Source organism: Camelus dromedarius, chromosome 17 (genome assembly GCF_036321535.1).
Source record: "Camelus dromedarius isolate mCamDro1 chromosome 17, mCamDro1.pat, whole genome shotgun sequence".
NCBI lineage: Eukaryota > Metazoa > Chordata > Mammalia > Artiodactyla > Camelidae > Camelus > Camelus dromedarius.
In genome coordinates, this window is record NC_087452.1 from 44,630,450 (window position 1) to 44,918,807 (window position 288,358).

The 288,358-nt window shown below is 43.5% G+C and overlaps 6 protein-coding genes, 2 long non-coding RNA genes and 1 other non-coding gene across 11 annotated transcripts; 4 read left to right on the forward strand and 5 right to left on the reverse strand.

The window, feature by feature from the left end:
• Positions 1-6,951: 6,951 nt before the first annotated feature.
• SUSD5 (sushi domain containing 5) lies at positions 6,952-41,382 on the forward strand. Its single transcript, XM_064496121.1, has 7 exons — positions 6,952-7,054; positions 7,356-7,465; positions 7,548-7,782; positions 14,051-14,228; positions 15,530-15,648; positions 27,485-27,673; positions 37,798-41,382. Exons 1-7 carry the CDS (start codon positions 6,952-6,954, stop codon positions 39,099-39,101), a joined length of 2,238 nt encoding a protein of 745 aa, XP_064352191.1. The 3' UTR covers positions 39,102-41,382.
• A 6,960-nt stretch (positions 41,383-48,342) lies between these two features.
• Positions 48,343-72,351, reverse strand: CRTAP (cartilage associated protein). The gene is made up of 7 exons (XM_064496804.1): positions 71,768-72,351; positions 67,129-67,278; positions 63,708-63,879; positions 59,379-59,507; positions 56,459-56,604; positions 55,404-55,487; positions 48,343-48,839 (listed from the first exon to the last, which is right to left on the reverse strand). Exons 1-7 carry the CDS (start codon positions 72,236-72,238, stop codon positions 48,786-48,788), a joined length of 1,206 nt encoding a protein of 401 aa, XP_064352874.1. The 5' UTR covers positions 72,239-72,351; the 3' UTR covers positions 48,343-48,785.
• A 656-nt stretch (positions 72,352-73,007) lies between these two features.
• LOC105090712 (uncharacterized) lies at positions 73,008-85,189 on the reverse strand. Its single transcript, XR_004142320.2, has 5 exons — positions 84,892-85,189; positions 81,384-81,569; positions 79,506-79,732; positions 75,671-75,836; positions 73,008-75,391 (listed from the first exon to the last, which is right to left on the reverse strand). It is a non-coding gene; the product is annotated as an uncharacterized LOC105090712 (long non-coding RNA).
• Positions 80,073-80,145, reverse strand: TRNAT-AGU (transfer RNA threonine (anticodon AGU)). Its single transcript has one exon. It is a non-coding gene; the product is annotated as a tRNA-Thr (tRNA).
• A 104-nt stretch (positions 85,190-85,293) lies between the features above and the next one.
• On the forward strand, positions 85,294-161,436 carry GLB1 (galactosidase beta 1). 2 transcript variants are annotated; one of them, XM_031469831.2, is made up of 16 exons: positions 85,294-85,469; positions 106,812-106,981; positions 109,155-109,305; positions 109,683-109,743; positions 110,857-110,951; positions 112,767-112,947; positions 114,981-115,039; positions 116,379-116,500; positions 116,585-116,625; positions 120,882-120,994; positions 133,309-133,383; positions 136,400-136,489; positions 139,431-139,544; positions 141,253-141,384; positions 142,895-143,149; positions 160,895-161,436. In XM_031469831.2, exons 1-16 carry the CDS (start codon positions 85,377-85,379, stop codon positions 161,144-161,146), a joined length of 2,004 nt encoding a protein of 667 aa, XP_031325691.1. In that variant the 5' UTR covers positions 85,294-85,376; the 3' UTR covers positions 161,147-161,436. The 2 variants fall into 2 exon arrangements, with proteins under 2 accessions (XP_031325691.1, XP_064352871.1); XM_064496801.1 differs by lacking the exon at positions 85,294-85,469 and adding an exon at positions 85,750-85,771.
• On the forward strand, positions 85,713-97,837 carry TMPPE (transmembrane protein with metallophosphoesterase domain). Of its 2 annotated transcripts, none has more exons than XM_064496802.1 (2): positions 85,713-85,771; positions 87,679-97,837. In XM_064496802.1, the coding sequence occupies exon 2, from the start codon at positions 87,787-87,789 to the stop codon at positions 89,128-89,130; it is 1,344 nt and encodes a 447-aa protein (XP_064352872.1). In that variant the 5' UTR covers positions 85,713-85,771; positions 87,679-87,786; the 3' UTR covers positions 89,131-97,837. The 2 variants fall into 2 exon arrangements, with proteins under 2 accessions (XP_064352872.1, XP_064352873.1); XM_064496803.1 differs by lacking the exon at positions 85,713-85,771 and adding an exon at positions 86,176-86,282.
• A 16,876-nt stretch (positions 161,437-178,312) lies between the features above and the next one.
• CCR4 (C-C motif chemokine receptor 4) lies at positions 178,313-180,884 on the reverse strand. Its single transcript, XM_064496805.1, has one exon. It carries the CDS (start codon positions 180,882-180,884, stop codon positions 179,802-179,804), a length of 1,083 nt encoding a protein of 360 aa, XP_064352875.1. The 3' UTR covers positions 178,313-179,801.
• Positions 180,885-196,503: 15,619 nt separating this feature from the next.
• On the reverse strand, positions 196,504-224,507 carry DYNC1LI1 (dynein cytoplasmic 1 light intermediate chain 1). Its single transcript, XM_010982056.3, has 13 exons — positions 224,250-224,507; positions 223,976-224,049; positions 211,507-211,623; positions 210,563-210,793; positions 208,565-208,728; positions 206,128-206,221; positions 203,626-203,761; positions 202,929-203,040; positions 201,113-201,172; positions 200,934-200,978; positions 200,184-200,304; positions 199,152-199,307; positions 196,504-197,469 (listed from the first exon to the last, which is right to left on the reverse strand). The coding sequence occupies exons 1-13, from the start codon at positions 224,393-224,395 to the stop codon at positions 197,357-197,359; spliced, it is 1,569 nt and encodes a 522-aa protein (XP_010980358.3). The 5' UTR covers positions 224,396-224,507; the 3' UTR covers positions 196,504-197,356.
• A 25-nt stretch (positions 224,508-224,532) lies between these two features.
• LOC135323363 (uncharacterized) lies at positions 224,533-240,515 on the forward strand. Its single transcript, XR_010384961.1, has 3 exons — positions 224,533-225,094; positions 235,558-235,727; positions 240,330-240,515. It is a non-coding gene; the product is annotated as an uncharacterized LOC135323363 (long non-coding RNA).
• Positions 240,516-288,358: the final 47,843 nt, after the last annotated feature.

Consider the following 288,358-nt stretch of genomic DNA (forward strand, 5'->3'; position numbering starts at 1 on the left):
ATTAGCAGATACAAACTACTATGTATAAAATAGATAAACAACAAGGTCCTACTGTACAGCACAGGGAACTATATTCAAAACCTTTTAATAGCCTATCACGAAAAAGAATATGAAAACAACATATATATGTATAACTGAATCACTCTGCTGTACACCAGAAACTAACACAACATTGTAAATCAACTATACTTCAATTTTTTTTAAAAGTCATAAAAATATCTATGCCTTTGCTGTACTTCAGTAAAAACTGAAATCAACGTACGGGATAAGATGAGGGATATTTAACATGTCACATCGTTGGGTTGGGTTTTTCCCGCCTTCTCACCATGTCCCATGTACATAAGGACCATTCTTCTGGAAAGGAGGGTTTGAGTGCATTGCCTGACCAGTACAGGTATACCAAAGGGCAAGACAGCACTGTCAGCTACTGCCACATGGGCTATCTAAGTGAGATCTGGGATGAACAGTCCCCAGCATATGAGTCTTCGTGTTTAAGGGCTGAGAGTTCCACAGGGAATTCGGCGGAAATGATAAGTCTGCCCTGCTTTCCTGGAGAAAAAGGACATAGTTCAGTGGTTACTCTGTGACCTTTAAAGAAGTGAGGCTCTTAATGTTAGACATGATAGAAAACTGCAGTACCTCTATACTTCCTGCTGCTGTAAAGTAGCCTTGCTCAATTCTTCTCCCCTTTCTTGGGCATCTACTCTGCACCATGTACTGAATTAAAAGTTGCAGATAAAAAACAAGACCCAGTTCTTGCCCTCAAATGGTTTGCAGAGCGATGCAGTGTGCTGATGCACCATGTATCTAGAAATTATTATTGATGAAAGTTACATCTGTAGAAAGTTTTTTCATCTACAAAGTAATTCTCATCTCAGAAATCCTGTAAGTTAGGTAACATTTTCATCCCTACTTTATAGGTCAAGAAACCGGGGCCCAGAGATGTAACAGTGATGTATTCATAGGGATATTAAGTTGCAAGCATCAGACTTAAATTCATTCCTCTGACTCCTTTCCAGAGTTGCCCCTCTCAATGGCATTTGCATCTCAACAAGGATCAAAGTCTTCAGTGAACACTGCAGAATTCAACCCGGGGATTGCAGGAGATGTTTGAAAAACCAGTACAGAAGCAACCTGTAGATTACACGCATCTGGAAATAAGTCTTATCCTGCAGCTCTGCTCCTTGGCTGCCCTGAACTGCCGTCCTGGCAAGTCCAAAGCCTGTCTTCCTTTGGAACCAAGTCTTCAGAATTGCTTTCTGAGGGCTCATTCTTTCTCTTCATTAGATTAGATGCAAACAGTCTGAGTAAACAAAATAAAATTTCCCTACCATTGGCAGCCCGCTGCTAACTGCTACACCCTGGATGGTTTTCTTTTAATCATCCAATTGCCAAAAAAGGAGTGGGGCTTGGTAGGGACTTGGCTCCAGCTGCAAACCAAGTTCAGACCCCAGAGGAACTTGAAAGAACTCCCAGTGCCCACAATAGCTCTTCAGTGTAGTCTGTGTTTACTCAGGACCCAGCCCACAACGCCCGTAGCCCTGAAGGCAGCCTGCATGTAAATGCTACATTCTGCAATGATTTTTTTTTTTTTTTTTTGGTTCTCCAGGCTTTGGACTCAAGGCAGATGATCTGTGAGACTGCTTCGGATCCATCAAGTTTGAAATCTACATTGGCTGATGTACACTGCTTTTGAGGCTCATTTACTCATCCTTCCGCTCATCAAAGCTTAATTAAATGCCTACTATGTGCTCAGCAGGGCACTACCTACCAGAGGTAGAAGAATGTAAGTGAACTTGGTTGCTTCGCTAAAAAGAAGATGCTAAGACAAGATCCACGCAGTCCCTTGGCAAGTTTCTTATTTTACAGAGAGCATTATCATGACCTTTGACATACCCTCTCCTTGGGGGTCCCTGGACAAGTTAACTCCACAGATCTGGGTGTATGATGAATTCATCAAACAAAGGTTGAGAATCTGCTAAGAACCAGGCACTTCTCAAGGTCCCTGAGACAAAAACAGAGAAAAGACATGGTCTCTGTCCTCAAGGACATTCGGAAGAGTGGGAGAGCAGATCTGCAGACCAACAGTTCCACTGAAGAGCCATCATTACTGAGACAACTGCTCAGGGTACCTTGGGAGCACAAAGGAGAGAATCGTCAGTGGAGAGACTGGACTAGTCACAAAGAAGACTTCTCCAAGGAGAGGATGCTCGTATGGGGTCAAGAAAGATGAGTAAGCGTTCAAGCAGGTGGGCTGAGGGAAACAGTGCGAATGTGGAAATACGGGAAGTACTCACGCATTCATTCATCAGACCTCCACTGAGGACCAGTTATGTGCCAGGCACTGGATTAGGGGCTGTGGTTGACACTGGGACACAGAGATGGTAAGACACTGCCCCTACCCTCTGGAAACTTACTCTCCAGAGAAAGAGAAGAATCCATACATACAATCACAACACAGTGACCTAGGTTGCTCGAGAGGTTACTTACGGTTTTTTTCTCACACCTGGACATATAATGGAGCAAAAGCTTTCAAACTACACACTAAGTGCTCCAAAACAGGATTCCTCAGGCTCTGTTTCCTGCACATATTTCTCATAAACCTAACCTATAATGTCCCGCATTTCTCCCTGATCTGCTGGCTCGTGGCCTCATGCAAATTTCAGGCCACTTAAAAAGTGCCGAATAAACTGAGCGGCTGGCTGGGGGCTTTGAATACTTTTTCCACCATGACCAGAGACCACAAGGAGTGAGCACACTTGATTTATATGATTGATCATTCTGCATACCACCCTTGAAAGGGAGAAGTTGGTCATATGGCATTAAGCCAGCAACCAACACACAGTGTCATTTCTCTTACAGACAGAATACACTAAGAACCAAGGTGTGGAAGTGGGAATGACTTCCCTTCTATTATATACAATAACCCACTTACCAAAGTTTTGCATACCATTCACCATTTAGATCGGTGAACCGGAAGGTTTGGATGGGCCAGGGAAACATGATTCCACTAGTAAATACTCAGACATGTGCCAGTAAATTGCAAGCTAAGGTTGCTCTCCAGTGGACACAGAAGAAGGTTACTCTGCTGGCTGGTGATTGATCCTGATTACCACGGGGAAATTGGGTCACTGCTACAGAACGGGGGCATGGATGACTGTGTCTAGATCCCAGATAGCAGCAGTCAGTGAGAAAACATGACAAACGAATAAAGACAGGTCCTTAGAAGGAAGGCAGGCTTGGATCCTTCCCACCGGTGTAAAACAAATCACGTAAGCCAAGATGCTCAGAGGGTGGAAGGGGAACATTGCAATGGTTATCACATAACCCCTCTTGGCCAGTTATGGGAGTGGAAACTGTAGCATCTAGATTTTAGGAAAAGCATTTACTTTTTCCCTTTTCTCTTTATGTGAAAATATCCACTGATGGTGGTTAATATTACAGTTTACTGTCCGAGGAGGGAGGGTATAGCTCAGTGGTAGAATGTGTGCCTAGCATGCAGGAGGTCCTGGATTCAATCCCTGGTACCTCCATTAAAAACAAACAAATAAACTTAATTACCTTCCCCCATCAAAAAACAAAACACAAAAATACAGTTTACCGTCCAAGTGAGAGTTTGATTGAATCGACATATTCCCAGATCAGACAGAAACTGGTAGAACTTTGTGTTCCCCCTGTTCTGTTCCAAATTATCTTTGTCTAAATGAAAGAAGAGAATTAGATGGGACTGTGCTGCTTTTTCTCTCCGGATCCACTGCTCCTGCTCTCCCTTCTCTGCCTAACTCTGCGCCCTGCGAGGAAGACCTCTGAGGACTGTGGTCCCTGTGTTCCTTCGCCCTCCAGCTGTCAAATGGGTCAACCACCAGGAGGCACCAGGAGGAATCTGAAGGGTAAGTGAGAGAGGTTGGGGTCTGTCTTCCCCACTCCCTCCCCACCTGACCACTGGCAGTGATTACGGAGTGGCCGACCTCTCTTCCAAACCCATGCTCTTGCTGAGATTTTATAACACCTCCACCTCCCTTCACACCTTCAGGCCACCAGGTGGTGATGGCTTCCTGCTGTTGACAGTCCAAGAGCTTCACCGACCCTCATTGGTTCTTTTAACCCTGCCCACATCTCTGTCTGTGGTCCTTCCATTAAACTCTCTTCTGTTAAATCTACTTATTCTTTGGGGCAAGGACTGAACTTATTGTTTTGGAAATATTTGCTATTAAGGTTTAAATAACATTCAACAAAATGCACAGATTTTAAGTGAGCGGTTTGGTCAGGTTTGACAAGTGGATACACTCAGCTGACCATCATCCTCATCAAGATACAGAACATTTCCACCACGTACCACCTCCTGGAAGGTGACCACCGTACTGTTGTCACCACAGATTAGTTCTGCCCCTCCGTGAAATGACATATAAATGGAATCATACAGTAGGAACTCTTTTGAGTAAGGCTTCTATCACACAGCAGGACATTTCTGAGATTCATCCATGTTACTGAGTGTATCAGCATTTCATTCCTCTTAGTGTTGAAGGGTATTCTACTGCATAAATATGACACAGCTTGTTTTTCTATTCACCTGTTGATGACCTTTGGGTTGCTTTTAGGAAATCATCTGTTCCTTTCAGCACCAATCTCTTGCTCAGTCTTTCTGAAGTGTCTGTCTTAAGTGCGAGACAGTTTTTTTTAGGACAATTTTAAATTACTGTGAATAAAGCTGCTATGAAATTTGTGTATAAATCTTTTTGTGGACATAAGTTTTCATTTCTTCTGGATTTACATCTAGGAGTGGAAGGCTGTGTCTTAGGGGGAGGTGCCTATTTACCGTTACATGAAATAGTCCAACAGTTTTCTAAAGCAGGTGTATCAATTAAAACTTTACAGCATGTACTATATACAACAGTCAAGACACAGAAGCAACCTAAATATCCATTGACAGGTGACTGGATAAAGAAGTTGTGGTATATTTATACAAGGGAATATTACTCAGCCATAAGACAGAATAAAATATTTATACAAAATAAAATTTGCAGCAACATGGATGGACCTGGAGATCATCATTCTAAGTGAAGTAAGCCAGATAGAGAAAGAAAAATACCGTATGATATCACTCATATGTGGAATCTAAAAAAAAAAGGACACTATGAACTCATCTACAAAACAGAAAAAAATTCGAAGACATAGTAAACAATCTTATGGTTACCGGGGAAAGGGGGTGGGAAGGGATAAATTTGGGAGTTTGAGATTTGCAAATTAGCCACTATATATAAAAATAGATTTATAAAAAGCTAAGTTTCTTCTGTATAGCACAGGGAACTATATTCAGTATCTTGTAATAACCTTTAGTGAAAAAGGACATGAAAACAAATATATGTATGTATATGTATGACTGGGATATTGTGCTGTACACCAGAAATTGACACATTGTAACTGACTGTACTTCAATAAAAAATAAATAAAATAAAAATAAAAAAATAAAAATAAAAATCTTTACAGAATGCTATCTCTCCAAATTGGGATAGGCCACGACAGATCTGAATAAAGATAAACTTTAGTGGGCAGGGTATAGCTCAAGTGGTAGAACACATGCATATCCCCCTGCCCCAGTACCTCCTCTAAAAACAAATAAACCTAATTACCTCCTTGCCTGCCAAAATAAAGTAATTAAATAATCATAATAACATATAAAATATTTTTAAAAGATAAACTTTAAAATATCATTAGGATTAGGTAGTAATATCCAACTGACAATTCAAAAAACATTAGTGGGCACAGCTCCTGAGGGAATCACTGAGTAATTCCTGCAGGTGCCTTCTAGCCCCTCTCCGTCACTCTCAGCGATAATCAGCTTTTAAATATAGTCCCCTCCCACGGGGAGGGTATATCTCAAGTAGCAGTGTGCATGCTTAGGATGTGCGAGGTCCTGGGTTCAATCCCCAGTACCTCCTCTAAAAATGAACAAACAAATAAACCTAATTATCTCCCTGAAAAAAGAAAGTAAAAAAAAAAAAAAAAAAAAAAAAAAGTCCTCTCCAGCCCAGACTTCTGAATTCTCACTCCTCAGGTTACCAGCTAGCTGTTAGAAGAGTAGCTAAGGAAACTCATTTACACTTACCTGCAAATGATTGTCAGGCCTCACTGCATTTAACACCCTAGAGTATTTGTATTTTAAAAGCAAAGTTTTATCTCACAAAGGAATTAATCACCGGTAATAGCTTTGTGGTTGACATTTGGGGAGGAAATACCTTCTTTGTAGACCTCAAAAATTATGTGAGCTGAAAAACGACACCTGTAGGAAAATCCGATGTGGGTCCAAATCCCAGTTCTTCACTTAAAAAGAAAGCAGTTAGTCTTTCAATGTCTCTGTCCTAGTTCATTGTCATGGGGGCAATCATCTGTTCCTTTTAGCACCAATCACTTGTTCAATCTTCCTTAAGTGTCTGTCTGTCTTAAGTGTGAACATTTTTAGGACAGACTGTAGCCTCATTCAGGGTCTAGCACAGAGGCGGGCAGGCTGTGGGAACTCAAAAAACATGTGTTGACCAGCTCATGAAGAGGGAAGGAGTCTCTAAACTGCGGAGTGCTCCGGGTGTTATGACAATACTGGTCTTTATCACTCTACCTATAAAGAATGCAAAACCCCTCATTCTGTTGATGGGAGACAGGACAGGGGTTGAGGGGGAAGAAAGAATCAATGTAGGGCAGGAACCACTGCAGTATAAGTCACTGGGTCACTTATTTATAATATAAAATGCCCAGCCCACCAGACTGAAAGAATCTTTTTTTCTTTTTTCGTGGGTCCCCGCCTTCCCCTTTAGTGGAGGTACTAGGGATTGAACCCAGGATCTCATGCACGCGAGGCAGGGACTCTACCACTGAGCTGTATCCACCCACCGTGACGCAGGAAATCTTGAACCTCAGGCCCTCTCCCGGTCAAGGAGCTCTAGTCTGGGAGCTATAATGGCGATGACAACCCCACCAGCGCTCTGGGTGTTCTTGGAGAAGTGTTACGGCGTCCCTGGAAAAGCCGTGAAGGAAGCGTCCCGAAGATGCCCCTTTCTGAGTGACTTTCAAGCTATACTTTAAGGGAAGAGGAGTCTCGCTAGTCCGTGCGTTTCACGCCCCACAGTGAGGTAGGCAAGTTAGATTTTTCTTTGTCATAAAAGTATTCCTCCGCTATAGGAGGACGCCAGCCCGAAAGTCAAGAGGCAGAGGGTAGCGTTTAACTGGCCTCCTGGAGGGGCTTGGCCTCTCAGACTGCGTCACCCTTTCGCCGCGGAGGGTCCTCAGGCAGGCAGGCGGGGGTTCCCAGCCGCCGGCTCTGCGCTCTCCCCGCCTCCCCGCGCCCTGACCCTCCTCCCCAGCGACGCCCAAGGAGCTCACCGTCCGGCACAGCCTCTTTTGGCACCGAGGCTTCCAGGTGCCCAGCACGAAGGCGGAGCCCGGCTACAGCCGCCTCCCCGGCGCAGCGGACGCGACCCCCAGGAGGTCGGGACCCCAACGCTGCGGCTCCGACGTCCCCAGCCTCGGCGTCTCCCCGCGCTCCTCCCTCTCAGCGCGCCGGGCGCGAAGCCCGCGAGGCGCGAGCGGAGCGCAGCGCGCAGAGCCAAGTGGCGCGCGTTGGGCAGTGGCCCCAGGGGCCCGCGCGCCGCGCAGCCGGAGCCCGCACTCCTGCCGGCCAGTCCGTGGACGCCCGGACCATGGCTGCCCAGGGCCCCAGTCCCCGAACCCGGCTCTGGGCGGCGGCGCTGCTCCTGCTCGGCCTTCCGCGCCTCTCCGTGCGGGCGGACGGTGAGTGTCCGGGAGGGCCCGCCGAGCGGCGGGCCCGGGGTGACGCGTGGGGTCTCGGCGGGGAAAGCGAAGCTCGCCGGGGCTACTCCCGCGGACCAGCCTAGAACACGGCAAACCTGGGAGGGAATGAGGCGAGTGGCAGTCCTGCGACCCTGCGACTCTGCGTCGCTCTCCCTGCTCACCGAGTCTCCCCGCGCCAAAACGCCCCCGGGGCGACTCACCGCTCACGCGGGGCGCGCACCGGAGAAAACCTGTGCTTTGGTCCTGCAGCCCCGCTGCTAGTTTTCGCAAGATATCCATGAAGGTCTTCAAAATTAAATCACGTCCAGGGTGCCCTGGAACTTCCTCTGCAGAGATGTAATTTCCCACGTCTGTTAAATGTGCTCCGGACGGCAAGGCCGGTGATTACAAGGCCCCCTCGGCATTTTGGCTTGGTACAGGAAGACCTGAAAGATGAGTAGAAATCAGCTAGGCAAAATAGAGTGTCCTGGGGAGCGGGAATAGCACAAGCGAAGGCCCTGTGAGAGGCAGGGGAAGTGGGATAAATGATAGCTTGGCTGGAGCGAGAAGTACAAGGTAAGGCTGAACCCAGAGAAACAGATAAGGACCAGATTATTGCAGGCTCTGAGAATCGACCCACCTTTTTGTTTGTTTGGGTTTTGAACCTGAATTCAGCTTTCAGTCCTTCCCTTAAATTAGCAGGACCACAGACTTAGATCAGTTCAGTTTCAAAAAAAAAAAAAGCTAATTCAGCTGTGTTTTGATTTTGGAACAAAACCCTGTTGACTTGGTGCAGAAGGATCTCAAAGAAAAGAACCCAGCAGTTCTCACATCCATGAGTGGGCTCGAGTAAATCCAAGACCTGGACAAATTAGATTGATGAAGGAAAAACCCCTCTGCTGACTTAGGACGCTTGTATATTTTAAAATGTCATTGCTATTTAACAAACAATATTGGGTGCAGGGAGAAGATTTGACTAAAGAAGCATGATGGTTAGGGAAAGGGAAAGGGGAAAACTGCCAGGTATTACCTTAGAATTTTTAGTGCCCTTTGGCCTGAGTGCAGCTAATGAAGGAGGTGTTTTGTTTCTCCATGTCCTCGGAGGGTGTTAGAGGAGGAAACGTGAACTTAGAAGGCTTCTAGCGATCGCTGTTAATTTTTCATTGAGATCTAATTCATGTAAAAGTTACCATTTTAAAATGTACAATTCAGGTGTTTTAAGTATAGATGTTACATTGTGCGACCATCACCACTATCTCATCCCTGAAACTTTTCATCACCCAAAACGAAGTCCCACACCTGTTAGCAACCAATCCACTCTCTGTTCATTCTTCACTGTAGTGCTTTTTCGCCTGACCTTGAGTCATGAAAATTAAGCTGATTTTAAAGAATGCGAGTAGAATAAATGGGAGCTAAAATGAACTTTTGAACAATGTATACTATTGTACCAATTTTAATTCCTTTTAAAGAAGTATCTCTGCAACTCATGAGGCTTTAGAGTGTCACCCCATTATGACTACTTAAGTGGAATACCAGATGGAAATGGATCAATATGTTGTGCCCGTCTGGCTTGATGTGGGTCATAGAAAATTGAAGGCAGAAATATCAGTGAACAAGGTGGAAGTACTGACAGCACTGGAGCCTACTTTCTTGTTAACACTTGCCATAAATGCCTCTGTTTCTCCCTACTCCTTTATTTCCACCTTCCTTCTTCCCCAGTGGAGAATTATTAGTACATTAGCTGTCAAGAAACTCCATCTGCTGAGCTCCAACTTTTATAATACAGCCATTGAACTGAAGAATTATGACCTATATTATGAAAGGATTCTTTTCTTTACTAAATAATACGCTTGACTACACCACTTTGCACGTTTAGGTGTTTGTGTTCTATGGTGATGAAAGGAGGAAGAGGAAAGGTTCACCTAAAGTGTGATGTGTGAAGACATTTGCAGAGAGAGAATCTGGAGTTATTACAAACTCCATGGACTTATGACAAATTAAGTCAATAAGATAAACTCATTTGAAAAACCTTTAGTTTTACATATAACTGACTAGATATGAATCCCATACCTAAGAGAGACCTGATACTGTATTCTGGAAGTGCTTTTGAAAGGGAAAAATCTTCCCATTACCTGAATGAAAATGAACGGTGTGTGGGTCATGATTACAGGAAAAGAGTCATTAATTCAACAGATAATTTACTGAATGTCTACTTTATGCCAAGTACTATCCTTGCTGTGGAGGATAGAATGGAGAGAAGAAACAGGTCCTCGCGGTCAGGGAGCTTAAAATCCAATGGGGGAGACAGACAGTCATTAAGCACATAATTACATGAATGAAATGTGAAATGGTAACTGCAATAAGTGATGAGATTAAGGGACAGAGGTACTATGAGAGCACATATGAGGAGATTTTTGACTTGGTGTAGGAAGTTCTGAAAGATGAGTAAGAATTAATTGGCAAAGAGGGGAAGAAAGAGTATCTGGACACAGAATAGCACGTACAAAGAAACAGTAAGAGGCAGAGAAGATGGGACATGTGATAAGAGACAGAGTGGCTGAAGCCAGGAGTCCAAGGTGGAAGTAGTTCAAGACAATGCTGGGGAAATTGATGCGGGGCCACATAGCCAAGTTTTGCTTTAATCCAAAAAAGGAGAGGAAGCCATTGAATGGTTTCCAGTAGTAGAGTGACTGATCAGACTTGCATTTTGAGAAGATCATCCTGAGAGTAGGGAAGATGGATGGGACAAGACTGGATGTAGAGCGACCATATAGGATGCTATTTCAGTGGTCCAGATGAGAGGGGGTGGGAGTGGAGAGGAGGATGGGGTGAATGCAAAGAGTCTGGAAGAGACCCTTTTTTTGAAGAGAAAAAAGTGAGTCCTCTGTGTAAAGATGGTCTTTGAAACCATGTGTGTAGATGGAATCCTAGGGAAAGGTTTTACAGTAAGAAGAGATGACCTACTTCAGTTTCTCCATAGATTTTTGTCACTTAAGTAAAAATGTTTTATTTGTGGTTTCTTCTTTCAACTCATGATTCATTTAGGGGTGTGTGTGTGTGTGTGTGTGTGTGTGTGTGTGTGTGTGTGTGTATTTTTTTAATGGAGGTACTGGAGTTTGAACCTAGGACCTCATGCATGCTAAGCAGGCGCTTTACCACTGAGTTATACCCACCCCCTCAAAGTATATTTTGTAATTTCCACACACAAGGGGATTTTTCTAGGTACCACTTTATTATTGAGAGTTAGTATAACCCAGTGGTTAGGATCACTGGCATGCTGCCAAACTGTCTGGTTTTGTATCTCGGCTGTGCGATCTTGGACAAATCACGAATACTAAACCTTAACTATCAAATGAGGATAATAATAACACCTACATCATAGAATTGTTATAAGGATTAAATTGATGAACATTTATAAAGCAAATTGGACAACACCTGGCCCACAGTAAACACTCCATGCTGGGACTGGTTTGCTAGTATTTTTGTTGAGGATTTTCGTGTCTGTATATTTATAAGAGATGATGGCCAATAGTTTTCTTTTCTTGTGATGTCTTTTGTCTGGTGTTGGTATTAGAGCAATGGTGGCCTCATAGAAAAAGTTGGGAGGTGTTGTTCCCCTCTGTTTTATTTTTTAAATGAGTTTGTAGAGAGTTGATATTATTTTCTCTTTAGATGTTTGGTAGAATTCACCAGTGACGCCATCCAAACCTGCGCTTTTCTTTGTGAGTAATTTTAAAATTACTAATTCAATCTCCTTACTTGTTAAAGATCTAGTCAGATTTTCTATTTCTTCTTAAGTCAGTTTCAGGAGTTTGTCTTGTGAAGAAGATTTCCACTTCATCCAAGTTATCTAATTTTTGGCATCCAGTTGTTTACAGTAGTGCTTTGTAATCTTTTTATTTCTGTAAGTGTGGAGCAATGTCCATCCTCTCATTCCTGATTTTAGTAACTCAAGTCTTCTTTCTTTTTTTCTTGGTCATTTCAGCTAAATGTTTGTCAATTTTCTTGATCTTTCCAAAAACCAACTTTTGCTTTTATTGATTTTCTTTATTGTTTTTCCTTTTCTACTTCATTCATTTCTGCTTTAATTCTTATTATTTCCTTCTTCTGCATGCTTTGGGTTTAGTTTGCTCTTCTTTTCCAGTATTTTAAACTAGAAGGTTAGGGTTTTTATTTGAGATCTTTTTTCTTATTTTGATGTAGGCACTGACAGTTATAAATTCCCCACTAGGCAGTACATAACTGCATCCCATAACATTTGTTCTCATTCATCTCAGGGTATTTGCTAATTTCACTAATTTCACTTCTCATTTTCTAATTCTCCTTTGTCTCATCAGTGTTTTAGAAGTGTGTTGTTTCATTTCCACCTGTTTATGAGTTTCCCAATTTATTTGTGTTGTTAATTAATTCTACCCCTAACTAGAGAAAATATTCCGTACAATTTTACTCCTTTTAAATTTACTGTGGCTTATTTTATTGCCTAGCATATGGACCATCCTAAAGAATGTTCTTCGTGCACTTGAGAAGAATGTGTGATTCTCCTGTTGCTGGGGACTGTTTTATATAATCAGTGTTTACTTATATCTAACTGTGTATTGATTTTTTTCCCCTTTCCATTCCATCTTGCCTCTCAAATAATTTTCTTTCTCCCCCAAATACTTCCTTTAGTATTTCCTACAAAGAGGATCTGCTGGTGGCAAACCGTCTTGATTTTTAGCTTATCTGAAAAAATCCGTTTGTTTCACCTTTGTTCTTGAAATGTATTTTTGGTGAAGGTAGAATTCTAAATTTGCAGCAGTTTTTGTTTTTTTTTTGTTTTTTTTTTGTTTTTTTGCTAGTGATTGTATTCTTGCTTCCATCGCTATCGTTTTAGAAATCAGCTGTCAAACTGCTGCTGCTTTGAAAGTATTCTGTCCCTTCTCTCTGTCTGCTTGGACAGCATTCTCTTTGTCTCTGCAGTTCTGAGGCGTCACTGGTACACATTCCCTTACAGATTTTCTCCATCTTGGGATTTGGTGTTGGACTTCTTTAATCTCTGTACTGGAATATTTATCAGTTCTATGAAATTCACAGGCATTTTGTCTTCAGATATCACTTCCACCTCAGTTTTTTTCTCCTCTTTCCGGGAATTCTGATTCAAGTATATGTTAATCCTTATTCTTTCCTTCCTGTCTCTTTATTGTCTTAATATTTTCCATCTTTTTTGTTTCTTTACCACATAATTGGATGGTGTCATCTGATTTCTTTTCCAAGGATAAGTTCTCTGTTCAGATGTGTCTCATATGCAGCCAAACACATTTATTGCATTTTAAATTTATCAATTTAATTGTATTTTTTAACTTCTAGAAGTCCTATTTTGTTCTTTTTTGAATTAGCTAAGCCACTTTTTATAGTTTCCTATTCTTTGCAGCTATTTTCCAACTTGTCTTTTATTTCCCTAAATATAGTAATCATCATTGTCTTATAACATGCGTCTGTTAACACTAGTATCAGATTTATATTTTTAGGTCAGTTTCCACTGTATGTTGTATCTGTTGCTTCTCACTCATGGTGCCTTGTTTCCTTGTACACTTTGTTGTACTTTACTGTCGTACACCCAATAGTTTGTACCTCCCACTGCCCCTCCCTGCCACTAGTAACCACTAGTTTGTTCTCTGTATCTGTGCGTCTGCTTCTTTAAAGTTATACTTACTAGTTTGTTGTAGATTTTTAGATTTTTTAGATTTTTAGATTTTTAGAATTTTTTTAGATTACACATGTAAGTGATATCATACAGTACTTGTCTTTCTCTGACTTGTTTCACTTAGCATCATGTCCTCCAAGTCCATTCACGTTGCTGCAAATGGTCAAATTTCATTCTTTTTAATGGCTGAGTAGTATTCCATTGTATATATATCTCTTTATCTTCTTTATCTAGTCGTCTGTTGATGGACACTTAAGATGTTTACATGTCTTGGCAATTGTAAATAATGCTGCTAAAAACCTTTTTAAAAGGAAGATTTGAAGGGTTCATCCAGGTAAACATGCCAGGGCAGATGGTTAATTTTTTTTTTTTAAGAAAATAGGAATAAAAAAATAGATGAAAACATTGGTGTAATTGTCATCACCTGGTCCCAGGGATGAGTGCAGTGGGGTGGCTGCTGCGCTTGGGTCTTTAGGCAAGTGGGAAACTACAGTTCTGACACGTGTCTGCTGGAGAGTGAGTTTGCTGAGATTAAATTCCCATGGATGCTGGAGTCAGCCTGTATTTGTACTTGTCCTCACACAGGGAAGCTCTTTGTGCTGGAGGCTCAGAATGGCTCTCAGGGCCTGGACCTGGAGGCGGCTCAGCGTTCCTGCAAGAGCAGAGGTGCTCACCTGGCGTCTGCGGCTGAGCTGCGCAGGGTGGTCCAGGACTGCGCCTTCCCGGTGTGCACCACAGGCTGGCTGGCGGATGGCACCCTGGGGTAAGTCAGGCGAGCTGGGAGGAGCTCTCCTCCTCACTCACCCCGCTGCCTCACCAGGGCGGATTGAGGGGCCAGGATAGGCGGAGTGGTGTGCGTTCTTGCTTTGGGTTCTCATATAAAAACCTTTTTCAGTGCTTTATTATAAGGTAGGCTTTGCATCAGATGTTTTACCCAACTGTAGGCTAATGTAAGTGTTCCAAGCACATTTAAGGTAGGCGAGGCTAAACTCTGATGTTCAGTAGGTTACGTGTATTAAATGCATTTTTGATTTACCATATTTTCTACTTACAATGGTTTTTGTGCATTATAACACTATCATAAGTTGAGGAAGATCTGTAATTACATAAAGCAGTAATAATAGTACAAAATACCAAAAAATCGTGAGGAAGTGTTTTAAGTATGTTAATACAAAGTATTTTTAAGTATTTTAAGTTGTATTGTTGGGAAAGAGGATAAAAATAACATTAAATGTTTATAAGTCGAGGAAGTTTGTTATAAGCTCTGGGGTAACCACTGAAAGAATAGTGAAAGGTAATTTAACTTCCAGACCAATGCAGGAGAAAAAGAGAATGCTGAAAAGAAATTCAAGCAATCAAAATATGGGAAAGAAAAGAGAGGAAGACAGGAAAAAGATCAGAAATAGAAAGATAGCAGATTTAAATTCAAAGAGATGGTGTGATTAAATTAAGTAGATGTGATGCTCTGATTAGGAAATAAAGATCATCGGATGAATATTCTTAAAGTTCTACTATTTTCTGCTTATGAAAGATATCCCTAAATAAATCATGGGGCAAAATAAATTACAGTGGAAATAAGCATAGATGCAGACCTGAATGATACTAAAATACGCTCAAAACTCGCGGGATGCTGCTAAAGCTATACCTGGAGGGAATGTAAAGTGCTAAGTGCTTGTGTTAGAAAAGGAAAGAGACTGAAGGTTCATGAACTAGTGATTCAGCTTAAGAAATCTGAAAACAACAGCAAAGCAGACCCCCTCAGGAAAAGGGAACGAGTAAAGAGCAGAGCAGAACTTGATGAAATGAAACCCACACATAATGCTAGAAGAGATCAACAATGCATTGCCTCTGAAGCTTGAACTGATATGTGTGACCTCAACTCAAGCATCACCTGTATCTTTCTGATTTTAGACCTTTGGGTAGAGTGTTTCGGTATTGATACTTTCAGCCCAAACGCCTGAATCAGGAAAATCTCTGCCGATTCAGAGCTGACAACAGAAAAGAAAGGTTCTCTCCCAGTTTTGGTTAGTTCTCCTAACCCGGCGTCTTCTTTGTCTGTTTCAGGGCAACCGTGTGCAGCAAGGGGAGTGGTGAACAGCAAATCATGAGAGCTGTTGATGTGAAAATTGAGAGCAACCCGGTTCCTGGTGGCACATACAACGCCCTTTGTATTAAGGATGAAGGTCAGTGCCAGAGCCGTTATAAAGGTTTTGAAGGATTGTCCTCTTAGGCTGTGTTCTCTAGAGGCTGACCTTAGGAGAAGGATTCACAGAACATCGTGTATCTGGAAGTCTTTCAAAGAAAAGCCAACAGGGCAGTGGGGCAGCGGACAGGGAAAGGAAGAGGGCAGGCGCTGGTGCAGCATTAAGGAAAGTGCATAGTGGCAGTGAGGTGAGGTGGGGGGTAACTTTGGCTCAATCCCACATGGGATCTCTGGAGACAGTGACCACAGGTCACCACAGTTTTCTTGGTCGGGGGTGAGAGAACAGGGGTATTTATACCACTGCCCCGTCAGACATTGGTTAAGGGCTGCTTCACAGAGATATAACTTCCAGCCTGTTCTTGATTTCAGTGTGCTCAGGCAAAGGGTTCCAATAGCCCATTTCACCCTCCAGCAAAGATGCACAGGTGCCCACCAGGAGCCCTCATGCACAGGAATGGCAAAGGTCTCTGGGAGTAAGAGCAGACCCCCGGAGGTGTCTGCTACAGCTGCTGACATAGCTTGTCTTTCTGTCTGTCTTCATGGTGGACGGCACATTAAAAAGATGGGGGAGGGGAATCCTTTTTTTCCCTAAAGGAAATTTATAGGATTTAGGAAACTGCCCCCAGGAAGGAAAATTCAACTTCCTTCTGGAAAATCAGCTGAGTGGTGAGAGGAGGAAACCATAAAGGAATCGCCAGGGCGGTATTTCCTGTGCGCTGGAATAAGTACACTTTCATGATCAGAAACACATGCTGTTGAAAGGGAATTTTCATGCAAATGGGCAGAAAGCCATCAGTCGTGGAAATCAGCACAGGTACTGCCTGGCTGCGCACTGGTCTCATCTGGGAAGCTGTAAGAAAGACTGGGTGCCAGCCCTAGAGATTCTGGTATGAATGTTCTGGACATTGGGGTTTTCTTAAGCTCACCAGTGATGATAACATGCAGCCCAGTTTGAGAACTGCTTCTCTAATGCAGAGATTCCCAAAGCTCACTGATGATGAGAAATACCAGATGAACTTATTAGAAAGATAAACTTCCAGGCAGCATCCCAGAGGCACCAAATCCCAATCTCCAGGGAAGGGGTCAGAGGAGTTGTAAATCAAAGGGCCACAGGGAATGAATGCTACGCTCCGGCTGGTGCGTGTTAGATGTTTATTGGTGGTTGGCGTCTCTGCTGCTTTGGGGTCTCGCTCCGAGAAGGGCTCTACATTTGCTGATTGCAATGGAAGAGTCTGTTGGGAGAGTCTCCTGATATCATTGGTCCAGTCAAACAGCCAAATAATGTGGCCATAATCTGGAAAGGCCTGGGGACAGCAACACCCACGGTTTGTTTTTAAAAACCACGTAAGTGTATTTAAATGATCCTTTGAATCCCAAACGTAGGCAAAGGTTCAGATCCCTGAGGGAGACAGGACAGAGCCAGAAGAAAACCAGCATGACTTTCTCTAGTGATTGCAAATAGGTATGTAGGGTTCTTGAGTCTGATCTCTTGCCCCTGATGAACAAGAGGTATCCATTAGCTTTTGCTGTGTAACGTACCACCCCCAAATGTAGTGGCTTAAAATAACAACAGTGTGTCTAGTTCACTATTTTTGGGGGGGAGTGGGCAGCAATTTGTGTTCTTCTGCTGATCTCAGCTGGGCTCATTCACAGTCAGCTGCTGGGTAAGGGCTTTGCTTCTGGGCACTGGCTGGCTGTTGGCTGTGGTGATGGGGAGGACTGAGCCATGTTTTGCTCATCACCCAAGAGGACAGCCTGGACCTCCCACCTCACAGGCCTTCAAATAGGTGGTGTGTGTGCAAGTCTGTGCCCCCTTGTCCTCAGCTGTAGTACCTGAAGCCAGAGGCTGCAAATACCTGCTCACATCCTATGAGGCACCAAGGTCAAAAGTGACCCCAAAACTGAGTTCCCGCCACACTGATGTCACGTGCCTCCTGATGCTTTGCGCTCAGAGGAGCACAGCTTCAGTTCAGTCGCGTTCCTGCCAGAAGTGCGTAGCTTGAATCTGATCACGAGGAAACGTTAGCCAAACTCAGATTGAGAAACATCCTACAAAATGACTGGCCTATACTCTTTTTCAAAATGTCAAGGGTAAGAAAGACAAAGAAAGGCTGTTCTGGATTAAAACAGACTAAGAAGACGTGACAGTGAAATACAGTTGGTGGTCCTGGAGCTCCCGGACCAGGAGAAGATAGCTATAATTGATGGAATCTGAATATGGATAATGAATCCGATAACAGTATTGAATCAATGCTTAAATGTCCTGATTTTGGTAAGTGTACTGCAGTTTATGTAAGAGAATATCCTTGTTCTTGGAAATGGGTTCCAAGGTTTTTAGAGACAAAGAGACATCGCATCCACAACTTATTCTCAAGTGATTCAGAAAAGAGTGACGGACATAGATACACATGTATACACGTTCATATAGATGTGTGTGTGGGTATGTATGATATGTGTGTTCTCTTTATATACAGATATCTACATCTACACAAAACTGTATCCACCTGTCTAGAGAGAGAGAATGATAAAGCAAATGGGGAGAAATGAAACCAGATTGGTGAATCTGGATAAAGGGTTTATTGGAGTTCCTGATTCTTGAATTTTTTCTATAACTTTGAAATGATATGAAAATAAAAAACTACCTCCCAAATGATCTGCATACTCCTCCCAAAATAACAGTAAAAACAGGAAAGCACAAAGCAAAACCAAAGAAAACCAAAAAACCCTCTGAATCCTGGGGAGCCAATATATAAAGCAAATTCACGATGCCTGTCAGCGAACCAACGTGCGCACCAGTGCTGTTTTAGCAGAGTGAGCACTGTATGTGGTTCTTAGAATCAAAGTAGCTAGCAGTTCTCCAGTGAAGACATACAAATGGCCAATAGGCACATGAAAAAATGCTCAATATCGCTAATTATCAGAGAAATGCAAATCAAAACTACAATGAGGTGTTACCTCACACCAGTCAGAATGGCCATCATTCAAAAGTCCACAAACAATAAATGCTGGAGAGGCTGTGGAGAAAAGGGAACCCTCCTACACTGCTGGTGGGAATGTAGTTTGGTGCAGCCATTATGGAAAACAGTATGGAGATTCCTCAAAAGACTAAAAATAGACTTATCGTATGATCCAACTATCCCACTCCTGGGCATATATCCAGAGGGAACCTTAATTCAAAAAGATACATGCACCCCAATATTCACAGCAGCACTATTTACAATAGCCAAGACATGGAAACAACCTAAATGTCCATCAACAGATGACTGGATAAAGAAGATGTGGTATATTTATACGATGGAATACTACTCAGCTGTGAAAAAGAATAAAACAATGCCATTTGCAGCAACATGTATGGACCTGGAGAAAGTCATTCTAAGTCAAGTAAGCCAGAAAAAGAAATAAAAATACCATATAATATCACTCATATGTGGAATCTATTAAAAAAGACAAACTTATTTATAAAACAGAAACAGACTCACAGGCATAGAAAACAAACTTATGGTTACCAGAGGGAGAAGAGGGTGGGAAGGGATAAACTGGGAATTCAAGATTTGCAGATGCTAACTACTATATATAAAATTGATAAACAAATTTATACTGTGTAGCACAGGGAACTGTATTCAATATCTTATAGTAACTTATGGTGAAAAAGAATATGAAAATGAATATATGTATGTTCAGGTATGACTGAAGAATTATGCTATACACCAAAAATTGACACAACATTGTAAACTGACTATACTTCAATAAAAAATGTATTTAAAAAAAAAGAAAAGAAAATCAAAGTGCTCGAGAGCCATGCATCCCAGAGCAATTGACCTGAGCCTTGCCCGCCCCTCCCCCCACCTCCAGGTCCATGGGGAGGGGCTTGGGTGGGGGAAACTGGAGTCTTGTTCCTACAGGGTTTCAGGCAGGCGATGAAGGGGCTCAGGAATGCTTGCGGAGGCGGGATTAGCGTCAGAGGGCTACTCTCTCTTGGGCTTTGCAAAAAAGCAGGATGGATTCCCCAAGGTGTGTTCAGAGAGCCCTCTGTCCCTGTTCCTCTGCCTTTCAGCCTTTAGAAAGAGCATGTAAACCCCTCTCACGTGGCTTTCCACTTTTCCTCAGTGGAGCCTTGTAGAAAGTCAACAAGGGACAACTGTGTGCCAAAGGAAGGTGTAGCACCTCGGCAGGACCCGAGAAGAGGTTCCTGGGGAGTGCAGGTGAGATCTGGCTCAGCAGATGCCTGCCCATGTGCAGTGGCACCTCCAAAGGTTGCCTTTTTGCTGGCGATGTTTCGTGGCTCTTAGCCCTTGGGCTGCTGCTTCTCTCCGGCAAGACAGGAAGAATGAAGGGTGCTAATTCCAAAAGTGGCAGACGTGTGCCTTGTAAAGAGCCCAGAAGGAAAACCGAGCCTGTGGAATGTTCGGGCAGCTTCCTCCTGTGTTCCTCTTTTGAAATAAAGTTCATCATGAATGTAGACATTTCTCATTTTCCTTCCAGTATTTTTGTTTCACTGACAGTGAATTTCCAGTCTGGTGGTGATCTCACTTAAACTAATAAGTGAAGTTATTTTTAACCAACTGGATGTTGATGAAGTAAGCTGCCTCCACTTGGGTTCTCTGGCATTGCTTCTCTTGGCAGCTGGTCCGTGGGGTCGACGGCGTGGGGTCTGGAAGCTTTGAGTCTCCTCTTGTCTTCCCCCTGTGGCACCCGTGTCACTTAGAGTGTGCTTCTGTTTCTCTCCCTCTAAGCCAGGGCTGACCTGGCCACTGTACCCAGCGGCCCACCTCATCTTAGCATTGTGTTCCACCTCCTGTGCACACATTACTCCTGCCTGTATTCCCCATAAAGACAGAAATGGAATGATTCTCTTCCTCTGTGTCATCAAGAAGAGAGCCCGATGCTCACCTCTCAGAGCCATCAGGAGTTGCTGAGGGTGGTCAATTCCCAGGTCTGCCTACAGGAGGCGCTATGCCTCAAGATGGGCTCTGGGGAAATTGATGGGAAACTGGAGTCTTGGTCCAGTTGGTGATGGGAGACTGGAACCAATGAGTTTCAATGCTTTGAGCAGATGGTAGCATTTATTTAGTTCAGGGTCTCCCAAGGGAGTGTGGAAGAGACTGCACTCATTACCAGTGACGTCATTGACATGGCATTGGCCATTTGTTAATGTGTTTGTCCAAGGTAATACAAAGCAGGACTCACACTTGATGTGCTTCAGATAGATAGATGAATGAATAGATGGATGAACGGATGGATGGATGGATGGATGGATGATAGGCAGGTAGATAATCAGGGACTGACGACTCATCTCCACCCTCAAGGAGTTGACAGTGGATGCATTTCCGTTACACAAAGGAGGAGGGTGATTAGAGACACCACCTGAGGCAGTGGCAGTTGAAGTGGAATTTGAAGGACTTTGTTTCCTGGAGATAAGATGAGGGAAAAGAGAGGGCACTGCAGACAGAGAGAACAGCTGGAGCAGTGACAGGAAATCTAAAATCCCAGTGGTTTCAGGGGGACTAGCTCCAGGCCAGCCCCTGTACTAATGCTTCAGGAGAATGAACTGGGTTCAGAACACCCTTGGGGACTCGAGTGGCTGCCGGGCAGGTCTGAGGTGGCTGCAAAGGGCGACCCAAATAATCCCACTGCGGTTTGCAGTGAGGCCCCCTCCTCCGCCACCCACTCACCCAGGCCTGGACGGCATCCGGTCTGATCTGGGCCAGATCAGTCTCAACACACAAACAGCCTGCCCCCAGGAATTCCAAGTGTCTGGCCACCAGAGAAACTGTGCTAATGGGTCCTAGCGCCCCCGGGGCAGATATCTCTGTGACAGCTTTGTGTCTGGAGCTGTAGATGGACTTTTCCATGTCGGAGCTACTGGGAGGAGCCCGGGCCCCACCGGAGTGCGGGTGCCACCCATCCGAGCGTTCAGGTGATTGTTCGTGGCCTCCTGTGTGAGGGGGAGTCCGAAGTCCGCCCCCCCCCACACACACACACACGTGAATTCCCAGAGCTGAGAACTCCAGGAGCAACTCCGTTCTCAGGACTTAGAGATCCTTGACCGGTGCTGCCCCACCACCGCCTCTGGACCTGCGAGGGCCACTGGCTTAGAGAACTTTTCTACACAGCGTCCTCACGGGGATCAGCGTTCCGGAGGAGGATGGAAAATGGAGCGCAAGATGCGCTCCGGTTAGAGCGGGGACCACCCAGACATTGACGGGGATGCTCACCAGGAGGATGTGCTGACCTCTCGATCCCCTCCACCAGCGGCGACAGGCTCAGAGAGAGGCTGCCCAGGCCACAGACAGCGATGTGGAGCTTCCTGACCCCAACGCCCAGGTGTTCTGCTGCGTCCTCGGCCCTCGGGGCGAGGCGGGCGGGGCAGCCTGCATCCTCGGGTCGCAGAACAGCGGCCGCGGGGCGGCTCTCTTCACAGACTCGGCCCCTCTCTGGCGTGGGCTTGGCACCCCCAACTGCCGGCTGCACTTCTGTTTATGCTTAAAAAGAATTCTTGTCTATCCCCGGCCCTTCATGCCTCATCATCTGCTGGTGAGGACGAGCTGAGAGAAATGTCCAGGATGTGGGAGAACCCTGAGTGCCGGGCTGGGCAGGGGTGGGGCAGGGCGGAGGCCACCTGGTGGGTCAGGGGAGGTGGGCCTGGACCACCCCCATCACTGGATCACGCTGGCAGGGACGCAGCGTTTTCACTCTAGCACATGCCTTCCTTGGGAGCCCGTGATCTGAACCACCAGGATTTCGGACTCAGATGCAGTTCAGATACAGAGCTTCTGCTTTCTTTCTGTATCCTAGGCACCTGCCCATACCCATCAAGGCCTGATCTGCTTCAGTTACTCAGTAGTAAGGTCATTTAAAGGTCTGTCTTCCCAACACAGCGACTCAAGTCCACACAACTAACTCTTCTAGGATAACTTTAGGGCAATTCATGTCCTCATCAAGCTGCTACTCCATGTCCCTTTAGCTACCATCCCATCTCTCTCTTCCCTTCATGGCCCTAAAATTCCTCCACATTCGTGGTCCCCAGGGTCATCCCACCCATCATGCCCTCATTCCTCTGTCCACTGCTTTCTGGCTTCTATCTGTCCTATTGGGTGAAACTGCTCTCACCAAGGTTACTGGTAGCTTCCCTGTGGCTAAATATAGTAGCCATCTCTCCCCCTGCAATTTACCTGCTTTTTCTGCAGCCATGGTCCTTGAAATACAGTTTCCCTTGACTTCCTTTGGGTCTTCTTTGTATCTGTCTGGCTGCTATGGTGACCTCTGTGAACTCGTCATTCTCTGCTCACCCCTCTGGGGCTCTGACCTGGGCTCTCGCCTCCCCTCACTCAACTCTCTAGGGGCTTCAGTTTTCAACTAAATTCTCATTAATTCCAAATCATCTTCTCAAGCCTACATCTCTCCACTAAGCCCCAGATTCCATACATGCAGCTACTTATGGACCCTTCTCTTGCACTTAAAACTCCACAGGTCCTTAACCTCCCTTTCTCATCCCTTGCCCCACCCCCTCCCCTTTCCCCTACAGCTTTTCAATCATAACTTCTGAAAAACAAAAACAAAAACAAAAACCTCCTTTCTCAGCATCTCCAGGATCTCCTGGCTCTTGCCTCTGCACCTCACTTCAGCTCTTGTCCTACCATCCTGGGCATCCTAACTGGTCCTCAAATTCCCAGGCTTGTTTCCTCAATCCAGTCTCTACCCTGCAAACGGTGCTCCTTCTAAAGTGCCAAGGAGATAGTGTTATTTCCTGTTTTAAACTCTTTCACGGTTCCCCATTCTCCACCAGATAAACTCCAGACTTCATTGTAGTTTTGATTTGCATTTCTCTGACAATTAGCAATACTGAGCATCTTTTCATGTGTCTGTTTCCACCTGTATGTCTTCATTGGAGAAATGTCTGTCTAGGGCCTCTGCCCATTTTTTTGATTAGGTTGCCTGTTTTGTTTTCTTTTGTTTTTGTTACTGAGTTACATGAGCTGTATATATTCTGGAGGTTAAACCCTTGCCAGTCAGATTGTTTGCATGTATTTTCTCCTGGTCCGCAGGTTGTCTTTTCATTTTGTTTATCCCATTGAGGTATCTTAAAGCAAATGTTGGACATTATATCATTTCAGTCTAGAACATTTTAAAAATAATTCTTAGGAGGGGAAACAGGAACAAGCATTATGTAGATCCCAGTTGATAGTAATTGATTTAAATGTATTGATTGACCCAGGACTTAACTGCCTATGACCTTGCTGACATCTTGCAAACACTGTAGTATTACCAGGGTCAAAGGCCCACAAGTTGGAAACCATTCTCTCAAGGCATGGATTCTTGCCAAATCCAATTCCCCTTTGGAGAGACTGTGAATAATTTTCAACCATTTATACCTCCTGCTGAAAAAATTACAAATTTTCTGGAGGGGAGGAATTTTTTTAATTAACTTATTTCATTGAGATTGAATTTACATTAGCAAAACGCACAGGTCTTAAGTTTGATAAGTTTTGATAAATGTACACACTTGTGGAATCAACACCCAATCAAGTTATGAAACATTTCCTTCACCCAGAAAGTTCCCTGGAGCGCTTTTCCAAAAAGCCTCTGCCCCTCCCCATTCCAGCAAAGCCAGCAATCTCTGTTCTGATTCCCATTACCGTATATTAGTTTTACCTGTTTTCGAGGGTAGTTTTGTTTTGTTTTGTTTTTTAATCTAGAACAAGGATGGTCCCTGGATGAAGTGTGATACTATCACCTGTGAACTTGTTATAAATGCAAATTCTTGGGCCCTAATCATGACCTACTGAGTCATAAACTCAAAAACACAGCTCTCTGTGTGTGTGTGTGTGTGTGTGTGTGTGTGTGTGTGTGTGTTTTACAAGCCCTGCAGGGATTCTGACACACGTTCAAATTTGAGAAGTGCTGATATAATAAAAATCCACAAACCACAACTGCCACCTGCAGAATTATTGAGAAGGAGCAGTAATGATTCCCCACATGTAACTTTCTCCAGAGAAGAGGGTCCAAGTAGGACCAGCTATTTCCCGTAGCTCACTTGCGGGGTTCAAGTTGGGAAGGTTAGCGAAAGGAACGAATCCAGGTTGCACCTGGAAATGAGTGGTGTTTTTGGCCTGCACTTGGTTGTGTTAACACATAGAACTGTTGTCCTGGAGCTGCTGAAATCACACCAGCTAAGATGCAGTGTGTTTCCTGCCTTGGACATTTGTGGGAAATCCAGGAACACGTGGTATGTGTGCCGAGACTCTCGGGAGCGTTACTGTGGTTTTCCTCAGCCAGACTCTAGCCCATGGTGTTCTGGAAAATAACCGTGAGGAATAAGATCCCATGGGTCTGGCAGGGTGTGAAGTTGGCCTGAAGTCCTCCTTTATCTACTCTCAAAACAGTTACCCTGCTCCTCGATTTTCCTTCCAAGGAGTTGCGGTTGTGTTCCGCAGACAGGGCTGTGTGAGACTGAATGTATTTAGCAGTCCTTTGAAAGTGAGTGAATGAGGAAGGGCCTCCAGTTCCCAGAACTAGATGCTGGTAAGAGGACAAAACACTGGGATATCCAGCTGGGGTCCCAGGAGCTGAGGATGGTAGGACAGAGAGGGAACCTTTCTTCCCCTGAGATACCAACTGGAATTTGGTCCAACCTGACTTGACTGAGGAGGATGACTCTGATCCATTCTCATCAGGATGTGCTGCTCAGACTACGTGAACCCAGTGGAGGTGCCCCGGGTTTGTGGCAACTTTCAGATGGGCTGCCTGTCCCTACTTGCCCCATGGGTGAAACAAGCACTCGATCTCCTGGCTCCTCGGTCAAGGTGGTTTGTGTTAAAATGCAGCACTCTGTGCTGACTCCCTGAAGTACAGCCACGTTCCTTTACACTCAACATCTCTCATGTTAAAGAACATGTATAGCAATGACTCTCTTTGAGAAAGTGGTACCCAAACTATCAGCCCTCAGGCCACTCAGGGTGGCTTACAGCACAAAGTATATTTTCTTTTTTCATCTTTTCTCAGCATAATTTCTTTTAAGCAATATAAGGACTAAAGGCTTTCCTTTCCAACATCAAAAATTAGAAGAGAAAATTTGAATTAAAAATTATTGCCCTTTTTTTTAAAAGCATCATTGCATCACTGTGATGCAGCAATTTTATTTCTAGTTTATCCTAGTGAAAGAAAATATAAAAATATACACATGGAGGGGGGAGGATATAGCTCAGGGGTAGAGTGCATGCCTAGCATGCATGAGGTCCTGGGTTCAATTCCCAGTACCTTGAATAAATAAATAAATAAACCCAAAAGCAAACCAACCAACCTAATTACCCACCCCCAAAAACACAAACAAAAATATACACACTGGGATGTTCATTGTAGCATTGTTTAAAATAGTGAAAACTTGGAATCAGCATAAATGTCTGTCTAATGATTAAACAATGTGTGCTACAATGTAGTCTTTCAGAAGATTGAGGTAAATGGTACTAATGTGTCAAGAGCTCTAAAACATTAGGGGAAAAAGGACTTCGGTTTCTAGTCCAGCATGAAAGAAAAGAAACCAAATCAATAATTAATAACCTTCCAAAACAGAAAGCACCAGGTCCAGATGACTTCACTGGTGAATTCTACCAGACATTTCAGGAAGAAATTACACCAGTTCTCTACAATCTCCTCCAGAAGTTAGAAGCAGAGGGACTACTTCCTAACTCATTCTGAGACCAGCATTACTCTAATACCAAAGTCAGATAGAGACGTTACAAGAAAAGAAAATACAAACTATTACTTCTCGTGAACATAGACTCAGAAACCTCAACGAAATACTAGCAATTTGAATCCAACAATGTATAAAAAAGAATTATACACCATAACCAACTGGGATTAATTTTAGGTATGCAAGACTGTTTCAACATTCCAAAAGCAATTAATGTAATCCCACAGATCGAAAGGCTGAAGAAGAAAAAGCACAAGGTCATACTGATAGATGGAGAAAAGCATTTGACAAAACCAGTTGCCACTCATGATAGAAACTCAGCAAACTAGGAACTGAGGAGAACTTCAACTTGGTTAAGAACGTCTGCAAAACACCTAGAGCTAACGTCGCACTTAATGGAGGGAACCGTGAAGCTTCCTATTAGATCAGGAACAAGGCAAGAATGCCCCTTCTTTTTTTTTTTTTTTTTTTTTTTTTTACATTTTTTTTATTGAGTTATAGTCATTTTACAATGTTGTGTCAAACTCCAGCGTAGAACACAATTTTTGAGCTATACATGAACACACATATATTCATTGTCACATTCCTTTTTTTCGCTGTGAGCTACCACAAGATCTTGTATATATTTCCCTGTGCTATACAGTATAATCTTGTTTATGTAGAATAGATAAACAAGAATGCCCCTTCTTAGCAGTGCTTTTTTCAGCATCACACGGGAAGCCCTGCTGTACCGCACACTCTGTCATGGATCAGCACTTGACAAAGAGCACCTACCACTTCTCTAGCTAAGGCAAAGGGGAGCTTGCTGCTGGGCGTATGTCTCTGGGTCCGCCTTCCAAGCAGACATTAGAGGGTAATGTTGCCTGACAGTTTTAAAATATAAAGTTGTAGCACATTGTAGCACATGTATTCATTCAAGTATTTTTTGAGTGCCTCCTCTGTGACAGGCATTCTGCCAGGTGCAGGTGTTGCCAGGGTGAAAGGAGGTCTCAGTTTAGGGCACAGGCCACACCCACAGGGGTGGGGTTAGGGGTGGGGAGGGGGGTGCTTTTTATGTTTTCTTTTCTCCCAGGCTGAAAAAGTCCTGCAGAATTTGGGAAAACTGATTGTGATTCCTTGTCCTCAGAGAAGCCGTGTGGAGACCCGCCCTCGTTCCCACACACCATCCTGCAGGGACGCACCGGCTTGGAGATGGGGGATGAGCTGCTGTACGTGTGCGCCCCGGGTCACGTCACCGGCCGGCGCGAGAGCGCCTTCACCTTGCTGTGCAACAGCTGCGGGGAGTGGTACGGGCTGGTGCAGGCCTGCGGGAAAGGTAAGCTGGGCCGCTCGCCTCCACCTGCCCACCTGCTGCCCGCTCAGCGGCTCCACCTGGCTGGCCCTCCTCCACGCGGTCCCCTGGAAAAGAGGCTTCCAGATGGTCCCCAGTTCTGGGCCTGAGAACATCACCGCTTGGGTGCTGGGTGCTGGCACAGCATTTCCCAGCTGGGGGTGAGGGGTGGATCAAACCTTCTCTTCTTCTCTGAGGACAGAGTTGACCTTGGGTTAACCTTCTAGCTTATTTCCCTGGAAATGTGATGGAGATGAGGTACCATAAGGAACAATGCTTAGGGTAAAGATGCCCCCGGATTGGTAAAGTGGGCTGGAAGGGCTGTCCTGAATACAGGGTAGGAAGCCCAAAGTTGGTGGTGATTCTTGTGACTGGGCATGACCCCTGTGAGGACCCTGAGAGCTGTGACAGGGTTGTAACAAGAGGCCTGTCCCCAGATGGCCCCATTCCATCGTCATCATATACCTGGCTCCTGCATCTCCCTGCTGCTCAGCCCCTTGGGAATTGTCCCAGTGGCAGAGATCACTCTCTCCTATGACTCCATGGGCCTCAGGCCAGACCCTGAATGGTCCCCTGACCCCACAGGGCTCCTCTCTCTCCGGGACTCCGTCAGGGACCACCTTTCTGACACATCCTGACTTGTGGGCACCAAACAGAGGCTGGTTCTATAGCACGGGATGACTCTGGCACCACGGTGTTACTGCATTTATAGGACAGTTTGTCCTTAGAATGTCCCACAGGTCCTATGAGAGAACCACAGTGAGACTAGGGCGCTGCCTTGTCTGTGAGCTTCACCCACATTGCTGTCTGAGCCGTGGTTTCTGGTATTCATTGCTATTTACTGTCCCGAGTGTGAAGACACCGCCCGTTATTTCTGCTGGTGGTCATCTGGCTTGTTCTTGTGTTGTGGCTGTCAGTAATTGTGCAGCCAAGATTGTTCTCGTCCACCTCATTTGGTTTGCATGCAAACACATTTCTCTTGGCTCCTGGGAGTGGAATCACTGCCCATAGGGTAGGTGCGTGTCCAGCTTTCATAAAGGCTGCCGGAGAGTTTTCTAAAGTTGGACCAGTTTCCTCGCCCACCAGCTCTGGTCCAGCCTCCTCACCAACCTTCAGGATGGTGAGGCTTCTTTTTACCTTTTTGCCATTTTGGTGACAACTCTGTGGTGACCTGTCACATCCATTTCTCAACTTGAGCACTTATCACGTGCTAACCGGGTATTAGCATTTCCTCAGTAAAGTGTCTGTCCAGGATTTTTGCCCATTTTTCTAGTCGATTTCAATTGATTATTTACATAATGCAGGATTTCTTTTTTGCATAAAATTCTCTTAACGTGTTGCAAGTATTCCTTCCCATTCTGTGGCTTCTCTTTTTTCTCTTGGATGTTTTTCAACGAAGAGGGAGATTTTGCTGTTGTTGTCTGTTTCACTATTTCTCAAACCCTCGGTGCACCATTAAAAATTTGTTTTCTAGTGACTGATAGACTAACCTTTTCATAGAATGCAACCAAAATGAATTAATATCAAACTAAAACAAAGATATTGCAAATAGAAATACAATTTTTCATCAAAGTAAACAGACATAAAATTCTCCTATCAGATTGTTACAGAAGCTTCTAAAAACTACCTCACAATGTATCCGCTTGCCTTGCTGCAAACCAGTAACAAAGTTACAGACTGGTCAAGTTCCTGAAGCCCAGGTTGAGCAATCTTCTAGCACTTTCTACCATTGCTGCTGCCAGTTATAACGGATTCACCTGTCTGAGAAAATCAGGCATAAGACCTGGCTTCTGTGTGTTGAATGTTTCACCTCTTCAAAGCCGACTCCCACCCTCCCTGAGATGGCAGTGAGCTGGTTGTGTTTCTGGCGAGGCTGCACCGCCGTGACCCAGCCCCGCCAGCTTGTTTACGGGCCCCAGTAGAATAAGGACTAAATGCAGGTTTTGTGTGTCTGAAATGGTGTTTATTTTCTCACCGCAAGGCAGAGTTGTTGGAGCTTTCAGTTGCCGGGCCGGAATTTTGGTTTCTTCACTTGGGGGAATAGAGAGACCGTTACAGTTCTCATTACTCTGTAGATTTGATATTTAAAGTATCCGTGTCATTCTAAGAAGTCTGTGTTACAAGAATATTGTCTCCAGGTATTTGACTCCCTTTTACACTTATTTTTCCAGTGACTAGGGAACTGCTTCATATCAGAGACAAGTCCTCTTGAGAGAGAGGCCCAAACCAGGGTCTGGAGCTGGACGCATCTGGGTTGGGACCCCAATGTTCCTTGTACGGCTGGCTGGCCGTTCATTCATTCACTCACTCACTCCCTCTCCTGTCATTTGGCAGGGTCCTAGGTACTGTAAATACAGAGTTAAGCCAAACTGTCCCAACCCTAAAGGAACCTCTAGTAACCTGGGTGTCTCAGGGGAGACAGAAAAGCAGTAGGTGAGGTGGGAGGAGGGAAAGCCCGAAATGAGGGGTCTCAGCAGGTGAGATTTTTAAAGGAAGTGCGTGTTTCCAGGTGGAAGAGGTGCTCAAAGAGCTCGAAGGCTGCACAGATCCCGTACATGGATGCAAAAAAGTGTGCACTGGCTTCACAGTAGAGCAAGGTGCGGGCAGCCTTGTGTTCTCCGTGTGTATCTGGGGAGTGGGGTACCTCCCTGCAGGGAGCACAGGAGGGCGCTGGATGAGGACGAGGGCGGGGCGGAGGGGAGGATTCAGGGGTCGAGGAGCTGGCGGGGTTGTTCCGTTGGCCTGCTTGCTGCTCTTGTTATTCTAGATGGGAGACACATCACTCAGAACACGACCTGTGACCTGGGCCTTCTCCCTTTCACCCTCCTGCTGATCGAGGAGGGTATTAGGTCCCTCACTGAAGGGATCTAAAGGGATTTGTGAGATGCTGGCGCCTCACTTCCTGGTATGTTATTGACTCCAGCCCCCTTGACAACAGATAATCCAAGGCAGTCCGCAACTTCTGCCGTCTGGGACTTGGCTGGGAAATTGGCCTCTGCCAGCTGGCAACCCTGCTTCTGGAGACAGCAGCTGGTCCTTCTTGAGAGGCACGGCCGTGTGGCTTTAGGACTTGATGGAGACCTGCTGGGCGCAGCCAGGGGCTTGCTAATGTGTGGCCCCAGCTGCCTCACCTCTCCAGGGAGCCCTCGTCTCCTCTGCCCTGGGCCGGGCCACTGACCCTCCCTGGCCATCACGTGACTGTCATGACTCCCACGCGGCTGTGAAGCCTTTAAGATTTTCCACCCCAAGCTTCATGGCTCTGTTTGTACTTTCTGGTCTGTAGTATTAGGAAAGTGAATGACACCAAGCTTGACTTCACACTCCCCACCCTGCCACCTCCGAGTCCGACAACAGACAGCTGTGGAAACAAGACATGTTCCCCGGCTGGGCACAGAGGAAAGAGCTGTCGTAAAGCGTGCCAAACCTACCCCAGGTCATCTCTGTCCTGGGAGTTGCTTTTTGTTTTTGTTCTTTTTTTTTTTTTTTTTTTAACAACTTCCTTGAGGCTTCATTTGCCTACAATAAATGGTACCCATTTCAAACAGAAAAGTCTCTGAGTTGTCACAGGTGGGTCCACCCATAAAACCAGCACCAGAACCAAAGGAGAGAAACTTTCCATCCTCCCCAAATCTTCTAGTGCTCCTTTCTGCAAGGGGAGTTTCACACACTTTATCTCATTTGATCTTCAGAAGTCCGAGAGTAGAAATGGCTAGCCCCAGTTGACAGATGGGAAGACTGAGGTACAGAAAGTTTCCGTGACCTCCTGTGTCACAGCCAGGAAGAAGCAGAGCCAGGATGTAAAACCAGGCACGTCTCTTTCCAACATCTGGATCGTGTCTGTGCTTCTCCGGGGGCCTCTAAAAGCATCACTTTGCAAACTAGCTGTTGCCTCCTTAAGTTCCTTCGCTGTTTCCTCTCCTTTCTAAAGCCCTTCCTTTATTTTCCTAAATTAACCTCACTTTCTGGTTTTTTTCTCCATCTTCTAGACTTCCTTCACAGAATACAAGCCAGGGACTGAAACTGAATTTAGAAGTTCCTCGTCCCTGTTGCCATATTTGTTCAGAATCTCATCGAACCTGTGGTTATTCCTGGCTTGTCTGGTTGTCTTTTTCAAAATTACTATTTTTAAAGGCTGTGTAGCCAAGACCAGAGGGAAAAAGAAGGCATGTGTGGGCTTCCAGAAATGTACCAACGTGAGAGATGAAAAGTGGCAGCGTTGGGAGAGCCAGGGTCCTGGGCTCCGTGCTGTAGACTTGGGCCCCTTGACCACATGAGCCCCTGATAAAGGCAGGCAGCTCTTGAACGAGCCCTCTCATTTCACTCCTGAGTTGTACTGACCCGTCGTCTTCTGTTCTCCTAAAGTAACAGTTAAGTATGAACATGCAGGGAGTGACCTGATCTTTGCCAAGAGAGCCCACGGAGTTTACGTTTCCTGGACCCATTGGCCTAAATCAGAAGGCCCTGTTGTGGTGCCAGCCCGGGTTTCGGGGGGCAGGGCTGGAGGGCCCCGGGTTTGATGGAGGAGAGCACAGACTCAGGAGGGCAGAGGGAGGTGAGAGAACAGCGCGCCAGCAGGCACAGGGCGGGGCTCCACGGCAGAACGTAAGTGGAGGCTGAAACGCGGCGAGTAGCAACCCTGACTGTCCCTCAGGAGGGGATAAACGGTCTTGGGAGACTTTCTCATGAGTAGACGCTTTGTCAACAGTGGGTGTCTTTGTCTTCATTTGAGGTTTTGGTGAAACTGTGACTTAGAACCTGTTTCTGAGCCAGACCTCGACTGACCCGCCAACCTGGGCAGACAGGGAGCCTGGCTCGGGGCCCTGGGCTGCCGTCCAGGGATGCTCTGGGCTCCGGGAGCTCAGGAGGCAGAACTTCCAGACAGACACACAGACACACAGAGCTCAGACTGACCACAGGGCCCGGGTCAAGGCAGGCCAACCAGAGCAGGAGTGGGTCAACCTTCCCCAAACTCTCAGCTCTCACATTCTGCACTAGGGCCAGTGTTTCCTGCATGAGAAGGGGTGAGGGGTGAACAAAGCTCACATCCTGCCCATATTCCAGGTGCCTTTCAATTTCATGACATATTTAAGTTCCTGGGCTGGGTTACACGGGACGAGGGATTTAGCAGACATTGCTTATGCCCAGTCCTGGGACTAAGGTTTTCTACCGTTCTTTGCTACTGTTACAAGTCCAATAATGCCCTGGCTGATGGACTTCAGACTGAATCAAGCTTGATTGACACGGGCTTCCACCACTCACTCATTCATTTCCTCTCTCACTCATTTATTCATTCAACAAACATTCCCAGAATGTCTACTATGTGCCAAGCACCATGCTGTGTGCCAGAGGTAGAAAGGCAGAGAAGACATGTCCCTGTTCTCAGAGTTCCTGGGCTGGGGGGAGCTGTGCGGTGCCAGCAGAGTGGCGTGCCCAGTACGGGGTCACCATGAGCACAGATGTGGGCTGTTCCCACAGTCCCCGTGAGTAACAAGTACTCCCAAGTGAGACCAGCAACGTCTAGATTGGTTTTAGCCTGTCCATATAAGGGTGAGAAGTGTCTCGAAAATATTCCAAGCCAGTCCCCATATCATAAATATTTCGTTTTACAACGGGCAGCCCATATTCTAGTATTTCTCATGCTAGTTAATAGCCATCTTCTCACCAACAGAAAGCCATTTCAGATCTTCAAGGTCCTAATTAGCAAAGTAATGGTTTTGATCAAGATACAGATAATAGATGTACTTGAAGTAGCCACATCTAGAGGATGAATTTCCTGAGGAGAATCTTCTCCCCTGGATGGTTAATCAGAAATGCCAGCAGCAACTGGTTTACCACGTAATGTAAGTGACGCACGCATAGCATCATAACATGGATGTGGTCTACAGAGGTCAGGTAGGTCAGATTTCTTAAGCATGTTTTTCAGATACATTTTCTTACCTTTTTGTCTACTTACACTCTCTTTGTTGAGGAGAGAGACGGTTAAAACACCCCTCTATGATCATAAATGTATTGATTTCTCCTTTCAGTTGATATATTTTGGATTCCTGTATTTTGAGGCTTTGTTAAGTATATACAGATTTAGAATTTAATATCTTCCTGGTAAACTGAAACATTTCAGTTTAGCTCCAGTAAATGTGTTTTGCTGTAAAGTCTTTGCTGGTTAGTCTTTATATGGCACTTCGTTTCATTCTTTTACTTTCAACTTCCCTGTATACTTACAATTAAAGTGTATCTCTTAAAAGCACCACGTAACCAATTGGATATTAATCTATTTTACATGTAAGCAGGTTTAAAGTTACTGTCTTTTTGTTTTCTCTCTGTCCCACCTGTTTTTTGTTCTTTATTCTGCTCTCCTGCATTCTTTTGGAGAGACTAAGCATTTTAAAAATGATTACGTTTACTCCTGGTCTTATATTCTAATACATTCTGTTATTCTTCTTTTGGTGGTTGCACCTTTGACTTATCAACATCTAATATAAATTAGTACTTTTTACCACTTCCTGGACAATTTAAACACTTTCTTTACCTCCTCTCATTTCCTATGCTCTTGTCAAGTGTTTTGAATAATCAGTGTGTGTGTATTTGCTTTAGGAAGGCGATGTTCACTTAGGCTTGTCCCCCGACCCTTGTATTTACTGTTTCATTGCTCTGTCCTCCGGCATCTCTGAGCTTCCTCGAGGAGATTTTTCAGAGTTAAGAATTCCAAGTTAGTATTTCTTTTCTTCTAACACTTTGAAGACATTATCCTACTGTCTTCTGGCTTTCATTGCTTCTTTGTGTGTGTGTGTGTGTGTGTGTGTGTGTGTGTGTGTGTGTGTGTAAACTGAAGTAGAGTCAGTTTACAATGTGTTGTTGTTTCTTTTGAAAGTCAGCTCTGCATCTCACTGTTGCTTGTTTTTGAAGGTTATATGTCTGCTTTCTCTGGCTGTTTTTAACTTTTTCTCCGTCTTTGGTTTTTAAGTTTTAATTTGGTGTGCCTCTGTGTCATTTTCTATGAATTTACTCTGCTTGAGGTTTGCAATGTCTCCATCTCTCTCAGTTTTGTAAACTTCTCAGTCTGTTCTGTTCCTTGCAGTTTCTAATTTAGTTATCAGTTCTGTTGTGACGTTCCATTGGTCCTCAGTTTGATTCCTGAAGTTTAAAATCACCCTTTCATTCTGTTATCCTGTTACCTCGCCTTTGAGCTTTTGTTTTATTGCACTCGTTCTCATTAAGTCCTGTAAGTGTGAAGCAATTGTAAGAAATGCATTCTGTTCCTTGAATTATTATTTCTTCCAAGTTGGTTTCCTTGCCTTTTACATGCATCTTCCTTTCACCCAGAAGAGGGAAAAGCAGCTGAAAGGGGACAATTCAGCTGAAGTGGCCTGTAGTTTTGATTTTGTGTGTCTGTCTGTTTGTTTTTAAATATCTGGGCTCCGCTTTCTCTTCGGAAACGATGTTAAATGTCCTGTATCAAGGTTCCCTTCACCTGCGCACCGTGAAGTCCCGGCATTGTGGATCCCATCAGGAAGACTCAGCCCTGCTGGTTACTGGTCTGTCTCTCCCCCCACGTTGCATCTCCCTGGGATTTGACACCCAGGACAGTGTTTGCGGGGTGAGGTCGGGTTAGGAGCTGCACCATGCTGCCCTTTTCTGTTCTGCTCCAGAACCTTCTTCTGTTTCTCTTCTCGGTAATTAGTTTTTGAGATTTATCACCGTACATTATGCCCCTTTCCATGTGTGATTATTACTGGTAAAAATTTGTTTTCCTAACGTTAGTTACCTTAAAATTCCTATTCAGCAAGCCTAGTGGTGTGTGTGAGCATGTTTTTTAAAATTTATAGTGGACTTTCCTTATTATAATATGAAGGGGGGATAGAAACTATGTGATGCAGTTTCAGCTGGAGCGCTTACATATTTTCAAGTGTGGCATGTGATCTACCTGGTGATAAAGTGACTTGTGCTTACATCCCCTGAGAACAGCCTCCAGGGGTCTGGCGTGCCTAGGATGAAGCAGAAGAAAGAGAAAGCAGAACCGGGGGAGGGGCAGTCAGAGGAGCAAAGCACACGTGGAACTGGAGCCGATGGAACCGGAACACGCGGTGTCAGGAGGAGAGACAGGGAAAAAGCCACGCAGAAGTTCCAGGGACTTGTCAAGGCCCTAGAGGGTTTCTGAGTATCCCTCACTCCCACTTCTTTTTACCTGTGGGCTACGCGGGTGGAATTCTGTTCACCCAGGGCCATGTCCGTCTTGGCATCTGCTTGGGGTTATAAGGAGCTGGCCTGGGAGGATAGCAGGGCACCGCTCCCACTCCACTGCCCACCTCCACTCGGGCTCCCGGCTGGCTTTCCCTCCAGCAAATCTGTGTGCAAATATTCATTCCTTTAGCTTATTCATACCCAACGGTTCTCCGTTGATGACCTGAAAGAAAATGAATGCAGGGTCAGAATTTAACAAGAATTGACCAGAGTTCCACGGAACCACTTGTGGGCGTTTGACAGTTTGGTGTCTCGGGGCTGCGATGAGGCAGCAAAGAAACACGCCCCAGGAAAACACCGGGTGGTGGGAGGCCTTCTGCTGCAGGCTGCGTGTGAGGTAATGGCCTGCGATTTCCAGCGGCTGAAAGCTTCTCGAGGAAAAACGGTCTTGGAGAGACCCGCTTCCTGCCTTCCCCACCGTGAAAGGGGACTGTGTTCTAGCTGAGAACACAGGCACATTCATCCTGGAGAGCAGAACTTCTGGGAGACAACTGGCACATGTATATTGTTTTGCAAAAATAATCATTTCCTCTGCAGTGCTGCAGAAGAGTCTTTTTTAATTAAAAAAGTTTTTGTTGTGTAGCAGCTCTGCAGTCAATGGCCATTGGAGGTGTGTCCAGGTTTGGGTTGTTATGAACATGGTTGTGTGTCTTTGGTGCCCACGTGCAGACCTAGGAGTGGAATCGCTTTGCTCTGGGGCATCGGCGGGGCCACACTTCCTTGTTAACACCAGAGACTGTCGGTCTATTTAATTTTGGCCATTCTGGTGCTATGTAATGACGTCTCATTATGGCTGTGATTAGCATTTCTCTCTGACGAATGAGGTTGGCCATCTTTCTTCGTGTTTAACGACTAGGTATCTTTTTGTCTGTGTGATGTGCTGATTCAGGTATCTTGCCAACTCTTCTGTGGTTTGTCTGCCTATTTATTATTGATTTGTAGGAGTTCTTTCTAAATTCTGGAGGTAATTTGTGTTGCAATTATCTTCAACGCTGTGGCTTCCATTTTAATTCTCTTTCATGGTGGCTTTGGATGAACAGAAGTTCTTAAAGCTAATGTAATTCAATTATCTTTGTGCCAATATCACACGCAGTCTTAAAAAGCACTCCAGCTTTACAGTAAACCTTGAAACCTTGCGTTGTACATCCTCCAGCTTTTCTCTCCTTTTTCACAATTGCCTTGTCTATTCCTGGGCCTTTGCATTTCAATACATTTTAGCATGAGCTTGTCAATGTCTGAGATACTTACTAGGATTGTGTTAAATCGACATAGATCAATTTGGGCAGGATTGACAACTCGACAATTTTGAGCCTTCCGTTATACAATCATGGGATAGCTCTTCATTATTTAGGTTTTCGTTAATTTTTTTTTTTTTAATGCAGGTACTGGGGATGGAACCCAGGACCTCATGCATGCTAAGCACGCACTCTACCACTGAGCTATTTCCCTCCACCCCACTCCCCGCCCCAGGTCTTATTTAGTTTTGCTCAGCAATCCTTTCTACCATTCCATGTAGAAATCTTGCACCTCTCTTGTTACATTTATTCCTAGGAGTTTGATTTTTTCTTTTTTATGCTATGGCTAATGGCATCTTTTAAAATTTTTGTTTTCTGTTTATTGTTGTTGTATAGAAATACAGCTGATGTTGTATATTGACTGTCCTTGCCCCAGTGTCCTTGATAAACTCACATGTTAATTGTAACCATTTGTATTGTAGGTTCTTTGCATTTATGTGTGATGCAGTCATAGCCTCTGGGAATAACAGTTTTATTTCTTTTGTTCCAGTCCTTGTGCTTTATATTTCCCTTTCCTCTGTTCCACACTGGCTCTGGGACCTGGGACCTAATGAGGTTTTCCCTCTTTCCTTCCAGACGAGGCTGAGGCACACATTGACTATGAAGACAATTTTCCGGACGACAGATCTGTGCTGTTCAGAGAGCTCATGGAAGATTCCCGGACGGAGGCAGAGGAGGACAGGGATCCGGGTGCAGCCCCTGAGGCGGCTCCGAAACAGGACCGCCTGGTCTCCATTTCTGTGGGGAGACTACCCCCAGCCGGGGACACAGCCTCTGCGCCAACTACAGGCTGGCCCAGCGCTGGGAGCAGCGCCCCCACAGACCTGCCGGAATCCCCGCGCAACCAGAAGTTCTTGTTCTGGTTTCCCGCTGAGACCTTCCACGAGCCTGAGTTGGAGCAGGAGACGGAGGAGGACACCAAAGAGCAGTTTCCTGGTGGAGACAAGCTCAGGGGCAGAACCCCGGCCCCAGCGGAGCCTGAGACCAGGGTCCCCTACAGCGGCACTGATGGTCCCTCGGGGACCTTTGTGGGCAGGAATGACAGCAAGGTAGGTGACCCAGTGGTGAGCAGCAGCGATGGGTCCTGGTTAGATGGCTACCCCGTGACCGATGGGGCTTGGAGGAAGACGGAGGCAGAGGAAGAGGAAGAAGAGGAAGATGAGGACAAGGGGGATGGATCAGTTGGGCTGGAAGAAAGCATCCTGGTTACTCCCAATCAGCCTGTTCTTGTGGAAGTTAAGAAGCTCATGGGTACCACCCTCACACCAAGCGAGGACATGACCCGTAGTTCAGTTCTTCCAACTCAAACACTAGACGTAGAAGCTTTGGCTCTCAGACCCATGAATGTGTCTGAAACTGAGGGTCCCAGCAAGGAGGATGGTGATTTGACTAGGTACGGGTCAACCGTCCCTTGGAGATTTGCCACTGAGAGGTCCCCTATGGCCACCCTACCCCATGAACTCACCAGCTCCTCCCTGGAGACAGCAACCACCGCTGTCCCGGAGACACCCAACCGCATTCCCCCAACTGTCATGGCGGCCCCCCAGACTCCAGTGGCAACCACTGCCCCTGGGGCCCGGGACACCTTCCCATACCTGCTGTCCGAGGACTTCTTGGGACAGGAAGACCCCGGGCCAGGGGCAAGTGAGGACCTCCTTCCAACCCTGGAGCCCTGTGTTGGGGATGAGTGTCCCAGCCTCAGCAGAGGCCCCATCATTGCCACCATCGTCACCGTCCTGTGCCTGCTGCTGTTCCTGGCGGGCGTGGGGGCCGTGTGGGGCCACCGCAGGTGCCAGCACAAGAGCTCTGTGTACAAGCTGAACGGCGGCCCGCGGCAGGCTCGGCACTACCACCAGCAGATCGAGATGGAGAAGGTCTAGCCAGCTGGGCTGGGCACCCCCAGAGCCACTGGGGAGGAGAAGAAACTGTGACACGTCCCCTTGAGAAACACGGATGGTTCACAAGAGCAGGAAATGGGGAGTGAGGCTCATCCTCTTTGTCTCAGGTCTTTGTTTAAGAGGCTGAGAAGCGTCTCCTGAGGCCCCCGGCAGGGCAGGGAGGCTTCGGTGGCATCATCACACATGTCAGTATCTCCCCGACCGTCTGCCCTGCGACCCGTGGCGCTCATCCCAGCCCGAGCTTGGCTCTAATTCCAGCCTGAGGTCGACACTCACTTCTGTTGTCTACTTTGCTTTTTTTTTTTTTTTTTAAGACAGAAAATGACTGACTCCATGACCTGAAATTGTTGAAGTAGGCATGACACACGGAGCATCAGAGAGCAGTGTTATGAGGATGTAGATATTTCATTGTTGGGAGTGGCCGAGAGAAGAATAATGGATTATTGCCTTTTAGTGTCACGATGTTGCTGTGGGCAAACGAGCCAAAGACCAGGACACAGTCTAGACGAGATTTCTTTTTAACTGTTTGTTGAAATTGGAAAGAACTGAAGGCTGACATTTTGTTGGGGGAAGGGGACGTGGGACACATGTCCACCCCTTTCCTGATATTCTGCGAGACGGCCCATCATTTTTTTTTTTAAAGACAAGGTTAGCTTTGTCCCGGCAGGCACCATTTCCTCAGAAGCAGCGGCCTGGTTGTCTTAGACCAGTCTGTGCCTAGGAGTGCCTTAGAGTTTTTGCCAGGACTAACAAAACTCAGTCCTTGGTTTCCTTTCTCAGGATTAACCATTTCCCTGAACTCCCAGGAGGAGGGACAACATAGGAGGGAAAAACAATGTTTTAAGAGGGCCAAGCTCTAGAATATCAAGCATGGGTACTTACTTGATGCAGAAGCAGAGGAATTAAAAAGGAATGTGAAATGACGTGCTGATCGGTAAGTGCTGTGGAAATAGCCTGAGTGCAGGGTGGACTCACCCTGGCCATTGGGAGACCCGGCTCACGGTGGCCAGCAAGGCCTGTTCGGGACAGTAGTTTTCCAAGCGTGCTCCTCAGACCAGTGACACCAACATCATCTGGGAACTTGCTGGAGATACAAATTCTCTGGTTCCACCCCAGACAAAGCAGAGGCCCTGGGGGTGGGGCCAGCGCTCTGTGTTTGAACCAGCCCTCTAGGTGACTCTGACACGCACTCAAGATTGAGAACCACTGGTTTATGGCAACAAAGTTTGAGCTTGGAGGCCGCTTGAGGCCCTGGAGGCACAGACAAGCAACACCTGGGGTCTGTCCTGCATCGACGTCAGGGATGCTGTGCCCGAGGCGCCAGTTAAGGCTGCCGAAATACCATCTCCAGTGGTCTCCCATGTGTCGGCCCAGAAACAAAACACACTCTGTTTGCCCAGTGTGAATCGCCTTCTTAACAATAGTTTTCAGTGGTAAAGAGGGATGGAGGCAACACATTGATTTTGAGACACTAGGAGTCTAAGTGTCCCGATTTACAATGGAAAAACTGCGTTAGTGGTGTTTTACCGAAAGAAAAAGAGACTTCCCACATGTTTTGTACCCGGCCACTTTTTGGGGGCGGGGGGGGGCGCAAGCTTTGGAAAAATAAGCTCAATAGTGCAAAGACAGTCCAGCATAGTCAAAGAGCTCAGTCCCCATTTCTGAGTAAATGAAGGCGGGAGGGCACTAATGGAATACCCATGCGTCCGACGAAAACCTAGAACAACAGGAACGAAATGCTTTCTACGCGTAACCAAAGCCAAACACAACAAAAGAAAAGCCGGAGAGTGTATATATTTATGACTAGATACTTTTCTAATCTAGTACAAGGTAACTTTCCTCCCTTTAGAAATAACCTGCAACATAACCTCCATTTCAACATCGGGGGTCATGTCATCCAACTGTTACATAATAACCCAGGAATGCTGACTTAATATCAACACAAAAATAGGTAATATTAATACAAATGTATTCATAAATGTGTTACAAATACATTAGTACATGGAAATGTGGTATTTGGTAGAAATGCTAAATAAACCTGACACACCCGTTTTTAAGATTTTACTGATTTGGTGTTACCTAAACTAATGTTAGAGGATCTAAAAATACACATAGAAAGGGAATGATTAAAACACTGTAAACTTAAACTGTATGTTGTTATGCATGTTTTGAGACAGGTAAATGTTTCATGCTCATGAAAATTTGTGGGGAGATCCATTAACACAAAGCTTCTGAGATATTTAAAATAAATATTTCCCCAAACAGTTACTTAGTGTATTTTATATCTGAGTTATGTCACAATAGTTCTTTCTGGAAAAAAAAAAAAAAAAAAAAAGATCCTCTAGTAATTTTGAAAATAATGTCTTAACACTTGCTGTATCTAAGACCACCCTTTCTAAGCCTCAGTCTCAGCCACGTTGCCTCCTGCAGCAGGATTTCAGGGGCGTCTGCAGAGCCCCTCCCCCTCCCTCTACCTTCCTCCCACAACCAGAGACCATGCCTCCCACTACAACAAAAAAACCCAGGACCTTGCTGCACAAAATGTGGTTCCCAGGCCAGCAGCACAGACACCATGTAGGAATGTTAGAAATGCAGAATCCTAAATCATCACTTCAGACTAGTCTACAAAGCTACAGTAATCAGAACAGTATGGTATTGGCATAAAACCAGACACAGGTCAACGGAACAAGATAGAAAGTCCAGAGATAAACCCACGCACTCAATTAATCTACAACAAAGGAGGCAGGAATACACAATGGAGAGAGGACAGTCTCTTCAGTAAGTGGTGCTGGGAAAACTGGACAGTTACCTGTAAAAGACCAAAATTAGAACATTTTCTAACACCTTATACAAAAATAAACTCAAAATGGATTAAAGACCTAAATGTAAGACCAGATACTATAAAACTCTTAGAGGAACACATAGGCAGAACACTCTTTGACATTAATCACAGCAATATTTTGTTTGAACCAGCTGCTGGAGTAACGGAAATAAAAGCAAAAATAAACAAATGGGAGCTAATTAAATTTCAAAGTTTTTGCACAGCTAAGGATACCATAACAAAACAAAAAGACAACCTACAGAATGGGAGAAAATATTTGCAAATGATGTGACCGACAAGGGACTAACTTCCAAAATATACAAACAGCTCATACAGCTTAATATCAAAAAAGCAACCCAATCAAAAAGTAGGCAGAAGACCTAAACAGACATTTCTTCAAAGAAGACATACAGATGGCCAACAGGCACATGAAAAGATGCTCAACATCACTGATCGTTAGAGAAATGCAAATCAAAACTACAAAGAGATAACACCTCACACCAGTCAGAATGGCCATCATTCAAAAGTCTGCAAACAATAAATGCTGGAGAGGGTGTGGAGAAAAGGGAACCCTCCTACACTGCTGGTAGGAATGTAAATTGGTGCAGCCACTATGGAGAACAGTATGGAGGTTCCTTAAAAAACTAAAAATAAACTTACCATGCAATCCAGCAATCCCACTCCTCGGCATTTATCTGGAGAAAAATATAATTTGAAAAGACGCATGTTTCCCAGTGTTCATAGCAGCACTATTTACAATGGCCAAGACATGGAAACAACCTAAATGCCCATCAACAGATAACTGGATAAAGATGTAGTATCTATATGGAATACTACTCAGCCATAAAAAAGAATAAAATAATACCATTTGCAGCAACATGGATGGACCTGGAGATCGTCATTCTAAGTGAAGTAAGCCAGAAAGAGAAAGAAAAATGTCATGTAATGTCACTTATATGTGGAATCTAAAAAAAAGTGAACTAAAAAAATGAACTTATTTACAGAACAGAAACAGACTCACAGACATAGAGAGCAGACTCATGGTTACCAGGAGGGGAAGAGAGTGGGAAGGGATAAACTGGGAATTCAAATTTTGCATCTCTTGGGGAGTGATGGAAATGTTAGGTATATTGATTGTGGCAGTGGTTTCATTGGTGTAGAGATCTATCAAAATTCAAATTGTACATCTGAAATATGTATAGTTTACTGCACAGGAATCATACTATAATAAAGTTGTTTAAAAAATAAGAAACTAAGAACACCAAAAAATGCATAATCTCAGGCCCCACCCCAGACCTGCTAAATCAGATTCTGCATTTGCCAAGATGCCGGTGACAGGCAGGCATGGTCAAGTGTGAGAAGCACCAGCCCAAGAGACCAGAGCCGATTGCCTCCCTTCTCCTAAAGGATGGGACAGTCAGAGAGGGCACAGCCACTGTCCAGCCATGGCCTGCAGGAGGCAAAGATTTTAAAGACCTAGACCTCGTCTCTCACCCTGCAGTCTCTTAGCAGCAAGTCCCGGCGGTCAGTGGCCGAGGGTGAGGGAGCCCAGGCATTGTCCACCATCGGGGTCAGGCCCCTGGGGCTCAGGGCAAGGTGGAAAAGGGATCTGGAGAGGCGAGTGAAGAAATCCAGCTCAGGGACGGTCAGTACCCATCCCATCTGCCTCATGTCCCGCTTTACCTCTGCGGACACCACGCATGACTCCTCCCGAGCCACCCAGTGTGGTGGACACTTTTGGTGCCCCGCTAGGTCCCCTTCACTTGCCAGGTGAACCCATCCTCCTACGGCCCTGTTGGCTGCTTAAATGCCCATAGATGCATAAGTGTATCCTTCTTACCCAGAGAATTGTCCTCAGCCTAATGGGAGGCCCCTCACCTAGGAGTTGGTCCCCCACCCCACCCATCCAGCAGCCTTCATGCAGCAATGACTCACCGACACAGGCATACAGAAGGCTGGCCTCCCTGCCTCCAGGTGAGAGAGCTCTCATGGGATCAGGTTGAGGCTGGTCTCCAACGAGACCACACCCCTGCCGGTTCCTGCCTTCCCGTGCCCTTCTCCTGAGAGCACTCCATCACTTGAGAGATGCTTTGCTTCAAGGGATCTGGACCTAACAAGTCCAGTGACGTGCAGACTCATACTCCCCACTCCACCACTCCAGCTCAGCCCAAGCTTTCCCACTGTATCCTCTGGAATTTGTGGGTAACACCAACAGAATCCCTGGGTCCTCCCCATCCTCTTCAAAGAGCTGATGTGTGAACTCTCCGTGCTGTAGCTCTGGCAATGCCCTGGGTGGTCCCTCACCCTTTCCACCTGCCTCCTTCTACACTTGTCTTTCTCTTTGCTGGTCCTTGGGTGACAGGCATGGAGCATGGTAGCCATTGGCAGTCATGCCTGGAGGCTTTTGGTCTTTGTTTGAAACAGTACATACTTTGTAAATACTTTGTCACTTCTCAGACTTTGGCGGCAAGAGACCAGCTCATCAGATCCCAAGCAAGCCCTGCATTCCAAATGTTTCCCCTAGTGGGATCCCAGGTCTCTGAAAGAGAACCTTCCTGGGGAAAAGGAATGAGCCTCCAACTCCTGAGGGCCGTGGGCCCACTCCTGGCTGGGCAGGATCCCTGCTCTGCATGAGGACCAATAGTCACAGGGTGAGGACTCTGCTTTGCCTGATGCACAGCAGAAACCTCACTGACCTGAGAAAACAGCTCATTACAACACACGTCCTCGAATGGCGGTGTGGTTAATTTAAGACAGTCCCACTCAGCGGACAGAGAAAACAGTAAAGGAGAAACAAAAGAAAACATTTAACATGATTTTTTTTTAAATTTTGTTTTCAACAGTTTTCCAAGTTGTAATTTCCCAGAGTAAGGCTGTCACCCACTGTCCCGACCCAAGGAGGGGAGGTGGGAAGGACCAGGGCAATGACGTTTGTCATTTGGCCCACCGACCACCACCCGAAAGCGGCACATCTTGAACCTGTTGGCCAGATTGCTTCATTTCTTCCCATTCTTTTCTTGTAAAATGAGGCACCATTATCTTAGCTCACTCATTCATTCAACAAGCCACCAAAGCCAGATACTGGGAGGGGGGTGGGGGCATAGGACTGGGGCGTGGAGAAGATTCTGGTCCGGAACAGACCACAGCCCCCAAGACCCTTATTCCCAGGGTAGGAGTGGGTCAGGGAGGGCGAAGCTGGGCTGTCCTGGTGTCCTCCCTCCCAGGGAGGTGCTATGGGGATGGGGCGCGGAAGAGCCCTGCCCGGGCTGCGGGCACAGGAAGTCCAACGCACAAAACCTCTGCCTGAGGCGTCTTTAAGGACCCTTCCCTTCCCATCCCCCGCCCTTGTATACAGTTTAAACCCTCCACACTGGGTCATTCAAGACTGGAGTCCCCAGAAAAAAGAAGTCGCTGTTTGGGGGATGGCAGACGATCAACAGCTGAGACAGCTGCGATGAAGGATTAGTGGTGGGTTTTTCTCGGAGGCTTGCTACAAACGTTGCTGCTGTGCATGTGCAAACACTATTAAACGAGAATGTTTTCGCTGGCTCCCATCCACCTTCTCCCCACAGTTTAAGTATTGAAATTTTTTTTCCCCTAAACTGAAGGAGCTCCGGTGTGCAGCTCACGTTGAAAACTTAAAAAAAGGTATTTCCATAAATGTTGGCAGAAACCGGCTGCTGTTTATTCCAACCACCGTCATAATAAACCCTTTCCCAGTGACAATCTAACAAATCATTTTCTGTTTGCCACTGAGTTTTGCTTCAATCACATTTTTGTGCTCTTCAAATTCCCTTTAGTAGGAACTCCTAAAAGCCACGTTTCCTAAGGCAGCCTTTGTGGACAACGGAGCCAAGGGGTTCACCTGGATCCCAGGGGCAGGAGTTAGTCTCAGACTCAGAGAGAGATCAGTGTGGAAAACATTGGTATCCGCAACATTTCAATTAGTTGCTTTTAAACCCGTATGTACACACAAACCTTCCCTCAGCCCTTCGCTGCTAAGGTAAAATCTGAGCATTAACGGGTACAGGTAGGCCCTCTCCGGTGGGGCCCCTGCCCGGGCTGCCGAGAGGCAGTGGGGCTGCACCCAGCTCCTTGCCCCACGGCAGGCAGCCTCCCCGGCTCAGGGACCGGCCAGAGGGACCTGCCAGTAACTGCTGGGCTACGTGCAGGTGGGTCACAGGGCAAACGAGGGATCTCAGGCTGGGCTTGGAGACCCCCAAAAGCTTACAGAGGCGCCTGTGTTCTCAAAAGACAGGCCAGACACATGCTGAGCCCATAAGGTCTCCACCCAGGACTCTTCTAGGCTCTTCCAAGAAACACGCTCAGGGAGGCACTGGGTTGGGGTCACCGGGTGCAGCCTGCACGCTGGGGTTTCATGGTAGGTTTGGAGGAATCAACCCATCTTTTTTTTTTTTTTTTTAAGATGGGTTTGGTTTTCTTTGAAATAAAAACTTAGTAACTGGATTCCACAGCCTTCAATCCAAGCAAAGGGCTGACAATGTTGATCGTACTGTCCCCAGGGTTTCTCCCCCGGGGACATTGCTAGGAGGGGGGTGGAGGCACTTTTTAATCCCCAGTTGAAAGAGGCCAACTTCAGAGAGCGGTTGGGAACCCCTGCCCACCACCACGCAGCCCTGTGCGGGCCATCGTCACCCACACGCCACTCACCCTAGGCTCCAAGGGAGAGGACCAAAGGGAAGTTCTGCAGGGCACAGAGAAGTGGAGAGAGTCCTGGCCTGTGACCTACTCCCCCACTGACTTCAAAAGGAAGGTTCTCTGGTGGAGGAGAGGGTGGGGCGAGGGAAGCAGGGAGAACCCAGCATCCCATGGGCAGCAGCCATCTAGGGTCTGACTCATGGCTGGGCGGGAGGGCTGCTACTGACACACACAAAGGCAGCCGTCCATCATCCAATGACCCTGACTCCCCCAGGCGTGCAGACCGCTGGCATGGCAAATTCAGCCAAAGCCTGGGGAGTGGGTGATGGTCTTGAGCTGGGTTCCTCAAGGGAAAGCCTGACATGAGGAATTTTGTGCAGGGAAAAGAGGATATGCTCGCAGGAGAAAGGGAATGAAGGGAGTAGCACAGTGCAGGAGGAGAAGCAGGGGACATCTGAGTCCCCAGAGGTTAGAACAGTGAGATGGGATAAAGGAAGCTTTGAAAAGCAACACCACCTGAGTTTTCCACCCTTAGGGAGTCACCATTACACTAAAGACCCCGAAGTCTACCTCCTTGTATTCCTCTCCAAGCTGCGGTGGGAAAAACCCTGTCTCCTGCAGTCGTCTCAGGAGGGTCCCAGCCAGACTGAGTGGCAGGGAATAGGGTTGAATAAAGAAAGCCCAGACTTCAGAGCATCACTCCCTCCTGGTTTTCTCCAACCTCAAAGGTGGCTCCTTCTGTCTCTTTGGTGTGTTTCTCATTTCCCAGGGGGTCCCAGGGCTCTGTCCTTGGTAACACCCTCCTCCTTTTTTTTTGCTTCTCAATATACACAAACCACCTGAGGACTCCATCCAGCCTCGTGGCTCTAAAGACCACTTACATTTAGTAGGGGGAGCTGTGGCTCTCCTCCTGGACCCCTTCAGGGCCAGTCACGCCCACCTCTCACCCTGCCTGTTGGCTGCCAGGAACCCGCAGTCACCTTTCCAGAGAACTGCCCTCCTGACCAAGCTCTCTGCCTTCAAAGGTACACCCTGCCCCCGAAAGGACCTCCTGCAGCCAATACCTGACTGATGAAGGCTGTCATGAGATTCTCTGACAGGAACCCCCACAAAAAACCACATGCGTTTGGACCCCTGACTCAGGCTCTGCTAACAACCTGAGAGAACTCCAGTTTCACTTGCAGCCTGCACCCACCCACCCATCCTCCCCACTTCAGTAAACGGCAACTCCACCCTTCCCAAAACCTCGAGGTCGCCATCAGCCTGTCTCTTTTCTCTTACACTCTACATCCAATCTTTCAGCAAACCCCATTGGCCCTGCTTGCAAAATAAATCCGCGATCCGACCCCTTCCTTCTCCGCACCTCCCCTGCGGAGTCCGCAGCCGCATCCCTCTTGCCTGGAAGTTTGCAGCCGTCCCCTCACCGGTCTTCCTGTTTCTATGCTTGCTCACTGGCAGGCTTCTCGCGAGCTGGCCGCCGGTCTGATCCTTGTAAAATGTAAGTCAGCTGAGGTTCGGGTCTGCTTCACGGCTCCCGCCCCACTCGGAGTAGAACGGCCTTACACGGGCCCACGGGGCTGAGCCACCTGCCCTCACTTACGGCCGACGCTGTCCTCAAACGGGACTGACCGACCACTGTGGGGCTCGGAGATGCCAAAGGGTCTGGCGAAAGCCACCTTTCTGTCCTCCACACTGCCCACCCAACTTCTTTTCCAACGGGCGCCACAGAGGGTGCAGGGCAGACCATGTTCAGACGTTTTATTTAGCCTCTGTCCTCACCGTCCTTGCTGGGTCAGGGGTGGGAAGAAAGGATACCAAAGTCTGGAAAAGCAGAAAGGCTTGAGGAGGCTTTTATAATTACCATCTTGGAGAGAAATTTTTCTTATTTAAAATATACTGATTTTCTGGAAACAAACGAACAAACCCCCAACCATGAAAAGCTGTCCTTCTGACCAAAGTGGTGAGAAAGGCAGGTATGAACATGGAGAAAGCGAGTGTGCGGCTGGGAGGCGGGGGGACTCGGGGACGCAGGCTCACCCCTCGTCAGACGGAGCGAGAGACGGAGCTTCGCTTTCACTCCGCAGAGCAGAGAGAAGGCTCTGAGGTATCAACAACTTGGGCTGCGGGGAAAGGGAAGAGTCTGTGTTTCCTGAACGTGGAAGGGAGGTGTCTCTGGCTGCGGGGCATTAGCTGGGCTCCTCCAGCTCCAAGAGGTCATCCAGGTACTCCACAACCTCTCCCTGTAAGAGACAACGAGGCACCGCGGTTAAGTGGGCTCCCTGACCTTAAAAGGCTGATGAGCAGAGACTGTTTCCAGGAATGTACTGCCTGCACCTGGGGGCTGGAGCAGCCTTTCCCCCGCCCCTCGGGCCAACAGGACCTGACTTCTGGGAGGGGCCTGGCTTCCCTTCCATGTGAACTTGGAGTCCAGTGCTCCGAGACCCCCACAGATGGCCCGGGTGACAGGGGCAGTCCAGCACCCTCTGAAAGACCCTGTTTAGTGCCCCTTCCTCTGCGCACCCCTCCCTTGTCCCTACACCCCCTCCCATCAGCAGTGACGCCACAGGAAGGCTTTCTGTCTGTTCCCTTTCTGCCTTCATCACCAGACCATGAGCTTTTCCAGGACCAGGACCTGGGTTCCGGTTTTTCCCCAGAGCCTGGCACACACAGGTCTCAGTCAACCTGCCGGAAGTGAATGACAGCATGTACTTGTGCACACGGCTGGTGTCAATGAAGCAGCCACTCCACTCAAACGAGAGACGCTGGGGGACAGGGACCCACTTGCCCACTGTCGGCACAGGAGCCCAGCAGCTCCCTCCTTCTGCAACCAGCCTTAAGCCTCTACCTGGAACAGCCCAGCGTGCTCTCTGATCTTCTCTGCGATGATGTCTCTCCCCCGATACATCTGAGCCACCAGCTGATGACACAGCTTCCCTTGACTGCAGGGAATGAGTGAGCCACCAAGGAAGCCAAGCCCCTCCGATGGTGACCACCCTCTGCCAAAGCCTGGCCTCCCTCACAGAGGCGTCCATCCCTGGCCAAGAGCTTCTCTGCTCCTTTTGATATCTGAATACAGAGAGATTCATAAAATCGCTCAGCATCTGAAAATAGTTTAAAAAATCGATCCAGTACATGAAACACAAAATGGATCGTATTATTTTCATCAAATACCTCTACCACATCACGCCTGAGATGAGGCACTCAAGGTATGGGAGTGGAAGACGACTGCTTGAAAGCCCAAAGTTCTTCAGTTGCTTTCTGGGCCCAGAAAGGAAAACACCATGTGGCAGAGGGATGTCGTGTGTGGCCGTGACGTCTGTTCCCAGAGTTACTGTTTCCTGCCGTGTGGCTGCTGGGACCCGGGGACGATGGTCCTGTTTGCTGCTAGCTCACTAGCAAGTGTCCACGGCCACAGACATGAAAGAAACACATGGCCCTAGAAGGCCCGTGGGGCGGAGGCCGTTGGTACCTCGCTCAGATCTGCTCTCCAGACACCCATCCCCCAGGTGCGGGGGGGGGGGGAGTCTCGTGGCTGAAAGCTGCCTTTTCTTTGCATGATTGAACTTGGCCTCAGGGAGTGGCCCCACCAGGGGGCTGCTGCTGCCAGCAACCAACAGGAGACTGATAGGACGGTCGGCAGAAGACAGGGAGAGCCTGGTGGCACAATTCACACTCCAGCGCTCCCCCACGGGATCCGGCTAACCTGGCTGCCGCTGAAACCACATGTCTACCTGGCTCCTTCCCCCGCCCCTCACTTCCTTTCTTCCCGGGGAGCATGCCCTGAATAAATCACTCCAGCAAATTATAATCTAAGAAATTTAAACTTTCCCAAAGCAAACAATGATCAGAACCCGAAATGTGAAGCATCTATTTCAGCTTGCTTTGCAAATTTTCTAAAACAAATAGGGCCTCTGCAAAATGCTTCACCGGTGTACAGACTCTCAGGCGTTCTTACACACATTTCAACCCCAGGAAGACAAAAGGGAGGGGACCACAAGTATCAGGGGCTAAACTGTACTGAGGCTTTGGTTCAAAGTAGCATTTTGTCCTTTGGAAATTTTAAAGATTAACTAAGAATTCTGTTGTCTTGGGTATAGTTTATTTCAAATTATCATTTGCCATCATTTGATATATAATTAATTAAAACACAGCTCATTCTTTAGACATTCTTTCACAATTCTAAAGCCTCAGTTTAATAACCAACTACTCTTGGATTTTCCGTGGAGCCCTATTATCTTGAGAGTACCAAGTCCAAGAATCCTGGTCATTTTATTTTTTCCCTTTTGTTTTTTAATTTTAATTTTTGAATTGAAGTATAGTTGGTTTACAATATTATATTAATTCCAGGTATACAGCAGAGTGATTCAGTATTTTTACCGTTTATATTTAATTAAGTTATTATAAGTAATGGCTGTAATTCCCTGTGCCACACAACATATCCTTGTTGCTTCTCTATTTTATACATAGTAGTTTGTATCCGTTAATCCCATACCCCTAATGTGCCCCTCCCTGCTCCCCCTTCAATGGATATGATTTGTTTCCTGTAAGAATCCTAGCAGTTTTAAAGCCTGGAATAAGCCTGATCTATTCATTAGGTGGTTACTAACCAGCCGTGTGACTTTGAGCAAGTCACTCTACCTTTCTGAGTTTGTTTCCTCATCTGTGACATGAGAGAGCTTCACTAAATCTCATAGTCTCATCTTATTCTAATATTTGTGATTTGTTTTCTAAATATCTTGTTCTTGTATGTTAAAAGCCTTCAAAGCAGTCATTGCCAGGAATTCCATCTCTGAGAATTTATCCAAAGGAAATGATCAGTGAAGAGGTAACAGACTTAGTTACTGCTGCGATAGTTATAAAAGCAAAAAGTTGGAAGCACCTTAAATGCTAGAAAAAGAGCTTTATCTTGAAAATGCATGCTGTGGAATATTAGTCATTAAAAAGTCAACTTTATAATGAGCATTAACTAACAAGGCTAACAAAAACCACATGATCACCTCAATAGATGCAGAAAAAGCATCTGACGAAATTCAGCACCACTTCATGATAAAAACATGTGACAAACTAGGAACAGAAGAGGAACTTCCTCAACCTGATAGGCACCTACAAGAAAACCTACAGCTAAGAATATACTTAGTGCTGAAACAGAATGTTTTCCTTCTAAGATTGGGAACAAGGTGGGAGGGTATAGCTCAGTGGTAGAGAGCATGCTTAGCATGCATAAGGTCCTGGGTTCATTCCCCAGTACTTCCATTAGATAGATAGATAGATAGATAGATAGATAGATAGATAGATAGATAGATAAACAAAAATAATTACCCTCCCCCCTAAAAAAAGTTTAAAAAAAAAAGACTGGGAACAGGACAAGGATTTCCACTCTCTCTTTGTATTCAACATCATACTAGACGTTTTAGCCAGGGCAATTAGCCAGAAAAATACATAAAAGACATTCAGACTTGGAAAGAAGACACAAAGCTATGTATACTCATAGATAACATGATCTTGTATACAGAAACTCGTCAGGAATCCACATACACACAGAAAAATTAGAACGGATAAACAGGTTCAATTAAGTTTGCAGGATCACAATATCAATATACAAAAGCCAACCGTATTTCTATATGCCAGCAATGAACAACTAGAAAATGAAAATAAGAAAAACCGTTCCATTTGCAATAGCACCAAGAATAACGGAATGAGAAAATCTTATTGAAAGAAGTTAAAGAAGACCTCAATAAGTAGAAAGACATCCCACACGCATGGATCAGAATATTTAATACTGTTAAGATGTCAATACTACCCAAAGAAATCTTCGGAGTCAGCATAATTCTTATCAGAAATCCCAGCTGCCTTTTGCAGAAATTGGCAAGCTGCTCTTATATTTCATACGGAAATGCAAGGGGCCCAGAAGAGTGAAAACAATCTAGAAACAGAAGAACGAAGTTGGAAGGCTTACATTTCCCAATTTCACAATGTAGTTCAAAGTTCAGTACTCAAGACGGTGCAGTACCAGCACAAGGACAGAAATCTAGATCAATGGGATGGATTTGAGAGTCTAGAAATAAACCATCACATTTAAGGTCAACTGACTTCCTACAAGGGTGACCAGACAATTCAATGGGGAAAGAAAGTCTTTTCAACAAATGGCGCTGGGACAAATCTACATGAACATACAAAAGAGTAAAACCCTACCTCACATCATATATGAAATTAAGAAAAAACAGAGTGTAGATCTAAATGCAAGTGTTAAAACTATAAAAATCTTAGGGAAAAAACATAGTAAATTTTAGTGATCTTGGGTTAGATAGTAGTTTTTTAGGTCTGACACCAAAAACACAGGCAACAAAAGAAAAAATAGATAAGCTGGATTCCATTAAAATTTAAAACTTTTGTGCTTTAAAATATCATTAAGAAAATAAAAAGACAACCCACAGATTGTAAGGAAATGTTTGTAATATATTTGACAGGGGGCTTCTAACCAGAATATATAAAGAACTCTTACAATTCAACAATAAAAAGACAAGAACCTGATTAAAAAAAGGGCAAAGGATTTGAAGAGACTCAACATTTCTCCAAAGAAGATACATACGTGGCTAATAAGCATATGAATAAACTCAGCATTACTAGTCAACAGGCAAATGCAAGTCAAAACCACTATGAGGAACCACTTCACGCCCACTAGGATGACTATAATGAAAGACTGACACGGTAAGTGATGATGAAGACGTAGCCAATTAGAAGATCTCAGACATTGCTGGGGGGAATGTGAAATGGTTCAGCCACTTTGGAAGATGGCCTGGCAGTTCCTCAACAAGTTAAACTTAGAGTTACCATATGACCCAGTAATTCCACTCTTGAGTGTAAGAGAATTGAAAACTTTTGCCCAAACAAAAATTTGTACAAATCATTATTCAAAGTAGCCAAAAAGTGGAAACAACCCAAATGTCCATCAACCAAGGAATAAACATGTGGTATATCCATACAGTAGAGTATTATTCAGCAATAAAAAGAACTTTCTAGGGGGCAGCGGGTATAGCTCAGTGGTAGAGCATGTGCTTAGCATGCACGAGGTCTTGGGTTCAATCCCCAGTACCTCCATTTAAAAATTTTTTTAAAAAGGAATTTTTACATGCAACACAATGCATGTTATAACACAGCTAAACCTGGAAAACATTATGCCCAGTGAAAGCAGCTCATCACAAAGACCAGATACTGTTGACTTCATTCATATGAAACGTCCGGGACAGACAAATCCATAGAGACAGAAAGCAGGTTGGTGCTTGCCGGGAGCTGGGGGCGGGGTTGGGATGGGCACAGGGGAAGGAACAGGAAGTGACTGCCAATAGGTCTGGGCTTTCTTTTGCTGATGAAAATGTTCTGAAGTTTGACAGCAGTGATGGAGGCACAACTTTATGAATATACTAAAACCCACTCCATTGTACACTTAAGAAAGGAGAATTTTATGATATGTGAATTGTATCTCAATAAAGCTATTCTAGAAAAATATAACAAGGAAAACTGCTCACACTACACTGGTAAGTGGAAAAGCCATGATATATAATTGCATTCAAGTGTGTAGTGAGTACATACCGGAAATGTGCAGGAAAAAAGCTGGAGGTGCAGATACCAGAATATCAATAGTAGCTGCCTGCTAGATAATCAGGGACTCTCCCTGCCCCCTTTTCCTAAATACGCTTTTTTCCACTTTTTGAAACTGCAGCAGCCAACCTCATTTGCAACTGGCCAGCGTTTCTTTCTTTTCAGCATCCTTGCGATCTTCTCTCAGGCTCTGCTTCAAGAAAACCCCACCGAAGACACACCGCACAGGTGTCACCTCCTGGTTTAGAAGCACTCTCAAGTGCAACGTGTTATTTCGTGCTCCCAACCCTGTGTGGTCAACGTTACTAATCCCATTTTGTAGACAAAGGACTGAGGCTCAGGGGAGTTAAATGTGTGCTTGTGGTGAGTCCCTCCCAGGCAAATTTGTGCGCAGAGAACAAATTCCACGATCCATCTTACCAAGAAGTGTTTCCCTGAAAACTGGAGCAGTGCAAAGAGCAGGCGTGGAGGCTCAGGGCCCCTGGGTCAGGCCCAGCAGCTCCCAGAACTTTCCTGTCCCCCACGCTCCCATCTATGGAGTGAGGGGTCAGACCAGAGCAAGCTCACAGCTCTCTTCCAGCTCCAGTGGCTGGCAAGTCCCCAACTGTCTCACAAAGCACTTTCCAGTTTGTTCCAGATGTATCTCTCTATACGCTACCCCTAACGATGGCTTTTCTGCGACGAGGCTACCCCACCACAGAGTGACTGCCCCCACCCAGCTGAGTCTCTGCCACAAAAGGAGTCAGCTGAGTGAGGCTGTATCAGGAACTTCAAGCAATCCCAGAAAGAGAGAATCCCAGAGAAGGATAAGATGCCTAATTTACGAAAAGGAAAGGAAAGGAAAGATCTAACAGAAAAATTGGGATGTGGGTTTCCCAGGGTCTTTGCTGGGCTGAGTAGCTGCAAACTCACTGCATTTTTATCAGGTTAGGAGCTGACGGCTGGCTGGGAGGGATGGGCCCCCAGAAGCAGCCTCCTCCTCTGTCAGGAAACGCGGTGCTTCACCCGGGTTTCCTAGAAAGCCACACCCACCTCGGCCCCCAGGCCAGCGCTCTGACTTTGGTTAAAACGCCCACAGGAACTGTGTTTCTCCAGGTCCCTTTCTGTTTCTTATTTCCGGGACGCCTCGGCCTTCCAAGTGATTTTAGCAAAGATGTGAGTAACGTTTTCTCTTGGCTGGACGAGCGCTAAACATGAAAACTTACCTCATCGTCATCCATGATGTGTTCCTTAGCGAAGTCATACAGCTCCTTCTGGAGTGTAGTCACGTTAAAGAACTGGACGGCTTCCTGTCCAGACACAGAGAACAGTATATGACCGGCCTTTTAATGGGAGAACTGGGGCAGGGGAAGCAGGGTATGGGATTTCTTTGGTGGGGGGGGGGGGGGGTGATGAAAAGGTTTAAAATTAAATAGTAGAAATGGCCGCCCAGCACTGTGAATATATGGAAATCATTGAATCGTGCATTTGGAAAGCATGAATTTTACTGTATATGAATTATACCTAAATTTGAAAAAAAGAGTGGCCAACTCCGAGTGAATAAAAGAGAAAGCGTGTGTGTGTGTGTGTTTGTGCCTGCGTGTCGGCCGGGCAGGAACTTGAGGGGAGACTATGTAAGGAAAACCGGGACAGCACACAGTAATCTCAGTGAAAATACAAGTTAAGGGCCAAGATCAATTAGAAAAGATCTTCTAAAAGTAACATCTTATCCATGGATTTCCCTGACAACACATGCAAAGCTGAGTTAGTCCATCAAGGGAATTAAATTTATCCATCCATAAACAAGCCTGCAAGGAAGATGTCAAAAAAAAAAAAAAAAAAAAAAGGAAAGAAAGAAAAAAGAAAAAAAGATCAAGCAGGTATATGTGTGTGTTGGGGAAAACGTTCATGATGAATTATTGAGACAAAGCAAGTCGCAAAACAGCTTGTAAAGTACGATCCTGTTTTTGTAAAACTAAACAAATACATGCTGTACACATGGTCAATGCATAGCTACATGTCAGTATGAGAGAGAAATACATGGGATTGTAAAGGAAGCTCACTTCCTAAGTGAAATATTTCTGCAAAGTTTTTACTGATTCAGAAATTAGAATAAAGCAATAAAATGTTAAAAGAGAAAAAAAAAAACCTACAGAAAGAAAAAATTTGAGTCTCCCTTCATTTTGGAAATAACCCTTCTCCTAAGGTGCAGAGCAGTCTCCCGGAGGTGGGAGGAAGGGGATGGAGGCAGGGGCCGGACGCCTGGTGCCCTGGCACGTACTGGTCTGGGCTGGAAATGCTCGTCCGAGAGCCCCCACTTGTCCTGGTGGTACCGGTAATACACCAGGTTCTGCTGCATGACCTTGTCGTCGGGGTCAAAGAGCAGGTAGCTGACGGCACAGGGGGCCGCGTTCGTCAGGTCGTTCACTGGGGGCAGGAGGAGAGAGGAACAGGAGGTCAGCCAACAAGTCACCAGCCACCCGCCCCGCAAGTGCAGCTTCCTAAAGCAAAAGGTCCCCAACAAGCAGCTTCTCCGCAGCGCCACCTCCGGGAAACCTGAGATGATGGGCATCCTGAGGTTCGTCTGGGGGATGAAGGGAAAAGAGGGAAGACGGAATGAGACAGAAGCCCCCTGGGTGTTCGTTCTAGCACATTCCACTCCAGTTGACAACCCAGGAACGCGACTTTTGCTAAAGCGCTGGTTGCCACGGTAACCAAATCTTAGGCATGGATAAAGCCTGCCACCTGGTGGCTATTTCCTGTAACAACAATTTAAAAACCTGTGCTTGGGCACACTTGCTATTCAGAGCCTGAGGCGTGTAAATAACACCTGCCCAAACCCTGCCGCCTGGTGGCTATTTTCCGTAACAGCAACTTAAAAACCGGGGCTTAGGACACTTGCTATTCAGAGCCTGAGGCGTTGTAAATAACACCTGCCCAAACCCTGCCACCTGGTGGTTATTTCCCGTAACAGCAACTTAAAAACCGGGGCTTAGGGACACTTGCTATTCACAGGGCCTGCCCGCAAGAAATGCCCTGGGGTAGGTAATTTGGAAAGAATTCAAAACAGGGCAGCCTTTGAAAAAGTAAATTTTGCTCATACTCTTTACCTATAATCTAGAAAGCAAAGATTTCCTGGCGGTGGGGCGGGGAGCAGGAAAAGCTAGAAGTTTGTTTTTTCAAGTGTTTAAAAGGTTTTGCCAACGTTTCTGATATGCAGAGTGATTTTCAGAGCAAATGAGGGATTTCAAAGGATTGACTAGTGAGTTGCCAGAGCCTGGAAGCGTCTGAAATACTTCTGAACTCCAGTGTTCCCAGGCGCACCCACCGAAACCAAGCCTGCCCAGAGGTTGGGAGACCCAAGCTTCAGAGTCCATCATGAGGCTAGCTCAGTGACGTGCTAGCACGGCTTCTCATGCAAATGAAACAAAAACACTAGCTTATGTCTTTAGCCAACAGAAAATCTATAAACTGCGAACCCAAGATCGGCAAAGTGTTGATAAATGTTGAGGCTGGGGGATGGGCACACGAGTTCATTAGACATCCTAATGTCTGTTTTTAAATTTCTACACGTTTCAAAATAAGTATGTAATTTTTAACAATTCTCATGAAAACAAGGCTCTTCCAAGTGTAGATGAATATAAGGCAACAATTAACACTGGGGCTTGGGGAGGAGAGGTGGAGGGTGCGAAGGGGTGGTTTGCTTTCGAAGTTTCTTCGTGTTTCTCCAAGATGTTTGGTTCACGGCAACAAGCCTGTACTACAAGCCCTTTAGAAAGAGCACTAATCAATCACTGATATTTTAAAGAGAGGGCTCTTCATAAGTAAAACCACAGCCTAGTAGAAAACTGCCCCTTCCATGCTAGAAGGCAATCAGTAAACATTTGCTGGGGACTTACTGTGAGTGAAATGCTGTCATATCACACAGAACTAGGCTCTCATCCTCTGTGCTAAATAATCCTTTACCAGACTGCTGGTGCCACAGGGGACCTTGGCAAATAAAATCTCATCCCTCCCTCCATGAAAGGGGACATCTGTTAAAAAGCCACTTCGCCCTCCTGTTGATCTCAGAAACGTCCCAACCCAGGGACATTTCAGGACCTTCCACTGCATCCTTAAATGAGATTTAGGCTGTTCTAAAATCAGGTTCACTGCAGAGAGAGCCCAGTTACCTTCCTCAGGAAGACCTGGTGTGAATGACAGTTTCAGAGAAACTTCTCAGGAGCAATCTTGAGTAGCAACAAAAATTAAAAATAAGAATTTTTTGGTGTGTGTAGGGGTAAATCAGGTTTGTTTGTTTGTTTGTTTGTTTAATGGAGGTACTGGGGATTGAACCCATGACCTGGTGAACGCTAAGCATCATGCACTCTACCACTGAGCTATACCTCCCCTCAAATTTTTTAATTTAAAAAAAAATTTAAAAAGAGAGAGAGAGAAAGAAAACAATTTTTTCCCCTTTTTTAACCTTCACCAGGCAAGGTTTTCAGGACAGCAGGTGGGCTTAAGAGGTAGGTAGGTAGGGGGCTGCTGTGGACAGAAGGGCCCCAACAAAGAACAGAGTGGCCACAGCAGGGAAGGAGGGCTGTGGAAGCCAAGCTCACATGTCACTCCTCCCAGGACATCCCTGAATCCCCAGCACTGGCCTTAGTTTGCAGAGCGGCCAAGGGGAAGCCAGCCAGGCACCTGCCGGTGGACCCAGGTATTTTTCACCAGTAGGGCAGGGTCGTTCCTGCTGCAACTGACCCTCGTAACCTCCCATGCTGATCACTGAACCACCAAGGTATGTGCTGTTCCAGCCCCAAGGTTACAGGGAGAGGAGGGAAGCCAGAAGAGACCAGCCCTGAAGTCTGAACTCTGAACTCCTTCCTCTCTCACGTGTGTTCCCCGCTGTCCACCTGGAAGGTTCTGACATAAACTCCAACGTCAGGCCAGGGGAGGACCAAGTGCAGTGAAACTCTTTTAACAATCTGAAAAGTAAGGCTGATGAGGTGGAGGAAAGGAAAGAATGATAAAAACAACAACACTTATATAGTCTGCTTTGTGCTAGTGTGTGAATTCCCTAAGCATTCCACAGCTATCAGTGCATTTAATCCTCACGACAATCTTATGAGGTTGGGACTATTATCCCCACTTTACAGATGTGGAAGCTGAGGCTTAGAAGGATCAGGTGCCTTGTCCAGACCTCCTGGATGATTACTTACACTTATAATAAGCAAACTGCAAATAATGATACATGGTAGCCACAAACTTCTCCACCGGATAGCCTCCTATAACTGGGGTGAGGTTCTCTTCGCACTGTATTTTGCATTCCAGAACTTCCACATAATGATCTGAAAGAACACACATACATTTTCAGAGTAGTGCCACCATTATTTTCTTTTTTTCATCCATTCTTTTTTTTTTTTTTAAGTATAGTCAGTTATAATGTGTCAGTTTCTGGCGTACAACATCATATCCTAGTCATGCATATACATACATGTATTCATTTTCATATTCTTTTTCTTTAAAGGTTATTATAAGATATTGAATATAATTCCCTGCGCTATACAGAAGAAACTTGTTTTTTTTTTCTTTTAATCTATTTTTATATATAGTAGCTAACATTTGCAAATCTCAAACTGCCAAATTTATCCCTTCTCACCTCCTTTCCCTGGTGAGCATAAGATTGTTCATTACTTTCTTAATACCACTTCTGTCCTGCCCCTAAACAATGAAGGTAAAAGGTAAAAATGACAAATGATAATGATAGATGATAAAATGACGAAAGTAAAATATCTGCAATGCTTATGATGAAGGGCTCAAGTCTTTCATGTACAAAATTTCCTAAAATCAATAAGAAAAAGACAAAAGCCTGCTAAAAAAAAAAAAAAAAAAAGCCAAAAGGATGTTAACAGAAATTATAAAAGTGGCTAATAAAACATTGTGAGAACAGGCTTTGTAATCAAGAAGTATAATCTAAAGTAATGTAAACTGTTAAAAATCTGACAACACCCGGTGTGAAGGAAAGAATGGTGGGACTCAAACTTTCAGATTCTGATGGGAGGGAAAAATGGGAACAAATTTTTTGAAGAGCAGCTTGGCAAAATTTTTCCAAGGTTAAAACACACATGTCGTCTGACTCAGTCGTCTACTTGTGGGAAAATTTTCTTTAGACCTAGGGACGCATAGCGAACAAGCTTGGAAGTAACCTAAGTTTCCATCACTAGGATGGTGATTAATAAATGATGGTACATGTGCACAAGAGAATCCACACAGCCTTTAATTTTTCCTTTTTTTATTTGCAGGGTGGGTAATTAGGTTTATTTGCTTATTTGGTTTTTCACTGGAGGTACTGGGGATTGAACCCACGATCTCGTGCATGCTAAGCATGTGCTCTACCACTTGAGCTATACCCTCCCCCCTTACACAGCCTTTAAAGGAGAGTAGGTGGGTGGGAATAGAGTAACAGAGAAAGATGTCAAAGACTACATTTCCCAGCCTCCTTTGCAGTTAGGTTGGGGCCGTAGGACCAGCTGAGCCAATGAGATGTAGGATATTCATTATTCTTTTTTTGGATTAAGTCTACACAGTCCAGTGTCTACATTACACTCACAGCACATCTCAGTCTGGACCAGTGTCATTCAAGTGCTCACTAGCCATGACTGGCCGATGGTTCCCTACCATGCTGGATGGCACAGAGGGAAGGACTACAGACGTACAAAGACATCCTAAACATCCCTCAGAAGTATTGTTAGCATTTGTGTTGGTGTGATACGCTTGAAACCGTTTTAGGTAAGGTAAGAAAAGCACATAAGGAAATATGCTATGTGTTTGAGAAGTCAGATTTTCACTGCATAAAAAAGTATACAAATAAAAAGTCAAAGAATCTAAGAAATACCCTGCAATTTTAAGTTTGCTCAGTTTGCATTGTAAATAGTGACAGGAGCTCAAATGTGGATATGTGACTGATAAATTCCTGTCGCTATTTGCAATTCAAACTTAAATATATGCAGGTACGAGGTTGGCAAGGTACTGCCCTGGATCCCCCACTGCGTGGTCGTCTTGGGCTGGTGCCTCCCCCAGCTGAAGGCCACTGCCTCTCCCAGGGTGCAGCCTTTGGGAGACACCTTCTGCCTGGCTGTTTCTCCTTCCTCCCCTCAGCCTGGGAGATAACAGCTCAGCCACCAGCACTGGTGTCACCCTTCACCCTCACTTCTGTAAATAGCTCCTTCTTTTATTGGGGGTGGGAGGTTAGGTTTATTTATTTATTTATGTATTTTTAGAGGAGGTACTAGGGATTGAACCCAGGATCTTGTGCATGCTAAGCACACACTCTCCCCCTGAGCTATCCCTTCCCTGTAAATAACTCCTGCTTGAGCTACCTTGATGGATGTGCACCGTCTATTTCTGGTCAGGACTCTGACTGACACAGAAGGAGACGTATTTTTCACAGTCTATTCCTTTATGTCTTTCACAACCTATACTATGTGCACATATTAACTCTCAGAAATAAAGTTTGAGATTAAGTACAATGTACCCCTGCGCAGGTGAGACACTATTTCATTGGAATTAAGAGGTGAGGCTGGGTGGCAGGGGAGGGTATAGCTCAGGGGTAGAGTGCCTGCTTAGCATGCATGAGGTTCTGGGTTCAACCCCCAGTACCTCCACTGAAAAAAAAGAGGTAAGACTGGAGTCAGAACACCTGGGTTCAAATACCAGCTCTTCCCCCAAGGACACAATGGACAAGACTTAACTCACTATGCCTCAGCTTTCTCAGCTGTAAAAAGGGAGAATGCCAGCACCTTTCTCATAGGGTTAGAAAACTGAGATAATACACAAAAAGAACACAGAACAAAGCCTGGTCTCTAGTCAGAGCTTACCTAATGTTACCTTTGCTGACAAATATTTTTTTAATCTACAGCTGAAACACGGCAGCTCCAAGTAAGCAGCCTGTGGCTGGCTTCCCTCTGTTGTGAGTACCAGGAGAACTCCTGACACCAGAGTGTGAAGGGAGGCTGCAGGAGCACTGGCCAAGGCATGTGGTGTGAGGTCCAGGCGTGAGCACCGGCAGCTGCCAGCACCACAGAGACAGGCAGCCAGACATTCTCGCCTCCTGATAGGAGAACCCAGCACCAGCTAGGAAGTAGTCCTGCTCCCCCCCCCCAACAAAAAAAGAATCAAACCTGAGTCGGATCAAGCTTCTACACCCAACTACCAAGTCATAAGAAATACAGAAGGCAGAGGACTAGGGGATACAGTCAGCAAAATCCAGGCCCTGGGACCCTCTATAGGATAAACGGCAGTTTCTTCAATAGTGAGGGGGAAAAAGACATGACAGAAGAACCTATAGACTAAAAGAGATTGAAAAGACAAGTAATTTGCTATAATAGGGATGGAACTTGAGGATATTATGCTAAATGAAATAAGCCAGTCACAAAAAGACCAATACTAAGGTCCTACTGTAGAGCACAGGGAACTACATTCAACTATAATGGAAAAGAGTATGAAAAGGAATATATGTATGTTTATGTATCATTGAATCACTATGCTGTGCACCAGAAATTAACACAACATTGTAAACCGACTATACTTTAAATTTAAAGAAAGAAAAGACCAGTCCTGTATGATTCTGCTTATATGAGGCAGCCAGAGGAGTCAAAATCAGAGAGACAGAAAGGAGAACGGTGGTTGCCACGCAGGGGTGAGGGGGAAGGGGAGTGAGCAGCTGGTGTTTAACGGGGTCAGAGTTTCAGTTTGGGAAGATGAGAAAGTTCTGGAGATGGATGGTGGTGATGGCTGCACAATGATGTGAATGTACTTAGCGCCACTGAACTGTACACTTACAGATGCTTAAAACGGTCACATTTTTGTTAAAAATCAAACCTTAAAAAGATAACCAAGCGCAATATGTGGACCTTCCTTTGAACCTGATTCAAACGAACAAATAGTAAATTACAGCACACGCACACGTTTATGACATTTCTGAGATAAATGGGACACTGGATACTTGATAACGAGATCAAGGAACTATTGTTAAAATTCTTTTAGGTGTAATAGTTTGGTGGTTATGTTGGAGGGAAAAAAAAAAAAAGAGTCCTTATCTTTTAGAGGTACCACAACTGAACCGCCACAGATGAAGTGATATAACACTGGGATTTGCTTTGTGATGTGGGTGGGAATGAGAGGACGCCCAGGTGGCCTTCTACCTTTACATGTGCTGGAAAGTTGCCGCAATCAAATTATCTCAGTAATGTGAGGCATGCATTGCTTAGGGGCCCATTTTTATTTCTCCAAAAGCCTGTGGGCATCTGTGATCAAGCAGGGCTGAGGAGGCGGACCTCTTCTGCAGGTCTGTGCCTGAACACCACACCCACTGTTTCTCCAGAAGCCCCTGCCAAGTCAGAGGCTGATCAAGGCAGGTCTCAGCCACCCCAGTTACCCATTCATACTGAAGCTCAAAAGTCCCTCAAAAGCCACTCAAGTCACCCAGCAGGCATGGGGCTCCCACAGGGACAGATGCCCCATATATCCAGGATACCGCCCACCACTACCTGCTATGGAGAGATAGAAATCCTTGAAGTCCTTGATCTCCCTGGAGCCCTCGCAGGCAGCGAGACACTCATAAAAGGTCTTGAAGAAGTCAGGGAGGGCCAGCTCCATGTCCGTGATGCACGTCCTCCAGTTCTCACCGTTGTAGGCTCGCACGGCTCGGATGAACAGGCTCTGGAAAGCAGAGAGAAGCCGAGCAAACTCCAGACGTGAAGGGAGGTGGATTTGGATCAGACCTCGTGGAGCTCCACTCCCGTTAGTTCTGGAGAAACCAGGCTCACCCTTAATTCAACAGGAAGCCAGTCGGTGACTCCCTCATGTCTAGACTTTTCTACCCTGTTCACAGGGGCACACTCCTCACTTCACCGAATTCAAAAAGTAGGGGGAGGGTATAGCTCAGCCTGACACACACGAGGTCCCGGGTTCAATCCCCAGAAGTAATAAATAGATAAACCTAATTACCTACCCCCTGAAAAAAAAATTAAAGTTAAATCAAAAAGTAGCAAGCCCTTGATAATAAAACCAAGCTTAATGCGGGGAGGTGATTTTAGGTTTCTTTATTTGTTTTTTTAAAAATTTTTTTAAACAGAGGTAATGGGAATTGAACCCAGGACCTCGTGCATGCTAGGCATACACAAAGCTCTACCCTCCCCCTAAAATCAAGTTTGAATCGAGGAAAAGGGAAAACCATCATGACAAATTGGAGCAGTGGGTGCCAGGGGCTGGGGCTGGGGCGGGGGCAAAGGCTTGACTGTATGAGGGAACTTTCTAGCAAAGGAGAATGTTTTCTAAATCATGATTATAGGGGTAGTTACATGGCTGCCTGCTATATTTGTCAAAACTCACTGAATTACACACTTGAAATTGGTAAACAAGTTTTAAATAAAGTATACTTCATAAGGGGGATTTTTAAAAATCAGGTCAGGAAAAAGGTGCAAGCTTATGAGCAGGTTTGGACACCCACCCCCTAACAGCGAAGCAGAAACCAGGAGTACCATGCATCCTGGGGCGGGCGGCCACGTGCCAGACTCAGGAAACTTCCAGGAATTCCTGCTAATTGTCGACCAGGTAAAAGGAGTAACTCGGGCTGAGGAAGCAGCTTGGTCTCACAAGAAATCAGTAGGGATCTTGGACACATGCAGAAACCTGCTAACTTGGAGGAGACAGGACAGGTCTTGAAATAAGCATGAGGCTCTCCATGCGGAGTTTTGTGTCCAGCTGCTCTGGATTTGGGGTCTTGGAGGGCTACCCCTTGGGCCTGGAATTTTCACCAAATTTAAGGCCTCAGGTAAAGAGGGTGGATCTCCTTACACCTCCCAGGCAGGTGGCACCCTGGGAAACAGTCAGGGGCCTTGCCTGGAGACGGGGTAAGGGAGCAGCAACTGCAGGCCGCTGGCTCTGCAGAAGCAGCGGGGAGGCAGCGGCGCAAGGAAGCTGTGCGGAGAGGGGGCCCTGGGCACGCGGGCCGGGGGACAGCCCGCCACGCCCAGCAGGACTCCAAGGAGGGCAGGCGGGCCCAGCTGTCTGCAGTTAAGCACAAGGTGCGGCCCACGTGCACACTGCTCCCCAAACCTGATGAATACAGGCAGGCAAGACAGTACAAAGGCTTCAGTCCTCTTTACGGGAGAATGGGAAAGGAGCAAGCAGCAGACAAGAGATTTCAACAACCTCTGGGAAGACAGAAAGCGGGATTATCACAGAGGAGGGTCTGCAAGGGAGGTGAGCCACACACCCGTAGGCACCTGCAGGCACCGGGGACCACGGAGGCTGGCACGAGGCACAGGACAGAAAGCAGGGCTGAGGGTCCGAGCAGGGCTGCGGGAGCCCTGGGTTCCCTGCAGCGCCCACCTGCTCACTGGACGGATCACATCTCCCAAATCCTCTCCTCGCCAGGGACTGGTGAGCTATTCTAAAGACTCTACCCTTCAAGGCTGAGGGGCCAGGGACGAGGCAGAGCAGAGCTGGGTCGAGGGTGGGCGGAAAGCCAGGAAGCAGGTGAGGTCTCCGACTCAGCTGTGAGGCCCCATCACTCTCCCCAGACTGGCTCTCGGACACCAGCAGACAAGCATGGACACCCCAGCAGCCCTGCAGAGGGTTGGAGCATCCTTCCCTGGAAAACTGAAGGCCCCAGGAAAGAGACTGCCCACTCCGTCTGAGGGTCACCACCTGTGGAAAAAGTGAGCTTGCAGTCTGGTTTCACTAGAGGAAACCCTGAGCCAGACCTTGGGATCTAACCGCTCCCACGGGTACTTCTGACACATCCCTGTGTTTTCAACCACGCCCACCCGCCACTGGTACCCAGCCCCCAGAGCGCGACGGCCCTGACAACAGTACGTGCTCAAAGGGCTTAGACTCTTCCCCTTCTTCTGGTCCTCACGTATCCTCATCAGAACTGCCCTCTGCAGATGTGCAGATGTCAGGAGCCTCTAATTGGTCGAGTCAGTCCCCCTAGTGCCTCTGTTCCCTTTCTGCCTTCAGACATAGTGTGTGTATAAAAATATAGGTTTCCTAGTTTCATCAGAAAGGAAGACTTACGGAGAAAGACAAATATCACATGATATCATTTATATGTAGAATCTAAAAAGAAAGGATACAAAGGAACTTATTTACAAACTGGAAATAGACTCAGTATAGATATAGAAAACAAACCATGGTCACCAAAGGGAAAAGGCATTGGGGGGAGGGATAAATTAGGAGTTTGGGATTAACAGATACACACTGCTGTATATAAAATAGATAAACAACAAGGACCTACTGTATAGCACAAGGAACTGTACTCAATATCTTGTAATAACCTACAATGGGAAAGGATCAAAAAAAGAATATATATGTAGGTACATGTATAACTGAATCACTGTGCTGTACACCTGAAACTAACACAACACTGTGAACCAACTATACTTCAATAAAAAGAAATTTAAAAAAGAAGAAATGGTGGGGGAGGGTATAGCTCAAGTGGTAGGGCGCATGCTTAGCACTCACGAGGTCCTGGGCTCAATCCCCAGTACCTCCTCCAAACACAAATAAATAAACCCAATTACCTCCTGCCTCCAAAAAAATTTTTTTAAAAGGAAAAAAAAAGAAATGAAGACATATTTCTGTTTCTTCTGTTCTTGGTCATTTTCAGATGATTTTCAATGCATGTCTTAATTCCACCAGCTTAAAACTGAATGATCAAATGACCATACTTCTAAAATGTGGCATTTGAAGGAAAAGTGGCTTTAAAAGCATCATGGAATGTAAACTCTCATTTTTAAATGTATCAAGTTTGTGCTAAAAAGGCAATCATTCCTATTGTCATAATATTCATCAAATACCATCAAAAATCACTAGAGGTCCTAAGATGTCAACAGCTGCTCGTTGAGACACCCTTCTTCAACGATTCACATTGCAACTAACCACCGTGTAAAAACCCAAATATACCTCGAATGACTTGGTTTCCAAGTCTTTAACGTAGTCCTCCGCATCAGGCAGGGTCTTGTAATAAGCCATGTTCCTCTTCATCATTTCGTCACCAGGATGCTTCAGCAGAAAGGTGTGAGCAGCTGCAATGGCTTTCGGAAGATTATTTGCCTAAAGTACAAAGGAGAAAGATAAGAGCTACTCACTGGGTGGTGAGCGAGATTTCTGCAAAACAAGAACGGTCTGTTCAGTCCTTCAGCAACTTTGTGCTTCTACACAACGTTTTCAGCTAAGGGTTCAGTGACTTCCAAGGCCCAGCAGGACCTTGTCCAGCCACTCTGGACGAGTGCTCATCCTCTGAAGGTGAGCAGATGGCCTCTGTGTGCCTGTCCCAGCCACACTCCACCGTCTCTGCCCTGCACCATGCCAGGGGGCTAGCTGTAAGGGCTGTCCCAGTGGACCCTCCTGCCTTCTGGCTTCCAGTGGATTCATCAGTGAGAAGCCCACCAGGAGACTGAAGGAGGGGAAGAGGCGATGGCTGGGCTGTGTAGTGTCCTGGCCTGCCCCCTGCACAGTCGCTCTCTTAACTGAAGGTCACACCCCTCCACCTGGTCTCTCCATCCCCTCCCTTGCCCCTTCTGGCCTGGGGTGGGGGTCACACCCCACTGTCGCTAGCCTTTGTAAATAACCCCCTTATTGGGGTGGGGGGAGGGATAAATTGAGACTTCAGGATTAACATAGACACACTGCTATATATAAAATAGATAAACAACAAGGACCTACTGTATATAGCACAGGGAAATATATTCAGTATTTTATAATAACCTACAATGGAAAAGAATCTGAAAAATATTTATATATATAACTGAATCACTGTGCTGTACACCCAAAACTAACACAACATTGTAAACTATACTTCAATATAAAAAAAAAAACTTCATTATTAAATATTCCGATTACCCGATATGAGTATACTGCATCTTTTCTGCCAGAACCTTGACAGATATATTGATATTTCCCAGGTCCCTCCCAGACCCTCTCCTTCACCATTCTCGACAACCCCCACCACCTCCTCACTTTCTCATCCGTTCACTCAGCAAATACGTGTTGAGAGCCTCCTACAGGCCAGGCGTTGTTCGAGGAAGTGGGTCCGGAACAATGAACAAAACAGTGGGGGAATAAACCCCTGCCTTTATGTACCCTACATACAAGGGAGTGCCCCCTACCTCCCAGCAACCTGGATCAAGAGCCTCTTTTATGTCACCCTGTGTTCTGTCTCCTCCCTTTTCACACCACCCTGAGAGCTAACACGCTTCCAGGCTCTGATCCTCCAAGGACCCAGCAGTGTCTGCATTCCTGGGATGTGGCACAGCTCCCCGGACAAGGCAGGACTCATAAGTACCAGTGACTTGGACACATCATGACTACATCATACTGTCATAAAAGGCGGTCATATTTCCCTCTCTTTTCTCCATATGGGTGCTGGCCGGCTGATTCTGAGTTTCACTGCCTCACGGGAGGTGGCTGTCTGGCCAGATCACAGGAACATGACAAAAGCCCCTGCTCGTGAGGGAACTTGGCGAGTGTGGGAAGAGGAGCAAAGTGGGAGAGGGAGCTGCGGGAAGAAGAGGGAGGAAGAGGAAGCCCCCAGGCAAGAAATAAGTCCCCTGTGGGGTCTGCAGGAGCCCCAGACCTCCAGGTTTTGTACCTGCAGGCAGAGCCCAGGAGAGCAGAGGTCCTCAGGGAGGAATGGTGTCCTGGGGCGGCCAGGAGGGGGCTCAAGGGGTGGGCAGAGAGGGTTATGGACACCTCCCTGTGTGGACACGTGAGCATCAACCAGAGGGGTTCCCCACCCCCATGGGCATCCTGGGATCACGGCATAACCTGGCCGTGGGAGGGGAGGCCCCGTACACGTGCCCAGAGGCTCCTCCAGCCAATCCAGAGGGACACTCGGGAATCAGGTTTAGAGAGAGAAAATAAAGGGGTATTCGGGACACTCCGGATTTCTGAGAATCAAAGGTAGCACAGGCCTGTGAGGATCTGCCCCAGAGTGCGAGCCCAGTCATCTGGAGACAGTGTCTGCCCTGGAGAAGTGGCGGGGGGTGACGAGGACAGACTCCCAGAGGTCACTGCTGCTATCTGGGGGACTGTGGCCTTGAGAGGGGCTGCCTCTGAAAAAGTTCTAAGGACAGCTTTGCACTTCGGGCTGGGAAAAGGCCAGTCTGGCTGCAGGAATGAAGGGAGGATGTATGAATGCAGCCCTTTTAAAGCATCTGCCAGTGAAATTAGATTCTCTGATTCTCAGAAGAGCCCTTCAAAAGAGGGGCACAGAGCGGGAATCTTAAGGGCTCTCACTCAGGACCTGAGCTTTACAAAATGGAACTCCTTCCTGAAGAGGAAAGGGAGACTTTACTCACTTTAACCCCAGCTTTGCCAGCTGGAGCATGGAGTCCCATCGTGGCAGCTAAACCTCTGAAAGACCCCCAGCAGGTTTTGGAGAAGTGGGCTGGGGGAGGGGGGCACCTACCTTGCCACGGGTTCCTAGGAGACAGCAGCCCCCAGTCGCCTGCTAAGCCAGCCACTCCTAAATCGTGGGGAGGACAGACCCAGGTCCAGGCAAAGGTGGGGTAAGTGTGTGTGCGAGGCAGCCAGCTCTGGCTGCTCAAGAGTCCAACAGTCATCAAGGACTTGATATAGTGCTGGGGCCCACCTTTCCCTCGGCCTGTGGGGAAGATGAGCATTTCATGGAGACAGCAGTCCCAGAGAGAACCCACAGCTCATGACAGGAACTTAAGATAGGCTGGTGGCATGAAAACCAGGGTGGGCTGGAGGGCCACCCACCAGGGGCATGACCCCTTCTCCAAAAGATCACATATCCACACCTCCTCACCTCACTCTGACAGTCTGAACCCCCCAACCCTGTCATCGTGTTCATCTCAGCATTCGTCCTCAATCACTGAGACAGAGGCCTGCAAATCAGAGTGACACAGCCATATCTACCCAAATCCTGCTACGGCACACAGCACTGTGTCTCCAGAGCCTACTATGGCCAGCCTTCCGGTGCCAGGTGGAGTATATGTGTCTATCATCAATTATTTTTCCTCTCCTCAGAAACAGAGTTTGACAATATAAATATCATTAAAGAAAAAAAATACATCAACCATACATATCACTACCCCAAATCACTTTTTCAGTGATTTTTCAGTTGGAGCAAGTAAGTGAAGATTCTGGTTTATTTATAAAATTCTAAACATTTCCCTATCCTGTAAAGAGATTGCAAACTGCCAAGACAGATGGTATTTTACTGACTTTTAAGTAAGTGATTGTTACAAGACCTACAAAGGGTTTTGAAAAGAAGCTAAGACCTTCCTAACCTTTGAGGATGCCACGATGGAGGAAACCCAGGCCTGATGGTCACAGGGAAATGTTCCTCCTCTCCTCCCTGTAACACTTGTTTCAAATTCACCCGTAAATCAATAGTAAAGAAATCAGAGCTTCCACTATTCTCCCCGTTTAAAAATAAGACGTTTCCCTCTTGATTATGCCTCTCAGATTTGGTTCAGAATGTATTTGCCGAAAGCTCTACAAAAAAGAGAGAGGATTAAACAAGTCATTTTTAACCTAAAAAATAGTGCTTGAATGAGTCAGCCTACATTCCTCAGTGTGTTGGGAATGTATTAATCTTACCCCCGGTTCTATTTTAAAACCGTTTTTCATTGCCAGGACAAACACTCACAAATCTGATATTTTATATAAAACTGTAACTAGGCATAGAAATAACCCAACTTTCCTCCTATTTAGGGTTTTGTGCTATTTTATGGCTCATATGAATGCAACATACTCGAGGCTCCGTTTCAGGGAAATATGAAAAACAGATCTTGCAGCCCAAAGACTCACGACAAAGTTTTTTAAAAATCGTTTTCAATGAGATAAAGTAGAAATTGGGCTTTGAGGTGGCTCTTTGCAAAACTCAGTTAAGACCTTCAAAACCTCTTTATCCAGTAACAGGGAATTCAGACCACTCTTAAAACGTGTGGGTCCCCACAGTCAAGGACTTTAAAGGACAAGGAACTGCAATTTATGGCTATGTTTAGCCAGCAATCACAGACAGAATCTTAGCAGCCCACAAAAAGGAGGACGACAACTGCGCTACATTCTAGACGAAAGAGAGCCGGCGGAGAGCGCCAGCCCTGATGAAACGCAACGCGGGAGTTCTGCTCCTCCAGGCAGGGAGGTATCCCTCCCAGGAGCCCTGGCCTTTCCTGGCTTCAGTTTCCTCCTCTTTAAAGGGACCAGCCGGCGCCCCATGTCCTCTTCTGCTCGGTTACTGAAAACACGCCTCACTTGAGAAAAGGAGATTTTAAACGGTATATACCAAAAAAGGAATCCGTCTTCAAATGACAGACACTGTGCTAGACGTTCTAGGTACGTTCTCCGCCTCAGAACAGAAAAGTATTTTCATCTGCAAGACGAAGAATGAGAGGACCAGGATTTAAAAGCGTCCTCTGTCAGCAATGGGTGAGAAAGAACAAGGTCAAGAAGGGGCGGAGGGACACCGCCCAGAGCGAGGAGCGGCGCCCGATCCGGGGGCGGGGCCTGGGCGGAGGGGCGGGGCCCGATCCGGGGGCGGGGCCTGGGCGGAGGGGCGGGGCGGACTTGCCTTGAAGTAGGCGAACTGCAGGAACTTGTAGGGCTCGCGGCGCTGGAAGTCGGCCAGCACTTCGCGGCTGGGCTGCGACTGGCGGAAGGCTGGCAGGCCCTGCTTGCAGCGCTTGAGGCAGTGCGCGCGGCGCAGCAGGCCCCCGAAGAGGCGCAGCTCTGGGTAGCGCGCGAGGCCGGCGGCGGGCTCGGGCTGCGGCGAGGCGCTGCAGTTGCGGTGGCAGAAGGCCTCGCTGTCGCGCAGCAGGCGGTGCAGCCGCAGGCTAATCTCCAGGTAGCCCACGCTCTCCGTCCAGTGCTCGCTGCTGTACTGGTCCAGCGCATGCCGGTAGGCCGACTCCAGCGGCATCAGCTCGTCCCGCGGGAAGCTGCGGAAGCTGTAGCGCTCGTACTGGGCGCGCCCCGAGCGCAGCGCGCAGCCCGCCCACAGCAGCGCCAGCAGCGCCGCGGCCGCGCGGCGCCCCGTCTCCATCGCGCCCGGCGGAAGGAAGGAAGGAGGGGAGCAAGAAGGAAAGGAAGCAGGAGGACAGCACAACGCGACGAGCGGAATGCTGTGGAGGCGGGGACGCCAGCCTCCGGCCCGCCCCGTCCGGCCGCCCCTCCCCATCCAGTCGGGGGGTCCAGGCGAAGCTGCCCGCGCGGGGAGGGTGTCCTGGGGAGGGCGCGCTGCCCTCTAGTTCCTGCAAGGTCTAACCCGTGATCCAGGGCTCCGCTGTTCGCTCCTTTGGTGACGGCGGTCTGCAAGCCATACGCGCCCTAGTGAATCACAGATAGCGCTGCTTAGACTTTATAATCACTTAGAGGACTTGGGAAAACGCAGATTCCTGGACGTGCCCCCAGAGTTTCTGATTCAGCAAGCCTGGCGGGGGTGGGGTGGTCTGAATATTTGCAATTCTAGCCGGCACCCTGGTGAGGCTGATGCTGCGATTCTACGGCCTACACTTTGATGGCACAGCGAACGACCTTACATTTCAGTCAGAGAGAAAGGTGGTGCATAAATAAAAATTAATAAGGATGTCAGGGGCATGGCATTTTGTAAATTATTAAGCTAATCAAGTTGAAGATACACACACTTTATGACTCTGCAATTTCCCTCTTCTGAATACACTCCAGAAATTTGTGTGCATTAAAAGATGTGGATGGAATGTTAAAGGCAGTACTATTATTTTTTTTAATTCCTTAAAGTTTTTCTTTTTAAGTAATTTACAGAAAAGTGGCAAGGATAGTACAAACAACTCCCATATTTCCCTCATCCACAAATTGCTAAGGTATGCCACATTTCCTTTCTTTATATTTATCTATATTTTTTTCTGATTCATTTGAGAATAGATTGCATTTTTAAGACACTTACACCTTAATCTTTTAATATGCATGTTCTAAGAATGATAATATAGGCAATGATCAAATTCAGGAAACTTAACATTGCTAGAAGACTAATCTACATTCCCTATTCCAGTTCTGTCAACTGTCCTAATAATGTCTTACACTTTTTAACCCCTGGACAGGATGCAGTCCAAGACCCTGTATTGTGGCTAGTTGTCACTTCTATTTAGTGTTCTGTCATCTGAACCTCTTCTTCAGCTTTTCTTGTTATGTCATTGACATTCTTTAAGAACACAAGCCAAAACTACAAGACCCACTACACACCTATTAGAATGGCCAAAATTCAAAATAACTAACAACGCCAAATGCTGACAAGGATGTGGAGCAGCAGGAACTCTCATTCACTGCTGGTGGCAATACAAAATGGTACAGCCACTGTGAGAGACACCACTTTGGTAGTTCCTTACCAAACTAAACACACTCTACCATACCATCCAGCAATTACATTCATTGGTATTTACTGAAATAAGTTGAAAACCTGCACACAAATGTTTATAACAGCTTTTTCTGTAACCGCCAAAACTTGGAAGCAAACATAATGTCCTTCAATAGGCGGATGGATAAATAAAGTAGTACATCCAGACAGTGGAATACCATTCAGCACCAAGGAGCCATCAAGCCACAAAAAGACATGGAGGAAACTTAAATGCATGTTAGTAAGTGAAAGAAGCCAATATGAAAAGGCTACATACTGTATGATTCCAACTATATGACATTCTGGAAAGGACAAAACTTTGAAGGCAGTAAAAGGAGCAGTGGTTGCCCAATGGTGGTGGTGGGGGGAGGCATAAATAGGCAGAGCACAGAGGATTTTTAGGGCAGTGAAACTATTCTGAATGATACTATAATGGTGGATCAATGTCATTATACATTTGGCAAAACCCTATGATGTACAACACCGAGAGTGAACCCTAATGTAAGCCACGGGCTCTGGGTGACTTTGATGTGTCAAAGTAGCTTCATTGGTTGTCATAAATGTACCCCTCCGGAGTGGGATCTAATAGTGAGGGAGGCTGTGTGTGCATAGTTGCAGGGGGGATATGGAAACATCTCTGTACCTTTTGCGCAATCTTGCTGCAAACCTAAAACTGCTCTAAAAACTAAAGACTATTTTTAAAAAGAATACAGGCCAGTTATTTTATAAAAGGCCCTTCACTGGGGTTTCTCTGATGCTTCCTCAAAATTAGTTTCAGATCAAGCTCTTGGACTAGAAAACCACAGAAGCAGTGCTGCACCCTCCTCATGCATCACAGGAGGAACACAGTGTGTGCCGCTTCTTGGTGGTGTTCACTTTGATTACTTTGTGAAGGTCGTGTCCATTTTCCCCACGTCATTTTTTTTTCTTTTGTAATTAATAAGCTTTTTGGGTATGAGACAGTAGCACAGTTCTTAACAGCAGAAAGCAGAAATAAGTGGTCTCTAAACAGAACAGTGGATTTTCTTTTTTTTAAGTGCAAGTATGTGCACATAGAGAACTTCACATCAGGGGACAATGAAAGAATTATAGCTATGGGGGCGTATAGCTCAAGCAGAGCACAAGCTTAGCATTCATGAGGTCCTGGGTTCAATTCCTAGTACCTCCTCCAAATATAAATAAATAAACCCAATTACCTCCCCCTAATTAAAAAAAGAAAAAAAATTGTAAATATTAAAAAAAAAAAAGAATTACAGCTACACATAACAACAAAGTTCAACCTTAAAAAGAAAAAAAAAGATCTCACCTGTTTAAAGTTTAAAAATACATGAAAGCTCACAAAATATTATTTAGAAATGCAAGTAATACAGTCTTACCTCATACAAACACCAAGGTAAAACTGTAATGAAAAAGGAACTGAAAACAAAAACTTTGGATGGTGGTTTCCTGTCAGGGGAAAGGAAGGGCAGGGAACTGGGAGACAGTTACCTGGGGGCGAGGGGCTGGGAGTGAGTTTGAGAACATTCACTGCATCATTTTTTATGCTGGATGTATATTTTAAAGATAGGATTTTATAGTTACTCACTATTTTTTAAAAAGTTAGGGAAAAAAATCCCAATAGTTACACAAAGAAAATGAAACAAGTGGATGGGATGGGGTGGGGAAGATTGCATGAGGAGGTGATGTTTGAGCAGAGACCTGAATGGCGTGTGTGTGGTGTGTAGTGGGGTGAGCCTGTGGAAGGAGCTAGGCTGGGAGAAGAGGTTACCTGGTCCCTTCCTGAGCCTCCTGCCCAATCTGGGATCATCTTGCTTGAGGCTTGATGTCCTTAATGTGTGAAGAACAGACACACAAAAGGAAGCGTCCAATAAACAGAAAACCGTTCAATCCCGCTAACACAGACATAACAATTCAAAAGCATCTGGTGGGGAGGGTAGAGCTCAAGTGGTAGAGAGCATGCTTAGCATGCACAAGGTCCGGGGTTCAATCCTCAGAACCTCCTCCAAAGGTAAATAAATAGACCTAATTACCTCCCCCTCCCCCCTGCCAAAAATTTAATAAAATTTAATAAATAAATAAATACATGCATGCACGTAAGCATCTCACATGTGGCTCAACTGAACCAGAAACTAAGCTCTGGCCACATATTCCTCCTTCGTGTACTTGTCTTCTCAGTTCCTCCAGAAAGACCTTTGCCCAGGGCTGTTATTGTAGATTCCACTGCAGATATCACCTCCTCAGGACATTTTCATTTCTTCTCTGTCCTCCCTACCTAAATCAAATCAGAATATCACTTAGGGTGACAATTTCAGGTCAACAGTTATCAAACTGTATACTTTAAATATGTGCAGTTTATTGTATGTCAGTTGTACCTCAATAAAACATTTTTTTTAAGGAGACATGATACTGAAAGTAAACAAGCAAACTCACAGTTGCAATGTTTGTTTATTTTTATGATTATTTGTTTGATGTGTCTTTCCTCTTAAGACTGTTCCTTCACTAAGTAAGGTCCAGGTCCCTTTTACCTAGCACTGTGTTCCTAGCACATTGGAGAGTACCTGACACATTGTAGGTGCTCGAGAAATTCTTGAAGAATGAATGACAGCTCTGTGAGGCTGTCAAGTCTCTCCACCAAGCTATTTCTCTCAAAGAAACCATTCAAAGGCTTATCATCAAAACCCTTCTGTGTTCACAGCATTAGTTTAAGTCCAGGGTGGTTAACAAAGGTGAGTAAGGGAGGCAGCATAAACCCAGAAAGGAAGATATGATAACTATTTTAATAACTCACAATTTGTTAACCATCTTCTGGAATGCCAAAACAAACTGGAAAACCACTTCAAGATACACAAAGAATTATTGCCTTTCTACAAAAAAATAAACTCATCTAAGATAGAGGACCTGAAAATTTGGTTGTGGTCGATTGCAAGAATGCTTCCAATTCCTCCCCTCTCCATAACTATGCCCCTTTCAATGTGACTTTGTAGCTTCTCCATCAAGAAACAGAGTCAGGAAAGAAAGAAAGGAAGAAAGGAGGAAAAAAGGGAAGAAGGGAAGAAAGGGAGAAAGGAAGGAAGGAAGGAAGGAAGGAAGGAAGGAAGGAAGGAAGGAAGGAAGGAAGGAAGGAAGGAAAGAAGGAAGGAAGGAAGGAAGGAAAGGAAGGAAGAGAAAGAAATGGAGTCAGTTTCTCCAACCTTTAGACCTAGGTTTGGCTGTGTGATTTGCTTTGACCAATGAGATGATAGCAAATGCTCCCTTTACCCTGAGACTTGCCCTCCCTTGTGGCACTTGGAACCCTCTCTTCATTGACTAAGCCTAGGCTAGCCTGCTGGAGGATGAGAGACTTATGACCCAATTGTTTCTCCACCACTCCTGCCACCTGCCTAGAGCATGAGTGAGTCCATCCTCGATGATCCAGAACCAGGGAATTCACAGCTCTCTGTAGATGCCTGGGATGATCTGTTACCCAGCATTAGCTAATAGTACATTGACCAAAAGTTTCAGAAGGGTACCCTCATTTTTTTCTTCTCATCTGGCTCCTTCTCTTGTCCTTGAAGTCAACTTGGTGGGACTCATGGGGAGAGACTGTCATATGTGCACTGCTGCCTCTGCTGGGACATCTTCTGATCTCAGTTGGTCACCACTGAGGAGTCATCCTCATTACTGCGGCCAGGTCCCTCTGGGTCCATCAGCTCTATGCCATTTCCAGGCCACTCTGCTTTGACAGTGGGGCTTGGGAAGTCTCGCAGGGCTGCTCGGATCCCAGGCTCCACCCACATATCACAAGCCAATGCCCCCACAGAAGATGGCTCTGGAGCAGGAGGCATGAACAGTACACAAGACAGAAAGAAGGCTACTGTGGCTGAAGAATAAAGAGTCAGTCAGGGGAAGAATAAATAGTCAGAGGAAGAGTCCCCCTCTCTTCCCGGAGCGGGGAGATGGGGGGACAGCAGAGGTTAAGTGGAATTGCCTTTGAGGAGAAGGTTGTGGGTGGGCAGGTTGCTTCCCATGATAATTCAACACAATTTGTAAAATGAAATGAAACCAGACACGTGCACTATGGCTGACCCCTGCTTGTGGGGCTGCTCAGCTTCAGCAGAGCCGTGTCTAAGCATGTCTTCTCACTAAAGGAGCCAGCGTCCCCCTGGGTGGCATTAATGACGAAGTCTCTCATATCATGAATTTATTCATTCTTTCAACACACTGTCCAGAGTCTACTCTATACCAGGTCCTGCCCTTGGTGCTGGAATGCAAAGATGAATCAGACATACACCCTTAACTGCAAGGAACTTCCAGATGAGTAGAGATAAAACATCTATTTTTCCTTTTTTCCATTTGTTACCTTGACCTAGAGTGAACTGTTGTGTGCCAGGCACTGTATTAGAGAAGTGATATCTACTGTTTCTGCTGGGAACTCAAAGTCTGTAGAAGACAGGTGAGTAAACTTTCAATTACCCACCATTAGAGCTGGAACAGAGACCTGAACAAAGTACTGTGTGGGCTCCAAAGAGGGCTGGGTAACTGTCTTTGTGGGTTCAGGCTGCTATGACAAAAATACCATAGACTGGATGCCTTATAAACAAATTATTTCTCATGGTCCTGGAGGGTAAGTCCCAAGGTGCTAGCAGATCTGGTGTCTGGTGAGAACTGCTCTCTGGCGCATGAATGGCTGTCTTCACACTGTGCCCTCACTTAGTGGACCGGGCACAGGAGCTTTCTGGAGTCTCTTTTTTTAAGGGCACTAATCTCATTCATGAGGGCCCCACCCTCATGACCTAATCACCCAAAAGACCCCTAAAGCCCCCACCTCCAAATACCAACACTTTGGGGATTAGGTTTCAACATATGAACTGGGGGGGGACAAATATTCAGCCTATACAAGCCATCTAGTCTAACAGCGAGTCTGGGAAGGTTTCTGGCAAAGACCATGCTTGAACTCCTTTAAAAGGTCAGAAAAAAATGGAACAGAAGTTTGCTGGAGGCGGGGGGTGGGGGGTGGGGAGTGACAGTGGGGTGGGTACAGCTCAGTGGTAGAGTGCATGCTTAGGGTGCGTGAAGTCCTGCATTCAATCCCCAGTACCGCCATTAAAAAAGTTTTTTGGTTGAAAAAAAAAAAAAAGAAGTTTGCTGGAGGCTAAAATGGAAAAGAAAGAAGATTCCTGACAGAGGAATCTTCCTTCTGCAAAGGACAAGAAAAATGTTGGGGCTGGAAGTTAAAAAATAGTATAGGAGACCCCCAATGTGAACCCCGTAAGAAAAATGAGGGCCAGAGTTACAGCATAGACCATAAAGAGCCATAAAACAGAGAAAGAGAAAGGTTATAAGTTAGATGCAGGTAGAACACGATAGAAATTTCTGGAAGGAAAGATCTCCTTCAGCTAGTGCCATCACTGATTACCTCATGAAGAAAGAGGAGCTAAGAGATTTAAGATTTCTTAAGTTAAATTAAATTTAAGGTCTCTTAAGAAAGTTAAGACTTCATTAAGACATCTAGAGTTTGAATTGGGAATGAGTTGTGATCTATGGTCCTAAAAACAAAATCTAAGAGGACATCCCCAAAAAACAAGGTTGGAGAAAGCTCAGGAAATACGTACAGAGAGTGTGCAGGCTGCAGAGTAATGTCATCATGTTGAACAAATAATTCTCTCATCCTGGGCTAGAAAATTGAGCCTGAGGCAAGAATTAAATGCCAATGCTTTATTGGGAGATCCAACCCAATAGGAGGATGACAGTAGGAGAGAGAGGCAAGAAAGAATGAGGAGCAGCACACAGTAACCTGTTACCATGCCTGGCCACTGCTTCAGTACAGCCTTGAAGACACAGAGCCAACTTCTTGGCAGGTGCACCCACTAGACCAGGTGGAATGTCTCTAGACAGGCTGTACAGAGAAACCACACCTTGAAACAGTTGATCTGAGGGAGGAAGGGAGAGGATGCTTACTTACTGGCTCTCCCTCTTCCAGTCTCCCATTGCACTACGGTTCTCCACGGGGCAGTGAGCTCACGTGCCCTTCTGGGTTGCACCACCCAGCTTCTTCGGCAGCCACTTGGGAAGCGTGGGGCTTCATCCCAGTGAGTGTAGAGGTGTCTGGAGGAGCCAGAGGCTCCAGATGGCTGGTTTGGGATGGCAGACGTGCCGCAAGGGCAGCTGGGTAGAGCAGGCAGCCTAGGGCTTGGGAGACAGAAGACTAGTGAATCTGACACGTCATATCGATGTGTTTGATACCGCAGTCAGAGGGGTTGTGAGCCAATTACCACTGAAACTCTGACCCAGAAGCTGCAAACTTAAGTCTCTCATGGGGCCTGCAGTGGACCAGATGGAGATGGTTGCCAGCTGGAGGGACCCACATGCATAAAGAACACCCCAATGCACATCTCTAATCTACTGTGACTCCAAGGGACCCCCAGCTTGGTGTGGCCAGACCTTCTGATCTTTGAAGAGAAGCTGGAATCCAGATTATATAAATAATTTACTTATTTTGGGGGGGTAGGTAATGAAGTTTATTTTTTAATGGAGGTACTGGGGATTGAACCCAGGACCTCATGCACACTAGGCATGAGCTCTACCACTGAGCTATACCCTCCCCCTAGCTGTAACTTTCAACTGAGCCAGAAAACTACTGCGATCATTCAGAGATGTGAACCATGACTGCAGATGTGGGTATAAAGATAGAGGGGGCTAGGTCTGGGGGCCCAGGTGAAGAAATAACAGACTGAAGTCAAACATGAAGGGGGAAAAGTCAACCTTGCAAAGAAGCAGCTGGGAGACCTTGAGGAAGCAGACAGTAAAGATGATATAGAAAGAAGAGTGAAGACTGTTTAAAACAAAGTCATTTTTCCCCCTAAGGCTGGCCTCACTAGTGCCATTTTGTGTTTTTAAATCTCAGACTCCTGAAGGGAGCTTGAGGACATGGGGTCAAGGGCATCTTAACACGCATGACGGTCATGAGAGGTGAGCCAGTCCCGGGACACAGCTGCAAATTCTTACTGGGATTGTGGAGAAACTGCTGGCTGATAATTTCATGATTTTATCTTTTTATGGTTTCACAACCATACCCATTAGCTGGTTGCTCAACTTATCCCCAGGACACAGATCTCAGGATTTCCCACATCAGAAACCCGAAAGACTTAGGAGAAGAAAGAAGAATCACCGCACAGCAGAACTACCTGCATCTGTATCTTTCATTTTTTAAATAACTTTTTACTTTGACATCAGAACTGCTGTATGCCCTCTCCCTTACTCTTCAGTTGTTAACATTTTGCCCTAACTTGCACCATAATCTGCTCTTACCATAAACATAAAATGCAGATGTTTACTAGGTGTAATGTATAATTATATATAAACATACACATATTATTATCATTCAAGAGGAAGTTGCAGACATTATAACCCTTTACCCCAAAATATTTCCGCGTATTTCCTAAGAACGTAGCCACAGTATCTTCATCAAAATGAGAAAATTTAATATTGATACACTGTTACTTTCTAACCCATAGTCTATTTTCAACTTTTATCAATTCTCCCAATAATGTCTATTGTAGCAGGATTTTTCCCCCCGGGTCAAAATCCAACCTGGGATCACGCATGGCATTCAGCTGTCATTTCTTTTTAGTGCAGGCTTTGTTTTCCTCCTTGCCTTTCACATATATCATTTAATGCTCTTAAAACCAATTACAATCATTTTAATGGAACTTTAAAAACATTAAAAATGTAAAGTTAGTTAAATTTTTACACTGAAATACAGCTCAGAACTGAGACTGAGACTTGAGGGAAAGCTCTTATTAGGACCATAAGGGAAAATAGGTCATTCAGTGCTTCTTACCTTGTGCAGAGTCCTGTTAAGATAGAAAAACGAAGTTTTCACCCGTTCTTGGGCTGCACACATCTCTTCTATTCATTGCTCTCAGGCTTGTGATGAGGCCTCCGTGCTTCTCAAACTACCTCTGGTGAAGGGTCAGTTTCGCTTCTGTGGTTATCAGTGTTCTTTCTTCTCTTTCAGGGACTGATCCTGTTGTAAAAATTTCAGAAAAATCAACTATTAGAAAAAGGAAGTAACAGTAGACATAAAACTCACATCCACTTTTTTCATTATTCGATTCAAGAGACAAACTTTCTCAAGTTTCTAGATGCCTCCTCTGAATTTCTGTACTGATCTCATGCCACTGGTCCTCGGACCACACTTCGAGTAGCACTGGTCTGTATCAGAGCAGGCCCTGTATTTAGTTCCAGTGTGGATGTGGACACCTTTCTCACTGGAGATGAGTCCCTACAGGGTGACAGCCTTCTTAAGGTCATTTCATACCCCTCACAACCTGGAGTTTACATCCCAGGACACACTCTATATGTGCACTTGGACAGGAACTGAAAAATAAGGTATGCACGGAAGCATAGCCTTGTAAAAATAACTTGGGCTCTAAAGTCAGGCAACGCAACTTTAAAGATGCCATCACTTCCTAGCTCTGTGGCAACTGGCGAGTCATTTAACTCTTCTGGGCCTCGGTTTTCTCATCTGTGAAATGTGGATAATAACATGCAACTAGATCATGAGGCAGAGTGACTCACTGCTGCTAAAGAATCCAGTATTATTATTACAACAATAGTATTATTACTACTGCCAGCCCAACTATAATACAAAGTCAGGGGCTAACATCTCAGAAACAAACTACAATCCAAACTCTCTGGGCACACTTTTACTGGAAAGGGCCAGATAGAACGTATTTTAGGTTTTGTGGGCATCAGGTTTCTGTTTCAACTGCTCAGCTGCCCTCATAATCCCAAAGCAGTCTCACACAGAACATGGAGGACTGGGAGTGGCTGTGTTCTAATACAACTTTATTTATGGATACTGACATTTGAATCTCAGAACGTTTTCAAGTGTCACAAAATATTATTCTTCTTTTGACTTTTTTCCAATCATTTAAAAACATGTAAAAATAAATTTTTAACTGGCAGGCCATGCAAAAACAGGAAGGAGGGCCAGATTTGGGCCACTGGCTTTAGTTTGTCAATGCCCTGTGCTAAACCCTTTCTGCCTCAATTCAGTTAAAAAAAAAATGCCTGCTGCGTATAGACCTTAGATCTATAGGCTGGGAAAGAAGGTGGGAAAAGTTGAATCTGCCATGTGCTAAGAATTTTTTTTTTAATCTAATTTCCTCTTGCAAGGATTCAGTCTCAGGAAAAAAATTGAAAAAACAGTACAAAGAATTCCATGATTGATTCCCCAAATGTCAACGTTTTACCACATTTGTTTCATCCTTCTGTGTGTACACGTACACACATTTTTTCCCCTGAATTGTTTGAGGCAGTTGCAGAGATGACGCCCTTTTCTTCCCTAAAAACAAGGACATTCTCACAGTGCAATTATCAAAATCAATGAATTCATACAAAACTATTATTTAATCTTTAGACGTCGTACCCGGATCAAAAACAGGAAGTTAAACGACAGTCCTAATTCTGATTTCATCACCTGTCCCATTAGCATCCTGTAGGTGCCAAGTTCCAATAGGCATGATCTCTGGTAACGCCCCCCAACTACCCAATGAGTTTGATATTATTATCCTTATTTTACTAATGAAGGAACTAAGGCTCAGAGAGGTTAAGTAACTTGCTCACAGTCACACAGATATTGAGTGGTGGAGTTTGAATTCCAACTTAAGTCTGTCTGCCTCCAAAGCCTTTAGTACCTCTTTAGTACTGAGCTAGGATTGCAGAGTTTGGAAAGGAGAGGGGAAGTCGGTAGTCTAGGCCTATAAAGAACCTGGGAAAGGAAAGCCAGCACGTATTTCTCAATTTCCAGAGGAAATGTCCAGTGGCAAAGGAGAAAGGAAGGAGCAAATGGAATTTTGGCTGTTTTGTTACATAATATAAAAGTTTTTTGGGTTTTTTGGAAGATAGTTATGGTTATTTTTTAACTTTTTAAAAGGAAAAAATAACTTTTTAACTTAAAACAGATACAGAAAGTGACACAAAACAAATAAATGACCAAATGAGTTATATTATGGCAAATGCCCTTGTAACCACCCTCCAGTTCAAGAAACAAAGCTTTGTTGCCCATTCCCAGAAGCCCCTCCACAGGAGCCCTGCCAATCTCAGGCCCTTACCCCGCCAGAGTAACCACTATTCTTGACTTTTGTAACCATTATCCCAATGTTTAAAAACCAAACTAAGTTTTAGAAAGATCCACACATTGTAATATATATATAGTGCTAAAGAAAAAATTATTCTGACACTTGCTGAAATGGCAAGGCTGTTGTAATAAGAGCCAACTCTATAGACATCGCTGGGGGATGGGTCTCAATTCTAAGCACAGCAAAGACAGCTGGAGACTTATAGGCAGCTTTTGGGTGGAAAATTATAAGAGATCTCAAGGGGGTTTTGCTAAGGGCAGGCCAAGGACTTAGAGGTCAAAGCAGGGGTGGAATGGGGATGAGAAACTTGATCAGATATCAAGAATTGGGGGATTGTCTCTAAACTGACTCAGCTGGATTCTTTGCTAAGTGTGGACAATGCCGGGCAAGCAAGGACAGGACAGGCACAGAGGGCCTAGGCTAGGTCTAGTCTGGTCTCAAAGAGTCTCCAGTCAGAGGAGCCTGATTAAAGTGTAGTCAAGGAGTCTGTCAATAGCATAACATAACCATACATTCCTAATTTTCAAAACTAAGTTTTGAAAAGTTCACAAAATAAAAGTCGAAAATATTTACAAACCAGTGAATTTTGTGGAATGCCAATTATAACTTGATAAAGCTGGAGAAATATACATGTATACTTAAAAGCGATTTCCCCAAAGGCTCCTTCCTCTGAAACTCAGTTTTGATTAAAGTTGGAGACTTCTGCAGTGACAGGAAGAAGGGGGGAATTTTCAGAGAGTTCAGGGAACCAGGTTGGAAAAGACTTAACTTCAGACTCAGATCTTGTGGGTAACCAGGGGTCCTGCACAGGTTAACACACGGTAGAGCCTTCGTTTTCCCAAGTTAAAAAAAAAAAAAAAAGAAATACTATTTGGTGTCCACTAGGCAGATCTTGCCATCGCAACGATGTTGTTGAGAGGCTTAAGTGCAAAACTGAAAGTAGGGGAGGTATTGTTACTCTTACCTCTCAAAACCCAAGGATGAATAAAGTTCCTCAGACCCTGGTGCTTTGAGCACTGGCATTCCGAAAGATTTTGCCACACTGGAACCATACCTCTAAATTTAACAGTAACCTAGAACAGTGGGTCTCAAATTTTAGTGCTCACTGGAATAACCTGGAAGGCTTGTAAAAGGACGTATTTCTAGACCTCTCTCCTAGAGTTTGGGGGGCGAGCACCTATTATTTACTTTTCTCTCACGTACCAGATACACGGTTGGTCCTCACTGGCGGGCCCCTGGTTTAGTTTTCCGGGCAGCCCCCAGGCCCATATGCAGGGCTGGGGGTCTAGCTCGTCATTTAGTTTATCTCCCTTCTCTCCTGTCAGGTAAGCCAGGGAGCAAGGAGATCCTGGATAAAGTCCAACCCCCGGGCGCATCACCGAGCTGCTGACAGCCAGGCCTCCTGAGTAAGTCTGCGAAAGGTCCCGCGTTCCGGCGGAGGCCGGCAGGGCCCGGATAACTACGCAGGAGTCACGCGGCCGCGCGAGGCCTCAGGCTCGCGCCTCCGGGGCTCCGGGCTCTGCGGCCTTGGGGCGGGGCGGGGCGGGGAGGGGCGCGGGGCGGGGCGGGGCGGAGCGGGCGGGGGGCTGGTGGCGGGCCCGTGAGGGGCGGTGCCAGGCCGCCGGTCCCCAGTAAAGCGACGCCCGGCGGCTGCCCCGGCGCTGACTGAGGAGCCGGGAGGCTGGAGGATGGACACGCCGGGAGTCGTTCGTATCTTCTCCCTGATGCTGGTGCCGCTGCTGCTGGTGCCGCTGCTGCTGGGCTCTGCGCACGGCTTGCACGTAAGTCCACTGGACCCTCGAGCAGGAATGATGGCTAGCGGACAGGCTGGCGAGAGACCAGGCTGGAGCTGCGGCCACTCGGGGTCCTACGGGGCGGGGTTCCTGGGACACCCCCCCACCCCGGGCGCGCCCGGCTCCTCAGGCAGCCGAGGGAGCGCAGGCAGTGGGCCGGCCCTCCAGTCGGGGGCGGGCCGGGCGCGGCGCGCGTCCTTCCCGGTAGCTCTGTCGCTCGTGTGTTCCGCCCGGCCGCCGCTTTCGCTTGGACCCGCTTCCCTATCCGCGTGACGAGGGGCTGAGCTCAGGTGCTTTCCTGCTTTGCGGTTTTCCGGAAGGGGGATTCCACATAGCGCGCATGATATTGGAGGGCGCCTAGGGCTCTGGTTTGGGGCGCCCTCCCTTGTCCAGTTTGTGCTCTGCTGAGCGCTCCGGAAGGAGAAAAATAGGGTCAGGAGAGGCCCCCGCAAAGAGAACATTGGGCTAACTTCCTTCGAGGTGTTCTCTTTTCAAACATCTCCTGCCCTTCTCGCCACTTCCCGCCGCCTACTTTTATGGCTTGGATTTTCCAAACCTTCAGGGTTTGGCGGTGGGCGAGAGGCAGGCCGCAGGTGGCCGCCGGCGCCGCTGCGTAGCTGGAGGGAGGTCCGGCCGGGCGGGGTGGAGGTGGGGGCTTGGGTGCGTGGGGGGGCTCGGTGAGGGGGGTGCGTGCACGACTGCGGGAGAAGCGCAGCCTCAGCCCACCCGGCAGAGCTAAGGCAAGGGCCCGAGGGACCTCGGACTCGCTCCTGGGGAGGCCGGCATCACGGCCGCGGAAAGGTGCGGGGGTCTGGGGGTGGGGGAGCGCCAGGTTGAAACTGGCACCTGTCTCTCCGCACATTCAGCGAACCAACTTTGGCTCCTTCAGAATTTGAATGGGCTGAGTCGGGTGCTTGTTTTAAGTAGAAACCTATGAACTTGGGCCCGTTGACTTGCAGATTATACCCTTTGATAAAAGGTTTTCAGTAAAGTGCCTGGAGCAGAAAAAAGTCATATACCTGTCTAAAACCCATGTTGAGATTCTTAGGTATTTGGAAAACAACGTTCGAAAGTATTTTAACTTGGGGTTCTTCTTGGGAAAAGGTCACTTCAAAGGAATGTTTGTTTTGGTCTTTGGTTCCCTTGCCCTGGTTTTTTGCCTGGAGCCCTGGAGTGGGAATTAGCCAGCTATGAGAAACACGAGAGAAAAGTTCATGGGTTGCCAGTGGCAGAGAAAGATGGGGAGGGGGGGAAAGGCAGATCTTAACCAGCATCTAGGAATGTTGTGAAAGGGGAGGGTTAAGAATTTATGGAGGAGGGGCTGGGAGACAGGGCAGCCCCCCGTGTCACGATTGATGATCATCCTTGTTCAGCCTCACTCAGCAGGGGCTGTCCTATGACTGCCAGGCCCAAAAGCCCACACTGGGAGGCTGGCTTCACCCCAGAGATTCTTAGGTCAGGCACCTAGGTCTTGTGCCTGGTCCTAGAGCTGAAAAAGATACCAGCAGACTAGCTTTCCATGATTTCCTTGTTTACATTTATTTAGAACAGCGGTTCTCAAACTTTAGCCACCCCAGAAGTTAAAACAGAACATTTAAAAATATTTATTAACTTAAGAAATAATAAATTCATTAGATGTTAATCAACTTATTTTTTTGAAAAATAACTATTTCTCCCCAAATTTGAGGACCAAGAGTGACATTATTTTACATTTTTGCAACTCTCTTTCAAGTCTGTCTTAACAGATGGCAGTTGGATTCTCATAGCTACTTCTGCATTCATGGAGCCTCTGGAAAACTCCACTGTACACTCATGAGAGAAGAGAATGGGAAGGCTTTTTGGCTTAGTATTATTATGAAAATAGTTTTGAGTAAATGAACCACCCCTCTCAAAGGGTCTCCCTGGGCCACACTTTGAGAACCGCTGATTTAGAATCATACTTTTCTTACTATAAAAGAAGTTCATGTACCTTGTGGAAAAACTTTTTAAACATTCAGAAAACTGTAAGAAAATGAAGACAGCCCATCACGTTACAATCCAGTGTATTTGTATTTCAGTAATAAAGTGTAGTGACTGGCTGGTATTTGAGTGGCTTGGCTTCCAGGCGGGTCGGGTAGATGTAAGCGGCCTTCAGGTTTTGAATGGGGACAAGGAGGTTCTATTATCCCACAAAGCTGACGCCGGTTCCTGGTTGCAGGCGGAGCTGACCTGGAAACTTCTCCTTGGCCACTGACCTTTGTAAGGAACTCACTTTCCCGAGCCCACCCACACAGAACTGGCAGGGGAGCCTCTTAGGAGTGGAGGCATGGCCATCTTCAGGCAGCTGTCCCTGGGCACCAAGGCCGCCCTGGCTGCTGGCACTGTCTTCGTGTCCATGATCATCTCCCGTTCCTACCTGGCCCAGAGCCTTGAGCTCAGGGCCTGGCGGTGGCTGTTCCGCCTGCAGCTTGCCCTCTTTGCCAACTCTCTCATGCTCCTCGGCTCCCTCTACATCTGGCGGAGCACGGTCGGCAACCTCAGCCACTCCCCAGCTGCGGAGTCGGCCTGTTTCCAGCTTTGGAAGATGGCCGTGGTGGCCTTCCTGGCCCTGGCCCATTCCAGCTTCTTCACCATGCTCTTTTTGGTGGCAGAGGAGCCCTATCTCTTTTCCCTGGCTGCTTACTCCTGCCTCGGTGCGTACATCATCATGGTCTTCTTCCTCTGTACCCTCAGCGGCATGGAGCAGGCCTACCAGCTCTTGGCCTGGCACTCCGGCAGGGCCGTGGGCAGCCTTGACAAGACCAGGAAGCTGGCGCTCAGGCCGGCGCTGGCAGTGGTGGTGACCGCCGTGCTCAGTGTGATCGGGCTGCTGAACGCTGCCCAGCCCCCGGCTGTGAAAACCGTGGAGGTGCCAACCCATCAGTTACCCGCCTCTATGGACAACCTCAAGATCGTGCTGCTCTCAGACATCCACTTGGGCCCCACGGTGGGCAGGACCAAGATGGAAATGTTCGTGAGGATGGTGAACAGGCTGGGGCCGGATGTCACGGTGATTGTGGGTGACCTCTGCGATTCCGAAGCCTCCATCCTCCGCACAGCTGTGGCTCCCCTGGGCCAGCTGCGTTCACGCCTCGGCACCTACTTCGTCACAGGGAATCACGAGTACTACACGTCGGATGTCAGCAACTGGTTTGCACTGCTAGAGTCACTGAACGTCAGGCCTCTGCACAATGAGAATGTGAAGATTTCTGCCACCCGGGCTGAGCCTGGCGGGGTTGAGGGTGATGATTGGATCTGCTTGGCAGGGGTGGACGACATCGAAGCAGACATCCTGCACTATTCTGGCCACGGCATGGATCTCGAGAAGGCCCTAGGGGGCTGCAGCCCCGACCACACCACCATCTTGCTGGCTCACCAGCCCCTGGCTGCCAAGAGAGCCCTCCAGGCTCGGCCGGACATTAATTTGATCCTCTCTGGGCACACGCACGCTGGGCAGATCTTCCCCTTGAATGTGGCAGCCTACCTCCTGAACCCCTTCTTTGCTGGTCTCTACCAAGTGGCCCAGACTACGTTCGTATATGTCAGCCCTGGCACCGCCTACTACGGGATACCCATGCGGCTGGGCAGCAGGGCGGAGATTACAGAGCTCATCCTGCGGCGGGCTCCCTGAACCCACCCCTGCCCCGTGTGCCTCCTCTTTGCCCTGGCCCTCCATCTCCATCCCCCTGCAGGGCAGGCTCCCTGCTCCCCCTCCTCCAGCCTCTCCTGCCAACACACGCTTGTCACAAGCCTGGCAAGTCCAGGCAGGTTAACTCTGCAGATGGTCATCTCTGTCTTACAGGCATTTGTCAGGCCACTCAAGCCCCTTGTGTCAGAACAGGTATCTGTTTTGCAGATGACGTGGAGTAAGCCGACCTCCTCTGCAGAGCTCACGGAGGGGATGAACCCAAACCAGGGGGGTTGCTGGAGAGGGATGCCTCGGGAAAGTGGAGTAGGAAAGGGACTTTTGGTGTTTTAAAACCCTCTTTAGGGCTTAAGCAGTTTCCAGAATCATTGATCCAGAGCTTTCTGGGGAAGGGGCAGTGTTGCTAGGGCATCTGGGAGAACAGGGGAGATGGCTGCTGGAGAAGGTTTTCTTTTCTCCCTTGGTTCTGTCAGAGTCACCTGTATTGAGAGCATCAGCGAGACTGGCTGGAATATGTTCTGGGCCTTTAGTGAGGCTGGGGTTGGGGGTGAGGGGACGGATGCCAGCTCTGGTAGGTGACAGTCCTAGTGCTGCTGCCTAGGGATTCAGAGGGTGTACGACACCTGGCTGGGGGGATTAGGGACAGGCTGCTCCCCACCACTGAGAGATGAGAAAACTGAGGCCAAGAGAGGTAGGGCCTTGGCAGCACGACCAGGGATGTAGGAGATTCCGGTAGAAGCCAGGTCTTCTACCTCCCAGTGTAAGTGTTCTCTCCACTGCCTGATAGTTAGGTAGCTGTATCTGTTCTAGATTCAGACGCAAGTAACAGTGTAAAGAGAACAAACAAGGGCCGGAAGCCTGATGTCCTTTGGAATGGTCTGCCTGAGGCTGAATTTCCATTCACCATAATGACGCAGGCTGGGCCTGCAAAAGGGTGGGCTGGTTTCAGTGTAGGATAACTTACACTGGGGGAACTGTCCAGAAACCATAGCACCCACCCTCTACCCCAGGGTGGGTCTGATTTTTTTTTCCTGGAAGCAGAGGTTCCCTCTCTACCAGTGGGGGAGGTGGTAGCTTGCCTGGGGAGTGGCAGGGCTCTGAGCTCTGGCAGGGCCCCAGGCCTTCCCTCCTGGCTGTGGGGTGCTGGGCTGTCCTTCCTGCTGGGTGGCTTCCACCCCTGCCCTCACCCCCACCCTCTGGGCCTGGCCCCATCCTTCCCTGTCCTAGGGCTCTGACCACCGAACCATACGGCCATCTCTGCACTGAACCCATAGAAAAAGAGGCAGGGGTTACCGTGTCTGGTGTGATCCCACCCCTGTTGGCTGGAGGCAGGGGACCCTTTGACCCTGGGATAGCAATAAGTCCTGTTAGAAATGGCCTCCCTGAAAATCTTTTTCTGGCAGGGAACTCTGACGGGGGGTGGGGTGGGGGGCTCACCCTCCGGCTCGCTTGTCAGGCAGCATCGGGCAAACTTGACCTTCCTGGGTCTTGGCTTCCCTTACCCTGAAGTGGGGATGATTACCTACCTCAAGAGTGTTTCGTGAGGAGGGTGTTAAGTCATGGCGCAGAGCTGCTGGGGGCACTTTATGTTCATTTTTAAGCATCACATGAGGCACACTGAGGAACTGTGTTGGTCTCAGTGCTCAGAGATTCTGTAGAGCAGCCAGTCCCGGGGAACGTGAGTGGGTACCACGCCGCCTGCCAGGGGGCCGGTGATCTGTCAAAAGCAGCGACTGCAGGGCCATGGATGGCTTTCCTCTGCCTGTGCTCCCGTCTCCTTGTGCATGCTCTATCTGGCCAGAGTGAGTCTCTTCCTTTTCCTCCTGGTCCTCTTGGTGTTTACTGGAACCCTGGGGGTCCTGGAGGCCACCTTTCTCATGTCCCAGCAGCCAAAGTATTGACCTTCCAGTCAAGTTTCCAGTGTGTCTTTGAGTCGAGATTTCAGTGATTTCCTCATTATTTACACCCCCCCCCCCCCCGTGTTTAATCATCCTTACAGCTGAGAATGAGTTGGGGGAGAAGCAGCTTCAGAACTGAGGAAGTGCCCCTGGGGAGCCTTTCCTGAACACATTCTGCAGGTGGTGGGACTACAGGCGGGGAAGGGCTTTCTTTGCCCAGGGCAGCGCCCCTGCCTGCTCTGCTCAGGCTCCCTGGCACCCTTCTCCGTGGCACCACTCAAGCTCCCCGCCTCTCCCGGCCTCAGGAAGGTCGTCACTCTTCCAAACCCACTCCCTTTCTCATGCCCTGACCCCCTTTCCGATCACCGACTTTCCAGCTCTCTCATTTGGATCCCAGCAGACTGAAAGTTGTGCTGTTTGTTTTCCACCCCTCGGTGCAGCGGGTCCTGGGTGACTCGCCTGCTCACCAGGTTATTACACTGTTGTCTTGATTTGAGATCTTTCTCATCAGTGCCCTGAACTTGATAGAGTTCCTTCCATCAGTCCTGCTTTCATCTGGCATCTGTCTTGTGTACCAGTTGTCCTTGCTCTGAAGTCCTGGCTTGACTGATTCCTCTCTATAAATAGAAATGAAACAGGTCTGTCTGTGTGCCCAAGGAACAGTCAGCAGCACCTTTGTGTACTTGGTTTGTGTTCCATGATGTGGTGGATGTTTTCCCAGCAGAAATTTCTCCATTTGTGTCCAAATATGGTCCTGGTGGGCAGGCGGCTCTCCACAGCACACTTGGTGCCTCTGTTCTCTGTTCTTCAGTCATTTACCTTGGACAAGTTTATTTATTGCAAGGGGTTGGGAGGAGGTGGTGAGAAACATTTACTTGAAGCCTGAAAATTCTTTCAATTTCATTCTAATTTCTTTTTCAAAATCTGTTAAATGAAAGTTAAAATGAAACGTAAGTCTTTTTAAAAATTAACAGTCGTGTGTATTATGATACTATTGTTATAAAATCTCAATGCATTAATCCTACTGCCATCCATTCCAAACATGCATTCACTCATCCATCCTTTTTCCCCCCTTATTTTGCTTTCTCTTTTAAAGCTTTTTATTGTGAAAAATTGAAAATATTCCCAAAGTAGAAAGACTAGCACCTGAATCCCCATATATTCATCATCCAGCTTCAACAACTGACTGTTCTACTGTTATTTCTCATCTATGCTTGCCCTTTCTTTTTTCTTTCTTGTCTGGAGTATATTAACAAAAATCTTAGAAAATGTAATGTTACCCCAAAGTACTTCAGTATAAATTCTTATTTAAAAAGCATCTCCATAATGCTGTTACAGCCAAGGAAATTCAGAATAATTCTTTAATATCATCTAATACCTAGTTAGGAGACTTGGGGCTAGAAGCCAGGTCTTCTGTCTTTCAATAAAAGTGTTTTTCCCACTCTCTGGGGGTTGAGTAGCTACATCTGTTATAGGTAAGTGCAAGATTCAACTGCAGTTAACTGTGTAGAGTTTTCAATTCTTCCTGATTATCTCAACTGTCTGTGTATGTATGTGTGGTAAAAAAAAAAAACAAAAAAACAACACATAGCCTAAAATTTATCATCTTAGTGGTTTTTAAGTGTACAGCTCAGTAGTGTCAAGTATATTCACATTGTTGTAAAACAGATCTCCAGAGCTTTTTTCATCTTGCCAATCTGAAACTGTATCTGTTAAACAACTCCTCCCCTTCCTCCCCTGCCCCAGCCCCTGGTAACCAGCACTTTGCATTCTGTTTCTATGAATTTGACTGCTCTGGGTACCTCATGCAAGTGGAATTATGCATTATCGTCTTTTGTGACTGGATTAGTTCACTCGGCATAACATCCTCAGTGTTCATCCATGTGACAAGACTTCCTTCCTTTTTAAGGCCAAGTAATATTCCATTGTATGTATAGACCACATTTTGTTATTCTTTCATCCATCAGAGGACATTTGGGTTGTTTCTACCTCTTGCCCATTGTGAATAGTGCTGCTGTGTACACGGGTGTGCAAATACCTCCCTGAGACCCCTTCTGTTCTTTTGAGTATATACCCAGAAGTGGGATTGCTGGATGATACAGTAGTTCTATTTTTCTTTCTTTCTTTCTTTTTTTTTTTTTTTTGAGGAACCCCTACACTGTTTTCCATAGTAGTTGAACCACTTAACAGTCCTACCAGCAGTACCCAAGTGTTCCAGTTTCTCTACATCCTCACTGAAACTTACCTGCTGGTTTTTTTATTTGTTTGTTTTTGATCATGATGTGAGGTAATAACTTATTGTGTTGCTGATTTGCATTTCTCTGATAATCAGTGATGGTGGGCATCTTTTTATATACTTGTTGGCCATTTGGATATTATCTTTGGAAAAATGTGTATTCAAGTCTTTTGCCCTTTTTAAAATCAGGTTATTTGATTTTATTGTTGAGTTGTACAGGGTCTTTATATATTCTGAATAGTAACCCCTGACCAGATATTTGATTTGCAGATATTATCTCCCATTCCATAGGTTGACTTTTCACCCTTGTATCCCTTGATACACAAAAGTTTTTAAGTTTGATGTCCCATTTCTCCATTTTTTTGCTTTTGTTGCTTGTGCTTTTGGTGTCATATCCAAGAAGTCACTGCCAAGCCCAATATCATAAAGCTTTCCCCCTATGTTTTCTTCTAGCAGTTTTTAAATTTAGGGTTTTATGGATAGGCCTTTGATCCATTCTGAGTTAAGTTTTGTATATGATGTGAAGGGTCCACATTCGTCCTTCTGCATGTGGACGTCCGATTTCCCTGCACCATTTGTTGAAGACACTGTCCTTTCCCTATTGAGTGGTCTTGGCATCCTTGCTGAAGACCATTTAAACGTACATGTGACAGTTTATTTCAGGCCTGTCTGTTCTTTCCCACTGGTCTATTTGTCTGTCTTCATATCAGTATCAATATATATCGCTTTGATTACTGTAGTTTTGTTATATCTTTTGAAATCAGGAAGTGTGAGTCTTCCTGCTTTGTTCTTCTTTTCCAAAATTGTTTTGGCTATTTGGGCTCCTTGAAATTCCATATTAATTTTAGGATGAATTGGTCTATTTCTGAAAAAAAATGCTATTGGGGTTTTGATAGAGATTACAGTGACTCTGTAGACCACATTGGGGAGTACGGACGTCTTAACAATACTAAGTCTTCAATCCACGAACACGGGATGTCTTTCCATTTATTTGAGTCTTTTTAAATCTCTTTCAGCAGTGTCTTGTAGTTCTCAGTATATGAGTCTTCCACCTCCTTGGTTAAAGCTTAGTCCCAAGTATTTTATTCTTTTTGATGCTATTATAATTGGAATTGTTTTCTAAATTTCTTTTTTGGACTGTTCATTGTCAATGCATAGAGATGCAACTGATTTTTGTATGTTGATTTTGTATCCTGCAAGTTTGCTGAATTTATCAGTTCTAACATTTTTTTTTTGTATATGAAATCTTTAGGTGTTCTGCATATAAATAAGATCATGTCATCTGTGAAGAGAGATAATTTTACTTCTTCCTTTCCAGTTGAATGCCTTTTATTTCTTTTTCTTGCTTTGTTGCTCTGGCGAGGACTTCCAATAGTATCTTGAATAAAAGTGGCAAGAGCAGGCATCCTTGCCTTGTTCCTGATCTTAGAAGAAAAGCTTTTAGTCTGTCACCTTCGAGTATGATGTTAACTGTGAGCTTTCATATGTGGCCTTTATTACGTGGAGGTACTTTCCTTCTCTTCCTAATTTGTTGAGTGTTTAATCATGAAAAGGTGTTGAATCCTTTCTATTTCTGCCTCACTTGAAATGATCATGTGGTTTTTGTCCTTCACTTTGTTAATATGGTATATTCTGTTGCTTGATTTTCACATGTTGAATCATTCTGTCATTCAGAATCTCACTTGGTCATGGTGTGTAATCTGGTCCTTGGTTTTTCTTTGAAATTTTCAATTACTGATTCAATCTTCTTCCTAGTTATTGGTCTGTTCAGATTTTCTGTTTCTTCATGATTCAGTCTTGGTAGGTTGTATGTTTCTAGGAATTTATCTGTTTATTCTAGATTACCAGTTTGTTGGCACACAATTGTTCACAGTAGTCTCTTATAATCCTTTTTTTTTTTTCTGTGACATCAGTTGTAATAGCGCCTCTTTTATTTCTGATTTTATCCACTTGAGTCCTCTCTTTTTTCTTAGTTAATGTAGCTAAAATTTTGTCAATTTTGTTGATCTTTTCAAAAAACCAACTCTTACTTTCACTGATTTTTTTCTTTTTTTCTCCCTCATTCTCTATTTTATTTACCTCTGCTCTAATTTTCATTATTTCCTAGCTAGCTTTAGGTTTAGTTTTTCAATTTCTTGAGGAATTATGTCACTTAATAGTTCTTTTACTTGAATCAGGATCTAATAACAATATAATAAATGTTGTATTTGATGTATTTCTTAAATCTCTCTAAGTCTGTAAAATACCCTCCCCTCTTATTTTATGTCATTTGCTTGTTCAACTTAACTGGATATTATATCTTGGTTCTTTGGATTTGTGGTGGTGTTTAACATGTACTGTCCTCGTATTTTCTGCAAACTGGTAGAGGCAGACGTCTGTTAAAGTTAGAACTAGAAGCTGGATAGATTCATGTTCAACTTTTCCCCTTTTATGGTAGGAAGACTTCATTGCTTTCAGTGATGCTAAGATTGACCCATGGGTCCAGGTGTTGTCAGCTTGGCCCCTCTGCTAGAAAGTTTCACGTCATCTTTTCATCTAATGCTTCAGCAGTCATTGATGATTGTTGCCTAAAGTCATTATCCCACTAGGGATTGTAAAGTGGTGATTTTTTTTCTTTCTAGTTTGATACATTGAATACAGAATTTTGTAGGCCAGAGTACTAAACAAGCTTTCTGGGAATAATTAGTTGACTTTTATATAATGAAGAGACAGTGGAAACATTTTACCTCAGTTCTGTTCTGAAGGAATTTTTGTAGCATTTAGAAATGTAATCCTGCCATCAGTCCCCAAAACAGTGATTCTCAATTTCATCATTTCTTCTGCATTTGCAAGCTGTGGTTCTTCTACAAAGAATTCTGTTCTTTCCCTTGATTCATCAGTTTTCAGAATGATGAGCTGATACTCCCAGCAAACTCCAAGGATAACCAATAAGCTTTGGTTTTGGGTGGGAGGGAGTATTATGAATTTGGCTATTTTTATGTATTTGGCGTGTTTAAACCCATTGAAATGGTACATCTTTTACTGCTCAAAGTATCCCCATCTTTGGCCAGTTGGAGCTCCTTCAGATTGGCTTCTGTGTCATTTTGTTGTAGCCCTAATAGTTTTGATAGTTTTAGGCTTATTTTGTACATATTCTGCCCCTGACTTGGATTAAGTAATTTCTTAAGGAGTCCTGGTTTCTTTTAGTGAGAAATATTTAGCGATCATAATTTAAGTGCTAGAGGAGATAAGTGCTAGTGTCATTTCTAAACTGTTTCTATGGCTATTGCTAGGACATATATATTTTTTTACAAAGAGAAAAAATTTTTAGTTATATTAATATTCCCAATTCAAATGGGAGATTATGGTTTTTTTTTTTTTTCTTTTTAAATAGACTCTTTTTTAGAGTAGTTTTAGGTTCACAGCAAAATTGAGTGGAAGGTGCAGAGATTTCCTGATTATAGGGTTTTTACTTAACTTTGATTTTTATCTTTGTTTCTATTTTACACTGAAAATTTTGGTTCATAACAACCGGATATAATTACCTCTTTAGCCTCCTATGTATTTCATAGATTCAAAATAGTAATAAAATATTATTAATAGGATGAAATCTGCTAGATGCAGGTTTATTTGTTTGTTTTACCTGAATACAGTTCAAAATGTATTTTTATCCTTAGGCTCAACACACTCAAAATACTATTTCAAATTCCCTTGAAATGATTCTTTCCTGTGTGGGAAGTTAGGTCTGTTTTTAACATTTAGGAATTATTTTATATTTTTAAATTTTATTTTGGTTTTCTTAAATTATGCACGTACCTTTTCTCTGAGAGGAGGGGGCAGAATTAAAGCTGTAAATGTCTGGGAGTCCTGGGGGGTTAGGAACTGGTCCTCACCTGTGCTCATTCCTCTTCCGTTCTTCCATTTTCCTTCCTCTTCCATTGTAATTTACACTCTTTATCCACAGTTCTCTGGAATGCTGAACAAATATCTTTTTGGAACAAGAGAGGCATGAGTAAATAAAATACATAAATATATAAGCTATAGCAGATCATTCACAGATTACCCCAGATTCATATTGATCATCACCCTTTGTTCCCCAGCCTGTCTGCTGGAATGGTGCTTTCACGACATTTGATGTTTGAAAGGCTCTTAGGTTGAGGAATGTGCACAAGTCATGCAAATATAATTGTTTTTAGTCCTGAGGACTAGGAAACTTGGGGAATGTTCCCATTACCTGGTGATATAAGTATTGATGTTGTGCTTAATTTTTAAAAAATGCTTATTTACCACTGAAATAATCTAAATGGTATCAATAACTTGAAACATGTTATATTGGATGGTATTTGGTCCCTGATGTGTTTTTGGTCTGAGTATATTTCATTTGCACTGTGGTCTTTTCTCTCCGATATTATATGCATTATGTACATTGGGTTAGGCTGGGGGGTGGGAGCTCTGGAAGGTGTGGGCTTTGGCTTGCTTGGAATTGCTTTTTATTTTGTGAGTTCTGTGACCTCCTGCACGTAAGAACTGATGCGACCACACCCGTGCACATGTGAAATAAAACAATGTCTCTTCCATATTCAGTTCCGGTGTCAGTTCATTTAGAAGGGGCAGAATTCTGTTCTTTCTCTTGATTCATCAATTTTCAGACTGTTGAGTTGTATTTTGGGGAAAAAATCTCTGAAGGCGGGTTTCTTTCTTTCCTCCTCCCCTCCTCGGCTCTCCATTACCTTCCTTCTGTTAGTGGTGCCACAAGTCAGTGGTGCCAGCTCTTTGAGGCTGGATCCTCTCAGGTCCTTAAACACTGAGAGGGATCATGGAGTGGGTTTTCCCCGTTGATCTTGGCCATGACACTCACCAGTTAGAAGCTGTCTCTTAGGTGATGCTGCTTCTGTAGCTGTCCATAATCTCCCCTCTGCTGCTTTTCTAAATTACAGTTTCAGAGGCTTGTCACTGCTCCCCAGGTACCATGGTGGTGTCTGCATATCAGACCAGCGAGACAGCTCAGGGAGTATCCTGACAGTCAAGACTGATTATGGGAGAGCTGGGCAGTTAACAGTGTCCTGGGGCAAGAGAAAGACAGTGTCTTGCTGACAGGCAAACTGCTTTTGACCCTTTTTATTGATAATTTTGAAAAGCTTAGAACATTAGCTACAAACCAAATGCCAGAGGCTGTGTTGATGATTCCAGGAATGATACCACACCCACACGGTAGCTGCCTCTGGGTTTCCTGCTTGGTTAAACAAGTAATCAGCCAGCATCCACCAGGCTCTGTTTTTTGCAGGGGCTCATGGGTGACCTGCATTGGGATGTGATGAGGATGTCCAGTGAGTCTCTGCCGGGGAGGCACCAGGATTTGCAGTTCCGGGAGGAACTGTGGTCTTGTTCAGATTTATCTCGGGTGGAGGTAGGGAGTGGGCAACTCCAGGACGTCTGCTTGGTCCTTCCCTCCACAGTGACTCATGATGAAGAGTCTAGGGGCTGTTAAGTAAAGCCATCCCAATTTGCGCTCAGGACCAGGGACATCAGTGTGGGGTAGGTCCTCTGATTTGTTGGGCCCACTTGAGAAGGACTTGGGCCAAGGCTCCCTTTCCTGTGGCCAGAGAGCAATGAGGGTAGGGTGGGGATCATGGCATCTCAGGAGCCCTGGCATCCAACTCAGCCAGACGGCATCCAACTCAGCCAGACTGCATCCAACAGTCCTCACACTGTCTGGGGGTGCCTTAGGACACAGGTGCCCTGCATCCCGTTCGGGAAGGATTATTTGTTGTGTGTCCTTAGGGTGCTGTTACAGGGCCCTCCCTCCCATCAGTTGGCTGTAGACCTGCCTCAGAGCTGGGAACCGGACGAAGGAATCACGAGTTTCCACTGTAGTGGCAGACCTCAGCATTTTGCTCATGAGTAATTGATTCTTTTCTTGTGAGACTCATCAGGCAGCGCCCTTGCTGGTGGCCCAACCATCTCACCCTCTAGAAGGCTGTGGTTTACAAGCCCTTGCCTGAGGTCACCTCTGTCAACATGACCTGGTTGCCACCCTGGCCTGGCTGGTGATAGTGGTGACTATGGCCACCTGCCTCTGGCCGTCAGGCGGTACCTCTTTGGTTATCCCGGAATCTCATCACCCTCAGTGACACTAGGGAGCATCTTCTGTCCCCTGCGCACAGAGGACAGCCCTCCTGGGGCTTCTGGAGGATGCCAGGGCCGTCCTCCCTGCTGCGTTCCTTACAGCATGGAACATCCTCTGGCCTGTCCTGGGGAAAAGAGCCAGATGGTGGGGTGTCTGGTCACTGTTTTTACCTTCCCACCTCTGGGAGCCATCTCCCACCTTCCTCTGGGTTCCAGAGGAATGTTCGTCTCACTTCTTGTTAGACAGATAGCACATCCAGGTTCCAAGGAGCCCGGTCCCACCAGCACAGGGACTGGGCTGAGGTGCCTTTTCTGTGATGATAGCTTGCAAGTCGTGGGAGAGCGCACCGTGTCAGGAAACTTCCCTCTATCCAGCCTCACGTTCTGTCCCCTCAAGACCCCCTCTCAGTGTCCCCTACCCGTCATTAAGTCCTGAGCATTGTCTTCCTGGCAGGAGATACAGATCTCTTTAATTTTTTTTTTTTTTTTTTAGTTTTGGTGGGGGTTATGTTTATTCATTTATTTTTTAGTGGAGGTACTAGGGATTGAACCCAGGACCTTGTGCATGCACTCTACCACTGAGCTGCTCTCCCCCTGTTATAGGTCTCTTTAAACATTGCCACGGAAGCCTCTGACATTCAAAGAACCCCCCTAAGTGATGGCTGACGTGAGCCTGTCAGCTAGCCTCTGTCTTCAAAGCTTCCATGTCTGTTCATAAAAGCCAGCTGACCTCACAGTCCTTACAATTACCAGCAGTTACCCCTGCCCCTCAGCCCCATTCCATGGGAAGAGCTAATACAGATGCCAACTCCTCCCCTCTGCCTGTGCCTGCTCCCCGTCCCGCCCAGGTGAGGGCCTGAGTGTTCCTGTGTTTGTGTTTGCACACCATGGGCTGTCACCACCTCCTTCGCACCAGCTACAAGGTTCTTACTGCTGTGTGACAAACAGGAAATGAGAAACCCAGGTACAGACTCTCATTGTAAGTATCTGCCGTTAGGCCAATCCTGGTACCAAGTATCTTAGTTTGGGTTCCTCCAGAAGGAGAATATAAAACAAGGGCTTGAGTGCTGGTGATCTAAAAAGTGGTCCACGAGGGACAGGTGGGAAGAGGTATTGTGGTTCCATCTGGGTGACAGGACCATTCTGCCAGAGTCTCTTGGAAAGTACACAGAATGTCTCCAGAATCATCTGCCTAAGAGTAGAGAGTGCTTTTGTCCACTCAACTTGTTGAGGGCTGCCCCCAGGGGCGTGGACACCCCCCACCCCTACTCCTAGGTTCCTGGGCGAGCAGGTGCCCGTGGCGTAGGGGCAGGACAAAGACTTGAGATGTGAGTTTGAGTTGAGACGCTGTCAGCACAAAGTATACAGAGCTGACACAGGACTAGCCACAGGAGCTGATGTAGGTTTGTTTAAAGAAACCCCTCTTGACTTTCCGTTTATATGTCTCAGAGATCTTTCCCATGGCAAGAAGAGAGTCAGTACTCAGGAGCTACATGATATTTCATTGTGTGTGTGTGTGTGTCTGTGTGTGTGTACATGTATTCATATGTACCATACCATTCATGTCACATACCATAAAAACCACAATTTATTTAATCAGTTCACTCTTTAAATTTTTTGTTTATTTTTGTCCAGTTTTGATGAGAAGTAATTGACATGTATCACTGTGTAAGTCTAAGGCGAACAGTGAGATGGTTTGATTTACGTATTGTGAGATGATGACCACAACAGGTTCAATGAACACCCATTTTCTCATATAGATACAATAAAAAGGAAAGGAAAAAAATGGAGAAGGGAAAAAATGTTCTCCTTATGATGAGAACTTTTAGGGTTTACTCTTTTTTTTTTCATTTTTCAGTTTTATTAGGTAGAATTTTTACAATTTGACTGCACATATACAATGTATCGCATATAAATACATATACACAATATACTACACATATTTAAAAAATTTACATATATGTACTGTTCATTGTTTCTAAGAACGTTTAGAGCTTTAGCTTTTCAAACTTACATAATTATCAAGGAATAAAGCCAGCCACAAAATTAAGAGTTAATTCAAAAAGATGCATACACCCCGCTATTAACAGCAACATTGTTTATAATTGCCAAGACATGGAAGCATCGTAAGTGCACATCAATAGATGAATGGATGAAGAAGATGCAGCATGTGTATGTAATGGAAGACAACTCACTTAGCGTTTACTCTCTTAACAGCTTTCCTGTATATCACACAGCCATGCCACCTATAGTCATCAGGTTGTACGTTACATCCCTGATACTTACTGTCTTATAACTGGAAGTTTGTGCCTTTTGACCACCTTCCTCCAATTCTCCCAGCTCCCAACTTTGTAATTTGTGTCAACATTTGACTAGGAAAAATTCTCACACATACAGAGAGTTGAAAAAATTTTACCCTCACCATTCAGATTCTACCATTAACATATTACTATCAATCCATCCTTCCGTCCATCAATCCATCTTATTTTTTGGGTGCGTTTCAGAGTAAGTCACAGACATCAGTGTAGTTCCCCTCAAATAAATCAGCGTGTATATCATTAACTAGAGGTCAGTATTTGTTTATAGTTTTTTTTTTCTCCTTTTGAGGTCAACTTTACATGCAATGAAATAACACCAATCTCAGTGCACCACTTGGTGAGTTTTGACAAATGCATACACCTGGTAATCCAAAACCCTGACTCAGCTACAGAACATTACCATTGCCCCAGGAAGTTCCATCCTGTCCTTTCCCAAGCAGTACCTGCCCCTCCTCTCCCAAAGGCAGTAACTCTTCTGATATTTTTTCCATCATAAATTGGACTTGCCTGTTCCAGGACTTCACATAAATGGACTCATACACTGTGAACCTTTTGTGTAAGGCTTCTTATATTTGTCAGCATGACAGGTTTGAGATGTACCCATGTTATTGCAAGTATCGGTCGTTCTTTCTTTTTTTATTGCTGAGTAGTCTTCTGTTGTGTGGATATGCCATCGTGTATTTATTCATTTACTTGTTGAGGGAGGACTTTTGGGTCTTGCTTCCAATTTGGGGCTATTATGAATAGAGCTGCTATGAAAATTTTCTATAAGCCTTTTCATGAATTTGTTTTTGTTTCTCTTACAACCAAGAAAAGCCCTTCTTTTGAAGTGCCATTTGGTTTCAGTAGTGTTGCAGAAACTTTTTAAAGGCACAATTGTATGTATATCCATGGAGAAAATTCTGTTGAAAAGGGTAAATGCATGTTTAAAAAATGTTTTATTATGGAAAATTTCAAAAAAGACTGGGGAGGGTATAGCTCAGTGGTAGAGCGTGTGCCTAGCATAGACGAGATCCTGGGTTCAATCCCCAGCACCTCCATAAAATAAATACATAAACCTAATTACCTGCCCCCCACGAAAACAAACAAAAAATACAGAGAGACAGTGCCCATGATTCCAGTTACCCAGCTTCAGCAGTGATCAGTTTGGCTTTCCATACCCTCTACTTTTTTTTTTTTCCCTTTTTCATCTTGATCTACAGTAACCTCAGATGTCACTCCACCCATCAGTACTCCTCCATGTATCTCCAACAGATGAGGACATTTTTTTCTTTTGTATAATTATGCCATTATTATTCCCAACAGAATTAAAGGCAGTTTAAAAATTCTATCTAATGCCCAGCTTATGACTAGATATTCCTCTCTCAACATTTTTTTTTTTTGTCAGTTTGTTAAAATCAGGATCCAGGCCAGCTTCCTGTGCTGCACTAGGTTGTTATGTCTCTTAAGTTCACTTCTATTTTCTAGTAATACTCTATCTTATTTTTATTTTAATACCGTCAACTTGTCAGAACAACTCTATCACTGGACTTTTAGAATGCCGACATTTCAGATTCGGCTTCTGGCTTCCTTATGCTATTATTGTTGAGAATCAGGTTCAATGGAGATTTAAGTCCCATAATGAGGGCTGCTTCTGGGCGGGGCTGTGTACTTCCTGCTAAATCACCACAGGAGAGTCACATCTAGATTTACGAGCTTGACCTGGAGCAGAGGGATCACGTAGAATCTGCCTGATCCCTTCTTTGTAGAATTCCATCGACCTTGCTGACGGTTTTAGCATCCATTGATGATTCTAGCTTAAATCCATTATTTCACTAAGTATTAGAAAAGGGTGTTTTTTCAGATTGTGTTATTCCATCTGCATTGATCAGCTGAAATTCTGTGAAGAATTTTCCATTGTCAACTTTTTGGTTACCCTGAAATATAGTTTTTATGTGACAGGGGAATACCCTTTATTTGTCATCTTAGGAGTCATGAGTTGCTACTCTAGTGATCTCCAAAGGTGACCAGTGAATTCTTTTTTCCCCTCTGTGTATGATTATGAACTCACAAGTGTCAATAGCCTTGCACTTTTTTTTTATTCCAGTTGGTGTATCTCTTAACTTCTCTCTCTAATACAGCTTTAACTTTCTTTTATTGTTATCAATTTTTAAAAATTATTTATTTATTTATTTTATACATACATATATATATTTAATGGAGGTACTGGGGATTGAACCCAGGACCTCGTGCATGCTAAGCACACGCTCTACCACTAAGCTGCACCCTCTCCACCAAACTTCTCTCTCTTAAAAAAAAAAAAAAGCTCAAACTTTTCTACCTGAGGCCAATGGGAGCCTCTTGAGGTTAGCCCCAGCCCTGTGCATTCCACCTGCTGCCCCCATCATGGTCCGTGACTCTGCATCCTTTATTGCCGTTTTAAGAAAAGGCCAGAGTGCCGAATGTTTGGAAACACATGTTGGATCCTCATTCTTCTCTTCAAGTTGCTCTCCATAGCTCTCCAGGCCCTTGAACGTGGACTTCAGGGCTCACCCAGCCTGGCTCCCGCCCGTCTCCTCTGTTCTGGCTGCCACGGGGCTTCCTCTGTGTTGAGGGTCCACTGCTCCTTTGCTGCACCCTGCCCTCCCTCCGCCAGTCCCCACTGTCTCCTCTGCCAGTGTCACCCGTCTGCTTGGCTGGCTCTTCCTCATCTCAGGGCTTAGCCTAGCCCGGTCATTCTCAACCCTGCCTGCATGTTACACCATCTGGGCTGTTTTAAGAAATGCTAATGCCTGGACTCCACCCAAGATCAATTAAAATCTGAATGTATGGGCAATGAGGCCAGACTTTGCTATTTTTAAAAGCTTGCGCAGGTGATTCTGATGTGGCCAAGGCTGAGAACCACAGTTTGAGGTGGTCCTTCCTTGGGGAAACTTGTCCTCACTCTCCAGGCTTGCGTCACATGCCATTTGTTGCTGCTTCAGTCTTCCACTCTAGTCCTTCCCCGCCAGCTGTACTGAGATGTTATCGATGAAGAACACTGTATGTGTTTAAGGTGTCCAACCGGCTGATCTTATCCACACTTTACCACCTGGGCCTCTCTATGTTGACTGTTGGGTTTCTTCCGTGCTAGATAGAAGCCTCATGTGGGCTGTGGCCACATCTATGTCCTTCCTCTCTGTGATTACTCAGTACATAGTAGGTGCTTGGTAATATTTGTAAATGGTTGGTAGGTTGATATTTGGGCTGGATTTGGAGGTTGTTTGAATGGAGGGGTCATGCTTTGCTGTGTGGGACCAAGGCCAAATTCCACTGTCTGCCAGGATCACTTTTCTCCAGTCTCATCTCCTCCTCCTCTGAACACCTTCCCCTAGACAAGTGGACTTCAATCAGCCGTTTCCTTTTCCCAGTTCTGCCCAGAGTTGCTACTGTCTTTATATCTGTCCAAAGAAGTTGCCCAACCCATGAGCCACCTTGGAACTTACAGAACTTGTAGGAAATCCTTATTTCACATTTAATCACATACATGCTGTGAGATGCTTTCAAAATTATACACTGGGGCATCTGGTAGAAGAAATAATTTTTATATTTTTGTGAGTTTCTTGCTTTTGAGTGGCAATGAAAGTGTTGTTTACTAGAAGAATAAAAAGATATCAAATTTACACTGGCCTCTTAAAAATGATTCTTAGATTATTTATTTGCTTATTTTGAGTTAGCTTTATTAACTCACATACAATAAAGCTTTTCATTTGCCCCTAAGCAATCTGATGAGTTGTCTACCTTTAGTTACAATGCTTTAACTCTCTTGGTGGATTTCAGGCCAAGTGTGATCTAGGACCCTCACTCTCACAGTTGTTTCCAGATATGGCCTCTAAGGAAGCCCCCAAAGCTCTCATGGACTGTGATGCTGCTATGAAAGAAAAAAAAAAAAAACCTTAAAAAAATTGCCTAATGATACACAAGGAATCTCACCAACAATGAAGGGCACTAATTAAATGGTTTCTTGTAGCCCTGGTCCTGTAGGCGTCTGAGATCTGTTGCTGCCTTTTCCAACCACCAGAGGGCAGTGTTCTATTCAGCCTCACAGTCAGCCTCCCCTTTGAGGTCTTCCTTTCAAATCCCAGTAGCATTTCAACTCCTGAACTTATGTCCAGACAGTGTCTCTAGAAATTTGATTTGATTTCTAGAAATAACATCTTACATTACAACCCCACACACACCCATCCATATGCAACTCTTTATATGTATATATTAACAAAAGTTTCATAAAATAATACTTGTCTTTACTATGTGCAGTATGGTGATATTTTCTATTCTCTTCAATTAAAAAAAGTGCCAGCTTTGACATTAAAAAAAAAAAAGTGCCAGATTGCAGTCATGGCTCACAAATTGGGTCGCTGATACTGCCTTCAGTTTTGTTTACTCTGACATCCCGCGTGTTTATGGATGAAGAGGCGGAGGATTAGAGAGGGATGCTCCGTCACCGTGGGTGAGGCTTCAGGGCTTCCGACTGCTCATCTGTTTATTTGAGCTCAGTGACATTCCTGTTGAAGTACACTCAGTGCTCCGGCAGGTCACAGCCACAGAGGACAGGATGTGTGTATGTGTGTGTGTGTAGTGTCCCCAGTACACTGGTTTTTACCACACCACAAGAAAAGTCACCTGCAGCAGGGTTTTCTCTTTGGGAACGTAACTTTTGCATCTTAGCCACTGATTGTCACATTGGTGCCGTCCTCTGGAATCTTGCACAGGGGTCCTCCTCGCCCTGACTCAGCCGTGGTTTGTTTTATAGCCCAGAAGCTGACATTAACTCCAGCAGCACATACACAAACTTAAGGGGTAGGGAATCACTTGCCACTGCCAAAGCATCTGCTTCCACAAAAAAAAAAAAAAAAAAAAAAAAGTTTCTGCTGTATATAGCACAGGGAACTATGTTCAATATCTTGTAATAACCTTTAATGAAAAAGAATATGAAAACAAATACATGTATATATATGCATGACTGGGCCATTGTGCTGGACACCTGAAATTGATGCGTTGTAACTGACAGTACTTAAATTAAAAAAAAAAAAATCTGCTTCTCAAATGCAGGAGGTGCAAGTTCTCACGTGGTCCTATCTTGCTTTGTAGAACGCCTCCCAGAGGACGTTTGAGATCGACTACAGCCACAACCGCTTCCTTAAGGATGGCCAGCCGTTCCGCTACATCTCAGGAAGCATCCACTACTTCCGCGTGCCCCGCATGTACTGGAAGGACCGGCTGGTAAAGATGAAGATGGCTGGGCTGAACGCCATCCAGATGTAAGTAGGAGGGCTCTGAGCTCACCCCAGCCTGGATGCTTACACCTGGCTGGGGGAGGGGTGTGGAGGGGCATGGCTGCATCTCTCAGCGCGGCTGTCCTATTGCTCAGAACAGGGACCGGCATAGCCTGGTGTTCCGGGATCACCTTGTCATGACTGGCCCTTCTTCAGACAATAGCTGCTTCTTCCAACCTTGAGTTTTGTCACCAGAAATCATAAAACGAGTATCAGCTTAAAAAGGCAAAGGGGGGAAAGACAAATATATGCTATCACTTATATGTGGAATCTACAAATGAACTTATTTTACAAAACAGAAAGAGGCTCACATAGAAAACCAACTTATGGTTACCAAAGGGGAAAGGAGGGGAGGGATAAATTAGGAGTTTGGGATTAGCAAATACAAACTACAATGTATAAAATAGGTAAACAGCAAGGTCAAGGTGGGGAGGGTATAGCTTAGTGGCAGAGCGGGTGCTTAGCATGCACAAGGTCCTGGGTTCAATCCCCAGTACCTCCATTAAAAGAATAAATAAATAAGTAAACCTAACCACCGCTCCCCCTAAAAAAAGAAAATGGGAAACAACAAGGGCCTAGTGTAGAGCACAGGGAACTATATTCAATATTTTGTGATAGCCTATAATGGAAAAGAATATGAAAAAGAATATATATATATACACATATATATGTGTGTGTGTGTATGTATATATACATATATATATGTACATATATATATATGTATATATACATATATATGTATGTACATATATATATATATGTACATATATATATATCTGAATCACTTTGCTGTACCCCTGAGACTAACACAACATTGTAAATCAACTCTACTCCATTAAGAAAAATAAAAGGCGAAAGCAAGTAACAATGATTGTTTGCTGTGTGCAGGGCACATTACATGGATGACACCCCTTCTCCAAGGTCCCCAGTCCCATTCACAACTGGTGAAACTGCAGTTTGCCCAGGCACGTATTTTTGGCCAGAGGTCCAGCTGGGATTTGTGTTTCTAGGCAGCGATAGCTCTCTCAGCTCCTAGGGAGTTATGCCTTGTTAGGTAGATTCCTGAAACCTCGTCTGTCTTTGTGGTTCTGCTGGGGTGATTCTGTAGCCCAGGGTTACAGTATTACCCCAATAACTATATCTCCTCATCTCTTCTCTTCTGCTGTTGCAAGTTGACTAAGTGAGAAGGAAGCTGGGGTGGCTGGCCACTCTGGTTTTTGCACTGCTGATGTGGATTGCTGATAACTTTTCAAAGGTAAAGGGTGAGAAAAAACCCAGAGGCAGATTCCCCAGACAGGTAGTTTAGGGGAGAATCCCGATTGTAATTCTGGTTCCAAGGCCACTTGGACCTGTCTGTAGTTTCAGCAGTAAGTTGAAACAAGACTGTATGTTCCAGGGAACCGTAAAACCAGGGTATTGCGGGAAAAGGACACAAGCCAGAGGTCATCAAAGAGACCTTTATGATGGCAGTGGGTGGCTTCATATTTCAATTTGTGTTTCCTGCTGCAGGATGCCGGGGGGAGCTGGTGGGAGTTTTTGTTATTTTACCTCCTTCTTGCACTTCCTGACAAAATCTTTTATCGGCACGACATAGGGGTTGGAGATTTTTCCATTTTTATTAAAAAGTATTTTTCAAAAAATTAGTATACTGTTAATCACTTTAGCACAGATATTTTCATTTTTCCTAAGGCTTACACAGGCTTATGTAATTTTTACATAATAGTAATGCATGTCCATGTAACTCTGTATTTAAAAAAAATACAGAAGTAATTAGGTTTTTATTTATTTATTTATGTATTTAATGGAGGTACTGGGGATTGAACCCAGGACCTCGCGCATGCTAAGCTCAAGCTCTGCCACTAAGCTGTACCCTCTCCCCATATATATATATATATATATAATTTTTTTTTTAAGTCAAGCATTAACTAGGAAGGGGCACTCTTTGTGAATCACACACTTAAAAGTGTCTCCCACGAGTTTGATTCACTTGGTAGCTTCTGTGAAAACTCAAGACCAGGCTTCTTTCCCAAGAGGCTGCCAAAGGCAGATGTCTGTGTGTCCTGTGGGTTTAGAGTTCTCAAGACTGTTCGGAAATGAACATAGGACACCTGGATTTTTGAGCTGTTCCCAGGAAGGGGTTGTGTGTGTGTCTTGGCAGGTATGTGGCCTGGAACTTCCACGAGCCCAAGCCAGGACAGTACCTGTTCACCGGGGACCACGATGTGGAACATTTTATCCAGCTGGCGCACAAGCTGGGGCTGCTGGTTATCCTGCGGCCTGGACCCTACATCTGTGCGGAGTGGGACATGGTGAGTGCGGCTCGGCTGGCCTCGTGACAGGCAGGGTCAGAAGGCAGAGATGCGCACGCCCGGAAGTCAGTTTCCTCATCTGTCAAAAACGGTTCATGGTGTGGGCTCTGTCCTCCTCCCAGGGTAGTTGTGAGATTAAGTGGCGTAATCTATCTAAAAGGCTTTGATTGTCAAAATGTTGCATCCATGCAAAGTGATCTTATTTTTACTGTGTTTACAATTTCTAGTTTCCCTGAGTACAGACCAGAAAACCCAGTTCAAATACCCTGTCTCCATGACACTTTTCTTCTTTTCCCTCACTGTTAATAGTAATTTCTGTGTCCCCCAAGATCTTTTAATGGCTTCCTCTTTTTTTCTCTTTTTTTCCCCTGTCCTAGGGAGGATTACCTGCTTGGCTATTAGAGAAAAAATCTATTGTTCTCCGTTCTTCTGATCCAGGTAAGTTGTTCTGGATGTCTTAAGAGAATTTAAGAAAGCTTAGATAATTTATATCAAAAGGATTGGGGATTTTGGAGGCTGGGGTGCCCCTGTGTGAACACTTCTGAAAGTTTAGCCAAAGAGTGAGTGTGAGTCATTGTCCAGACACTGAGTGTGCAGGACTGAAGGCTTCCACCAACGACTTGACTGGATCTCACAGAGACACTGGTGACTCTTTGAATTGGCACTGGGCCCTGATTGCCGTTGACCAGTTGACTTCCATGCTTTCTCTGCCTCCACTGTTAGTGTATCACTTGGCCAGGGGTGACTTCCAGCTGACCAGAATGGCGGATGTAGTTTCTGGGATGGTGTCACTGGAATGGTGTCACTGGGTTTCACCGGATTTCTGCGATGCCTTCTATTCCTTTGTCTACTTTTACAGAAGGATCTGCAAACGATAGATTATTCCCCCCTGTCTTTTTAAACCACTAAAAATTATTTTAGCTGTAAACCCTTGTCAATCAGAAGGTCCTATTTAGCTGCATTTCTATCTCCTGAAGACCTGGGTTTCTCTCGGTGAGGAAGTTGGTCCTAAGAGCAGCTAACGCGGCTTAAGTTTGCCATGTAAGAGGCTGGTGCAGGATGCTCCAGGTGCGTTTCCTTCTTGGTGTGCAAGTCTTACAGTTTGCACTCTTGGTGCATCATTAGTGTCTTTCCACATATCTCATTTAATCCTTACGACAACTTTATGAAGTGTGTACTCTGTTTTCCCCATTGCACATTGTAAATATATAATTGATAAGAACTTAAAAAAAAAACTCTACTGTGACAGAGAGAAGGAGGCGTCACTCTGTCACCTATTTCTTCATTTGGCAAGTGTTGGTGGATGCCTCCTGTGCTGCAGCCTTTTTGTCCTAGTGGCAGGGACGGGTACCTGGCCCCCTGGTCCCTGTCCTCTGAGAGCTCAACCTGGCAGGACAACTTTCATCAGACATTTAGTGACTGTTGCCCCCCATCTCAGAAGGTAGTTGTTGAATCCAGTCTATCTGATCTCTGCTGCCAGCCCCCAGGTGACAGGCTGTGTCTCCTTGTAGAGAAAGGTGTGTGATGGTGTTAAATCTGATTGTTTTCCAGATTACCTTGCGTCCGTGAAGAAGTGGTTGAAAGTCCTTCTGCCCAAGATGAAACCCCTCCTCTACCAGAATGGAGGGCCAATTATCAGCGTGCAGGTAATGGAGGAGAAGAGCCCGGGCAGCTGGGGGAGGTTTCCATCCACCCACGTTACATGTGGCAGTGAAGCAGGCATGAGCCTCTTTTGTCTGTTTCTTTAAGAGGCAATACTGGGGGAGGGTATAGCTCAGTGGTGGAGCACACGCTTGGCATGCATGAGGTCCTGGGTTAAATCCCCAGTACCTCCATTTAAAAAACAAAGAACAAATTTTAGTTACAAACCAGAAATAGACTCATGGACATAGAAAACAAACTGTAGTTGCCAGAGGGAAAAGTTGGGGGATAGATTAGGAGTTTGGGATTAACAGACACACATTATTATATATAAATTTGTACAGGTTAAGGTTTTAGGAGCCTATTTTCCTGTGTGCAGGTTCCAAGGCTGGAACTGGGTGTGTCAGCACGACAAACGGGGTCTTCTTCATTTCTCTTGATCTCAGGTTTTCTTCTGTTTCCCTGGTTTTTCAGTCTCTGCTTCTCCCTAAATCACTTTCAGTTTTTAACTTAATTTCCCTTTATTTATTGCTTATTTTGTGTGTGTGTGTGTTGGGAGGAAGGAGGCAATTAGGTTTATTTTTATTTATATTTTTAATGGAGATACTGGGGATTGAACCCAGGACCTCGTGCACGCTAAGCACTCATTCTACCACTGAGCTATACCCACCCCCAGGTTTTTTGTTTGTTTGTTTAATCCTATAAGAATCAGTTCTCACTTACTTAGGGATGCTCTTTGCCCCACTGAGAATTCTTGCTTCAGAGCAGGGGTTCCCATCCTGAGCACCACTGCTGCTTGCATCCGACAACTCTGTTACGGAGACTGACCGTGTAGGATGTTTGGCAGCTTCCCTTGTCCTCTGCTCGCTAGAGGTCAGCAGCACACCTGCCTCTAGTTGACACCCTCAAAATTCTCCAGACAGATGTCCCCTGGAGGGCAAAATAGCTCCTGATTGAAAACCACAGTCGCTACTGAGCACAAACAGAACATCGGTTATTGAGTGCAAAATGGGAAACACCCTGAACGTTTGACAGTAGGGAACCCAGTAATTGATGGTTTATAACTTCCCTGATTATTCCAAGGGACATTTTGCAGAATGTATTAAGGAGAAAGGTAACATTATAACTGGTGCATATAATATGATGCCAGTTTTGAGGACAGAGAACAATTACTGTGTATTATTTGTATATAATTAAGATGTGCGTGGCAGGGAGCATATAGCTCAGTGGTAGAGTTTGCACTTAGCGTGCCCAAGGTACTGGGTTCAATCCCCAAGACCACCATTAAAATGAATAAATAAACCGAATTACCTCCCTGCCCTAAAACAAAACAACAACAACAACGAAAAACAAAGATGTGCATGTGTTTGTGTAAGAATCTAGAAGACCATGCCAAAATGCTTACAGTGGTTATCTCTGGGTAACAGAATTATTAACAGATGATTTTCCCATTTTCTTTTCATTTTTCTTCATTTTCTAAATGTTTCTGCCCTGAGACGGTATTAGTTATGTAATGCTGAAAGTTTCCATTATCTGCTATAGGGGAGAATGTCACTACCGTTCAAGTACTAACATGTTGGTTGTTTTCTGCTTGTTATTTCTGGGGTTGGGGGGATGGTTAGTAAATAGAAGGTACGTTTTATGCTGTGTTGCTTTTTGGAAAATGAGTTTTGAGGACTGAGTGGTGGAGATATTTGGGGGAGTGACTAAGCCTTGTCATCTCCCAACAAAAGCTTTGCATTCGAGGGACGAGGGACGAGGGACGAGGGACGACGTTGGCATCTCCTGATTTCTTCCCCGCCCTCTTTTGTAATTTGCAGGTTGAAAATGAATACGGCAGCTATTCTGCCTGTGATTACACTTACCTGCGTTTCCTGCAGAGTCACTTTCGCTCCTACCTGGGTGAGAAAGTGCTTCTGTTCACCACTGACGGGGCGCACGAGCAGTTCCTAAAGTGTGGGACGCTGCAGGGACTCTACGCCACGGTGGACTTCGGAGCAGGTTGGTGCCAGCCCTGGAGTGCAGGGAACTCGCCTGTCACTTCCGCTTCTTTCTGAATAATGCATCACTCTGAGAACTGTGACCGGCTGGAGGTGGTTTTATCTTGCCTGACCTGTTACGTGCTGTGTCAGGTGCAGAGGTCCCACACAGGAAAGCCTGGCTGGGATGCTTCCGGCTGTGATGACGTTAAGAGATCTTTGTTTCAGTTGAGAGCAGCTTTCATAATGGACATGACAGCTAAGTGCAGTGTTGTCCTGAAAATGATCCTGGACTTTTTTCCCTTTTTTTTTTTTTTAAAGGACACTATTGGGACAATTGAAATCTTCGAATAAAGTCTTTAGATTAGATAATAGTATTCTGTCCATGTTAATTTCCTGTTTTTTATCATTGTATTATTATTATTTTTTAACAATGCCCTTGCTCTTAGTGAATGCACCCTGAAGTATTTAGGGGTAAAGGGCCATCCTGTATATATATATTTATATAGAGAGAGGGGAAAACAGATAAAATAAATGTGGTAAAATGTTAACAACTGGGGAATCTGGGCGAAGGGAATATGAGTTCTTTGTACTGTTCTCAGAGCATTTCTATAAGTTTGAAATTATTTCAAAATAAAACATTACCCCTTCCCCACCTCCCAAAAAAGACCAGCCCTTCAAGTAGCGTAGAGACTCTGCTGTTCCCCCGTCTGAAGAATAAAATGCACATCCAGCACTGCCTTCTCATGAGAAGGATGTACAGAAGGCTGGAGTCGCATTTTTAAAGCTCCAGTGAGTTGGGGGTTTCTAGAAACATGGTACACTGCTCAGAGCATCCGGTGCTGAAGTAACACATCTACAGAGACCTGCACAGGAAGTGGCAGCCTGGTTTCCTCCTGCTCTGGCACCTTTGCCAACACAGTGATGAAAAACCACAGCACTTTTCTGTCGGGAGGAACACATTGAAGATGACGACAAGTTTGTTGCAAGCATCATTTGTATGTGGGATGACAGCATGATTGCTGCTGTGGGTTCAAGGACAGACGCTGCATGGCCGGAGTACCTGGGCAGGTGGGGCTGTGGTGGCTTCATTCATTCGTGTGCAAGAGGGGCATTGCCTGGGGCCAGACCCCGGGAGAGACTCCCGAGAGCAGCATTTGGAGCCCACCTAATGTTTCACAGCGCCTTCTCTCCTGAAAGCTGGCCTTCCAGAGAAGCCCAAGGTCTGTCCAAGAGCAAGGGGTTGTTTGGAGACTTGGCTGGTGTCCTTTCCACTCTGGGACACCCCCTGCGGGAACTGGATCATGCAGTTTGGGGCCGGGGGTCCTCTGCTGTGGCTGGAGAGAGTCTGTTCACGCGCACTCTTTCACTGATGTAAGGCAGCCCATTACCTCTCCTTGGAGAAACCGTTTCTCTTCCTGGAGGAGGACGGGGGAACAGAAGACGTGGGAAGCAAGACAAGATCCAGGCATCCTAATGGAATATTTCAGAGGAAAAAAATTGAGAGCAAGTGGCCGGGAATGGCTGGTGATATACGAATTCAGATTTAGAGTGTACTCCATCATTCGGGGCTAAACATAATTCAAGCACATTCATCCCTTTGATTTGCTAACTAAGTGGCTGATATTTGTGGCACTATTATGTATGTGGTGCCTTGGTGGCTACAAGGGAGTATGTTCAAGGCAGCGCCATCCTGTAGGGGGCATCTGGGTCAACCAGATGTTCGAGTAAACTGAGACACACACCAGACATGTGTCCAGGCACTGGGGAGCCAGAGGAAGCACATGGCCTATACGTGGTGACCTCCCAAGGGAATGCAGCCGGGAGAGGCCACGGGCAGCGTCACAGAGCAAGCAACATTCTGTGGTCCCCACAATCTGTCAAACGGACCGTCTGAGTCTCTGCCTGATGCTAGCCTGGAGGTGTGCCAGGCCCATGGGCGTGTGGGAGGCAGAAGGGCGGGGGCCTGGGGCTCAAGTCCTACTGAGGGGTCTTTTTATTTAACACCTGGGCATCCCCATGACTGACCTTTCTTCTCACTCTCTGATTTTTCAGGTACCAACATCACAAATGCTTTCCTAATCCAGAGGAAGACTGAGCCCAAGGGACCCTTGGTGAGAATCGGGGGTTAGATGTGGAGAGACTGTCCACCTGTGCTCACTTCAGGGCCGCTGTTGGGGGAGAGCGGCCACCCGCCGTGGGCGGTGGGCGTGCAGCTTCGGTCTCTCCGGGTCTGAGGTCAGCCGCTGGTGGGACCGTAGGGACACACGGGTGACAGCAGAAGCAGTGTTCCCACTTGAACCTGAGACCTACACCAGAGGGGGAGGGACAGAATGGGAACTCAGGTGAACGTCCCGCCGAGGTCAGGCTTCGCGTGCTTCACCGCATTTGGTCCCCGTGACGGCTCTCAGAAGTAGTGTTATCGCTCCATTTTCAGTGAGGCTCAGACAACATGTCACTTGCCTGGGGTCGTACAGCTGGTGAGTGGCAGGGCCGGGATCCCGAGTTCAGGTCTGTGTTTCTTGAAAGCTCTTTGTGACAGAGCTTCTCCATCTCCGATGTGCCCACACATCATGTGGGAATCTTGCTAAAAAGCAAATGTTGATCTGTTGGGTCTGGATGGGGACTGAAGTTCTGCATTTCTGACAAGCAACCAGTGACGTGGGGATGTGGGTTTGCTGGCTGCCCTGGGAGTCACAGGGCTCCATGTGGGCAGGTGGCTGGGAGGTGGAGGTCCTGGCAGGTGTGCCCAGCCCATGAGTGTATCACTCTCTGTGCTTAATTGTCACTGTCACTCGCCCAGTTTCAGGGGTTGTGTCCTGTGCCTTCTCTGCAGCAGGTCAGGCTGCCCTGCCTGTGTACAAACCTTCACACAAAACAACCTTTTCTGAGCCTAGCTTCTGAACCGGCCTTCACAGACTCTGGGTGGAGCTATTTCCTGGAGTCCAAGACGAGAAAGCCCCAGAACATGTCCAGATCTCTTTTTCCTTCTGTAGACCGAGGGCTTGGCAGGGTCAAGTCCAACAGAAACATGAAGTGCTTGGGGCCTGCTTGGCAGAATGTCTGGACAAGTCTCCCTCTCTTTAAGTCAATCTGAGATCTGAAAATATGGATTCACACCAAATGAGAATTCGGAGCGAATTAGTTAATGAAAATATTTTAACATCTGATTCTTTCATCCAACCAACTTTCCTCCCATGTTTAAACTGGGGATTGGTTCACAAAATTTTGAGGCAGGTACAACTTTTCAGGAACACATGTGTTGTCGGCACCTGAGACTTGAATTGGGGTACTGCTGAACTCTGGGAAGTCCCTGTTGGTCCCCCAGCGCTGGGTAAAGCAGTGATTGACAGCTCTGCTGCTCACCTGTTCCTCAGTGGAGAACCTAGGACAGCAGTTACCAGGAAGCCCAGCATTTAAAGGTCCTAAACTCCATGTCCTTTCTCTTTTTAGATCAATTCTGAATTCTATACTGGCTGGTTAGACCACTGGGGCCAGCCTCATTCAGTAGTCAGTACCAAAGCGGTGGCTTCTTCCCTCCAAGATATGCTTGCCCGAGGGGCGAATGTGAACTTGTGAGTGTTCGGGTTCGGAGGGGAGGGTGTCCCCCATACCTGCGGGCTCCTACTGAAGTACTGTCTGTTCTCATTTCCTCGTAGGTACATGTTTATGGGGGGCACCAATTTTGGCTATTGGAACGGTAAGAGCAACCTAACACCTACCTGCTCATAGAAGCTAATGCTACAATGTTTCTGGTGTTTGATTTTAGGGGGTCTGCTTACGGATGACTGTTATTTTCTGTTTTTGTTTTCTCCTAAATGTTTTTAATATATAAGAATTGCCTATATAATTTTAAAAATCACTTTTCTTTAAAAAAATTTTTTAAGGGACATAATTTGTGCATTTAGAAACTTTATTTTTTAAATTTTATTCTTATTTTAATTTCTTGGTGGGGAGGTAATTAGGTTTCTCTGTTTATTACTTTTGGTGGAGGTACTGGGGAGAAACTTTGTGTTAACTCCAGCTAGTTGAGCAGGTCATAGTCCCTAGTTATAGTGTACTTGTTCGTATATTCTGGTCTTTTTTCTTTCTTTCTTTTTAAAAAATATTTTGTTGAGATATAATTCACATACCATAAAATTCATGATTTTAGAGTACACGATTCCATGGTACTTAGTTATCACAAAGTTGTGCAGTCGTTACCACCATCTAAGTCCATAACATTTTCATTACCCCTAGAGAGAAACCTTCATTACCCAAGAACTCCCCCACTCTCCCTCCTCCCAGCCCTCGGCAGTCACCAGTCTATTCTGTCTTTATGGGTCTGCCTGTTCTGGACATCTCTTAGAAACTGAACCATACGATATGTGGTCTTTTGTGTTTGGCCTTTTTCATTTAGCATAATCTCAAGGTCCGTCCACGTGGTCGCGTGTGTCAGTGCTTCATCCCTTTCTGTTGCTGAATAATATTCTCCTGTGTGGACATTGTGTGTATCCATTCATCCACTGATGTACGTCTGGGTAGTTCCCCACTTCTCGCCATTATGAGTAATGTTGCTATGAACACGGGTGTGTTCAGTGTTTGTTTGAATCCCTGGTTCAGTTCTTTTGGCTTTATACCTGGGAGTGGAATTGCTGGTTCATATGGTAACTAACTCAGCATTTAGAGTTAGGGGAACTGCCGTAGTGTTTTCCAAAGCATCTGCATCATTTTACATTCTTATATGGTCTTTTTTTTTTTTTTTTTGGTAGAAAGAATTATGACAAAATTCTCTTTGTTGCCATTGACTTTTGCAAAGACAAAGCATCCTATGTTGGCCTTTCTCTAAGCCTCATTCCCCACCTCTCTCCACCTTTGCATTTTCCTCTGTGAATCACTGAGGATGCCCTCCCACTGAGTTTTGGAGGCCTAACTGGGCTTCAGTCCCCTAGGATCTGTAACTGGGTACTGTTGGCTCTTAATGAGGTTTCTTCTTTGAACTGCTCATCTTTTGTGCAGGGTGGGATAGTCAAGGAGAAGACTTTGCTTCCAAGTATTACTAATATTATTGTTGTTATTAGAGCCAAGAAAGGGAGCTGTTGCCAAACTCCATCATTTCTTAAAAAATAGGTGTGTGCTGAAGTTGGTAACTGAAGTTCGAGCATCTCTGTGTCTGTCTTCCCGTTAGAAACACTTCAAACTTTGTGATGCCTTTTTCACTCAGTAGGTGGGGATTCCACCTAGCTTCCATCCATAGACCCACGACCAGTCATCCAAGCCAGGAATAAAGACTGATTTTTTTTAACCTTTCCGATTCATGATACAATTTTTTTCTATATCCTATTATTTTATTGCAGACAATACATTCTTCTTTTTTAAAACTTAGACGTATAAAAACTACCACTCAGAAAACAGAAGTTGTCCTTAATCCACTCCCTTGCCCTTGACCCCGCCATAAACAATAAAAGTCTCTTTCTTGCCTCTGTTTTCCCATTCAGTCCTCATAGCAGCCTCACCTGGGCTGGGGAGTATGGGCCCACTTTACAGGTAAGAAAAACAGGGTCCAACAAATGTCCATGTGTTTCCCATTCAACTGGCCAGGAGTGGAGCCTCGACTTGAACTCGGGCCTTAGAAAGCTGGTCACCGCCCTTTGGATAATGCTTTGCAGCCCAAGGCCTCTGTTCCGGCCCCTAAACCAGCCCCTCCCGTGTTTGTGGGCCTGTCTGACCTGCCCTGTTGCCTAGTGTCTCTGCAGAGGTGAGGGAGGGCCAGTCTGTGTCCCTTTTAGTGTCTGGGCTTCAGGCTGGCCTCCCAGAGGAAAGCAGGGGAGAAAACCTCTGGCCGGGGCAGCTCATCACCTGTCCTCCCCAAGGTAGGTGCCCTGCTGTGCAGGTGGGTGCACCACCCTGTGCCCAGGCGAGGGCCTCCTGTGGGGCCAGGCCGTCCTCTGCTTCTCACACAGATGTGCAGGACGTCTTGCTGTTTCTCTTGCCTTCCTACCTCACCCTCCCTGACGTGGCCAGAGGAGGCTAGAGTTAGCACCGGTTGCCTGTGACGCTGCCCCGTGTCTCTGGATGGCCTGAAACATCCAGAGAAAGATTCTGCAGGTAGAACCAGGGCACAGACTTAGTTTTCTAGTCTGTCTTGTTCCCCTCCTGGCTGGCATCCCAGCCTGGGTTCCCTTGGCCTGTAAAATGTGTTTCTGAAAGTCACACTCGTTCAGCTCAACCCCGCAATCCCTCCTGGAGCTCCTCCTGGTACCTGATTCTGCAAGGGCCTTGGGTAAATAAGGCCTTGCCTTCCTCCAGGATGCCCGCAGTCTAAGGTCACTGCCACATTAGAGCTAGGGGAGGGCCCACGAGGAGAAGGTGAGCTCCCTGCCGCAAGGGATGTGGTTTTACCTTCCTTTGCATCTCACAGCAAAGGATGTGCTTTGACATATGTGTTCCCAGAGGCAGGCAGATCTGCTGGTAGCCACAGCCTCTGAGTAATAAATGGGGGAAAAGTAACATGATTGGATCAGTTTGATTGGTTATGTGGTTCAGGTCTTTCAAAATGACCTGATCCTCAGCCTCGTTCTTCTGTCAACCCCACCACCAGGAGGGTCTCCCAAGGTGCTGGCCCCATCATTTCTGAGCTGTGGGGTCACTCGAAGGAATTCATTACAAAATCGTAGTGAACTATCAAATTTCATGCCTCAGTTACTTAGAAATTAGGTTGGATATGATTATCCTAGAATAACTTTAATCACTCACACACTGGCATTGTAAAATGCTCTCTGGACTAGAAGAGAAAAGGCTGGGGCAGAGCCTTGCTGGTCCCCAGAAGGCAGCATCAGCCTTACCTGGGAGGCTTAGGGATGCAGAGTCTCAGGTCCTGTCCCAGCCTTGCTGAATCAGAATCCCCGGTGGGACTCGGGAGTGTCTTTAACCAGCTCTCCATGTGACTCTCACCCCTGGGTCGGTTGTCTCAGTGTTGACACAGGGTGCCTGCCTGAGATTGCAGACCGCCTCCTGCCTGTGAACATCACTGGTGACAAGCCTGGGGGCCTCTGATCTGGACTGTGCCCCTTGGACAGTAATTGCAAAGCCACTCGCTTCTCTAGTATTCTTATACCCACACAAAATTAACAGTATGTATTAGTCCCTGTTGTGGGTCGCATTCCCTGGGAAAGACTCTGAGATTCCCCAGTAGGAAGTTTACTGGGATGTGTGCTCCCCAGAGCAACATTCGTGACAGTCAGGATTGGGCAGAGGGAGAAGTTGGGTGATGGTGCAGTTTTCAGAGTGACTCAGCTGATGCTAAAGGGAGATCTGAAGCTGGGATGGCCCTTTGGGGACCAAATTTTTCGGATGAGGCCAAAGACCAGAGAGGGGCCCGTCTAAGAGCCGTCAGCAGCCAACACTCCAGGTGGCCGGAGGAATGAGTGCGCCCCTGACTCTTTGCAGAAATTTCCAAGACCTTAAGGTTCTATTTGAATCTCGGTGGGCTCTGTGTGTCTGCAGTCATCTCTCCCTTTGTTTGGTCTGCTAACCCCTCTGTTGTTTTTGGCTGATCCTTGGCCCAGTGTGTCCACCACTGACCTTTCTCAGCCACACAGTTCAAGGTCATGAACAAGATTGCAGACCGCAGGTTTAGCGGTCAGACACGTGGGTCACGCCCTAAGGCCTGCTGTCACTGGTTGTGAGGTGTTGAGTGGGTTTTGTGGGGAGCTTCAGATGCCCTGCTGTCCAGCGGTGGGACTGTCTGCTGGGGTCGCAGCTGTGAGCTTCGCTGAGACCGTGGACGGGGAAGGTGTTTGTAGACTCCAAGGTGCTTGGCGGGGGCCACTTCTGTGTCCCTTAACAATTGGCTCTAAGGTGTCTCTTATTTTTCCCTTCCACAATGCTGAGCTGTGAATCCCAAAGAACTTTCATGCCCCCCTGCCCTGAGGAGGGCCTTCTGTAGTAACTAGGGGCATGTTTTTTGTCTCCTAGGGGCCAACACACCCTACCAAGCGCAGCCCACCAGCTACGACTATGACGCCCCCCTGAGCGAGGCCGGGGACCTCACGGAGAAGTATTTTGCCCTGCGAGATGTTATTAAGAAGGTGGGTGCTTTGCAGGGGCCGCCGGGGCTGGTCTGGGACGGATCCTGCCCGGGACTCAGTGTGCTCTGTTGACTACTTCCTGGAGCCTTCGTGTTTCAAAGGACGAATGAAGGGAGGCACCCGCTAGACTTGGCCTTGAGCCTTGGTTCCACCCAGTTACTCCACTAGTCTGTTCACTTATAAAACTGGAACAACAGCACCTGCTGGTGTTGTAAGGGTTAAAAGAACACTGGTAAGTCCAGACACGTCTTCTGTCCAGGAAGTGTTAGCCGTTACTATTATTTACATGAAAGGTAAGAAAATGTGGGTCCGTATAAAAAGGTGAAGTGTGCAGGGAAGAAACTGTGTGGGCATTGGGAGCCCGGTGCAGGAGGGAACCAGCAGCAATGCTTCATTTTTCTGTTTGGAGCATGTACTTGCTGATTCCCCCTGGCCTGACACCTGAGCTGCTCAGTCCTGCTAACGTTGTCACCTTTTGAGGCATCTCACGCACCCAGGTGGGGTTTCCTGTCTCTGTGTGGCTTTAAAAAGAAAACCACAGTTTTTCTGCTCAGTCACCTGAGTTTTGAAGTTAAAAAACAAAGGTTTTCTGCCTATAAATGGTATGGACTTTTAAGTTATGCTGTAGACTCAATTTAAGCCTGAGGGTTAACATTTATATTATGAAATGTTTTAAACCATATTGAAAAATATGATGTATACTTAACCACGCTTAGAGTTTGTCCATTTCATCTAAATTTTCAGACGTGTGGTTAAAATGTTGCTCATGTTATTTGTTATTTTTTTAGGGGGGAGGTAATTAGGTTTTATTTTTATATTTACGTATTTGTTAATTATTATTTATTTTAATGGAGATACTGGGGATTGAACCCAGGACCTCGTGCACGCTAAGCACGTGCTCTACCACTGAGCTACACCCTCTCACCAGCTCGTGTTATTTTTTATTATGAGTTGAATCTCTGCAGAATTTAGAGTGATGGCTCCCAAGTTCTCTCTTGTATGTACATTCTGTGTCTCAGAGCTCTCTGTTCCTATCTTTATTATTTCCTTCCTTTATTTGAAGCTTAGCTTTTTAATCCAGCCTTTCTTCTTTTGAACATAGATATTCAAGGTTATACATTTCCTTTAAGTACTGCAAGTGTGCCATCTCGTTAGTTTTAGTATGTAATATATTTATTATCGTTTGCTTCTAAACATGCCTATTTTGATTCTCTTTGACTCAGAAGTGAGTTTTTCCATTTTTAAACATAAGCGTTTTTCTAGTTTGTTGGTTTCTGATATACTTGCATTCAGGCTAGGGAAGGTAGTCTGTGTGATACCAGTCCCTTGAAATTCGTGCTCATTAGCTTATGCTCATTAATGGGGCTGTTGACGTCTTTGATATCCTTCCCAATTTTTTGTCAGTTTATTCTATTAGTTATTGAAAGGTTGTGTTTATGTATTTCTGTTTGTAGTTCTGTCGGTTTTTGAGGCCATATTATTAGTGTGCAAATTAGAATTAAATCCCCCCCCCAAAAAAAAACCTCAGAAAGAAAAAAAGAACCAAATCCTTTAGTATCATTATACGCTAACCCTTTACCTCTAAAAATGCTTTTTGCCTTAAAGTCTGTTTTGTCTTCTGCTAATATACTTAACCTGCATTCTTCTGGTTAGTATTTACTTGGTATATCGTTCACAATGCTTTAATTTCAACCTTTTATATCTTTTTTTTTTAACATGTGTTCCTTGTATACAGGATACAGCTGAATTTTTAAAAATCTAGTTTGAACATTTTAAAAAATTGGTCATTTATTCATTCTCATTCATTATAATTCTTGCTACACATTGATTCATTTCAACCATCTTATTTTATAAGAATCGATTTGTCCACCTTCTCTGTTTTGTCCTCCCTTTATTACTTTCCTTTAAGTTGTTTATTTTTTTTCCTTATTTCATCTCCCCCCCACCTCACCCTTATTTGGACATTATTTACTGTATTTTTATTCTTCTAGTGATTACCTATTGGACTGTAAAATATGTACCACCCCCAAAAACATAACTCATAAGTGTAGAGCTCAGTGATTTTATACAACGTGAACCCTTGGAACCAACGCAGAGCACCCCAAAACCCCCTCGTGCTTCTTTTAGTCATTAACCTCCTTCTGACCGCTGTCACCCTAGGTTAGCTGTGCTTGTTTTTGACTTTACATAAATGGGTTCATACTGTGTGCACTCCTTTACGTCTGCCTCTCAAAAAATTTAACATTCAGTTTTAACTTACCGTAATTTAAGGTTAATCTCCTCTGTGCTTCCTTCATACAACCAGGAACCTTTATCTCACGTTCACTCTAATTACATTCCTCCTGACTGATTGCTCTGAATGTCATGTAGTTTAGTTCTCTTGGGTTTAGATTTCCGGTATTCTAGTTCACTCAAAAAAAGAAAACCCTCTAAGGCATTATTATGTTTCATAATTATTTCAGACACTGTTTGACTTTACCCACATTGTTTATATATCTACAGATAATTCCACAAATATTTAGCAGGCTTGAATCTTTGGAACAAAGACTTGAGGCTTGTGGGATACCCAGGGCGACAGCCTTAGACACAGAACACAGCCAGTGAAAAGGTGGGAAAGTGCAGGGAGTTTTTAAGAACTTGCAAGGAGGCCAGTACAGCTGAAGCCCAGTGAGTGAAGAGGAGAGTGGGAGGAGAGGAGGTCACAGGGATAATGGGGAACTGACCCCACAGCACCATTGTAAAACTGGCTTCTACCCCGAGTGAAGTGGGCATCCCCTGTAGAGTTGAGCAGAGCAGTTGGGGGTCCTCAGGCTGCTCTGTTGAGACTGGCCTCTGGGAGGCAGGACAAGGATAGGACAGGAAAACGAATTAAAAGCCTTCTGTAACCAAAGAGGTGAGAGGCGATTGTGCTTGTGAAGACAGTGGGGACTAGTTGTATCCAGACCAGGTTATGAAAGTAGAACTAAGATAGGATTTTCTGATGTGTGGTGTGAAAGAAAGAGCAAAGTCAAGGTGTCTCCGGGGTGTCTGACCCGAGCAACTTGAAGGATGGAGTTGCCGTGTTTGTGGGGGACAACCTGGAGTTGGATGTGCTAGTTTGACTTGTCTAATATACATCCTATTGGGGACATAGACTAGACAGATACATGAATACAGAGTCTGGGACAAAAGTCTATTACCCGTGTCCCAGAAGCACATCGTGTTCCTGTACCTCAGTCTCTCTCTCTCTCTCTCAGATCACTTTCCTCCTGCCTCAAGTATTATCCCTTAGAATTTCATTTAGTGAGAGAACTATCTTGATATTGTTGTCTGAAAATGTCTTTCAGAATTTCCCTGGCTATTCCTACAAGTTTACTTTTCTCCGTAAACGTTGGTATTATTTTATCAACTTCAAAACAAAACAAAAACTAAAGCTGTCTGTTGATGTTTTGATAAATTTTGTAATAAGTCTATACATCAAATTAGGAGGGATATTTACAACATTGAGTCTTAGCCAAGAAAAAACTTTTCCGTCTGTTCCATTCTTCTCTGATGTCCCTCTTGTTTTAAAGTTTTCTTAAAATTAGTCCCTGTTCACTTCTTAATATGTTTATTCCCCAATAGTCTATGTTTTTACTATCATTATAAAAGGTCTTTTATTTTTTTATGAGAAATAGTATGATATATACTTGTCTTTACAGTATAAAATACTTTAAAAATTTAAATATATAAAATAATGTTGCAGATACCCATGTACCTGGTACCTAGATTTAACACATTTATAATGAAATCTGTGCTTCTGATTTTCAAGAAAATAATACATCGCAGATAAAGCTAGAGTTCATGTCTTCTTTCTTCCCCCTCCCCTTCAGAGGTTTCACCCTCCTGGAATGGTATTTATCCTTCATGCACCTTTTTGTGCTCTTACTGCAAACGCATGCATCCACATACATTATACTTCATTATTTTTGTCTCTTTACATGAATATCCCATTGTTCTTACCTTTTCAGATTACTGACTGATTTCTTTGATTTGATGAGGGTGCCTGTGGACTTACTTCTTTTACAGTCTGTTGCTTTATCTCACACACCACCTTAGGTTTATTTATTCAATTTTAAACAGATTTATTTAGGTATAATTCACAAACCACAGAGTTCATTCATTTAAAGTACACAATTCAGGGGAGAGGGTATATAGCTCAAGTGGTAGAGCACATGCTTAGCATGCACAAGGTCCTGGGTTCAAGCCCCAGTACCTCCTCCAAATACAAATAAATAAGTAAACCCAATTACCTCTCCCTCATAAAAAACAAACAAACAAAAAATAAAGTACACAATTCAGTGGGTTTGGGTATCTTACATGATTAATTTTTTAAATTGTGGTAAAATATATATAACATAAAACTTGCCATTTAAACCATTTTTAAGTGTACAATTCAGTAGCATTAATTACATTCATAATGTGTAACCATCACCATTATCTGCATACAAAATCTTTGCATCCACCCAGACAGAAACTCTGTAACTATTATGCAATAGCTCCCCATCCCTCCTCCTCTCAGCTGCTGGTGAGCTCTGGTCTGCTTTTGATCTCTGTGATTTTACCTCTTCCAGATGTTTCACAAATTGGAACCATACAATATTTTCCTTTTGTGTCTGACTTATTTCACTTAGCATGATGTTTTCAAGGTTCATCTGTGGTGTAGCATGTGTCAGACTTTCCTCCCTTTTTAAGGCTGAATAATAGTTCATTGTGTGTATACAGTCAGCCCTCCGCTTCTACAGTTTCCACACCTGCAGATTCAACCAACTACAGATTGAAAACAAAAATTCCAGAAAGTTCCAAAAAGCAAAACTTCAGTTTGTTGCATACAAGCCACTTTTTGCATTAGTATTTACATTGTATTTACAACTATTGACATTTACTCTGTATTAGGTGTTATAAGTAATCTAGAGATGTTTTAAAGTATTTGGGGTATAGCTCAGTGGTGGAGTGCATACATAGTATGCATGAGGTCCTGGGTTCAATCCGCAGTTTAAAAAAAATTAATATAGAGTATATGGGAGAATGTGCATAGATTGTATGCAAACATACTGAAGTCCCTTGAGCATCCTGGAATTGGATATCCACAGGGGTCCAGAAACCAATATCGTATCGATACGGAGGGACGACTGTATACCACAATTTGTTATCTATTCATCTCACTCAATCTCCTGATGGACACCTGGGTTGTTTCCATCTTTGGGCTATTTTGAATAATGCTATATTGAACATTGGGGCACAAATATCTGTTCAGATCCCTGCTTTCAGTTTCTTTGTGTATACACCTAGCAGTGGTATTGCTGGCAGATTTACTTTTAGAATAGTTTTCTTTGTGAAATAATGAACTTTTCTATGCCTAACATAGAAAAAACTCTAAATCAGATTTTTAATAAGGTATTTACAGGTAAAATATCATCTTTTTTGGGGGGGTAATTGGGTTTATTTAATTAGTTATTTAATGGAGGTACTGGGGATTGAACCCAGGACCTCATGCATGCTAGGCATGCGCTCTACCACTGAGCTGTACCCTCCCCTGCAAAATACCATCTTATATTTGGCCTCAGTACAACCTCACATTTTTATTCTCCGGTATATTTAGCTACTTCTCTCGGCCTCTCCCCCACCCCTGCAACCCCTCATATTTTCTTGACCTCTCCTGGCTCTTATGATCGACAGCTTTTAGAGTCTTTCACCGTCATCCCCCACTCCCTTCTGTGCTGCTGTTTGAGGTTCCCTGCTCCACAGACCATAGGCTTGGACCGTTCTGCCGTCACACTCTGGCACTGGAAACAGGCAAGAGAACTGTGAACTTCAGTGTAGACTGGCCAGAACAGGGATTTGTTCTTCCCGCCTCGACTGGACCTGTTACTGTGTCTGGTTCTCCTTTTATACCCCGGTCTTGTCTCCCTGCCCAGTGTAAACCATCACCTTTACACTTTCTCCTTAACGTACAGATGATGCTGTCTCCCTCCTTCACCAGGAACAGTAAGGCTGTTGAATATACTGTGTTAATGAGCTTGAAGAAAGTGACTTAGTCAGAGAAGCACTTCAGAAGGGATATTGGGTGAGGCAACAAAAGTGAATGTGTATTTAAATGAGTGAAAAAAATCATTACAAATTACAAATATTTTAAAGATTAAAATAACAGCAAACATCAGAAAACTTAACAACATAGTTTGGATTTATTAGCCGTTTGAAACACCTCTGCAGTCCTTCTTTCCTTGCGTTCTTTCAGCTGTGTGCTGTTTTATTGTCTCTTCAGATGACACCATTTCTGATCTTTTTCTCGAGAGAGAATGGAAATCTTTCTCTTTAGTGTGGCTGACTGAAATGTGTGTTTTAGTATTGATAGTGTAGAAAACCAGAAAAGCTCCACATTTTGTCACTGACAGTGTTACATGAAAATTTAGGATTATTATCAACACTGGGGGAACCTCTCTCTAGTTCTTTCATGGATGAGTGGTAATATTTGGAAGAAATTTCTACAGACAGGTTCTGGTCCCATAACATTTCAAACCTTGTCTCCTCTCCACAACCCACATATTCCTGGGGCTGGGTGCCTCAGAGCACAATCATATTAAAAGTGAGATGGCGAAAAAAAAAAAAAAGTGAGCTGGCATTACTGGGCGTTAGGAATAATCGGTTAGCAATAATTTACCGACTCATGGACGTGACAGTGACTCTTGTAAATATATTCTATATCCACATTAAATAAACCCTCACCTCATCTCTCCTTTGGCATCCCAAAGATGCCCTGCAGCCACCCTAAAGCCTCTTGACATAAGAGGATGTGTGACACGGGAAAGCTGGAGCAGAAAGAGACTAGGGTCTTAGTCTTTCGGGGTTACATCACATTACTTTTGCGAATTTTGCAAAAACCTATGACTGTGTGAACACACTGCTAGGACCCCCCCTCCTTGAGGCACTTCTGGAGGTAGAAGACGAGTTTGGAGGCTGCTTCAGCAACCTAGAAATGAGATGGTGGCAGGGGCAGCAGGAAGTGGAGAGGAAGCAGTAGATTTGAAAAATACTCAGGAGGTAAAATTGGGAGGATTTGGCAACTAGCTGAATGCAGGTATGAGGAATAATGAGGATCACAGATTTGTCCAGGTCACAACCTTGTTGGATAACTGGATGGGTACTGGGGTCAGCACCTAAGATAGAAGGTTGCCGAGACAGCACAGGTGGGAAGGGGGGTGGGGAAGCAAGTTCAGCTCTGGGCTTGTTCAGCTCAGGATGGACATCCAGGTGGAGGCGTCTGTCCGGCGAGCCCCTCACTTAAGAGTGACAAGCCCCAGGGAGAAGTCGTTAGGACAGGCACAGAGTCTGCAGTCGCTGTGGAAGTGGAGGCTGAAGCCCAAGAGAGATCGACGTGGAGAGCTGAGTGAGAAGGCAGTGGGCCAAGAGAAGGGGAATCCCATGTGTTTAACCAGTGGGCACAGTAAGATGAACCTGTGACAGAGACAGAGTCTTCAGAAATTAATGTAATTCAGTTACCAAGTCCAAAGTTCTGCTCGCTGCATGATAGCTAATAAATCTGGAAACGAGGTATTGGGCAAGGAGTAATGACTTTATTTGGAAAGCCAGCAGACCGAGAAGGTGGGGGCTAATGTCCTAGAGACCATCTTCCCTAAGTCAGAATTCAGGCTTGTTTCATACTAAGAAGGGGAAGGGGTGTGATTGGTTGTTGCAAACTTCTTGGTGTCAGAATCCTTTGTTCTTGCAGCTGTCCTCCTAGGGTCATGATGTTCCTGTAAACCTCCAACAAGACAAATGTTATTCTCTGTTCTGCAACTTTTTATCTATCTCTATATGAGTGGAGAAATGTTATACCTTTAAACATCAAAGTCTTGAGAATGGACTGTCCTATATATTTCAGGCTCTAGGCAACATTCTTTTACAAAAGGTGCAGAACCAGCATGATTAAGCATAGGCAACAGAGCACAGGGTTAGAGCCAAAGTATCAGATCTAATATGGAGTCAGATGTGTTCTTTCCTATTGTAATTCAATAGTTAATGACAGGTTGAAGCTTAACTATTCTTTTCTTGATATTTCAGGTTTGGAAGAGAGAAATGAACTACTTTAAAAATGGGCTCCTTCTTAATGAGACTTTGTAGATGTTCAGCTAGCTGGTTTGTTAGATGGTATTTAGAATATTTATTTGCATCAAGGAAAAGAAATAAGATCATAAATATCCCCATGTATAGCTCTTCCTGCCTCTTTTCCTTTACCAAAAACTTAAAAAGTCGAGTAGTTCTCTTCTTTAATCCATCTCAAGAGTAAGTCAGGTGGTGATGGACAGTCTCTTTCACTGACGTGGATTTCCCATCAGGCTGCACAAGGTTCCACGTGGCCTTTTGCACAGGACTCTTCAGGCATGACAAAGCTCATGACATTTGCATTTTAAGGTATTCTCTTTGGTGTGGGCAAAATTCAACCAGACATGGTTAACACTTTGACCTCGAGGATGAGCCGTAGACTGTAGAGTGGTGCCCTCCTCCTCACTACTGATTCCTGAGAGGGGCAGTGGTGAGTTTACTTTTGCATGCTTTTGAATGAATGTAAGACCCATTTTTTTAAGAGTTTTGTTCCAGTTCTTCATAGGGGTTCCATCAAAGATGAGAGTCCAGCTGGCTTTTTGAAAATGGGTCATTCTGCAGAAATTAATCAAGTTGTAGTTGAGGACCTGGGTGATTGGAGTGGTTCTTAAGATTCCCTGAGGGGGTCATTAGGGCTGGGCGGGGACTGAGGACAAGAGATGCCACCATGATTTTCAGGACTTTAGAATCTTAATGAAGTTTGAAACTTGACCCAGGACCAGTCTACACTGACCGATTGAGTCTTCTCTTTGGTTTATGGCTGGAATGACATTAGCTCAGGGGGTAGACACAGCTGTCTCTTGATGATCCATGGAGCTGGCATAATTAAAGATGACAACGTAAGTATTACTTAACGAATGTTAGTCTTTTAAAACATCACCTGGTGGCATTAGTCAGTTCATTTCCTACAGATTCGGCTTTTCTAGTCTGCCTTCCAAAATGACTTCTCTAAAACGCTGATCTGGTCAGGATGCCTTCCGTAACGTGGCCCCTATTTTCCTCAAGCCTCATCTTGCGATTCTCCCTTTGTTTTATGTGACTCTCTAGCCTTAAAATGAAAGTACATTTAATTCTGTGGATTTTACAGGAGATGCTGCTTCTACCTCCTGGCCTCCGCACAGACTAGTCCCTCTGCCTTTATCCATCCAGAAAATGAGGACACAGCTCAGTTAACCTTCTCTGGGGAGTCATCTTTGATTCACATCTCTGCAGTCACACTGTGTTCTATGCCACCACTTTATAGTGTAGAGATCTTTTTGTTTGTTTGTTTTTGTTTTGTTTTGGGGGGTGGTAATTAAGTTTATTTATTTATTTATTTTTTTTAGAGGAGGCAGTGGGGATTGAACCCAGGACCTCATGCATGCTAAGCATGTGCTCTACCTCTTAAGCTATAACCTCCCCCACTATAGTGTGGAGATCTTGAATACACTATTGCTCCTAGTGTGTTAATGTAACTTGTTGACACACATTTCTCACTCTGGACTAGGGGCTGCTGTTATCCTTAGTACCAAGCATAGGACCTGACACAAAGTGCTTGCTTGTTAAGAGTTGTTTGTCAAATGGATAAAAACATTAGAGATCTTGGGGAAACAAAAGTCAGTCACCGTTGAATCTATTGGATTCCACTGGGAAAGGAGTAGCTTCCTAGGTTGAATTTGTCCAGTTAAATGAGTATGGTAAGAAGCAGTATTTATGACTGGTCTGAAAAGTATGATTAAAGCACAGATCAGAGGAGAGGGGACAGCTCAGTTGTAGAGTACCTGCTTAGCATGCACAAGGTCCTGGGTTCAATCCCCAGTACCTCCATTTAAAAAAAAAAAAAAAAAAAAAGAAAAGGAAGAATCATATAAAATGCTCCTATCATTTGACTTAGTAACCTCTCACTTGGGGCCTTATTTCTTTAAAAAATTCTGAAGAAGGATAATGCCAAGTAGACATGAAGTTGTTCATTGCAACATCATTCATAATATCAAAAACTAGATATAATTTAACTCCTAATATTGAAAGGATGATTATATAAATTCTGTCATATCCGTTTGAATGTAATAAGCAGTAAATAAAATTATTGTCAGCATTTGCTCATACCAAAAGTGCTTTTGGTAAGTGGCAGTAGCAAATTACAAAGTTCTCTCTTATCTTTATGTGTGCATGAGAGAAGGGTGTGGGAGGTAAAGCAGAAGAGAGAAGGTTTTGTGGGGTTTTTTGGTTTTGGAATTACATATGAAGACACTTTCTGTTCCATTATTGTTACAGCAAAAAAGGAGGCAAGGTGGATCCGTAGATTCCATCTTGGAGTCAAAGTCCCTCTTTATAGTCTCAAGCAAGTTTCTCAATCTCATCTCTAGAAAGGAAATATAATAACTAGCTATGAGGGTCTTTGTGAGTGGTAAAAAACTGGCACCTAGGCGCCCCATCAGAGTTACCTGAATGTACGTTGAATAAAGTTGTCTTCGTGCTCCATGTGGGTTCCTTGGAGCAGGAAGACTGAGGGTTCCAGTAGGAAGTTTTCTAGCCGGGAGAAGGGGTGCTTGGAGACACCATCTTTGGAGATTTGGGACAACCTCAAGAGATGTTATCAAGAGATATTAACCTAACAGCTGACAGGAAAAAAGAAAGGCAATTAGAAACCCCAGGGGAGAGGGAAAAAAAATGTCAGGAGAGAGAGAGAGCATGCCATCCTAGTACATATCCATGACTTAGCTGTGCAGAGAGCTATATTTATGTCATTGTAATAGTGTGAGCAGCACTGACTGGTTTTGAATTTAGAGTCAGTATACAGATGAAGAGAGGCTATAGGACAGACCTTTAACCTTGACCATGTACAACGTATAGCTGATGGTTTGGAAGTGGGAGTGGAGAGGAGGGCTTGGAGAAGGATGTAAATAACCTTATCTTTAAAAGTTTGGGCACCAGGGATAATATCTTTGTTGGGTAGAACTAAGAAATAAAGGTATAGGATATTATTTAAAGCTACAGAGGTGGCCAGGAGAAAAACTGAAAATGGTAACGTCACCATGTTGGCAAGAAAGGGAGGAATCTGGAGGGGTACAACTGAGCTAAATTCCTTTGAGTTAAGGTTGGGTTTTTAATTGATCAAACAGGAAATAGCAGAGAAGTGTATTATTTAGAGACTAAAAGAAGCAAGAATAGGAGCAATTAAAAGATGTTAAGATGGTTTCCTCTGAAGAACAGAACTAAGAGAATGATGAATCAGGAGACTGTTCCTTTTTCATAGAAAAGTCTTTTTTATCTTCTTTTTTATTAGTTTCAAAAAGGGAAACCAAAAGAAAGAGTGAGAGAAAGAGGAAGGAAGGGAGGAAGGAAGGAAGGACGGACGGACGGACAGACGGACTGCTATAAGGATCCTGAGAGATGATAGTGCAACCTACTTGGAGATGCCAGATGGACACTGACTTTTCCAAGACCTGGGAATCACACCCATCTCTTCTGACATTAATATAAAATATGTGTGTGTGTACCTACTTCATAAGATTTTATTTTGTAGCTTTTTATTTAAAAATAATTTCAAACTTACAGAAGAGTTTCAAGAATAAAAGCAGTGCAAAGGACACTTGTATATTCCACACCCAGACCCGCCCCTGTAGACAGCTCACTGTCTGTGTCATCATTTGCTCCTCCCCGCATCCGTGTGTGCCCTAAACCTCTGGAGGGGCAGATGTCAGGACCCTTCGCCCCGAAATACTTCTGTGTGGGGTTTGTAAGAAGGGGTAGGAATGTGCTCTTACAGAACCACAGCAAATTTAACACAGACACAGAACTTTAATATACCAATGAAATTTAATCCACAAATAGCATGTTTTCTTTCTCTTTTTCTTCTCCCCTACTAGAGGCTACCTCCCTCTGGAGGCTGTTTCACCACGTACTGTCTTCCTTTTCTCCCCCCAGTCCAGTCTTCAGCTGTCACCTTCATTCTACCAGTTCTGCTCTCTGTTTTGAAGTCTTTCGTTCTGTAACTACGTGAATGATTCCTGCAGCTTAAAACACAGACATACACAGACACACACTTAGATTCTGTTTTGGAGAAAGTTCTCTGTTCCTCTGCCTTTCCAGAAACCACTGGCACTGTTGTTTGAGACTTTGACCCTCCTTTTGAGAAATGAATTGTATAGATAATGTTTCTGAGAGTTTAACAGCTTTTTTTCTTTTCTGTCTTTCTCCACTCTGGTTTATAGTTTGAAAAAGTACCCGAAGGTCCTATCCCTCCATCCACACCAAAGTTTGCATATGGAAAAGTTACTTTGAAAAAGGTAAGAGGGGAAAAAAAAAAAAAAAAGACAGAAACCTTGCGAGTGAGGAAGTGGGATTTAGCAGTTTTAAGTGAAAGTGTGAGGCTCGGGGACTGGTTTATTGTTTTTCTGTGAATTTGTTTTCTGTGAGACTGATGGGGGTGGATAATGCTTCTGGGAAAACGGGGCATGGGAGGTGAGAGGATGTGTGAGTGTGCTGATGGGTGAGCACGTGGGACGCTCTTAGATCATTTTGGTTCATTACCAATGTCAAAAGCAGCACTAGGAGCCCTGGTGGGAATAGCGTCACCTTGTTATTATGGCTGGTCGTGTTCTTTTCTGTAGTTCCCCCTTTTTTAAGGGGTTCTCAAAACCCACAGGAATTCTGATAGGTCTTTGCCCTGAATTATACCACTTCCCTGCATCTCAAAATCATGTTTTCATTTTTGTGGCCCATGGTTTATTTGGTAAATGGGACATCAGGGGGAAACGATAGAAATGAAGCATAAATATGAGTGAAGGGCATTTTATTCTAGGGAAAGGGGAAAAGACGAGAGGTTCCATTTGATAGTCAGGAGTGACGTAGGTCCAAGTCAATTTGTTTTGACCATCTGTGTCTTCAGGTTTTCCCCTGTTAGAATCCCTAACTCCTACGTGGGTTAACTCACAAGAAAAAAAAAAGAGGTACCTATTTCTTAAGAATCTTGATATTCTAAAATAGCATCAGAAGTTTTTATCTTTAAGCAAAAATGCCAAACATGATTGTGTGATTGTATAGTGTTTCCATTCATGAACCCCTTTGATATTATGGTTGGTTGAACTGTGGTTACTTTTTCCACCTAGTGTCAGTTACGTGTGTTGCATTCTTCAAAAATGTAGTCTGTCTGCCCGATAGGAATCTTTCTTTAGATTAATCAGACTTTAATCACCCTTATAAAGGGAGCACTTTTTACTCGTTCATTGATCCTGTTGCTTGAGGGAAGGGTAGGTTTGTGTGTTCAGAACTGTGAAAGAAAGATTTATTTTTATGCCACAGAAAATAACTGCAAATGTTTAAAGCAGCAACGTTGCTAAAACAAAGCTACCGTAGTCCCCAAAGCACATTCTGTTTACCCTGAAGGAAAATCGTGAGGCAAGAAATAGCTTTTCTTTGTTTACTAAATATATACACTTTTATTTTATTTTTTTGGTGGGGGAGGTAATTAGGTTTATTTATTTATTTCAGTGGAGGTACTGAGAATTGAACCCAGAACCTCTTGCTTGCTAAGCATGCACTCTACCACTGAGCTATACCCTACCCCTCAAGACAATTTTTAGATAGCAAATTGGCATATGACTGAGTTAAGTTTATGTAGAACATAGTCATACAGGGTAAAAGCTTTCATCATGACTTGTGTTCCTTTAGCTGCCCAAGTGGGAAAACACCCATCCGAGTAGCCGAATTGATGGGACTGGACTTAAGATGTTTTTCTTCCATGCTGCATGTTAGTGAGGTAACCCTGGAGCATGTTTATAAAATTCCTAACCAGCATCCTGTCGGGGAGAGTCCCAGGTTTGGAGCTGAACCCAGTTGCAGATCCTGCCTGTGCCGTGACTCAAGTGAGCTGTTCTGAGTCCCTGTTTCTTCTTCCCTGTAATAAGGGGACAGGGATGCCCGCCTCACCAGGTGTTGTGGGGGTTCAGTGAGGTGTGTGGGCAAAGTGCCGTCTCCCCTGGAGTCTGGAGGGGCACACAGTGGTCGTAGCTGTTATCACCGTTGTTACTGCATCAGAATAAGCATCCTGGGCTTGCAGGAATACCCAGTCATTTAGGCTGGCTAGAATAAGTATTTATCGAGTGTCTACTGTGTTCTGGGCCCTGGGGATGAACACAGTACAGACCTTGCCTTTAAGGAGCTGACAGTCAGCAAAGACGGCAAGGAGATAAAATGGTGAGTGATACCCACAGGCATGGGAAATCCACTGCGGATTCAGAGCAGGGCGCCATTGGAGCTACGTGGGCTTTCGTGCATTTTAAGGGCCTTTTATATATGGGAGACTGTATTTACAAATAGGTGTGTTTGCCGGTCTTGAAGATTATCATCCATGATTGTCATACTAAGTGACGTAAGCCAGAAGGAGAAGGAAAAATACCATATGATATCACTCATATGCGGAATCTAAAAAAATGACATCAATGAATGTATTTACAAAACAGAAACAGACTCACAGACGTAGAAAACAAACTTGTGGCACCGGGGGGAAAGGGGATGGAAAGGATAAATTGGGAGTTTGGGATTTGCAGATACTAGCTAATAGGTATAAAATAGATAAACAACAAGGTCCTACTGTAGAGCACAGGGAACTATATTCAATGTTTTGTAATGTCCTATAATGAAAAATAATATGAAAAAGAATATATATATATATACACACACATATATATATAAAAAACTGAATCACTATGCTGTACACTGGAAATTAATACAATGTTGTAAACCAACTATACTTCAATTAAAAAAAAACAAAAAACAAGAACACAATAGGCCACCCAAACAAGAAGTGCATCATTTTAATTTGTTGACCAAAAAAACAAAAAACAAAAAGCAAAACCAAAGACACACAAGAACCCCGTTGGAGAAAATGGTTATATTTGTTTTCTTGATTGTTGTCATGGTTTCATGAATGTATATATGTGTCAAAATTTGTCAAATTGTACACTTTAAATATGTGACATTTACTGTCAGTTTTACCTCAGTGAAGCTGTAATTCCAAATCAAAAAAATAGATAATAAGATAGGAGCCCTTTATGCTCTTAGTTTTTCTTATCACTATCAAAAAAAAAAAAAAGATTATCATTGGTTACTTTTCATCCAGAGTCAGTGAGTGGATGGAATTGATTGAAGGTGGCGGGGGGAACAGCACTGAGTGGAACTGGGACCATTTCAGTTTATTTGGGGGTTTGGTCAAGTCCACTGTCTTGGCTAAGGACATAATTCTCTGCTGTGATGACCAGAGAGCGGTGACAGTGAGTGAATGCTGCTTCTGTTTCTTTTCAGTTAAAGACAGTGCAGGAAGCTCTGAACATCCTGTGTCCCTCTGGACCCAGAAAAAGCATTTATCCTTTAACATTCGTCGAGGTGAAACAGGTGGGTCTTCAAAGATCATGCTTCCTCCTTTTTTCTACTTGAGAAATGCGCTTTGCGCACTGCCTTGCCGTGCCTGTTCTGAATGCAGGGACCAAAACGGTAAGCAGATAAGTCAGACCCCACGTACGTAACCATGGGACTCCAGGCTCTAAGTACTGCACAGCGGGCTGATCTTTCCTACGTTGCTCGCCGCCTCCGTTTCTTACTATCACTCAGAGTGGGAGGAGCTCAACCTGCTTCAACATAAGGCTGTACAAGCGATAAATTGAGTGTATTGTTGACATAATCTTTATTACTAGGTATCAGAGGAAAACCACTATTTTCATGCTCAAAAAAGACAATTATTTGGGACTATGTTCTTAATAGATTAGGTTCTTAGAGATTCTTTTTTTTTTTTTAATTAGGAGTTAAAAAATTTTTTTTCAGGGTGAGTGGTAATTAGGTCTTTATTTATTTATTTATAATGGAGGGACTAGGGACTGAACCCAGGAGCTCATGTGTGCTAAGCATGTGCTCTACAACTGAGCTATACCCTCCTCCCTCTTAGAGATTCTTTTTCCTGCTTTTGAAGAGAACAAGAACAGAATACATTGTGTGTGGGTGTGTGTGTGTGTGTGTGTTTAAACTCCAGGCACTGCCCCATCTTTGTTGTAAAAAATTTCCCCACCTTTTTATTTTGGAAAATTTCAAATCTAAAAAAAGTTGCAGGAAGACTACAACAAACACCCCTGGAGCTTTCATCTAGATTTACCAAGTGTTAACAGTCACTTCGCTTGCTTCATCTTTCTCTGTGTATGTAGGCAGTCAACCCCCTCTTTTTTTTTTTAAACCATCTGAGTTAGTTGTCAACATGATGACACTTCACCTCTAAATATTACAGCCTGTATCTTTTAAGAAGAATTTGATCTTCCATGACCACAAGTAATGATCACCCTCCAGAAATTTCACGTTGACACAGTCCTATCCTCTGATATATATTCGACAGTCAGGTGTCCCTGCTCACTCCAGTAATGTCCTTCGTAGCTTCGTTTTTTTCAGTCCAGTTTCCAGTCCACAGTCACTGACTGCATTTAGTCTTTTTTCATCTGAAACTGTTCTTGAGTCTTCTTCTTTTCTTTTCTTTTCTTTTTTTTCCCTCTCGCTCTCTTTCCCAAAACATGGACATTTCTAAAGAGTTCAGCCCAGTCAGTGTGTAGACTGCCCCTCACTGGTTAGATCCAGTGAAACATTTTTGGTACAAACACAGCAGTGGTGTGTTCTTTTCAGGGCTCCCTATCAGGATGCCCACCAGCTCACTCTGTCCCTTTGTTTTGATGTTAGTTGTGATCACTTAGTTAGGATCTCAGCCCCATTTGCTGAAATGGAAACTTACCTGGGTCCCCCTTTCTGACTTTCCGTGGAGGTCTCCTTCTGGAGGGCGGCATGACAATGGCATATCTCATCTTCCTTTCGTGTGTTTTGCCTCCAGTTACTATTACTATACTTGTGATTTCATTCCAACAGCACTGCTTTGTGATAAATAAAAATAAATACTTGTTAGTAGTCCCTTTTTAAAATGAACGTGGGGTAGAGCTCTTTCTCCAGCTCCAGTGCACCTGGCTGTACACACAGGTAATCCACCCACCTGCCTTCTCCCCCGAGCAGGGCCAGTGAGCCTGGCAGACGAGACGCAGACACAGAGCAGTCGGAACCTGGGGAGTAAATCCCAGGTTAATGTATAGACATTTGCAGCCATTGTTCTTTCACAGAGGCCTTCTGCTCTCTCGTCTTGGGCCAACACAGTGCGCTCAGATCGGGTGGGGCTCCCAGGCCCTGGCTGTTCCAGGTCTGTGGCAAGCCCATGGGAGGTTTATTTCCAGAGAACCCCCAGGCGGGTACCCCTGCCGCTGCCCCCTGCCCCGTCCCCAGAGGCCTCAGCCCCACCTCTGTAGGGCGCACCCTGGCTTCTGCTGACCTCCTGGAAACCCCTTGCAAAGTTTTCCTCAGTCTCTGAGTTAGGACTTACCATTTTGGTACTTTAAAAACTAAAAAACAAGACAGAGATGGAGATGTGGGGTCTGGGAGGGAGGCACCCTTGTGCTTAGAGGTTTGGAAGCAACACCTTTGGTGTTTCTTGAGTTCAGCCCTTTCCTGCAGCCCAGGAATGTGGGTTAACGGTTTTCTTCAGCTCCACTTGCCTGCGCTGCACTTTCTTGCTTTCCAGACCCTAGGAATGAGGAACTTTGCCCCTGTTCCGTGCCAGATTTCCATTTGGATTCTCTTTGTGAGTCAGGATTTGTCCAGCTTCCCCAGCTGATGGCCACAGCAGGAAGCCACTAACGGAGGCTGTGGGGACTCTTGCTGCCGAGGCTGGCTGTTGGGGCCATCCTTTCGGACCAGGATCCCAGCATCTCAAAGTACTTTCTGACTTAGCAGCAGGTTACACCCCCTCCATCGCTCACTGCCTGCCCCTCCTCCCGCCTCCCCCAGCTCCTCCACTTCAAACGGTTTCTGATTGACTCTTGTTTTGTACGTTAGGCCAGATTTAGGCCAAGGACCTGGAGAATGTTTTACCAAACGTTCTTGGCTCTGTTGTTTATCTTTTGGTTTTGGTTTTTGAGGTAAATTAAATAGCCTTTTGGTATATAGGCTCGGATCCCCCTGAGGGATTCTGGGAAGTCACTGAACACTTGCCAGGGTCCAGTTGCCTGGAGTGAGAGGGGAGGGGATGCTTGACAAAATGCTGTTCAGGCCTCCTTGCAGTTTGCTGCTGCGATAGTTACCCGTGATCTGAGAATTTAAGCTGGTTCCCTCCTTTCAGATTGAATTTTTGCCGAGGCGGGGGAAGCATTTCACGTCTGTGATTTTAGAAACATCTCTTTCACCCAGATTGAGAGGGGCCAGGTTCTCTGAACGTGAACAGCAAGAGTGATGTGTTTTTCTTGCATCCTTTTCTGCCCAGTATTTTGGGTTTGTGCTGTACCGAACCACGCTTCCTCAAAACTGCAGCAGCCCGACCCCACTCTCTTCACCCTCCAATGGTGTCCACGATCGGGCCTACGTCTCGGTGAACGGGGTAAGGATTCTCTCTGGACTTGTGGGTGGGGTGGGGGCTGCACTTGGTAACATGACCGTCAAGGCCGTTGCTGCATTTCCAACCTCAGGCTCCACCCTTCCTGAAGATGCCCCTTAGCTGTGCCATTTGCTTGCAGATGCAGCCTCACTCTTGCTCTGTCTGCCTGAGACCCACCCTCTCCCTGTCCCAACTGCGGGCTGTGCGCAAGGCCCCACCTCCTCGGAAGCCTTCCTGGTGTCCCCAGTCCGGGGCCGTCCCCTCTGGCTGACCGCAGATGTCACCTGTGTCTTCCTTGCTCCTGGAGGACAGGGTCTGCTTTGTACACACTGGAGCCTGGATTCATTGACCTTTGTGCCTCCATCCTGCCTGAGAAGTTACCTTCTGCAGGCTTGTTCATGATAATTAGAGCTAGAACACACACAGAATCTGCTTCACAGCAAAGTAAAGCTGACACTGTAGGATTTCCATTCCTCTCACTGAGACGGTCCTGTGAAAAAACACAGGAAGGGATTTTCCTAACCAAGGGAGGTTGTTCAGAAAGTTTTAAATGAAAACATTTTGATTCTATTGTCATTTGCGGTTTTAATTTCAGGGAGAACAAGTTTCTTTTCTTTTCTTTTCCAATATTCTTTTTAAATTTTCTTTTCTTTTTTAATAGTATTTTATTGTATTCTTTTTAATGGAGGTACTGGGGATTGAACCCAGGACCTCATGCATGCTAAGCACGCGCTCCACCACTGAGCCATATACCCTGCCCTCCGTGGGAGCAAGTTTCTAACACATGATGCATATGCGGATGGCAATTGTGTCTAAAATTCCAGTTTGGATGTTGTCTTAGTGAACGATGGTCAGTGTAACATCATTTTTTTTCAATCTTGCATTTTTTCAAAAATTAGGAGTATGTTGCTGCTAAACTATCTGATGTTTCCTCCTCGTTTTATTATTTAATCTTTGTGGTTAATGCATCATATCAGGTACTCTGAGGTGAGACTACTCCACCTAACTCTCTGATTTTATCTCGTTTATCTGATTTTTGTCACATCTCTCCATGTTCTTTAGAAGCTACTTTTTGTGACGGCCTTGTGTGCTGTGAGAACATGAAGTGGTTCCTGTCCTGGAAATCCTCCCTGGAACCTTTGCCTCCGTTCCCTCTCTGTTAAACATAGATGCACAGCAAAACATTCCGGAGCCCACTGTGGTTACTGATGGGGAAAGGGCTGGGCCGGAAAAATCAGGGGCTGGGGATTAACAGACACACATCACTATGTATAAAATAGATGAACAACAAGGACCTACTGTGGAGCACAGGGAACTATTCAATTTCTTGTAATAACATATAATGGAAAAGAATCTGAAAGGAAAAACTATGTAGATATGTATATGCACAACTGAATCACTTTGCTGTACACCTGAAACTAACATTGTAAATCAACTACGTTTCAATAAAAAAATTAAAACAAAACAAAACAAAGAATATTCCAGAGCCAAGGAACCGAGCCTCGCCCCTTCCTTGCTGGGAGCTGAGTCTGGTGACAGTCCACTGTAGAAAGCAGTGATCGTAGGAACCTGGCCATCTGGCCAGTGACTTGGGCAAAGGAGGCATCAGAGTGTTCTCAAGGCAGGAGAATGAATGCTGAGTTAACTGAGAGGGCTGCCCTCTGCGGACCCTCCCACCCGAGTTAATTCTCCTTCAACACTGAACCCGCAGGTCCTCCAGGGAGTCCTCGAGCGAAATGCTGTGAGCACCTTGAACATAACGGGGAGAGCTGGAGACACCCTGGACCTCCTTGTGGAGAACATGGGGCGTGTGAACTTCGGCAATGCTATCAACGATTTTAAGGTAGACCCAGCCTCGCTTTTACGAGTGAGGTTCAGAGGTTGACCAGACTATGCCAAAGTCACTGGGGGAAGTTTTTGTAAATCCATGGAAAAACTCTCCTAACTACATCCTTTCCCTCCAGCCCTGTTCACATAGAAGCAGTTTTTAAAAGCACACACACTTTGCCACATTTGATGAGTGAGCCTACCCTGATTTGTTTTGCAGCCTAGAAGCTGGGTTATTTTGAAGACCTGTTTTCCTTTGCAGGCGATGAGAAAGTGGAGCTTTGCAAACAGAACCCTAACCCTGTGTTTGAGTTCAGTCATCCTTTAGAAAGAAACAGGAGGAGGAAGCCACTGCACTGTGCATCCCCTTGGCTTAAAAAGACGCACCTAGCTCGCACAAGGCACTCCTTTGTCGACAGAGCCAGCCTGGCGTTTGGTCTGCTCTGATTTCTGGGTGTGGACGAACTGGGACAAACTCTTAAATTGTAGAAAGCCTTTACCTCAGTGCACTGCCTCTCACCTCTGTCAGTTGCTCTATGCCTAGGCGTCTAGTCCGAATACGTTTTTCTAATACGCATTTTGAGAGTGTTATTCAGCAAACGTTTGTGAAACCCGTGCTCTGTGCAGGTGCTCCGTGAGGCGCTTTGGGGAATGCAGAGATGCTGAGGTGCTGAGAAACAGGCTCCCCGTGGGTAGCTCACTATCTGCAAGAGGAGAGAAGGCTGCACCGAGGGAGTGAGGGCAGCATTCGCCTGGGACAGGACAGGTGTCTGGGGTGATTTCCTGACCCTCCTGGAGGCACCTCAGAGGCAAGGCAGTTACACTCTTAGGGAACGGCCATGCCAGGGCCACTTTTGTCCCCAGTAGAAATGTCCCGATGCAGTGCTCAAGAAGTGGCTTTCCTGCTTGGCTGTCACAGACCACACTGACTTGCTGTCTCCGAGTCCCCAGGACCCAGCAGAGAGCCTGGCACACAGCTGCCTGGTGAATCTGATTGAATTCCTAACTGGGCAGTTGAGGCTTGGTATTGAGAGGTGTCCTGGGACAAATGTGGGATCCCACCGGGATGGACCCTATGGGAAGAGGAAGATAGATGAGCCTGGAGCAGAGGCTTCGATGCAGTGGCCGGTGCCACGGACACCCCAGGCCCCTGACCCCGCTGGACAGATAACTTTAGAACGCAGGGCTGAGGCTCACCTTCATCCTTGCCACAGTCCTTTCTTTCCTTTAACTGTAGGCAGGACATTCTCTTGCATCCCCCATTCCGTTTACTCTCCCAACCTCAGGTTTCATCTTTCCTCCATGCTAGCCAGGTCTCTGCACCAAACCCTGGAAACTAGGGATTTGGGGTCAGAAGCTCTGGCCTCCAGCCAGATCTGTGTCACTTTGAGGTGCACACAGTGGGAGTCTCATTTCCTGTTGGTGTTGTTTCATCTGCCAGTTTGCTCTTCCCAGGAATTCAGGGCCAGACCACTGAGTCACTGGAAGCCTCCCCCCACCCTCACTGCTCTGTTTCTCCTTTACAGGGTCTTATTTCGAACCTGACCCTTAATTCCAGTATACTCATCAACTGGGAGATCTTCCCGCTGGACACAGAGAATGCAGTTCTTAGCAGCCTGGAGGCCTGGAATGACCGTGACGGTGGCTGCCGCGACAAAGCCTGTGCCCACGGCCCGTCTAACCTCACAGCCCCCGCCTTCTACGTGGCTAACTTCTCTATTCCCAGGGGGATCCCTGACTTGCCTCGGGACACCTTTATCCAATTTCCTGGGTGGACCAAGGTATGTGTCTTCATGGGAAATGTTTGACTCCAGGCCACAGACATCTGGTTTTCAGGCTCTGATAACGAATCAAAACAAGCTGCTACTGGGATGCTGGGTGGCAGTCTGGGAGTGGAGGGCTTCCTGTGAGCGTGCAGCTGGTCCTCGGGTGCGGGACCACGGCCCATCTCCGGGACGCGATGGCCAGCTTGAAGGTTCCCCATTGACCCCATTTTCGTTGACTGACAACTTCCTTTAGTGAATGACAGCTCTCCTGCTTTTCCTAAGAAAAATTGGAGTCCCCTTAGATACTGACTAGGAGGAACACTTCCTCTTTATCCTGAAGGAAATCTTGTCCAAGCAAAGGGGTGACTCTCTAGAGGAGCCTCTTTCCTCTTGTTCATGCCTAACTCCATACTCCCAGAAATCCCCACCTCCATGTGAAGGTGTCCCATGCCCTGGGGGCGTCCACTGCTGTCTGTAGGCTCCTCAGCTCTCCCTTGGCCACATTACTGCCTCCCTGCTCTTTATTCTTTGAAGACATTAGCGTGTCTTCCTTCATCATTGTCTTCTCCAGTGTCTTCAAGTCCTGTTTTCATCCTCGATGAGTTTATCATGACAGTTATTCATTCAACAAACATTTTTCAGTGGTACTATGCATCCAAGCTTTGTGTTCCCGGCACTAAGGATACAATAATCAATGAATCCAGATACTGTTCTTGCCCTCATGGAACATACAGTGTAGTTGGGGCGACAGACCCAAATCATATGATCATCCAAATTAAATGATAAGTGGGGGAGGGTGTAAGTCAATGGTAGAGTGCATACTTAGCATGCATGAAGCCCTAGGTTCAATCCCCAGTACCTCTGTTAAAATAAACAAACAAATAAATAAAATAAAACTAATTACCCACTCCCCCCCCAGTTTTTTTCCAAATTGAATAAAAAACCCAACAAATTAAACGATAAAACTGCAGCTGCAACAGGTGCTAAGAAGAGATATGGGGGTTGATAATAATTGGAGCATTTGACCTCATCAGGGAGGTCAGGGAAGCTTTCCCTGTGGATGTGATGCTTGACAAGAGATATGAAGGATAAGTAAGAATTAACGTGGTAGAAATGGAGGGAAACGCGTTCCAGGCAGAGGAGATAGCATGTGCAAAGGCCATGTGGTTAGAGGTGGAAATGGCAAGAGTGAGGAACTCATAAAGGACCCAAATGTATGGAACACAGAGAAAAGGGAATGTGGTTCAGAGAAAAGGCTAGAAAGTGGGTAGAGACCACATTGGGACAGGCCAGTTAAACCACAGCAAGGTTTTGTCTTTCTGTTGAGACCCACCAGAGCAGGAGAGCAACATGGCAGGACTGTGGTGACAAGCCTCCATGACCTCAGGGTGCAGAAGGGTTGGGTGCCAGTTCTTGTGAATTCCGGGAAACTCTCAGAGGCTGGACCATAGTTTCACTGAGAGACTGGGATGTGGTACCCAAGGTGGAGATGACATCAACTATTTGAGAGAGATCTGATGTTAGATCATAAGATGGAATGATAGATTGGATGTGGGGCTTTAAAGAGAAGGATGTATCTCGGATGATGACTCTGAGGTTCCAGGCTTGCAGCTGGGCAGGTGGTATCATTTATGGAAAGAAGACATGTCAAGAGAGGGCTTGGGCTGGGAGAGCATGATCCTGTGTTTGGATTTGGACAGCTGAGTCAGAGAGGCTTTGAGAACAGCTGAGAGAAGGTACTAGAGGAGGAGGTCAGATTATGGATGGGGAATTCAGAGGGAGGAGCTGGGTGGGGAAATATATGTATAAGATCATTTGCATGTGAATGGGTGAGGTCCTCTAAAAAGAGAGGACACAGAAGGAAGAGTCGAAGACCTCAGGCTGGTCTTTGAGAGACACAAACATGATGAAGAGTGAGGAGGAGAGACCAGAGAACTGGGAGGAGGTCAGCACTTATGCTGCCAAGAGGACAAGTTTCTCTCTTTTTTGAAACATAGATTATTTAGAAATGCGTTGTTTGATTTCCATATATTTGTGGGGCCCTTTTTTTAGCATGTCTTATTTTTAATGATTTCTAATTTAATTCCTCTATAAAACTTCTGGAAGGAGAAAAATCTATATGACCTTGGGTCAGGCAAAGAGTTCTTAGATTTGAAACCTAATGCATGACCCTTAAAGGAAAAAATGGGGTAAATTGGACTTCATCAAAATTAAAAGTGTTTTGCCCTTAAAAGACATTAGTAAGAAAATGAAAATCCAAGCCACAGACTGGAAGAAAATATTTTCAAATCATATATCTGATGAAGGACTTGATCCTAGAATATGTAAAGAATTCTTATAACTCAATGACAGGAAGACAAACAACCCAATCAAAAATGAGCAAAGGAGCGGGGAACGTATAGCTCAGTGGCAGAGCATGTGCTTAGCATGCATGAGGTCCTGGATTCAATCCCCAGTGCCTCCATTAAAATACAAACAAACAAACCTAATTACCTCCCCCCATCAAAAGAAATTTTTTTTAAAGTAGGCAAAGGACTTGCAAGGGCATTTCACCAAAGAAGATATACAAAAGGCTGATAAGTGAGTACATGAAAAGATGCTTAATGCTCAACATCATTAAGAAAGTGCAAATCAAAACCACAATAAAAACTCCACTTCACACCTGCTAGAATGGCTTTTTAAAAAGTTTTTATTGAAGTATAGTCAACTTACAATGTTGTGTCAATTCCTGGGGTACAGTGCAATATTTCCAGTCATACAGGAACATATATATGTATTTGTTTTCGTATTCTTTTTCACCGTAAGTTACTACAAGGTATTGAATATAATTCCCTGTGCGATTAGAATGGCTTTAATAATGAAAGATGGACAGGAACGAATGTTGGCAAGGATGTGGAGAAAACGGGAACCCTCCTACTTTGCTAGTGGGAATGTAAATGTTACAAACACTTTGGAGCACAATTTGGCAGTTTCTTTAAGGGATAAATATATAATTAACTTAGAATTCATCAATCCTACTCCTAGGTGTTTCCAAGAGAACTGAAAACACGTGTCTGCACAAAGACTTACATGCCCATGTTCACAGTAGCATTATCATGATAGCCAAAAATTGGAAATAATTCAGAGTGTCTATCAGCTGATGAATGGATAAATAAAATGTGGAATATCCCTGCTACGGAAGAGTATTCCACAGTGAAAAGGAGCAGACTACTGATTCAGGCTGTAATGTGGATGCATCTGAAAAACATTACGCTGAGTAAAAGAAGCCAGTTACGAAAGGCCATATACTGTATGATCCCATTTATATGAAACGTTCAGAAAAGGCAAATCTATAGAGACAGAACGTACGTTAATGGTTGCCTCCGACTGAAATTGGGAATAGAGTGTGACTGCAAGTGGGAATGGGGCTTGTTTGGGGGGCGTGTGTGGAAATGTCCCCAAATTAAACAGTGGTGGTGGTTGCAAAGTCTTGGTTTATAGGTTTACAGCCCAGCATAAGGTGTCTCTTGGTGACGCACCTCTGGAATTTTAAGCTTACGATCCTCTCCCTGGCCACGTGTTTCGTGTTTCTGTCCCTGACTCTCCTGCCTCCCAAGCCTGTTCGTTCACTTAGCTGATGACCTGAAACTCCACCATGAAGGCGCCGTTCTTCCCCGTCCTGCCTAGACGTCACCACCATTTTTTAAAAAATATTTTTTGAAGAGTGATTCATTTATTTATTTAGTGTTTTGGGGGGGGGGGGTGATTAGGTTTACCTATTTCTTTATTTTTAGAGGAGGTACTGGGGACTGAAGCCAGGACCTCATGCTTGCTAAGCATGCGCTCTACCACTGAGCTATACCCTCCCCCCTACTACCATTTTATTTTTTAAGAGCCATCAATCCCCAGGCCCCCTTGCCCTTCCACTCTGTCTCCTTGTTCCTCCTCCTTTGGGAGTGGGTCCACCATTGGCCTTTGCTGGTTCACCAGGAACTGGGCAGCCCTAGGGGGGTCTCCTCCAGCCCGTTCATCAGAGCCACGATCCCCTCCCTGTCTCCAGCCTCTCTGGAGGCCCACGGCTTACTCATCCGTCCCTGGCCTCCCTTGTCCCCATCCCCAGTTGTCCTCTCTGACCTCCACCTCTCTCCCTAACCCACCTCCCTCTTCCCCCGCCCCCTCCGCTATCAGGTGTAGCTCCTTTGTTCCTCAGCTTCCTGTCAGACTTATCTCTGCCTCCACCCTCACTTCCTGCCCTGTGGGCCCGAGGAGGAAGCATCAGCTCGGGTCTGCTCCCCACCTTCTCCCTCCCTCCAGGCCGAGGTCCTGTTCTCTCACTTCCTCCTCTTGCATTTTGTCCGCCTTCCCGTCTTCTTGCCAGCCCCTGGGTTGCAGCCAAGAGGTGATATCTGGGGGCTCTGGGGCCTAAAAACAAAGCCGAGCCCCCACCTGAGCACACAGCCTTGTCCTGCTCCCGCTTTCTCCCCTTCTCCCTCCCCGTATCCTCTGCTGGTGCTTTTTCATCCCCTCCCTCTGCCCACCTGGCCATCACAGCATCAGCACTGGCCTTAACTCCTCTCTGAAGCCTCCCTAGACCCTTGGTCTCCCTTGAGTGCCCTGGTGCCCTGCCTGGGCTCAGCACCGTGGCGCGCCATCCCTCTTAGGCTGGCCCTGGTTCCACCCAAGGGGCCATCTGTGTCACGGGGGGCATTCTTCTCCTCTGCCTGCCCCCCGGGCCTGCTGCCCTGTGAGTGCTTTCAGGTGAGAGGCGGGGATGAGGCCCGTTGCTGGGAAGAAAGCACGCTGCGGGGGGTGTGACCCAACACGAGTTCGTGTGCCCAACAAGGCCAAACAAACCGAAATGTCGGCGTTTGGAGCAGGGAAAGGTTTACTGCAGGGCCAAGCAAGGAGGACGGGTGGCTCATGCTTGAAAACCCCAAACTCTCCAATGGTTTTCAGGGAGAAGTTTTTAATGGGCAAAATTTGGGGTAAGTGCTGCCAGGTGTGTGACTCACTGTGCGATTGGTTGGAGGGGAGGTAACGGGGCATTGCTCCAGGAATCTTGTGCTCAGTCTGAAGTTACCACCCTCCCCCTGGGGGCGGGAGGGCAGGGGGCTTAGTCCCTGAAGAACTCAAAGGTATTGTTATGTCTGTTCCTTGAGGAGGAACCAGGACCCTGCCCCAAGGCTGCACTATTGTTTCCTGACTCCTCCCATATTTCTGTACCCACTCCCTTCCCTGATTAGCAACTGTTTAAATCTGCCCTTTGGAACTCAGGGAATGTCAAGGAGGCTGAATGCAGCCTGTTTCATACAGACAAGAAACAGGGAACGCGGACTTGTACCCGGGAGGACCCCACAGGGTCCTGCTCCATTTCAGGGGGAGTGTAGGCCCTCAGGCAGTCCCGTTAGTGGTGGGGGCTTTGCTGGTGCTGCAGTGGCAGGACCGGGCCAATGAGAAGACTCAGCGCAAGCCATTGCTCACCAGATGAGCCACCAGGTGAGTCCGTTTAGTGCCTTACGTGAAAGAACCTTCAGGAGCTGCAAAGCAGAAAGAGAACCTGTTACTGAAAATATGAGAATGGCCGGGTGGCTGAGATGGAGCTTGAGACACACCTGAAGGGTGGGCGGCCCTTCATCAGAATCAGAGGCTTCGTCAAATCAGGTCAAAGAATAGTAGATGGGAAGGTAAAGAAATGGAAAAGCATGGGATGTTCTTGGAGGTCAGTGGGGGCTCCCCTTGGCCAGGCCACAGAGATGTCACACCTAAGAGTTACTGACCCAGGCATTCTGCTCAACGCTTAAGAGACACTATCTTGATCATCATCAAAGGAGGCCTCTGTGGTAGGATGTCCCAGCAGCACCTCCAGTTTGCAGATGAGCAGATAGAAGCTCAGAGACCTGAGTGCCTCGCGTGAGGGGCAGACTGCAGTGCCAGCTGGTGCCTGTGCATTCGGCAGGGTTCCATTTACATGAAATGTGTAGAGCAGGTAGATCTGTAGACACAAGGAAAGGAGTGGTTGCCCAGAGCAGGGAAAATGGAGTATTGGCGGGGAAATGGGGAGCAAACACTAAAGGGCACAGGGTTTCCTTTGGAGATGATGGTTGCACAGCTTTGTAGTTAACACTAAAAACCACGAATGATATACTTTAACTGAGGGAATTGCATGGCATGCGAATTATATCTCAGTAAAGCTTTACACACACACACACACACACACACACACACACACACACACACACACACACACACACACACACACACACACACACACACCCCACCCCACCCCACCCCACCCCACCCCACCCCACCCCCATCCACGGGGTCTGTGGTCCTGGGTGTTGTGGACACCATGCAGGCCGTTTGATGACATAGTGATGCACATGTTGGTTAAAGAATTTACCAGAGATAAAGTATAATAGGAAAGGAGTTTATTAGGGTGCACTGCCACGGACAACAGCGGACACACAGACAAGACGTGCCTGTGTGAGCACCGAGGGCCAGTTTTCGGGGTCTTTTATGAGGTCGGGTCACAAGGTGCCTGATCGGCTTGTGCACAAGTCTCTGATTGGTTACAGGTGAGGTAAGACGTTTAAGGTCCGTGAGGGGCGGTGGGGTCTATGACTCATGAGCTGAAACAAGCCAGCCTGAGCTATTGTGAGCTCAGGCATTACCTAGGCTATTAGTTTGTTAGGAGAAACACAGTAAAGAATGTACTTTATCTGCTGAGGGATCGCAGGCAGACGTCTGAGAGCCCAGGAATGGGGGTCGTTGGGCTTTGAAGGATGTCAGTTGGCTCAACACTGGGTTGCGTCGATCACAGGACGTACATGTATCGCTCGTAAAATAGAGCACGCGTGTTTTCTGTTACTGTCTGGTGAGCGGTGGTCCCTGTTGCTGATGACAGTCCCAGGCCCAGCTCCTAAGGTTCTGAATGATCAGCAGATGCAGAACAGACGGATCCCACCCCCCACAGGGCACGGAGTTATGACTTTTGGGAGAATGAGCCCTTCGGCAGGTGGGAGGGGTGGAGGGTGGACTCCGGAGGTCCGCGCATTTCCAGGACTCTGCCTCCGGGCCCACTAACCCCCGCCATCCTCCTCCAGCAGGGAGGCCCTGTCCAGACCCCTGTCCCGGATACTCACTTGCTGTTGAGAAACTACCTTGATGCAATGAATGAAGTCACTGATAAGGGTGATTGATGAGATAAGTTAAGTCACTTCTGATTACTTGGCCTTGCTTGAGTCGGATGTGGCTTTCTGGGTCAGAATGTCAGCTGGGATTTCGTTCAGTGGGGAAAGGTCAGGCAGGTTTTGCTCTGTCTGAGAGACTCAAGCCAGCGTGCTGTCCACACAGAACTCTCACCTGACCGCAAGCTCCCGGCAGTAGCCCATGTTCCCCAGTGCCCCGCTGTGTCACATGTGCCAGACCTAAGATGCCATGCTCTGCTGACATGGTGACGTGTGTGCGTTTCTCTCTCCTTCAGGTGGGTGGGGGCGGGTCCGACGTTAACATCCCCTGTAGCCTCTCTGCTTTGTTTACCGCTTGCAGCAGGTCTAGGTACATAGCGCAGCACAGTGGTCAGAGCGATGGGATAATGTCCCACTTCTCCTCTGCCAGAATTAATCTTGGAACGTTAAGAATCCAAATAGGATACAGACTAACTACAATTTTATTTTTTAAATAATTATGATGAAAGTCTGACAAAAATCCCTTTTATTTTGAAACTTTTTTGGCATTGGCATCCTTTTTTTTTTTATTGAATTATATATATATATATATATATATATATATATTTTTTTTTTTTTTTCTGCATCCTTCTTTTGAAATCTCCAGCTTTCCAATCATTTGGTCTTTCTGGTGACCAGTCTTATCCTCAGACCTGGTCCCACGAAAGACCATGTAACTAGAGGGTTGGAACTTTCAGCCCCACTCCCCAACCTCTGGAGTTGGGATAAAGGGTAGGAGATAGAATTCTATCAAAATTCTAGAACAACAGGATTTAGAGAGCTTCTGGGTTGGTAGCACATCCAGGTGCTGGGAGGTACACCTGGATGGGAGGTACACCTGGGGAGGGCTGGCAGCTCGGCCCCTCCACCCCTCATACCTTGCCATGTGAATCTTTTCTATCTGGCCATTCCTGAGTCGTATCCTTTATAATAAACCCGTAACTGTAAGTAAAAGGTCTTTCTGAGTTCTGTGAACCATTCTAGCAAATTATTGATCCTGAGGAGGGGGTTATGGGAACCCCCAATTTATAACTGGCCATTCAGAAGTGAGGGCGGTCTTGTGGGACTGAGCCCTTTAACTTGTGGGATCTGATGCCAAGTCTTGGTAGATGGTGTCAGAACTGAATTGTTGGATACCCAGTTGGTGTCAAAGAAAACATCCCAGAAAGAGCCAGGAGGGGAGTGGTAGAAAATGCAGTTGGAAAGGGGGTTTCATGGCCTCATGGACCATGAAAACCTTGAGAACTCTGTGGAACCAGGGTCAGTTTTAAGCATCCAAGTGATAGGTTTAGAGAGTGCGTAGAATGTCGCAGAAAGCGGGGGAGCACTTGGTGACGGGCTCTTGAGCTTGTGGACATGAGAGACGAGGGCACTGCTTGTGGAGAGGACAGCATAATTAAGCACTGTCATTTCAGGAGGTGGTAATGATTAGGAAGACGATAAACGTGGTGATGCAATAGAACATAAGGGGTGGGAGTGACGGTGTTGTTGATTTCTGTGGCATAATAGTGATCTGTTGCTGTGTAACAAATTTTACCCCGAAACAGCAGTAAACATTTATTATCCCCACAGCTGCTGTGGGAATTTGGGGCTGGCTTGACTGGCTGCTTCTGGCTTAGGGGCTCTCGTGAAGTTACAGTCAAGCCATCAGCCAGGGCTGCATCATCTGAAGGCTTGACCGGGGCTGAAGGATCCACCACCCAGGTGGCCTTCGTTCTTCCCTACACGGGCCTCTCCCCAGGCTGCTTGAAGGTTCTCACAATGCGGCGGCCGGCTTCCCCCAACTGGGAGCGTTCCAAACAAGAGAGCACTGGGCAGAAACTATCCTTTTTTTTTTTATCACCCAGCCTTGGAAGTCACATGGCATCATTTTGTTACATTCTGTTGTTGGAAAGAGAGTTATTACGTCCAGCCCCTGTTCTTGGGACTGGAATTAGACTCTGCCTTTTGAGGGGAGCAGTATCAGAGGATTTATGGGCATGTTTTACAAGTACTGAATATGGAGTGGTCAGGGGTGCTTCTAGGAGGAGGTGACCATTGAGTGAGACCTGAAGGATGGGGCATCCAAGTGAAAAAGCAGAGGGGGAACATTCCAGAACCAGGAAACTGTGAATGCAAAGGCCCAGAGCAAGAAAGATCCCATGAGCTGGGGAGAGAGTGTGGGAGGTGAGGATCTGGGGGCTGCTAGGGGCCAAGTCAGGGGGTAGTGATGAAGAATCGGGCTTCTCAGTGCTCCAGTGGTGGGTGCTAAGCAGAGAGTGAAAGGACTGATTTGCATTTGAAAGATCACAGCTGGGGGGTGGGGTGGGCATGGATTGTGGAAGGTGAGACTACGCAGGATTGCTTGGAAAAAAGGTGAGATTTGCAGCAGGATTGGGTGTGGTGTTTGAGAAGAGGAGGTGTCCAGGAGGACCCTGGAGCTTGGGGTGTGCACAGCGGGAGGGATGGAGATGTGGGTCTCGGAGGTGGGGAGGCTGAGGAGTGCAGGTCGGGGTTCAGAGGCCCTGTGTGGGGCATGTTCGGTCTCAGGTACTCACTGAGCATCCAGTGGAGGAGCTGTCTGCTCTTGGCCATCAAACGGATGACTGAAATCTAGTACACAGCTAAAAAATAAACCTGCATTCAGTACAATGAAATACTGTCATCTGTGTTTCCAGGCCTCAGGGCTGACCTCTAGAAGACCTATCAGTCTTGAGTCTCTACATATAAGTCTGTGCAAATAGCCAATGGGGTACAATGTAAGTTAAAGGTGTGCCCTGAGTGCTGGTTATGGAAACACAGCACTGAGGCACCTGTCCCAGGTTTGGGGCTGGTAGGAAAGGACCCAACCTACTGAACTGACCCCGGAGTAGAGGGTGATGGTCTGGAACTCTGCTCCCACACCCCTTGGAAGCTGCCCCTGCCACGGCCACCAGCACCTACACGGTGACACTCTCCAGACATTTCTTGGGCCCCATCTCCCGTGCCCTCTGACAGGTACCGTCTGACATGAGTAACCACTTCCTCCCATGAAGCTTTCCTGGCATCTGTGAGAAGACTTCCGGTTTTCCCTCCCTTTGTTCCTTCTCAGGATTCTTCTTCAGCATCTGTGTTTCAGTCCTCAGGACTTGATCCGGGGCCCCCTTTGTACACTTCCAGGAGATGTCATCCTCACAGATGTGCTGGTGACACCCACAGTGCCAGCTTCAACTAAGCATTTTTGAGGATGGGGAACATCCCATCCAGCTGCCAGGGTGGACCTGTCATTGGAGGCCTCATAGGCACCTCCCACCTGATACATTCAGACAGAGCCCTTTCTCCTCATTCCCCCGAAACCTGCTGTTCTGCTGGAGAAGTGGCTCAGGGAGGAGGAAGGAAGCTGGACATTAGTGCAGCAGGGGGGATGGAGGGGAGGGCCCAGCTGTGGAGAATAAGACTGGCATCATGGAGAGCTCACTGTGCACCAGCCACTGTGCTGAGTGCTCCCTGCATCCTCTCAGTCACTTACAACAACCCTCAGTGAGAGAGGTGCAGGGATTTGGTGACTGATTAACAAAAGAGGAACTGACTAGTAGAGGATGAGTCTGTTGTTGTTAAATTGGGTTCCTGCTATACATCATTTACTGAAAAGTGGCACGCTACTGTATCGAAGCCATGGAAATGTGTATTGGTTAGCTTTTGCTGTGTAACAAACCAACCCAAAATTTATTTAGCTCCTGATCTGGAGTGTTGGGTGACTGGGTGGCTCTTCTGCTGGTCTCAGCTGGGCAGGCCCTTCTAGTCAGCAAGGAGGCCCTCCTTCTGGGGGTTGGCTGTCTGTCTGCTGCAGCAGCAAAGGAGATTGGTCCATGTCTCTCTCATCATCCAGCAAGCTATCCTGGGCTTGTTCCTGTGGTGACTGGCAGGGTTCAAAGAAAGAATGCAAATGTCCAAGGCTTCTTGAGGCCAAGTCAGCTTTCACATGCCATGTCTTCCATGTTCTTTGGCCAAAACAAGTCAATAGACCAGCCAGATCCAAGGGAGGGAGAAACACATTGTACCTGTTGATAGAGGGAGCAGCAAAGAATTGTGGCCTCTTCTGTTCGGCCACAAGATCTTAGCACCGTTTGATCCGACTTTCATTCTGAATTTGATATACTTTTCAAACTTCGTTTGACCTGATTTACGGTTATTCTCACCCCCTACAAAATCCACTGTTTCCCCCTCCTTCTTTGTTTCTGGTCACAAGTCCTGTGAACCTGGGGACTAGATCATCAGACTCCTTTGCACAAATACACATTGATTGAGTAACAGGAATTGTAAGAATGGCGTGTAAGCAGGAGTAACTAGGCTCTGAGTGAAGGAGGATCTCCTACCATTTTCAGGGCATGGACTTTATAACAAGTGGTATACAGCTTCCCAGAGGACATTTTCACTCACCAGTTTTCAGTTTTGTTCCAGAAGTGTGAGAACTGTTGTCATAAAAAAAAAAAAAAAATGGAGCTATGGTGGCGTGTGGGGGAGGCAGAAAGGTTGGAATTTATCTTTGGGGTTTGATGAAGGAGGAAGTGACTCATCTTTTATGCTAATATTCTGTGTTTTTGTGACTTCAGTTCTATCTGGGTCTGCCCTAAAATCCAGAGAACCCATAAGGGTTCTTTAGCTGTTTTGCTCAGAGACCCAGGAAGATGCAGAACATGGTTTGCATCAGCTGCAGACCCCTCTGGCTCTGAGGAAGGGGAGGATTCATTTTCTCCCTTGGACTTCCAGGAGGTCTACTTGACATCTTAACCCTAAGCCAGGGCCTCACTATTTTGTTTCCTCCCAGGTAAACCTCACAAAGACTTATGAATCATGTGGGATGAGAGCCTTTTCACTTTGAGAAATGGACTTTTGTCGTTTCCACCTTTTTTTTTTTTTTTGGTAGAGGAGAGGTAATTACGTTTATTTATTTATTTATTTAATGGCGGTACCGGGGATTGAACCCAGGCCCTCGTGCATACTTAGCATGTGCTCTGCCACCTGAGCTATACCCTCCCCACTGTCATTTCCATTTTTAAGTCTTCTGACTGTCTACATGTCTCTTTTCAGAGTATAACAGAGTCAACATTCAACCCAAGTTTAGTGTTGTTATTAAAGGAACACCCAACCAAATCTGAACATTTTAAACCTATGATTTAAACCAGGATTGACCCTTTTGCTTTACATTCTTATGAGAGGTTTGTATCTGGGGAATTTAAGACAGATAGGCATCTCTCTGATTAACGCAAAAGTAGGTCAGGCACTTCCTGGAACCTATCATTCATTGGAACTATTATCAGTTTGGTTATCAAAGCAAAGGGCAGGGAGTCTGCCAGGGTCAAGCCATGGTCAGAGAAAGTCAGCCTTTGTCCTGGAGCTATTTGAGCTGGGACATCCCCCGGGAAGCCCCAGAAGTCGCTGGTGTTAATTCTACAAATGCTCTGCCTCAGTGGGGCTCAATATATTAATCAGAGTGTATCTACTTTTAGGTGACATGTGCATACTCCCCGCTTCACCGAGAATTTCAGCATAGCTTTTTAAAAAGAAACAAGAATGTATATATCTATGTGTGTTTTTTTAAAATAGAATGTTTTGGGGGTGGGGTATAGCTCAGCGGTAGAGGGCGTGCTTAGAATGAGTGAGGTCCCAGGTTCAATCCTCAGTATCTCCATTTTAAACAATAGTAATAAAATAAAAATAAAATTTAAAAACCTAAAAAAAGAAAACAAAAAAAGTTTTAAAAGTTTGACTCTTTTAAAGTGATTTTTTTTAAGCACCTTAAAAAAATCACTTAAAAAAAAAATCACAGTGCTCGTCAAGGGAGAATGCAAACAGTGCATTGTTCTTCCAGTGAACAGTATTCTCTCAAATTCTTAACCTGGGAGCAGAGGAGCATGAAGTCTGAGTAGGGGTGAATCTTTCCCCAGGCAGAATTATCAACCAGTGTTAATATGCCACCGGTGTATACTGTATGTTCCTCTGCTGGGTTCTGAGAAGCTTGGCCTGAATAAGAACGAACACAGCTTATGCTGGAAATAGCTGATAAACCAGTGAAACAAATGACAAAAATTTCAAACGATGACAATAACTATGTTGATGAAGAATTAATCAGCCAAGCTAAGAAAGAAATGGATGTTAAAAGTTTTTTATATATTTTTATTGAAGTATAGTCCGTTTACAATGTTGTGTCAATTTCTGGTGCACAGCACAATACTTCAGTCATATAGGAACATACATATATTCTTTTCATATATTTTCATATTCTTTTTCACCATAAGTTACTACAAGATATTGAATAGAGTTCCCTGTGCTATACAGTATGAACTTGTTTATCAGATTTTGTGAGAATCGTCTTGTATTTTGAAATGAGAGACATTCTGCCAGAGTTCAGTAGGTGTTCTGTGCGATTCCGTGGGTTTGTAGATGTAATTCTTGGTGTATCTGTGGGAGAGGGTGAGCTGTGAGTCTCTCTTCTCTGCCACCTTGGCTCAAACCCCCCGGAAATTTTTATTCGAGCCAAATTGGAGGATTATAACCCGGGAAGAGCATCTCAGAAAGCTCCAAGAACTGTTCCAGTGGTCAGAGATCAAGGCACAGTTTTCTAAGTCTTTTTGAGACACAGGGCTGTACATCAAATGCCGTACTGCTGACGGTTTACATCATGCAGATCTAAGCGGCATGTTGGTGGGTCATGTGACCCCTCACAAAATCAAGAAGGAGGGCTATCTGTGAGGGACTGTCTTGTTGATGCTGGGGGAATGTTGCTCTTTATGGTGGAGCAGGTATTTCTGACGATGGGGTAGGTTTGGTCGATGCAGAATTCAGATACACACTACGCGGTGCTGGGGAGAGAGGCCAAAGGGCAGAAGAATTTTTTATGGTTAGATTTTTCCTTGTTTTGCCATAAAATAAAAATTTTATTTCACAACTAGAAGAAAAAGAAGAGGTTAAAGGGATAGCAAGCGACTTGGAATGGAGGGCCCAGTATTGAGGAAGATGACCATCTCTCTTCGCTCTGAGGAAGTGATGATGGAGTTGAGACTGAGGGATCTGATGGCTTCGGGCGTGGCACAGGCCCAGGGGACAGTCGTGCACAGGAGAGCAAGTTTGGGGTGGAGACGAGGGAGAGTTCACTGGGGCTCAGAGAGCAAGGGGAAGATGCAGGCACAGAAGGAGGTTAGAAGCAGGAACGCAGGAGCATCATCTGGTTTTCATCTGGCTGCTGTGTGGAGCCCGAGTTCTAGATTTAGTCGAGGAAGTCAGAGACCGACGAGGCGGCTGCAGGAGCCTCAGCCAGCGCTGATTGTGACGTGGGACTTGTGAGTCGCGGGGAGACTGCTCTGAGGATGGAGTCACAGGCATCTGCTGCCCCTCAGCTGTGCCGTCCAATGCGCCAGCCTCTGGTCGTGTGTGGCTAATTATGTTTCCATTTGAATTAATTCCGAGTGAAAATTGAGTTCCTCCTTTGCCCTAGCCACCCTGCAAGGGCTCAGGAGTACATAGCTACCCTGTTGAGCAGCACCTCCATCACCGCGGACAGTTCTGTTGACCAGAGCAATGTCCCCGTGGTCCGTTCTATACAAATCCTTCCTTCCTCTCTCTCAGAAGGGCAACCAAACCACCATAGACTTCACTTAATGCCTATTCTGCTAAGGACTGAGAGTGGAGGGGAATTGTGTCCTGAAGAGGTTCATGGCTTTGGAGAATTAAGCACAACCAAAGAAGATGTAACCCCGGATTTGGGGAGAGTTGGAGGGAAGGTGCCAGGCACGATACCCACATAGTGGAGTCATCTGGGTGAGTTCAGAGTCCATATGGAGCGGGGCAGGGTATAGCTCAGTGGTGGAGCATGTGCTTAGCATGCATGAGGTCCTGGGTTCTATCCCCAGTACCTCCACTAAAAATAAATAAACTTACTCCCCACCCCCCCCAAAAAAAAACATAAAAAAGCAATAATAATAAATAAATAAACCTAATAAATTCTCCTCCAAAGAACCAAAAGAAAACCAAAACAGTTAAAAAAGAAATCCATATGAGAGCTTAAGGCTCAAAAAGGGTCACAGATGATAATTTGGGGGAGGAAAGAATAATTAGAACAGATGTGCAGTGTCCAGAATTCAGGAAATGATTAGGAGAAAAATTACATCACCTTTGGCTAGCTGTCTGTCAGTCACAGAGCAGTCTGGGGAGCGGGCACCACGAGTGCTCACGAGGGGGAGCTGGACCTTTCATCAGTGCGGGGGGGAGCTGGGGAAGAGGAGTCAGAGACTCAGGGACGGAAGCCCTCACCAGCCCTCCAGAGCTGGACCTGTCACCCCCTGACCCCGGCGGGGGGGACTCTCAGAAGCAAGCCCAGCTGGCTAGGTGGTACTTGGGGAGCTCACAGGGAGGTCTTTGGGTCCATTGCCTGGTGCGGAAACTGCGCGGTTGGGCAGCAGGACAGCCTTTAGGAGGACGAGCTGGGCCTGGAGTGGCGCAGGGAGAGGGGGCCCAAGGGTGAGCTGAGCCCACAGGCACCTGGTTCTCTCAGCCCCGTGTGTAACCGTGATAACCCCCAGTGGTCCCGCGGACCCCCTTCCACCCTCCAATCTCAAGCAAGGTGCTCCTTGCTTAAGGAGCTTGCTGCTTTGGGGGCTTCTACTCACTGCACCCCGCCTCTTGGCCCTGGTGAGTCCCCTCCCCTAAACCTGGGGGAGCCTGGGGAGCCTTTTTTCACCCTGGGCTCCCAGGTCCCAGTAGCCAACAAAGGGGATTCAGGGAAACGGTGCCCAGCTTTCGGGGGGACATGCCTGGTGCAGCACGAGAGGTGGGAGGGGCAGCCTCCTGGAGACTTAGGTGTGGAATCTCGGGTGTGGGAGGGGACTGACCCTCAGCATGGCCGGCATGCGGTGGGGAGCCAGCGTGGCTCAGGCCAGCCCTGGTGTGCTGCTCACACAGCCCTCCCCCCCGGCCCCCGTGGAGCCCACATCTTCCCCCTCGAGTACAGAAGTCGAGTTCTGCTGTTCTCTAATACCACGGAAGCTAGGCGCTGGCAGATCTTCAACTGATAAAACCCAGTGAAGCTGTCATCGTGTGTACCTTCAGGCTGGATCGAGATAGCATATCCCATGGTAAAAACAAGAGTAAAATAATTCTGAGAAGTGTGAAACTGTCACCCTTTTTCTAAATGACTTATCCCAGCAGACAGGTGGGTTTCCATCCCGGGCCTCCTTCCGTGGGCCTGTGGAGGCCAAGGTCTTCTCACTGCAGTGGCGTGAGGGCTGCTGCCACCCACTGAGCCCCTCCCGGGTTCCACGCGGACTGATCCGTGGACGCACGCTGCTGCCCCCACCCCGCAGCCCTGCCGTCCTCACCTTCCCCAGGTACACGTGTGAGTGGTGACCTGCCCAAAGCACACAGCCAGTAAGTGTCAGGACTAAGATCAGAGCCCAGGTAGGAAATTGAGGTGTCCCTGGATACCAGCTGAGAAGTCCCCAAAGGTGAGGACTCGGTACTTGTGTCCTGGGTTAGGGCTGCAAGTGGCGGCCAGGGCTGGGCCTCGCCCAGCGTGTCCCCCAGCACAGTTGGGCCACTGTGGGACCAACGTCTGTACCTCTTCCTTCCTCCCTTCCTCTCCCGCATATTCTCTCTCTCCCCGTTTTCTTTCCCGTGTGTGCGTGTGTGTGTGTGTGTGTGTGTGTGTGTGTGTGTGTGTACGCACGCGCATGCGTGTATGTGTGTGAGAGCGCCCCTCCTTTGCTCTTTCTGTCTGTATCACAGAATGTTCCGTCTCTTCAGCCAACTTGTAAGTCGCCCGTGGGAGCCCAGCCTTGCACGTGCTGAGAGGCTATGCAAGCATACCCGCACCTGGTCCCTGTTCTTGAGGACTTTCCCCTCCCTCTCAGTTTGGTTTTGGAAGCAGTTTCCACTCACAGAAGTAGCTCTGGCAGCTTATAGGATCACCTCTGCTCCTTGAAGCAAGTCCCCACCCTCACTCTGCTGCTGTGTGAAAACCATCAAAACACAGCAGTAACACGGACACCTACCTGGGCGGGCCCGGTCTCTCCTTCCTTGACCCCCACATCCTTCTTGTTTGGGTGCGGCTCTGGGACCTGTGTGCATCATGACCCGCCTGGAGGAGGCCAGAGCAAAGGAGGAGGAGCCCACCTCCTTGAGGAGGCAGTGAGCCAGCTGCGTGCAGAGGAGTCAGGGGGAGGCTGGTGTATGCGCTCAGGCAGCACCCCCACCCGACCCAGAACGAAGTTCAGAAGCTTGGTGAAATTGCCACAGTGCCGTCCAGTACTGACTCGGATGGTGTCGAAGCTGGTCAGAGGGACAAACGCGTATCTCCCTGAAGCAGGGCGGGGCCTGGGGGTGGTTTTGTGACTTCTCCCACTCAACTCCTGCCCAAGTCGGGCGGTCATCTTAGCAGGAGCTGGAACCCAAACTGGGCTGTCCTGGCTCTCGGGCCTCACCTGTGCTGGGAGAGCACCTTCAGGGAGCACTCCCTGCCTCCCCCTCCTGCATCAAAGCTTTCATGCTCTCAGGGTGGTCCGAGCAGCTGGGTTGAGGGTTTTTTCTCTCTCTCTTTCTCCAGGGTCAGGTGTGGATCAACGGCTTTAACCTTGGCCGCTATTGGCCAGCGCGGGGCCCCCAGGTGACCTTGTTCGTGCCGCAGCACGTCCTGCTGACCTCGGGCCCAAACACTGTCATCGTGCTGGAACTGGAGAAAGCGCCCTGCAGGGACAGTGGCCCGGGACAGTGCATGGTGGAGTTTGTGGACAAGCCAGTTATTAGCGGAGCCCAGACCACCAGCCGTCTCAATGCAGACCGAAACCAAGCGCCATAGCCAGAGAGTAGCCCTGTGAAATTCTAGCCTTGCACATACCTCACGTTCCCCCTTGGAATGCCAACCTTCACTGGAAAATAGATCCGTGTGGGTGTTATCACCTGAAGCTGCCCTGCAGCCTCCTGGTGCCTGATGTACCCCCCTTGTCTGGCTGTGTGGACGTGGGGGTGGGGGGGCGGGTGGCAGTTAGGCACCTGCAGATTTGGAATGGGAGCTTTCAAGGTCTTTCTGATTTTCACTTTGTAAGAATCATGCTGTCTTTTTATTAAATAAAATTTGTGTTCAAATGATATTACTGTTTTTAATGTTGAGCAGGCATTACCTTATAAGTTCTGATTTAAATCATAACTAGACTTGAGTGGGCTGAATAAGCCACTTCACTGACTTGAGGTTGGTTCAAAGGAATGGAAAATAGTCTTGTTTTGATCTAGTGGACTATTGCTTTTCTGATCCTTGTTTGACTTCCTTTTGAATTTCTATGATATCTACTAAGTGAGCCCATCAATAAAACTTAAAATGATTCTGCAAACGACGGGCTGGTGGAGAGCCAGCCAGCCTGGTGCTCTGTGCGGAACGAGTTGCGGAGACACTAAGTCGGTGATGGAGACCTGTATTTATTTACATGAAAACACGTTCATGGTATGTCATGTGAAAAAAGCAGATCACCTTAAGTTTGAGCCCATTTTGTGTGTTTAGACATAAGAGCTGCACGTATGCACACACTCAGCCCAGGCCTGTACGCACGTCAGCAGACACATGCACACATGTGTGCAATCACTGTGCACGTACTTGGACGTGGAGGGGTGCGTGAGACGCCTGGGGCACCCTGCTCTCACATGTTGGGCACCTGTCCTCCACCATGCCCTGTTCTGAGAGCATACTGTACATTTGTAACCTACTCATCCCTCACAACAACTCTGAGTAACATACTGTCATCTTCCCCAATTTACCAGGTCACGTGTCTACAAGTGGCAGAGACAGGATTTGAACCCTGGTCGTCTGGCACTGGTGTCCTGATGCACGTGGCATCCATCGTCCATCAATGCATGCCCACACTTCCCCAGGACGAGACTGCAGCGACATACACAGAATCGCCAACATAAGCATATCTGGGTGGTGAGTGTTTGAGACATCATTTACCTTTTCTTTTTGGCTAACCTGTATTTTAAGCCCTCTACAGAGAACATGTACATTTTTTTAAGGGAGGCAGAAAGGAAAGATTTCTGATGCTAATATACAGCATCTTTTCATGGGGGTGGGGGGGGGTGTGTTTTTCTCTGTCTCCTTGACATCCTGAATGACTATCTGGGATTCAATGGGGAGTTTTGAAACTCTAGTGGAGCCGCTGCAGGAGGTGGATGAGGGTGGAGACAGACTGAGACTGGACTTCTACTCAGGACCATCTTCCACGGCATCTTTTGCTGAATGCCCTGCATCCTTTGGATGTTGGGCACACCCCAGGGCGAAGGGCTGCTGCATGCACCCACAGCCTCATTGCATCACTCCTTCCACCACCGAGTTACTGAACATTTAGAAAGCGCTCACGCAGGATCCGTGCCCAGTGATACGCTTTGGGAAGTTGTGAGACAGTTCCCTTTACAGCCGTGCGCACACCGGTAACTGTACGTCCCCTGTCCCAGAGACTCCCTGTCACGGGGGCTCCAGAGGCGCAGGCAGTGGAGTGAAACCCCCCCATCAGTATACGTTTCCCTTCCCTTCTCTTGTCTGATCTTCAGAACCACACCCTACAGCAGGCAGCGGTAAGCCCATGTCACAGGTGAAAACATTGGCGCTTCAGCGAGGGGCGGCGTGCATTCCAGTCCTGTCGATCCCCATCCAAAGCCAGAGTGTCTCGTCTTGTTCGTGTGAGGGAATCTTTTGGGGCTCTTACAGCATCATGACGTCATTGTTCAGAATGTCATCTTCTGGAAAACAGAGCTTTAGTACATAAATGGTACCAGTGGACTCTATGCAAACCCGTTCAGCTCTCTGGAACACCTCTCAGGGACATACATTTCATTTTCAATGTCATTCCTTCCTTTTTTTTTTATTATTGAAGTATAGTTGATTTACAATGTTGTGTTAGTTTCTGGGGTACAGTATAGTGATTCAATTATATATATATTCTTTTTCTTCAGTATCATTCTTAAAATACAATGTGCCTTCCACCGTTCCTGATTTCTTTTTCTTCCTTCCTTCCTTCCTTCTTTCCTTCCATCCTTCCTTCCTTCCTTTCTTTCTTTCTTCCTTTCTTTCTTTCTAAGTGGAGGAATTTGGGATTGAATCCAGGACCTCGTGCATGCTAAGCATGTGCTCTGCCCCTGAGCTACACCCATTCCTGATTTCTTGACTCTGTAAGGATGCTACTTTTGAAAATAATAAGGGCAGTACCTTTATTGCCTGCTCTGTAAACCTGTTCTGTTAAATTTATCTCAAGCTGATTTTAATATTTCAAAGCTTTCTAAGCAGGCTTGAGCTAACCCAATGGTAACGCCAACTTTCCTGGAACATTACCCTATTCCTTGGGAACATCATGGCCTTTTCCTTTGTACCCTCCATTTAGATGTACAGCCTCCGGAAAATCTTGTTTTGAATAGCTTTATTGCAGTATGATTTACATACGATAAAATTCACTCCTACGAAGGTACAGTTTGATGAGTCTTACTTAAACTTACACAGCCACCACCACAAATCAGTTTCAGAACACTTCTTTCCCCCCAGACGGTCCTCTCGTGCAGAAAGTCCTCATTTCCACCCCCTACCAGGCAAACACTAATCAGTTTTCTGTCTCTATAGTTTTGCCTTTTGCAGGAATTTCATAGAACTGGGATCACAACATGTAGTCTTCTGGGTCTGACTTCTTTCGCTCAGAATGATGTTTGAGGTCCATGCCTGTTGTAGCATGTTCAGGAATTTTTTTTTTCCTTTTTCCTGCTGAGGAGCAGCCCACGTGTGGACAAACCACAGTTTGTTTATCCATTTATCAGCTGAGGGGCATTTGAATTGTTTCCAGTTTGGGGCTTTTAGGAATAATGCTGATCTGAAATCCAGGCACCATTCTTCACGTGATCAACTGTTCTCATGTCCCTTGGGTGGAAACCTAGGGGTGGAATTGTTCAGTCACATGATAGATGTGTTTTAACTTTTTAAGAAACTGCCAATTTAAGAGCATCCTTTTTTTTTTTTTTTTTTTTTGGTGGGGGGAGATAATTAGGTTTATTTATTTATTTACTTTATTTATTTTTAGAGGAGATACTGGGGATTGAACCCAGGACCTTGTGTGTGCTAAGCATGTGCCCTGCCACTTGAGCTATACCCCGCCCCCTCAGAGCATCTTTTTTGAGGCTGGAAGGAATGCAGGAGCGTCCGAGTCACGCTTGGTGGAGCCCTGCGGTCCTGGACTCGGTGCCCCTTCCTCTTCTGTCTGTCTCTGCCCTGCTGTGTCAGCCTGGTCAGTGTTTCTCTCTCTGTCAGTTGTTGTTTCTCAGCAAATCCAGTTAATTCAGAATGAAATTCTTTCGTGTTTAGCCAAGTTTGGGTTTTCTTTCATTGTTTCCCCAACAAGCAATCGGTCTTCTGTCAGATGACACAAAATAGGAAATGATCTTGTGTGGTCTTTGTTTCTTGCCTTATTATCATTTAAAGAAAAAAAGTCATTTCCTGAAATCACTTTTGCAGTCAGGGTGAGGGATTCTGTCTAGTCTGCGGTAGAGGAGACGGCCCGTGTGGACCGGGCGCTCGTGGGCCGTGAGGAAAGTCTGGCCAGTGTCCAGATGCTCAGATGAGGTGGCTCTGGGTTAAGCCGGGCCTCTGCTCTCAGTCTGACTGGGCGTTTTCCCGGGTTGTCCCCTCCCCACCAGCCTTCGCGCCCTGAGGTTTGTTAATCAGATACGAGGCTAGCAGCCGTCAGATTGTCTGTAAATACCCAGTGAGGGTCTGAACTGGTTCCCCAGCAGACAGCTGCTCCACCTACCCACCCCTGGGGCTCTCCCTGGGTGAGGAAGCCCCCAGGAGCCCCAGTGCCCTGACTGGGAACCCCCGCGCCAGCAGCACCGTCCCCCCGGTGAAACAGACAGGCTCGGGGACAGACACAGGGCCCCCGCTCACTCCATCACTTACCGTCGGCATGATCTCAGGCAAGTGATTCACTTGTTAAGCCTCACTCTTCTCATGTCCTAAGTGTGGTTCCCACTTGTGGAGTTTTCACGTCCAAGGCAGTCCTCACAAAAGCCCCTCGCGCGGCGCTCCTCGTGTGGTCTGTGCTTGCTGAAGGCTAGCTGGATTCTTTCCCGTCGCGCTCCTCCTCGGAAGCACGTAAACAATCATCTGGAAAGCTGGGGGCCCGCAGGGAAGAAAAGCCACCAGGAGGCACCAGCCTCTCCGGGGATCCCCTTGTGTTCAGATCAACGACGTGCCTCTTCAGACCAGACACCGTGCTTGGCTGAAGGACGCAAAGCCAAAAAAGACAGTCTGGTATCAAACACGGACAGAGACTGGAAAGGAGGGAGGGAGGCTCCACGGAACGGAAGAAGGTGGGTCGTCCCTCAGGACCCGCCAGCACAAGCCCGACCTTGCTGGGGGCAGCCTGCACCTACGGAAAACACTGGAGATCCAGTGTGGACCTCAGAGGCCCGCGCGTAGACCCCAGGGTACGCCACTTCCTTAAAAACTCTGTTCACCTGTTCTCAAAACTTAAGCAGATTTTCTGGTGGCAACGTATTGAATTCCTCGTCCAAAGGGCATTTCTCCCCCACTGAGTGCTGTTCTGGCTGTGGTCAATACGTTTGCATAAGTGCCATGAAGCAACTATTTTGTGATGCCCTTGATTCCACAGATCAGGAACTCAGACAGGCCCAGCAGCAGGATGGCTTGTCTGTTCTGTGACATCTGAGGCCTCTGCTGGGTCCCAGAATCATCTCGAGTTTCCTTCACTCCAGACAGCATTTGGGCTATGATCTCATGGAGGGAAGAACCTTTTATAGAAGTAGGGCACGTGATACGCAACCCAATTTTCAGTTCAAGAAAATTGAGAGAGAGGAAAGATTGTGATTTACCCAAAATTGGGGGTACCGAACTGAGACTCAAGTCTCTGGCCTCTCAAGCCCACATTTTTCCCTTGATGGATTGACTGGGCTGCAAGGAGAAAGTGTTGTATTCCACTTGATAAAACTCAAAATCACAGTAGAACAATATTTCAGCCACGTCCCCTGGCTAACCATCAGGCTGGGTGTGAGCTGTAGCCCCAAGAGTGTGCGTGTGTGTTACGGTGAGCACAGTGGCCTGCACCGAGGTGAACACAGGTCAGGAGGTGTGGAACCCTCTACCCTGGAAGATGACTTGCTCCCAAGGCCGGGACTCCCTCCCCGACAAAACCCACCACTGTAAGAGCCCAGCCTCTCTTCTGCTTAGATCTGTTCTTTGACACTCAGCAAATTCCCCAGGAACTAAGCTGAACTCTTCTGGGAGCAGCGGGTTTCTCTGCAAGAAGCGAGCAGAGAGGTGTTACATGGACTTGTAAGTTCATCAGTCAAATGGTGACTCTCGGGTTTTCTCTGGAGGGGGCTCTTCCTTGAGGTGAGGCGGGCAGAGGAGACCAGGCAGGGACAGAAACGCTGCAGACTGACGGCACCTGAGCCCTTGGGTTGGGAGGAGCCTCTCGACACTCCCAGTGGGTGGCTGGGCTCATCTGTCCGCTGTCTGCCACGCTTCTTGACAGCAACACACATCTGTCGAGAACAAATACAGTAAAGTATCAGAGCAACCACTCCAAGGAGGTCATTTATAGTGGGTTGGGGGTCCTCGGGCCTCTCCCAGAGCCCCCAGTGAACTTGATGGGTCTTTCATGGTTTTGTGCTTGAAAATTGAGATTGCCTACTGCCTAAATGCCAAATCCTTCCCCTAGACAGGATCTTTGCAGTCCTAAATGTCTACAGAAAAAGAGAGCTAGGTGGGAGACAGTTGGGTGGAGGACTAGTCTTGTCTGCCTTCCTGTTAGAAGATTCTGGAATGGCCTGACAGGCTGCTAGTGGGCAGGTATTTCCTGCAGCACAGCTCAGGCCCTGTCCTGAGGTCACTGTGGGTTCATGTTGGTCTCGTTACAAACTCTACAGAAGCCAGCCTGGTTAAATAGGGAATTCTGATTGTTCAGGAGGACAGAGGTGGAAGCTAGGAAGAAAGGGGATGGAGAAAATCGTCTGACTTTTTTCCCACTCTGAACACCAGCCTTTTACATCTCATATCTGAGGAGGAACCACCTGTGTCTGGGATTCAACTAGAACCATGCCAGCTCCCCACTCCGGGGTGAAAACTCAGTGCCCACGTTACCCTGATAGCAACAGAAGTCGAATGTAAGTACCATGCAGTAGAAGGAGACCAAACGTTCAGCCCCTCCTCACTGAGAGGACCCTGCGACATCATCTTGGTCTCAGCTGCTCCTCTTTCTCTTGGTGACAAAATTCTACCATTTTCTGTTCCCAAGTTTTGAGGCCCTAGAATCACCCTTCTTTGTTTCAGAGACCCTAGTGTAATGCCTTGAGGATCTTCAGGTCTTTGTGCCTGAAAAGTCCCCAAGATCCAGGTTTTGAGCATAGGTCAGCCTTAGGATGGATTTATGGTCTAAATTTGCATCACTGGCATAGTTCAGTAAACGTCAGCTGATGAAGTTAAGTGTTCTACAGGACTGGTAATTCCCCTTTTTGTCTGACAGAAGCAAACTCAAAATCATCTTTGGAATAAGGCCACCTTCATCCTGCCTCTTGGGCGACCCGCGTTGCCTGGCTGAACAGCAGGAGAGCAGCCACGGTCAAATATGACCAAATACACAGGAAGACAGAGCAAAAGAAACAAACCAGCAGAAACAGACCCACACAGGCTCCTGATATTGAAATTATGAGACATATTTTAAAATAAATATTCCACAGTATTTAAAGACAAACGACCTTGAAGATAATCCGCAGGGGAGAGGAAACTCTACGGTGGGACATCACAGATTTGTAAAAGAACCAAGTAGAACTTCTGGAAGTGCAAAATAGAATAACTGAACTTTAAAACTCGTTGTATGAGGAAACAGAATCACCCAACCAGTCAGCAGCACAGAGAAAATCTGGGCTCAGGCCTCATCTTTTCCCTTCCCTCCCTCCCCTTTGTCATGACTCATCGCACATCAGATGATTTCAGTTGGCCAAGCAAGGCCTCCGTCTCTGGTAAATTGTCCCGAAGAGCATTTTGCCTTGCGTTTGTTCATCTGCTAAAAGAAGGGGAAGAAAGAAGGCTCGGACTTTCTGCAGGACTGTTACAAATTTACTATTGATGACAAGTTAAAATTATAATGGAGTCATCACAGTTGAGGTGGACACACAGGGAGCTGGTGGGCCACTGAGGGTCTGGTATCAGGATGTCTCTGCCCCGCTGAGAACTTGAACTTCCTCTGAACTGGACCAGACCCAAGGACACCACCATCTGTATTCAGAACACCCACCAGCAGCAAACCAATGATCTCAAGGTCTCCTTTTGTAATTACGCAACCATTTCAGACCCCAACCAATCTTACTTAACAAGCACCCTTCTTTCTAGCTCCAGTTATAATTCTTGATAAACAACTCAAATAACTCACCGTAACCTTGTGGGTTTTGCCTTTGTAAGCCTCCCTCATTTTGTAGTCTGGCGGAACACAATTCAAGTGCTTCTTAAACCTGTGTCTCCCAGGCTGCAGTCCTAACAAACCCCAAATAAACACTTTTTAAAAAAATTTCAATCAGTTCTCGGTTTCTAAAATTTCGGTTAACACTCTTACGTCACCGTCCTCTGAATTCCTCTGTTTGCAGGAGTCTGCAATACAAGAGCTTGTTTCCCTTCTCAGCTCTTGAATCTCAGAAAAATTTCTTTCTTTCTTTCGATTGCTGTTATTATGGAAAACGGTAAGGAGGGAATTATTCTTTCTGGCTCCCACTTAAAGAAAACGCGCCCCACCCAGTCCTTCCATGTGTCTCACAAAACCCCTCCACCTTCCTGCTAGATATGCTAAGAACCTCGTCAGTCTCTTAGGGACACCTGCCCTCCTCCAAAAAGAGCCTGTTGTTTTTCGTGCTAACTGTGGACATTAAGGCAACTCTCTCACCCAAAGGTGAGACAATGGACAATTTCCTGTTTTGGTGACACTTGTTCTTAATACTGGCTCTCCCATCAGCTTAACAGCTGTGTGGTCGTGTGGTTGGCATGGAGCTTCTACAGAGCAGTCCTGTGCTGCGAAGCAGTTGTCAGTGATAACAACAGCCATCAAAAAAGAAGAGAAACTTCCATCTTTTAAGGAGACAAAGGACACATAAGTAAACATCCAGGGCACTGGGTCAGAAAATCATCCTTGTGGATTGGGGCCAGGCTGGCAAAACATCCTGCGAGCCTTAGGGGCAGATGAGAAGATGGCTAGGACGCTCATAAACTCCCACGTGTCTTCCAAGAACTAGGTTCCCTGGACGTTTATGAGTGCAGGTGCTGTTAATCCCTTCTCAGCTTACATCCCCCGTTATGGTACTCAGCTCATAATATTGTAGCTTTTGCTTTACCACTGACCAGAGAGCCTTCAGGACAAGTACCATGTGATTTTCACTCTTGTATCCTTCCTTGGTACCCAGTACAGCACATCTAGCCCATAGCTGGTCCTCAGTCAATGCTTCCCGGATGAAAAAATACTTCCATGTCTGCATCCGCAGATCAGGAGTAGGTCCACGTGTTTTCAGCCTTCCTTTGGCCATGTCTAACACAGATGTCAGCTGAGGTGGCCTTCTCTTTAAAAAAATCTAGATAAGATTTGCCTTTGAAACCTTCCCGAGATTTCTGTGAACCTCTGGACGGCTTACTTTCTCATGGTTTCCTCTGGCTAGACATTGTGCCTCAGCTTCCACCGAATGAGTTCAGCTCACGAACGAGCTCACCATCCCACACATTCTTTTGCAGTGTCTTGACTCATATGTGGAACTGAGTCCCTTGAGTTTCGCAAAAACGTCACCCACATTGAGCCTTTTCATCTTTAGAACTTTAGCAGAGGCTTTAAGGAGATGGGGGTGAGAGACGGTCTACAGAGCAACGGCAGAAGCTCAATAGTAGTGAATATTCGATACTCCAGTTTTTACAAGACGTTCTGCCCTGATCCACGCCGCTGGGCCATCCTTTTTTGTCCTCACTTCTCTCTTCTTCCTTGTCCACTTCCACCTCTGATTTTCTAATAATTTTTAAATTAAACACATCCCATCTGTACTCCTGAAATGACACATTCACCCTTCTCCTTCTAGTCCAACTTCTTAGAAAGGGGCGCTGAGAGGGAGGAGGCTTCCGTGGGCTCAGACAGAGGGAGAGAGGAATCAAAAGGAAAAGCAAAGGGTCAGATGTCAGTGAGCATCCCTGAGAAATGTCCCAGCACTGCCACCTCCCATGGGCAAGCCCTTGGAGTTGGGAAACACAACAGAATTCCCACCAAGGTGTTGAGATCTGAGCCAGGGGGGCTTTTGCGGGGAGGAAGCAAGATCCCTGAGTTCCCCATCACGGCTCAAGGGTGGAGGCACACAGTATGGGTGTCTGCATGTGGACCAAGGTGTCTTCAAGAGTTCCTATGTGCCAGACATGGAGTGGGGACCAGAGGTCTCCCGTGCCAGCTGGAGCAGCACCAAGTAGCCAGGGCTCTGGCAAGTGCTTTCCCTTGCTCAGCCCTCTGAGGAATACAGGAGAAAATGGAGAGTTTCCAGTGTTGTGGGTGCAGTGCCAGAGGATCTGAGAAGTAGCCTTGTGCAAGTCCTTAATGGAGAGGAGTGGGTCAGCTCAGCAGGTCACTCCATGGATTGATGGCCCAGACAGGGTGAGGTCCATCTCAGCAGGTGCTGACATCAACAGATGACCAAGACCAGAGAGCCGTGCCAAAAATTGTAACATCGAGTATCACTGAAGGAAGGGGGAGTGGGTGAAATGCTGAGTTGACTGAGATAAAGTCCGTACCTTCTGGGAGAACTGGGGTCTCAAAATAGAAATTAATAAGTTCAGTTCTAGAAGGAAGTTAACTGCTGACACCCACATAACGTCTCCTAACACCTTTGGGTAGGATCAGCACTGTCTGGTGGCAGCAAATGTTGTAGAATCTTTTGTTCTTTGTTAGTGGGTGTTATTACTTCCTCAAAATGGATCGGCATGTTTATTTAAAAATATCTCCCACGTTATTTTATTATATTGAGTACATCTCAAGTAAGCTCTTTTTTGCTGATTTCCATCGCCCAGATTATTCCCCTCTCTGTACCATTATTCCTTCGCAACTGACATCCTACCACACACCAGAGGCAACTACTGTGATAAATTTTTTTTCTCCATAGGTCAGTTTTCCCTGTTCTATACCCTTGTATGAATAGCATCAGACACTGTGTGCTCTTTTTGTGTCTGGCTTCTTTTGCTCAACATCATGTTCCTGGGGTCCAGGGATGTTGCGCACATGAATGGTTCCTTCATTTATAGTGCTGAGCCATGGTCCATCGCATGAATATACTAAGCTTGGTTATCTGTTCTCCTGTCCTAATGGACAACTGGATTATTTCCATTTTGGGGCTATTAGGAGTAAAACTGTTACACGTTTTCATTAAACACTTTTATTGAGCTTTAATTCACACACCATAAAATTTCCTCATTGGACATGTACAGTTCAGTGGGTTTTTCAGCATATCCCCAGAGAGGCACACTCATCACCATGATCTAAGTTTAGAACCTTTCCTCACCCTCAAAAGAAACCCCCACTCGTCAGCAGGCACTCCCCAACCCCTCTCCTTCCTGCCCTAGACAATCACTAACCTACTTTTTGTCTGTACGTTTGCCTAACCCTGGGTCAAGAAGATTTATAGCTATGTTTTCTTCTAAGAAATTTACAGTTTTAGCTCTTACATTTAGACCTGTGATCCGTTTTCATTTTTTGTGTGTGGAGTGAGGTCGCAGTCCAGCTTCACTCTTGGGCACGTGGCTGTCCAACTGTTCAAACGCCAGCTGTTAAAAAGACCAGTCTTTCCCCCGTTGAATTATCTTGGCACCCTTGTCAAAAGATCAATTGACCATAAACATGAAGGTTTATTTCTGGATTTTCGGTTCTGTTCCCTTGATCTATATGGCTGTCCTTATGCTATACCACCTCGTCTTAGTTAATTAACTGTAGTATGTTCTCCAACTTTGTTCTGGTTTGAGATTGTTGGAACCCTTCTGGGACCTCTTCATTTCCACAGAGCGTCAGCTTGTCAATTCGTGCCAAAATATTATAAAAGCCAGCTGGGACTGTGATAGGGATTGTATTGAACCTAGAGGTCAATGTGGAAGTATTGCCATCTTAAAGGTGTCTTTAAAATACTGAATCTTTTAATCAATGAACCCAAGACGTCTTTGCATTTATTTGTCTCCTTTATTTCCATGATGTTTTCTAGCTTACAGTGTACATGTCTTGCATTTCTTTTGTTAAATTTATTCCTAAGTATTTCTTTTTTTTTGATGTTATTATACATGGAATTGTTTTCTTAATTTCATATGTAGATTATTCATTGCTAGCATATAGAAATATAACTGATTTTTTTTTAATGGAGGTACTAGGGATTGAACCCAGGACCTCGTGCATGCTAAGCATGTGCTCCACCACTGAGCTCTACCCTCCACACTGTAACTGATGTTTTATATTGATTTTTGTATCCTGTAATTTGCTGAACTCATTTATTCGCTCTAATAGTTTATTTTTTACGGATTCCTTAGACTTCTCTGCATAAAAGCTCATGTCATCTGCAGATAGACATAGTTTCATTCCTTCCTTTGCAATCTGTATACATTTTATTTCTTTTTATTGCCCTTTTTATTTCTGACAAGAACCTCCAGCACAATATGATAGAAGCGGCCAGAGCAGACATCTTTGTCTTGTTCCTGATCTTAAGGGGAAAGCTTTCAGTCTTTCGCCATTAAATACGCTGTTGTGAACATTCTTGAACAAGTCTTCTTAAGGACTTCATTTCTTTTGAGTAAACACCTAGGTATAGAATTCCTGGATTCCAGGGTAGGTAAGTGTTCAACTTTACAAAGAATTGTCAAAAATATTTTCCAAAGTGGCTTTTGTACCCAACCATCTTTTACTTAAATTCTTTTCTTTTCTTTTCTTTTTTGGTTATTGAAGTAGAGTTGATGTATAATGTTGTGTATTTAATTTCTGGTATACAGCATAGTGGTTCAGTTATATATATATATATATATATATATATATATATATATATATATATATATATATATATATATATATGTATGTATATACATATATTCCTTTGTCATATTATTTTCCATTATAGGTTATTACAAGCTATTGAATACAGTTCCCTGTGCTCTACAGCAGGACCTTGTTGTTCAACCATCTTTTAAATTTCTCCCATTATATATCACCTATCATCTCAATGAGTTCTGGAAAACAGGAAGACCTCCAAACTGTGGACTTCTTGCTGCACCTTAATTGGAAATCTTCCTTGTGACAGACCCAACAAGGCTATAACCCTCTAGAAGTTTCCAAGGAACAGTTCTTTTGTCTTCAACTTAAATCCACTCCCCATGAGCTCACTCTTTGCTTATGGCACCAACCCTCTCAAACTCCTCCTCAGTCACTCCCCCAAGAGCAGCCCTGCTGGACCACAACGTGCACCACTCGAACCCCTGTTCACTTTATTTGCCTGGCTGTTTTTGTGGCAATGTCATTACAGTTAGGAGGAATCCCTCTAGCCGAGGCAACCATGTCGAGAGGGGGTGGTACAGTCCAGGCTTGGTGCAGATCTTTTTCCTGCCTGGCGTGGCTCCAGTTCTAGTCTTGGTTTATCTCCAGTGTGATCAAAAGAGTGCAAAGATTCCGCAGGCTCCCACGGGCTGTCTTGTACCCATCTCAAACGGTAAACTCTGCTGCCCGCCTCGGGACTGACATCAGCACCTTCTTCAAAGCACCGCACGTCTCTGGAGGCAGGTATCATATCAGGAGGAGCGCGCACCTGCTCACCTCACCTGTGAGCCCTGTTTTCTAGACTGTCTCTCTGTGGTCCGTTAGTCAGCTCTCCTTAATCACAAGGTCTCCTTCTTTTTATTTTCCTTAAAATGGAGATATTGCTCTTGTTTTGGCAGATTGTGAAAATAAGGCATGTTTGTTTAACAACATAAAGAAGCCTAGAAAGTAGAAAGCATAATTCTTCCCTTTATAAAATGGCTAACATCGATAATATCTCAATAAATCTGGAAAAAAATTTTAAATGACTTAACAGTTTGAGGTTTAAGTTTGAGTTTCATCCTTCCAGGCTTTTAAAATGCACTTAATATAGATCATGGACAGTTCTACATGGTAGTAGGTTTATAGCTAGAAATCATTCTTTTCAATGGCATTTTCCATAATATGGATATACATTAATTAATTTTTATTATTAAATATTTCAACCATATAGAAAAGTACTGAGAATAATGTAATAAACATTGATGTGCCACTTAATTGTTAGGAAAAAAACACATGGGAATTTAGCATATATTAAATGTGACAGACAGGCACATGAAAAGATGCTCAATATCATTAATTACTAGAGAAATGCAAATCATAACCATGATGAAATATCACCTCACACCTGTCAGAATGGCCATCATCAAAAAGTTTACAAACAACAAATGTTGGTAAGGATGTGGAGAAAAGGGAACGCTTGTGCACTGTTGGTAGGAATGTAAACTGGTGCAGCTACTATCAAAAACAGTATGGAGGTTCCTCAGCAAATTAAAAATAGAACTACCATACGATCTGGCAAGTCCACTTCTTTTTCCAAAGGAAACAGAAACACTAATTTGAAAAGATGTATGCACCCCATGTTCATTGTAGCATTGTTTACAATAGCCAAGGTGCTAAAGCAATCTAAGTGCTCATCTATAGATGAATAGATAAAGGAGATGTGGTAGACGTACATACAGTGGAGTATCACACAGCCATAAACAAGAATGAAAGCTTGCCATTTGTGACAACATGGATGGACCTAGAAGGTGTCATGCTAAGTGATATACATCAGGCAGAGAAGGACAAATACTGTATGTTATCACTTATATGTGGAATATAAAAAACAAATGAACAAAACCAAAACAAATGAGCAAACATAACAAAACGAACAGAGTCATAGACACAGAGAACAAACAGGTGGTTGCCAGAATGCAGGGATTGGGAGGATGAATTAAACAGGTGAGGGAGTTTAAGAGGTGCATACTCCGAGGTACAAAATAAATGAATCACGGGTATGAAATGTGGAGAAATATAGCCAACAATTATGTAATATCTTTGGTGACTTTTTTTCTTTTATTTCATATCTATATGAGATGATGGGTGTTCACTAAACTTACTGTGGTGATCATTTTGTGACGTAGGTAAGTCCAGTCATGATGCTGGACACCTTAAACACTGATACAGTGCTGTATGTCAATTCTGTCTCAATAAAACTGGAAGAAGAAAATTATCAAGAAAGTACAGAGAGTTCCCACATACCCCTCATCCAGTTCCCCCATTATGAATATCTTACATGACTGTGGTGCATTAATTATCCTTAATGAACCAATATAGATTATTATCAACTAATGTCCATAGCTTATTCAGATTACGTTAGTCTTTAGTCAATGTCCTTTTCTCTTCCAGAACGAATTACATCTCATTGTCTTGTCTCTTCAGGCTGCTCTTGGCTTTGACAGTTTCTCAGACGTTCCTTGTTTTGAATGACGGTCACAGTTTTGAAGGGTGCTGGTCGGGTATTCTGCAGAATGTCACTCTTTTCCAATTTGTACACCTCTTATTTATTCTTACAGCATGGAGCTAGCACATCCAGTGAAATGTCACGTAGAAATGGTGAGAGCACGCTTTCTTTTTTTTGATAATTACTTATTTTTATTGATGTATAGTTGATTTACAATGTCGTGTTAGTTTCTGGTGTACAGCATAGTGATTCAGTTATCTGTCTATCTGTCTATATTCTTTTTCACATTCTTTTTCATTGGAGGTTATTACAAGGTATTGAATATAGTTCCCTGTGCTGTACAGAAGGTCCTTCTTGTTTTTTGCCTTTTGTTTTTAGCTAGAATACCTCTGAAGCACCCCATTAAGCATTTTGAACTGAGATGAACATATTTGATCATGGTAATGAAATATTGTATTCCTATCCTTAGGTAGTATTCCTATCCTGAGGATAGTCAGTATTATTTTTCTCAGTGTCTATCTTTGAATTGTTAGGTATGCTTTTGTGTGTCTGTCTGTGTGTGCGTGCGTGTGCACATGCATGTGTTTCAGGCAGGATGTCGGTAATTTTCCAGGAGGCAGGCTGTTTTCACAACCCGATGACTCTCTCCTTTTCTACTGCACGGAGAAAGATTGCCTATTCCAAATTTAAAATTATACAAATCTGCTTCCTCCACTTCTCTGAACCAAATAGGGGCTAGGAGGGCTTCTGACTCGAGTCCTGATCAGAGCAGCGCCTGCCCCTCACGGCGTCCCCTCCCTTTAGGAAACTCATGCAGGACTCCAGAAGGTCTGTCAGTGCCCCATCCTCTCCCCACCCTCTCTTCCCCTTCCCCCACAGTTTGTGCCTGATAGAGGCTGCTTTTAGTAGTCCTTATCTATGTTTTGGAGTCTGAAAAGTATCTCTCCAGGTTTGATTGAAAATGGAGTTTATGGGGGTTTTAATTCTTTCTTCTTGCTGTTATTTTACAATTTTCCGGAGAAGGCGAAAATGCAGACTTCATACCAAAAGCCTTAATGAAGTCATTTTGGACCCAAAGACCACCCACTCATTTCTGGAACTAGGAGGCATTTCAACTAGTCTTTGAACTCTGTCACACCAAGTCTTATTAGAAACATAATGGGGATTTTGGAGAGAGGACTGGTGAACTTTGTGTAGTGAAATAGAAACTTGAATTGCCAGTATAGAGCTTTTAATTAAGAGATAAGGAAATTCACTCATTCACTAAAAAATAATTGAACAACTGCTCTGTACTAGGCATTTTGCTAAGCAGTTAGGTGATGATTATTATTGGTGGAGTTAGTTAGTCTAATTCATTATTAGAATATTTCCTCTGAACTCAATTTCTTGGGGTGATAAACCAACCTTATCTACTTTAGGATGGGGCTGAAATGAGTCTCAATATATGAAAGCACTTGGTGGATTTCTGATACACTGAAAGGGGCATTTGGAGCCATTAAAAGCTTTTAAGGAGTAAAGTATTGTGACCACAAACATGGATAGAGCTTGCGTCTGGTTCATTTGGGCCCAGGAAGCCACTGACCAATGCAGAATACGGGATGTCAGGTGGCTGTGGCATGGCCAAGGGTAGAGTCGGGCTGTGACCATGACAGAGTGGTATAGGGGACAATACCTCAGGGCTCCACGCAGGCACATTTGGGGAGCAAAGGTGAGACTGACCACCGGAAGCCTCCGAACCAAGAGTCAAATGGGGGTGATGGCCAGAGGGCAATGAATGGTCAGCCCCGATGCAAGACTAGCGCCCTCGTTTCCCCCACCTGAGGTCAATTTCCATTTATATTAGGTGCTCACTTGCTCCCATGTGATCCAAAAGTTTCTGGGTTGTTTTTTTTCATATCTCAATATACCTTTACTTATTATTTTAATTGAAGTAGAGTTGATTTACAGTGTTGTGTTAGTTTCTGGTGTACAGCATAGTGTTTCAGTCATACATATATATATATTCTTTTTCATTATAGGTTGTTACAAAGTACTGAATATAGTTCCCTGGGCTATAATGTAGGACCCTGTTGTTTATCTGTTTTATGTATAGTAGTTTGTCTCTGCTAATCCCAGATGCCTAATCTATCCCTCCCCTGGTTTCCCCTTTGGTAATCATAAATTTGTCGTCCATGTTTTGTAAATAAGTTCATTTGTCTCAGTTTTTTACCCACGCTAATCTCCAAGTGTTGCTGTGGTGACAGGATAGCGACTTCTTTCCCCGTCCCAAGTGGCGATCTCAACGGTGAGCCCTGCATTCTTCCCCTTGGGCGCATCCAGATCACCTACCACAGGCAGGTCTTGTAGGGAGATGATTAAGTGAGACAGTGGGAGGGTTGGAGGCTCTGGTTCTCACCCCCATCAGGGGACCAAACACAGACACAGCCGGGAGAGACTATACACAAGTTTATTTTATTGTCGTTGATTGGATTTCTATAAAGGCAACATCAGTTTACTCTTTTAAAATCACTTTTCTGGAAAACAAATTTTGGGGAAATGCATTCTTTGTAAACGTAAAGCGTGCAATAATGTGTAAATTTACAAAAGCATGTTACACTGGTTAACTCAGGTAATAGTTTGCAAAAGTGATTTTGTTTTTGGAGAGATGACAGGTGTCCCCAGACTCTGCGAAAGTCTTCACTTACTTCTGATTAAGGCTGTGAGTGAGAACAGGGATTTCTCTTAATGGTGTAAAATGATTAGTTACACAATTAAAATGACTTGTAAGAAAAGACTTACCCAACTTTTGAGTCATCCAAAAGTTAAAAACCAGGGCCAATATTTTAAAAGAGAAGATGACACTTTTCACAATTTCATAAATTTCTGAAAGTCATTTTTATGCCACACGAGCAGTAACTTCTCATGGACTATGCTCGACTCACTTGACGGCAGACACGTCCGCATGGTTAAAGAAGCACTGTCACACTTGATTAGGCCTTGTTATTTTTAGCTTTGAAGGTAATGTTTGTAAACAAGTAACAGACCCCAAACAAATGTATCTGGGCCTGTATATTATTTTTTAATTTGAATAGTCAACTGTTATAATTGAAACATGTGCACAAGCACATGAAACTTTGAATTTCCACAAGAATGTTTGGTGTTTTTAATGCTCTGTATTTCATATTTGGAAATCAGACCATGCTAATGCCTTTATATCCTTATACTTGCAATTAGCATTAAAAGTTTGGCTTCTGTTAACAAATAATCCTTTACAATAAAAGAATCAAGATCTAAGTTCATGGGGGGAGGGTACAGCTCAGTGGAAGAGCCCATGCTTAGCGTGCACAGGGTTCTGGGTTCATACCTAGTATATCTCCATTAAAAGGAAAAAAAAGGTCTAAGTTCATTATTTCATTATTCATTTCTGCATACACTTGGCTTCATGGAATAGATCATGCATCAGATATATTGTTGGAAAAACCCTGGGACAGCATGAAGTTTTCTAGATTGTTTCACAAAAGCTGGAAATTAATTAAAGAAAATGTGCTCATTTTCACAGCAAGAAGTAGCAATTTACTCCATCAGTCAATTCTCTGCAATTCCTTTTGGAGAACCCCGTGAGTTCAGGTTAGAAGAGAATGGTCTTCCCTCTCCAGAATTATCTGTATCCCCAGGGAAACACTGTTCAGGATCCTCCCCAGATCTATGCATCCCAGTAGGAAAGCTTGGTAGAGCAAGGACGCCTTGTTCCAGGTGACTGGTCACCCTGATCTTGTCTGCGGCAGGAGGAAAACTGACTGCAGGGTGAGAAGCCCCGATCTCTGCAGTAGATGGAAGTCTTCTTCCTGGCCCTTGCTCAGGGAACTCTTAACTGCAATACAGTTTTAAGGAAGCTCTTAATTCGGGAAGCTTATTAACTCTGTTTTCTGCATTTTCATTTTCTACAGAGCATCGTGGAGATCATGGTCCACCGTGGACTGCGTGTAAGATGAGCTGGGGGTCTCGGGGGAGTAGATCTGGAGGAGCGGACAGTACTGACAGAGCACAAAAGTGCCCTTGCAGGTTTTGAAGAGCTGTACGATGTACTTGCGAAATTTCTCCCCCAGGAAGAAGTAGATGACTGGATTGAGGCAGCAGTGAACAAAAGCCAGGGTCTCTGTGGCCTGGATGGCATAGTCCAGGTGTCTCTCGAAGGCGCAGTCCTGAAGGACCTCCAGCTCCACCAGGGTCTCCAGGAAGAGCACCACGTTGTAAGGGGTCCAGAAACCCAGGAAGAGGACCACCACGGCGAAGATCATCTTCACCGCCTTGTTCTTCTTCTCGTTTTTACAGTGCTGCAGGGTCCTGATGATCATGGAGTAGCAGAACAGCATGATGGCCAGGGGGAGCACCAGCCCGAGGATGTTAATCTCCAGGGAGCTCAGGACCTTCCACCGCGTGGAGTTGAAAGAGTACTTGGTCTTGCAGTAGGTGTGGTTGCGCTCAGTGTAACAGGTGCTGAACAAAAGGCCCGGGAGGGAGGCGAACACCGCCACTGACCACGTGGCCAGGCTGGTGATGACCCCGGACGTCAAGGTCCTCGCTCGCAAGGAGAAGACCGCGTGCACGATGGCCAGGTACCTGTCGATGCTCATGAGCGTGATGAAGAAGATGCCGCTGTAGAAGCCCACCAGGTACATCCAGGAAACCAGCTTGCAGAGGCCGAGCCCGAACACCCACTGGTCCGCAGCGTAGTAGCCCCAGAAGGGGAGCGAGAGCACGAAGAGCAGGTCCGAGATGGCCAGGTTGAGCAGGTACACGTCGGTCATGGACTTGAGCCGCTTGTACTTGAACAGAACCAGAACCACCACAGAATTTCCAAGCAGGCCAAACAGAAAGACCAAGGAGTAGAGCGGCGGCAGGAAGAGCCCCCCAAACGCCTTGATGCCTTCTTTGGTGCAGGGCTTGGGGATGCTCTCGTAGAGGTAATAACTGTTATAGATGCTTTCATCCAGGGTGGTGTCCGCTATATCCGTGGGGTTCATGGTCAGGCTTACAGGCTCCTCGAGGCAGGTCCGAGCCCAACCAGACGAACCTAACAAGGGGAGGTGCCAGCAAGGTTTCCGTAAGAGCAAAAGCAAATCCAAACGGTTCCGCGCGCAGAGTCCTCGTTCACCATCCCGCCCTCCCCACCCTTCAAGGGCAGAGTTCTTTGAATTGAAGGGCAGTGCCGTCAAGTGAAATAATCCTGCTCTCTTGGAGCCAGATTCCACATTCCAGCTCTGCCACTGTTCTTACCTCTCTGCTAGAAGCTCTGGTTCTCTTATTAAGTGGCGTTAGTAAAACTTCCTTTTCAGGGAGGTGTTTTTCAAGGACATATTGCTAAAAGACAGTCTGGCATTCCTGAAATCACTTGCAGGGATGACAAGACCAGCTGATACCCCCAACACTACTGCACCCAGGGCCTCTCCATCCAAAAAAGATGAAAAGTCTATGCATGTTTCCCCTTCAGGTTGTAACTCCAAACTTCAGTGATTACTTAGGTCAATCATCAGGCTAGAGGGAACCAGGTTGGCCTCTTGCCTTTATATAGAAATTCTAATTCCTCCTGCAAACTTTATACTTTAAAGGTTTCAAAGCACATGCACCGATACCATGCATTTAATCCCAGTCCTGTGCTCCTTGTTCCCATATCCCCTCCATCTAAAGTCTGGTACTCTAAGCTAAATAAGCATGCTGAGCCATGCTGGAGATGATCTGTGAAAGATTCAGAGAGGTTAAATGCCGTCCCAAGACCACACAGCTATGGAGAGAACTTGTTCCCCGGGCCCTCAGTCCCAGTGATGGGCTGGTGAACCAGGTCTGTGAGTGTAGGGAGAGGGCGAGTGTGGGGGGTGCTCTGATACATGGCTTTTGCTGGTTTCTGTGGTGTAAATATTCTTACTGTGGCCAAAGTCAAGCCACCAACTGTGTCACAAGAGTCCCAAGATTTAACATTCAGCTCCTGAGCGTTGGTGCAGGCGGGCCCCAGCACACCAACCACACTCAAGCCCCACGTTCGCTATGGAGCACGCCTGGCCTCCCAGGCTCGGTGGCTGGCCACTGCAGGGCCAGCGTGACATGAATGCAGCAAGTGTGTTTTCAAGGCCCTACAGCAGTTTGCGGTATTGAGATGGGTAAGTTGAGGGAAATTATTGGTCTTTCCATCAAAATTGCATATAAAAGTCAACCTCATGCACTGAACCCCGGCAGAGTAGGAATTAGCAGGACAAACCTAGAAAAGGCACATCGTAGCCAGAAATAAGTCTTTGCCTTCCCAACCACCCTCGTTTCCTATCAAAATTGGCAGATGAAGAGGTTAAAAACCTTAAACTTATACACGTATTCACAGGTGAATCAGAGCAATTCAGGGATGAGGGTTCAGACAAGGCCGCCTCCTCCGCATTCTCCTTAACGGCAGGCACCCTGCTATTCCTGAGTAAAGCCCTTTCCATGTTGTTTGGTAATTCACACCTCCTCCCCATCTCCCACCCTCACCACCACACGACCAAACACCCAAACTGTGTGTTTCTCCACAGAGAGGTTCTGATTTATTCCTGCCAACGGATGGTGAAGACCTGGGGCACCGCACGGTCTCCAAAGGAGAACCCAAAACCAAAACCCCAAAACTGTGTTAAATGATTATCAGTTCTACTTAAATAACCATTCTAGTCCTTCTCCCCCGTTTTACCAGCAAACATGAAAGCAGTAAGAGAGGCCAGCGGTAGGAAATTATCAGAAGCAGAAGTAAACACAGCTGGTAAATGTCTGGAATTACTCTACAGGCCTTATTTGCCAGGTGTTTCTGGACCTGGGAGTTTTGATAGAAGCAAGAGGAGAAGTGTATATGTTTAGTGAAAATCATCTGTGTGTTCTGAGCGTGGGGCTCAGGCTGGGCGTGTGCGGGAGGAGAGCCTGTATCTGTGTGAGCCGGTGGGTGAGGGCCCTGAGGATGTGGGTGCAGGTAGGTTGTGTGCATGTGCTGCGAGACACATGCCAGCGAGAGTGACCGCCGGCGTGGCCAGGGTGCCTGAGTGACGGGCTGGCTGCGTGGCTGGGCAGCTTCCAGTGCTTCCCAAGTCCATGCACGTGTGGACAAAGCCATGATGGCCCAAGGCCCCGCGAACACCGCACCCCACTTACCTTGCTTTTCTGAAAGCGGCTCCGAGGAGGGTCACCGAGGCAGTGCCAGGCTGGTTCCCAGAGCTTAATGCTAAGAGAGACAGGTGCCTTTGAAGGGCGCGTGGCTTCCTGTGAGCACCGACTCTATCCCTCACCCATCTACGCTGAGTTCAAGTGGGGTTTTTTTTTTTGTTTTTTTTTTTTGATAGAAGCAGCAGAAAATGAGTGACTTAGCTTGGGTTCAGGTTAAACTCTTAGTCACTCATTTCCCAAAATTGAAAGCTAGGAAATTTTGCTGTCTACTAGATTAGAGAAATAAGCTTTTAAATAGAGAAACTTTTTTTAAACTTTTGGTTGGATTTTTAAAAAATCTTCTTTCCTTACTTTAATGGTAGTCCTGGGGATTGAACTCGGACCTCGTGCTCACTAAACACGCACTCCACCACCAAGCTATACCCTCCCCCTGGCCCTGGTTGGATTTCTAATTTAATTTTTTTTCCTTTTAGCCAGCTAGGTGCAATAGAAATGAGCTCTGTATTCTGGATGGGTGGGCTGTTTGTTACTGCCCCATCATGGAGGGACAGTGGCCAGCAATCAAGATGTTCGATGTTCTCAAATATGTTCTCACATATGTGATACCTGAGGAGGTCAGAGAGGCTTACCCGAGAGTAAGGACAGTCAGGAGCAGAGAAGAGAAAAATGGATCCAGATGTGTGTGTGGCAGGGATGTGGAGACCACATTCAGTAACTGAGTCCTCAGTCTGGCGTAAAGTGACGGGACAACACAGCTTCCAGCCCCTCTCACCACAGGGAGACCCCTCTCCCAGGCCGCTTCCACTTAGAAATGGTGGCGCTTCCCGTGACAGTGATCTTGGCTGAAAGCTGTTTTGAGGTTCCTGTGCCAATAGTAGCCAAGCGGCTAAGCAGTCCTAAGTCTTTTGTGTACGGTATCCTCAGCTTCTGCCAGCTCCCAGCTGTTTGCTTCTGTGTCTCCAGTTGCTTGACTCCGGTTGCGCTTAAAAGAGCCACGTCTGTCATTTTTCCTGGGGCATTTACATGAATTAAGAACTGAAAAGCTGAGCTAGAGCACGTTTAACATCACTTCTCCTAAGGAGTCTTTTCAGATGTTATTTTTTCCCTAATCACCTCCCGAAGAAATTTTAATACCACAGGTCAACTGTAAATCTGCGTATATATAACATTTACATATAAAAGTAATATTTGTTTAGGGTTGGGGGAGTTGCTTCTGGCTTCTAATGCGAGGAGGCCAGAAATGCTGCTAAAATCCTCCCTGGTACAGGACAGCCCTCCACAACAGTCCTCCAGCCCAGGATGCCAGCAGTGCTGAGGCGGAGGACCCTGAGCTAGAGCACTGCTCTCTGCGTGCACCGTGCAGCCAGACTCAGAGATCCCATGATGAAGAAATGGAGATCTGTGGTCAGACAAGCTTGGGGAATGCTGGGCTTGGGCTCCACTTAAACACGGGCCCTTGCTGCGCTGCTTTCCAGTGCTAATATTATCGTGAACTCTGGAAGCAGGTATAAAGATGTCCCAGATATATTTTGTTGCCAGAGCTTACACCAGATCCTTGTTCAAAACCCAACCACCTCTCCCTTGAACAGAAACTAATGTATAAAAGTCATCACAGGGTCCAGAGACAAAAGGAGGAAGCTGTAGGAAAAGGAAAACCAAACCCAGCTGGAACCAAGAATAATGTGACCTCCAGGAGCTCGAGTCTCCTTCTATGCTGGTTTTACTCCATCAGCTACTAAATGACACACCTGCCCATGGCTGTGACCCGCAGCGGTGCCACGTGGGCAAGAAGCTGATCTGTGAACTAAGTTCCTCCTCCTCCATCCTCTGGCCATTGAATAAAGCTTACGCTGCATGGATCTCAGCTTCCGGTTTTTGGCTGCGTGAACTGAAACACAAAAGAACCTTCCCCAGAGGCAGGAGCCTGAGCAGGGGTCCACACTGACCTAAATTGGTAGTTATTTGACCAATGAACCTATGGCCATTGTATAGAGCAACATAGTGTTGAAATGAGGAGTCTGAGGAAGGTTCTACTGTGGAATTGGAGGCCTTGAGGGACGAGTTGCCCTGGGCAAGCCAATCTGAGAAACGTTGCCTTAAGTCTCCCCGTCCCCTGCATGGGGACCAGTGGTAAGGTTCTAGAACTCTAGAATAGTTGATATCTAGAGGTCCAAATCGTCATCAGTGGTCCTCAGTCACTGTGGGTCTGGAGATGGTCCCTTATAGCCAGTTGGGCTCCCTTGACTGACTGACCACAGTGACAGGCACTCCTCCAGGAGTGGGGGGAGCCCAAGCTCCAGGGTCCATGTTGGCTGAGAGCTGCTGCTTTGAAGACTGCTCATTCCAGGTTTGGATCTCAGTGCCACCACTTACTAGCTACGTGAAGCTCAATTTTCTCATCTGTCAAAAAGGGTGATAATGCCTGAGGGTCATGGGATGATTAATGAGCTGAAGTTTGTAAAGCACTCAGCATGATGCCTGATACAGACAGGTGCTCAAAACGGCACTAGCTGTGAAAATTCGTAGGTTAAATAAAATGCACAGGTTTTGAAATGGCTGAGCCTGGCATGTTGTCCTTAGCCGTAACTAGGAATCCAAGAGATCTTTCAGCTTAGACTCACTGGGCCACATTCAATTTCTGAGCCAGTGTACAGGTTAAAAGCAGGTTTCAGGTTTGCAAGTTGCAAAGGTTACTGCCCTGGAGAAAGTCTTCAGGTTTGCAAAGTAATAATGATACTCTCCTGGAGAAACACTAAATAGGTTTTCTCTCCATTAAGGGTTTCAAAACTAAACAATATCCCCACCCACCAAATGAAAAAAAAAAGAAGGATCAAAATTTTGCCTATTATGTAATGCCTATTATGCCCATTTCACAGCTAGGTAAATTAAGAACCCAGAAAGGAGAGGTGGTGAGCTTAAGGCAGTACATTCAGAGACACATGACTAATACACTCCTGACATTTTCATGGACACCAACTTTCACTGGGCTGAGTTTCTGAAACTTGACCAGAGAGAAGGTGACCAACAAAAAACACCGGGAGCAAACCCTCTCCCAAAGCAAGGGGGTACGCTGCACAGCACAGACCTTCATCAAGCCGCAAAGCAACAGAGTGAGACTGCAGCGCCCCCTGGTGTACCAAGCCTTATTTCAACACCAAAGACAAAAGTTCGATCCCCAGGCCACAGGTACTCTATCAACCCACCGCACCAGCATAACTGACAGTGGAAGCCATAAACTCCCAAGGCCTTCAGGAAGAGCTTCATGGGACTCAGCTGGTCATAAAACATCCAGGATTTGGTGTCAGACCTGTTACTTACAGCTTAAAATGAGAGAAGCCAGCCAGGCAGGGCCACACAGCGGGTTGGACCCAAGGACAGAGTTAACCAGCTGGGCCTAGAGTAGTGAGTGATTCCAGAGCACCTACAGGAGGCTGAGAGGGGAAGTGACTGGGGTGCGGACCTAACTCCTCAAAAATGGGAGCTGACTGGTCTCCAGCCAGGGCCTCAATACTGGGATAAGGATGCATTTGAACAAACAATGTTACAGGGGAGTTCTGAATAAACAGACAAAACTTTGGAAAGGAAATAGAAGACTGCAAACAAATTACAAAAAATTTTTTTAGATAACTAAAAACTCCTGCACATTTGAAAACTAGAAAACACACTTTCATGTAACCTGGATATCAAAGAAAATATTACAGAAAATAAGAAACACTTATAACTGAATGATAATAAAATATCAGTTACCCAAAATTGTGGTAGGCAGCTAAAGAGGCCCTGAGAGGATAATTTAGACCTTAAATGTTTATACTAGAGGAGAAAAAAGGCTAAAAATTAATGAAGAACTGTTTAACTAGAGAAAGAAACAGTAGAAAAAGAAGTAGTAGAATAAACTCAAAAAGTGTGTAAGGAAACAAATAATAAACACAAGAGCAGAAAGTAACTAAACAGAATTGAATGTAAAAGAGACCCGTAAAACTATCTGAAAACACTAACAAAACTGACAAACCTCTAAAAAGGTAAGTAAGGAAAAAATAGGAAACCATCTTGGGAATGTAAAGGGAGAAATAAATACAGAGCAGAGATTAAAAAGATAATAAATATTGTGAATGATTTTATCACAATAAATTTGAAAACTTAGATGAAATGGACAAATTCCTAGAAAATACGTCTTTCCAAAATTGGCTCAAAAAAATGTAAAGCCTGACGTAACATTTAAAAAAATTGAATCAGTAGTTTAAATGCACAAAAACAAAGTAAAAAAAGCTCAGGACCGATGGTTTCACAGAAAAATTCTACCAAACATTCAAGGTACATATAATTCTAATTTCATGAATCTTTTTTCATGAATCCCCAGAAATACAAAAATATAAAAAACTCCTGAACTCATTTTATGAAGTTAGTATAACCCTAATAATAAACCAAACAGCATGAAAAAATAAAATTACTCAATTTCACTCAAAAATGTAGATACAAATATCCTAAATAAAACAGTAATTAACCAAATTTAATAAAGGTAAAAAAAAATATGTAATTTCAGAAACGCAAAGTTGGCTTAGTATCAGAATCTATTAATGCAATAATCACCATGTTAGCAGAAGAAAAGAGAAGCTCTCTGACACAGAGCATTGAATAAGAAAAACAATAACCATGATTTGAAAAAAGAAAAGAACATAAGGGAACTTCTTTAAATTGATAAAGGTATCTACAAAAAAAAAATCTTCAAACATACTGTTTAACTTTAAATAGCATAAGTTATTCCTTTTAAAGTCAACCATGACTAGAATGCCCACCAGCACCTATTCTATTAGAGCTGGCAGAAAAAGAATTAAAAATAAAATGTAATGGGTTAAGCAAAGTTGCAGGATACAAAATCAATACACAAAAATCAGTTGCTCTTCCACACACTAACAATGAACAACTTGAAAAAAGTAAGGAAAAAACTTCCAGTTAGAATAGCATCTTTAGTGAAAAGAGACATATACTGTCCTGGAGTTGCTGCACATCAGTTCATAGACATCAGCTTCGTTTTTTAATAACTGCATGGTATTCCACTGAATGGCTGCACCAGTTTAGTCATCTAATTTCCTGTGAGCAGGCATTTAGGTTGTTTCCAATATTTTGCGATTACAAATAACATCACTGTCTGAATGTTATTTTTATACTGTCAGACATGTATCTTTGGGGTAAGTTCCTTGGTATGTGATTACTGAGTCAGTAGTTTTATTGAATACTGCGCATTTCCCTTGCTACAGGTCGTACTGTTTGGCACTCCCAGGAGCAGTGCATGAACACACCTGTTTCCCCACCACCTCTCCAACAAAGTGCATTGTCAAGCTTTTGAATTTTTTTCAAATAGGGAGAAATAGTATCTTGGTGTAATTTTAATTTGCATTTCTCCCTGAGGAAAAGTGAGCATATTTATGTTCAAGGGCTGTTTTTATATTGTTTTATTTGTCTGTTCCTGTCTTTTGCCTATTTATTTATTTTCCACAGGGCTGTTGGTTCCCCAAAACTATTTTAAGAGTTCTTCAAATATTAGGGATATCTGTTCTTTATCAGTGATGTAACTATTTCCTCTCAAACTTTTTGTTTGCCTTTTGGCTTTGCTGATGGTGCTTTCTGTCATCATGCGTTTTTCCCCCAACTACTTTTAAATTTTAATTAAACAATTTTTTTTATAATGGAGGTACTAGGAATTGAATCCAGGACCTCGTGCATGCTAAGCATGCACTTTACCACTGAGCTATACCCACCCCCTTCCTAATTATTTTTATGTAGTTGAATTTAAAATTTCTTTCATTGCATATGGATTGAAGTAAAGTTAGAAAGACTTTCCCCACTCAGATATAAAAGAATTTTTATTTTCTTTTAGTTATTTGTATGGTTTCATACTTTACATTTAGGTCTGCTGCATTTGGAGTTCGTTTTTGTGACTGATGTTAGGTATGGATCTAATTTAATCTTTACAAATAGCAGTTGGTCTAATACTGTTCATTATATATATGGATAACTTAACTTTTTTTTGGGGGGGGGGGGTAGAAACAAGCATACAAGGCAGTAGGCTTTTCCGAAGTGGTCTAATTACACTCGTACAACATTTAGAGCAGATAGCTAAAAATGCTTGCCTGAATAATCATGGAGCTAGTATTTAAGAAATTAATGTAAACTAAAATTCCTAAAAAAAAAAAAAAAAAAAAAAAGGCAATCACCAAAAATAAAATAAAATAGAATTCCTTCCCTGGTGGCTATTAAAACTTACATTTGTGTGGCACTTTACAGTTTAGAAAGCACCCCCACATCCTCAATCTCATTTACCCTATTTGTAACTCTATACCCAAGCAGGCTATCTTTGACACTACGCAGTATAGATGATGACACTAAGGCTACAGAACAATAAATGACTTTCACAGTCATGTGGCTAATAAATGGAGTAACTCACTCTCTGGCTCATCCCACTGTCTTCCAGAGTCCTGGCACTGCAAATCTTGCATATTAAGATTCTCATGGCTTTACAAAGCCCATTTAAGGGAGGAGGTGGTGGCTAAGATGCTCAGGTATCTTGCAAGGTGGGGCTGGGTTAGGTCTGTTTTGCTTAAAGGTTAACAATGTTCTTGAAATAGTGAGCATCTAAGGCAGTTAAGGAGCAGCAAGAGTTTTGGGAGTGCGGCAAAAGATGTGGCCATCACTTACCCCCTTAATAGCATTTCCCTTCTGAACTTGGAAGGACCAGGGCACACACACACGAAACACAGAACAGGAAACTAACCTAGTTAACCATGGCAAAGTTATAGCATTATAGATAAAACACACTTTAATAGAAAATGCTTGGAAGAGTCACATTCTACAGGATGTGAACCAAAATTTCGGAACCAAAGCCTTGTTTTAAATTCAAAGCCAACATGGGGCAAAATCAAATGACTAATCTGGCTACTGGATTATAACAGCAGGTCCCAGAGTGTGACGACAGGACCCCGAGAGGTCTTGAGAACTCTGCAGGGACTCTGAGGCCAAAACTATTCTCATATTACTACTAAGAAGTCACTTGCCTTTTTCACTGTGTGAACATTTGTTTGCACGGCCGGTGGAGTAAAACTGCTAGCCTTCTACCACAAAGCAAGGCAGTGGCACCAAACTGAATTTGTAGTCACTGGGGGAAAATGCAAAGCCAAGTTTACTTGAGAATTCCCTTGATGAGGTAAAAATTAATTCCACTAAGTGGCAACCATTCAGCATCAGTTCTTCTAAACTGCTGTGCGGAACTAGGAAGTGCACACATACCTCTTGGGCTGCATACTGGAGTGTTTTTGTGCTCCGGACTTAGAAGTTGAACTAGCCACCTTTCCCACCACGCTTACCTGAAAGAACTTACAGACCAACCGGTTTTTCAGTCGTATGTGGCAGACATTTTCTCAAAAATGAATGAAGTGAACCTGTCAGTACAAGGAATATAACTGACAGTACTTGTTGCGTTAATAGAATTTGACCTTTCCAGAAAAAATTAGTTATCTTGGAAAATTTGTATCCGTCACTGAGCCTGATGGCTTCCCACCAGTTAAACTTAGAATTTCCAATGTGATCAGTAACAATACTAAAAATACGTGATTTGGGGAGATATATTACAACGAGCCATGCCAATATTTGGAAGCACCTTGTAACTCAGTGAACAATTATTTTCTAAATCCAGTGAATACAGTTACAAAATCACAGAGGGGTAAAGAGCCATTCAAAGTGCAAGACAGACCAATGGATTCCACACTGCAATTAACCTTTAAAAGACTAACACTTGCAAGTTTTAGCATCAAAAAAGAAAATTCACAATTATCTGGAAGAGCTATTAAAATACTCATACCTTTTCCGCCTGTGTATTTGTGAGGCTGGATTTTCTTCATGGAATTCAACCAAACAACACAGCACATCAAATGGAATACAGCAGATGAGAGAATCTAATTGTTTTCCACTAAGCCAGATATTAAAGAGTTTGTGAGAATGTAAAACAATGGCACTCTTCTATGTACGTTTTTTTAGTTTCGTAAAGTTGTTTTCCATAAAAAGTTATGTTAACATGTAATGGATTTACTATTGTTATTTATAAATGAGTATTTTATTATTTTTATTTATCATATGGCAAATATAGATACGTGACCCATATTAACAGTAATTCTTTGGGGTCCTTAGTAAGTACAAATGTAAAGGAGTCATGACCAAAAAAACTTGAGAATCACTGTATTTGAACTTTAGAAAAAAATCTTAGCCTTAAGATAAGATTTTTAAAGTAAGATAGAATTGTCACCAACTAATTCTAAAGAGATTCTGGTGATACAATGAGATCAAGTTAATAATCAAGGTAAATGTATGTGTGTGAACCTCTATGTATATATATACACATATAATCATATTTTGAGAAACTGGAAATGTTTTGCTGCTATTTCTCAAAGTAGAACTATCTCCATCTATTCTCTAATTATCTGATTGAGAAATAACTTAAAACATCCTTGAATTTCATGTACCTCTTCATATTAATTACTTCGTGTATTCTTTATATGTGTGGATTACAATTTTTCCTATAATTCTCTAAAATGATCACGATCACAGGGTAAACCTTACCCGTACAGTGAGAATTCCCTCATGTCTACGATGAGGAGTAACTATTTGGTAAGGACATTAATAAGGTGTTACATGAAGGAAGAATTCCCAGTCTGGCATTTTGCCAGTTTAAAAAGCAAGTACTTTCTCTATTAAAAAAAAAAAAAAAAAAAAAAAAAAAGCCCACAGAAGAACACTGTAATGGATATTACCATTTTGGCTGTTCTTAAGTTCCACAACAGGCCTTACAAATTAATACTGATAGTTTTAAAGAAAGAAAATTGACAAGTATATCAGTCTTACAAAGAATACAAGAGGGAATACTTCCCAACTTGATTTATGATGTTAACATAATCTTGATATCAAATGCTGACAAAAACATTATGAGAAATGAAAACTACAGGCCAATTTTTCTCAGGAGTAATACAAAATCCTAACAGAATACTAGCAAACCAAATCCAGCAACATAATAAAACTAACACATCAAGATCAAATTAAATTTATTTCAAGAATACAAAGTTGGCTTAATATTTTGAAAAGGTAATATAACTGATACCATTAACACAAAAAATTTTTCTCAATAGATGAAAATAAAATTTTATAAAATTCAACACCCAATTCATGATAAAACTTATACTATCAAGTAACTAGGAAAGAAGAGAACTTCCTTTCTGACGGAGTATCTACAAAAAGCATGCAGCCAATATACGCAACACTGAAATCCTTAAAGCTTTCACTCGGGGAACAAGATAAAGATGGTTCCTCTCATCAGTTCTCTCTAGGAGTCTAGACTGGAGTACAGGTGCCACAGAGCCAGACATTAGAAAGGAAGAACTAAAACTCAGCATTTGCAGATGACATAACTGTGTGCAGAAAAATACAAAATAAACTACAGGTGAACTATTACATTAGTAAACAGATTTGAGTAAAGTTGCTGGATAAGATCAATATGAAAAAAAGTACATTTCTACATACCAGCAACCAAGAAAATAAAATTTTAAAAGGATGCCACTTACAACAGCATCACTTTTTTCTTTTATCTTTATGGAGGCAAGGTAATTGGGCTTATTTATTTATATTTGGAGGAGGTACTGGGGACTGAACCCAGGACCTCATGCATACTAAGCACGCACTCTACCGCTTGAGCTATACCCTCCTCCTATAATAGCATCAAAAAAAAAAAAAAAAAAAAAGTTAGCTGGGAAAATAAAGTCTACCAAAAGGAGATACCAGATGATACACTGAAAACTACAAGCACTACTAGGAGAGGTAAAGACCTGTATAAACGGAGGGATAGTCCTATGCACAGTTTGGAAGGTATAGTAAAGATGACAGTTATCCCCAAACTGATCTATAAACTCAACGCAATCTCAATCAAAATGCCACTTTTTGGTGTGGCAACTGACAGGTTGACTCTAAAGTTTATATGTAAATGCAAAGGGTCAAGAATAGCAAAAACAATCCTAAGGAGAAACAACAGAGGAGGGGTTAGGCTGCCAGATAAAGGCTTCTTTTAACTACAGGTATTGAGACTGCAGTATTGGTACCAGATAGACAAACGGGCAAATGGAAGAGAACAGAAAGTCCAGAAACAGATGCATGCGTAAGCAGACAGTTGAACTATGACCAAGGTGGCACTGCGGTGCAGAGGGATGATTCCCTCACCCACAATAGTGCTGGATTCATTGAACACCACATTAAAAAAAAACAAAGGTATTCCCTATTTCACACCATGCACAGAAGCCAATCCCAGATGAACTGTAGAAAAGTAAGACAATAAAACTCCTAGGAAAAAAAAAATCAAGCTGTCTTCATGACCTTGAGGGCAAAGACTTCTTCAAAATAAGTCAAAAATCAATAACCATAAAGAAAAGCTGGCAAATGGAACATTAAAATCAGTAATTTCTATTCATCAAAAGATACCAGTAAGAGTAAAAAGGAGAAACTGACACAACACTGTAAACTGACTGTACTTCAATTTAAGAAAAAAAAAAAAAAAAGGAGTAAAAACTCCAAACCACAGAAGGGGAGAAGATATTTGCAATATATATCTGAGAAGGATCTGATTAGTATCTTGAACATGTAAAGAATGAGTTCGTAAGAAAAAGTCAAATATTTCCCTATTTTTCTGCCCCACTCCTCCTAAAAAAGGTAAGACTCTTAAACATGTACGTTATAAAAAAGGATATCCAAATGGCCAATAAACATGAAACATTACTTTCATTAGTTATTAAAGAAGTAGAATTAAAACCACAATGAGGCTGTACTGTATAAATAAAAAACCTGCTAGAATATCTACAAAGACAGACAACAGCAAGTGTAGGCAGAGATGCAGAGCAACTGGAAGTCTTGTATGTCGTTGACAGTGATGCAAATTTCTTTAAAGAAAAAAAACTGACACATAATTCACATACCATAGCTCATCCTTTTGAGGTGAATAAGTCAGTTTTTAGTATGTTCACAAGACTGTGCAACTACCATCACACTCTAATTCTAGAACAGTTTCCTCACCCTCAAGACAAACTGACTATTAGCAGTCATTCCTCATTGCCCTCTCCTCTCACAGCCGCTCATTTACTGTCTCAAATGATTTGCCTCCTCTGGACAGTTCATATAAATGGAATCAGACCTTCTGACTTTTTGACTGGTTTCTTTCACTTAACATGTTTTCAAAGTTCGTCCATGTGGAAGCACGTATCAGTACTTTGTTTTTATAGTTGAAAAGTATCCCACTGCACGGATATGCCCCATTTTGTTTGTTCACTTGTCTGTTGATGGATGTTGGGTTGTTCCCACCTTTTAGCTATTATAAATGCTGCTGTAAACATTTATATACAAGTTTCTGTGAGGACATACGTTCTCACTTCTGCTGGATATACACCTAGGAGTGGAACTGCTGGGTCATACCGTAACTACATGTTTAACCTGATGAGGAACCACCACACTGTTTTCCAAAGTGGCTGCACCATTTTACATTCCCACCAACAATGTATGGGGGCTTCTCATCTCTTCTTTGCCAACACTTACATTTTTTATTTTGGCTGTGAAGTGGTTCTCTCTTTGTGGCTTTGACTTGCATTTCCCCAGTTACTAATGACATCAAGCATCTTTCCATGTGTTTGTCATTTGCATACCTTCTTTGAAGAAATATCTATTTAAATATTTTGTCCCTTTTAACATTGAGTTGTCTTACTATTAAGCATTCTTATATATTCCAAATACTAGACCCTTATCAGATATATCATTTGCATGTATATTACATTTGTATTGTTTAAGCCATTAAATTTTGGTTATTTGTCACAGCAGCAAAAGAAAACTAATAAACACCCATAATAGCATAACGGAAAAATCACAGTATATTTGCACAATGAAATACTACGGTGCAATGAGAATGGGTAACTATTGCTGTATGTAACAAAATGGAAGAACAATAGAATATTCAAAGGATCCTGCCACAAAAGAATATAAACTCAAAGGTTCCATTTATAATAAAGCTTAAAAATAAGTAAAACTTATCTATGGCTTTGGAAGAAAGGGCAGTGGTTACTTGGTGGGTGGGAGCGCTGACAAGGGAGCACACAGAAGTACCTGGGGTGCCAGTGACGTTGTCTTTCTCAATCCTGGCACTGGTTACCTGTGGTCACTTTGTGATATTTCAAACCGTACACCTGCAACTGGTACACTTTTCTGTACTGTATACTTCAATAGAACGTGCTAAAAAGCAAAAAAATGTTAAGTAGTTTAAAAACAAATTTCCTTGCAAAAATTGGGACAAAAATAGGTTTAAGGTTTAAACACAGCAAACACAAGATTTCAGATTAGTGAAGACCGAATCCTATATAAAGTGAACAATTATAATGACTTCAGGTAGCAATGCAATTCCAAGGGTTTTCTAGCACATCTCCAGTGTCACACAGGAAAAACCACGATTAGGTCCTGACGCGCAAGCACAGGAGACATAACAAAGCACAGCATGGTGCCCAGCTGCAGCTCTCCTCGCCAGCTGCGCTCACTTCATCCATCACTGCTTTAGGAAACCTGCTCTTGACACCATGGGGGCAGAACTTCTCTGGACTGAAGCTTTTTATCGATGGCATTTTTCATCTCCCTGTTCATCAAAGCAAATGTTTTTGCAAATTACCTTTTTCCATGCCCACGAACATCCTAAGTTTTTCCCACAGTGAAACAAATCATAACCCTCTCATATATTTTTAGTATTTACATTAAACTACGAGAAGCCAAATACTATTATAAAGCTAAACAGATTTGAAAGTTCTAATGAAAGAATTAAGTAAGTTAGATAGTAAGACATTGTCCTCAAACATTTTGTTACAAAAAAATCTTTGGAATATAAATATTTTGACGTCACAACAAAGACCAATTTAAAGGGTAGTAACCATTTTCTCCAATTTTCTGAAATTACTCAATAGGTCAAAGGTACACGTGTTCTTTACTTGAACGTCAAGAAGAAAATCAAATTGTTCTTATGAAGATTCCAAAAGACACACTGAAAACTGAGAACTGAAGAGGCGGAATGGGTGATCTCACCTGTAAGAGAGTAACTGTGTTTCAGAGCATTTAACCAAACTTTTAAAACAGCTTCTGCCCATTATCATTAAAAAGCTCTATTTTCCTACTAGGAATGCTGACATAAGATTCTGTCGTTCAACACATGCAATGGGGGAAGATGTATTGATCAAGGTAAATTCCCAGTTTAAGGAAACTTACAAGGTAGTGAATCTCATGTACTCACTTGTCTCTTAGAAGAAAGAGCAGGATGCTTAATAATCCTATTAAGTCAAACACTTTCAAATACGAACAAATCTTATATGATAAATAATAAATTTAAATATAATAGAACGCAACAAGTTATTTGAACCTGAATGCAGAGAATAAATACTTTATTAACTGATTACAGTTGAAAGTCACAAACAAAAAAGGGGTATATTAAGGCAGAGCCATATATATATATATATATATATAGGTAGATATATATATATATATATATATATATAGACAAATCCAAAGACTGTTACCTCTTTACATTTTAACAACCTCTGCATTTTTCTTTTACACATTTAGGCAGTGTGCTTTCTTTTCTTCTCAGTTAAAGAAACAAATCTTGCCCAATAGTTCTAAGTCATATCTTGATGACAACTTACAGGATCATGGATTGAGACAATGACTAGCATATCAAATGTTATCTGATAGTTTCCTCAGAATATTCCATGTGTGGTGGTATATTTATGTGGTGGTATATTTATGTTGATGTGGAAAATCTGACAACTGATCATTTTTTTCTTTTCCAGCAAAAACTAACACATAATTTTAAAAAATGATTTTTAATAGTCTTAACTAAAATAAGCTTGGATGTCCAAGTCTGTCAAATGCCCAAAGCATATTATTTTCTGCCCTTCTCAAACCTCCTATATGTTTTAAGTAGTATTTAGAATATGATCACATGGCTGTATTTCAGATCTACAAATTTGAGTTTTTTGAAATCCAAAATCACTTCCTTATGCAAAGTGGCAATGCAAACAGCAATCCTACATAGTGTAGAATAATTTTTCTTCTGTATAGCTCCCTTTTATAAAAATGGGCAACCACACACACCAAAAAAAGACAAATTTAGTCCATCTGAAAAAGCACTCCAGCTCCCTAATTCCACTTTTGAAGGAGAAGGCAGAGGCAAGTTTACATTATCCCAGAATTGAGTAAATGGCTTTATTTGGTATCTTCAAGAAGCTTCTCCTTCCGTAGGGGATGTAGGTGTTGTAGGAGAAACTGTAACTGGTTTTCGTGCAATTCTGTCTAGTTCAGCGTGAACGTCTGATAGGACAGGCTTCTGGCCTACGTTAAAGGAAAAGAAACTAAGATTTAGACATAAGTATCTTATACACCAATGTTTCCTCATTTAAAAATTGCCAATGGTCTCATTAACTTTATCTAACATACAAAGTTATATACATCTTTAATTTTAAAATAAATTCCCTCATTTTAAATTGTGGGGTTTGTTACTAAACAGAAGTAAAACTAGCACCTGCCATTTAATCCCATAAAGATATTTTTAAAAGGGCACAGGACAACAGGATCAGTAAAACAGAAAACAGCAACAAAAGTTTGGAATCTGGAAAGAAGATGAGTGAGTGGTAATTAAATTAGCAGTCCCGAGAAAGGCCATAATCTACACTGAGAGTGGGAGAAGCCAAGAAGTAATTCAATTTATACCCAGAAACCTGTAAAAGGTTCAAAAATGGTAGCTGCAAGTATTTGTGAAAAGGGTGGCAAGAAGGTGCAATTAAAAAAAAGGAGAATGAGTTGAAAAGTCTGTCTAAAGAGCAGTTATACAACCAACAAAAAGAAAAAAAAAATGACTTCATCAAAACTCAGAACTTTTGTGCTTCATAGGGTGCTATCAAAAAAGTAAAGGGACAAGCAACACAAGGGGAAAAACCATTTGCAAATTCTGTATCTGACTGGGCTCCAGCAAACAATATATTAAAAACACTTAAAACTCAACAATAAAAAGATCAATGACCTAATTTAAAAATGAGCAAAGAATCTGAACAGACATTTCACCAAACAAGATATACAAATGGTTGATAAATACATGAAAAGGTTCCCAACACTAGCTATCACAGAAATGCAGATCAAAACCACAGTGAGATACAACTTCATAGCCACTAGAATGATTCTAATCAAAAGACAAGTGGTGATCATTTTGTAATGTACAAAGATATTAAACCACTATGTTGTACACCTGAAACTAATATAATACTGTAAGTCAATTCTACTTCAACTTAAAAAACTACACACACACACACACACTCTCTCTCTCTAATAAAGAGACATTTTGGAATCAGCTAAGCAAAAACAACAAAACATCAAAAAACAAAAAAGATGAACTGTAAGAAATGCTGGAAAAGATGCGGAGAAACTGGGACTCTCATACCCTGCTGCTGGGAATGTAAAATGGTGCAGTATTTTTGGAAAACACACTTTGGCACTTCTTTAAAAACTTAAACATAGAGTTACCACATGATCCAGCAATTCCACTGCTAGATATATACCTAAGAGAAATGAAAACCTATGTTCATCAACTGATGAACGGATAAATAAAATGTGCCATATCCATACAATGGATTTTTTTCAACAATAAAAAGAAATAAAATATTGATAAACATGCTACAACGTGGATGAACCTCACAAACATGTTAAAGAAGGCATATCCTCTAAGATTCCACTGGTATGAAATCTCCAGAAAGGCCAAATCTAATGAGACACATACCAGACTGCGGCCTAGGGGGGCCTCAGGGCAGAGAAGGATAACTGCTAATAGTTGGAGTTCCTTTTCAGGGAGAGGAAAATGTTCTAAAATTAGACTATGGTGATGGTTTGCATACCTCTGTAAGTATACTAAGACTTTGAACTGTACACTTTGAATGAGTAAACTTCATGGTATGTAAATTATATCTCAATAAGACTGTTTAAAGAAAAAAAAGAAAGAAGAAAAAAACGCCAGGTAACTGTACCTGACTTTTTGGCAGATGGTGGTAAACCACTGCTTCCACCTCCAGCCCCACCTCCAGGACTTCCACCGCCAACACCAGGGCCTCCTGGAGAACCAGTCTTTTTACTCAGCAAACTATTGAAGAAATTCGCCAGGACACCTTCACTTGTAGCTCCAGCTATAAAACATTAAAATAAGATTAAAAACTCAAAACATTAAATTTTCCTATAAATTATTACTACACTAATCATACACAGAAAATGAATCACACAAAGAAAATGTTCCAAATTCATGTCTAGTTTAATTTTTTTGAGGCTATGTAGCTTAGCTTCTCTGATCTACTCATATACAGAGCAAAATATAAAACAAAGTGTTGAGTGTAACAAAATAAAAAATAATATTTTAATTTTTAAGTAAAAGGCCAAAAGCATTTAAAACAGGTGTTAGATGCTAATATATCTTCTTTTTGAAAGGGGTTCTTCAAAAATGTAACTGTTGAGAAAATGTATTTCAAGCATAAAAAGATACCCAATCCTATATGAAAACCAGTGGAAGCTCTAAGAGATTAATGGAGACAGGACAGCAATAGACAATGCACAAAAGAAAAATATAAACAGAAAGGAAATACTAGGCGGAAAGGCTCTTACTAGTTAATATTTAAAAGAATGCCACTTGGGTTGTGGGGAAACTGCAACACTCAATGTTGACGACATGTAAACTGAATAATCCTTTTGAGAAACATCATCAAAAGACATAAAAAGGTACAAACTGTCACCTACCAACCCCACGTGTGGCAATTATTCCTAGAGAAATAACTAATCTGCATATGGTTTTTTTCCCCTTTATGTTAACTGCAGTTAAGCTATTATAGAAAAAAAATACGAATTTCAATGACCTGCCTTAGGAGAATGACTGTATCTGTATCTGTAGACACAAAGATTAGAAGCTATTGTATAAAAATGAAAACAGCTACGGCAAAAGGTGGGATGATTCTAGGTGGATTTCTATTGTTAAATGTATCCTGTCATTTTCTCTGAGAGAGAGAGAAACGTACCTTTCATGTTTGGATCAATTTTTTTTGACCCAGCAGGGATGGGTGACACGCTGGCAACATTAGATGACACAGATCTGTTTGGTGTTCGAGGCGAGCCTCCTGGGACTCTGGGTGAGGCATCCTACGTCAAAATAGGAAAGCCATAATTATAAAACCCTGCAACTTTCAACTTCACCAAAGTTATTATAGAAGAATCTACTCTGCAACTGTCCCCCCATTTCTCCTGCTGGTCCCTTTACAGTGCAAGCCGTGGACAAAATCATGTCCTCGTTACCAGAATACCAGAGACCCATCACGTTTTGGAATACTGAGTTTCCTTTCAGTGGAAAAGGAACACACTGAATAATGAGGTGGTTACCAGTATAAGCTTGGGGGTCAGATCTGGGTCCTGATCTGGATTTGCATCCTATCCTACCAGCTGTATAATTTCAGGCAAGTCACAGTGTCCTCCAAAGCCCCATTTCCCCGTCTACAAAATGGGGTAATAATAGCACCTGCCTCATAGGGCTGCTGTGAGGATTTATAAAGTAACAGATGAATGTATCAGCACAGTAACGAATGTTGCCAAATACATCTTTGTGATTTAAATACTCTAAAAGGGAGTGAAGTTTTAAATCTTACAAATTTCAGAATTCTTAATTCAAGTTTATATCAAAGCACAGCAATATGAGATAGGTATATGATTAAGAAAAAAAGAACTAAAACAGTATGCACTGCGTTTTAGCAATTTTGTCAAAATCTAATACTGACCACAGGCCTTCCAGCTGCAGTTGGTGGTTGCTTTGCTAAAAGGGACTGAAACACACACACAAATTCTAGGTTAGACATTCAGGCATGTATTGCTGTATTTTTAAAGAAAAATTTTTAAAGAAAACAAGAACAGTTTAACCATAAAGCATACTAAGTCTACTTCTGACGTAGTTTCATACCTGTAGCTTCATAAGAAACACCTGGTCATCCTCTGCCACAATTTCCTTCTCATGTACAAACTGAAATGAGCAATGCATAAATGAGCAAGTCTTATACATCATGCTAAAACCATTAATAACTTATTCTCTAGATTAATTAAAAAAAGAAAACAAACACCAGGAATATAAACACGCCCTACACCATTTTCACATGGGTGAGCTGCCCTTCCTCAGGCCCTACAGCAGAGCTGTCCAGTAACTATCTGCAATAATATAAACGCTCCACATCTGTGCTGTCCAGTATGGTAGCCTGTGGCTACTGAGCAGCTGAAATGTGGGTAGTGTGACTGAGGATCTCAATTTTTAATTTTATTTGGCTTTACTTAATTGATACTTGAAAGCTATATGTGACTAGTAGCTGTCGTACTGGACAGCACAACCTGAGAGCCACAGGCTTATTAGTCACGCTTATAAAATCTGCTTAAACAACAGGTAGGTGTCTTAAAGGGGCCAACAGAATCCCAACTGAGTGAAAAGCAACTTGCCCCTGATTTCGCTGAAATAAAAATACAATGACTCTCGTCTCTGAATAATTAGGAAAAAAGGAATTGCAAGTGTCTCCTGCTTTTATTTCTGTACAATGCACACCATAGTCTATCTTCCACCCAGCAGCCAGAGTGACCCTTTTAAAAGGTGAAGCTAGAGTACATCACTCCTCTGCGCAAATTCCGCCCGCTCCCCCATCCCTTTGCATCCCGCTCAGAATGGAGTCCAAGGTCCTGACTGCAGCCTAATGATGAGGCCCCACCAGACCTGACGGCGCCCTCCGTCTTCGTCCACTCTGGCCCTCCTGGTGGCTCTTTTCCAGCCTCTCCAGCCCCATCTCGTACATCCCTGCCTCAGGCACGTGAACTTTCACTTTCTGTTCCCTTTGCTTTAAACATTCTCCCCTCTTATCAGAGACATGTCCTCACCACTCCTGAAACTGACCGTTCCCCACCTCAGTCCTCTCGCCCTCCTGACTTTACTTGCACAGCACTTACCACCACCTGAGAGACGGCAGATACACAGATTTACTATTGCATCGCCCTCCTACTTAGCACCTAGTGCCTAAACAGCGGGTCAATAAATATTTGTAAAATACATAAAAAACAACTTAAAGTACAATTTTGTTGGTATAAGAGAGAACAGGAAAAATTGCTGCTTTTTTTTTTTTGATGTTTGCATTTCTCTTAATAGACATCCAAACCAAATACCACACCAACGGATCTTCTGTTTGACATTACTTTTCTTATTTCTAATTGCTCAATGTAAATGTTTGGATCTGTAATCAAGAATCTTATTATATGTTAAATCAAAATTATTTTTTCCTGAAACATGTTCAATTTAAAAGTCAGTGAGAAATACTACACGCAAACCCTCATTTTTTATACAACTTTTCAGAAATATGTATACTATCTAACCATAAAACATCACTTAAGCTTAATGAAATGAAGATATTTGAAAGAAGAGTAACTTCTGGAACCAGATTTAATTGTCCTAAGAATGACACACAACAGTCAAGACTAAAATTAAACCTAGGAACCTGGAAGCCCCCAGACAGCTGCGGGTGAGTGTGAGTAACAAACACTGCGCAGGAGACCAAGATCTGTCTCATCAGACAGAAGCCAATGTGATTATCTTAGCAAGGTTTTCTTGGCTTCTGGCTGAACTCCAGGTTGGAAAGCTCACAGCTTGAAAGAGGACTCCCTTACCTTTCTACCTACAACCTTAAAATTACAGACTTCCCCCTCAGTTTAAAAGCCTAAATATTGAGACTATATAATAAAACTGTTACCTTTCGGACAGGTGGTTTAGTTATGATGTCTTCAAAATTATCTTCTGCTTTTAACGTCTGAAAATTTTCATACAATATTCCTATTTTCTTATCATTATCCCACCCTGCTGGACTGGAAAGAAATGCACAGGTAAGTCTCAAGCATTTATAGAGTCATTGTTTCATTCATTCCTTGATCATATTAAGGGAAACATTTTTATGAAGTGAAATTTGACCAATTATGGAAAATTAATCAGTTTTATTATAATGCTCAAGTTAAAGCTTATTAATTTCCACTTAAAAATTATTAATCTTCATGATTTTAAAACCTCCATTACAGTTTTTTGGGGGGAGAGGGTGGTAATTATTTTTACCTCCCAATTTATTCAGATTACTTTTCAAAGCATGTCTAAATTATTCACTGGGCCCTTTATGTATCATAACCAATTAAAGAATAAGCAGATAAACTGATATATGTAGCCAACAGATAGTTTAGCTATAATAGTAAGCCTTTTGAAAAGGGCTCAGGCAAGCAGTAAATCTAAAAGGCAATGATAGATAGATCAAGGCAAGTTATAAATAAAACAATCTATGAACAGAGTCTCACCTACTCATCATAGAAAAGTCTTCTGGTCTCACCTCAAAACTGAAAATGATGATGCACCAAAGTGTGTAGCAACAATGCGTGATAAAACAACATACTTAAGAGTGTACTTACATAAATACTGCATCTTTTTCCACAACAACAGCAGGAATCTTATAGGGAAATCCATATAGTTTCTGAACGATGTATTTATATACTAAATCTATATTTTTGTTCTCTTTTACTGAAGTGTAAATGAGTGCTGCACCATCTGAGTAATACCGTTAAAGAAACTGGGACAAACTCCATGAACAGGTACATTAAATTCTGTGTTCTCAGCTTAACATTTATGCATATTAGTTTCAGAAATAATTTCCAAAGCTGTAATTACATGGTAATCAAGAACCTCAAAACTACAAAATATTTACATACAGGCTAAAATGCAAATAAAACAATCTCTACATAACTGATTCAACTTAACTTAGGAGGACAAAAATCTCAAGACGAGAAAGTAAAGGTAAATTTAGTCACAGGCACCATTACTATCTCTATATTTGAAGGATGTGAAGAGGCAACTTGTTTTTGTTTTTAACCTCCCTAAACTTCACGAAGGAGAGGTATTATTTATCAACAACTATTTGCCTTTTCAACAAAAATGGTTTGCACTAGCACTTCACAGTTTTCACTAGCCCCAGGAATTAGGGTTTGGGGGAGATCCACTAAACAGAGAAGGTGAATCATCAAGTACCATCGCAAAGCTTTCAGAAAACGATCCACAGCAGAAATGGATTTCGTCGCCAAAACTTAATAAAAACACAACCCCACAGGAGGTTTAACATAGTAATTAAAGCAGATTCTAACTTCGACCTTTTATCCAAATGTCAAGGTGGACTGAAAGATCAAGAGAGGTGTAGAAAAAGGAGCAAAGTGGCTACTGAGAGATGTGGTCAGAGCGGCTATCAGAAATTCTTAAGACCGCTGCTTAGGACCACGCTCTTAGCACTTGCCGTTGGGTCCCAAGACAGACGGTGACTTAGGCCAAGAGGAAACGCTGAGAATGTTTGAACTTCTGAACTGGGATGCTCATATTTTCTAGGACATGAACCAAGGCTTATGAACCTAAAAGTGGTATAGCTAAATATTACTTGTCATAATCCTTACCGCAGTAGAAACAAACATCATCATCTTAACTAAAAGCTCAATTATGTGAACTTTTCCTTAATGATCTTTCTCATAATGAGAACCAATTTAGGAAAATTTGGAAGATTTCTACAGCTGAAAATTTTGCATTATAATTCGAATTTTAAAATTTTTTAAATAGAGATGATTTTGAATTTTTGCCCTCACTCAATCTCACACCCACACCCCCCCCAACACACACTCTCTTGAAGTGACTTCTCATTTTATATTCTTTTAAAATCAACTGGCTCTACTAAAGATCTGTCATTATTTTAGCAGACAGTCTCCTTCCTGATTACATCTCTATTACCTACACTTTCAAGTATAGCATTCAATAAACATTTAAAGAGACTTGTTTTCAAATGTTCTAATCTGTAAAGATAACAAAAAAGCTACCAACACCTACTTCAATTACTCCCACTTTTTGTTTTCTTTTGCAGACAAATGCCCTTGAATTCACCCCAACTCAGCCATTACGTGCTGTGAGAAGAGAAAGGGCCAAGAGAAAGGGCCATGGAGGACAAAGCACTGAAGGAAAAACGGGAAACAACCAGTGTCAAGGGATCATATTCATTATTCAGCTAGGCTCTAAGTGGTCCTTAAATGTCCATTAATGACAATGAAAAATGCACTACAAACGTGTGTAGATTACTTATTGTTTCTATCCACTCCCAATATCTATCATTTCTTCACTTTTCAGACCCAAAAGCTTTGGTTGGGGAATGCAACTGCAAAACATCTGATTCAAGAGGACTGAGTGAGAACAGCTCTCTTCAGTGCACTCCAGCTGTCTGAAATTTTCAACAGGCAGTTCTCTTAAAAGCATTCACTTTCTCTAATTTTATCCTCCATTTAGTTGCAAATGTTACTCACTGGCTCATCTAATCCGTGCAACTCAGACTACGCCAGATTCCTTACAATAGGTTTTCTAACCTTGTGATCACAAAAACCACCCACAAATTTTTTTAAAATTTAGCACAGGTTCTCCAGCCTCACCTTGGAATGTTCCAATTCAGAAAGTCTCAGGGCACAGCCAGATTTTGGAACCATTGCATTAGACTGTATGTGGAGATGATGACATCCTGAACATGTTAAAAATAAGAACAAACAGATCCAAACATGGATCTTGTCCTGCTGTCCACCCCCAAGACATGAATACCAGTTTTTAATCAGAAGGTTCACAAAGCCAAGCTCACCGGAATTTTCTACATTAAGTCTGATAATTATTTTTCTTAATCATGGTACTTTAAATACAACAAATCAAAGTTACATATTTCATTACTTGCTTTTATATCTCAAAATATCTAGATATAAATGATTTGGGAACAAAATGAAATTTTCAACCAGAGGCAGGAGGGGAAAAGTTTATGGAATTTCTAAAGTCCATCAATTTAATTTCTTTACTTAAAAAACAAACAGCTAAGGTACATTGCAACAATCAATGTATTAAAAGGATACACTGTAAACAAAACTTCCGGATATGTGTCTGAATAAAATCAAAATGCTCGTCTCTGTAGTCGTGTTCTTTCTCCAACACACTAATGGCATCACACTGATGAGTTAAAATAATTTAAAACAACAACAACATAAAATTAACTTTAAATAATATAATGACTTAAACAGTTCAATTTTGGGTGGGAAAAATATCACAAAACTATCATTCTGATACGGTGACTGACCAGTAGGACCTAGAATATCAATTACTCCTATCTATTTAGAGACTTTTGTCTGGCGTCTTAAAACGAATGAATAATTTTATTTCTTTAAAAAGCACTTGGGAGTTCAAGATTTGCAGATACTGACTGGTATATATAAAATAGATGAACAAGTTTTTACTGTATAGCACAGGGAAATATATTCAGTATCTTGTAGTAGCTTACGGTGAAAAAGAATATGAATATATGTATATCCATGTATGACTAAAGCATTGTGCTGTACAGCAGAAATTGACACAACATTGTAAACTGACTATACCTCAATTAAAAAAAAAAAGCACTGACTATGATGCACTGAATGTGGTGAGAACACCAATGGGAAGTTTTAGTAAAAAGAAATGAAGAATAATAGGATACGCTATCAGAAATGGTGGTCATAATTGGTAACTCAACTACTGTGTCCAAGATCAAAGTTTTTAAGATCTAAAATCTATTCTCGTTCTATAAGGCACTCTATATCCAGGGAGTATGCACCCCTCGTTATTTCCTCTTTGTTCTCTGCTTATCTGATGATTCTTAACTGACCATTTCTGTTCTGGTGCTTTTATACACCCTAACTTCGATTTCACCAACAGCAAATAAGGGGAATTGTAGGCTGTTTTTGAAATGTCACCTGTACAATCAATGAAACAACTCTGAATTCTGCTTGCTACCAAAAAATTTGAGAAATCTAAAAATTAACAATGTCTATTATACCTGATATGAGTCTGGGTTCCATCTGCTGTGTAATTCTTGTATATATGCACATAAGTATCACAGAACATTCTCCTTGTAGAAACATGATGTAGTGTTTTTGTCCATTTTATAGAACACTGACAGTAATTATTTCAAACTATTAGAGATACTTATAATTATTATACTGCTGACTTACGACACTTTTGGTGAAGCACTAATAGTCTAGTAAAGACATTTTTAACTGAAATATGAGGAACTGGCAAGAAACGTGTTCTCTCTGAATCTCAATTTACAGGGTCTTTAAACTGAGCTGAACCAATATTCTTCATCCATCCTGAGACACACATTATCCCATCCCCCTACACATTTTAAAAGCTCTTAAACTGTAGAACTGATGGTGTCTTAGATTCTGTGAAATACTGCAGATGATCTCTCCTGGTTTGAAAATTTTATGAGTCTGTGACTCATCTGATACTGATTCAGGTCCCTTTAGGCTTAACATTTTTCCTTTGGAAAATAAGAGCTTTTCATGGGTCAAGTTGTGGTGTAAAAAGAGGAAAATACCTGCAGTAAACAGCTCTTTCCCAAACAAAACAAAACCAAAACAAACCACACACAAGGATTCTATTGTGAGAATTTAAAAAGTTTTACAGAAAAGGTGTAAGTAACAATTAACTACACCAAAATCACTATTTGAAAAGCAGACAACAGACTTTGAGTTAATTATTTTAAACGCTATCCCCCATTCCTTTGTTATTGATAATTTCTGTTAAAGTAAAACTTAAGCTAGATTAAAATTAATGTGCAAATTTCACATTACAAAAAAAAATTAATAATCTTCTATCTCAAAAGGGTTTATATGTTCTGTCATTTTCTTAACTATTCCATGGCTTACATTAGTAAAGACATACTTAGGACCAAATGGGGAGAAGATGAACTTGAACTATCAATTATTCTTAAAGAAAATTTGATTTTATTGTAAAGTATATACAGTGACAGAACTAGATTAACTGAGTTTTTATAACAGCAATCCTATCAGGATCTCTTTAATAAATAAATAAATAAAAGGCCCTTGATAGCTGCATATCAACTTTACATAATGAGTACTGACAGGTCTTTAAAATTAAAAATTAAGTCTATTTTCAGTACATGATCTTCTAGTATCATGGTATTAGTATATAAAAAGTTAATGTGAAAAAATATTTCATAAAGTTGATAATTATCATCTTACCTGTAATTATACTGACTATACAACTGAAATAAGGAAAATGAAACTTGATCACAAATAGACTATTTCAATTAACATTCTTCTTCAAAGAAACTATGATTAAGATCACAAAACGAACATGTGCCTATCATTCAATATTTTAAACTATTATTTCTATTTGTTAATAAAAGTTATCTAGGAAAACTCTTGTATCAAACTCCAAAAGGAGCCTAGAAAATAAAACAGTTGTTCATCATTGGTTAATACCAGCAGCAGAATCTGTAGGAAGCAAACTAACCTTTGTGCAAACTACTAGTACAGGAATGCCCAAGTTCTGTGTAAGTGTGTCCGCACCCAGAGGTAAAACCACACTGTCGTCTTTGTCCTCCTGGGTATTTCTTCTCTGAGGAGAAGCTGGGAATTCTTCTCCTGGCTCTACATACTCTTGGAAGTCTCTAATCACTGAAAATCAAAGTAAATAATTTTATACATAGTTTAGAAATTGCTTTTTATTTCAGCAGGCAGCGTTCTCTGCCACCATCTAAATACATATTTTACTGGAGTTCATATTTAGCCTTGTGTAGGAAACAAAAAGGGTTAGAGAAATCTATTTCAAAGACAGTACAGAAATACTGGACCCACATTAATTTTCAGCAGGCAGGGCAAAACACTGAATAGCTCCAAAGAGTGGGGTTCAATGCAGGCCTGGTTCAGTCTGTGTAAATTACTCTGGGCAAGTCACAAATGAGCTTTGTCTCTCTACCCTCTAATTCACAAAGGGCACTGAAAGGATAAAAGAAAAATAAATATGTGTGTTGGGGACTCCACAACTTAAAAGACAGTCCCAGATGACTTTCTAATACTAACTTCCTTTCTCCAGACTCTTCTCCTTTTTACCTAGGTGCAAGCTTGGGCCGTATTTATTCTATAACCCCCATATGAGATATTACCAATACTGATAAATTTGTAGAACTCATTTGCTAAACCGACAAAACCTTCACTAGAAAAAGGTTAACTTGACTTTACCAAGAGCCTTAACAATGTATGCTTTGGTTTAGTAATTGCTCTTCAAGGAATTCTCAAGGAACCAATCAGAGATACACACAGGGACTTCCTTACTGTAAGACTGCTTTTCGCGTTTAAAGGCAAAAGCACAAATATGGAAACACATTATCCACAGCACAGACTGAGACGGTATAGGAGGGAGTATTATACAGAGCCGCAAACGAGGAAAACGGTCCTACACTTACATGGGGTCAAGGAAGAGGGAGTCTGGAACAGGTGAGCGAGGTTCCTCCAGGAACACGGGGGCCTGCATATAACTTTAGCAGCTCTGGCAGCTATGACCCTTCAAATCAGAGGCTGAAATCTAACAGCGGTTCTCAAGTTTTAGCACCAGAAGTTTCTGATTCAGCAGTCTGGGCTGGGGCCTGAGAATATGTATTTCTGACCAGCTCCCAGCGGTGCTGACACTGATGCTGCCGGTCTTGGGATCTCACACTGAGAACCACTGCTATAGCATAAACTTAGGGGGAAGAGCCCCAGAAGCAACAGGCCAATGAAAAAAGAAAGGTATACATTAAAAGCAGTGAGACATATTTTCAATGATTTAGGACATACATTCCCTTAAGTTTTTACTGTTTCCTTGCATATAAATTCCAGTAAGCTGTCAAATTTCCCCTAAAAGTTACCAGCAAACAAGTCAAGAACAGCAGTATACCATCTGTGTATTTGCTTAAGCAAAGTGCAACACTGACAAATGAGGAGCTCTAAGTGAAATCAAGAACTGTGACAAACTGGTTTACAACTTGTTAGAAACGACCCATATCATTTTCATAATTTCCAAGAACATTTCCAACTTACATGAGCATGTTCAAAATACATTATGTACTTTGTAAATAATAAAACCAGCTTAACATCTTTATATTTATGCTGTTAACATCTTTATGGACATACTTCATTTTGACAAGGTTAGTAAGATTGTTCTACTTACTAAGAAATGAAACTACTGAAAATGAGTAGCTGAAGAAAGATTCACATTTTTTTTTAATACTGAAAAACTCCTTTCCAAAATGAACACATATGACCTTTTGGCAAAGGGGAAAAGTCTGCCATTATGTGTTTCCAGCATAAACCTATATTAAAACCTAGCACATCATTCAAATTGAATTTCAAAAATAGTACTCACATTATGTTTCCTTCACTAAGCCAGGGTCAAAGTGAAAAAATTCTTAACAATTATCATAGTCAGCTAGGACATTTTGCCTTTGAAATCTATATTTTCTAGACTACTCACACTTTTGTTCCATTTCCTTCATTTCTTCAGGAGGAATTTTCAATTTGTCAATATGTTCTCTAACAACACTTGCCCATTTCTGTAACGAATCCAAAGCAGTCCAAGGCTTTGACATATCAACAACCAGCATAATTAGAGTGTCCTTCAGAGAAATGGCATCCAGTGAAAATTTGAGGAGGCCTTTGTGATATGGGTCTCCATCTAAGATCCACACATTACATCTTGTTTGATCTACAACAGACAAAAGGAAGTTACCAAGGCAACAGGATAGAACTGTCTCACCATCCAACTAACAATACTATTTGGTATTTTAGGGCATCCCCACGGGAGATGTTTCCTTTGGCAAGATTCAACTACTTGGGTTACGTCTACCAACTCAGTGAAGTCCTAACAAATATTCAAGAAAATGACTTAAATGTCAACACAGATTATCAGCATCCTTTACTTCATATTTCTCAATCCCAAACCACAGACTAAAATAACATGTTTCTATTCTTACCATCAGCAGAAAGAGCCATGCATATTAAAGATATTATATACAAAAATGAGAAGGCAAGCGATCTATAGAAGAAAAAAATGGCTGATCAGATGAGAAAAGTTGGGACGTAGATGACATTTTTATGTCAAAAAATGAGAAGGTAAAAAGAGTCAGCAAAATAATCACAAAACACTATTATTTCACTATCTGGTGAAAAATGAACAGAAAAACTCAGACTCTTTAAGGTTAGCAAGAAAGCTAAAGTTTGCACTCCAGAATGCCTTAAGTTTAAAAATGCCACTATAGGAATTCCAATTCCAAATCAATAAAAACATGCCCTAACATAACTATTTACTGACTAGCAGGACTCCCAGTAAAACATGACATTCAGAAAAGTCAAAGATTAATACAGACAGCAGTGCAACTTGGAAAGCCTTCAGGTAACTTACAAGCAAAGGACACTCACCCTCCCTGTCTTCATCATGAACATTTAAGTACAAATATTCCAATCCTCTTCCTTTCTTATACTCCTCTATTCCCTGAATTTTTCTTATTAAGCTTGTTTTTCCAGCTCCATCTTCACCTGTAAAAAAAGGACAGATCTTTAAAATTCTATTACAGATTATTTAAAGGTGTTTTCTAGTGTGCCAAGTGAAAAACCCAACTGGAACTAGCTTCAACCAAAAGGGTAATTTGATGGAAGATAACTAGGTAACTGCAAGGGTGAAGATGCAGGCTTCACCTCCAGGATTCTCTTGCCCAGTCGCTCTACTCTTCTTATTAAGTTAATTTTATCCTATTACAAATGGCTTCCTCCGTGGGTATTATTTAGGAAGCTCAACTCTTATGTCAACCCAGTTTAACCTACAAGGAACAAAAGACTTTCAATCTGAAGACTCTCAGGTAAAGACTCTTGACTGGCCCAGTGTGGGTTATATGCACACCCATGGGCCACTGGTAGAGGATAGATAAGACATCAAAACTGACCAAGGCAAGGAACTGTGACTGAAGCCTCACCAGAACCGTGAAGCCGTAAGAAATATGCAGCAAGGGAGAGGGGTGAGGATTGAAGGTAGTAAGCTGGGCAAAAACAAGGGTAGAGAAAACAGACAAAAATAAACTGTAGACTTAAAAAAAAAATCAACAGCAAGAAATCATGTGCACAATTTGCACAAGCTTTTTTTTTTTTTAATTAAAGTATAGTCAATTACAATGTGTCTATCTCTGGTGCATATACAGTCATGCATATACATACATATATTTGTTTTCATATTTTTTCTATTAAAGGTTATTACAAGATATTGCACAAGTTTAAAAAGTTTAAAACTAAACTGGCTATTCAATGTTTCAGTGAGAGGTTTTTTTTAATACTGTGAATTTATTTAAATACTACATAGTACTGTTCCTTGGACTTATTTTGTTATTAGCAGTATCATGGTATTAGTACTTAATAAAAGTGAATTTCTTGGATCTAAGGACTTATTCCTAGAGATTCATGAGTTCTTTGAGAATTTAAAAGTTATTTTCATTTTCATGTTAAGCATTTAAAATAATTATATACATCTTGGATCTTCTGAATAATCATCTTTACATCTAAATGCTGTCACAAAACTGCAGTGTCCACCTCTGCACTGGTGCTTGCTATCCTTCTGCGCCAAGCAGAGGCCGAGTGGAAGACAGAAAAGAGAGTGGACACACAGGCCCGCCAAACTCAAAAGAAAGTGTCCCAGAGCAGCCAGTACTATTTTCAACTGTAGCGGTCACACGGGTTCTGAAACATGTTCCAACACTTTATAGCGATGAGTGTAGCTTTAACTAGGCAATAAAGAATCTATCATTAAATGAGTACTTATTTTTCAGTACCACTTCTGAAGTGAAGCAGTGAACTATTAAAATGGTTCATCAAAATAACAGATTGGGTTGAAAACTATAGTATCTATGACAGTGACAACGAGTCCCATGGTGATCATGCTAAAAATGGAAATCATAAAGTTAACTGGTGAAAAGTAAAATACATATACTTCTGTTTACTAATAAGTTCACACTGGTGTTTAATTTCAACAAAACATCATTCATCATATTGATTACTAATTTAAACTTTTATCAGTTCTATAGTTTTTATGGCATTTAATTTATCATTTGTTTTTGGCTTTGTAGTTTAAGTATCTGTATCTGGTCATCTCAACAGGCATGAGCATTAGACATAATGAAAATAATTTAAATCACCATGTGAGATCTGTGAAAACTTTCTTTTATTAATTAATAGAGTCTGAACAGGCAAGAGCAGAGGATTTTCCAGGCAGTGAAATTATTCTGTATGGCACTATAATGGTATATACAAGTCATCAGACATCTGTCAAAGCCCATATGATGTTACAACATAAAAAACGAGCCCTCCTGTAAACTATGGACTTTGGGTGGCAACGATGCGTCAGTGTTGGTTCACTGATTATAATAAATGTACCACGGAGTGGAATGTCAACAGAGAGGGAGGCTGTGCATTTATGGGGACAAGGGATGTTTGTAAACTCTCTGTACTTCCTATTCAATTTTCCTGTGAACCTACAACTGCTCTAAAAGATAGTTCATTAACTTAAAAAAAAACAAAAAGGAGTCAGTCTGTTCTGTAACTTGAAAAGAAACAAGATTTCTCTTATGACAGGCTACTTTCCTAAAAGGAATCTTCCAAGTTAAAATAACAGCAATTAAAAATTAATTACCCCACAGAAACATAGTTATGTATTACAAGCAAAAACTTAGTGCCTAGATTTATCACAGAAGCTTAAATCAACAATAAAATGTTCAATGAGACTTTTCAAAGTAATACAGATCCATAAAAACAGGCAGTAATTAGTCAGATAAAACTTCACTTAATATGACCCAGAATTGATCTAATCTCTTTAACTCCCACTTTAGATGTTAGAAAGTGAGAAAATTCCTTTAAAGCGGTTAAAAAAATCTAAGTTTGTTTCACCTTCTTTTCAGTGTTTCAAATATGTATTTTATACATAAGGGTTTCTGAATAAAAAGGTATATATACTTGTGGATAATCTTAAGCATAAACAAAAAGAATAAAAACCATAATAATATCAGCTAGAAATAATCACTGATAATTTGGTTATCTCTGATGGTGATATTATGAGTGATTCCTTAAGCAACAAGTCTGTGTCTTCCTTTTAGCTTATCTAATTCTAATTTTAAAGGTTTAAGTAAGTAGGCTCAGAACATATTTTGAACCTAAATTCATGATATCAAAAATACTGTCAATCGTAATTCCATATGCTATTTTAAGTTTCTGCAGCCATGACTACAGCATGGCTGTTTCCTTTTTCCAAGGTTTGATTACAAGCAGAAAGGTTCTCCCCAACATCATGAGTCCAGAGTGTATTCCTCTGAGTCAATATTGTCCATCATTCATTTCACTGGACGAGTGGGTCTCAAAAATGCATCAGATTCACCTGGGAGACTGGTTAAAACACACTGCTGGGCCTCACCTCCTGGCTTCTTTCTGATTCACTAAGTCTGCGATGGGGCCCAAGCACCTGCATTTCTAACAGTTTGCCAGTGTTGCTGATGCTGCAGGTCCAAGAACCACATTTGGAGAACCACTGCATTAGACATTTACTACACTAAGCCAAGCATTAGGAATACAAAGACCCAGTGGTCAAAGTTGCTGTCCTAGGAACTCATAAATTGGAGAGGGAAAACAAAGAGGAAACAATTTCAAGATACTGTCATTAGGACTATTCTAGAGGCAGGCAACAAACCAGGATGCTGGTCCTAAGGGAAGATTCTAGTTTTGTCTGGACGTCAAAAAGGCTTTGCAGAGAAAGTTAATACTTTAACCAATCTTGTAGTGTTAATGAATCATAGAGAGCTTGTCATTCCAGGAAGGAAGGAAAGCATTTACAGAGGCCTGGAGGCAACATGTCCTCTAGAAAGGACAAATCATGTGAATGCATGAAATTTAGGTTCTGAGGGGGAAAGGAGCCAGAGAGTGAGAACAGGGAATGCCAGATCATGAAGGGCTTCTCAAGCCAGGCTGAGATGGTTAGACTCGACCCTGAAGACAACCGGGAGTCACTGGCAGTGTTGAGGTATTTGAGAGAGATTGCTATCATGAAGGTGTGGAAGAGTGACTGCGAAGGGTAAGTCTGGGAGTAAGGAGACTAGACAATAGACTATTACTGGAGTCCTAGCAAGAAATGAGGTAGGCATGAACTAATGCATTAGCGGTAGAGGTGGGAAGAGCTGTACTCAAAGGCTGACTTGGATGGGAGCTGGCAGAGAGATCAGGAAGACACGTACGTCAGAGAAGACTCTCCCTTGCCACGGCGACAGTACCACCACCCTCTCCTGTCCCGCCACTTACCTTCAGGTGGCTGGTCCTGAGCCTCTCTTGCAGGCTGCTCTTCCATCCCTACCCAACATCTGTTTCCCAGGGTTCCTTCTCACGCTACGTAATTCCTGGGGACTCTCCACACAAGACTTCAAAACCACCTATAATCTGGTGACCCACTGACTTCCTTCCAGCCACAGTCTCTCCTGAACTACTTACTGGTCATCACTATTTGGATGTCCCATAAATAACTCACATTTCAATATGCACAAAAGCAGTATCATCATCTTGCCATCTTCCCCCAAACTCACATAATTATTTACATAAGGCTCCAACCTCAAGGCCTTTATCCACGGTTCCCTCTCTCTGGAACATACTCTCTTCAGAAGTCAATGTGTTGCCTAAGCTTCTTCCTACCTTCCCTCAAATATCACTTCTTCAGGTAGGCTGTCCCTAACCACCTCATTTAAAACCACAACCTCCCAACATTCCTGCTGCTTCTTGTTTTATGTTTCTCCACTGGACTTACTAACATAATTTTGTTTTTAACTTAGTCATTCCTACCCCTCAAAGCTCCAGAGGAACAGGCATCTTTGTGTTCTGCTGTCCGCTGCACCCCCAGTGCCTATTAACTCTGCTCCTTTCACAGTGCAAGGTCCATGCCCAATCCTCCTACAGAGATGCACACTGACTCTATGCACCTGCCCTACACACAGATCCTTTACCCTGTTCATCTCGCTTAATCACGACCAATCTCCATCTTCATAACTATACCTCACCTGTCACTGCTTGTCCTGGGCCTTTACCACAATCCATTACAATAATTCATCACTCATATCTATAAAACTCACATGGCTACCTCTCATCAATAACAGATCAATACATAGTATGCACACCTCATTCACTGAACTTAGGAAAACTTTCTCATCACTGTACCAAGTTGTCAGTATTCAGCGCCTTACCACAGCCAAGACGAACTGTTTGAAGATACAAAAGTCACTAAATCCCACGTTATTTTTGGAAAACAAAGCACAGAGCCTAACAGTTTGAGTAAAATAAAAACCACGTACATACTTCATTTTAATAAACCTTTAAATCACAATTAATAAACCTTTAAAGTGGCAAGTAGGGCAATGGGGCCTGTGTGGCTTCAAACAATGCCAAAATAATTCATCCACCTATCGTCTGTGTACTTTAAGAAAGCCTTATCTTCCATTCCTTGGCCTTTAGCTGGTAGTGAAACAGACACACCAGCTTTAAGTGTGCCAGCCAAACAGTTAATGATCTGCAAACATACACTTATACAAGTAGACAGTTCCTGTTTAAATAGACTGAGAAGAAAATCCTTCTATAAAGTATACTTCAGTGACCATGTTAAAATTATTCTCTAAACATTTTATCTAAATTTGCATTTTTCTATTAGATTTTCTTAAAGAAGGTATACTTTAAAAGGTGTTTTAAAAATAAACTATTTAAAAATGTAACAAACCCCATTCTAAGCTTGCTGGCCATACAAAAATACTCTACAGGCCAAACCTTGCCCTAGTGGATAGACCAAAAGGAGGAAAGATTTGTTGATCCAATTATAGTGAAACGCTCCACAGCACATAAGCCTGTATTCCAAATTATCTGTCTGAATCCTTTTCAAATAAGTCAGTGTCTCTGAGCCAAGTATAGGATCCAAGTGCTTAAAAGAACTTCAGTTTTACCATAAAGTAGTAACAGCCATCAATTTTCACTTCTCAGCTCAAACTTGAAAACCAAATTGATTACAAAAGAAAATCTCCTGGAACTTCACATAAAGTTGCCAAAACAGTACAGCGGTAAAAAAAAAAAAAAAAAAAAAAAAAAAAAGTGTGCTCGCAATACTGTCTGTTCTCCCCAACAAATCTCTAATTCAACAGGATGTAATATGCATCAACTTTATCATGACAATTTAATCAATGACTTAAAAGCATGAAGATCTAGAAGATGTGATTTCTAACTATAACACTGTCACCATTAGCTGTGTGAACTTGGGTAAATCTAGTATTTCCATTTGCTCCCTATCTTCTAAATAGAGGGGGTAACACCAGACAATCTCTGTGGTGATGGATTTAAATTCTATGACCATTATAATTCACTACTTCTTGATCAGTGATACACTAGAAATGAGCAAGTGCACGCAGTGTTAGTAACAGCTATCCCGAACGCTTCCTGTGTATGCCACTGCTGGAAGTGCTTCACAAACAGTATCTCAGATAATCCTCACGATAATCCTAAAAGGTAAACAGTATAATCTGAAGGATTAAGTAACTTGCTAAAGAAGGGTCAGGATTTGAATTCAGCAATGCTGGACTATCACTGTTGTGGTTCCTGGAGCAGCAGCCTCCAGTCTTCTCCTCCCAGCTCAGGACAGACAGAGATGACAAAAGGTCATACACTCTGCCTCCCTTCCCTCCCAGGTCCCCTCCTGCCTTGTGGAAGGCGGAAGCACTGTACTCTTCTTGCTGGGCACAGGTTTGTGCACCTGATGCCTGCTTTCTGTGCAGAGCCCTGGTTCACATTTCCAAACCTCTGTTGGAAGCTTTACGGTCCACAGCATCACGATAATCAAACTAGAGAGAATTCTAGCCTGCCAGACTCCGTCTTTACCCAAGTGACATATCAACAGTGTAAAACTGACATTTTTTAATTTGATATAAAATAAATCATCCTATTTCATCTGAAAGCTCTGATGACAAGAGCCACGAGGGGTTGTCACTGGAACTACTTTTGGGCTTGGACCTTCGGATAGCCTTCCAAAAGTGATCCAGATGACCCAGGTAGGATGGGGGGCTTTGGTCTGCTCCCCATCTCACGAAGAGCATCTTCTCCCTTGCCTCAGCCGGCAAGGGCAGAGAGAAACTGTTAACCAGCTGCAGCACCTGCCCCCGGTTATTGTAAGTAAACATTTATGCATGGCTGTTCAAGACTACAACCCTCCAATATGTCGAGGAGTGAGCATACAGTGGAAAGTCAGACAAGCCCAATCCTGAATCCTAGCTCAGCCTTGTAACCCGGGGTTCAAAGTCCCCTTCTGCAAAACAGTGAACATGCTCATATCACAATAAAGCACCCAGCAGAACACTCAAGTCACAGGCATAATACAGGATACCCCCACCCCATCAGCTGGCCAAAGCCCCATCTTTGAATATCATCATTCAGCAATCCACATTACACTAAAAAACAGAACTTATCTTTTATCACTTCTCTCACTCTTCCAGACTGACTAGACATGAACTGAAAACCACTGAGTTTAATTCAATAAACCAAGGCCAGCAAATGCTGATCCCAATGGTTATTAACAGTTCCTATGCTCCAGAAGTTTAAAGTCACACTAACACAACAGTTCTTAATTAACAAACATAGTATATATTCTACAGTTAAAATGCCTTTAAATTAACACGCCAATTTTTAACCTACCTACCAGAAAGGCAAAGATTAAAATGAATAATCCTTGGTGTTGGCAATGGTGCTAAATAAACAAGAACTTTCACATACTGATGACAGGAATGCAGAATGGTACAGCTTCCCAAGAGTACTGTTTAGTAATACCTAAAAAGACTTACATATATACACTTTTCACCCAGCAATTCAACTTATAAGATTTTATCCCAAAGATAATACTTGGCAAGTAGAAAACGAGGTGTAACAATAATTACCTATTTACCCATCAATTATAACTATGACAGAACCATACATATTATTTAGTCACTAAAAAGGAAGAAATCTTTAGCTACTGTCATGCAAAAAAAACCCTCTCTGATACATAAAAAAAAAAATCTCACTTGAAAATATAAGGTATGAGCCTATATTCTTTAAACAAAACACTTACACACCTAGAAAAAAATAACATCAATTACCTCTAGGTGGTGAGATCACGTGTTATTTTCATTTTCTTATCCTCATAAAACTTTTTTTCTCTCTCTCTGGCAAGAAACATGTATTATTTTCTTAGTTTAAGATAGTGAATACCAATTTTAAGAGGACGGTGTTTAACACATTTCTCTTAGTTCTTTTAACCCCAGAAGTACGAAAGGATCAGGGCGCTGTATGTATATAAGACAGGTTAGGAGGCTGTAATGTGCCCACCATCCCACACCTAGGGCCTCTAGATAGGCTCCGCCACGTCCTGGTCCTTTTCACCAGGTTTTTAGCTACAGCAACACACTCTCAGTCCTGCAGCCTGCAGGATACTCCTCCCCATCCTACTTGGCAAAATTTTACTCAGATATCACATTTTCCACAAAATCTTATGTAATCTATTTAGCAATTATTTCATACTGACTTATTTGATTTTTATATACTTTGAGTCTTTCCCCACAGGATGGAGGGCAGGGACCAACTCCTGGCAAGCCCTGTTTTCTCCAGATGACCCAGCAAAGCATTTTATGCCCAGTATACTCTAATAAATGTCTGACGAACAAATAAATAAAGAGGCAATCTGTGAGGTCCTTCTAACAGCCATTGCCTTGACTTTACAAAAGTAAGTCCCCAAAAGGTTAGTCCTTGGTCACTCACTTAATAGTAAGAGTTCCTTATGAACCTGAGTCTTGTTTTTTTTTCTAACTCAAGGCTCCCGTCAGTTTTGCACTTTTCAAAGTGCTTTTGCTAACATTCTCCTACATGGCCTTTATATCAGCTGAATGACCACTCTAATCAGCCTACATCTGTAGTTTTTCCAGCTCTGTTTTCTGTTTTTGACAGCAGCACTGGGGGAAATATATGAACTACTCTTGACAATTCTTAAACCTATGTTCAGACTGTATCTCTAGCTGAAATAACCATGAATCTTTTAAGTAAAGGGTGGTCATCACCGATTCAACATTTATTTACTGAGCAACTATTGTTACCCTTGTAATAATAGTAAGTTACTTCTCTGAACAGGTATCTGGTTCCACAGTGTATTTCTTGAGATTTTCTACTTGCAATAATTCAAACATAATAAAAGCTAGTTTTGTTTCTGGTGATGATCAGCATTTTGTGGGACTTTTTTGGCTGCACACTTTGCCTTCAGGGAAAAATACAGACTAGATTTCTTCCCTGGGTGAAATCAAACAGCTCACATATACAGTGAAATACTTTATTAATTTAAGCCAAACTGCAGTTACCAGGGGGGAAAAGAGGAATGGAGGGATAAATTGGGAGTTCAAGATTTGCAGATACTAACTACCATATACAAAACAGATAAACAGCAAGTTTCTACTGTATGGCATAGGTAACTGTATTCAGTATCTTGTGGTAACCTATAATGAAAAAGACTATGAAAAGGAATATACGTATGTATATATACGACTGAAACATTATGCTGCACACCAGAAACCAACACAGCATTCTAAACTGACTGTACTTCAATTAAAAAATAAAATATGTATAATTACAATCACTGTAGTAAGAATTGATTAATATAAAGGGTAAAGATGAAAAACCTCTCAAAAGGACCATTTATAAGTTAAGTCCTACTTAAAATACATGCTCAAGAAGCTTTGCCTTTAATATTAAAAACAAACAAGTTCCTTCTCACAAGGAAGAGAGAGAGAATGGTTTCTTTTCAAAAAAGAGAATGGTTAAATGCTAATGCAATAGTGTTTCTGGGTTTCACTAGGGGTCAGGTCTAGGTAGAGTAACCAACTGCTTAAACACAAGTGCCACGGCAACAGAGGTGTCCCTCATTAAGCTACATCCCAGAATCCAATGAATATTTGGATTTCACTTTAAAATAATTACTAGTACTTTCACTCAAAGATAGCCTTTTAAAAGTTACGCAGTAGGAAGAGTAACTGGCACTTTCTCCCTTGAAGGAACTTCTATCAAGTTGGAAAGCCACACCAGAGTCACAGAATACAGGGTCCTTACAGCTGTGTGACCTCAGAAAACTCACTTAAGAGGTCTCTAAAATTTAGTACCTCATCTATAAATCAGTGTGAACATCCACCTCCCAGATTTGGGGGTAGGGGGTAGGAGAGAAGAGGGGCAGAGGAAGTAAACTAAGATTTGTATGAAAATGCTAGGAGAATGGCTCACACACATGCATACATTGCTAGTTCTCACTCTTTTCATCCACAAGGAGTGGGAAGAGAAGCCAAGTAGCAAGGTTTGGTTAAACCGCAACTTGTATTTAGGGTACATAGGCCTTGGTTCCTAAGTCTACATTGTTTCTGGAAATGTAAAACCTTTTTATAGTCTCAGATTTGTTTTATTAAATATGGGACTCCAGAGATCACCCTAATTCATGAAATACTTTAGGGCCAAGCATCCTCCTGCTGAGCAACTTCAAACTCATAACGAAGAAAACCACAGTCCCTACTTACGTATTTCTTCCCTCCACCAGCATAAACTGAATGAGGCCATAACATGTGATGGTAAAATGTCTCTTAGAAATCTTGAGAGGTATTCTAGAAGATTAATCCTATTTATGTAATCAGTATAAAAATCTGTTATTAGCTTCTTCCAAAGCTGAAAAGCACTTTGATGAAAATCCCAACTGTATACAAATTTTTAATTTCAAGCTTGTGTAATTTGATATTAGATGGAGTTTTACGAACTATTAAGTTTGTAAAAAAGGAAATTTAATCTATTCTAAGTATGGAGGGATGGAAGTCTAGGGCCTCTAAGTACATTCAGCCACATGCCAGTGGCAAAGGCAGGTTAAAAAAAAAGGGTTTAAAAAAAGCACTGTGCAACCTTCAGTGCAAATTAGGAATGTCAAGAAATGAGCAAAACTGTCACTTTTGTTTCACTACAAACAGAACCATGTAGATACTCAACTAATGCATAGGAATAATTGGAACTCATAAAATGAAAACAAAATTCAGGAATCTTATTCTTTACAAAATGGCAGTATTTGAAAAGAAGTCTTATTTAACTTAGAGTAATTAAAATATAGTCCACTTCAGTTTATACTGTACAGCACAGGGAACTACATTCAATATCTTGTAGTAACCTATAATGTAAAAGAATATGAAAACGAATGTATGTATGTATGACTGAACTATTATGCTGTACACCAGAAACTCACACAACATTGTAAACTGACTATACTTCCAAAAAAAAAAAAAAAAAAAAAAAAAAACCCACTTCAGTGAGGTCACATTTTCGTTTAGTATTTATTAGTAATTTGTTTAAATTAGTAAATTTAAGACATATTCTGGATTTTTTTTCTTTTTTTGCTTTGGATCCTAATCTCTCTCTGTCCTATAAATATCCCTTATGTAGGCACTAAGTCAATAATTAGAGTTCTGATAAAATATTTTCTAATCCAGTTAAGAGAAACCCATCAAAAAATGTCATGGTGCTGTTATCACTTCACAAACATGATCTTACTCAGTTCTCCCCATAACCCTAGGAAGTAGGCATTATTATTTCTGTAAAATCCGCTTTAAGGATGAAGAAACTGAGGCTCATAGATGTCAAGAAACTTAATTAGGATCACAGGACTAGTTTGTGATAGGGTCATGACTAAACCCAGGTTAATCTGCAAATAGGTACTTTCAATCACATTAAAAACAGGTAAAACTAATTTTTCAACAAGCTCCGTGTAACTTCAAATAACGTCAAGAATCATATACTGTAGGTTGGCAGCAGTCCATGAAAAATAATTAGTAATCTGGTTCTATCTAAACATTCCCATTAAAAGCAGACCCTGTCAAGTAGCCTTTGACTTCTTTGTTTCCTTTCCTGTTTTAAAATGTACAAAAAAAAAACCTCTTGAGACATCAATATCGAAGTTTTAAAATGTAACCATCATCTTATAAGCCAAACTTCAAAATTTCACATCTACAATCTATGAAGGAAATCTCTCCTCTAAATGACTTTGGAGCTAAGCCTGCAAAAACGTGAACCTGTGAATTGTTCTCCCTCACTGTCCTCTACGACCACCCCTAGAATCAGCAAAGAAACAAAATACATAACTTCCAGAGAGTAGAGATACAGAACAATCAGGAGATGAGACATTAAACTATTTCTCCCTGTTAACATCCATTTGGCTGATGGGACTAAACTAGAAAGGTGTTCTACTGCCTTTTACAAATTTCATAATTATAAGTGGCAGTTAAAAAAGGCAGCTGCAACACAAGCCCATTGTACCCGTAAAAGCTGAAACAAATAAGAACATTTATCACGACTACCAGGTCTCATTTCTAGCTTCTCTGTCAATTACACAAAGAGCCCGCTATTAAATATTAATGTCATGCCATTTGCACCGGAGGTCCCGAGTAGAGCCTCCTGCTACCAATTTTTGTCATGAAAGAAAGACCGTCCTTATTTTCTAGGTAAACCCCAAACCACTAGAATCTCTCAGAAGGGCTATCGCACTCCGTCCTTCCCAGGGGAGGCTGTCAGGGCCACCCCCGCACACCCAAGGGAGGAAGAGAGCTCTGGGGAGGGCGGGTCCCTGCAGGTCCCGGGGCAGGGGTCCCGGTTCTCCTTCTTCCCCTAGCTGTCAGCTACAGGTCAGGCGGCGGGGCGGGGCCAGGCCCGGCTTTCCTCACAAAGCGAGCCAGAATGCGGGCGGGCAGGCCGGGACCCAGGCTGGGGTAGGGGCCGCGCAGGGCGGAGCGAGGCGGGGGCCACTTACCCAGCAGCAGCACGTTCTTCCCCGCGGGGAGTTTGGAGCGCGAACGGGTGGAGACCTCGCTGAGGATGCAGGACCTGGCGGGGAGCAAGGCGCAGCTGAGGCCGGGGCCGCAGCGCGGGAGGAACGGATGGCCCCGGCATCGGCGCACCCGGGCGGGGGCGGCCGAGAACGCTGCGGCCTGGGCCGGGCGCCGAGCTCCGGCGGGCACGCGATCAGGGGGCGTCCGCGGGGCCAGGGGTGCCAGCGGGGACCCCGGGAGGGGCGCGGTCCTTACCAAAGGTTCTGCCCGTCCTCGTCGTCGCCTGCTGCGGCGCCGCCGTTGCCCGACGTTAGCTCGTTGGCCAGGGGGCCGCCCGTGTAAGTCGAGGCTAATCCCGGCGTTGAGGAGCCGAAGGAGCCGACTCGCCCCACAGCCGCCATCTTGGTCGGGAATCACACCGCTGCCGGCAAAGCTGAATGAGCGAGGCGGCTGCAGCGGCGGCGGGAACCCGGATATGGAGCGTTCGGCGCACGGGAGCGGGGCGGGGCCTGCGGGGGTGGGGATGGGACTGAGGGAGCGAGCGAAGGCGGACTGCGCGTGCGCTGCAGGTTGGCGGGTGCGGAGGAGGTGCGCGTGCGCAGATGGCCGGGCAGGCCGCCATGTTGCAGGCTGGGTATCCAGAACTCAGCGGGTTGAAGCGCCGCCCGCAGCCCTGGGCTGCAGCCGGGCGTGTCGGGGTGTGTCAGGTGAACAGTGCTGCCTCCCACTTTTCAGTCGCGTCCACAAACCCCGCAGTGGGTGGGGAGTTCATGCACTGTCATTGCTGTCCCGCCCACCATCCAGGCTGAGCGCTGGTCCCTCGCTTACACCGACGCTTCTCCGGCGCCGCCAGGAAGGAAATGGGCCGCCCCGCTACCAAAGAGGCTTTTATGCAGCCCGGGCTGGAGTGGTACCCTGGCCCCAGATTTCTGGGCTTCTGTTCATTCTCAAGTGGCGACTTGTTCCTCAGATCTTGGCCCCACCTCAGAAGCAGGTTCCCCCAGCCCCCTGAGCAGCTGCGTGACGAGAAGAGCGTTGACGGGGCTTGCTTTAATATTTTGTTTGAGATACTCTGCGTGAGACTTGAAGAGACCCACTAGGTGAGTCATCTGTCCATCCAGTCAGCAGACGTCTATTCAGTGCGCACTGTGGCAGGCACAGTTGGCACTGGGAATGCACAGATGGAAAAGAGATAACCTGAAACAACTCCCTTTCTGTCAGAACGTTACTGGTTAAACAGATTTCAATGTCTGAGCCTCCTAACCAGAAAAAGTTGATGGTTTTAAGGCTCCATCTTAAGTACACCTTGGAAGAGCAGTTGCTTAAAATAGGCTGCCCCTTGGATACTACAGCCCTTATTTAGTATTTGAAAATCACTTGTTAATATATGACCTCATCAATGCTGTTAGACCAGTGAGAAAATCCACAGCTAAAGACTGAATTTGCTATACATTGACGTTGCAGTTAGAAGCCTAGAAGGCTTTGGAGGCTGGCAAATCTGAGTTCAGATCCAGCGCTATTAATTTACTGGTTATGTAAGTTCAGACAAATTCTTTAACCTCTTAAGCCATCTTTTTCACTCAGAGCACTTTTCCTCAATTTTGTTTATATACAGTTGTCAGTTCCGTATTTACTTAGACTGGAAGTATTCACTTAATAATAGTGTCAGGTTTCTAATGCCCCATGATTTTCAGATGTTCAGCTACTCCCTCATACAGCATTCAAAGTTGTATTCCTTATGGTTTTATAATATCCCTGTCCAGCATTGTTCCATTAAGATGACTAAAAGAGAGGTCTACTACATGCCAGGCACTCCACGTTTTGTGACTTGCAAGCCTCATACTTTACAGGGGATCAGCCAAGTAAAACAGGTCAGAGGTGATAAATTGAGATGTTTTTACTTTCCACTTTGTCTAACAGCTTATGTCAAATTATGTTAGAATAAATGTCCTGGCAACTTAGATCCTGTTACTGTGAATACCTTCTATGGAACTCTCTACATGACAAAAATAGAAAACCTATGTATTAAAAGGAAGTCTATAAAAGGAAAGAATTAAGCAGTCCCTTGGAAATTTTGTTACATAAATGCTATTTACAATTGAGCTATTTCCTATACTATGATTAATTTTCTTACTTGCCCAACTTTTTGTTCCATCTAAAATTAACAACTGCCTTGGCTTTTATTTGCTTAGATTTCTGTGTCCTTATCTCTAATTCAGTCTCAACTGGTTATGTAAAACTCCCCATTAGATCTTCTAACAACTTCATCTTCTTGAAGACATCTTTAAGAACTTTTTAGTCTGCTCTAATTTGAAGTGGTTGTTCTCTGTACCTAACACACAGCTGTCATGACCTGGAATCTCCTTTTACCATTGTTCTGGAGATTCCCTTTGCCTCATTCCTGTATCTTCTTCTTTCTTCTTATTTTAGTGGAGAACTTCCTCCAATAGTTTGAGAAAAAGTGTATGGATATATTTTTGGAGACCTGTGTGTCCAGTCAAGGCCCAGCCAAGAGGAAAAAAAGAAGGCATTCTTATAGGAGTGCTAGATAAATGTTTAATGAAGGAACTATTTATAAAGGTGTGAACGATACTAAGAGATGGGGATTAGCAACAGCAGGAAGATCTAGGCCTGAAGGGGAAAGAGGAAGGAGCGTTCCCCAGAATCCAGAGAGAGCTGCAGCTACAGGAGAAGGCGATCCCAGCAAGCTCTGTGACTTGCAGTAAAGGAACCCAGCAGTGACCTCTCTTTCTGCCCCGTAGTATCCTATCACTGTCTCTCATTGGCCAAAACCAACCAGAAGGCAGACAGCAAGGGAACCCAAGCAAAGCAATCCATGCACATTTACCTTCCTGAGCACAAAGAAGGATAGAGGAGGGTGAAGAGTGGACCTGGGAGGCAAACAAGATACCCAGCTCACTTTGTCTGTTTGAAAATGCACATAGTCTGTACTCAGTGATAGTTTGGCTGGGTGTACAATTCTTAGGTTGCAAATTATCTTCCCTCAGGTTTAAAAACCTTGACCCTTTGTCTGCTTGATTTTAGTGTTATCATTGAGAAATTTGAAGCCATTCCGATTCCTAATCCTTTGTTATGTGTTCTTTTTTTTTCCCCCTACTTGAAGGCCTTTAGAACTTCCACAAATTTCCAGTAGCACGTATACCCTCTTCCAATATCTGCACTGTCATACTAATTATCCTGTTCATTATCATAGAAGAAGAATCTATACTCTTAGGCTAAAGCAGTCTCTCCACATACACTAGTTTCCATCTCCTTTCTCAACTCAAGGACATCGCTGCCACAATTCTACCCCCTTTTTTCTCTAATCATTTATTGATCTCCACTGGATCATTTCCTCATTCCTGCTCCTTCACCAGCTACTACTATGTTTCTTTCCTCTCTCTTTTAAAAATTTTTTTTTGTATTTCTTTTAAAAAAATTTTGGGGGTGGAGCTAATCAGGTTTGTTTGTTTCTTTGTTTCTTTCTTTTAATGGCAGTACTGACGACTGAACCCAGGACCTCACGTGTGCTAGGCACTCGCTGTACCACTGAGCTATACCCTCCCTCTCCTTTCCTCTCTTTAATGGCAAAACTCTTTAAAATAGTTGTCTTTACTGTCTTCAATTCCCCTTCCCCTTTGCCCTTCAAACCCACTTCAATCAGACTTTTACCCCGTGGCTCCACAAGAAACTGCTCTTATCCGTGTTGTCAGTTATCTCCTTGCTGCTAAATCCAATGGTAAATTCTCCTTCCTTGTTTTTCTTAACCTTTGAGCAGCACATGGTACAGTTGGTCACTCCTTCTGGTTATTCTTATTTACATGGTTTCCTGGTCACCATGTTCTCTTGGGTTCTTTCTCTGCCTCACTTGCTGCTCCTTTTCAGTCTCCTCCACCATTTCCTTATTTTCCTGACCACTTAATGTTAGAGGACTCCAGGGCTCAGTCTCTGTTCCTGTTCTTTAACTATGCTCACTCCCTTGATGATCTCATCCAGTCTCATCACTTTCAATTCCATCTGTATGATTAAAACTCCCAGATTTATCTCTCCAGCCAGAGCTCCATATGGAACTCCATATTAATACATCCAGCTGCTTATTTTGCATCTCCACTTGGATGTCTAATAGCATATCTAGAACTCAGCATACCCCAAACTGAGCTTCTGATCTCTCCCCCAAAACGCTTCTCCACCCATGGCCTTCCCCACTAGGTAGCAGCTCCTTGTTGCCCAAGCAATTCTTGACTTCTCCATTCCTCTCACACCCCACCTTGCATCTGTGAGGAATCCTGGCATCTCTACCTTCAAAATATGCCCATGACCCAACTTCGTATCACTCACCAACTGTTAACCACCTTGGTCTGAGCTGTCATCTCTTGCCTGAACCACTGTAAAAGGCTTTTCATCATGGCAGCTAGAGGGATCCTTTAAAAAATAAGCCAGACCATGTCACTCCTGTATTCAAAACCCTACAGTGGCTCCTCATTTCAATCAGAGTAAACACCAAAGTCCTTACAATGACCCACAAGGCTGCAAAGAATCTGGCCCCCCATTGCCTCTCTGGACTTTTCTGTTCTACTCTGTCCCTCCATTTCTCCCATCCAGCCACACTGGCCCCACTGCTTTTCCTAAAACATATTGTGTACCCCTTTGCTTTAGCTGTTCCCTCTGCCTTGAAGGAGGTAAGGAGCTGTCCAAACCAGTATCTTTCCCCGGATAGCCACTCCCTCTCCTCCCCCAATGTCTTTGCTCACTTCTCAGCCTCTCAATAAGGTGCACCCTGACCACCCCATGTGACGCTGCAACTTCAATCTTCACCCCTGAAATTCCAGATTCTTCTTACCTTGCTTGCCATTATTTTCCATAACACTACCTTCTAACATAGTATAAAACATACTAATTGTCTCCTAACATAGTACAGTCATCCCTTAGTATCTGTGGGGGATTGGTTCCAGGACCTGTCCACAGATACCAAAATCCATGGATGTTCAATTCCCTTAAATAAAATTTTTGCACTTAACCTACCTTATACTTTAAATCATTTCTAGATTTCTTATAATACCTAGTACAATGTAAATGATATGTAAATAGTTGTAAATACTATGTAAATAATTGTAACTACAATGTAAATGATATGTAAATAGCTGCCTGTGCATGGCAAATTGAAGTTTTGCCTTTTAGAACTTTCTGGAACATTTTTCCCGAATATTTTTAACCTGAGGTTTGTTGAATCTGCAAATGTGGAACCCACAGATATGGAGGGCTGACTGTGTAGAATTTACTTATTAGAATTTAAAATAAAATAAAATTTAAAAAAAAAGAACTTAAGCTCTGTGAGGGCTTCACTCATGTACCCCAAGCACTTTGTGCCTAGGACATAGCAGACATTCAGTGAAGATTTGTTGATGGTATGAGTAAATGAACAGAGTTACACCTTGTCACCAGGTTTCTACAATTTAAGGATAATGATGAGGATGGTGGTGTATGTGTGTCTTAAGAGGTGAAGGGGTTACAAAAATTTTTTCACTCCAACACCTGAAAGCAGGGGCTCTCTTGTACAATATTTTAAACTCTTCCTGATATAAATCCTTCTGAAATGTATTACACATTCTCTTGCTACTTTACCAGGTTGTCTGAATGCTGATTTACCTCTCTTTGGAGGCTCTGGGCCTCCTTAGGGGCCCTGCGGTTACATGGGGAAGTCTCAGATCCTGCTGGGATACCCCGGGGTGTTCCCCCAGATGTCCTTTTTAGTTAAGTTTCTGATGCAGCTGAGCCTGGGGGCCTGGAAGTGGGAACTGGAACTCTAGTTGGAAGAGAGACAGCTCCTCTCTCCTGCTTTCTGTCTCCCTTCCACTTTAGCCCAGGGAGCTGTGTCTTTTCTCTCCCTCTGGACCATCAGCCCTGCTTACTCATCAGCTTCCTGAAGGCCTTAGTTAAGTACTTCTCCACCTGAAGAAGAGCAATCATTTGACAGACACAAGAGCTCCGCAGAAAACTAGTTCGGGAGGGGAACCTTCCGTAGGGCTGAGGTGGGGGAGACAGGCCACTTCCTCTTTCTTCGGGGGATGCCTCCCTCTGTGTTTGAGAACTGGGACAAAACAGCGCTCCCCCCCCCCCCAACTCTGCTTCCTGTTGTACCAGCTCCCACAGGCTGCCTCTGGCAGGTTTTCAAATAAGACTTGCTTCATCCACTGTGCCAAATGCTGGCAATCACAGATGATACAGATGCCAGCTGAAAAGCCAAAGCCAAAAGAAAAAGGAAATAAGCAAGGCGACGAGTGGCTCCTTAAAGTTTGACTCTATGAACAACTCAAATAATAAAACAGTGTCGGAAGGAACTTCAGTGGTTAAAGAGTCCCCTCCCCTCCACAATATATGAATTTTTTTTTGTAACATCCCTGACATTTGAGACAAAACAGTAATGTTAGAATTGGCAGAGTCCTTGCTTACAACCTCTCCCGGCAGGAGATCCAGGGATCCAATTAGAGGGAAAACAGGTGCCCAATGTTGGTTTTTTTGTTTTCCAGTGAGTCTTGTTTATCTCATCCTAAGTACCTCCTTAGAATGAATGCAATGATGGGTATTTAATTCACTTTTCAGTCACCAGTCCCTCTAATTACAGATCTACCTTCTCTCCTACTCACCTAGCATTTTTATCAGGTGAGCTCTCACAGAACTTACATCTTAGACAAAGAAAAAGATATGGAAATACCTGACAAGAGAAGGTAGAAATAGACTTTCTTGGTGGCCTTTTTTTTCCTTTTTTTCTTCATAGAAAACATCAGAAAAAGAATCTCCTCAATTTCTAGATCTAAAGTGAAATCCACGCCCCTCCTGTTTAAAAACTGTATGCATATGTGTGTGTTTGTGTACACGCATTCCTTAGGATTAAATTTTACAGAGAAAAAAAATGCTTCATTTGCTTAGAAATGTATCCCTGAAAAATAGTACCCCCTGGATATTTTAAAAATTCCACAATAAGGCAGTAATTAGAATTGTCTTTTCATTTCAGGCCGAGTCCGTCCCCATGTCCACTCCTGGAAAATGAGTAATGAATGAAAGGTTAATAACCTGTCAATCAATACCCATTCACCTGGAGTAGACACTTGGTGACACGCACAGGGAAAACAAATGGGGCCAGAAGAATGTTTATTCTTCATCTAAGTGTTTTAATTATCTACTTAAAGATTTTTAATTTTTATTTATTTATTTTTTAGGGTGGAGGTAATTAGATTTATTTATTTATATAATAGAAGTACTGGGAATTGAACCCAGGACCTCTTGCATGCTAGGCATGCACTCCACCACTGAGCTATACCCTCCCCTGCTGCTTATACGTTTTTAATATAGAATAAATAGCATTTTTAGAATGCTTAGTTGTCATTGTTGTTTTCATCTGTTCTCTACCACTAAAAGGAAGGGAAAAAAAGGTTCATGGATTAATGTATCGTTAGCTGGATACTTACTGCGTGTATTTTTGGAGGATCTCATTTCCTTGTAACAGGTATTCTGAAGTTCAAGTCCATTATCCTTTTTTAAAAAGTAGTGATTTCAGTGCCACTTACTTCTTAGATTTCCAGAATTATACTCTGTCACCCTCTTTGCTTCCTAAAGGAGAAGATATCTAATAACCAACATTACAGATTGAGATCTGCCAACACTAGTTCGTTAAGGTCATTAAGTTTTTCTGCTTGGGAGGCCCTACAATCAGGCAAAATGGAAAAAAGTATGAAATTCCATGGTAGGTTTAGAAATGTGCTGTCTTTTGGAACTGCAGGTGATTTCATATTCATAACAATTTAGTCTACTTTAGAGCTAATTATGGTTTCTTATTGCTTTTACTAAAAGTAAGCCTAGAAGTCTAATCTACTATATTCTGCACCAACAAAAACAGTATGTGTGTTTCTTTTTTCCCCACGTGGGAAAGAGGTTGCAAGAGTTGCCCAGTGGGAAGTGTCTTACAAGCAAAATGAATGAGTTATTTTACACTGCATAAGATTAAAGTGCTGCTTATTTGAAGGTATTTAAGGAGATTCTAATGATCTTCAACTTGGTACTATTAGGAAACAGCAAGATCCAGTTTCCTAGTACTGTGAAAGTGAAATCCGGAAGCGCAGTGTCCTTTCTGATCCTTCCTCAGTAAATCTCCGGATTGTTTTGAAGAGTCAAAGTCATCTTATGTTTCAGTTCATTGGTAAAGGCGGAATAGCCAGATAACCTACTGCGTATAAGCTGATAGGTATATATATTTGAATACAGTGGCTCTAGTCTAAGAAGTATATTGGCCACACGATCTCATGGTTTAAAATTTTGTTCTAAATGGCAGCAATATTGTGTCTGACATTTTAGACTCTGTTCACATCATCAAATCTAAGTATTAGGTTAAATAATATTAATGGTAAACCAAGTGATATAGACAGCTAATTTGCATGATTTAGATGAAATAAAATGTTTGGATTCAGCATTTGGAGTAAGGTACATGGGTCATAGGTTCCAGTCCAAGCTCCAGTATTTGACCAAATTGAATTAAAATCTAGATTCTCCCACTTACTAACTGTGCAACCTTGCAGTTGTTTAAACTCTGAAGCCTCAGTTTCCTCACCTCTCATAGAGTTATGAGAGGTAAACAAATAAAACCTGACGTGTAGTGAGCACTCTAAACGTTAGCAGAAATATTTACTGTTATTTTTATTTGAAATAAATGTATATGGTGTTCTGGAGAGCAAGGTTTCTCGGTGTTTAAATGTGCACATGAATTCCTTGGGAACCTTGTCTAAGTGCAGATTCTGGTTTAGTGGAACTGGGATGGGGCCTGAGAATCTACATCTCTAACAAGCTTTCGGGTGAGTATCAATACTGCTGGACAAAGTTATGCGATAGAAAGAACACAGGCTTTGGATTCATCCTTCTGCAGACTGAAATCCTGGCTCCAAACATGTTAGCAATATGACCTTGGCAAGGTCAAGCTTTCTCATCTCTAAGATGGAGATAGTAATAAGTATTTCTAATGAAATCATTTTTCTTTAAATAAACAATAGTGAACTCAGACAATAACTGACATATTCTAAGTACTTAAGTCTAAGTTCAGTATCAAGTGTGGGAGACTATGACAGTTTTCATTCCTAGAAAAGCTGAAAATTCAGTCTTCCTTGGGAAATTCTTAGAATTTGATCATTATGAAATCAATGTCAACACTGATTTGAAAATTTATCATTGCATGGCAAGCAAATCAATGCATAGCAGATGTTGTGGGGACGGATGGGGAAAATGCCCTAGGCACGTGGTAGGGCCTAAAGTCAGAGCGGGTAGAATTTCTGCGAGTAACCGAGATAACTGAGGAAAGAAGCCAGCTTGTGAAGTGTTTTATTTTACTAGTAGTATTTTTACCTTTTAGAGTATGGAAAATGTCAAGCATACATCACAGTATGGAGACAGTATAATGAACCCATCACTCAGCTTCAGTAGTTACCAGGACATGGCCAGTCTTATTTTAGTTTGACTTCCACCCTCTTCCTCCATCCCTGAATTCTTTTAAAGCAAATCCAAGGCAGTATTATTTTACGCATAAACATTTCAACATATCTTTAAATCAAGGACGCTCGTTCTTTAAAAATATAACCATAATACCATTATAATAATTATTTCAAACAAAACTGCAACTATTGAATTGGTAACATAAATTTGAATTACCATCCAGTTTTCACTACAGTTAATGAGATGCACATGCACGTTAAAGTAGAATTCAAAACAGCCTCACACTTAAGCACAAAGCAAATATGCTAGTTCCCTAAACATTGCTGTTGTCAAAGCAGGCAGGACAAGCATCCACTGACCTGCAGGACTGCCATCCTCAACATCCCTCCCCTCACTGCTCCAGCTGGTTCTTCATTGATCTGCCAGGTCTAGGTGTTGATTTCCTCTCCGTATTGTCCTCTGTATTCTGAGCCTTCCCTGCTTAATTCTCTCCAGCTGCAAAGAGACTGCTTTTAACTTTTGCCAGGAGCAAGTCACTCCAGGCGAGCCGATCTGAGTTCTGCACTCTCAGAAAAAGCTTAGAGTTCTAAGATCTCATAAAATGATAGACCTGGAAGGCACTTAGTTCTGCCACTAGATCTGAAAACTAAGGCGCAGCTATGCTAAGTGACTTGCTCTACCTTGGGATTACCTAAAAAACCTCTCAAAATAAGGGCAGATTATTGCACATCTAATCCGACCTTTCTGCAATGGTGAAATTTCAGTCAAGCAGTTTGATCTCTTATTTTATATTTGGTTAGTCTCTCTAACTTCCTGCTAAGGGCTAAACTTTCTTTTTTCATCTTGGACATTTAGAAATATACATTAGATTAGAGCAATAAAAAAGTTATTAAAGAAAATGAAAGGTTTTTCAGTGTTATCTCATTGAAATCCTTCTTGAACCCATATAAAATTTCCATTGTCATTTCTAATTATAAAACATTTCTAACATATAAATACAAAAAAGTAGTATCTATTATATTAATATGTATTAGCAATATGCACACTGTATAAAAGTAATATAATATCACCATAGAATGTCTTTCCCTCTTAGACCTTTTTTATTGAATATATTTGACATATAACATTTGTATACATTTAAAGCATACAATCCTCCAAGAATTTTTTTAAAGAAAGCCCAGTCTACTCCCATCCCTTTCCAGTCCTTTCTTTCTTAGAGATAGCCTTCATCTTAAAAATAGGTGAATTTCATTCTCATTCAGATGTATATTCATATAGTCAATTATTTTGTATGTTTTAAATTTTTACATGAATTTTATACCATGTGCATATTTTACAAATTGCCTTTTTCACTCAATATTATATTTTCAGGGTTGGGCCATGTAGATACAGAGGTGGATCTTAGATCATTCATTTTAATTGCTCTATAGAATTCTACTCTTGGATAACCCACAGTTTATTTAATCCACTCTCCCTCAGAGGAACAGTTCTATTAGATACCATCTGTTAGACTTATCACTAAGTAGCCTATAGTTTTGGTGAATAGGCTAAATGGCATCTTTGTAAATATGTATTGATTCATTTATTATTTATTATTATGTATTGGAATAATAATCAATTTAAGTTATATAATTGTTGCTTGCTGGTATATCAGCATGCACTTGAATGTTTGTATATTGATTCTGCCTCCACCAATTTTGCTGAACTTTTATTCATTTCAAGTAGATTTTCTTGTGAAGGAATGGTATCTTAGCTCATCATTTTCCTTAGTATTTCTTACTGTAACAATATAGAGAAATTTGGATTTATCAAAATTCTAGGGGAAAGGGTGGCTGAAAGCTAGAGAAACAGATGGCTTGATGGGCCCACTCCTCTTGAGAGGGGCAGCTGGAGCTGGGGGACTGCCTACCAAAGCTCCGTGTTCAGAAAGTGTAGTGGTTTTGGGAAGGGGTGTGACCTGAGGCACTAGTTGAGGTCTCATGAGATGGTGGAGGCTGCATCATCTGTGATGTGATGATCCCCTCTGTCTTAACATGTTCTCAGTAAAAACAAAACAATCACCTGCCGAGTCTCATTGGTATTTTCGCAGGAACCACTGAGAAGGTGGAGTTTTGTATCCAGACATGTTGCAGGGACCATAGAACCGAAGCTGCCAGGATCCAGACAAGCAGGAGGAGGTAGAGTCTGAAGTGCTGGAAGGCACTGGAGCTGCCCAGCGCCGGGAAGGAGAATTGAAGCCGCGTTTCCTAAACCATGAGGGTAGGAGAGCCCCCTCCTGACTGGCACCTGACATTCGGTGTTCTTTGACAGTCATCCGACTTGCATGTTCCCCATGTGAGGTCCACACTGTCAAAAGGCAGGATTCACTCACTTTTTTCCCAAAATTTCTTCTTTCAAGGTTTGAGTTTGCTAATTGTTTGGCCTTCCTTGAAATTAGAGTGTTTGTGATCTGAGAAGCATGAGAAAAAGAATCATCTTGAAATTATCTCCCTCACAGCTTGTCATAGGGCAAAATTCCATCATTAGATTCAGTTCCTCAGGGCCCTCTACACAGTAATAAATTATAGCCTTATGTTATCTGAGGAAATAAAAAACTAAATGTTAATATAGATTAGTTCATTCATTTAACCCATCACTAAAAAGGAGAAGACAATGGGGAACAGCTTGGAGTCCACAGTCCAACTACCCAAGTTGAATCCTCACTCCTCCACTTACTAACTCTGTGTTATTTGGGGCCATTACTTAACTTCTGTTGCCTTGGTTTCTTCATCTATAAAACAGAGAATAATAAATAGTGCTTACCACATAGGGTGACTATGAAAATTAAATGAGTTAAAATATGCTCAAGCACTGAGAACACTCCTTACCTTGTAGAAAGTGCTATTTATTTTTGGCCTTAAGTACTAATCTTTAGGAAGCAGAACTGGTGGAATGGCCCAAAGGATGGCTTATTTTGAGGCAACAATGAGATGGGGATAGTCTACCCACAGTGTATGACTGAAACTATACAATCGGGGGCAGTGGAGGGAACGGAACATCCAGAATGAGAATGGAGGCTTTAAAGAAGAGGTACCAGATTGAAATGTTTTCTCTTTTGACATTTCAGGTGGAACAAATGTCTAGATGCCAGGTCCTGGCATTTGGTGAATTATAAAAGATCTTCACCAGATGTACCTTCCGTAGTGGTCAGCTTTTGCTGAATAATACCACACAAAAGGGCACCCCACAGCTCAGCGGCACATGACACTAAGCATGTGTTTATGGCAGTGGGTCTGCAGGTCAGCCGAGATTGCTTCCAGACTGTGGGTCTGCTCCACAGGGCTCATTCTGTGGTCCAGGCTGAGGGCTAGTGGCTACCTGGGTCGTGTTCTTCTCCTAGTGAAGGTCCAAAGCTTCCAGAGGCCTGGGTGCAGAGCTGATAGACTGTTAGTTCTGCCTGCATTCCTTTGGCTGAAACAAGCCACGTGGCCAAGTCCAACATCCATGGGATGGGAAGGTACTATTTTCCCATGAAGGTGGGGCAAGGACGGGGGACATATGTACTGAACAAAAAACTCACTTTTCACACCTCCTGTCTAAGATTTTGTAGTTTTTATCATGTCTTCTCTCAGCCTTTACTTTTTTATTTTTTGAAGTATAGTCTATTTACAATGTTGTGTTAATTTCTGGTGTACAGCACTGTGATTTATTTATTTTTATTTTTATTATTATTATTATTATTATTATTATTATTATTTATTAGTGAATATTTATTTATATTCTTTTTCATGATTGGCCATTACAGGGTGTTGAATATAATTCCTTGTGCTGTAAAGTAGGACCTTGTTGTCAGCCTTTATTTTTTTAGATGGAAGAATTTCAGTCTCTTCTCTCCTGATAAAGATGTCACTCCCTTTGTGCTTTGCTTTGCCCTGCCCTCTGCTCTCCTAACCTTGTTAGATGGGTCCCATTTTGTTGACCTTCTTGATTATATGTACACATTGGAAATAGATGCCAGTATCCTCTGCAATCAAGAGTAGTAAACAAAGTGAAAGGAGACTGACACTTTTGGAATCAACTACACACCCAGCACCGAGCTACGTGTTCTTCACACCACATTAGGGGTTCTTCATATATTGTCAAACACCTCTAGGGATGAGGCAGGCACGTGAGTGAAGAGGGTGGAATATTGTAGTTTTCTCTGTTCAGATGTGACTGCATTTCACAGCAGTACCATTTATTTTATTCGCAATCAAAAGGAACCCCCATTGAAATTTCAGCCCCATTTTTTGGTTAGTAAATTTCTCAGCAGGCATCTCTGCTCTGCACCCATGGTAACTCTTCCTGTGGGTCACTTCAGAGTACCCTGTTACTTTGTCTTCTTTTGACATAGACACATTTTACACTTTAGACATTAATAAATACTCTCTTCCACAAAGAGCACTGCTCTCTTAAAATTTTCTTTCAGTACACAGCCCTCATGGTCTGTATTTGACTTTCCCACTTTTGTTAGGGATATGCATACAGAGATATTTCATTTTTCTCTTAGTTCTAAGAAAACAACTACATAAGAGTGATGTCAAGTGGCAACTGACATTCAGCTGTATTGTCAGAGTTTCCTTTAGGGTGAGTACATGCCCACCCAAGGCAGGGAAGCGTCACTCAGCTCCCGACAGTTATTGCCATTTAGGAAGTCAAGCCCAGCATTGCTAGATCTTCTCTTTATTAAGACAAGTCAGGAATCCAGATTTTTCATGTAAAAGTTCCCAATTTTCAAGTGTCACCAACCGTATCAGTTAGGATACACTAGGCTAGCTATGCTGTACTAACAAATAAACCCCCAAATATCATTGGTTTAGTGCATCGTACAGAGTCAGATGCAGGTCAGCAGGGTTCTCTTCCATCTGGTGACTCAGGGGGCCAGGATCCCTTTCTCTTGTGATGCTGCCACCTGAACATATGGTTTCCAAGGTCCCCACTGCAGGGGAAGAAAGCGATGGAAGATGCACTCCAGCTCTTAAATGCCTTGGCCAGGAAATGGCACACATCATTTCAGTTCACAGTCCATTGGTCAGATGGAGTTGCTTGAGTCTAAAGAAGGCAGGGAAGTGAAGGGGAGCTGTTGGATATTTGATGACCATTAACTGCTCCTACCATAGCAATTAATTCAAAGCAAACAAACAAACTAGCAAAATCTCTGGACAAATCAAACAAAATACAAACACAGTCTAGGGTCCAATCCAGGGGCTAACATACCAGAGTAATTATTTTCCAATTGAAAATAACTAGGGCTCAAAAAGATTGTGCCTTGCCCAAGCTAATGAATGTCAGAACTGAGTCTATATTCTTTATCCATACCGTGCTACTGGTGGGTATTTTGTATTGATTAAATATTATATAGGGGCCTCCAGGCTTCCTAAGTACCCCTTAAAACTCTTCTGTGTCTGGGATTAAATAGACTGTCACAATGAACAAGAACTTTATTAACTCTAATATGTGACTTACAGACTTTGGTGTAGCCCACTGGTTCTCAAACTTGAGAATCTGCTGGAGAGCTTGTTCAGACACAGATTGCTGAGCCCCACCCCAGAGCTTCTGATTCAGTAGGTGGGAGTAGCGGGGGATACAAATTTGCATTTATAATGAATTCCCATGTGATACTGTTGCTGCTGGCCTGGGGACATGTTAAGAACCGCTGGTCTAGAACTGGGTCCTGGGTCCTAGAATCAGCCCAGACAACAAATTAATGACTTTGGGAGGATGACTTGGCCTCTGGGTTTCCATTGCCTCATCGGTACAATAAGCATTTGGATCAATTCTACCATTTTATAAGTGTATAATTAAGAAATATCTTTTAAAAATACCAACAAACATTAAAATACCTGGGGCAGGTGGAAGGGGCATATATTGGTACAAAAGGAGCTTGAGGAAGACTTCTAGAGTTTTGGAAATGTTCTATTTTTGATCTGGATGGTGGTTGTGTGTACGTACCTAGATAGAAAAATCATCAGGCTCTACATTTAAGACTAATGTAGAATATATACTTTAATCTACGCATATTGACCTCAATAAAAACATCAAGAATATGACTCTTTGGGGTTGGGTATAGCTCACTGGTAGAGCTCATGCTTAGAATGCACAATGTCCTGGGTTCAACCCCCAGTACCTCCATTAAAAAGAAAAAAAATTTAAGAAAAAAAAAAAGCTTAAAAAAAAAAGAATATGCCTCTTGCCAAAAAAAAATTTTATTGCTTTTACACTAATTCTAATTTTTATTTTTAGTGTGATATAGCTTATATAATTTCTTTTTATTACCTTGCATAAATAATATCCACCAACAGAGCCAAAAGTGGTGGGAAATAAAAGTTTCAACATCACCACGTTTGTGTAGGGAGCAGATATTAAAACTGCTCATCTTTCTGGTCCCAGGAAGAGACCAAGGTGATAAGGGATCTGGGAGTACTGCAGAGGCCGAGGTGAGATGGGAGAACATGTTCTTCTGCATCTCACAAGCTCAGCCTGGCCATCACAAAGAACTTTTGGTTCCCAAGTGATCTGGATGAATATCATCCAAATGATTCATTTTATTTGAGCATGGAAACGTAAGGGACTTTTCCTGTTCCCAACTAAAAGAGAGAGAGAGAGCAATCAGAGTTATAATTCATTTGCACTGACTCAATTGAATGCATTTGACCAAAAAACAAAACTCAAAGAACAGAAATATTACATCGTGCAGTTAATTGTGTCTGATATTCTGGGCGTATGCCCTGGAATCCTGAAATGAGAGAAGAAGCGGCTGTGAATTTACTGATCTCTGAGCCAGGCAAGTCAGTCCTTGCCTCTCCGTCGGGTCTTGGAGCAAACGTGCACGTCTCTTTCCAGCTCTGCGTTGGGTGACATCAAGTTGGTAGCTTGGAATTGGCTCTGGCGGGAGAATTCACCCCATGGATGTCAGCAATGCTGCAGCTCAGGACGCTTCATTTCAGAAAGCCGGACAACCAGCACATCACTGCTTACCTGCCTCTTGTAGTGCACTGTCTTGGCACACTGAATGTGCTTCTAGCATCTAAAGGTATGGATTTTTTTGGTAAAACATGAAACCTAAGTGTGAGTCACTTACTTCATCAGTGCTCAGTTGAAGAAATAGGTAGCTGTTCCTACATAGTAATAAAACTGGTTGTTTGGGGCTCACATAGAAAACCGGTTTTGTGTCTGCAGCTCTGTAGAGTAACATTTATGTCTAAAGCTATGTAGTGATTGATTTCAGCTTTTTTCAAATATTAATTCCTGGTTGTTCAAAGGTAATCATGTGCTGATTTAAGACCATCGCTACTGTGCTGGCTGAGGCTTCTGGGCGGACTAATTCCTGTACTGTGCGGGTCCCAGAACAGCCAGTGATCCATTCTGGTGTCTGGGCCAGCTTTAACTGGCATGACCAGAGTTGCATCTTGTTACATAAACCAAGGATACTTCTTTATTTTGGTCAAAACGTGATGTGCTCACAACTTACTGAGAATTATGGTGACATTTTAGGAGGAACATTCACTCTCCTGGAGGTGAGGGGCTTGGGAGTGCAGTCTAGGACTTGTATCTAACTAACTCTGAGATCTTGGAGAAAATTGTTTCACTTCGTTGGGCTTTGGAGTCTCAGTCTCAGGGATGGGAGGTGGTAGTAGTGGATAATCTCATGTCCCTTCTAGCTCCAAAAGAAAGGAGATGTTAAACCAGCTTGCAGCCAGCTGTGAAAAGACAGTTGCGCATTTAAATATGCAAAGTCTGCATGGTGTGGTTGAAGAGGATGCTATGTGCGACTTCCCTGGTACATCTCCTCTGGCCCCATTCAGTGAGTCCTGGCCTAGGACAGTAGGGTGGCACCATGGCAGGGAGCCTGGTGAAACAGCTCTGCCACTTCCTAGCTGTGTGACTTTTATCCTCTCTGAGTCTTAGTTTCCTCACCTGTGAATGGATGGGTTGAATACCTACTCACAGGTCTGTTGAGGCTTCGTAAGGTAGAAAGCATATAACAAATACTATTATTATTCATCACTGTAGTTTGGGACATAATTTAAGATGTCAGAATCACGGTGAAATTCTCCATGCTTAATAATAATAGAACAGTAGCCTTCAAAAGAGATGAATGTTCTGTCTAGAGCATTGATGTATTTACAAAGATGAATTAACTCTTCGTAACTCTGAAAACAATTTGCATATAAGTTGATTATTAGAGATTGAATAATGGATTATTCTGTCTGGAATAATTTAAGCTTTTTATTTCTCCTTGTTTGTCTTGCTGATGGTACATACTAAGGTTAGAAGAAAATGAAAAGCAAAGGAGAGAGGGGTGCTGCTTGGAAAGGGACTTGCTGTCCACCTGGTGGTCCTCCTTGCCTTGTGCCTTCTTTGCCCTTCTCCCAATGCCCCCGACACTTAGTCACCAGGTCGTTTCTCAGGACAGATTCACATTATCGGAGTTATTAGAGTTCAGGGAGACTGATGTATAAGCCAGAATATCATTTTATTAAGTTATAAGGAGATATTTAACTGCTGAGGGGGCTGAATATTTACTCTTATTTTTTTTTTTTGCCAAAAAGTTCTAGAAACTTACCCAAATAACAACTACTTAAAACAGAAAACCCCAAATAACCAAATTATAGTGTCTTACACAAGATAGAAGTTTCTCTTTCTCATAAAAAAAGTCTGGGTATATACAACGTATGATATAGCACATGATACTGTTATCAGCTTTTCCAGGCTGATACCATAGTTTTACTGTGGCTTCTGAGACATAAGCTTTTACCTTTCTTTCTGCCATCCTAAGCCTGTGACTTCCATCCTCAAGGTCTTCTCCTGTTCCAAGATGACTGCTAAAGGTCAGTCATGATGTCCATGTCACAGGCAGCAAAAGTCTGCTGGATGGGGGCTTCAGCAAGATTATTATTTTAATGATAGAGAAGGAAGGGCTCATCTGACATATGGGTTTTGTCCTTCTGGCTCCTTCTTTGAATACAGATGTGATGCCTGGAGGTGGAGTAGTCATTTTGTAGTCTAGAGGATGAAAGTCAAATGCTAAGGACGGAAGAGCAGAAAGATGCAAGAGATCTGGGTTCCTAATGGCATTGTGGATTTGCCATATTAGGCTTAAACTATTTACCTCTGGACTTCTTGATAAATGAGAAAAATAATTTATTATTTGGGACTTACTGTGTGAGCCCCACTTTTCCTTCTCCGCTCTTCACTCTTTCCCTTCCACATTCCCCTGTATTGTTATACTGTGAAATCAGGAATGTTGAAAATGCATAATGCGGGCAGACATGATCAGAAAATGAGTTCCCAAAAGGCAACACATCACCTGAGGGGTGTGAGAGAAAAAGCCATGAATTCTAGCACTGGTGTGAGTTCCAGGCTGATGGTACATCTAAGAGTGGCTTAATTAGTAAGCGCCAGATGCTCTGGACAAGCAGTCTAGAGCAGCACTTCTCAAACCTCAGTGTACAAATTAAGCAGCGAGGCATCTTGCTAAAATGCAGTTTCGGAATCAGTGGGTTGTAGGGAGAAGCAGCGCACCACGGCCCCGAGTGCCCCTGCGTGTTCTTGCTGGGTATGCCGAGAACGCAAGGCCCTGACTGCTCTTACCTGGGCCATTCCTTAGGGTTGTTCTTGCAGTGAGCAACAGAGAGATGAGCTGACATCTCCCTCCAAAAAGAACAAAAAGCAGGCTTGCTCACTGGTCAGTACAAAAGCGGTGAATTCCTTATGCTTAGTATTCCAGCTGTGATACGAACAGCGTCACCTGGGCCTTTCCACCACTGCCTTGTGGAACTTGGGGGTCAAGGGGAGCCAGTGCAAACCCGCATCATGCTCATGCTGCTTGTGTGAGCAGCAGAATGCTTTGTTTCTGACCAGAAGTCTTGTGTCCTCTGTCAGCATCCATGAAACAGTAACAGACTAACTCATTAGCTTGAAAATAGGAAAAAATCTCCAGTCCTTGATGCTGGCCATGGGTGGGACCTGAGATTATGCTTCTCTAACAAGCTCCCAGGTACATCTGGTGCTACTACATCTGGACCACACTTTGAGTAGTAACAATCTGGAGACCTCAAGTCAACAAGCTACTTCACAGTTGTAAGATTGCATTTCCTCACCCACAAGTGAGATGAGTTGAAGGTCTCTTCCCATTCTAACTCTGTGAACCCAGGCCCCAATTGCCATCCGCAGATAAAGCCTTCCCCCATTCATTCATTCCTTCAGCCCGCATCTTTCTACGCCCATCATTTCCAAGGATAGAGAGCTGAGTGACTTCTGGATGTGCTCAGAGTTGGCAGACAATGAGCAGTAAAAGCTACTCCAGAGATACACATATGGATAGTGCTAAACAAGTCACGTGCATCCTTGAATTGTCATTTTTAGGTCAGGTGTCCATCTGATTTATTCCAAATCAGGGCACTTTTGAGAGTGAAAGAGGGTGCTACTAATAGTTACACTGGGATGACGGGCATAAATCTGGACAGTCTTGGGTCACCCTCTTTTGAGGGCCTCACAAAGCCCTCATTCCACCCAGATTTTTTTTTTCCTAATTCAAATGAACATATATTGAGCCCATGTTAAATGGGACGTGGTTAAGAAATGCCCCCCTCCCATCTCTGTACAATCCCCTCCTCTTTGCTCTTTTAGCTGGACACATCCTATGTCTCATTAGTTTTCTGTAATTATGCATTCTCCTCTAATGTAATGGTAGACTTGTTTAGAAGCTCAGAATCATCTTGGAAAGTGGTGGGTAGCCGAGAGATGGTCACAGCTAATTGGAGAATTTGCTTCATTTTGGACAAGTATTGAGAAGGACTCATCACTTCTGATGGAGGTGTTGGGCCGATCTGGTGCTCAAGTCATGATCAACAACAGTGACGTCTGCATAATCATCAGTGGAAAAGCTCTGTGTGGATTAAGTTGTGATCTACTGTGGCTTCAGTGGCTTCTTCCACAAAGCTGGGAGTGTTTGGCTCCGTAGCAGTAGCCAACCGGAAAGCCTGTGTGTTCTCCAAGTACCTGTCAAGGGTGGACTTTAGGTCAGTAGTGAATTGTAGGTCAGCGTCAACTCTAGGCCAGTGATCAAGTCCAGGGGTAGTGTGGGGAAAGTCATAGCCAGGGCGACCAAGGCTCCGGGCCTTCCTGAGCGTGGTGCAGAGGCTGAGTGCAGGGCGCTTTCCAAGGGAAGCAGGAAGGCGGGCAGGCCCTGCGTGCAATCCCCTTTCCAATCCCCTCTTTGTTTTCCCCACTCTTCACCCCTTTCCTTCCCTCCCTGCATGGATCCTCAAATGTCCTCTTACATTGCCCTGAAAGCCCATCACTGAGTGATGATTTGCTTTGCCAAGCAGCACACAGCACCGAGTCATTGCATAATCCCCTCCAACATTCGGAATTGCTGAGCAGCTGCTCTGGAGGTGGATGGAAATAACCCACCACTCCAGTTCTTATAACCCATTCAGGAGTGAGAATGTTATTTTTAGGGCATAATGATTTAAAAGCTCTTGCTGGCCTGAGGGGAAATGTCTTCAATGCTTTAGGGAAATGAAGTAGATTCTCTTTTCTTTTCCAGCCAGTGTACAGTATGAGTTCTTTCTTTGTAGGAACCAGAAATGATTCATTGCTTACCAGCACCAAGGGTTTTTTCTTTTTAATTTGTTTTGGGGGGATTATCTTTTTTTAACTGAAATATAGTCAGTTCACAATGTTGTGTTAAGGGTTTTAACTGGTCATATCCATCTTAGAGAATTTTGGACCATTGGAATTTAAGGTACTTTCCTGCTTTATGACCTATGCAGTAAACAAACTTGATATCCCTAATTCCACCTTGGTTTTGGGAGGATAAAGGTGATGTCTTTTGTTCCAAACTTCTCAGAGCATTGTCAGGTACACGTGGAGTGCAGTTCTCTTAGTGTAGATCCCCACAAAGGCCCTGAGGCAAGGATTTTGGTGCATGAGGTTTACTGAGGACCACAGTGACTGAGCACAGAGGGGAGGAGAGAGCAAGGAAGCAGATGCTCTTCAGCAGGTCTCTGGCTGGGCTTCATCCTGCTGAAGACTCTGAAGGTCTGCTGGAACGGGCCTCAGAGCTGTCCCACTGAGGGCTGAGAGGTGGGGTCTGTGTACACCCATGCCCACCTCTCACTGACTAAGGACAGCTTTGGGGTATTAACTCGTTGACACCTCTGGCCTACCCTAGACTGGACTGAACAGCCCCACTTCCCAGGGTGAGAGAACATCTCAGACAGAGAGACTAGGAAGTCCTCCAGGTAGGCAAAGGATGTATGGATGGGGCACTGACAGCTTCTGCTTTAAGAATTAGAGTCCAGTTCATAAATGAGCCTTGTGTTCTACATTTAAAATATATAGTGTGATCTTCTGAATGACCTTTTTTTTAAAAAATACTAGCAACATGGTCGATTTTTATCCAATTTTACTTTCTTTTAATTGAAGTATAGTTGATTTATAATGTTGTGTTAAGTTTCAGGTGTACAGCAAAGTGATTCAGTTACATATATACATATATTCCTTTTCATATTCTTTTGTATTATAGGCCATTACAAGGTATTGAATATAGTTCCCCGTGCTCTACAGTAGGACCTTGCTGTTTATCTATTTTATACGTAGTAGTTTGTATCTGCTAATCTCAAACTCCTGATTTATCCCTTCCCACCTCTTTCTCCTTTGGCACCCATAGTCTGTTTTTGAACAACCATTTTTGCCTTGCAAGGTCTATTTGCTTTTAAATAAAGAAGCAGAAAATCCAGCTGTAGCTATTGGCTGTGGAGCAAAAGCAAATTGGAACTGAAGCCTTTACCATTTGCAGTTCCCATCCCCCCTTCTCTAACTTTACCCAGAGCCAGTGAGGTCACCTTCTCCCTGTAGAGTCAGCACAAGTCTGGGCAGAATATGACGCCGCTGACACTAAGCTGAAAACTGAGACAGCAGCATTTGCAAGAGACAGGAAAGAACAGGGGCTCAGACTCCATCATCTATATCTAGGCAGTGCAGGTAACAGTGTTAAATACCTCTGATGGCAGTGACAGGCAAGCCCAACACATGAAAGATGTCTTGCACGTGCCTGGTGCCTACATTAGAGCCCCTGCAGACAAATAAGAAGGCCCAAATATGTGCTCTTTTAAATACTTTTGGGTTTTCTTGTTGTTCATAAAAAAAAAAAACACATACTTCCGGTCATTGTAGAAAACTTAGAAAATATAGAATAAGGTAAAGAAAGGAAAAAAATCAATTGTAATTCACATGTTGATCTGTTATAAATATATAAACAAAATAAACTTATAAATATGTAAAGAAAATTCAGATCTTTTATAATATAATCATATATTAGAACCAGTTGGGATCTGCCTGCGTAGATGGTTTAATTTCTGTTTTTCATATAGCATGTCTTGGGTTGTGTGAATCTGTACATCAGTGACAATTTTTCATGATTTCTCTGCCACCTGAATCATAGTCCACCACCTGGACGTGCCACAAACCATTTGGCCATTCTTCTGTGAACTTGTGGTGAACACCTTTGTGCTGACCACCTGACCTCTGGGTATTTCGTCAGCATGTGCTTTCAGGTGCAGGGTCACAGAGTCAAAGGAAATGAGGCCAAAAGTCTGGGGGCTGAGTGAAGGGGCAGCCTCCTCCCAGCAGTCCCTGGTGGGAGTCTGTGACTTACAGAGGTGACTTTCCTGGCAGTAGAGTTGCAGGCCAGAAGGGGTCCTGGAGCTTGCAGGAACCCTAGAGAACCTTCCTCCCACACCCGCTGTGTTGTTTTTCCGGTAAGGAAACTGAACCTCAAAGAGTTAAGTCAAATCACTTGCAATTTTTGGCAGTTATCGACCACTTCTGGCATACATGTAAGCCCTTGACAAGCCTGTCTGAGATCAGATTTGGCCAGGTCATCAGGCTCCGGACTTGGGTTGTTTTTAGAAATTAAATCACATCATAACACAGAAGATGGAATGGCCAGACACTGGATGCCCAGCCAGAGGGAGGCTATGTTTTTCTGGTGCTCAGGAGCCTGAGTTTAGGGGTGATTTGTTATGCAGCAGTAGCTATACAGGTACAGCAATAGCTGATACAGAAACAGAATTTATTTGATCTGATGCTGAGAATATTCTTCTTCAAGTGACAGAGGTCATGATATTGGCCCTGTTGTCAAGGAAATCATCCCACTTGACTCAGCCAGGAACAATATTTTACACCTTCTTAAGTAAACTCTGTTTCTTGGACTTCAACATTTAGGAATAACTTAAAACAAACCCCAGAAAACTCCATTATGGTTACAGAAAAGAATGTAACTATTATCAATCTAAAATGTGAAGGACAGAGTAGGTGAGAAGTAGAACTCGGTGGTAGAGTGCGTGTTTGGTGTGCATGAGGTCCTGGGTTCAATCCCCAGTGCCTATGTTAAGGAGGGAAGGAACAAAGGACAGTTTAAAAAAAAAAAAACCTAGAGGGTGAAAAGAGGGCTGGAGAGAGAGGCAGTGACCACAGCAGCACCAATATGTTCCTCCTAACTGGTAAAACCAAGGACTGTTGACACACAGCGAAGGAAACCATCAGCAAAATGAAAAGGCCACCTACTGAACAGGAAAAGATATTTGCCAATCACATACCCGATAAGGGGTTAATATCCAGAATATACAAAGAATTCGTATAACTCAACATTAAAAAATAAATAAATAAATGGACAGAGGACCTGAATAAACATTTTCCCAAAGAAGACATACAGATGGCCAACAGACCCATAAAAAGTTGCTCAACATCATGAATCATGAAGGAAATGCAAACCAAAACCACAACGAGATATCACCTTACACCTGTCAGAATGGCTATTATCAAAAAGACAACAAATAACAAGTATAGGCAATAATGTGGAGAAAAGGGAACCCTCGTGCACTGTTGGAGGGAATGTAAATTTGTGCAGCCATCGTGGAAAACAGTATGGCAGTTTCTCAAAAATTTAAAAGTAGAACTAACATTTGGTCCAGCAATTGTACTCTTGTGTATCCAAAGAAAACAAAAACACTGATATGAAGAGATATGTGCACCCCTGTGTTCACTGCAGAATTACTTACAGTAGCCAAACTATGGAAGCAACGTAAGTGTCCATCGAAGAAGATGTTGGGGGGGGGTGTATATATACATACAATGGAATACTTTTGAGCCATAAAAAAGAATGAAATCTTTCCATTTACAACAACATGTACTCTAGAGGGTATTATTTTAAAGTGAAATAAGTCAAAAAGAGAAAGACAAATACCATATGATTTCACTTATATGTGCAGTCTAAAAAACAAATGAACAAACAGAACAAAACAAACAGACTCATAGGTAAAAAGAATAAACTGATAGTTGCCAGCAGGGAAGGAAGTAGAAGACTGGACAAAATAGGTGAAGAGGATTAAGAGGTACAAATTTTGAATCATGCAATTAAAAAGTCATGGGAATGTAATGCACAGCATAGGGAACATAGTCATCAGTACTGTACTAACTTTGTATGGTGATAGATGATGACTAGACTTATCGTTGACATCATTTCGTAACGTATATAAATATCAGATCACTATGTGATATACCTGAAACCAATATTATATGTCAACTATACTTCAGTTTAAAAAAACTATGAACAGTTTTTGGAACAAAAAACAGAGGTTTAAGTCTATTATTTAAGTTTGCAAAGGCAACCAGTGATGAGGAAGAGGTAGAAAAGCTGAACTAAATGAACAGGGGGGATTGGACCCAAGCAGGACCCTATGGGGCCTTCCCAGGTACGAGAGCCCCTCCATGTTCCCTGTTTCTTGTTTGTAGAAAAAAAGGCTTTTGTCTACTAGGTCTTCCCTGAGTTCCAAAGAGCAGACTCGAGCAGTTAACAATTAGGACAATGGAGTTGCAGGACTCCTAGTTTCTCCTGAAGGAAGGTACATAACAATCTAATGCAGATCTTTGAGTTGTTCTGTAGAAATTAAGACACCCCCAACCCTGCCATGCAGGTAGAGAATGGTGACTACCTGCAGACCATAAGCATATGGCCCCCAGACTGGTTGGAACCAGAAGGCTGAGATTCCTGAAACATCACCCTGTTACCACACTACAAACCGGTCAGAAGAAGGTCCATGAGCTGATCCACGTGTCTTACCACCCTCTCCCCTAACGCTGACTTTAAAAACCCTCCCCTGAAAGCCATCAGGGAGTCCATGCCTTTGGAGCATGAGCTGCCTGTTCTCCTTGCTTGGCACCTGCAATAAACCCTTTCTTTGCTGCAGACACCCGCTGTCAGAGTTTGGCTTTCTGTACCGCACACGCAAGAGCCCTTGCTGGGTAACAACCTCACATCGTATTCAACACATTTGTTGAATAAAATAATAAGACTTTCAAGGCAGGAAACCAATAGATGCCTCAGGTTAATAAGCCAAATAACAGAAGTCCAAGCACATTATTTAGGGATGTGGACTTAACCACTCAAAGAACTAAAACGAGAAATAGTTAAGGAGTTGCCTGCAGGGTTCAAAATGCAGAGAGGAAGGATGGGACAGAGGGCTGGTACTTTACTGTGGCCCTTGTGTATATGGAAATTTGAAAAATTCATGTGCTTTTTCTTTTTTTGGTGGGGGGAGGAAAGTAATTAGCTTTATTTATTTATTATTTTTTAAACAGAGGTACTGGGGATTGAACCCAGGACCTTGTGCATACTAAGTACACGTTCTACTACTGAGCTGTGCCCTCCGCACTCATATGCTTTTATTTCTCTACTAAAATTTTTTAAATTAAACTTAAAAGTCATTGTAGAAAATACGGGAAAAACAAAACTAACAAAACATTATTTGTAATCCCACCACTCAGAGACAGCCACTCTAAACACTTTTGAAAACAGTTCTGTACTTTGTCTTTTTATTTTCCTTGCAGTAATTCTATTGTGAGGATTTGCTCTGGAGCAGAAATGCTGGCTGGTAAAGGTTTGTGACCTAAGGACTCCTCTGCTTCTTGTTTCCCCTACTTAAGGGTCTGCGTAATTATGCCCTTTGTTTTTCCCTCTCTCCACCCAGACAATTGTGTTTAACCCACTCTTTCCCCGCCTCTCCTTCTGTCTTGCCCAAGAACTGCGTAAGGTGATCACTGTCCCTTTCTCCTCAGCTGCAGGACTGTAGCATGTGTCTTGGTTACTTATTGCTGCACAATAAACTGCCCCAAACTTACTGATTTAAAACCACCACTTTTATCATTTTTCCACAGGTCTATGAAATGCTCAGGAATTTGAGCAGGCACAGCCCCCTTATCTCTGCTCCAGGTAATGTCTGCTGGAGCACAGTGTCCACCATATCTGATGCCTTGGCTGGGGTCATGGGCAAGCAGGGCCGGGGGCGAACAGGAATGGTTACCTTGGGATGGCGTGTCTGGGGATTTAGCTTACTCCGGCCAATGGGGGCCTGGCTTCTCTTCCATGTGGCCTCAGAGCCTTTCCCTCTCTCCATGGTCTCTCAGCAGGGTGGTCAGTCTTCTTGCATGGCAGCTCAGGGCTCCTAGGAGCTCGGACCTAGAACTCTGGCTGCATCCTGTTGGCTAAAGCAAGTCCCAGCTCGGATTCAAGGGGAAGGGAACAACACACAGGGCACGAACGCCAGGAGGCACCGATTCCTGGCAGCCACCAATGTAATGGATTACCACGGAGTCAGACAGTTATGAATTCAAATCCTGACTCCTCAGCTTGCTAACTGTATTTCCTTGGCCTAATTTCTTAACTTCTCTGAGCCACCATTACCTTCTTTATCGATAATCAGGATATAATTCTTTCTGGGCAGAATCACTCTTTGCATTGAATAAGAAAAACATGGATTATGCTAGGAATAATCACTGCATGGGGTTTCATAGAAGGAACTCAAGCATTGTTAAGATGCGAAAACCTTGGGGGAGGTAATTATAGCTCAGTGGAAGAACACATGCTTTTAGCATGCACGAGGTCCTGGATTCTATCCCCAGTACCTCCATCAAAAAACCGGGGGAAAAAAAAGATGTGAACCGTGAGAAAATAAATTCCTGGTAACCCTGAAGAAATCTTTGAGAGGGCTTTAGACTTCCAAGGAACCAGAAGTGGGAATCTCAAAATAATGTGATTCCAGTGAAGAAACAGGTATTATTGTGTGGTTCCACAAGTGAAGAATTTCATCCCTCTCTTCCATCTTGAATTATTGTCTTCTATTTGTCCACCTCTTGGCTGTACTTTAAGTTTAGTCTTTCTCTTCTTATCTCTGTTACTAATTCCCTCTGCCTGGTAACCCCTTGTCCCATCCAAAATCTGAAGCCTCAAGAAGGCCTTCCCATGGTCATCCACCTTTCCCTCTGGAAGAGAAGTCCCTTTAAGCCTCATCCCCGTAACTAATCACCGCCTAAGCGGGAGAAACAGAGCTCACACCCCAAAGGAGGCCCCTAGAACTGTTCGCTTTCTTCTGGCCTCCTGCCTTGGCACTTCCACTGTGAGGCTCCTCCCCAAGGAGAGGTTTGAGAGCAAGTGACCTTTAACCCAGTGACAGTCCTCTTCCTGCAATCTCTGCTAACCTTCTTAGGTGTTAATATTTAGCATTGCCTTGTAATACGCAGGTGCCACCCACAGCCTTGTCAACACAACTTTATGAAATGCTTCCTTTGTTTCTTTCCCCTGCTTGTTTGATGTAGATCAGTAGAAGTGACACCCCTTTTTAGCAGAAGAAACATACTTTGAAAGTCAATGATTTGATGAAGGGCACAGAAACTGTTTCTCAGAATTGCTCTGTGATGTCTCATGGGATAATTAGCATTTTATCAAAGGCCTGAAATGAATGTAGAGTGAGGAAGCTGATCAGTTCTCCTCCAACTTGAGAGAGCAGGGCCGGGTTGGGACCTCAGTCTCTGCACGTCCAAGATGCTTTCAGAAGATGCTGATGCTGCTCATATGGGGAGCACACTTAGCAAGGAAATGCCACTAAGTAGCAAAGAAAGAGGGACAAGCTTTGGACCTCTTCCTGCAGCACTGAGAGACAGCAAGCAGCCCCCGGTTTTTACAGGCCTTTCCTTGCAACAAAGATCCTGGGCTTTGGGGACCATTGGAGCTCTGTTCTAATCTTTGCTCTCTACCCGCAGGGTGGTCTTAGGCAGAGTCACTTAACCTCTCGGAGACTCAGTTTCCTCACTTGTAAAGAAGGGGTGGGGTTAACATCTGCCCTACTGAATTAATTGTCCGGGAGGTTTTGAGACAGTGTGGAGGATGGCCCAGCCAATTACAAGTGTGGAATCAAGAGACCTAACTAAGCAGGAGCCCGACATCTTCAGCTTTTCCGTGTTCAAGTTGAGGACGTGGCTTTGTTTTCACAGGTCTGATGTTAATAAACAGCAGTGTCAGCGGGCGTGCTCCGTGTTCAGGCGGCTTCTCTGCTTTGATGGGTACACTTGAGCCACCCAAGGGCAAAATGAGGTAATGGAATCATGAAGAGAAGGCCTCTTTCTCATTAGCTGTCACACCCTCAGATGTGATGGTGTCTTTCATAGGCTGTTTTCTATTATTAAGTTCATGTGACATCTTTTCTCGGAGCCTTCTCCAGTGGCAGAAAATGAAAACATTTTACAGTTCTCATGGGTTCAGGTCCTTTTCTTCTCCTACACACACACAAGCATTTTCTTTGGGTCCCTGTTCCTCATTCCATAACCAAGCCTCTGGCTTCCCTAGACTCCCTCATTAAGTGGCAATACCTGCAAATCCCTTAAAGGACTTACTCTGTTCGCTTGAACTTTCAGATTCCTTTGATTGTTATTTTTTGGTGGGGGAGTATTTAGGTTTACTTTTTCAGCAGAGGTATCGGAGATTGAACCTAGGACCTCATGCAGGCTAAACACACACTCTACGACTGAGCTATACCCTTCCCTACTCAAATTGCCTTGAAATAACGTAGACTGCTCTGCTGTCAGGCAGAAGATAGAACTGCCCAGATTTCTTTCTCTGGGTTTTTGCCCATTTTGCAGTTTATACCCACCCACGAGATGTCTAACTTTTGCTGATGATTCAACGGAAGCCACCACCAGCAAAACCAGTTGTTTTGTGCCTGAAAACAGCCTTCAAGTTGACCTGAGAAAATCAGGCGACAACCCCATTTCCGCAGGTGAAATTTCTAGCTTTCTCTCTCAAGATGCCTAGAAAGAGGATACAGCTCTATGGTTAATACATTAACTTATTTCTCCTTACTTATAGAGCTAGTTTGTTTTCCCAGTGAGGGAAAGAAAGAAAAAAAAAAAAAGACTACCTCATGAGCACATTTTCTCTTCATTTCAGCAAAATACCTAAACTACAGTTGCTATACTTTCTAACTTAAAAGATCAAAACTAGACAGTGGGAGGTTTAGAGTTTAGAGTTGTTAAGAAGGAAAGGAAACCAGTGGAATAAAGCTGACTAGTGCCTTATAGACATCAAAGATGGTGCCCAAAAGGTTTATTCACTAGCTGTGAACACGTGTTCACCAACATGATACGTATTTCAGAAACCTCCTAAATTCAAGGTGAATTAAGATTTTTTTCACCCTACAGCTATTTGACACTAATTAGTATGTTAAATGTTTTACATTTAAAAAATAAAACTAGGCCATGAGATAGGGTGCTTAGTTGGGAGGAAACTTTGATGAAGAAAAAAATATAAGCAAAAGCAAGAGGCATGTAAGTTTGTTTTTCCTTCAGAGACTATACATACTCAAGCAATGTTGATGAAATTTCCCATTTTCAAGTCTGTATATTTACCCAAATCATGTAGATAGATAGCTAGCTAGCTTCAAGATGCTCTTCTCCTTCCTATAAAGAGCTGTTTGTTGAGGCAGCAAATATTTCTTGAGTGTCTAATCCATGCGGGGCACTATGCTAGGTACTGGAGGCTGTGAACAAGACAAACAAGTAGCGCTCATTCTATGTGTTAATAGAGGATATTAGTTAAGAGTCTTCTGGTTACAAGAAACAACTACTCTAGCAAAAGGAGGCAGAAAAGGGAATTTATTGGAAAGCTACTACTGAAAGAGTTAAACATCCAAGCCCTGGATAGGGCAGGGCCAGGAATTCATGGTCCTTCCCCTTTGGGCGATGATGCCATTATAATGACTCAGCCCCAACAAGTCCCTACTGCTGTGTCTTTCAGGTCAAGTTTCAAGCTTCTGAGCAGAGAAACTGATTGTCCCAGCTTGGGGGAGGTGTCTATCCCTGGGCCAATCAACCATGGCCAGAATGGCAGGCTCATGTGGCTTGAACCTGCCCCTGTATATTTGAATCTTCCCAGAAAGTGGATAGAGCAGACACTCTAATTAGTTCCTGTATTATGTCACCCTAACATTTAAATAGGTTCAGGGTTGATATTCAAAATGTTTAACAGCTGCTATGACCCAGACACTAACTAATCGGAGCAAATGCTGCTTGTAGCCTAGAAACAGGGTCCAGGAGCCTCCTTGCCGTGTCAGACATTAACTCTGTAGTTACTAGGTCATGGGGAGATATGGGACATATTATGGGAGGGGCCAGGGTGGCCTTGGAGAGGTGGGCTTTTGGGGAATTCTCCTAGAAAGCCAGGTGCCCCGGAAGCAGACTCATGAGATGCAGATTCAAGTGGAAGTGATTTATTAAGGAAACGTTCCCAGGAAAGGCCATTAAGAAAGCTGATGAAGCAGGACATGAAGAAGAGGAAGCCAAGCAAGGATGCTGTATTGGGTGCTCCAGGGAAACAGAACCAACAGAATATACAGATGCAGTGGACACTTGAACAACACGAATTTGAACGGTGTGGGTCCACTTACACAGTTCTACACAATCAGATTGGTTGAATCCACAGATGTGGAACCACAGATACAAAGGGGCCGACTATAGGACTTGAGCATCCTCGGATTTTGGTACATGTGGGGACTCCTAGACACCGAGGAAGGGATATATATACATATATACACACATACACACACACAATTCCTATATATATATTGGCTCACATGATTATAGAAGCAGAGAAGTCCCACCATCTGCTGTCTGAAAACTGGAGACCCAGAAAAGCCAGTTCCAATCGGAGTCTGAAAACCTGAGAGCCAGGAGAATGGGTGGCATAAATTCTAGTCAAGATCCAAAGACCTGGAAACAAGGAGCACTGGTGGCATACTCGCAGTCCTTGGGCAGAAGGCTGATGTTGTAACTCAAGCAATGAGAGAGATTGAATTTTCCCTTCCTCCACCTATTTGTTCTCCCTTCCTTCATTCTATTCAGGTCCTCAACAAGTTGTGTAATACACACACACACTGGGGAGGGCCGTCTGCTTCACTCAGTCTGCCTAGTCAGATCCGAATCTCATCTGGAAATATCCTCACAGACACCCAGATGAACGTTCAACCAAATATCTGGGCACCCTGTGTCCCAGTCAGATTGACACTTAAAATTGACCACCACACATGCCCTCTCAAGCAGAGCCCTCAGAGGGTAGCTTTAGCCTGATCCCATGGAGGAGTTCTGGAGTGTACATGAACCTTGCAGATTTCTCCCAGCCAGAGGCAAGGACACTCAGCACCTCTTAGTCGCAGCTTCCTGGCCACAGTGGGCAGGGATCTACCTCCTCAAGCACTTCTGGCTTTCTGTGGCTGTGGCTGAGCAGCTGCTGCGGAAACCACCCAGAAAGTCGGGGAGGATGGAGCCCTGACATTGTCTGTGCCAGTGGGATTGGGGCAGTGGCCGCTTCCCACCTGGCTTAGAAGTATTTCAGCATTTTAACAAACAGGACAGCTAATCAAGTGTGTGCCAGCCTGATGTCAGCCCTAAAAATGATTCAGTGAAGAGTCTGGCAACCAGAGAGTGAGACAGTCTGGATAAGAGTCCAATCTCTTCAACCAACTGGCTGGATGACAGGAGAAGGTCACAGTCATCTAAAGCATTGGTTCCCTTAACTGTAAAATAAAAAGGAGTTGAAGTAGATGATGTTACGTCCAACCTTCTGCAGGGAATGTCTCCCCTAATGACATTATGAATATGTCTTCAGTGTTTCTAGATCATGCCTAGATTTTGAGATTCAAAAGTAAGTAAGACGTGCAGTGGACACCTGGCTCTTTTTCTTTGTTTCTAGAATCTAACCTTACCTTTCTATTCACTGGTCTCTGTTTGGGAGAACCCCCTCCACGTGTGTGGTCTTAGTGGAAAGTCATGGCAGCTTTCCAAAAGGAAGGTCCTCCTGATCGGCCCCAACACAGGCGGAGAGCTCGAACCTCTGGATCAGCTGCGTGCTCTCTCCTAGAGTCTGGAATTTGGAGCAAGTGACACCTGGAGGTGGAAATGGTTTGGAGGTCACTCCTTGCTGACTACACTCTTCCAGAGTGTGGCCTCTGCTGGGGTTCCCGCTGCCCAGCCCCCTGAAGCACCTAGGCTGCACCTTTTCCATGCCTGGCCATGCAGACTTGATTCCCTCTGATAGCCTTCCCCTACATTCCCCTTCTGTTTCATTACTTTCCATTCTGTATCATTGTTCAAGTGTTGTTGGCCTGTGTCTTTCCATTTCTAGAAGGTAGATGCCTTGAAGGCTGGGACTGTGGACTCTCCCACTGGAGTAGACTCATGTCTAGCAGAGACCCTTGCACAATTTAGACTTTCACTAATAAGCAAATGAATAAAAAGCAACAAATTGTGGCACAAAGAGCAAATGGAAAATTAACCATGCGATTTTTTTCTAAAACTCTATTCTGAGATTTTATACAAGTACCTGAGCAAACAAATGTTACTGCAATTTTTTTTTCAAATATTGAGGAAAAAGACTCACCTATGTGTCTGTTTCTTTGTCCAGCTCTTTATCCAGTAATGGTTTGTTTACCTGTGTGCAGTGACCTGGTTTCTAGGCATAAGGCTGAGCTTCCCATGACTGTTGTTTTAGGTGATGTTTATTTGCAATTTTTTCTTTTGTTCTTTGTGGATAAAACATCTTAATAACCATGAGATCAGAATCTGAAGCGGCTAAAAATCGACATCTTGAATGGTCTTCCATCCATTCCCCACTGTCAGCAGGCCCTCACGGAAACATCCCAAACACATGAAAACCTATTTGCTTTGAAGACACACAACAAAGAAACTGTGAAAGAAAAGCAGTGAAACATGTGCCAAGCAAGAGAAGGTTCCTTCTTATACTTTTTCTAAATCATAAAAGATGAATTCATTATTACCCCAAAATCTCTTGAGTCAGAAATTCAGGCACCTGATTATTCTACAAAATCAAAGTGACGACATCCTTGGAGAAACAGTTGCCTGGTAACTCAGACCAGAGGGTTGTCTTTAGATTCCTCTGGAATCTTGTGTATCTATTTTGGTTTTTCTGTTGAACTCATTTCCTTCCCTATAATCCAAAAACTGAACAGTTTGGGGGGAGGGGAATTCCACAAAGAAGAAAGTCTTTTTGCCTCCAGAAGATATTTTTAAGAAGTACAGCTCTCTCCATGCAGTGGAATTGCTCTATTTTCAGGATTGTTACATGAACATATAAGAAAAGAAAAGGAAAAATGCTTAACATATGAGAAAAGGGAAAATGCCAACCGAGAGGAGGTTTCACACTGAGATGTGTGCTTTGAGCTGAAAGCCAGGCACCAGCTTTCTAAGAGAAGACATTAATTCAGAATCTCACATAAGATCAAAGTATAATTTACCCAGTTGGGAGATGCTTTGCAAACTCCTGCCTCTTCATTGGAGCAAGGAGAGCAGTCCAGGTCAGCTCTTACTTACCAAGCTCAGAAGCCCTAAGTCTACCCTCTTCCAAATTGGTGAACTGGTCCCAGATCTTTTTTCTCTCTGCACTTGAATAAAAGAAAGGTCACTGCATCACTAATGAGTCTTTTGGCTATAAACAAGAGAACCTGAGTGAGAGACCTTACACAAAATAGAAGATACTGGAAGGATTGGGATAACTCACAAAAGGCTAACCAAATAGCTTGGAAGTGGGCAGGAACCAGAGTGTTGGAAGTTAAGAGGCAGGAACCGCAGAAAAGCTGAGAAGGAAAAGCAGGCTAGCAGGAGCCCATGATGAGATGAATCAACTGCAAATATCTTTGTATTACTCACTCAAGATTCATAATCTCTGGAGAGAATGGTGAATTGGCTGCCTTTAGGTCTCAAGCCTGAGCCTGCTGTACCAAGGCAGTGAGAGGCAGGGTCTGCTGAAGGAGCCTCCACAAACCCCTTCGGCTTCCACAATGGAAGGGTAGGTACCAAGATTTAGTCATGGCAAGACTGTCCACAATAGGGTGATGGGAAGGTCATTTCCCAAAGAGAAACTCCAATGCTATCAGGAAGGGAAAATGAATGCAAGGAAGCCAAAAAACATTCACCATTGTCTTAGGTTGGGTTCCCAGAAGCAGAGACTAAGGCAGGGATTCTTATGCAAGAGACACCCTGAAGTTGTGCTTTCAGGAGAAACTCATAAGAAGATAAGGGAAGCAGGATAGAGCAGGGGAAGAGGCTAAACAACAGTGAGGTTTCAGCTGAGGTCTAAGTTCAGAGGATCCCATGGGGAGTTCTGGAATGTGAATGACAGCCCAGAGTTGTCCCCTTTGAGGCAAGGGGGCCCAGCTCTTGCATCCTCGTATCAGTCAATCATTGGCTGCATGATGCCCTGAGACGAAATGTCACCTCCCAGGCATTTCCCTTGGCTCCCATTGGCCAAGAATAATTCTCCAGAGAAGGGTATAAGTTTGAGCCATTAGCAGCAACACTTAGTGTAGCTGGGGAAAAGGGCACTAGCACAGCAAAGGGGATCGGGACTGGGCACCAACAGTGTCTACTACAACCACAGAAATAAAGGCAAAGTACTTGGATTTGATTTAGTGAGTCCAGGGCTTCCCATCTGTAGACTGGTGCAATAATCCTGGGACTGAAATTAATTCTGAAACGGATCAGGTGAAAGGGATCGATTATTGTGTGACTGTCTCATTGGGAAAATAATGTAATTAACAGAAAGACACCAACAGACAGTAAGAAGTAAAATTTCTTTGAAAGAAAAAGGTAATGAAACTATGGATATAGTCAAAGGATGGCAGTAAAGGAAAAAATGTTATGGAGAAAAGATCACTAAAAATAAAGTGAATAGACTTTCTAATGCATTTGAAGAAATGAATCAGAAAAAAACAATATTAAAGAAGCCTTATAGACCTAATGGGGAATTTGAGAATAATTAGTGATACATGCATGGAAAACTAAGCAAACAGAAATAGAGGCTACTGTTAATTCCAAGAAAAACAAAAAGTTGTACAAGGAAAGAAACATAACTATGATTAACAACATTTACAACATGAATAAACATTATTTATTAAATTATGATTGACAACATTAATGAGTAAACATTTCTACATTCTCAATGACCTAAATGTAAATGTAAATAAAATGTGGGAGACACAAGAGAGAGAGAGAGAGAAGGGTGGGGGTTGGATGATTTTTTTTGCGGGGGTTGTCCTGTGTACTGTAGGATGATTAACAGCATCCATGGACAGACTATACCCATTAGATACTGTAGCCTCTGCCCAGTTTTGACAACAAAAGACTCCAGACATTGTGAAAACATTGTCAGATCTTCCCTGGAGAGCAAAATCACTCCCAGTTGAGAACTGTAGTTCCAACCCCTTTATTATATTTTCTTTACTAAATAATCTGATGGGGGGTTTTATTTCTCTGATTTGAAACTATTGTTTCAGAAAGCTGTAAAGTATGTCTAAATTTGATAAATAAAATATTCATGTAGTTATTTAGAAATATGCAACCAATAAGAGAATAAAGGAAGGATTAAATGCAGTTGCTACTGGCGAATAGAACTGAAGGACAGGGAGGGATGATTTTGAACTTTTTGATTTTTTTTTTGATGTATGGATATACGTAGCTGATAAAAACAGAATACTAGGAAAAGAGATCATGGAAGATTTGGCCATTTTATTATCATGTACAAAGCTCCAGAAAGAGGCTCAACATTCTTACTCTCATAAGAGATTAAAGTGTTTATTCTGATCTTTTGTTTCTAATCTCATCTAAACCATATTCTCTTATATTTTGCCCAGAGGCAGGTGCGGCTGTCATCTAGCTTGAGTCATATGTTTATTTCTTTTCCAAAATGATTCTAAACTGCCTCCTTCCTCATAGTTCTGAGCAGAGAACTGGCTTACCTGGTTCTAATTATATAGTAGTCAGAGAATACATGAAGAAGCACTCTGCTAAAGATTACATGAACCTTAAAATAACATTATTTTATTTTAAATCCATTGCCAAATGCAAAGTCATGAAGATTTACCCCATGTTTTCTTTTAAGGGTTTTATAGTTTTGCTCTTGTATTTAGATCATGGATCCATTTTGAGTTATTTTTGTGTACAGTGTGAGATAGGGACCCAGATTCATTCTTCAGCATGTGGACGTCCAGCTGTCCCAGCACCCTTTGTGAAGAGACTGTTTTTTCCCCCATTGAATGATCTTGACACGTTTGTCAAAAATCAAGTGGCCATAAATATGTGGGTTTATTTTTGGACTCTGTTCCATTGGTCTGTTGGCTGTCCTTATGCCAATACCATACTATTCTGATTCCTGTAGCTTCGTAGTAAGTTTTGAAATCAGGAAGTTTGAATCCTCCACCTTGGTTCTTCTTTTTCAAGATTATTTCGGCTATTTGGGTCAGGTATTTCCCTTTAGTTCCAAAGCCACTTTCTGCTTTTAGCCAGGTTTGTGACCATTTCCAGACCATCATGGGCACCTCTAGCCATGACAGCATTGTTTGGAATAATGCCAGACCTCCAAACAAGGCATTATTCCTCTAAATAGAAGGAGATACAACTGGGTCTTTGTAGAAACACATTTATTTCAAGAGAGAAAAAATTAAGTCAAGCAAGATTTTTGTTTTAGTTTTTTGGTATCATACAAGTAAAACCAATACATTTATGGGCTGAAATATCTGTCTAAATAGAAGACACAGAAACCCGTTTTCTGTAGTTTGGATATAATTCCAGGCACTATGGTAAGTCTAACTCGGTGGACACAAAGTCAAGGTTTGAATGATCTTCTTGCTGTGTGAGGGTTGTTAAGACAAGTCCTTCTGAACAAAAACCTTGTGGGTACCCCTCCCTTCCCATTGCCCGTTTGCCTTTTCTTCCTCGCAACTTCCTTCCTGCTCCTGTTCCCTCTCACACCTCCCTCTCTGAACATCTTTCCATCCTCCTTCTCTTTCCTTGCCCTGCCTTCTCCTCCTTGCCCTTTAAGATGCCTATCTCCTCACTGAATCCCAACTCAATTTTAGGAAAACAAGTTGGTTAAACTGATAGTCAGAAAGTGGTGTCAGCAACTAACTCATCAACACTCTAAGCCCTCAGTGTTCATGTGTCAGCCCAAGAAGGAGCCGGCAGGTAGAATAATTGCAGATTGTCTAGGAAAGGCATCCGAGTCCCTCTGGGTGTTCTACCACATGGCGCCGTTGAGCCTATGATGCGTGTATTTTGAGACAACCTAGAACTCTCTTTCTGTTTTCTGTTTTTGCTTTAGAGCAGAATCTGGCCAGGCACATGTGGCAGGGGGTGTTTTAGGGCTGGTTCCTTCTGGTCCCTTTTAGTCAAGTCCTGAGCCTTTCCTTTTGCTCCATCAGTGAATCGCTCTGGACATCCAAGGTTTCACTTTCTGCTCTGGGCTACTGTGCCGTGCGCTGTCCACACAGGGTCATTCTTCCTGAGTAATCAGCATGTTTTGTTGTGTTGCCTGCTGCCAGAGATTGGCCTTCACTGGCTCCCATAAGAAGGACCGCGACCTTGATGTAGAATCCCCTTTCCTGTGGCTCCGCAGCAGTGACGAAGGCTGCGTGCGGTTGGAGGTCCTGTTCTCGGAACTTCCTCTCCCCAAAGCACTGTGGTTCATAGCCGGCTGCCTGGGCTGGTGTTAGATCACGACTCCTTTTCATTTTTCAGGGACAGGACCCCTCACACACAACTTCTTGGATTCCTTTTTCCTTTTTTTACTTCATGTATATTTCTAATAGGTGTATTGGCTCTTGTGTCCCCATCTGCATAACTCTCCTCAGTTTTGAAACAGTTTGGGTAATTATCTGACCTCATCTTCTAAACATTAACTATAATAAGAGAGAAAAGTCTTCAGTTTGTTAGGAGCAGAACTTGCCTGGAGAAGGAAAAAACAAAGCCCATTATTATAATAAATATGGCAGTAACACAGCAGAAGCATTTAGGATTTTAAAAATTCATGTCCTTTTGTGTCTGATTTATTTCATCTAGCATAATGTCCTCAAGGTTCATCCATGCTGTAGCATGTGTCAGAATTTCCTTCCTTTTTAAGGCTGAATAATATTCCATGGTATGTATATGCTGCATTTTGTTTATCATCTATTATTGATGGACATTTGGGTTGTTTCTACCTTTTAGCTATTGTAAATAATGCTGCTGTGAACTTGGGTGTACAAATATTTGTTCAAGTCCCAGTTTTCAATTATTTGGGGTATATACAGAAATAAAATTGCTGGATCATATGGTATTTCTATGATTATACCGTTTTCCACAGCAGTTGTACCATTTACATTCTTAACAGCAACACACAAGTGTTCCAGTTTCTCCACATCCTCACCAAACACTTGTTATTTTATGTTTGTTTGATAATAGGCCTCCTAATGTGTGTGTGGTATGTCATTTTGGTTTTGATTTGCATCTCCCTAATAATTAGTGATATTGAGCATCTTTTCATACGCATATTGGCCACTTGTATATCTTCTTTAGAGAAATATCTATTCAAGTTCTTTGCCCATTTTTAATCAGGTGAGGGTTGTTTTTTTTTAATTTAAAATAGTTTATTGATTGCCATTAGATGTAATAATGTTTAAAATGTTTTGAAGATGAATAATTTTAAATTACATAGAAAAATGTAAATGAGACATGCTTGAAATAGGGAGATAATCATTTCTTCTTTGTTCATTAATAACTATACAATTATGACAACACATATGCAAGTCTATATTCACAGATTTGTATTCCTGCTTCATAGTGCTTTATGTTGACTTTTATTAGGCTTTACCAGTTAATACTAATTTAACCAAGTTGTTTTTATATTGCTAAATTTTAGGCATTCTTTCTATATTCTAGATAGAAATCCCTTACCAGATATGACTTGCAAATATTTCCTCCATTTCATGGGTTGCCTTTTCACTCTGTTGACAGTGCTCTTTGATGCACAGAAATTTTAAATTTTGATGAAGTCTAATTTATTTATTTTTTTCCTTTTGTTGCCTGTGCTTTTGGTGTCATAGCTGAGAAATCATTGCCAAATCCACTGCCATGCACCTCTTCCGCTATACTTTCTTCTAAGAGTTTTATGGGTTTAGCTCTCACATTTAGGTCACTGATCCATTTTGAGTTAATTTTTGTACATGGTATAAGGTAAGGATCTAACTTCATTCTTTTGCATATGAGTATCCAGTTTTTCTCTTCTATTTTTTTGTTTTAACTTTTTATATTTAACTCTGGCTTATTTCAAAATGATTTTGAAGTTTACTATTGACTAAAGGCCTAAGTGGATTTTAGTTCAAGTTACTACTCCATTTTCCAAAGCAATATCCTTGCCGTCCCCAATTATTTTGTAAGAACTTTATTGAGATGTAATTCACATACCATACAATATATACATTTAAAGTGTACAATACAGTAATCTTTAGTATATTCACAGAATTGTGCAGCCATTACCACAGTTTTATAACATCTTAATACCCCAAAAGACTGTGTTTCCTATATTAGTCACTCCCCCATTTTCTCCCAACCACCCCAGTCTTAGGCAACCACTAATTTACTTTCTGTCTCTACAGACTTGCCTATTACAGACATTTCGTATAATAATGATTATGTGTTTTTTGGTAACTGGCTTATTTCACTTAACATGTTTTTAAGGTTCATCCATATTATAGCATGTGTCAGCACGTCATTTCTTTTTAAAGCCAAATAATATTCCATTGTATAGATATACCACCTTTTATTTATACAGTTATCAATTGATGGGTATTTGGGTTTTTCCACATTTTGGTGCTGCTGTGAAGATTTGTGTAGAAATTTTGTGTCAACGTATATTTTAGGTCTTTTGAGTATATACCCAGGAGAGGAATTGCTAGGTCAAGTGGTAGCTATATGTTTAACGTTCTGAAGAACTTCCAGACTGTTTTCTAAAAAGGCTGCATCATTTTACATTCCCGTAAACTGGTATTTCTCCACATCTTGGCCAACACTTACTATTATCTTTTTTATTATAGACCTCCTAAAGGATGCTAAGTGGTATCTCATTGTGGTTTGATTTCCCTGATGGCCAATAATGTTAAGTATCTTTTCAGGTGCTTATTGGGCATTTGTACATCTTGTTTTACCCAATAATTTCTTACATCTTCTGTATCATACCTACCTATTCTATTCCATTTAGCTGTCTATTCTTTCATCAGAACCATACCTTTCTTTTTTATCCTGTATGTTTTGATATCTGTTAGGACTACTCTCTGAACTCCACTCTCCCTCCATATCCTTTGTTTTCAAAGTTGTGATTTGGGTATTTTCTCTTATTATTTTCTTGGAAAGAACTTTATAAACTGACACATTATCATGCTAACAAAAGAGACACCTTTGTTTACAACGATTCAAAAGAGACACTTTTGTTGCTAGCCATTCTTTATATATTCCTAATAACATTCTGCTACAGTTCATACATGCGCTAAAGATCCAGTGATGATTTATATTGGAAATGGTGTACATGCAGTTTGTGATTTTGATGAAATATTGTTGTATGATGAAGTATTTTTGAATAGCTTTAGAAAAGCGGTTGACACACATGAAATTATGAACTTGAGTTGGTTGATGCCAAAAGATAACGCTTGACTTGTGGTAAGAAGTTTCATCTAAATATTTCTCCTACTTGTGCCTTAGTAATTTGCTCACTAAGCTAGTCTCTAAAATTTCAGTTTTCCAGCACTTGATTAAACTTGACAATTGGGATTCTTCTTGGAAACGGTGGGGCAAGATGCTATACCCTCCAAAAAACATAAAAGTAATGCTCTCTTTTTTGTTGCCTGGCAACAGTACTCTTTGTTTTTATTCACAGGGAAATTTATTTTTGCTGATTGGTGTAACTTTGGCAGGGGAAGGGAACGGAGAAAATAGTTCTCTCAACAATCAAAAATTGATAGGTCTTCATAACTTTAAAGAGCATAACAAGCATATACTATACAAAAGCATAACGCATATAAAATATAAAGGCAGAGTGAGTACAGAGAGGAACCTTCCTTAAAGGTTTTTGAGGACAAAAAGTCTTTGATTAAGGGACACACTAGATGAAGCCATTGCAACTCTCAAGAAATGTAGGTTCAAATTGCATTTATAAGGCTTCCCAATAGATCTCAGTCTAAATTGCATTTTATCTTCCACCCCGGTTGGTCCCTGTGGCAGACAGTATTTTTGTTCATGATTCTTTCTTCGCTCCCCACCCTCTCCTGGGTTTACGGTGGACAGAGCACTTCTCTAACCCATTCACTTTGGGCTTGGTCTGCAGAAAGTGGGTGGATGTAACAAACGTCATGTCTGACCAGAGGCTTTATAGGGACTTGTGAGATTTGGCTTGGCCTCCTACACTTCTGCCATTTGCCATGAGGAGAGAATGCCCTCCAACCATTGCCCCTTCAGCCTGGGTCCTGGAATGAGAAACACGTGGAGCAGACCCGAATCTAAGTCCAGGGCAAACCAGGCCACCCCACATGCAGTGCACAGACCAGTGAGAAAAGTAAACAGTTGTTATGAATCACTGACATCTGGGAGTTGATTGCTATGTAATGTTATTATAGCAAAACCTGGGTGCTGCAATCACTGGGGCTGTTCCTGTCAGTGCCTACCATGAGCAGTCACACAGACTTTAGAACATGAATGCTATGTTCCAGTTAGCTGGTCCCCATCTTCCCAGGCATTAGTCAGATGGAGCAAAGTCTGATTAAGAGACCAGTGGGCTTGTCTTGAGGATGCAGAGGGTGTTCTTGAAAGTGAGATTTATGTATTCATTTTTAAAGTCTATATTTATAAACTAGGGACAGATGTTCTAGGAATATTATTGGTGGAACAATCCATTTACAGAACAACTTATATGTTGTCATTTAGGAAAATTTCAAGGGTGCCCTATGGCAGCTCCAGAATTTCTATGTAGAATTTCTACATAGGTGGGTGGAATAGCAATCTGCTTGGAAGACGGTTGGGGAGAGCAAAAAATTTTGACATTACATTTGCATAGCACTTCGGTATAATGGAAAAAACTCCCAGGGGAGAGTATAGCTCAGTGGTGGTGTGTACTTAGCACGCATGAGGTCCTGGGTTCAATCCCCAGTACCTCCATTAAAATAAATAAATAAATAAAAACAAAGTAAATAAGCCTAATTTGCCCCCCAAAAGTGAACTTCCACCAAAAAAAGTCCATTAAAAATAAATTTTAAAAAAAAGAAAGGAAAAGAAAAAACTCCCAGCTGACCATATCCAAGGATTAGTGGAGGGTAGTTGACGATTATGTGGGAACTCTCAAGCCCCATACTCCCAAGTGCTCCTTGGCCCAGACAGTGCCTATATTAAGTGTATCTATAAATACACGGAGAGGAAGCTGGAAGTGTATACACCAAAATGAATGGAAGTTATAAGTGGAAAGTGGAATTCAGTGGAACCTTTACCCTCCTCTTTATATCTTTCTGTATCCTTTGAATCTTTTGCACTGAACGTATATCATTTCCCCCAAAACAAATGAAGTTATTTTCCACAAGGGAAAGAAAAAGAATCCTACCAGGACCTCTGCTTTTTCCCACATCTCATTTTAATCATCTAACTGGTGCCCCCAAACCCCTAAATTTCAGTTCTCCCACTATTTCTTACCCACTTTTTAGCTTCAGTTAAGCTTCTGAAAACAACCAAAGAAACAACATGGGTATAATAAAGAGCCCCGGTCTGAAGGCTCAGATTCCAGTTCCAGCTCTTGACTTCTCTGTAGGACCTCAGCCTCCACGTCTGCAAAGGAAAGGACTGAACTGATTAGGGTTTGTAGACTCAAATGCCTAGAGGAGCCAGGGAGGGACAAGGGAGAGACCCAGGAGGGCTGGGGGAGATGGCGCTGTGCTGGGCTGCAGGAGCCGGCCCAGCCTGACAGAGGCACCACTGCAGGCCCTGGGTCGCCAGATATTCCTGTTTATCAAGAAACCGGAAATTTGATTTTTAAGGGAAGTCTCCTGATATTTGAATGTTAGCAAATACATTTTTAAGCGTTTTGTGAATTCCTTGCAGTTCCAATTAACCTCATTTATGAATCAGTGTGGCAGGTGGTGGGCTGACACTGGGTCAGGTGCTCTTTAAGGGCCCTTATTACACACCCCTGCAGCCCACTCAGGCAACACCTACCTAGTGACAGTGATTGTCTCAGTTCCCAAGACAGCGTTGTGGGCAAAGGACTGTTTTGTTTCTTTTTTTTTAAACAGATCAATTAAGAGGTAATTTGTATGACAGAAAATTATCTTTCTAAATGTAGTTAGAATATAAGCAGATACATCAAAACATAATTTACTCACAGAACTACGCAAGTGAACACAGGACTACGCAAGTGAGGAACATTCATTATTCACCACATTCCAGGCACTGTTCTGTTTTAAAGTCTTATTTCATTTAATCCTTATTATAATCCTATGCATTAAGTATCATTACTGCCCTGATTTTATCAGACAGAGAAACTGAAGCCCAGAGAGGCTGCATAACTCGTACAAAGTCATACAGCTACCTAGTGGTGGAGCTGGGATTTGCCTTAATCAAGATGGTATGCTCTGAAAATAATTACTCTGAAATTAGGCTCTTCTCCTACATCCTCAGCAGAATGCAGAAGAGGTCCCAACTTGGAAGCAAGAATTCATGGTTAGAGTTTTATAGGGTTTGGCTTTTAACCAAAAAAACCCAATCTGGCTATCTGAACAGGATTAAAACTTGAAATAAGTAGGACTTTTTGGATGCTGACTTCTATACCTAGAATATCAAGGATATCTAAAATTGTGGAGCTTCCCTAAGTGTTTCATCTTTGTTGTAATCTACATTCACGCAGAGCCTAAAGGGTGGGGAGGAATGGAGCCCAAGTGCACCACTGCACGTGCTCACAATTCTCCCATCTTAGAAAATCCCTCTGGAGGACTTTTCCCCTTCAACTATTGCCCCAGTTCACTGCTCCCCTTTACAACAGGGCGTCTTATCAATTCCTCTCCTCTCCTTCTTTCTTAAACGTACTTTAGGTAGATTTTTGTTCCCACCACTCTACAGAAACTGCCTTTGTCAAGGCCAATAACGACCTTTACATGGTCACTTCCAACAGCCAGCTGTCGGTCTTTATCTTTCTGGATCTATTGTCAATGTTGGATCCAGCTGTTTGCTCCCACCTCCTGGAAACACTTGATTCACTTGGCTCCTGTGACTCCACAGTGTCCACGTTTTCCTCTGCCTTCACTGGTTCTCTCCCTGCTCCTTTGTTCTTCTCAGCTCCTAAACCTCGTAACAGTAAAGAGCTTCAGGGTTTAAGACCTTGGATCCCTTCTCTTTTCTCACTCACTCTCATGCAAACTCATCCAATCTCATGGCTTTCAATACCACTGATGCTGATGACTGTCAGAAGTATCTCAGCTCCGACCTCTTCCCTGAGCTCCAGAGCCATGTGCCCAACTGGGCCCTGGACATCTCCAGTTGAGACCAAAGTATGTCTCAATCTTAACAAGTTCAGACTGAGCTCCTACTCCAGGAATCTCCACCTCAGCCCTCCACCTCTCCCATCTCGGTCTTGGCTCGACATCCTCCTTGATGCTTCTCTTTCTCCTCCTGCCTCCTCCCCATCCAGTCTGTCAGCAAATCCTGCTGGTTCTATGTTCAGAACATATCCAAGCACAACCATTTCTTACCACCTGTGCTGCTGTCATTCTGACCTAAACCCCATAAACTCACACATGGATTGTTAAATTAGCCTCCTTTCTGGCCTCACTACTTTCATCCTTGTGTCTTAAAAGCTATTCTCAACATGGCAGGCACAGTCAGCATGTCAGAGTCACCCTTCTGCTCAAATCCCTCCCCTGGCTCCCATTTCTCTGAGTGAAAGCAAAGTCCTTACACTGCCTTAAAGAGGCTTTTTATAATCTGGACCCCCTTTACCTCTCTAACTCATCTTCTAATATTCCTCTCCAGACATGCATCTTTGCTATTCCTCAAACACACCAATATGGCTACATCTTAGGTCCTTTGCAACATCTGTGCCCTTACTTGAAATGATTTCTCCCCAGATATCCATATGGCTCATTCCCTTTTCTTCTTCGTTGTCACTCAACTCACCTTCTCCAGGAGCCCTAACCTGCTCACCCTATTAAAACTGCAGCCTGTACACTTTCATCTCGCTCTACTTTTAGATGGTGACTCTTCATCTCTACCGTACCACACAATCAGCATATTTATTATGATGACTGTTCACTGTCTGTCTCCTTCAGCTAAGAGGCAAGCTCTCTGGGGGCAGGGATTTTTATCTGTTCTGTTCTCTGATGTGTCGCCACTGGCTGGAATAGTGCCTTCATAGTCAGAAGAACCTCTATTAGGACTTCTGGCATCATCTATAATAAATCACACAGTTACATTGTTTGGGATTGTTTTGTGTTGAAAATGATTAAATTTATTACATGTGAAAACATAAAATATGTGGCAAAACGTATCACACAGTATTTGTCATCCTGTTTGGGCATTTCTTCTTATATATATTAAGAACTTCAGAAAATAGTAGCCCTGGGCCTGTCTTAATCTCTGAGGGACTCTAAGAATTCTTGTGAAAAAGAATAATTTTTGTAAGCCAAGTTCATTCCCATTATAGTACTTATAGTTTCCTAGACCTCACTTGTTATTGGAAAGATTGTTATTGCTAAAGAAGCCAAGATAGTTTTTAAAAATTTTCTTGATACCCTTTTGACCATTTGAATTGTGTACTGTGTGTCTGAATTATCTGTGCAGAGCATAAATAATTATTTTAAAGGTTGTGTTTCCCCTTTCTGATTCATAGTAATCTTCATAGTCAGCAAAGTATATAGTTGATGCCAGTAGATATTTGTCACTTGACTCCTGGTGGACTTACTGACAATGCTGATGGCTTCTTTGGGAAAATAGTCTTAGTGTAGAAGTTAGATCTGGATATGTAAGAGAAAACCTAAAATCATGACCATGACTTTTTGAAAAAGATTTTTTTATTGAAGCATAACATGTATAGGAGAGCATATATTATGAACGTACAGTTCAGTGAATTTTCACAAACTAAACTCACCATGTAACCAGCACCCAGATCAAGAAACACGATTTCTAGAAAGTTTTATATTCCCTTTTCAGTTACCAATCCTCCCCAAGAATAACCACTCTCCTAACTTCTAACCAAATAGAAGCATCTAACTATTTTGCCTGTTTCTGTATTTTACATAAATAGAATCATACAGTACATACTGTTTTGGTTTTTATTTGTTCTTCCAGCATTACGTTTGTGAGATCCACCCATATTGTTATCCACGGTTATAGGCTGTTAATCCTTGTTGCTTTGTGGTACCCCATTGCCTGAGTCGGCCATGATTTATTTATTTATTTGACTGTTAAGGAGTAGTTGGACAGTTTCTAGTTACACACTTATTGTAGATAGTGCCTCAATGACTATTTCAGTTCATGTATATTATGAATTGAATTGTGTCCTCCAAAAAGATATGTGAAGTGCTAACCCAGGTACCTGTGAACGGGACCTTGTTTGGAAATAAGATGAGGGCGGACTTGGTAAGAGTGAGCCCGCACCCGTGACTGGTGTCCTCATAAGAAAAGGAGGAGAGACAGAGACAGAGCACGCAGGGGAGAGATGGCCACGTGGAGACAGAGGCAGCGATTGGAGGGGTGCGTCTGCAAGTCAAGAAAAGCCAAGGATTGCTGACCATCACTAGAAGCTGGGAGAAAGATGTGGAACAGATTCTCCCGCACAGCCCTCAGAAGGAACTGACCCTGCCTACATCTTAATTTCAGACTTCTAGTCTCCAGAGCTGTCAGAGAATAAATTTCTGTTCTTTTAAGCCGCTTAGTTTGTGATACTTCTTCACAGAATCCCTAGGAAACTAGCACAGTGTCTTTTGGGAAATTTACGCTGAACAGTTTCCAAAGTGTTTGTGCCGTTTCGCATTCACACCAGTCATGACCGAGAGTTCCAGTTGCTCCACATCCTCGCCAGCACTTGGGATCATCAGTCTTCTTCATTTTCATCCTAATGAATGGACAGTAGTACCACATTGTGGCTTTAATTCCCCCAATGACTAATGATCTTGAGCATCTTTTCAAGTGTGCTTATTTGCCATCCATGTATCTTCTTTAGAAGTGTCTGTTCAAAGCTTTTGCCCATATTTTATTGCATAGGTTGTTTCCTTACTATTGAGTTTGGGATTTCTTCATATATTCTAGCTACAAGTCTTTTATCAGATATGAGTGTTTTACAGATACTTTCTCCCAGGCTATTTGCTTGTGTTTTCTTTCTCTTAACAGTATACTTCAGAAAGGAGAAAAGTTTTCATTTTGATAAACTCCACCAGTTTTTGTTATGGGTTATGCTTTTGGTTTTGTATTCAAGAAACCTTTGCCTAACCCAAAGTCAGACTTTTCTCCTATATTTTCCCTGTGAGCTTTTAAACTGTCAGTTTCTCAAAATCTTGTCCAGTTATCTCAAAATTAAACCACATTTTCAACTGCATAATATTCTTCTGTCTCAGAAGGGAAACAAAAGGGAACAAAATAATCTAACCAAACATAACACAAATTCAATTAATTGATACATGTAAGAATAAATCAAAAATTGTGCTCTACACTGGAATTTGACACAACATTGTAAAATGACTATAACTCAATAAAAAATGTTTTGAAAAAAGAATAAATTGTGTTGACTGGAATTATCATGATCACTTGAATCTCAGCAGGATATGAAAACAGCTCTTCTAGGTAGAAGCTAGATTAGGGCATCATGGTTGTAATAGTCACTTTAGTTGCAAATGACAAAAACTAAAGCAAAAACAAAGTAGGAATGGGGAGGATTTCTGGCTTTAGAAACATCTGGAGCCCAAACAACAGCATCTCTCCCCTCCATCCCCCACTCAGTTCTGCCTTCTTCTGGTTTGTCTGTAGTCTTAAGAAGGCACAGGACAAACATGGTGCCTTCTGGCACCACAAAGCAATGAGGAAGGAGTGGTTGTCTAGTCAAAGGTGTTGGAAAAAAAAGGCTCATGTTTTGGAGAAAAATAAAACTGGATCCCTACCTAGCACTACGCAACAAAAGTGAACTCCATGTGGATCAAAGACCTAAATGTGAAGACGATATATAGATTTAAAATGAGAAAATGCGAGACACTGTCTATGTTGTGATGGACTTCATTGAGACCCAAAAGCACAAATTGTAGGAAAAAAACTGATAAAAAATTGATGAATTATTTATGTTCAATGAAGAACACTATGGAAAAAGTTAACAAATAACAAAAGTAGAAGACAGTTTTAATGTCTATAACTGACAGGTAAACTAGTATCTAGAAAGTACAAGAGACTCTTGCAAATCAGCAAGAAAAAGATGAACCCCAAAAGGAAAATGAGCGATTTATAGGAAGCAAAGTGAAAAGGCTAGCCAGCATACGCAGGGATGCTCGAACTCACTGGCAGTTAGAGAAATACAAAATGAAACAGCATTAGGAGTTCACGCTACACTTTTTAGACTGGCAAACATTGGAAAGATGGATAATACCACATGTTGGCTGGGACTGGGGACACAGGGTCCTGCAGACCCCGCCGGCAGGAGGGGTGCAGACATCCTGGACAGCAGTTGGGCGTTTCTTGGTGACACGAGAATATGCACACCCTCTGTCACAGCACACGTCCCTGCTTATATGTCACGAAGGAACTCCATCCTGGCCCATATGGGAACAAGGATAGGAGTGTTTATCATAGTCTAGCTTGTGCTGACGGGTAACTGGACACAGTCTGCAGGTCCAGACTGTAGGAGCAGAAAGGCAGAACACAGTGGAGCCCCGCACAGCTGCCCCTGGGCAGAAAGCGAGCGAGGCAGGCAGCCGGGTCGAGGTGCTGTCAGGCTACTCTTGCCCAGAGCAGGTTTCTGCAGCCACTGCTGGAAGAAAAGATAGGTGGCGGGGAGGACACATGGGGCAGCAGGGCCGGGCAGCTGCTGCCTCATGTTGCCAGACTTGGCAAATTGAGTTGAACTTGTTTTCGCCTGTGAGAATGTACTCAGAGCGATGGATTTTTACAGCTTTTTGTTTTTTGTTTTTTGTTTTAAAAAGCACCAAGCAGCTTTATCCCTCTGCATGTACATACCCTCCCAGAGGGAGTGATGCTGTGTTACGTCTGCACAGAGGTTCCTGCTTGGACAAGTTCCCCAAGCTGGTCAGTGAATTCCCAGGATGCCAGGCCCCTGGAGTGAGGTCCTGGTTCCATAAACCAAGACATAAGTGCCTGATGACTGTGATGATCTCACTCTTTAGTGACATTGGGTTCTACCCTCCCTGCATTTCTGGATATTAAAAGGCAGCCTGTTGGTGAAAAGCATGAACTTGCCCGAGTTTGAATCAGCCCCACCCCTTACTAGCTGTGAACTCTGTGCCTGAGACGTCTGGTCTGTAAAACAGAAATCATACATAGCACAACCTACATCACAAGCTTTTGGTGAAGTCTTGAGTTGATGCTGAATTTAAATAGTGCCTGGCTATTGAAAAAAAAAAAAAGAAGAATGGCCATATTATCAAAGCCACTGTTTGGGATTTCTGCTTCTTGGTCCAGATTAACCCAGATCTATTTTATATCTACCAACACCACCTACCTTTGGTAATAATCTAGTTCCATGTTGTGTACATATGCAATCCAGTCTAGCTGCCCTCCTTGGGTGGCAGAGAAAACTAGTATGCATCCAGCTCCTGAGGATTTAACAAAGCCAGAACCTGCTGCCTTTTTCAAATTCCCCATAGGGCATCACCTGGAGCTACAATGACCTTCAAAGCCCAAAAGGACTGAGGCTACACTGATGAAATTAGTAGGCAGCAGTATTAAGATTTTAGGCTTAAGATATGGAAGCAACCTAAATGTCCATCAGCAGATGACTGGATAAAGAAGATGTGGTATATTTATGCAATGGATTACTACTCAGCCATAAAAAAGAATGAAATAATGCCATTTGCAGCAACATGGATGGACCCAGAGATTATCATACTAAGTCAAGTAAGTCAGACAGAGACAAATACCATGATATCACTTACATGTGGAATCTTAAAAAATGACACGAATGAACTTATTTACAAAACAAAGACAGACTCACAGACATAGAAAACAAACTTAGGTTTACCAGGGGAGGAAGGGGTTGGGGAGGAGTAAGCTGGGAGTTCAAGATTTGCAGAGATACTAACTACCACATATAAAACAGATAAACAACAAGGTCCTACTGCATGAAGAACTATATTCAATATTTTGTAATAGCCTATAATGGAAAAGAATATGAAAAGGAATATATATGTATATGTAAAACTGAATCCCTATGCTGTACACTGGAAATTGACACAACATTGGAAATCGACTGTACTTTAATTTTTAAAAAATGATTTTAGGCTTGGGCACCCAGCCTGGCAGCATACTCTTCCTCCTAAAGCAGTCACTGCAATAACCCTAACCCAGATGAGACGGCTGAATAGTGATACTAATAACAAACACTGCAGAGTACTTATAAGGTGCCAACCCTATACCAAGTGTATTATCTCACTTAATCAGCTAAACAGTTAGTCGGATACTATTATTACCCCCCTTCCATTTTTCAGATGAGGAAACTGAGGTTCAGGAAACTGGAGTTAAGGTTGTATGTAGCCAGGGAGCAGTGCTGCTCTGATATCCGGCAGTGGAGTCTGGTCATCTGTTCCTGTAGTATTTTATTTCCAGTGTCTCCTGAGCCACTGGCTTCCCCATAAACGTGCACCCACCGTCACCAGGACTACAGTAAAAAGGGATCAAATGATGGGTTTAATAAGACATCGAAAACATTATGTTACGTTTCCAGAGCTGTGCTTGTCCCAGTTGGCGCCTGAATGGGAAGGAGGAAATAGCGTGAACCTCTTCATTAGTCCGTCCTCCCCCACCAGACTGATTCAGCCCCATAAACAATAGATATAATTACCCTGAACAATTGTGTGTTTATTTCCATGTCTAGACAGAGAACTTGCATGTGAAAACAAGAGAGGATAGAAAAGAGAAAGCACCCTGCTGTTTTTTAATTCTTTGTGTCACACTTTTTCTCCGCCTGGATGCCTTTCTCGTGATCAAGAAATACATATTAAGAGTAGCAGGACTTTTTAAAAACCTTTTTGTAGAGGAATTTGTATTAATTTAGGAGTAAAAACAACAGTATCTTTAAACAGCCTCTAGTCTGAGTAGAAACAAGTCGTTGTAAGCTTTAGAGGATTCAGAAAATCATGAATGGATGCTAAAACTAGCAAGTAGAAGTTTCATGAGGAATATGTTATTTGCATAGTGTCAGAGGATCTCCCCACAAATTACACATTAATTTTAAAGGGGCAAATAGTAGCTTGATAGCGGCAAGACCTGCTAGACACCAACTTTATCAAGTGATTCACATTCACAGCACCAATACTGGGGACAGACACCAGGAAAACTGAAATGAGACCCTGAGAAAGACAGCATCTTTTCTGCCCGCAAGCGCACGACCTGAATCTAAACATGAAAGAACTTCAGATAAATTCAAATCGCGAGACAGTTTACAAAGTAACTGCATTCTTCAACATTGTCAATGCCATGAAGAACAAAGACAGGCTGAAGGACTGTTTTCAGATTAAAGAAGAACGAAGTACGATGGAGTGGATTTTAGTTTGTTCACAGAAGTGTGCAACTCCCACCACTCTGTGGTTCCAGAATGTTTTCATCATCATCCCCACCAAAAAACCCCTGTACCCATTATCCATCACTCCCCTCTCCCGTGCCCCCAGCCCCACAACCACTGATCTGCTGTCTGTATCTATGGTTGTGCCTCTTCTGGATGTTTTGTATGAATAGAATCTGACTGGCTTCTTTTGCTTAGCATGTTTTCATGCTGTAGCATGTGCCAGGACTTCCTTTTTATGGCCGGATGACATTACATTGTGCAGCTGTACCACATTTTGTTTATCCAAGCATCAGTTGACAGGTTGTTTCCATGTTTTGGGGATATTATGAAGAAGGCTGCTATGAACATTCATGTGTATTTGTGAGGACATTTGTTTTCAGTTCTCTTGGGTATGGATCTAGGAGTGGAAATGCTGGCTCATATGGTGACTCTATGTTTTAAGCTTTTGAACTGCCCCACTGCTTTTGGAAGTGGCTGCGCCATTCTACATCTCCACCAGCAACGTATGTTCCAATTTCTCCCATCCTTACCAACGTTTGTTGCCCGTCTTTTTTATTACAGCCATCCTAGTGGGTGTGAGATGGTATATCATTATGGTCTGAGTTGCGTCTCTCTGATGACTAACGATGTTGAGCATCCTTTCTTGTGCTTATTGACCTTTGGATGTCTTTGGAGGAATTTCTGTTCAGATCCTTTGTCCATTTTTAAATTAGGTTATTGTTGAATTGTAAGAGTTCTTTTTTGGGGGGGTGGATAATTAGGTTTATTTATTTATTTTTTAATGGAGATACTGGGGCTTGAACCCAGGACCTGGTTCATGCTAAGCACTCACTCTCCCACCGACCTATACCCTCCCTGTTAAGAGTTTTTTTTATATTCTGGATACTTGACTTTTACCAGATACATGATTGCAAATGTTTTCTCCCATTCTGTGACTTGTCTTTTCATTTTATTTTATTTTTTTTAATTGAAGTGTAGTTGATTTCTAACATTCTGTTAGTTTCTGTTGTACAGCATAGTGATTCATTTATATCTATATATATTCTTTTTCATATTCTTTTTTATTATGGCTATTACAAGTTATTGAATATGGTTCTCTGTGCTATACAGTAGGACCTTGCTGTTTGTCTATTCTATATATAATGGCTTGTACCTTCACTTTCTGGATAGTGTCTTTTGATGCACGAAAGTTTTTAGTTTTGATGAAGTCCAACCTATCTGTTTTTACTTTGCTGTGCTTTAATCCAAGGTCACAAAGATTCACACCTGTGTTTTCTCCTGGGTTTTAGCTTCTTTGGATTTTGAAGACAAAATTATGCCACATTTAAATGTGCTGCTCCAACCCACTTGCCTTAAAGGAGCCAGTTTTCAGTGAGGTCCCAGAGCGATAAAACACTGTGCAGTGAATCCAGGCTGCAGTACAGGTCACCCTGCCACTTGGGCCTTTTGCCACAGCATATCCCTTGAAGGTTTTTGGTAAATAAAAGGACCAGACAAAGCCTCTGGTGAGCCCCAGTAGGGAAAAATCATAGCATAGATAGGTGCGGTTTTGGAGCAAAGCCATGCCCTCTTCTGCTAGTAACTATTCTACTTCTGAGAAACAGTTTGCTACTAAGCCCTGATAGGACTGAATGCTTGACTATGAGAAATCTGGTAACTCGTAGACTGGATGCTCTCTGATGTGCCAGGCCACGAGGTCAGGCGTGTGCAGCAGTGGTAGGCACGTGAGCAGATTGGAGCATAAGCAAGGTGTGTGAGCAGATGGCTCGGACTTAACACCTGCTTCTCCTCTGACACTCACTCCTGCTGCACTGCTGCCCCCCATCCGTCCACACCCATGGCCTCGTGGAGTTCCCTAGGACCAGGTCCGGAGAAAGAAAAAGCTCATCCCTGGTTTACACTATGATAGGTCCACACACTATGTTGACTGATGGCTGCCGCATTGGATGCTGCAAACGCAGTGTATTTCCATCATTGCAGCAAGTTCTATTAGACAGTGCTGGCTAGATTTGGCTCATTGTATTCCTCGTGGTGTATTTAACATGTTCCTCTGCCCTCTGTATTTCCTGGGGCTGGATCTAGATGTTTAATCTACTTTGGGTTTGTTTTTTTGGCGAGACTACTTCAAGGATCATATGATTCTCTTTAATTAGAAGGCGCATAAGTCCTGTTGTCCCTCAGGATCAGCTGTTGATTATCAGTAATAGGTCCATTATTCCATTAGAGGTCACAAAATACTAATATTCTAATTTTGTCACTTCTTCTTCATGTATTAGCTAGAATACTTCTATAAAGAACCCTTCCACTCGTGTACTCTTTAGAGGTACTGGGCAGGCAGCATTCATACCTGGTTCTTTACTTTTATTTTCAAGATTTCGAAATGAGTTTGTTCACTAACATCTTGCAACAGTCACTAAATAATTTCTTTTGAGCATCACTGTAAACTCATGAATTTAAATTTATTTTATGTGTTTAGATCCATTGCGTTTTTGGTTGTGTTTTTGGGTTTCTTTTTAACGCTCAGATTGTCTCACATTTGACCAGTGCAACTGCTACAAGTTGGTTTCTGAATACTTTTGACATCAGCCTCTTTGGTTTCCTTACTAGCGCATGTGACAAGCTGCTCCAGGCTTACCTTGTACATTTTGTTTTCTATCCCAGACTTGGAAGCAGCCATTTCCCCAAAGGGCTTTTTTTTTTTTCTCCCTCCAGTGGGAGATGGTCTTTGAAAACCACACTTTGGGTGCTAAGGGTGCTCATTTCCCCAGGGTTTATCATTGTTTCTAGATCTTTTCAATGTCATCTCTGAGAAATACAGAGAGAAGAAAAAGACCAACACCCCTGTGGAAAAATACACTAGAGTTGTGAAAAGACAGTTCACAAGAAAAAGAAATGCTGGTGTCCCTTAACCATATGAAAAGATGCCCAACTTTGTTTGTAACAAGAGAAAATTAAACTAATTCTGACATACAATTTCTCATCTCCCATACTGACAAGATCCCAAAGTTTGAGGGACACACTTCCTTAACTCAGGCTGGGCAGAAACAGGTACTCAAAGTTTGCTGGTGGCAATGCAAACGAGTAAAGCCCATTTGGAGGGTAATTTATCAATATCCAGCAAAATGACATCAGAATTTACCTTTTGAACCAACAGTCCGACTTTCTAAGAATCTACCTCAAAACACTCTGGCAAAAATATGAAAAGACGTGTGCATAAAACTACTCACTGCAGCACAAAAGAGTAGAAACCATACAATGTAAGTGAAGACCTGATCTCTCCACATGTGGGGTGCTGTGCAGCAACGAAAAGGAATAAGGATAATTTCTATAAAGGCTATGAAGTGATACATATATCGTTAATATATGTATTAATATATCGTTACACACACAAAAGAGAGATGGAGAAAAGTGTGTAGAGTATGCAACGTTATGTCCATGAGGAGGAAGGGCCTCTAATGGACATGCACAAATACACATGTTGTGACATAATAAAACATATAGAGGTGGCTCTTGGTGGACGGATTCAGGATGGAGATTGGTCACCAGAAAGTCCAAGCCATGATTAGAAGCTTGGGACTTTCAGCCTCACCCCCCTCCCATCCTCTGGGGAGGGCAGAGGGGCTGGAGATTGAGTTCATAATCAATCATGCCTATATGGATGCCTCCATGAAAATCTCTGAACTACAGATTTGGGGAAATATCCGGGTTGGTGAATGCATCCGTGTGCCAGGAGGGGGATGCATCCCCAGCTCCATGGGTCAGAGGTTCCTGCACTCGGGACCCGGCTGCATCTCATCCTCTGTACGTCTCCCAGCTCTTCATCTGTATCCTTTGCATCCTTTACAACAAACCAGTGAACACAGTAAATGTTTCACTGAGTTTTGTGAACCATTCCAGGAGGTTATCAATCCTGAGGGGATAGTGGGAACCCCTGCGTTTGTAGCCAAGTTGGACAGAAGTATGGATAAACTTGGAACCCATTACTTGGGACTGGTGTCTGAAGTGCGTCTACCTAACTCCAGGTAGTTAGTGTCAGACTTGAGTTAAATTATAGGACATCCAGCTGGTGTCTAGAGAGTTGGATTTTGTTGGTGTGGGAAAAAAATACTGACACATTTGGTGTCAGAAGTGTTGTGAAACAACAAGGTCATACTGTAGAGTACAGGGAAGTATTTTCAGTACCTTGCAATGGCCTATAATGAAAAAGAATATGAAAAGGAATATATATACATCTAACTAAATCACTGTGCTGTACACCAGAAATTAACACATTGTAAATCTACTATACTTCAATTTTTAAAAAGGAAAAAAAAAAAAAAAGAAAAACAAGCAGCTCACTTTCGTGAAGTTCTTGTGGATATGTGAAGATAATATTATTTTAAAAGAAAGATTGTGGGAAGGAAGGTATAGTTCAGTGGTTGCGTGCGTGCTTAGCGTGCACGAAGTCCTGAGTTCAACCCCCAGTATCTCCATTAAAAAAAATGGAATAAAATAAAATAAAACCAGTATACATTGCTTTTAAAAATTTTTAATGAAAGATTATAACTAAGCAAGACATGTTTGATGTGAATATTTCTTAAATAACCAAGTTTCTGTTAAAAAAAAAAGAAGAAGAAAAAGTGTTGAGTAGAAAAACAATTTTCCTTTAATATGTCATCAGTGTTTAGTCAAATCTAGAAAAATCCGGGACTACTTCCTTAGTCCTGAAACGGCTAAGGAAGAGCATGTCCCTGCAGGGGGTGCCTTGCTGAGAGCAAGTAAACTTGAAGCCTGTGGTGTTCGTTTTGCTGCTGCGGGGAAGGAAACTGCTTGGAAATGAAGCTGACTGGGAGAGGCAGATGGTAAAGACAGCCTCACCTGCAGAGATGAGACCATGAGTCTCAAGGAACAGGGTATCAGGCAAGTCTGCACCATTTCAGACCTTCTTCCAGAGGTGTCCTGGGCTAAATTAAGCAATTTTGGAAGCAGTTCACTTTCACCACAGTATCCTATTAAAAAGAACTATGATGGGGAGGGTGTAGCTCAGTGGTTGAGCGTGCGCTTAGTATGCACGAGGTCCTGGGTTCAATCCCCAGTACTTCCTTTAAAAATAAACAAGCAGGCAAATAAATTAAATAAATTACCTCCCCCCAAAAAAATTTTTTTAAAAAGAGGGGAGAGGGTATAGCTCAGTGGTAGAGTGCATGCCTAGCATGCGCAAGGTCCTGGGTTCAATCCTCAGTACCTCCATTAATAAATAAGTAAATAGGCGGTTCCATGGTGGAATGGTGAGCACTCTGGACTCTGAATCCAACAAACAAACAAACCTAATTACCTTCCCCCCTCAAAAAAAACATAGTTTTCTGACCAAATAATTTTGTGATCATTGGATTTTTGAGCAATTGTTAAAGGCTAGTCTTTTAAACAGGGTAAAATCATGACTCTCATAAAAATATAAAATAATAATAGGTCAGAGGTTTCATTTAACTCATCAAATTAGAGAACTAGTAAGATATGACAATTGATATAAAGGATAATTCAAAAAAACATGTATATAAGTAGTCGGGAATAATGAACTTACAAACTGATGCAAAATTGGAAGAACACAGGGAGAGAAGGAATTCAGTTGCATTTCCATATGTCAGAATTTATTTGCACCTCTAAGGACAAGAATCAATTTGTGTTGCGATCAGTTATGTACAACTTATGGATTTACAAAAGAGCTCAAAGACAATGAAAGTCACAGATACTCCATAGAATTAGATAACCCAGCAGGGTCTGTTTAGATAATGTCTGCCTGTTTTTCCATTGAAGACACCCAGAAACTACTTGCTCCGTTTCAGTGTCTTTCTTGTTTTCCCCTACATAGTCTAGTTTAACCTCCTTATTTCACAGATAAGGAAAAGGAGGTTTACACAGACTCACAGCATGGAGCACAAACTCGTGTTTCCTAGCAGAGAGAGGGAAGGGGGAGGGCCAAGACAGGGCAGGAGATTAAGAGGTACAAACTACTATGTATAAAATACATAAGCTACAAGGATTTATTATACAGCCTAGGGACTATAGCCAATATTTTATTATAACCATAGGTGGAGAATGACCTTTAAAAATTGGGAATCACTATGTTGTACACCTGAAACTTATACAATATTGCACGTCAACTATGCATGAATAAAAGTAAATAATCTTTAAAAAGAAAAAGGAAACCTAGACGAAAACAGCAGTTGTTATGAGACATTAGCCACAAAGAAGGGCAATCCTGTCAGAAGTTCCAGTCACTTGCTTCTCCAGGACAGTGCTGAACCTCTGCTTCTGGCCTGCTCAGATCCTCCCCCTGTCACTGTGTTCCTTTATTTCTGCATAGACTCTGACCCCTCCCCTTGACCTTTTCTTGTTCTAATATCATCAGTCAGCCAGCCTCCTCCTCACGCTAGGTCAGGGGGACAGTCTAGTTTGTCTGGTGACTTCACAGAGCTAAGCTCAGCCACTGTCATTTTATTTGCCAAACTCTGGATAAAGCAAAAGTATTTGCATATGCAAATTACTACCCACAGATAAGCCTGAGGTTTGTGATCAGAAAACAAGAATTTTTTTTTTAATCCCACAACCAAAAGTAAGTTAGCACTAAGTATCTTTTCACACCTTGCTGGTTTCTCACTTTGTTTTCTCTCAAAATAGTTAAAGGGAATACAGACTAGCGGGGGACACCCACATTAGACAGCAGCACTGCCATTTCTCACTGACACTGACCTTTCAGTCCCTCCCTCCCCTTTCCCTACTTTAAATCCTCTGCCTCCTGTAATATTCTGCCCACACAAAGTCTTTCACAGAGTGACCAGTGTACAGTACAGAGCCTTGACAATACTGCTGGCTGAAAATGCTTTGAATCAAGAATGGTAGGGCTATGAAATGCAAATCAAAACCACGATGAGCTGTCACCTCACACCTGTCATCAAAAAGTCTGTAACAAATGCTAGAGAGGACGTGGAGAAAAGGGAACCCTCATACACTGTTGGTGGGAATTTAAATTGGTGCAACCACTGTGGAACACAGTATGAAAGTTTCTCAAAAAACTGAAAATAGAACTACCATATATATGATCCAGCAACTCCACTCCTGGGTATACATCCGAAGTAAATGAAAACACGAATTTGAAAAGATACCTGCACCCCAATGTTCATAGCAGCATTATTTACAATAGCCAAGGTATGCAAGCAGCCCAAGTGTCTATCAACCAATGAATGGATAAATAAATGAATATTTATTACTCAGCCATAAAAAGAATGAAATCTTGCCATTTGCAAGACCTGGAGGGTAATGAAATAAATCAGACAGAGAAGGACAAATACTGTATGTTATCAGTTATATGTGGAATCTAAAAAATAAAACAAACAAATGTATACAGCAAAACAGACACAGACTCACAGATACAGTGAACAAACTAGTGGTTACCAGTCAGGAGAGGGAAGGGGAGGAGGGGCAAGATAGTGGTAGGGGACTGAGAGGTACAAACTACTAGGTGTAAAATAAGCGACAAGGATATGTTGTATAGCACAGAGAATAGAGCCAATATTTTACAATAACTCTAAGTGGAGTAAAGTCTATAAAAATTGTGAACCATTATGTTGTACACCTGAACTAATATAATATTGTAAATCAACTGTACTCCAATTAAAAAAAATTTTTTTTAACGGTAGGGACATGAAATAAAGCAAACTGTCTTGACAGAAAATCAGATAGCAAGCGTTGTCCATTTGTAAGTGCAGTGGGACAAGATGTCAGGAGAGCTGGGTCTGATTTCCCAGCATTTGCTGCAGGTGAACAAAGTCCAGCTGCATGCAGGGTTGATGAAATATGGCTACAATCACCAAAGGAAGTTAAACAGTAGCAAGGAGCCAGAACAATCAAAGTTATCTACAGAAGAAAGTATCTGGATTTACTTCCATTTGCATTACTTGCTATAAATAGTGTGGCCCTGGCCTCCTTCTACTGCCTAAGGAAAAGGATGTGTGGCCGTATTTTCCATCCTGTTTTACTGATAAATGAAAAGACAAAGGTGGACAGTATCCCTTCTAGTTTGCAAAGCTCTGAGACTAACCCAGCTGGACTGAGGAGGAGGGGAGACGTGAGATTGGTGTGCACCAGAGTCTCTGGTGGTCCAGACAGAGACAAGTCACAGAAGAGTCATTTCTACAGAAAGACAGTGGCTGATCCATATAACAAGTACATGCGTTCACAAGTACAGATTGAATGGAGGAGCAGGGAGACCACAACCAGTCTCACGATATGGTGACTTGTGTATCTCATTCAGCCAAGCTCTTTAAATTCATATTGGAACTAGACTCACAATGTTTAAACTTGACACTCCAAAGGGAGGTGTTATCTTGGTCAGATCACATGTTCTTAAAGCAAGCACTCCTAAAAATTTGGATCCTAAATGTAGCATAATTTGTGGTCAGGTGCCACCTAGTGGTAGGTGGTAAATTGATCTTCTTTATCCATTCCTCCGTTGATAGACAAGGAGGATTCCAGGTTTTGACCCTGAATGCCTGCAGCCAGGTCATTCATCTGGTCGAAGGATCTGCTGGATGATCCCAGAGACTCCGGAGCTCTGAGCCTTGTCCTACATGCACAGCTCTGAGTTCAGGAATGTTGGGGACCAGGCTGTGTACACCTGAGGTCCAGCAGGGTGATGACCAGTCTTGCTGAGAGTATGTAAATGGTCCCCCATGGTAAAACTGCATAGCGTTTAGCCCTGGATTGATGAGGGTGACCTGGTCCAACACGTACGAGGTACACTTACACACAGGAGGCTAAGCCGAGGAGGGGAACTCCCTGAAGGCCAAATGTGACCCTGGATACCCAGAGGTTCCCAGCTGCACCTCATCCCACCAGCTGCACACACATCTATGGTGAGATTTTTGGGGTCTGAAGCTTGCACTTCTCTCCATCTGATCCATGCTGCTGACTGACTTATTTCCTGAGCAGCATTATTCATCATAGCCGAAAAGTGGAAACAGCCCAAATGGCCATCACCTGAGTTACTAAACAAAACATAGCAGTATTTACATACAATGGAATATCAGTCCACCATGAAAAGGAACGGAATAGTGATATATGCTACAACATGGATGAACTGTGAAAACATCTGCTAGTGAAAAAAGCCAGTCACAAAAGGCACACATTGTTTGATTCCCTTTATACAAAATGTCCAGAATGGGCAAATCCTCAAATGGTCAATTTGAGACAGAGAGCAGATTAGTGATTGCCAGGGGCTGGGGGACCGGAGGAATGAGGAGATACTAGTAATGGGCACAAGGACTCTTTCTGGATGTGATGAAAATATTCTGGAATTAGATAGTGGGGATGGTTGCACAACTTTGTGAATATACTAAAAATCACCAAACTGCACACTTTAAATGGATGAATTGTATGGTGTATGAATTATATCTCAATATAAATATTTTTCTAAAAAGAAGCAAGGAAAACAAAGAAGCTGATGAACATAAGGGTATGTCTCAAACACATACGCAACAACGACAGGTAATTGGGGGACTAAAAGCACGGCAGGGGTATATGATGAACAGTCATCAGGGTTGTGTGCTCCCATGGGCACACATGGAATGATTTTAATTTCAAAAAAAAATTAAGGACTGCAGTTGATTAAAACATACTGAATAGATTTTAAAAAAATGAGTTCAGAATAATTTTTTGAGAAAAGAAATAGTCCTGAAGATTGCTGAGACATCAAGTTAACTCCTTGGAAAATTGATAATCCTAGGGAAAGAACTAAACATTCATCCTGCCTTTCTGATATAAACTGAATTTCAGTGTAACCAAATATCCCTGTGGACAAAGGAATGTTTTCAGTGCAGAAGAGTTCTAGCTAGGGCTGGGACTAGGGTAAGGAGAGGGAGGTGCCTAGGGAATAAAATGTATGGAGGCACTCAGTCCTGATTCTTGTCATCAAATAATTGCAGGAGGGTCCAAATCTGAAAACTGTTCCAACCATTAGTGCAATAACTGGTTAAGGCAGTGGTTATTAGTGCTTCTAAAACCACTAGGAGAAGGGCTGATCGGAAATGCATAAAAATCAGACTGTCACTCTCTGAACCCACGGATCAATTTTAATGTCACAAAAAAGGAGGCCACAAACATTACGTGCTTCTCAATGGGGATGCAAAAAGTACGCAGCACTGCCTCGGAAGGATTCTCAGGAAAGGAAGAATTTGAGTCATAATGTAATCAAGCCTTTAAAACTGATCTCCAGCCCACTGGGAATACTGTGCCTAAAGGAGGCAGTCCACAAGGAAGCAACATGCCAGACCTCAGAGGAGGGATCTTATATTGGACTCTAATTTCATCAACAAGTAAACGAAAAAAAATTATGGGGAGGCGGCTGTTCTAGGTTAAGAGAAACATAAGACTTAAAAGACTTATCAGAAACACAAGAGACATAACCAAATAAAAGGGATCTTGTTTGATCATGATTCTAAAAAGAAATTACAAAAAGAACTTTTTTATACAGTGGAGGAAATTTGTATATGGTTTGGTAATTGAATGAGATTAAGGAATTATTTTGAATTTTCTCAGATGTGATAATGGCATTGTGGGTATGCAAGAAAATATTTGGATATTTCTTTCCGAGTTGCATACCGAAGTGTTTAGAGGTGAATGGTATGATGTTTGGGACTTGCTTTAAAATACTCTAGCGACAAAACACAAGAAGGGGGAAGGGGTTGATGAAACAAGCTTATGAAGAAATGAAGCTCAGGGATGGACTCATGGGATTTGTTATACTTTCTACTTTTGAGTATGTCTGAAAAGTTTCACAACAAAAATTGAAAAAAATATGGTTACATTATTATTCAGCTAAATCCCCCCTTATAGTATGTCTCCCAGAGAAGCTCTCGTAATTGTATACAAGTTCAAGAATAGGCCCTGGAGCTGTGTCTGTAAAATGAAAATTGGAAATGACAGAAGAGCCCATCAATAAAAGAAGAGATAAATAAATAGTGATAATGTGATCCGAGATTGTCCCATCAGCAGTTGTTCCTGCTCCTCCTGGTTAATAAAATCCTGATGTTTTCTGGATGAATTGTGATGAATCGAAGGCATAAGTTGGAATCTCCTTTCTTTTGCCAGTAATTGGTCCAGTGGTGGGCAGGCAACCAATCTGACCGACGAGAACTACAGGGAGGTGTTGGTTCTAGGAAAGATTCGCCATACTGCATCAATTCCAAGACGCACATCGATTTTCATTTCTGAAATTGGCAGGCTTCTCACAATTGGCCGTCTGTCAGATGCCAGTTGTGGTGTGTTTGTCACTACCCATGTGTGTGTGCAAACTTGGTCTGAAAACCTGCTATGGTGTAGGAATAGCTCAGTGGTAGAGCACATGCTTAGCATGCATGAGGTCCCAGGTTCAATCCCCAGAAACTCCACTTAAAAAAAAAAGGAAAGTAAAAACCTACCATTTGTGACATCTTCTGGTAAGATTCAGAAAGTGCCAAATTAAAGCCTGCAGAATGGGCCTTTTTGAGACAACAGTGGTGATGCTGTGGGGAGATACTACACTGTCAGTGTTCCTGGTGGCGCAGAGGGTGACTTCTTGGGGGAGAGCACAGATGTGGAAGGCACTGAATTGAAAAGTAATTTAGAGTGGAACTCTGGTGAGAAGATATTCTGAAAATAACCAATTTATTTCATTTCTGTTTTCCTGTTTTCTATACTCAAGAGTAATATATAATGTAAAAAAATTCATGTCTAGATCCAAAAGAGCTATTTTTAAGCATAAAGTAAAAATCCTAAGGGATAAGAAAGCATTAAGTCAGTTTAATTAACAGCAGTTTTTATTTTTAGTAGTCAAAAAAAGTGTGCCTTACAATTGATAGCATCTTGCATTTGATGAAATATGGTACCTATTTGT

Excerpts from the sequence above, each read along its gene's own strand:
- SUSD5 (XM_064496121.1), top strand. The coding sequence starts at position 6,952 with ATGGCGATGACAACCCCACCAGCGCTCTGGGTGTTCTTGGAGAAGTGT. Across the intron at positions 7,055-7,355 it reads CCGAAGATGCCCCTTTCTGA|CGACGCCCAAGGAGCTCACC; the intron begins GTGACTTTCAAG and ends CCTCCTCCCCAG. Across the intron at positions 7,783-14,050 it reads CCTCTCCGTGCGGGCGGACG|GGAAGCTCTTTGTGCTGGAG; the intron begins GTGAGTGTCCGG and ends GTCCTCACACAG.
- CRTAP (XM_064496804.1), bottom strand. The coding sequence starts at position 72,238 with ATGGAGACGGGGCGCCGCGCGGCCGCGGCGCTGCTGGCGCTGCTGTGG. Across the intron at positions 56,605-59,378 it reads GCAGTTTGCTTATTATAAGT|TGAACGACCTGACGAACGCG; the intron begins GTAAGTAATCAT and ends TCCTGCCCCCAG. Across the intron at positions 55,488-56,458 it reads AGCATTTCCAGCCCAGACCA|GAAGCCGTCCAGTTCTTTAA; the intron begins GTACGTGCCAGG and ends GTGTCTGGACAG.
- GLB1 (XM_031469831.2), top strand. The coding sequence starts at position 85,377 with ATGGACACGCCGGGAGTCGTTCGTATCTTCTCCCTGATGCTGGTGCCG. Across the intron at positions 116,501-116,584 it reads CGAGGGGCGAATGTGAACTT|GTACATGTTTATGGGGGGCA; the intron begins GTGAGTGTTCGG and ends ATTTCCTCGTAG. Across the intron at positions 139,545-141,252 it reads CCTACGTCTCGGTGAACGGG|GTCCTCCAGGGAGTCCTCGA; the intron begins GTAAGGATTCTC and ends CTGAACCCGCAG.
- TMPPE (XM_064496802.1), top strand. The coding sequence starts at position 87,787 with ATGGCCATCTTCAGGCAGCTGTCCCTGGGCACCAAGGCCGCCCTGGCT.
- CCR4 (XM_064496805.1), bottom strand. The coding sequence starts at position 180,884 with ATGAACCCCACGGATATAGCGGACACCACCCTGGATGAAAGCATCTAT.
- DYNC1LI1 (XM_010982056.3), bottom strand. The coding sequence starts at position 224,395 with ATGGCGGCTGTGGGGCGAGTCGGCTCCTTCGGCTCCTCAACGCCGGGA. Across the intron at positions 211,624-223,975 it reads GAAGAACGTGCTGCTGCTGG|GTGAAGATGGAGCTGGAAAA; the intron begins GTAAGTGGCCCC and ends CTTTTTTTACAG. Across the intron at positions 206,222-208,564 it reads TACTAGTAGTTTGCACAAAG|TGTGATGCCATTAGTGTGTT; the intron begins GTTAGTTTGCTT and ends TTAACTCATCAG.